At 40.4% G+C, this 288,358-nt stretch overlaps 1 protein-coding gene across 1 annotated transcript; it reads left to right on the top strand.

The window, feature by feature from the left end:
- The first annotated feature begins 110,586 nt into the window (after positions 1-110,586).
- LOC126267374 (tetratricopeptide repeat protein 37) lies at positions 110,587-270,190 on the top strand. Its single transcript, XM_049972555.1, has 20 exons — positions 110,587-111,108; positions 112,096-112,217; positions 112,361-112,593; positions 127,026-127,221; positions 129,481-129,841; positions 130,084-130,316; positions 136,904-137,203; positions 166,320-166,499; positions 189,718-189,878; positions 190,546-190,681; positions 190,830-191,014; positions 203,199-203,393; positions 210,751-210,965; positions 211,562-211,749; positions 212,214-212,433; positions 231,347-231,616; positions 264,255-264,408; positions 264,542-264,716; positions 264,808-264,993; positions 269,670-270,190. The coding sequence occupies exons 2-20, from the start codon at positions 112,128-112,130 to the stop codon at positions 269,964-269,966; spliced, it is 3,975 nt and encodes a 1,324-aa protein (XP_049828512.1). The 5' UTR covers positions 110,587-111,108; positions 112,096-112,127; the 3' UTR covers positions 269,967-270,190.
- Positions 270,191-288,358: the final 18,168 nt, after the last annotated feature.

Below are 288,358 nucleotides of genomic sequence, written 5' to 3'. Positions count from 1 at the left end.
CCACAAATATGGAATTAATCTGTTTCTCAATGCTCAGAATGCATTGTTGGAAAACACTCATTTGTGAATGTACAAAAAGTAAATTCATTTACAGGATCTCTGAAAAAACTCTTTAAGATTGCAGGGCGCTTTGAGTTAGACAGTGGCAAAAAGTAAGATTTCAAAGGTTCATACATTTTCAAGATCCTTTCTATGACTGGCAACAATGAAACCCACCTTGTTTTGGAAAAGGAAAGTAAATTTTTTTAAGTGACACCAACAAATTCACAGAATTCAGTGAGCTCTGCAACACGAATAGAAAAAATATGAAAATGGTTGTAGAACTTCATGACAATGCAGTCAATGTCAACAGGTAAAACATCACAAGCACTTTGAAGTGTGTTATGAACAACATGTGCTGGACAACCTATACAAACAATGTTAGAGACTTTCAATTTTTCTTTGAGATGTGCGAAAACATTACTACACTCTTCCTTCATTAACCCACCAAAATTACTGTTAGTATTGTCTGCACCAAATGCAACACACTTCTAGATGACACTGAACGGCTATAAAACATGAGAAAGATAATTCGAAATTGTTTCGGACTTTTCATTCTGCAATTCATCAAGATCAAGCAATTTCGTCTGCAGTCCACCCTCACTTACAGAAAAATACTGAACTATCACAGGAAAAATCTTCTGGTTCCCATGGTTGCTAGCATCAGTAGATATTGAAAAGTATTTTGCACTGTTTACAGCAGCTATTACCTGTTTCTGGGAATGCGGAGCTATAACATTGTTGATTAATTGCTTCACACTTTGTTCTTCCACACGAAACATTTTCTGCAATCTTAGAATCAGGATTTTTTTGTTTAATTGAACACTGCAGTCATTAGAACGATAGCTGTAGGGGTGTTTAACAACATGGAATGACAGGGTTCCTTCTGCTGCAGCTACGTTTTTCTGTTCCTGTGTATTTGAAGTTACAAAATATCTCGTCATTTTTTTGCGAGGAACCTACCGATCGAAGATTCTTCCTGTGTTTTTCTGAATCGATATGATGCTTGAGATCTGCAGCACCACCATGACACAGGGATACAGCACAGTTACATACGTTACATTTTTCTGAACAGTCGTCTGTAGCAGTGAAGCAAGAAAATTTCCTCTGAAGCTCTTCCGAAAACTTTGATTTTCGTTTAGGCATCGCCACGACGTGCTAGCACTTCACGAAACTGATACTAAGTGCTGACAACAATGGCAAGCAAAAGCAAAGAAAATAAGAGTACGCACCAATTATAGTGCTTAAGCTGTACATTATCAGGGGGTACCAACGTACGGAATGTCAGTTTCAATTGATAGTTTATACATAAAATCGACACTCAGATAATATTTTTCCCACTTTGCAAATGTCTGAAAATAATCCTTGAAAATCGGGACAAATTGCTTGTTTAAAAAAAAGTCGTGACAAATTTTTGAGCCCCAAAAAACGGAACAATCCCGATTTAATCGGGACGTATGGTCACACTAATGACAGCATCCGCCATGTGAACTGAATAACAACGTCAAAGGCTACTGCTAAATTGACAAGGACTAGGCATGAAAAGTCGAATAGGAAAGGTCAGCGGCCAGAATTTCTGATGAAAAATCTCTTCAGTGATTCAAAAGTGCGAAAATTTGTGCATCACAATGGGCAATGCTGCGAACAGAGTGCAAGTACTAACATGTTTATTAATTTCATGACAGCTATCCTGTTTCTCGTGCCACTAACAGTATTTGAAGGCTACCTCTTAAGAATCGACGAGGAAATCGCAAGTGAAACCCTGTAATTCAGTGAACAATACATAGCTCCTACTTCAATGTCTCATACAACAACCCTTTTAATACGAAACAAAGCACAGAACTTTTAGAAATCACGTAGCTGCATCTGTGGTGGTTTACGGAACATTGAAAATTAAATGTGGGATAGACACCACTTCGGCTACTTGCGCGTCGATGGGGATGAAATGATGATGATTAGGACAACACAACACCCAGTCCCTGAGCGGAGAAAATCTCCGACCCAGCCGGGAATCGAACCCGGGTCCTTTGGATTAACAGTCTGTCGCGGTGAGCACTCAGCTACCGGGGGCGGACTACGGAACATTTAAGTATGCAGTAACAATTCATCTATAAATATGCTGAAAGGAAATCACAGAATTCGTTGTTTTACGAAAAGATGTCTTCCGTTTATTTTAAAGTTTGGCCAACTGGGCCATAGTGGGTCGTTAGTGGGCCTATAGCACTCATGTCGATACGTAGATCGCTACAGTGTATTTTATATTTAAGAAGCACAAGCTACGAACTCTACTGTGACTCGCTTTCAATCCTGAAAATTGCACACAGCGGCAGCTGGCGGGCAGTATGATGACCGTAATTGCAGCGTTAGGGTTCCAACGCCATCTGTTATCACTCATGCGAACTACTAGCTCAGACAGACCCGCGAAAGTTACGAATTGATTTTCACCAGCGACACATGGTAACGAAAATGCGGAGACATATTCGCTGCACATTAAAACTTTATTAGCTGGAAATAAGCCGTGCCCAGACCAGAAGCTGTTAGATGAGTCTAATGGATTGAAGAAGATGTAAATATTTCAGCTATCGCACACTCTTTTGTCAAGAATCAATGGCTAGTCGAGTCTCATCATTGCTTTTGCTAATTTTGCATAACTATAATAGGAAAAAAATGCTCGTCTTTGAATATTTGTTAAGAGCCCCACAAACAAACGACAATCGCATGGTATATTGCCTGCAATCGGTCGCTCGTCTCGAAATTCCACACACGAGCGATTTGGCAAGCAGTTTAATTAGTATCATGAACGTCACATTGTCGAGAAGTTCTGCTCCGAAACTAAACTGCCATGTTTAACAGCAATTGCAGCTGATTCACACAGCCCCCCAACAAATTCAAAAAGTAAATTTAAAGCAATTGAGAATTACCATTTATTAAACTTGTTTCGAAACGCTTTTCTTGTGAAACGTAGGTTACTTTACTGAATGTATTACATTTTTCACTGACGCCAAGTGAGTTGTGTGCATCTTTCCAGTGTGCTAATTCAATTCATTTTTCATTTATCAGCCCTTAACTCCTTTTTTTATTCATTATTCTTATGGCTTAACTACGGCATTTACATAACCTCTTTGTAAACTTGATGTGTCTCTAGATATGTTGCCAGTATCAGTACTACTGATTAGTAAGGTTCGAATTTATAAGAGAAATAAAATAATAAAATAAGCAAATAAACAAGAAGGAAATGGTGAAAATAACAGTAAAATAAGAAAAACTAAAGACAACCAAATTTGATAGTTTCATAGAACTGTTACCTTCTTGAAGGTGGTTACAGAACACAAGGAAAGTAATTCTGAGATTTTCTTCTGTAAAACTCCTTTGTCTCTCAGTGAAGAATGATTTGTACATTGAAAAGCACCAGCTCTTCTTTAGTGAATTCCTCTTCGATATTTGTTTCTTTACCAGAAAGCTTTTAAATATTTGACACCGTGTTTTGTAACAGGAATTTTTCTCTATCACCTGTTTCAGTTTCTCGAACGCACGTTTTATAACCCCATGTCCTTTTGACGACAATGTTGCTAAAATTTCATCTATCAGAAAAAGTGAATGTTCCAAGGATTACTTCTAGCTTCCAGCTGCTTTAACTTATCAGCTAATTTGGAGAAACGATTGCGGATGTAGTGTATCTTTTCTTGGAAGCCTTTTTCAGCAAAACATTTTTGGACTATGGCACTACTGACTGCATCTTCCGCGTTGAGGAAATTCAAAATATTTTTCACTTCACTGAGATGCTCCGTGTAATATGAGCCAGCCTACAGCAATGTTCTCTGCCGACTTAAAACTAGCTGAGGAGATAAAGCCAAAGTTGGAAGGAGTTCACGAAATTTTTGACTTCTAATCGGTGACTTGACAAACTCTCTCTTCACACTAAAAACAACAAGATCCACGTCGTTATATTGACTTCTGCCAGTTTAAGCGACTCAATATAAACTGTGAGCAAGACACTAAGTTGAGCTACTTTAGGGTAAAGAACTACTAATCTCGTTCCAGCTTCAGTGAAATACGGAGCAACAACAGTGACAAATAATAATATACTGTCATACCGGTTCCTTTCTAACCACAAAAAAGTTACGAGTCATTGAATAATTTGTCAACAGGTGAATTAGTTTTTCGGTCGAATGTTTGTGTATTAAGAAGAAATGATACGTCCCTGCTTCGATAGCACCAACTACAGCAATACAGACATTCTGTCCCGATGCATAAGTGGTTTCATCAGTAGAAATCCATATGTCTTTGTGCTTTTGTGCATTCCGAATATTACAAATTACTTCTTGAAAAGAATGTCTCATATCGTTTTGGCGCAATTGTAAAGTCATCCGGTACCCTTTTGTTTTCGTATTTTTCTAAAAATACACTAAGCTGCACATTATTCAGTTTCCACAAAGAAATGTCGGAATCTATTAATGCTAAACACAAGTCTTTGGAAAATGTATCACAACTCGTCTGTTCGCCAGAATTGTTTTAACCCCTCCTTATGCCGCGTGGTATCAATGTGCTGCACAATATCATATTTTTTCATCGCAGAAACACTCTTTTCATACCCCAAACAAAATTAGTCACTGCCGACTTCGCTGAAAATATTTCTTCCAAACTCGCTTACGCATTTGCGTAAAATGCTGTTGAATAGGTTTTTGTGAGTAGCATCCCCTAATTACAAGAGCGAACCATCATACACACTTAAATTCACGAGTGTTGCACGACGCTCTGCAGCGTGGAACTCTGGGATTCACCATCCATATCAGTGACATAATTCCGATGCGATAACTGACTGATAGCGTGATGATTCACTTGCCCAATCACAAGTTTTCCTCCTTGCAGTATTACTTCACAACAGCCTTGCTATACCTTAGCATTGCTTTCTTACTCATTCGACCGAAGTTAATTTTTATAAGCCACTAAAACAGAGAATCACTGATTAATAAATGACGGCTGGGAATGAAATACGCACTTTTAAAATCACAGTTTTCGGTAAAGCGATAAAATAAGTAAGCAACTCTTCCATCTGGTGAGCAAGATGTATGCGACACACGAAATGCCTCCGGACTTCAACAAGAATATAATAATTCCAATTCCAAAGAAAGCAAGTGCTAACAGGTGTGAAAATAATCGAACTATCATTTTAATATGTCACGGTTGCAAAATACTGACACGAATTCTTTGCAGAACAATGGAATAACAGAAGTCAACTTCGTGGGAGATCAGTTTGGATTCCGGAGAAATGTAGGAACACGCGAGGCAATACTGACCACACGACTTCTCGTAGAAGATAGATTAAGGAAAGGCAAACCTACGTTTATAGTATTTGTAGACTCAGAGAAAGCTTTCGAGAGTGTTGACTGGAATATTCTCATTCGAATTCTAAAAAAAAAATGGCTCTGAGCACCATGGGACTTAACTTCTGAGGTCATCAGTCCCCTAGAACTTAGAACTACTTAAACCTAACTAACCTAAGGGCATCACACACATCCATGACCGAGGTAGGATCGAACCTGCGGCCGTACCGGTCGCGTGGTTCCAGACTTTAGCACCTAGAACAGCTCGGCCACTAAGGCCGGCTCAAATTCTAAAGGTGGCAGAGGTAAAATATAGGGAGCGAACGGTTATTTAAAACCAATACAGAAGCCTGATCACAGTTATAAAGAAAGGGAAGCAGTGGTTGAAAAGAGAGTGACACAGCGTTGTAGCTGTTATTCAATCTGTATACTGAGCTAGCAGTAAAGGAAACAAAAGAAAAATTTGGAATAGGAATTAATGTTTAGAAAGAAGAAATAAAAACTTTAAGGTTTGCGAATGACACTGTAATTCTTTCAAGGGCAGCAAAGGACTTGGAAGAGCAGTTGAACGGAATGAACGGTGTCTTGAAATGAAAATGAGATGAACATCAAAAAAAGAAAAACAAGGATAATGGAATGTAGTCTAATTAAATAACGTGATACTTAGGCAATGACTCTTAAAGTACAGAGTCCGCCAGAAAAATATATACACACTTTAAGAAACGAAAAATATTGCTTATGTGTTTATTTTACATTTAATAATTGATCACATATGTACTAACACCTCCAGTTTAGCACATGGTTTCTTTAAATGTTCAAAATGTTCACCGATGGCGGCTGTATACATAACAGAATAACGAGAGGTCGCCGCAACTACGTCAGTCAATGTTACAGTGGAGATCGCTGCACATGCCGCTGTAATATCCTGGCGAAGTTCCTCCAGCGTGCGTAGCTTACGTTGATAGACGTTATAGTTCACAGTTCCCCACAATTAAAAGTCCATCGGTGTTACATCTGGCGACCGTGGAGGGAACTCAATGGGCTCTCTTCGTCCGGTCCAATGACCCGGAAAATTGTCATCCAGGAAAGCTCGTATGGCTAAGTGATAGTGTGGTGGCGCCCCGTTCTGTTGGTAGAAGACCTCTTCATCAGCCCCGTAAAGCCGACGTATACTTGGCAAAATTTATGTGCGTAAGAATTCCAGGTACACTTCTCCAGTGATAGTAGCATCAAAGGAAAGGGGTCCTTCTAAGCCCCTAGATGATAGTCCACACCACACATGAACCCCTGATAGATTGACCGCTTTATCCACATAACATACGGATTTTCCGGTGCCCAGTACACACTGTTATGCCGATTCACGGTTCCAATAACTTTAAATTGTGCCACGTCACTCCACACTAACTTCGTCATAAATTGTTCGTCATCAATTGCCATTTGTTGATACCATTCGCAAAACTGCATTCAGCGATCAGGATCGTCATCATTAATCGCGTGCAATAATAGAATTCTTCGTAAACTTGTGCTGCTAACCCCCACTTTTCGTGCACATTGCGTAGCAGACATCTGTGGAAAATTAACAAACGTTTCCAACAAGAGAGCCGACGAAGCAGGACTTGTGGTTGTACGCTGTCTTCCAGATCTTCCTTTGTGAATATCACAAATCGTTCCATGCAATTCAAACTTGTCAGTGATGCGTTTAGTTGTTAGGCAGGTTGGCGGTTCTGTTTCAGATTCCCGCCTCCCCTGACATTGCACTTCAACAGCAGTATCAAACGTGAAAAGCCAATTCACAATACATTTTCGTTGCTCGAATGTCATGCGTGAGCCAGTCATCTTGTTTTCTCAATACCAAGATGAAAGTACTAACATACGTTGAGCCAAAGACCACACTACAACACACTCGTAACTAAAATCGAAGGACAATATAGATATCTCGATAGAGCCTGACAAGGCGTGTACACATTTTTCTGGCGGACTTTGTACTAGATGAGCTTTGCTATTTGTACAGCAAAATAACTGATGATGATCGAAGTAGAGAGCATATAAAACGTAGACTGGCAATGGCAAGAAAAGTGTTGCTCAAGAAGAGAAATTTGTTAACATCGAGTATAGATTTTAGTTTTAGGAAGCCTTTTCTGGAAGTATTTGTATGGAGTGCAGCCAAGTGTGGAAGTGAAACATGGACGATAAACAGTTTAAACAACGAGAGAATAGAAGTTTTTGAAATGTGGTGCTACACAAGAATGCTGAAAATTAATTAGTTGGGTAGATCATGTAACTAATGACAAGGTTCTGAATAGAATTGAGGAGAAAAGAAATTTGTGGCATAACCTGACTAGAAGAAATCGGTTGGTAGGGCACATTCTTAGACATCAAGGGATCACCAATTTAGTACTGGAGGGAAGCGTGGGAGGGGGTAAAAATCGTAGAGAAAGGCCAGGAGATGAATACAATAAGCAGATTCAGAAGGATGTAGGTTGCAGTAGTTACTCGGAGATAAAAAGGCTTGCACAGGATACAGTATCTTGGACAGCTGCATCAAATTTATTTTCGGATTGAAGACCACAAGAACAACAAGAACACACACATATGGCTAAAACAGCTTCTTCTTGTCCCTAAAACAATGGAAAATATAACACACTTTGCTTAGAAATAAGAGCTTTACTGATTACGATAATTTTTTATAAGCTGTATGAGCAGAAGTTGGATTATAGGAAATGAATAGGGACTTGAATAAACTTTATTTTAAACACCACTCATGGTCAGACTGTAGGCCTGTTCCGACTGGTAGACTGATGTCCAGAAACCAGCATGAGGAGAGACTATGACTGTGGAAAATGTGATCAGTATATCGCCCATCCCTCCAGCCGTTACTGCCATCCTGATGATGCTACTGATTATTTATTGAAGCAGCTCCTGAATTGGCCTCACAATAGCTTGGAACTTGAATGCAGCTGTATAATAAATTTATCTTGAACATTTGACTTAAAATGTCCTCTTATCATAACTGTAGGTACATATATCATTCTATTCAGAAGTTAACAACTTTAATAATACACTCCTGGAAATGGAAAAAAGAACACATTGACACCGGTGTGTCAGACCCACCATACTTGCTCCGGACACTGCGAGAGGGCTGTACAAGCAATGATCACACGCACGGCATAGCGGACACACCAGGAACCGCGGTGTTGGCCGTCGAATGGCGCTAGCTGCGCAGCATTTGTGCACCGCCGCCGTCAGTGTCAGCCAGTTTGCCGTGGCATACGGAGCTCCATCGCAGTCTTTAACACTGGTAGCATGCCGCGACAGCGTGGACGTGAACCGTATGTGCAGTTGACGGACTTTGAGCGAGGGCGTATAGTGGGCATGCGGGAGGCCGGGTGGACGTACCGATGAATTGCTCAACACGTGGGGCGTGAGGTCTCCACAGTACATCGATGTTGTCGCCAGTGGTCAGCGGAAGGTGCACGTGCCCGTCGACCTGGGACCGGACCGCAGCGACGTCGCCCTAACCGCCGTCTGCTTCACGTCTGCTGTGCAGCGAGCTACCTTAATTTAAGTATTATCTGTATTTTTCTTACTTGTCACTTCTTCTTCTGCGTGTTTTTGCTTTTAGGAAGCTTTAATAGTAGAGTGCTATTAAGTTTCCATAGATCTCGTGTGTGTTTCGAATACAGTCAGAGAGTCCCTTTAGTCAGCCATAGTGCTCGTAGTGCTAGTGTTTGTTTTCAATACCGTCCAGAGACAGGTAGTGCTATTTTCCTTGTTTCTACAAGAAGTGGTTAGCAATCACAGTTTAGTCAATAATCAACCGCCTTTAGTGAATTAGCAGTCTAGTTAAAAGCTGATTAACACTCTATAGTAAATTGATTTCTTAGGATGGCTAGGATGTGTGGCTGCTGTGTACGGACGCAGGAGGAGCTGGCCACTCTTCGCGAACAGCTGAGCGTGTTGATGGCCGCGGTCAGCCGTCTTCAGGCTGCTGCCTCGGAGTGTAGCGGCAGTGGGGAGTCTGGTGCGTCGCATGGTGCACCCCAGGTGTTAGATGCTTCACCCACTGTCCCTGCTGTCGAGACATCTTCGCGGGTACCGGGCGCGGTTGGGCCACCCTCTCCCCAAGGGGAGTGGCGGGTTCAGCGGCGTTCGCGGCGCACGAGGCGGAGGGTCAATGTGGAGGCTGGCCGTGTGGCATCGCCCGCTCTGCCTGTGAGTGGACATGTGGCTGCTCCTTCAGCAAGGTCCGAGCAGGCACACGGGGGGAGGGGTTTATTAGTGATTGGGAGCTCCAACGTTAGGCGGGTGATGGAGCCCCTTAGGGAAATAGCGGAAAGGTCGGGGAAGAAGGCCAGTGTTCACTCTGTCTGCTTGCCGGGGGGTCTCATCCGAGATGTGGAGGAGGCCCTACCGGCGGCGATAGAGAGCACTGGGTGCACCCGACTGCAAATTGTTGCTCATGTCGGCACCAATGACTCTTGCCGTCTGGGTTCAGAGGTCATCCTCAGTTCGTACAGGCGGTTGGCGGAGTTGGTGAAGGTGGAAAGCCTCGCTCGCGGGGTGGAATCAGAGCTAACTATTTGTAGTATCGTTCCGAGAACCGATCGCGGTCCTCTGGTTTGGAGCCGAGTGGAAGGCTTAAACCAGAGGCTCAGACGATTCTGCGGAGAGCTGGGGTGCAAATTTCTCGACCTCCGCTATCGGGTGGAGAAATGTAGGGTCCCCCTGAATAGGTCAGGCGTGCACTACACGCCGGAAGCGGCTACGAGGGTAGCGGAGTACGTGTGGAGTGCACATGGGGTTTTTTTAGGTTAGAGAATTCCCTCCCTAGGCCAGACAAGACGCCTCCTGAGACGCGGCAAGGCAGGAGTAGGCAAAATGCAACAAGGAATAACAATATTAATGTGCTAATAGTAAACTGCAGAAGCGTCTATAGAAAGGTCCCAGAACTGCTCTCATTAATAAACGGTCACAACGCCCATATAGTACTAGGAACAGAAAGTTGGCTGAAACCAGACGTAAACAGTAATGAAATCCTAAACTCTGATTGGAATGTATACCGCAGAGATAGGCTGGACAGTGAAGGGGGAGGCGTGTTTATAGCGATAAGAAGTGCAATAGTATCGAAGGAAATTGACGGAGATTCGAATTGTGAAATGATTTGGGTGAAGGTCACGGTTAAAGCAGGCTCAGACATGGTAATTGGATGTCTCTATAGGCCCCCGGGCTCAGCAGCTGTTGTGGCTCAGCACCTGAAGAATAATTTGGAAAATATTTCGAGTAGATTTCCCCACCATGTTATAGTTCTGGGTGGAGATTTTAATTTGCCGGATATAGACTGGGAGACTCAAACGTTCATAACGGGTGGCAGGTCCTATGTCAAAGCGGTAGGTGGATCAAAACAAAATGTCCAGACACTCTGTGACCAAAATGGTACTGAAACAGAGGATGACAGACTAAAGGCCGAATTACTAAATGTCTTCTTCCAAAGCTGTTTCACAGAGGAAGACTGCACTGTGCTTCCTTCTCTAGATTGTCGCACAGTTGACAAAATGGTAGATATCGAAGTAGACGACAGAGGGATAGAGAAACAATTAAAATCGCTCAAAAGAGGAAAGGCCGCTGGTCCTGATGGGATACCAGTTCGATTTTACACAGAGTACGCGAAGGAACTTGCCCCCCTTCTTGCAGCGGTGTACCGTAGGTCTCTAGAAGAGCGAAGCGTTCCAAAGGATTGGAAAAGGGCACAGGTCATCCCCGTTCTCAAGAAGGGACGTCGAACAGATGTGCAGAACTATAGACCTATATCTCTAACGTCGATCAGTTGTAGAATTTTGGAACACGTATTATGTTCGAGTATAATGTCTTTTCTGGAGACTAGAAATCTACTCTGTAGGAATCAGCATGGGTTTCGAAAAAGACGATCGTGTGAAACCCAGCTCGCGCTATTCGTCCACGAGACTCAGAGGGCCTTAGACACGGGTTCACAGGTAGATGCCGTGTTTCTTGACTTCCGCAAGGCATTTGACACAGTTCCCCATAGTCGTTTAATGAACAAAGTAAGAGCATACGGACTATCAGATCAATTGTGTGATTGGATTGAGGAGTTCCTAGATAACAGAACACAGCACGTCATTCTCAATGGAGAGAAGTCTTCCGAAGTAAGAGTGATTTCAGGTGTGCCGCAGGGGAGTGTCATAGGACCGTTGCTATTCACAATGTACATAAATGACCTGGTGGATGACATCGGAAGTTCACTGAGGCTTTTTGCAGATGATGCTGTGGTGTATCGAGAGGTTGCAACAATGGAAAATTGTACTGAAATGCAGGAGGATCTGCAGCGAATTGACGCATGGTGCACGGAATGGCAATTGAATCTCAATGTAGCGAAGTGTAATGTGATGCGAATACATAGAAAGATAGGTCCCTTATCATTTAGCTACAAAATAGCAGGTCAGCAACTGGAAGCAGTTAATTCCATAAATTATCTGGGAGTACGCATTAGGAGTGATTTAAAATGGAATGATCATATAAAGTTGATCGTCGGTAAAGCAGATGCCAGACTGAGATTCATTGGAAGAATCCTAAGGAAATGCAATCCGACAACAAAGGAAGTAGGTTACAGTACGCTTGTTCGCCCAATGCTTGAATACTGCTCAGCAGTGTGGGATCCGCACCAGGTAGGGTTGATAGAAGAGATAGAGAAGATCCAACGGAGAGCAGCGCGCTTCGTTACAGGATCATTTAGTAATTGCGAAAGCGTTACGGAGATGATAGATAAACTCCAGTGGAAGACTCTGCAGGAGAGACGCTCAGTAGCTCGGTACGGGCTTTTGTTGAAGTTTCGAGAACATACCTTCACCGAAGAGTCAAGCAGTATATTGCTCCCTCCTACGTATATCTCGCGAAGAGACCATGAGGATAAAATCAGAGAGATTAGAGCCCACACAGAAGCATACCGACAATCCTTCTTTCCACGTACAATACGAGACTGGAATAGAAGGGAGAACCGATAGAGGTACTCAGGGTACCCTCCGCCACACACCGTCAGGTGGCTTGCGGAGTACGGATGTAGATGTAGATGTAGACGCACGGATGCACGCCAAGACCGTAGGATCCTACGCAGTGCCGTAGGGGACCGCACCGCCACTTCCCAGCAAATTAGGGACACTGTTGCTCCTGTGGTATCGGCGAGGACCATTCGCAACCGTCTCCATGAAGCTGGGCTACGGTCCCGCACACCGTTAGGCCGTCTTCCGCACACGCCCCAATATCGTGCAGCCCGCCTCCAGTGGTGTCGCGACAGGCGTGAATGGAGGGACGAATGGAGACGTGTCGTCTTCAGCGATGAGAGTCGCTTCTGCCTTGGTGCCAATGATGGTCGTATGCGTGTTTGGCGCCATGCAGGTGAGCGCCACAATCAGGACTGCATACGACCGAGGCACACAGGGCCAACACCCGGCATCATGGTGTGGGGATCGATCTCCTACACTGGCCGTACACCTCTGGTGATCGTCGAGGGGACACTGAATAGTGCACGGTACATCCAGACCGTCATCGAACCCATCGTTCTACCATTCCTAGACCGGCAAGGGAACTTGCTGTTCCAACAGGACAATGCACGTCCGCATGTATCCCGTGCCACCCAACGTGCTCTAGAAGGTGTAAGTCAACTACCCTGGCCAGCAAGATCTCCGGATCTGTCCCCCATTGAGCATGTTTGGGACTGGATGAAGCGTCGTCTCACGCGGTCTGCACGTCCAGCACGAACGCTGGTCCAACTGAGGCGCCAGGTGGAAATGGCATGGCAAGCCGTTCCACAGGACTACATCCAGCATCTCTACGATCGTCTCCATGGGAGAATAGCAGCCTGCATTGCTGCGAAAGGTGGATATACACTGTACTAGTGCCGACATTGTGCATGCTCTGTTGCCTGTGTCTATTTGCCTGTGGTTCTGTCAGTGTGATCATGTGATGTATCTGACCCCAGGAATGTGTCAATAAAGTTTCCCCTTCCTGGGACAATGAATCCACGGTGTTTTTATTTCAATTTCCAGGAGTGTATATGTAATCATTTAATAAACAACTCAAAATCATCGCATGGACCCCATTGTATTCTGACTATGACTATGAACTTCCCATCAGTTCCATTTCTCTAGCACCAACTTTTAAATGCTAATCACTGCAAAATGGGAAGGCGCATTCTGTATTATTTGTTAATAGAACTGGCAATCCTGGCATCCATTTTACTACTCAGAGTAGTTCATGGTCCCTGAATAACTATAAATTCTAAGGTACAGTTCTAGCTCATGGAGGGAAAACCGAAACGAAAGAAAACGTAACAACCACGCTTAATAATAAAGAAACGAGTCTCAGTCATATTGCCACACTTTGCTGATAACCAGCCACGCAGCCATATTGCAAGTTCGAATCGCTTGCGATCCAACAGATTGCCTGGGATTTCCATGCGATCAGCCGTCAGTGACCGATTGCTGTGATCTGCTCACATACTTGCAGTTGTTATGTTAGGAGTATGTGGGCGAGTTAATCTTCCACCTTCGCGTGGTTCGAAGGAGAGCTGGATTTTCTCGCATAAATGGGCGCGACTCAGCGCTACGAGAACAGTAGGGAGATGGGGGCATCACGACACTTTTAATACCAAGTTTATATGCAAATTAATTAATCACGCCCCTACCCTGACCACGCCCATCCCCTGCCCCAGACGATGCCACATGTTTTGCTCAGCCTACATGTGGGACCCAGCCCCCTCTCCTCTCCCCACCCTCCCCCTTCCTCAACCTATCGTATTGCCAAGGATTTCGAATTTCGGTAGGAATTTCTTTGACTCAGAGCTGTGCCGACGTCCCACACACTAACCTCATCTGGGAATATGCAGGAAATTAAAATAGGCAGTACCCTTTCTAGGATTCAATCCCTAGTTCTTCTGGACGGAGTCCAAGTGCAACCCCCCCCCCCTAGCACAATTATAGCACCCCGTGCGCTTGGAATTGATGGAAAATTAAAAAAGTGGTGGTGCCATTCCCGTGACTCAAACCCTGGTCCTCCTGGAAGGAAAGCCCAGATGCACCGTCAACACATGAAAACAGTCCAGATGCAGGAGAGGAAGGTCAAGTTGGTGTGCTTTATTTTCGTTGGGAAACTGAAGTAAAGATTAGTCCTAATTACGTAATTAATAATAAAGATCGGGCCCAAGTACACGATAATATGCATAGCACTACACAAGGACGGCCTAAATTCGCAATACAACTCAAAAACTGATGACAGAATATAGCTGGTTTTATCCTGCTGGACAAAATTTCGCAATACCACTCGAAACAAGTGACAGACACACCCAAACCTTACCCTTCCCCTACAAGCTGGTGAGAAAAAGGCAAAGGTGTAAGGTACTATCTTTAGTCTTTTTGGCAGGAAATATGTTTGACTGACGAGTTGCTGGTGCTGGACAGAGAGGAGTTTAAAAAGTGGCCTGCCGCTGTGGCTGAGCGGTTCTAGGCGCTTCAGTCTGGAACCGCGCGACCGCTATGGTCGCAGGTTCGAATCCTGCCTCGGGCATGGATGTGAGTGATGTCCTTATATTAGTTAGGTTTAAGCAGTTCTACGTTCTAGGGGACTGATGACCTCAGATGTTAAGTCCTATTTTAAAAAGTGTATTACCTGTGAGAATACAGTATCTATCGTTGTTTGACATCAGTGTTTGCCACAGACATCTGCTCAAAAACCACCTTGTAGCCCAGGTAATCGAGGCCAATACACACTATCACAACAGGTGGAATAATGCATCACAATTCTAATTACACTTTGAAATTGTAATGAAAAAACTAGCACTCTTAATAAAAGGTCATAAGGCACATGTACTGGGGAAAATCGTCATCCTAAAAAACTGCAGAGGGGGCGGTAGTTGAACGTGCATTCTCCTCAATGTAGACTCACAAACTGCTGAAAATCGAGGCCCTTCACCCCTCACCTCTCTCCCTCCTTCAATCACCCCTCCCTCCCTCCATCCACCTACGGAGAGGGTAAAAGCTTTTTCAAATGGCCAGCTGCTTCGCTGAACGCCTCGGCTGTGGCCCCACTGCCACCCCTCTGCGTCCACTGGCCTAACCAGGCCCTCCACCATCCTCCATGGTATACGGCATGTCGTCAGGTGAAGACCTTAGTCAACATGAAAGAGAAATTGGACCGTAACATTTGTATTTAACATCAACGCAACTGCTATAATAAAGCAACTGTTATAAAAGGAAAATCCAGTCACGATGATAATAAACGTCCTCTTCCCGCAGAAATAAGCACCATCCATTTTCTTTTACTTTTAGGACCGAAATCTGTATAGTTTTCATGTTCAACTGCAGGATACAATTCGTATCTCATCATTTTGTGACGTTCAACGAAGTGCACTGCCACCGATCACAAATGATCAGCACAGATATGTCCAATCTGCCTAAATTCAGGAAAAAAACTTCAACTCTTTTGCTGCAAAAATTACCGATCACCACAGAATGTCCTCATTATCTCTAAACCATCATTGGAGTAAAGAAAAAGCGAGAATTTAAACTTCAAATAAAAAAATCTACATTAATCAATTTCTTTCAGCTTGATGAACAAATTACATAACCTGAGAGCGTCTCTCGCAATCAGTGTCCGTAAATAAACTGTCATGCACATTTCTATTACAGACATTTCAGCCAAGTGAAGTAACATTAAAGAATACAAACTTTCATGCCTTTTGCTCACATGTCGGAAAAAACACATTCCTTTTACATTCGACAGCAACAAACTATAATTCAAGAGGATTTAGCTGTTTTGTACACTGTGCCAGATACCGTTTTACCAATGCGATGCTATGTCATACTAACATTTACGAAACAAACCGTGACAGCCTGTCTCGTGCTGTGTAGGTGGAAGATTGAAATTTCTTTAAAAGATATCGCCTCAACGAAAAAAAGAAAAAAGAAAGGCCTGTTAAGAATCATTTGGTGGTGCCCTAGCCATCTCCTCCATCCGCGAGGTGGCACATCACTATCAATTTTGAAACCTTCCCGTCTCCTTTATACCTCTTTTGTTAATGATAACCTTCCCTTTTACAATAACCTATGTAACCTTCCCTTAGGATTTCTATCTCTTGCTTAATAATAACAAATGAAAACTTCCCTTTGAAATTTATTCTCTTTCTCAATCTTGGCATACAAATTTAATTGCTACTTTTTGAAAATGATTTTCGGATTATTTCGACGAAACATAGAATGTGTCGTCGTCATGTGGCCCTCAGTCGTTATCTGCAATAACCAAAAACTATGCCTTGCCTTTTTTACTGTTACTGGATCGCCATCTGACTGCTACATCAAACTGCGACATGAATATACTTACTCTGTTTTACTAAACTCTACTAGCTGCTGGTGGGCTTTCATAATAAGTGGCTGTATTTATTACCAAAGCTGACGTTATTCTTTATTAGCAAAGCCTACGTTATTCTTTAATTAATTAGACTGAAGTTACGTAATTGATAGTTACACTTTTTCTTGACAACAATAAAATTTTTGCAAAGTTTTACGTTGATGGTTTTTGGGATGGATTATAATCAGTAATGCAACATTGCATCCTACGAACGCTAAAGTGCGGTCTCTCCTGTCAATAATGCTTTCTGGAGCAGACAGTCCCTGCCACCATTACAAAATGTATCAATGGGCGTTCTGTCCCGCTCTTTTCTTAAAATGTATCCGTACACGGTTTCTCCTAACCTTTTTAAAATTATATCAACAATACTTTGGTGCAGACATTCCCTGCTACCACAATTATTTCCAACATGACAAATATTAATTATTCCTACTTAATCCTATTAATATAATATAAACATCTTTCATAAATTGTGATTTGACAGTAGACAATAGAAATATACACGTCTTAAAATTTGATAGGCTAAGTAATTTTGATCACGTGAGACAGTTGCATGACGAGTAATTTTTTTTCCGTAGTCAGATTACACTCATCAGGTAAGTCAAACGGCAATCCATGGAGGGAAGACGATGTTCTTTCTGAGGAACACTTCTGAGTACTGATATTTGAAGCTGACCGCAGAGGAATTCTACAACCCACACAAAACATTTCGCATAAGGACCGCGCTATTAAAAACACGATCTTAGCGATTATGTTACCGTCACACTGCATGAAAGCGGTCTTGAGTCTACATGCACACATTAGTTGCTGATAGCGTAACGCTTTCTGGTAGAAATGCTGTCTGCGATCTGGAATCATGTCTATCCATTATACCACATACTTCTCGGTATTCCGCTTCGAAAAGCATTGTTCCTTCATTCTGCAGTCATGTACATGATTACTGTTATGGTTTTGACCATCGCCGGAAGATGCTGTTCAAAACACATGCGCGGTAGTACAAATAAAAAGAGTTACTAGTTTAAAAAAAAATTTTAAATAAAAAACCTGCAAAGGACATCTCAGCATATGGAAACAGGACGAGTCTGCAGCATTGAGGAACACTTTCAAACAATTGTATGAAGGTGATGACCTCTCCATTTAATCCCATGTTCCACAGCGACAAGTAACAGATATCCAGTGTTCCACCAAGGCTCCTTCCATCTCAACCGAGTGGTGTCAGTCAATCATTATGTGGCAATCAACAGCGTACGCAGTGGACGGTCGGATGGAAAAGACACCATTGATATGGGACGATATACTGTAATACACACCGTAGTTGATAGTGAGATCGATTTTAGCAATTGTCCCTGTTGCTCCATAATTTTGATGCCAGTCAATGAGACGGTAGAATACTTCCCAATTTCAACAACATCCCTAAATCACCTCTCAGTTACTTTGTAAATGCCATATGCTAGATTGAGAATGCAGCTAGATGACTTGTGCAATACATCCAGTCTACTATATACACCAAAGTATACCAGACAGCATCCCATACCGATGCAAAGAGGTTATCTACATATTTCCAGCACATTGTCTTTCCTCCATGGATTCCCATTTGACCTACATGATGAGTGTAATGCGACTACTGAAAAAAAATTATTCGTCATGCAAACTGACTCTCATGATCAATATAATTACTTAGCCTATCAAATTGATATGACTGTCGTGCCACCTGGTGGGTAGAGGAGATGGCTAGGGCGCCATGGAATGATTGTTGACAGGCCTTTTTCATTGCATTGATATTTTTAAAGAAATTTCAATCTCCCACCTACACAAGGTGAGGCAGGCTGTCACGATTTGTTTCGTAAATGCTAGTATGATACAACATCGCATTGGTATAACGGGACCTGCTGGCAATAAAAATTCATAATAATTTAAGAAGTTGTCTGTTGCATGTGTAAGCTGACACTGCCTTTATAAAAGTATGCTAAAAGACGCTTCTGACAGGCAGGCCTAAATAAGAGTTCAGACGATATTTAACGACGATCTGTTGGCATTTATCATGAATGCACTCGCAGAAGAATACTGGCTAATTTATTTATAGACAAACCTTTATTTATATTTATTGTGAATGGTCTGAGTGTAACCAAATGCTTATAATATTTCTTTATTTAAATATTATTGTAATATTTTAGTTTAGTTCCAGAAGTGGTCATGTTGAGTCAGATGATATCTGTGGAACATAACAACGATATATTTTTGGCGGGGACTGCCTTCAGCCAATGAAAAAGCAGACAGTAGCGGAACATTACGAGAGTCAAGTGAACACTGAGACTTCTCGAGTGTAGAGCTCAAGGGAGCATTTCGGGGCGCTTTCATGTGAGTTATGGAAGAGGACAGATTTGCCTGTGGTAACGAGTGGTATTCGATATTGGAGGTGAGTGATTCTGAGTGGTGAACAGCCGTTACCATAATTTAGCTTCTGAAGGGACTTTACGAGGGCCGTTTGAAAAGTCCATGCAAAAATAAAAGCTACTTACGTGTTTGGGGTAAACCTTTTTTATTTTTTGACATAGTCTCCTTTTAAACTTATACATTTCGTCCAACGCTGTTCTAATTTGTTGATCCCTTCCACATCATAGGAATTGTCCAAGTCTGCAAAATAGCTATTACGGGGGTGAGTCAAATGAAAACCTTAAATATTTTTGTAAATATTATTTATTCTGCAGAAGTGTTACAAAGCTGTATCACTTTTCAACATAATCTCCCCCACGCTGCAATTCCTCCAGCGCTTACAAAGTGTATAAATTCCTTTAGAAAAAAATTATTTTGGTAGTCCGCGCAACCACTCATGCACCGCGTGGCGTACCTCTTCATCAGAACGGAACTTCTTTCCTCCCATTGCGTCTCTGAGTGAAAATCACTTGGGGCAAGGTGTGGTGAGTATGGTGGATGAGGAAGACACTCAAAATGCAGGTCTCTGATTGTTGCAACTGTTGTACGGGCAGTCTGGGGCCTTGCATTGTCATGTTGCAAAAGGACACCTGCTCACAGCAACCCTCACTTTGATTTTATTGCAGGCCACAGATGAGTTCTTAGGAGATCTGTATATGATGCACTGCTGACACTGGTCCCTCTAGGCATGTAATGCTCCAAAATGACGCCTTTTTCGTCCCAAAAGAGAGTCAGCATAACCTTCTCTGCTGATGTTTCTGTTCAAAACTTCTTTGGTTTTGGTGATGAGGAATGGTGCCATTCCTTGCTTCCTCTCTTCGTTTCCGGTTGGTGGAAGTAAATCCAGGTTTCGTTCCCAGTAACTATTCTTGCAAGGAAGCCATCACCTTCTCGTTCAAAGCGCCAAAGAACTTCCTCACAAGCATCAACACGTCGTTCTCTCATTTCAGGAGTCAGTTGTCGTGGCACCCATCTTGCAGACACTTTGTGAAACTGAAGCAAATCATGCACAATGTGGTGTGCTGACCCATGACTAATCTGTAAACATTCTGCAGTGTCATTCAGTGTCACTCGCTGGTTTTCCTTCACTATGGCTTCAACTGCTGCAATGTTCTGTGGAGTCACAACTCGTTGTGCCCGAACTGGAGGAGGAGCATCTTCCATTGAAGTCACACCATGTGCGAACTTCCTACTTGCTGATAAACATGCATCACCGCACTGAACCTTCATTCGTCGATGAATTTCAATAGGCTTCACAGCTTCACTACGCAAAAACGGAATAACAGAAAGCTGTTCTTCCCTGGTGCAATTCGCAAGTGGTGTGGTCATCTTTATACTGACGCCGGCCGGGGTGGCAGAGCGGTCCTAGGCGCAACAGTCTGGAACCGAACGACTGCTACGGTCGCAGGTTCGAATCCTGCCTCGGGCATGGATGTGTGTGACATCCTTAGGTTAGTTAGGTTTAAGAAGTTCTAAGTTCTAGGGGACTGATGACCTTAGAAGTTAAGTATAGTGCTCAGAGCCATTTGAACCATTTTTATACTGATACTGCGACGGTATGTGTGCATCTGCACTACGCTGCCACATACAGGCAATTCTGCACGCTGTTTGTAGCACGCTTACCAATTTACAGGATAACGGCGCGAAATTTCGATTTGTTATTACAAATTTAAGGTTTTCGTTTGACTCACCCTCGTAGTTGCTTAAATCATCTCCTCATTTGAATACAATCTTTGTCCCCCCAGCTATTTCTTCAAATTGGGGAACAAATAGTAGCACGAGGGAGCCACGTCTGGAGAATAGGGGGGATGTGAAATTAGTTGGAATCCTATTTCCATTAATTTTGCGACCACAACTGCTGTGGTGTATGCTGGTGCATTGTCGTGATGGAAAAGGACTTTTTGCGGTCCAATCGCAGGCGTTTTTCATGCAGCTCGGTTTTCAAACGGTCCAATTACGATGAATAATATGCACCTGTAATAATTTATTCTTTTCCAGATAATTGATGAAGATTATTCCTTGCGAATCCCAAAAGATAGTCGCCATAACCTTTCCGGCCGAAGGAATGGTTTTCGCCTTTTTTGGTGCAAATTCTCTCTTGGTAACCTATTCTTAGATTGTTGTTTGGTCTCAGGAGTATAGTAATGTATCCATGTTTCATCCACAGTGACGAAACGATACTTAAAGTCCTGCGGATTCTTCCTGAACAGCTGCAAACCATTCTTGTAACACTTCACACGATTCTGTTTTTGGTCAAACGTGAGCAATCGCGGAACCCATGTTGCACATAGCTTTCTCATGTCCAAATGTTTATGCAAAATATTATGTACCCGTCTATTTGAGATACCCACAGCACTAGCAATCTCACGCATATTAACTCTTCTTTCATCCATTACCAATCATGGATTTTATCAATGATTTCTGGAGTCGTAACCTCCACAAGGCGTCCAGAACGTTCAGCATTACTTGTGCCCATATGGCCACTCAAAAAATTTTGAACCCACTTATAAACTGTTCTAATCAAAGGTGCACAGTCACCATAATGTTTATCAAGCTTCTCTTTAGTCTCCTGAGACGTTTTGCCTTTCATAAAGTAATGTTTAATCACCACACGAAATTTTTTTTCGTCAATTTTATGACAATCGCTCGACTTCCTTGATTCACACACACGAATGCCAATCACAAAGAAATAGACCAATATGGCTGAAACTTGGTGTAAGTTCTTTCCAAAGATGCTACTAACTAAACATGACCTCAATACGCGCTGGTGGTGCCATCTCTCGGACTTCGCACGGACTTTTCAAACGCCCCGCGTATATTTCGAGAGTTCTAAATGTGTTTCAGAATAGGACTCTAACTTTTTCCTTTATGGAAATGAGTATAGTGGAGTATGAATTACTATTCTTTCAATTGCGTATGATATTAGTGAATCATCATGTTGAACTCGGAACTGTTTTAAGTTGGTAAATATTTCGTGTACTGTGATTATGAAATGAACTTAGTTTTTGCGTATCTCTGATTACAATTAGCTCGACATTATTGCTATTATTCTCGTAATGCTCTCAACATTACTCTACTTCATTTTTTACAGGTATTTTCAGTCTGTATTTAAAGTGAATATTATGGTACTACTTCCCGTTTATTTGAGATTTCCTGTCTCTGTCGTCTAAGTCAATTACAGACGTTATAACAGAACACTTGTTATTAAATTACTCATTTAACTTTCATTTCGTATTTCTGTGTATTTTGTTTACTCGCAACTCTAGCCAATACATTGCTGTTTAAGTACATGTTCACAGCTACAGGTTATTATTTGCAGTGAATTAGGTGCGAGCCATGATAGCAGACATACGTGGCTCGACTCTACAGATAGCTTGAGTTATTCTTTTTCAAACAGAGCTGCGCATAGGCCAAGTACCTAAAGCACAGGTAAAGATCCTACTGGTTTTCTCGATGGGATGCTATATAGCAGAGCAGCTCCGCACCAGAAAACTGTTAGGTATCTATATGGAATTTTTTTTTTTTTTTCAAATGACATACCTGTCGTATACATAAGTCTTATATCTTGTTAGAGGAATTTATAACGTTGTTGATGTATTTGAAATCTCTGTGTTTTCTATTGCAAGTGGGTGCCTGTCACCGCTCTTCAAATACTGAGAAAAACGTTCTCTTTATCACATTATTAATGCCTAACGTAAAAGTGTAAAAGAAATGAACAGATGTTATAATGCAACACAATATTAAATGTCTACGTATAAGAGGGTTGGTTTACACTGGAGAAAATACAATCGAACGAGCATCAGCGACTGAGAATTTACAAAACATCCTTGGTGAAAGTTTATTTTGGTGATGTGGAACAGCACTTCCTACTTCTGTCTGTCAGGTAATACTCTACATGACAGAACCTGCCTTCATCTACACCACAATGAAGCTATGTGCAATGGAGGTATGACACTATCAAAGTATTATTGTGGCCCTATTTTGGCCCTAATGGTGAAACTGAAATGGACATAATATACAGGTTTTAAACTATTTTCAGTATCTTCAATATAAATGAATTTAAAAAGGTCATAGGAACTGATCTCTACGGAAATTCAGTGTGATTACACAGATTTATTGTCAAAAAACACAAAGGTGAAGTTCAGTGAGCAGACATAAATATTAATTAGAATGAATACAAATGGATGCTGTAGTACAGCTGACCAAGTTTGGAATAGGAGGAGTGCCTACACCTTGGGTCCCATTCAGAATGCGGATAAAGCTATCTGATTCACTGGGCTGACAGAGATTGTGAATGACAAACTACACACTAATGTATCAGTATTATGAAAAGGGTAGTTGCTACTTACCATAGAGCGGAGATGCTGAGTCGCAGGTAGGCACAACAGAAAGACTGTCACAAAATAAGCTTTCGACCAGCAAAGCCTTTGTCAAAAACAGACGACAGACACACACGAAGGTGCAAGTGTTTGAGTTGCACTTGCGTGTGTGTGTGTCTGTGAGTCTGTCGTCTATTTTTTAAAAAGGCCTTGTTGGATAAAAGCTTATTTTGTGACAGACTTTTTGTTGTGCCTGTCTGCGACTCAACATTTCTGCTATATGGTAGCAACTATCCTTTTCATAACAGTTAAATTCCATATCGGATTTTCCACTGTTTGATTTTACACTAATGTATCATATATATGTGGACCTATAATTGCTGCTGTTTGCAGAGGTGAACGCCGTATATGGTGGGTAACTGACCTCCTATAATCCTATGAAGCTGGAACAGCACATGCTTACCATGGACCAGCGGAAGTCTGCAATGCAGTGAACTGGACGCCACAGCGGTCACTCGACCGAAGTACCACAGCCACTACTGTTCGATACAGGACCCAGAACTGCGACTCTAAACGAAGACGAAATTGCTTTGCCACGAGTACCAACGTTGGTGGTCATAATATTCACTCGAATTTGCCTTGCAGCAACAAACTGAAAGTCGACCAGAGTTGCCTTGCACCTAACATCAAACGTATGGCGGGCCTTGCAGCTACCACCAACACTTGCAGCTCCATCTGATTACAACTCTCTTTCCCTCTACTCACTGCCCTACACTCCTCCTTAGTACTCTGCCAAAAACGTACATTCCAAGTGGAGTTCGTTCAGAAAGAACAATCCACCACTGGTGGGATATAAGGTGTGTTTTGTGCCAATAGTTTATTTTTTAATACCTGGAACTGCCTCCCTCCAACAGACAGGCAGAGCCATTTCCATCCATCTTTTCTCTATTGTGGCATCGTACAGGCGTCCTCTGGTACACCATTCGACGTCACAGTCAGCCTGCCAGTCAAGACATAGCTTCACCTTTTACGTGGGAACACTGGCGTGAGATATACATGTCTCTCCGAAAAAATGCAACAGTTCTTGGAATGCCTCGGACGTCAAGCTGTGCCCACCCATTACGGCGACCGAAGCGAAATATTTTCAAAGGTCGATGTGGCGTTCCCAGGAAGCCCTACGGAAAAAATTGTCAGGACTACGTGCGGAAGGAGAGGAAAGTTCTCTTCGCTGCATTGATCTACACTGAAGAGGGTAGAAACTGGTACACCTGCCTAATATCGTGCGGAGACCCCACAAGAACGCAGAAGTGCCGCAATACGACGTGGCATGGACTCGACTTATGTCTGAAGTAGTGCTGGAGGGAACTGACTCCATGAATCCTGCAGGGCTGTCCATAATTCTTCTGAATAGCACATTGCAAGGCATCCCAGATATGCCCAATACTGTTCATGTCTGGGGAGTTTGGTTGGCAGCAGAAGTGTTCAAATTCAGAAGAGTGTTCATGGAGCCACTCTGTGGCAAAGCTGGACGTGTGGATTATCGCACTGTCCTGCTGTAATTGCCCAAGTCCGTCGGAATTCACAATGGACATTAATGGATGCAGGTGATCAGACTGGTTGATTACGTACGCGTCACCTGTCAGAGTCGTACCTAGACATATGAGTGATGCCATATCACTTCAACTTCACACGCCCCACACCATTACAGAGCCTTCAGCAGCCAGCACAGTCCCACGCTGACATGCAAGTTCTATGGATTCAAGAGGTTGTCTCTAAACTCATACACGTCCATCCACCCGATACAATTTGAAACGAGACTCTTCCGACCAGGCAACGTGTTTCCAGTCATCAACAGTCGAAATTCGGTGTCGACGGGCCCAGGCGATGCGTAAAGCTTTATGTCGTGCACTCATCAAGACTACACAAGTGGGCCTATGGCTCCGGAAGCCCATATCGATGATGTTTCATTGAATGGTTAGGTACTGACACTTGTTGATGGCACAGCATTGAAATCTGCAGTAATTTGCGGGAGGTTTGCACTTCTGTCACGTTGAACATTTCTCTTCTGTCATCATTGGTCCTGTTGTTTCGGGATCTTTTTCCGGCCGCAGCGATGCCGGAGATTTAACTGCTTAGCGGATTCTTGATATTTGCGGTACACTCGTGACATGGTCGTAGGGGAAAAGTCCACTTCATCGCTACCTCGGCGTTGCTGTGTTCCATCACTCGTGCGCCGTCTGTAACACCACATTCAAATTAACCCAAATGTTCATAACCTGTTATTGTAGCGGTATTAATCGATATAACAACTGCGCCAGACACCTGTTGACTTATATAGGCGTTGCCGACCACAGCACCGTATTCTGCCTGTTTACGATCTCTTTCTTGAATGCCTACACCAGTATCTTTGGCCCTTCAGTGTATTACTAGTGAGCCATTCCGATGCAGCTCACAAAAACTTAGTTAGACGCCGCCCTCTGCAGAGAAACGCCCCAAGTTCCATTAAATGCGTGTCCCTTTGGGACACAGACAAACCTCCTGCTGCTTAAGGCTCCTCCACCACCATTCTTCCCACAGGAGGGAACCGGTGACCAACATTTCTCGCCCGTCAGCCCTTATATTTGAGCTCACTCTTTTGTATTCTCTAAATTGCGAGCAATAAAGTGGCCATTCTGTTGTCTACTCCGGCGGCTGCGCCGCACCCAACAGCAGACTTGGCTGTCCACGTGGAAGATAAGCTTCCAACATGAGCACAATTCCTTCACCTCAAAAATACTGATTGCATGCAAATTACTTTACAACCAACACTGTACCTAATCACTGTTAATCCTCTATACTGGTTATTAAATTGGACACTGTGGTTCCATAATGCGAAGTGAATCCCCTAATCTGTATAAAATCGATAGCTGTGATCAATTAGATGAAAGAAAGGCGAGTCCAAACGACTAGCCATCTTTCAAAATATCTCTGGTGTAGCTAGAAGGCGAGCGCAAGCTAACTGCAGTCGGTTGAGTTCAGTTCTGATTCGATAGTGTTTGCTCATGATCTGCTGGTGGTTGGTCTTTTAGCGAACCATCAAAGGAAGTTCGCGTCCTCTACGCTCTGGTGCTAGCAGTACAATAATCTTCCTTTTTCTTGCCTACTTCAGTTGTTGACATGAGTTGCACAAGAGACAGCGCCAGGGCCGTCCTGGAGGGAGGCCAGTGAGGGCAGGTGCCCTTAGTGAGAATTCATTCAGTTTACACTCATGAAAAAGGTCTTGTAATCCCAAGGCCTGGATTTTTATGCTTAAAATTTCTGAAACATTGTCTTTGGAATGACCTGAGAATATTGATAAAATAACGTAAAAATTAAAAGCACATAAAGTATAAAATAGAGTAATGGTAAACTTATAGGAGGCTTGGTTAAAATTGCTATGTTGTTCCTTGAGAAATATCATTCTTTGAAGATGTAGGTAAATTGTTGCATAACCATGTTAGAGCTATTGTAATGTATAACATAATGCCGAGGTTGTGTAAAGTGAGGTACAACCTATTAATGGAGAATATGTCCTTAGAGTTTGATATTTTCCCTTAGTTTTAAAAACGAATAAAAAAATTGACACATGAATATCGATATTTCACAAATGGACATATTACGTTTGGTACAGTCTCAATACAAAACATCAATATTTTCGTTTCAATACCCATACCTGCTACAAGTTAACAACAGGAAGATATGCGAAAATGGCATTAAGCATACGAACCATCAAGTTATTTTAAATGTGTCCCAATACATTCTTGAGCAACACTGTTACGTTTTTCTAAAGATTTCTAAAGACTCGTGCAATGTTGCCAACGCTATAAGAAATACCTGTTGTGTTGTAAATGATCGTTAAACACAAACATGGCAATGAATGAAATGAACTCTTAAAATGTGCAGTTTTCTGTTATGCCTTATTGTACACATTGTGGTGGAGCGGGAACATGATGTACTTTTCCCCAAAAATCGATTTGAAAATCGTTGACAAAGCTTGCTGCAGTGGTTCCCAAAGCTCAAGACTTGGGAAATGTTATCCATTTGAATCTTTTAATGGGAGGAAACGAGTAATTGAAAGAATAAGCTTTACGGTGGGACCAACAAAAGATAACGTTAATAGTGGGAAAACGTGAAATCTGGGAATGTAAAAATAGTTTTTACTGTAATTATACTTTTAGCTTGTTTATGTTTATAACATTGGCCAGGTACTAAAACTGCACTGAAGAAACTACTAGGAAAAAATGATGAGCATACAGCAGTGAGCTCAAAATTTGTAAATTACTATATTTAAAAAAATAAAATAAAATTTCCTGAAAGCATACAAGTGCGAATATGTGTCTATTATGCTGATTAAAATTAAAACTATACGAAACATCTTTTAATTCTCGTTACTTTAGCCGGTTCCACACCGGCTGCGCCGCGCCGCGCAAACCAAGGACAGAGGTTCGGCGCAGCGCGACCGGTGTCAACGACAATGAGCCAGCTCCAATGGCAGGCGGTGCAAGAGAGGCATTCTGCATCACAGTGTGTTCCGCTGGTAAAATTCAGAGAGCGTCCGTTCTTAGAAGAGTCAACCATTATATTACTTCCTTCTACGTATATCTCACTCTCATAAGTCAATAAAATTAGGGAGATTCGGGCCCACACGGGGTATTATCATTAATGGTTCTTCAACCATTTGCGACTGGGACAGGAAAAGGGGGAAGTGACATTGGTACACGAAGTACCCTCCACCATACACCGCAAAGTGAACAGTGGAGTACGGACATACATGGAGACGTAGAATTCTCATAGCAAAGCAACTTTTACACCTTTCTAGGCAAGAATATTTTGAAAAAACCTTGGTGCAGGCTACAATTGTCTATTTGCAGCTTTAGTAGAACGTTTCACTCCAAAAGCCACTCCTATTTACAACACAAATCACCCTTTAGCTATCCCAGATCACACTACGTAATAATCGTTATCCTAACTTTTATACAAATATATACACGCCACTCACTGAATATCAACTGTCAATCACATAACATATAATGTATGATACATTTCATATTTTCATTTTATATCCACATTCGTTGGTCTCTCGTTCATAGTTTAAATCGGCCACACAACTAAGTTCAACAGTGGGACAACAAGTTGCTGCGTAGCATCTTTAGCAGCGTTTCATTCAGACCCTAAAAACCAATTCTCAGACTAAATAAGCAACATTTAGTCACCTTTACATTGCTTTAAATACACAGACGACATGGAAACGGTTTTCTAACTGCTTCTACTACGTAAAAAAGGATCGTGACATAATTCTTCTCACTGAGAATCATTCTTCAAAATTCAGAGTCAACGCCTTACTAGGTAATTAGTTCAGGCTCGGCAAGGCAGATAGAATGTCTGCTAGATAAGGTTTCTAAGGCAAAGAAAAAACCCACCCTACAGGCGAAAGCCAAATCGTAGGGCGAAGTTTCGGTTACACTATTTACAATGTTCCACTATCAGCCTTCCATGACACACATCAACCATTACTTACGCTATAGTCCTGGCTTCGCTTTGCAAGTGCTTGTTCTGCAATGACATTCCACCTGGAGCTCCTTTTCTGCTGCATCATTTCATCCCTCTGCTACTGAATTATGTCCAGCCCACTACTCTCATGAATCCAGCAGCAAAAGCTAGGGCCCCTGACCGTCTTATCTGAAACACTAAAGTCATTCGACGTACATCAGTGAGCCCTTAATTCGACATCGGTACACACTCCATACCCTTTAGCTTTATTAAAAGGAAACAATATTCCTGTTTTGCCTCTAACCCAATTGCACATTCTCATCCTTATAAGTCTTCACACAGTGTCATTTTATAGTGTAAATGTTGTACCGAGCCAACGATTACTTATCAACACTTTCTATCCTCTAAGACAATAGCAGAAATAATGTACGAGTAGTATTATTCTATACTCTAAAAGAAAATGTCACTTTGTTGACATCTCAGTTGAAAAGGACACTCGAAATAAGATAAATCATAAAGTACTACACTTGCAGCCAGCAAGAACATGTCAGAACAACAGCACAGTGCTTGTACTACAGTCATGATAGATTGACCAACCCATCTCTAGCTCTGACCTACCATAAACGTTCACACCTTGATAATGCATATTAATGCCTCTGCAGTACCTAAATAGAAATACAGCTTTACATTCACATACCTCTCATGTTCTCTTCTCGATCCGACTACTAGATTTCATTGTCATGACGTATACGTTAAGTCACATCCAGTTGTCACCACTGCTTACATCCTCCTGTCTCATAATGCAGCACATATATTAACCCGTGAGATAGAAGAAGAACTGAATTCCTCCCGCCCCCCTCCTACATCATTATAGGACAATAAAAAAAGGACTGCAGATCAGGAAAAGGACAGAAATCCACAGCCAGCTCGAGAATCCCTCACTCACTAATCATGTGTCTCCTATAGAATAGCATATTCTACATAAACTCCGGATATCTCTCTGTATACGGGGTGTCCAAGAAGGAATGGTCAATATTCAGGGACCATTCGAAGAAACATAGTCAGTTAAATATTGTCGCTAAAATGCGTACCTTGGAGGTATGAGCACGTCTTCATCTTCGATCATGTGAAACGGATGTTTTCTAATGCTTCATTGATTTCCACGTTTTGAGACGTGGCAGATTGGACTCAAGCAAGAGAAAAAAGTGCTGTAGACAGGGCTCCAAAGTGAATACATTAAGATTTATGAGCACTTGTTCGTCTTCGCTACTGTGAAATACATCTCTCCTACTGAATATGTGTACATTAGCTCTTAAGGTAAGCATTTTAGAGCCCATGTTTACTTCACAATTTTTTATTGTTTTGGGATATACTATCTCCTCCCAAAAAATGGAAACCAAAAAGCTCGCATAGAAGAGATTTGTTTCAGAGTATCGAATATCAAGAAGTGGTCATAGCTCTTAAAGTATGCAATTTAGAGCACATGGTTACTAGACCTGTTTGCTTCGAATGATGGTTCCTATCATATGCCTGAATATTGACCATTCCTCCTGGAACACCCTGTATAATGTTTCAGTTCTACTGTTTCTGAGCCCAAGCTCTTTCCCCGGTCTGAGACATAGCAACCGATAGGTATTGTCATGCAGTTTACGTCCGCGTCAAACGGACCATGATAAATCACCAAAAATTAATTTCAGTTTCGATTTCTCTTTAGTCTTTACCAAAGCTAAGTCTCATATTCCGAAGCTGATAGGCTTGACTTTTTCATCACGTCACCTTTTGTCTCTCCTGGTTTCTTTCTTATCCTTTACTTAGCAAACAGCTTCTTTTCTTCCAAGGCCAGTTCACTAATCACTGAAAACCATACTACCTCCAATAATAAATTACTTCATTTTACATTTAACGTAAGTTCTCATGAGGCAAATCCTGTCACTTCTCAGCATAAGTTATTAAAATCTGAATACATTTCATTTTATCTCTTTTCATTCCGAATTATTTCAGAAGCAGATTGTGTGCTCTTGCGGGACAACAATGCTGTTGCACTCCACAGCGTCGAAATACACAAATTTATTTAATCAATCCTTCGAATCAAAAACTACGCTCCAGACACCCTAGCTGTTTGACATCCCTCCGCACCTACATTCCTTCACGTAAACACTTCCCCACTCAGATGGTTCAAATGGCTCTAAGCACTATGGGACTTAACATCTGGGGTCATCAGTCCTCTACACTTAGAACTACTTAAACCTAATTAACCTAAGTACATCACATACATCCATGCCCGAGGCAGGATTCGAAGCTGCGACCGTTGTAGAGCGCGCTTCCGGACTGAAGCGCCTAGAACCGCTCGGCCACATCGGCCGGCACCCCACTCAGATGGCTCTTGATAAACGATATCCCCTCCTTTCCATTCCAATCACTGGGTAAAATATCTCTAAAATTTTTGAACTGCTTTCTCTTATTTATGAATTTTTCCGTTTCTTCTTCGTAGAAAAATTCCATATTTAAGGTTGGATAGGAAGTACACTGTTTTTGAACATATGAGTAACATAATCTAGGATATGTACTTACGGCAAAGCACAAAATAAACAACCTATGCGATCATAGTGCAGCCATAACCACAAAACCTAAACAAAACATTTCGGAACGAGTAGTAAATTTATCAGAAACAGTTCTTTCCACGAAAGAAATGGGAGTGCTAGCAAAATGTTTCAGATATGTCCCTCTCCATAAATCTTCCGAAAAACGATTAGATGTTTTAAAAGTCGATATGGAATACAGTGTAAGCAATGACGTTGCTGCGAAACACATAGTAAGTCGTAGTATACAAAAATGTTAGACATTCCTGCAGAAAATATGTAGATAAGAACACAATGAAGAACCTAAAGAAGAAGAACAAAAAGAAGAAAATTACCCAAAATAACAACGTTCTGACAAAATCAGATAAAAGTAATACATTGGTTTGCAGACAAAAGTGATTATGTGCAGAAAGTGCAAAAATTCCTCTCACTCAATCCCTACCATTTCCTCACCAAAGATCCCATCAAAACCTTCAACGTAGATATTGAAAACTTAACCAGAAACTAATCAGTTCTTTCCTGAAGATGGCCTAATGAGCCGAAAACTAGCTCGAAATAAAAATCAGTAGAACAAAAACAGTGTACTTGTTATTCCATCGTAAGCCCACAGGATGAATTGACACCGCTTGGTCAAATCTACAAAAAATTTTAAATTTAACTAGAATATTTGCCACGGCCACGCTCATACCAGTACAAGACCCACCCTCCAGTACACTGACACGATGCTTTATTTTTGGCTAAACTTCTTTCAGTCCTTCAGTATATTTGACTTCTACACCTACATTTTCTGCTGGATTAACCGGTATTCCAGAGATGATTTAGGTTCTGGGTACAGCTCCTTTAATTTTTTATGCCTACTACCACTATCATCTTTTCTCATATGTTCATTACAATGAATTTCCATTGCTTGACACCTAACGTTACCGTCATTTTCCATCTTGTCCACGTCATGCTCTGACTTATCAGCTCAAGAATTAACGTAGGTTCGTCTGACAGTCAAGACATTTTATGATCAATGTTGGAAAATTCTTGCTTAAAACTAGTAAACATTTGGTCTGAATCTTGCTTAAAGCTAGCATACATTTGGTGAAAACCTTGCTTACTTCTGGAAAACTCTTGATTTAAGTTAGTCGACATTTGTTATGAATCTTCCTTAAAGCTAGAAAACATTTAGTGCATAGCTTGCAGGACTGTATTAAATTTTAAGTTATTGTTGGATACACCCGAACTGCCAACTCCTGCTACTTTCACATCGACCATTGTCTCTGCTACTACTTTAATTTACATTTGAGCACTACCATCCAGTGCAGACCCTTCAGAATTATCGACTGCTATATCGTGGCGATACTCATCGTGTTCTGTAACAATTCGGATTTAGTAACATTTTCACTCCCTAGCTTGGCAGGCTCCATCCTCTCTACGCGCATAACACAAATAGGTTCAAAAGTAAATGAAAAGTTCTTATTGTTTTACTTTAATCCTTATTACAGTTGGAATCGGCTTGTAGAATGTTCACTTAATCACATACCTTAAGCAGTCTTCTAGCTGTAAATGTGTACGACTTCAGATAAATTTCTCAGTCAAAAGTAAATGCACTTACGTTCCATTTAGACACTCTATATTCCACACTTTTCCTTTCCTTCAGATACACTGGAAGTGCATGGGTGACAATAAAACAGCTTTTATAGAAAAAATTAGCTTCCAGAACACCAGAGAACAAATATTAATTAACTTCACAACATATCAGCCACAGAGTTTACAATAATTAATCTCTTAGACGTTATTCCTTACGAGGAAAATCTAACGCTTATATCAGATAGTTTTCTTGGAAATAAATTACTGTAAGTCACAGTATTGATAAAAAAGGGAAAAAAAAGAATTGCGAATACACCGTAGAAAGCGTCCCAGAGCATCAACATCGCCAGCCTTGGTAGATACATTTCATTATGTGTCACTGTTACAATAAATAAAAATTGTTTAAATGGCATCGTATTCGCCGCTGACTGTAGAAATTATTTATTTCACTACTGCCCAAAGGCCATTACCAACTATTACTACAAAAACTAAAAAAAATACAAAAAGTAATGTAAAGACTGTATACACTCGTACAGAGTTGCACAAACATCCACTGTAGACGCTAGGCATTACAAAAACACTGAAAACAACACATCACTTGCATTTTGCTTTAGCAGATGTCGGACTTTAAAATCCTCTGGCACGTATACATGTCGTTGTCAAAAAGTAAGCCCGGGATCATGCTGTCTGCCCTCTAACAAACTGTACGCATAGCAGATTTTATCAGGTAGCGTATGTGACAAGTCGTACATGTATAGCACATTTCGGTAATCATATTTTACTGTCGTTATTTTCCTTATATGTACTTTAATAAATCCTTGATGTGGTATGCAGTGTCACTGTAGACATCAAAGACTATCTGAGACATAGCAGCTACTAAAATGTGAAACAATCACTACAGTACGTAAATTTCTCCAGCTACTAAAAACCAGAGTGTTAATGCTAGCCTTTGATTCATGTTATGCTGGTCTCCGGTAATTAGTGTTCTACTTTCATTCCTCCTCAGTTGTAAAGAGAAGCAAGTGAAAAGTTTCAACCGACCTGTAACGCTAAGAACAGCTGTGTTTAACTGCGCTACCTCCACACATTTCACGCTTACCTACAAATTGAGATCATAAATTCATAAAAGAAGGCTGTATTCATGGAAGAAGCCTGGAGATACTGACAGGTTTCAGATAGATTTAGGAATCAGGTTTTAAATTGTAAGACATTTCCAGGGGCAGATGTGGACTCTGACCACAATCTATTGGTTATGACCTGTAGATTAAAACTAAAGAAACTGCAAAAAGGTCGGAATTTAAGGAGATGGGACCTGGATAAACTAAAAGATCCAGAGGTTGCACAGAGTTTCAGGGAGAGCATAAGGAAGCAATTGACAGGAATGGGGGAAAGAAATACAGTAGAAGAAGAATGGGTAGCTTTGAGGGATGAAGTAGTGAAGGCAGCAGAGGATCAAGTAGGTAAAAAGACGAAGGCTAGTAGAAATCCGTGGGTAACAGAAGAAATATTGAATTTAATTGATGAAAGGAGAAAATATAAAAATGCAGTAAATGAAGCAGGCAAAAAGGAATGCAGACGTCTCAAAAATGAGATCGACAGGAAGTGCAAAATGACTAAGCAGGGGTGGCTAGAGGACAAATGTAAGGATGTAGAGGCTTATCCCACTAGGGGTAAGATAGATACTGCCTACAGGAAAATTAAACCGACCTTTGGAGAGAACAGAACCACTTGTATGAACATCAAGAGCTTAGATGGAAACCCAGTTCTAAGCAAAGAAGGGAAAGCAGAAAGGTGGAAGGAGTATATAGAGTGTCTATACAAGAGCGATGTACTTGAGGACAATATTATGGAAATGGAAGAGGATGTAGACACAGATGAAATGGGAGATACGATACTGCGTGAAGAGTTTGACAGAGCACTGAAAGACCAGAGTCGAAACAAGGCCCCGGGAGTAGACAATATTCCGTTAGAACTACTGACGGCCTTGGGAGAGCCAGTCCTGACAAAACTCTACCATCTGGTGAGCAAGATGTATGAGACAGGCGAAATACCCTCAGACTTCAAGAAGAATATAATAATTCCAATCCCAAAGAAAGCAGATGTAGACAGATGTGAAAATTACCGTACTATCAGTTTAATAAGTCACAGCTGCAAAATACTAACGCGAATTCTTTACAGACGAATGGAAAAACTAGTAGAAGCCGACCTCGGGGAAGATCAGTTTGGATTCCGTAGAAATGATGGAACACGTGAGGCAATACTGTCCCTACGACTTATCTTAGAAGCCAGATTAAGGAAGGGCAAACCTATGTTTCTAGCATTTGTAGACTTAGAGAAAGTTTTTGACAATGTTGATTGGAATACTCTTTTTCAAATTCTGAAGGTAGCAGGGGTAAAATACAGGGAGCGAAAGGCTATTTACAATTTGTACAGAAACCAGATGGCAGTTATAAGAGGCGAGGGACATGAAAGGGAAGCAGTGGTTGGGAAGGGAGTGAGACAGGGTTGTAGTCTCTCTCCGATGTTATTCAGTCTGTATATTGAGCAAGCAGTGAAGGAAACAAAAGAAAAATTCGGAGTAGGTATTAAAATCCATGGAGAAGAAATAAAAACTTTGAGGTTCGCCGATGACATTGTAATTCTGTCAGAGACAGCAAAGGACATGGAAGAGCAGTTGAACGGAATGGATACTGTCTTTAAAGGAGGATATAAGATGAACATCAACAAAAGCAAAACGAGGATAATGGAATGTAGTCGTATGAAGTCAGGTGATGCTGAGGGAATTAGATTAGGAAATGAGACACTTAAAGCAGTAAGGGAGTTTTGCTATTTGGGGAGCAAAATAACTGATGATGGTCGAAGTAGAGAGGATATAAAATGCAGACTGGCAATGGCAAGGAAAGCGTTTCTGAAGAAGAGAAATTTGTTAACTTCGAGTATAGATTTAAGTGTCAGGAAGTCATTTCTGAAAGTATTTGTATGGAGTGTAGCCATGTATGGAAGTGAAACATGGACGATAACTAGTTTGGACAAGAAGTGAATAGAAGCTTTCGAAATGTGGTGCTACAGAAGAATGCTGAAGATTAGATGGGTAGATCACATAACTAATGAGGAGGTATTGAATAGGATTGGGGAGAAGAGAAGTTTGTGGCACAACTTGACCAGAAGAAGGGATCGGTTGGTTGGACATGTTCTGAGGCATCAAGGGATCACCAATTTAGTATTAGAGGGCAGCATGGAGGGTAAAAATCGTAGAGGGAGACCAAGAGATGACTACACTAAGCAGATTCAAAAGGATGTAGGTTGCAGTAGGTACTGGGAGATGAAGAAGCTTGCACAAGATAGAGTAGCATGGAGAGCTGCATCAAACCAGTCTCAGGACTGAAGACCACAACAACAACAACAAATTCTTCTTTTCCTACACCATTTTGCTTAACTCATTGAAAACGTTGTGCTCACCATGAAAAATAATCGTCTCTAAGTATAAAATTTTTTCATATTGGCTTAGTGCCACAAAAGACCAACACAGAGTTTAGAGGCAATGCTCGTAATCTAGTGTTCTTTTCCACCCCTCTAGCGTAAATATTTGTTCACAGACGGTAGTGAACTACGCAAAATTTTCAGCAAGTTCGTTTGCTCGTGTTCGCTTCCATTCGCTCCGGGGAAAACCAGGCTTGAGACTTCTCTTTTCATTCTTTTTTAAATTTTTTTTAAGTCATCAGTCATCTGACTGGTAGGATGCAACCGCCACGAATTCCTCTCCTCAGAGTAACACTTGCAACCTACCTCCTCATTTGTTGCTGGATCAGTGTGCGATTTGAAGGGGGGGATGGAGGGCGGGGATTTTCCTCCCCTCTGCATCAGATCATCCCTTCCTCTGGTTTTAATTTATGCATATCAAACTGGGACATTTATTTCCCACGCACTGGAGTAAAACTTTACATATAATGTAAATTTGTGGAGCCGAACACTGAAAGTTTTTAATAAGTCGTATCATGAACACTATTAATATGTTTCAGTTTTCTATCATCAAAATATGTACAACTTTTCACAAATGTTCCTGTACGTTTTGAATTCCCCTCGTATATCTGTACCCGTATGTAGATGATTTTGTAAATACGCTTTACCTATAATGTACTTTTAAAGATATAACAAGGGATGGCTTTTGTGATAGTGCATACACGTCAATAGTGAGTTTCGGCATTAACATCTATTTATAAATAGCTGTTTAACCATGCGTAACGCCACGGTCGAAGCTAGTAGCGTATGTAATTCTACTAACCCCCTAAGACTCCCCCCCCACTGGTAGAAGCACAAATCGCACCCTGTGCTGGATGTATTCAAATCTATGTCTTGCTCTACAGTTTTTTCCCTCTACAGCTTCCTCTAGTACCATGGAAGACAGTCCCTGATGTCGTAACACGTGTTCTGTCATCCTGTCCCTTCTTCTTGTCAATTTTTTTCTTCATATATTCCTTTCCTCGCGATCTGCGGAGAAGCTCCTCTTTCCACCTGATTTTCAATGTTCTTCTGTAACACCGCATCTCAGATGCTTCGATTCTATTCCGTTCAGATATCTCCAGTGTCTATGTTTGTCTAACATAAAATGCTGTACTCCTAATGTACATTCTCAAAAGTTTCTTCTTCAAATTAAGGCCTATGTTTGATACTAGTAGACTTCTCTTGGCCGTGAATGCCTGTAATAGTCTGTTTTTTATATCCTCCTCGCTCCATGAACCATAGGCTATTCTTGTGTCTAGGTAGTAGAATTCCTTAACATCGTCTACTACATGACCTGATGTTAAGTTTCTCGCTGTTCTCATTTCTGCTACTTCACATTACTTTCGTCTTTCAGTCCGTATTCTATACTCATTAGACTTCATTCCGTTCAACACATCCTGTAATTCTTCTTCACATTCACCAAGGATAGAAATGACATCACCAAATCCTATCATTGGTATTCCTTCACGCTGAATTTTAATACACATCTCGTACCTTTCTTTTATTTCCGTCATTTCTTCTTCGATGTATAGATGGAACAGTAAGGATGAAAGACTTCATCCGTGTCTTATCCTTCCTAATCCGAGCACTTCTTGGCGGCCCTCTCATTTGTTCCCCTTTGGTTCTTGTACATGTTGTATATCTCGTCTCTTTCCCTATAGCTTATCCCTATTTTTCACAGAATTTCGAACATATTGCACCATTTACATTGTCGTCAAATCCTTGATTTTTCTCCCATCTTGTTTCCATTATCAACTGCAACGACTGAAATGCCTCTATAGTGCCTTTACCTTTCCTAAAGCCAAACTGATCGTCGTCTGACAAATCCTCAATTTTCTTTTCCATTCGTCTGTGTATTATTCTTGTCAGCAACTTGGTTGCATAAGCTGTTAAGCCGATTGTGCTGTAATTCTCCTGCAATCTTCGGAACTGTGTGGATGATGTTTCTCCGAGAATCAGATGGTATACCGTCAGTCTCACACATTTTGCACAACAACATGAATAACCATTTTGTTGCCACTTCCCCCAATGATTTTAGAAATTCCGATAGCATGTTGTCTATCCCTTCTGCCTTATTTGACCTTAAGTCTTCCAAAGCTCTTTCAAATTCTGATTCTAATACTGGATATCATATCCCTTCCCTATCAATTGATTTTTCTTCTTCTATCGCGTCATCAGACTCCTCATAGAAGCCTTCAGTGTACTCATTCCACCTATTCGCTCTCTCCTCTGCGTTTAACATTCGAATTCCCACTGCACTCTTAAAGTTACCGCCTTGCTTTTAATTTCACCGAAGGTTGTTTTGATTCTTGTACTTGCTGAGGCAGTACTTTCGAAAATCATTTTTTCGATTTCCTCACATTTTTCATTTTTCAGGTTGCCTACACTTCCTATTTATTTCATTCTTATTAGAGTTGTACTTCTGTATTCCTGAATTTCCCTGGACTTTTTTGTACTTCCTTCTTTCGTCGATCAACTGATATACTTCTTCTGTTATCCATAGCTTCTTCGCAGTAACTTTCCTAGTAACTATGTTTTTCTTTCCAGATTCTGTAATGCCATATTCAACTGAACTGGCTACTGAGCTATTCTTTATCGCAGTTTCTATAGCCTGCACTGTAGTACGATGACTGCAGTCGAGCCATATGTGTGTTGGTTGCGGAAATTTGTTATTACGTCTCTTGTAAAAGTTGTCTCGCACGTAAAAGAAAAGTACCTGCAGAGACAAACAACAGATCGGCAATTTATGCAACAAACGAAGTGCAAAAGTTCTATCATGGTCGGTGATCGGCAGGTGTAAGGCCTGCACACGTTGAAGATGATCTAGATACATTAGTTGCTTGTGAAGTATCCTCCGCTCTAAATCTGGAGACTAACATCTCAGGGCCACTTGTCTTGCGCTGAACCCCTTAAATAAGCGTCTATGACAACAAACAGATTGTTATGGTCCGGCCCCTAGGAAGGAGAATCTCGGATAAGTCAAAGCTGTTCGGCTCTTCAGGCGCTACACTATGTGATCAAAAGTACACGGACACCCCCATATCAGGTGCATTGTGCTGTAACTTACTGCCAAGTAAACCATATTAGCGACCTCAGTAGTCATTAGAAATGGTGAGAGATCAGAATGGGGCGCTCCGCGGAACTCACGGGCTTCGAACGTGGTCAGGTGATCGGGTGTCACTTGTGTCGTACGTTGTACACGAGATTTTCACACTCCTAAACATCCCTAGGTCCACTGTTTCCGATGTGATAGTGAAGTGGAAATGGTTCAAATGGCTCTGAGCTCTATGGGACTTAACATCTATGGTCATCAGTCCCCTAGAACTTAGAATTACTTAAACCTAACTAACCTAAGGACATCACACAACACCCAGTCATCACGAGGCAGAGAAAATCCCTGACCCCGCCGGGAATCGAACCCGGGAACTCTTGCGTGAGAGTCAAGTGGAAACGTGAAGGGACATGTACAGCACAAAAGCATACAGGCTGACCTCGTCTGTTGGCTGACAGAGACCGCTGACAGTTGAAGAGGACCGTAATGTGTAATAGGCAGACATCTATCCAGACCATCACACAGGAATTACAAACTGCATCAGGATCCACTGAAAATACTTTGACCGTTAGGCGGGAAGTGAGAAAACTTGGATTTCATGCTCATAAGCCACATATCACGCTGCTAAATGCCAAACCACTCCTCACTTGGTGAAAGGAGAGTAAACATTGGACGATTGAACAGTGGAAAAACGTTGTATGGAGTGACGAATCACGGTATACAATGTGGCGATCCGACAGTAGCTTGTAGGTATGTCGAATGCCCGGTAAACGCCGTCAGCTAGCGTGTGGTAGTGCCAACAGTAAAATTCGGAGGGGATGGTGTTATGGTGTGGTCGTGTTTTTCATGGAGGGGGCTTCCACACCTTGTTGCTTTGCGTGGCACTATCGCGGCACAGGCCTACAATGATATTTTAAGCACCTTCTTGCTTCCCACTGTTGAAGAACAATTCGGGGATGGCAGTTGCATCTTTCAACACGATCGAGCACCTGTTCGTAATACACGGCCGGTGATGGAGTGGTTACACGACAATAACAACCCTGTAATGGACTGACCTGCACAGATTCCTGACCTGAATCCTATAGAACATGTTTGGGATATTTTGGAACGCCGACTTCGAGCCAGGCCTCACCGACCGACACCGATACCTCTGCTCAGTGCAGCATCCAGTGAGGAATGGGCTGCCATTCCCCAAGAAACCTTCCAGCACCTGACTGAACGTATGCCTGCGAGAGTGGAAGCTGTCGTCAAGGCTAAGGATAGGCCAACACCATACTGAATTCCAGCCTTACCGATGGAGGGCGCCACGAACTTGTCATTTTCAGCCAGGTGTCCGGATACTTTTGATCACATAGTGTATTTTCGTGAGCACTTATGGAAAGTGATTGAAGGACGATGAAACTACTCGTAGGCCACAAAGTTTTGGAAGTCCACGGCTCAGTCATCATACAATGTGGAGGTCGAAGCTTTTCCGATCTGTAAAGCAGGATATGAAGTGATCTGTGGCACCTCTGACGACAGAGAACAGTGCAGATGCACGTGCAAGAGTTTCAGACCACACTGTTCAGCACAAACTGATGAACGTGGGGCTCACGGTAAGTGTTCCTATGTTGACGGAATAATATCGTCGAACACGATTACACCGGACTCCGCATCATCGATATTGGGCCACGTATTAATGGGAACATGTTGCCTGGTAGAATGAACCACTTTTCTTGTTACTCCAAGTCGATGGTAGACGTGGGGTATGCCTTCATCCGAGCGAATGGCTGCTCGAAACATACAATGCAGTACGACCACAGGTCCTTGGTGGGGGCGATATTATACTACGGGGTAATTGCAACTCTGCTCCAATAGGACTTCTGGTAGTAATCTACGACACCAAGACCGCTCTAGATTGGGTGAACATTTATGCAGACCACTGCATCCCTTCATGGTTGATGTCTTCCCAGATAGCGATAGTATCTTCCAGCAGGATAATTGTCCTTGTCCCAAGACCGAATCATGGGAAGTGGTTTGCGGAGCAAGATAATGAATTCACTTAGATGCCTTGGCCTCCAAATCCACCTGATCTGAATCCACAAACCACTGGCATGTAATTTGAGGGAATTGCGTAATCTGTGCGTGACAGTCTGGTGCCGCATATCTCCGGAAACCTATCAAGGACCTGTCGAATCCATGACGTGCAGCACCCCTAATGCACTGCCCTCTAAAGGTTGTACAAAACGCTATTAAACAGGTGATTATAACGTTTTGAGCCATCAGTGTAGGTCAACTAACGCATGTAGAAGGTGGTGTCTGGAACGGTAACGGTTACCGAGTAATTATTTTCAGGTGACGTTGTTGATGTTGTTGTGGTCTTCAGTCCCGAGACTGGTTTCATGCAGCTCTCCATGCTACTCTATTCTGTGCAAGCTTCTTCATCTCCCAGTACCTACTGCAATCTACATCTTTGTGAATCTGCTTAGTGTATTCATCTCTTGGTCTCCCTCTACGATTTTTACCCTCCAGGCTGCCTCCAATACTAACTTGGTGATCCCTTAATGCCTCAGAACATGCCCTAACAAGGTGACATAACAAAAACGAATATTAAATTATTATATACGTTATTTACATTGAAGAATGTCGTACCCACTAGACGCTATTCACAACTCAGATACTAAAGTTTTCGTTGTAGAATAGGATATCCGTGCGATGTGATTTAGGTGGAGTGCGTCATAATTATAAATATGATGTTAGAATCTTCTATACGTGTTACTGATAGAGTAAATTTACTCATGAAACCATTAGAATAAAAGTGTAGCATGAAACTGTATGAAACATTCGTGGTAGAAGTGTAAAAACTGTACTGAAACCTAATTGCTTAATTTAGGATTAAGGGATCATGTATTGTTACAAGTTACTATTCATATGTAGAAATGTATGAAGAGAACACCACTGATTGGAAAACTGACAAATAATAAATGAAATGTATTCGCAGTTTGGAATATGAACAACCATATCAAATGTATAATGGGTTGAGGACGACATTGCATCGTAATTTGGAATAACACAGGCAATGCAATAACGTATGACAAACAATATGCTAAGAACAAGGGAATCGTCTAGGAACTGAGCACGGCTTTGTGGTCAGGTGTGTGAATCCAAACTGAAATGGAAAAGTGAAACAAATACTGGAATTAACATCAATGAACAATGAAAAACACTTACCTGTCTCGCTGTTGCTGTTCTGGAAAAATGTAGAAGAGGTGTACATTTTTGAACCCCACAGGGAGAGTAAAGCCAAAAGTCCAAACAGTGTGTACGTATCATGGTACACAGAAGAAGTGCCGATATGAAGGTTGTGAGAAGAAAACATAAAAATGACATTAACGTGGCTTAATTTATTCTTACATATATCATTTTTCTACCAAAGAGCGATAGATGAGGCCGTTTACAAATACATCACTCTTCTGTCTACAAATCACTTCGAGTACAAATGTTTATCCATATCTCTACAAATAACAAATGAATGAGAAATAAAATAAAGTAGATACTATTATTATGATCGCCAATGTATGTAGAAGGAAAATGGGAGATTTGAGAACGCACCGCTAAGTCTGAATCTATAGCCTCGCGAGTCCGAATGAAGAAAACATGGAGAAAAGAAACTGGAAATTGCCGTGTGCTTCAGAGCGAACTGCAGTGTATCGATTAGCACTCGATAGTAGTGAGTCACAAACAGTTTGTGATGCACTGTCCCTGACAGCCGGCGTTATGGACTTTCCATTTACGGAGGCAACGGTTAATGCTCCGTGAACCTGGCAAGTAGGCCAGGAGTGAAGGATCACTTTCACCGCTCTTTGGCAAGGATCTTTTTTTTGCCGTTTACAGTGTCAATGGCGGATGGAAACTCATTGTAGCAATGGTAGGAACAAGGCTGGAAGAAAGGAGCAGAACTTTGCCCGAGGTGCGCCGGAGAGAGAACTAAGAAACAAATGGGAAACATTAGATTTGGGACGGACGGTGGAAGGACATGTCTACTTGCCTCAGCGGAAAGTTCAAAACACTTGTTGTGAAAGATGATACTACCAGCTCAGTAGCTGTACCATTGGAACAATCTTAAATACAGTTGGAAAAGGTTGTACAGATATCTGCAAACTGTCTCTAAGTAAGACGCGTAATCAAAACTGTACGGTATTCCTAGTAATTCCACACACCCTGACTGGAAGATGTGCGGAAAAATCAGAATCTGTAGCTTTCGTTACTCACCCACGTATCCACATGTACTTCACGAATGAACACGTTCAGAAAGGAGATGTTAAAACTTTGAGGTTTACTGATGACATTATAATTCTTTAAGAAGGGCAAAGACCTTGGAAGAACAGTTGGATGAAATGGATAGTGTCTTGAAAAGAGATTATAGAATAAACATCAACAAAAGTAAATGAAAAGTAATGGAATAAAATCGCATTAAATCGGGCGATGATGAAGGAATTAGATTAGGGAATGAGACAGTAAAAGCAGTTGATCAGTTTTGTTATTTGGGCAGCAAAGTAACTGACAATGGCCAAAGTCAATCAATGGCCCATACTTCCTAATGGAAGATACAGGTAACATCATGCAAGCACTTTCTTCGGCTACTCAGGACTCCAGGCATGGCAGATGTACGTACGTATATCACACCAAAAGAGTCGTTCGTCGGAGGCGCTTGTCTACATGCTCGTTTTGCGGTTAAGTTGGTGAGCCAGGCGCCGCCAAAGAATTTGATGTCCTCCTTGATGAGTTCTCTCCATCTGAAACTTCCTGTCAGATTAAAACTGTGTGCCCGACCGAGACTCGAGCTCGGGACCTTTGCCTTTCGCGGGCAAGTGCTCTACCATCTGAGCTCACGCCCGGTACTCACAGCTTTACTTCTGCCAGTATCCGTCTCCTACCTTCCAAACTTTACAGAAGCTCTCCTGCGAAACTTGCAGAACTAGCACTCCTGAAAGAAAGGATATTCTCTCCATCTGATGCGATCTTCGGCGAACTAATCCCATTTGTCGCAGTCAGTACTAAATGTGTTCATATCTCTCTTGACGCAATCTGTAAAGCACAAAGCGGGTCTTCCAGGGGCCCTCTTGGCACAGACTATTTCACTAAGTAATGTGCATCGGGGAACACTGGAGTGGTCCATAAAATATAACTGTCCCAGTCACCCCAGACGACATTCCTTGAAAGTGGCGTTGATACTTGGCAGATCTGCAGCATTCAGGTAGTTGTTGTTGTTGTGGTCTTCAGTCCTGAGACTGGTTTGATGCAGCTCTCCATGCTACTCTATCCTGTGCAAGCTTCTTCATCTCCCAGTACTTACTGCAACCTATATCCTTCTGAATCTGCTTAGTATATTCGTCTACTGGCCTCCCTCTACGATTTAACCTCCACGCTGCCCTCCAATGCTAAATTTGTGATCCCTCGATGCCTCAAAACATGTCCTACCAACCGGTCCCATCTTCTTGTCAGTTTGTGCCACAAACTCCTCTTCTCCCCAATTCTATTCAATACTTCCTCATTAGTTATATGATCTATACATCTAATCTTCAGCATTCTTCTGTAGCACCACCTTTCGAAAGCTTCTATTCTCTTCTTGTCCAAACTAGTTATCGTCCATGTTTCACTTCCATACATGGCTACACTCCATACAAATACTTTCAGAAATGACTTCCTGACACTTAAATTTATACTCGATGTTAACAAATTCCTTTTCTTCAGAAACGCTTTCCTTGCCATTGCCAGTTTACATTTTATATCCTCTCTACTACGACCATCATCAGCTACTTTGCTTCCCAAATACCAAAACTCCTTTACTACTTTAAGTGTCTCATTTTCTAATCTAATTCCCTCAGCATCACCCGACTTCATTCGACTACATTCCATTATCCTCGTTTTGCTTTTGTTGATGTTCATCTTATATCCTCCTTTAAAGACACTATCCATTCCGTTCAACTGCTCTTCCAAGTCCTTTGCTGTCTCTGACAGAATTACAATGTCATTGGCGAATCTCAAAGTTTTTATTTCTTCTCCATGAATTTTAATACCTACTCCGAATTTTTCTTTTGTTTCCTTCACTGCTTGCTCAATATACAGATTGAATAACATCGGGGAGAGGCTACAACCCTGTCTCACTTCATTCCCAACCACTGCTTCCCTTTCGTGCCCCTCGACTCTTGTAACTACCATCTTGTCTCTCTACAAATTGTAAATATCCTTTAGAATTTGATAGGAGAGTATTCCAGTCAACATTGTCAAAAGCTTTCTCTAAGTCTACAAATGCTAGAAACGTAGGTTTGCCTTTCCTTAATCTTGCTTCTAAGATAAGTCGTAAGGTCAGTATTGCCTCACGTGTTCCGACATTTCTACGGAATCCAAACTGATCTTTCCCGAGGTCGGCTTCTACCAGATTTTCCATTCGTCTGTAAAGAATTCGCGTTAGTATTTTGCATCCTTGACTTATTAAACTGATTGTTCGGTAATTTTCACATCTGTCTACATCTGCTTTCTTTGGGATTGGGATTATTATATTCTTCTTGAAGTCTGAGGGTATTTCGTCTGTCTCATACATCTTGCTCACCAGATGGTAGAGTTTTGTCAGGACTGGCTCTGCCAAGGCCGTCAGTAGTTCCAATTTAATGTTGTCTACTCCCGGGGCCTTGTTTCGACTCTGGTCTTTCAGTGCTCTGTCAAACTCTTCACGCAGTATCGTATCTCCCATTTCATCTGTGTCTACATCCTCTTCCATTTCCATAATATTGTCCTCAAGTACATCGCCCTTGTATAGACCCTCTATATACTCCTTCCACCTTCCTGCTTTCCCTTCTTTGCTTAGATCTGAGTTTCCATCTGAGCTCTTGATATTCATACAAGTGGTTCTCTTTTCTCCAAAGGTCTCTTTAATTTTCCTGTAGGCAGTACCTATCTTACCCCTAGTGAGATAAGCCTCTACATCCTTACACTTGTCCTCTAGCCATCCCTGCTTAGCCACTTTGCCTGTCGATCTCATTTTTTAGACGTTTGTATTCCTTTTTGCCTGCTTCATTTACTGCATTTTTATATTTTCTCCTTTCATCAATTAAATTCAATATTTCTTCTGTTACCCAAGGATTTCTACTAGCTCTCGTCTTTTTACCTACCTGATCCTCTGCTGCCTTCACTACTTCATCCCTCAAAGCTGCACATTCTTCTTCTACTGTATTTCTTTCCCCCATTCCTGTCAATTGTTCCCTTATGAACTCCTTGAAACTCTGTACAACCTCTGGTTCTTTCATTTAATCCAGGTCCCATGTCCTTAAGTTCCCACCTGTTTGGGGTTTCTTCAGTTTTAATCTACAGTTCATAACCAATAGATTGAGGTCAGAGTCCACATCTGCTCCTGGAAATGTCTTACAATTTAAAACCTGGTTCCTAAATCTCTGTCTTACCAATATATAATCTATCTGATACCTTCTAGTATCTCCAGGATTCTTCCATGTATACAACCTTGTGTTGTGATTCAGGTAGAGTGTATATAAAATGCAGATTAGCAATAGCAAGAAAATCATGTCTGGAAAGAAGAAATTTGTTAACATTCAATATGAATTGAAATGTTATGAGTCTTTTTTAAGGCATTTGTCTCCAATGTAGCTCAGTAAGGAAGTGAAACCTGCACTATACATCATTCAGACGAAAAGAGAATAGAAGATTTCAAAATTTGGTGCTGACAATGCTGAAGATTAGTTTGGTAGATCGATAACTAATGAGGAGGTATTGAATAGAGTTGGAAGAGCAGAAATTTATGGCACATCTTGACTAAAAGAAGCAATCGGTTTACAGAACACATCCTGAACCAATTCGATAACGGAAGGAAATGTGGGGGTGTTAAAACTGTAGAGGGAGACCAAGTAAGTAGGTTCGAAAGTATTTAATTTGCAATAGTTACGCAAAAAACGTAGAGACCTACGCAAGATCGACTAGTGCAGAGAGCTGCATCGAACTAATCTTTGCACTGAAGACTAAAACAGCAGCACGTCTGACAATGTCTTCGTTGTAAATAGATGTACGCTAACCCAATCTGAAACTGCAAGACTTACCAACTCAAAATGAGTGGTTTTGTATAAATGGCAGTAGACAGCAGTCAGTATGTACCACGTGATAGATATTTTAAGACATATTCACAGATCGTAGTAACTGGACAGCTCCAAAACTCATTTCTTCTCTATGGCACGAAGCCCGTAAGTTGTGATGGTTCGAATTATCATCGTCAGCATTTGTATGGAGAAAGGAGAGGCATCACCAATACAAAATATTTTACTTGCGCTAATTACATTCACGGACACCGCACAGTTACACATTCGGTACGTCATACACAGAAGCCACTGACATGACATCCAGTCGAAAGATTTACAGTGGAGACGAACCACTTAGAGAGGAAGTTCTGTGTGTGTCTGTTTGGCACTGAAGTTTATATCGAGATTTTTCGAATCATCTTGGAACTCTTTCTATACTCCACTAACTCAGTTTTCCTTTCCCCACTTTTACACTGCCTGGGAAAAACAGAAAAACCCAGAAAGGAAGGAGGAAGAGTAATGAAACTTCACGACTTGAGAGAGTATGTGACATTATTGCAGTGGTTACAAATTCGAATCAAATTTACAAATATTTGACAGTACGAGTCCACGTATCAGTATGTCATTGCACCCCCTGTTGTGTGAAAGCATGCACTGGTTCTGGTGGGAATGGAGTCATAATGCCGTAGGATCTACTCGTGACGCAAGCTGGTCCACGGCTGTTGTAACTAGTTCTTAATATGCTGGATACTGGCGCTGCAATGGAGTTGACCTGCGAGCTGATACCACATACGGTCTGATGACAAATGATCTATGGATTTGATAGGCACGTACGCACCTCAGCACTTTGCAGACACTTCATAGAGACACATGCCATGAGTGGACGAGCATTATTCTGCTGAAACATGACACCACGATACTACTGCATGAGAAGACACAACCGGCTCCCCACAAAGGACGCCAGGAGTGACATCGCAATGGCTCTCCAAAATACTGGAAGAATAGGACCTCTCCTCAGGTTGCTGCCATATTCGCCGACAACACTCATCCGGGGTAATGGAGAACCGCGATTCATCGCCGAGCACAATGCGACTCCCATCATAGTCTGTATATGTTTCCCAGTAGCAGAACTACTGGAAATATAGTCATCTGTGTTGTGGTGCTAACAGCAGTCTATACATTGCAACGTAATTCCCTAGTCCGGACCGAGCGAGGTGGCGCAGTGGTTAGCACACTGGATTCGCATTCGGGAGGACGACGGTTCAATCCCGTCTCCGGCCATCCTGATTTAGGTTTTCCCTAAATCGCTTCAGACAAATGAAGGGATGGTTCCTTTGAAAGGGCACGGCCGATTTCCTTCCCCGTCCTTCCCTCACCCGAGCTTGCGCTCCGTCTCTAGTGACCTCGTTGTCGACGGGACGTTAAACACTAAATTCCTCCTCCTCCTCCCTAGTCCGGCTTCTGCCAGTCTCCTAACAATGGTGCATCCATTACATGTTTTCGTATGGCAGCTGCTGATGTGAATGGGTTATGACGTGCCTGATGTACAATACAACGATCCTGCCTTGTGGTTGTCAGCCATGGTCAACTGGAACCTTCATGATGAGTATTCCTGCCCTCATGTGCCCATGCAATGCAACTCCGGGCCTCTGTCATTTCCGCATACCCCACAAATCTGGTTAATGCTCGATTCGAGTAGGGGCCATAAGGATACCCCACAATAAGGCCGCTAACAAACTCTGTCAGGTGCTGATAACGCTGTCTCACACGAGTATGCGGCATCTCTGTGTCCTTCAAAAATAGTTCAAATGGCTCTGAGCACTATGGGACTTAACTGATAAGGTCATCAGTCCCCTAGAACTTAGAAATACTTAAACCTAACTAACCCAAGGACGTCCCACACATCCATGCCCGAGGCAGGATTCGAACCTGCGACCGTAGCGGTCGAGCGGTTCCAGACTGTAGCGCCTAGAACCGCTTGGCCATCCCGGCCGGAAATGTGTCTTTCAAAGTGATCACCAACAATATGATGCTGTTCACTTCCCTTATGTACCCTACTGGGCCTGGTAACAACACTGAATGCGAGCAACACTAACGCAGCCTGGTGACTGTTCTACCTATCACAGAGAATCAGAGCTCTAATCATTTACATACCCACCGATAGTGTGTATGTGTACGAAGTTAAATTGACTCCGACCATGTTTTTTCGGTGATCCACTTTTTTGTCAGGCAATGTATTCTGTAGTTCAGATCAGTCACTTTCTAAGCTATAATGTTGCGATATACACTGGAAATTGAAATAAGAACACCGTGAATTAATTGTCCCAGGAAGGGGAAACTTTATTGACACATTCCTGGGGTCAGATACATCACATGATCACACTGACAGAACCACAGGCACATAGACACAGGCAACAGAGCATGCACAATGTCGGCACTAGTACACTGTATATCCACCTTTCGCAGCAATGCAGGCTGCTATTCTCCCATGCAGACGATCGTAGAGATGCTGGATGTAGTCCTGTGGAACGGCTTGCCATGCCATTTCCTCCTGGCGCCTCAGCTGGACCAGCGTTCGTGCTGGACGTGCAGACCGCGTGAGACGACGCTTCATCCAGTCCCAAACATGCTCAATGGGGGACAGATCCGGAGATCTTGCTGGCCAGGGTAGTCGACTTACACCTTCTAGAGCACGTTGGGTGGCACGGGATACATGCGGACGTGCATTGTCCTGTTGGAAAAGCAAGTTCCCTTGCCGGTCTAGGAATGGTAGAACGATAGGTTCGATGACGGTTTGGATGTACCGTGCACTATTCAGTGTCCCCTCGACGATCACCAAAGGTGTACGGCCAGTGTAGGAGATCGCTCCCCACACCATGATGCCGGGTGTTGGCCCTGTGTGCCTCGTCGTATGCAGTCCTGATTGTGGCGCTCACCTGCACGGCGCCAAACATGCATACGACCATCATTGGCACCAAGGCAGAAGCGACTCTCATCGCTGAAGACGACACGTCTCCATTCGTCCCTCCATTCACGCCTGTCGCGACACCACTGGAGGCGGGCTGCACGATGTTGGGGCGTAAGCGGAAGACGGCCTAACGGTGTGCGGGACCGTAGCCCAGCTTCATGGAGACGGTTGCGAATGGTCCTCGCCGATACCCCAGGAGCAACCTGGCGAACGGTCTACCCGACCGGAGGCCCTAGTCACACCAAAAAAAAAAAAAAGTTGAAACGTGTGTGAAATCTTATGGGACTTAACTGCTAAGGTCATCAGTCCCTAAGCTTACACACTACTGAAGCTAAATTATCCTACTGACAAACACACAAACCCATGTCCGAGGGAGGACTCGAGCCTCCGCCGGGATCAGCCGCACAGTCACACGACATTTACATTTACTTTTACTAGTAGTAAATGTCCCAGGAACCATTTCAACGTGACATTAATCTGTACCGCCTCCTCACGACCCACCACACCAGCTCAGATGTTGGCTGAATATTAACCTCACAACACGTACATCGATTTCAGCAATGTTTTGTTAATAGTCCACACGTGAATATGTGGCAACAGATACAATAACGAAACATTAGCTCATGTAAATTGTTGTCTAGACCCTTTCGAGTATTGTACTCGCTCTAAGAAAGAGCATTCCCACTTTCAACACCTATCTATTTAACTATTCAATTTCCTCGCCCGCAATGAGATTTGAGTACTAAAAAAGTGATTTCCGTTAACATGTGTCTCAATCTCCTTTGCAGAAATATTAAATTAGCTAGCGAAATCCTCCCTTGTGTCTATGTCTACTCCTTCCTACATGAGGATGTTGTTCACCTTTACCACCTCTTTCCATACAACCCAATAGACGAAAATACACTGAGGAGAAAAATTACAAGACCAAAAAATCATTAATGTAGAGTTATTAAACATCAGGAAAACACCAGTACAGGTAACATATTTAAGTGATTAACATTACAAGATCCCATGTTAATGTAAGTGCGAGATAAGCCATTGCAAATCTGAAATGCTGGTGCAAATGTGTGACCGCTAGAATGTGGAATGCAAGCATGCAAACGTGCATGCATTGTGCTGTACAGGTGTCGGATGTCAGTTTGTGGAATGGAAAAATGGTTCTGAGCACTATGGGACTTAACTTCTGAGGTCATCAGTCCCCTAAAACTTAGAACGACTTAAGCCTAACTAACCTAAGTGCATCACACACATCCATGCCCGAGGCAGGATTCGAACCTGTGGAATGGAGTACCATGCCTGTTGTACTTGGTCGGCCAATAGAGGAACGGTTAATGCTGTTTTTGGATGACGCTGGAGCTATCTCCGGTGATGTCTCATATATGCACGATTAGAGACAGGTCTGGTGATCGAGCAGGCCAAGGCAACATCTCGACACTCTGTAGAGCATGTTGTGTTGCAACAGCGGTACGCGGGCGAGCATTATCTAGTTGGAAAACAGCACCTGGAATGCTGTTCATGAATGGCAGAACAACAGGTCGAATCACCAAATTTAAATTCAAATATGCAGCCTGAGTGTGTGGTGGGTTAGCCACGGGAGTGCTCCTGCTGTCATGCGAAATCGTATCTCAGACCATAACTCCAGATACAGGTCCAGTGTGTCTAACACGCAGACAGGTTGGTTGCAGGTCCTCAGCAGGCCTCCTTCTAACCGACATATGGCCATCACTGGCACTGAGGCAGAACCAGATTTCATCAGAAAACACAACATGCCTCCACCCTCCCCTCCAATGCGCTCTCGCTTGACACCACTGAATTAGCAATGGAGTTGGTTTGGGGTCAGTGGAATGCGTGCTACAGGGCTCCTGGCTCGGACTGTCCTTGAAGTAAACGATTTGTAACAGTTCATTGTGTCACTGTGGTGCCAACTGCTGTTCAAATTGCTGCTGCAGATGCAGAACGATGCGCCAGAGCCCCACCCAACACGATCGTGTTCGCTCTCGGTAGTACCACGTGACCGTCTGGAGCCCAGTCTTCTTACAGCGAACATTCTCGTTGTAAACGGGCGACGTATCTTATGGTCTTTATGCAATTGGATAATGTATCTTACGCGCCAATGGATAATGTATCTTAACTGTCGTCTCAAGCCCCGGGTGGTAAATAGGCTTTCCACACAGCTATAAATTTTGGCCCTGTCTCAAAATTAATTAAAATGCCACTGAATACAAGAATACTCAAATTAATATAAATGACCAGTTTGGAATTTATCTTAAAATGATAACACAACCTCTCCCTTTCTCATTCAACATTTTAATTTATCAAAGCTTTGAAGGTTCAAGTCATAAACAACAAGAGGGTTTAATTACTTTCAAGTCTCAACAAATTATTTAACATTTAGAAATTGAAGATGTGATTATTAAATTTTTATCTCTATATATGAAAGTATTATAACAAATTAAACAATTAAACCTTTATCAAAGATATTTACGTCTATGTTGTCGTAGCTGAGGAATGGGCTAAGTTGGTGGAGAACGAACTTTATCTTTTGAACTAATCAAATTCTCGTGTACTCTGTGAAGGGTAGTTAGTAATTATCTCTTGAATTTCTATATTTAAAGCGTATGCAGGTTGGAGTAAACAAAACCTCGACTCAACATTTAATCTTGCCTAATGCGTTTTGGTACATTACCAACTAGGAATTGCGGCAGCGTTGTCTCCGTGCTGAATCTGAAACGCTAATTCCCTACTGTGGGATTGACTGAATTCAATCAATCTTAACTTTCCTGTATTCTGTAGAACGTTAAATTTTCCCTAGTCGAAATTAATGGCAACTGCTGCACACTCGCTATGGGATGAAGCGACGTGCACAAATCTCAGCACCACAAAAATTCCTGCAGGAATATGAACTACTGCTTAACGTTTGTCGCCACGATATGTCAAGCATACCGCCCTCACTTCGCACACGTGAAGTTTCAGTCTCAACGTCTTCGCTAATTTTACCACATGCATGTGTGTGGCCCGCCGCCAGATGAGAGCTCTCTCTATGTTAATTTAATTCTCGGATTGCTTTTATATGACGTTACTCTCCCCACCGCAATTCTACCATGTCACACAGTATGGCTTCGGCCAACTGCTTCCTCGTTATAGGTGAATTCTTATTTTTCTGGTCCGTGTCGCCGCTAGCCTCGTTAATGTAGTATCGCCGTTTACCCATGGTCTCGGCTGTGTTTATTCTAAAAGGTATTATATTGTACTCGCCTTACTTCTTTCTGCGCTGCTGCTGGGCCTTTTTTTGTTAATGTTAATTGGCGTTTCCCAATCCCATTAGCCACATGCGCTGGTCTCCAAGCTGCTTTCACTTTATCTCATTTACTCATGGCCCTGTCGTTATAAGGGTAGATATTGTTTTATTATTAGGTACATGAGATGCCATAATTACTTCCTGTTGACAATATAGAGTTATTTTCTGGGGATTTTATTCTGTATCGTAGGTATGAAGCTTATGTAAGGTCCGAAAAATCCAGACACCTTACATCGTGACCACAGCTGCCAGCAATCGTTTACTATGGCTACATTCCTGCCAAGTCTTCCTGCAGTATCGTAGAAGGAACATCCAGCTTCTCGTAGCCCTATTACACGATCTATGTAGTTCAAATATAGTGAGGTGTTGATAATGACGCCTTTTTCATCCTAAAGACATTCTTGACTAACATCAACTCACCACATTCAGTTTTAAATGTATCTAACACTCACAACCGTTACAGCGTGTATTTAAATCAAATCTGATTTGAATACTCATAGCAGCACTGCTAGCGGGACTCTTACGCGACTGTCGCGAAACAGGAATAGACATAATCTTTCAGATGCAGAAACGCGCCTTCCATCTTTTGTTTATGTCGCACGACTCCTTCTTGGTGATGTGATTTTTTTCCGTCAATGTAACTGGTGTTTGACCTCAATATTGATGATGATGATGACAGAATCCTGTGCGAGAACAACAGGGAGTGCTTAGCTAACGTTATTTCGTTTATGTGTTTTCTGCCCTATTCCATTGAGACGAGGGAAATATAACTATTTGTATACCTCTCTGCGCTATCTCTCCTCTCTTTTTCTCATTATCCCTACACGTCATATACGATGGTCACTGCCAGGGCACTAAAGAGAGACTGGCTACCACACGCCCAGCCCCCGTCGCTGCTGCTGTGGCTGGAACACTGTCAACGCCGCGTAGTATGACAGCCAGACCATGGCATTGGTGATCCAGATTACACCATTTCCAAGCATAGTCCTGTGCCACTTCCATGGTCAGAAATTACGCTCTGTTACAACAGAACTGGGTCGGGCGACCATAAATACTGCACACTCCTGCAATGATGTATCTGTCATCATCTGTAGCCTGTTCTGAGAGGTGCGCCACAACGATCAAGGACCTAATGTGGGCCACCCAGCTTACTGATACTAGGCACTGCTTCTGCTAGTTCCGCATCTATGGGCTGTGTCTACTCCTGATGTGGCTGGAAGCTAAACTGGTCTCTTCCAACCCAACGCTTTCTGATGGCTGACTTCAGCCGATTTCAGGGTACTTACACACTTTTCACACCTGCACCAGACTTATTGCTGGGTCACTGCCTGCCTGCCCTGCACACTCTCTACTACTGCGGATTTGCACCCAAAAACTGCTGTCACTGCATCCTACATCGTCTCTTGTGTTCACTGCCGCTTATTGCGACCAAAGTTGGGCCAACTGTACTGATGCAGCATCCGATGTAGTGCCACTGGGGATATAGTTACAACGCAAAACTACACCTCCGTATCCTTCTGAATAGGACTACTATGTGTCCTCTGCCTCAATCCGCCTGGAACAGAATAGCCCATTTGCCGAATTTAAAACTGATGGGATAACTACTTTTAATGGAAACTCGTTTGCTAAATTTGTAAACATAAAGTCCTACACAGACATCCCGCAAGAATGTGGAACAGAAGAGTTGCCGACATACACACAGGAAGAAGGGGAACGCTTTAACAGTAGCGTCATGGAGAGAGATATGAGGAAAAATTAAAATCCCCCAATGCTCTGCCTAGAAGAGCTGCAAGATGGAACAGAGCAAATAGTTAAAGGCATAAAACAAGTATTTTACATGAAGAAAATTAGATTTGTATTAGAATTCGAGAATATACCTGCTCTGTATTTGTCAGATTACTGGTTGGAGAAAGAAATAGCTGATTCAGATGTGGATTTAAGTTATAAGTTAAAAATTAAAATGGAAGTTATTAAAACTACACCTAACAAAAATAAAGAAAGAGTTGTTTTCTGTGTGTAAATGTATATGCAAAAGTTAATAAATATTTTGTACGAGAATATACACATTTCTTATTTGCTAAGTTACCGAAAATCCGAAGACATTTCCTGTATGTAGTGATCTATGTGCCTGTATTTCGGAAGTGGAAGTGAGCGGTTGGATGAACTTGAAAAGTAGTTGAAACTAGGTAGTTGAAAGTGTAGCGAACCCCTTTTCGTACCTATGTGAACTAAACCCACATCGTGTGGTGGATGCGTTGGGTGCAGCCATCTTGAATAACGGTACTTTGGAATGACCTAACGTCACGGTGGCGTCCTCTGGTGGCGACGATATGAACTAAGCCCATTGGAGTCCAGATCCAGTTGAGAACACACCTGCTTGAAATTGGTTAAATAATAAATACAAATACTGTTTCCCTCCAGTTTCTTTGCTTAGTAGAGATAACTGGGGTATGGTGCATTATCCTGTTAGAATTTTAACTTCGCGCAGTTTTTGTGGGGGGAGAGGGGCGTGGCACTTTCCCACGAAAATGCAAACTTCCCGCCAAAATCCGCCATCTTGATTGACGTCATCGCCGCCATATTTCATGAAGTCATCGCTGTCATCTTGGATAATGGTACTTAGTGGGAGAAACAGCTTTGTTCCAATACTTTTGATGTGGCTGCCATTACTCATTTCAAACATTACCGTTATTCTGTATCACCCTGTACGAAGTGCGATAAAGAAATATTTCAGAAAAATCACTCACGATCAAACTTACAATGAACAGACCTTACACAAAAAGCCATTGTCAAGCGCCATAAGTTTGTATTAACATACTCTGATCACATACTATTATCATCTGTTATTATTTATCTGTCGGCTGATATTCACAAACTAGACAGGAAAAGGCTCGATAAATCAAACTGTTTAGATAGGGAATGGAACAGCACAATGTCAGTGCAGAATCTAGTTACTACGAGTGTCATTCAATAACTAAAGAGACATATTGGTCTGGAGAAAACATCATTTATTTTTTCGAAACAATACTTCTTTTACTTTTCAATATAATCCCCTTGAACATTTATGCACTTGTTCCAATGGCCTACAAGCATTTTTATTCTGGCTGCAAAGAACTCTTTATCGTAATGTTTGAACCAATTTCCCTCAAACATTTTCACATCCTCATTGTCCTGGAACCTCTTCCCACGTAATGCCTCATTCAGTGCACCAAACAAATGGAAATCACTAAATGCTAAATCATGACTGTAAGGGGGAGGAGGCAGTACCTCCCAGCCCATTTTATCGATGGTTTCACGGGTTAGTTGAGCAATATGAGGACGTGCGTTGTCTTACTGGAGAATTACACCTCTCCTCTGAGATCCTCTTCGTCTCTCTCTCATGGCTGGCTTCACCTTGTTTAAAAGCAAATCCGAGTGGTACGGGCTGTTAATTAAACTGGGCCTTCAGCATCCCAAAACACTGTCACATGACTTTTCCTGCTGATGCTTGGATTTTGAATTTTTTTTCTTGACAGGTGAGTTGGTGTGCTTTCACTCCATGGATTCCGGCTCATAATAGTGAACCCAAGTTTCAACACAAGTTAAAATTTTGTTGCAGAAGTGCTCACTTTCTCTTTCATAACGTTCCTTTAGCTCTGTGCTCACTCTCAACCTTGTTTTCTTGTATAGTCGCGTCAACTGCTTTGGGGCCCATCTTGCACATGTTTTGCGGTACTTCAGCTTGTTATAGACAATGTTATGAACTGTACCAGTACTAAATTGAACCTTATCAACTATCACTTCCATAGTCACACGGTGGTCAGCATGAATAATGTCATCAGTTCGACTTTCAAGTGATGGAGTTGAAACTGAAACTGGTCAGCCAGAACAGTGTTCGTCAGTGACTGAGTAGCGACCACTTTTGAACTGCTCCACTCACTTGTAAAAATTTGCACGATTCATACAACCTTGATCATAAACGTAAGACCTTCTACAGTATACATTCACTGGTTTCTCGCCTTCAATAAGCAAAAAACGAATAACAGTACTTCGTTCAACTAATGTGGACATTTCAAGCTGACTCGCCATCTTGAAATGTATTTTTGAGGGTATAAACAAAACAATGTTGGTCCATAAGCTAAGCAGTGCTCACCCCAGTCATGCCAACTTAAAGCCATAAAAGTACCAAACTTGCCCTACTAACAGTTTTTCCCCAGACCAATTTGTCTCTTTAATTATTGAATGACCCTCGTAATTTTATTATAGATTTAGATATGTTATGTGAGAAGTACAGAATTATTGACTTAAACGTTTCCTTACACAGTGAAACTACGACTGACTTGGATACCAGGACTCTCAAACAAGACAAGTATTGTACTGGGTGCAAAATTCATTTTTTGCAGGAGAGCGAAGAAACAAATATACAGATACTCGCATCTGATATAGGACATGATTATTTGAAAACACATGAAAAAGTTTGGAGTATTATGGGGAGGGCTCTCCAACCATCTCGGGATTCTGACAAGCCAATTGGATAGTATTTAACACAATATCCCTCAGTTCTACAACCAACAACTGAATCAAGCAAGGCCAAACCAAATAACTGCTTGCATAAGGGCCAGAGGTGGATCAACACATTACTGACTTGCTCAATTTATGAAGTTCTTTCTCTTGAATATATCTTTCATTTTGTCTGAAACTGTAATAATGTACATCAAAAGTACTGGAACTTAGAGAATGAGGTCTGTATTTTGGTCTTGTTTGATCCCTCATAAAAATCAACAAGTGGAACACCTAGCGAAATTGCTTCAGTTTCTCACATAAATGTATTGGTGTTTTACAACATCATGTTTTGTGACTATAAACTCACAGGATAGGATCACATTATATTTTGTGCATCATCTAGGATCTTAGAAATTTTCTGTTTCTGGGCACGCTGACATGATCTCAGGCACAGGATTGTATCACTGTAACTAACTGAGTTCCCAGTCAGGGCAAATGAGATCCCAGTCCCATGTGTATGACCTGAACTTCTGTATATGGCAGTGCCATAACATGACATACCTGGAGCATGTTAATAGAATGGGCTGATAAACTGTTACTGGCCAATGTATTATTAAGATAACCTCCAGAGATCGCCGTGTTGACATTCCAGACAGTCACGACGACAGCCTTAATGTGGGTGCCTGTGAGAATGGCCAGGGTGTGGGTTCATACTTGTTCAGTATTTCTAGGGAAAAAAGAAAAAATGAACGATAAGCATCTTGTGTAAGAACAAAAATTGTTTTTTCAGGGGAGTTACTTAAGTAAACACTCATTTGCTGTCTCACACTGGTCTGACATGCCCATTGAAATAGATATCTATGATGGTTCAGACGTTAATGCATTAGCGAGTATTTCTAGAGTTGACAGAAAAACAGCTGCATATAAGTATCATGTAGACGCAAAATATTTACACACATATATAATTAGAGACATGTTACTTACACAAGCACTCATCTGTGCTAGGGTCCGAGTCATTAAGTGATAACAGACATGGCATATGCAACAGGCTAGGTGCCTGTGTCTGCATCAACTCCTGATCAAGTATATGAAAGTATTCACAGACATTCAGACGCCAGTCCTGTGAGCTCGTGGATAAAGAGAATGAGCTCATCACATCATTTCTCAACATTTCTATAACGGACCAAAATCTACAGTATATAATCAAGATGTAGGAGCAATTTTTCTTTTAAAAATAACACATATAGATTAATACATATGGCCACATTTATCAGCTCCCCATCCATCCTCCTGGCATTTGCGATTAGCTTGTCTCGACCTCAACTCCTCATCCCACGTTCCTGGAAAAGACAAAAAGATGCACATAAGCATTGTGTGTAAGTCTATTGTTTTAGAGGTTCATTTATGCAAACTGTCATCCACAGTCAGACGCTATTCTGGTTAGCTCACAGATGAGAACGTGCTCATCGCATCAGCCAGTATTCCTAGGAAAATACAACTGCCAAGCAATGTGTAAATGTTATTTTTCTTTAAGCAATAGCACATACATACTAATTAGACTGATATTCTAGGGAACATTCGACATTGGTTAGTGGTGGCGGTGACCCCCATCCATATTAAATTTATATTAAATTTTTGTATGAATAAATGTTTGGGAATTTTTCCAATTAAACAGACCTTCAAATATAACAACTGCTTCTCCATCACAGTATAATTTATTATTTTTAGGTGTAATTTTTGTAGTAAGAAAAAAGAGGCTTTCAGACCATATGAGAAAGAGAAAAATAGACATGACGTTTATTACTGAATGATTAGTTACAGGAGGAAGGTTACACAATTTTAAAAAGTTTGAATGAAAGAAGAAATTTTGTATACCGTGTTCTCACAATGAAGAAGGGTAAATCTAAGTGCTATTACTTGCTGACTTGAATAGAAAAGTAAAAATTTGGACTTGATTCTTTTGTGCACTGAATTTTCATATAAACTACTTGTTTTTTTTTTAAATTTATTCTAGTGTTCGGGTTTAATTATGGGAACAGTAAAGTAAATACATTTCTTGAGTTTGGCACTATAATTTTATTTCTTGTGTGTAGTAATAACTAATATTTTCAAACAGGAAATTAAGCAATTCATACTCAAAGAATAATAAATTCCCTTTCGTTTACTTGCTCTTGCAAAGTCAAAGAAGCTCTTGTGGGAGCGTCACATTGCAGATTCTTGAAAAAACGGTGATGTGAAGTTCGAATGCGCTGAATAAATCCTCCATTTTCTTTTTCTTCCTTTTGTTACTGCTCGATGCCTGATATAAAGAGAGCCGTACACGATGTTAGTCAGTTATATCAAACTGGGTATCAGAATTCAGAGTCTGCTTATACGTCAGGGTAACAGGAGATTCTAAATCATAATGTAACCATCTCATAGTCAGCCAATTGGTGCCTTACCTATCAAACATTTTTTCTGTTCGTTACTGAATTCTTCCAGTGTTGCCTGGGGAAGATATCTGAGAATTTCGTTTATATGAGTTGAGATCTGGGGAATGTTTTCTTCTTTTCTTATCTAATGCTATCCATCCCATCATTCAAAGTGTAAATATGCGAAATATTCCTACTAACTTTCTCCGCCAAACAAAAATCACTATCATTAGGTAAGTAAGAATGTCCTAATATCAAGAATTTGTGATGAGTAGTTGAGACATTCATCCTCAGGTCTTGATATAACTTCATGAGACACAATATCGTTTTAATGTTACTGTTTTGGCCAGTATGAGATTCTGAATATAAGATTACTTTGTTATGTTTAGAGTATGTGCTTTAAGATGATGCATTAAACATGAAGCCAGTTCCTGAGATCCTTTCCCTCCCTCAGTTGATAGTCCCATATGTTAGCTTCCATTTACTCAGGCAAATCACTCATAATCATCAATCTGCTTTAATTAGAACTCACACACCGACAAAACAAACCATGCAAACCTGTTCTAAATCAACACTTGATGTTTCAGTACGAACCAAAAACCAAGCTTTCAAGCTGTCTTAACCAACCTTGGTCAGGAAACAGGACTGGGCCCAGATCAAAACTGTAGTCCCACAGCTAGACAACTTTATTATTCCCTAATCAGAGCCACACTGCCATAAGACACACACTAAAGTTCAGGAACCATTAAAATTTTACAAACAAACAATACTACTAAATCTTTTTTCACAGATAATGCACTGTGGCTGATAACTGTCTTTAAGCACTCGGCTGCTGGTTCAAATGGTTCAAATGGCTCTAAGTACTATGGGACTTAACATCTGAGGTCATCAGTCTCCTAGAACTTAGAACTACTTAAACCTAACTAAGCTAAGGATATCACACACATCCATGCCCGACGCAGGATTCGAACCTGCGACCATAGCGGTCGCGTGGTTCCAGACTGTAGCCCCTAGAACCTCTCAGCCACTTCGGCTAGCGCTGCTGTCTCATTCTATACTCTTTGCAGATATGGAATTTCAGTATAGCTGGATATGGCTAACGGTTCACAAGACCTGTGGCACACGTGACGACATTTTGACACCACATGCTGCAGCAAAGACTAAAATAACTGTCTATATATTTTTGGGAACCTTTATTTCACAACATGTGAGGTGAATGTAACATCAAAAAAATAACATTTGCCTCAGCTAGAGAGAACAGGAGATTACACTTTATCTTGTAATTCTACAGTTCCTCCCAGCGTATTTCTTGCTTGAACAGTCCACGGGTGTACTGTTCGAACGCTTTATCTTAATTGCAGGGTATGTGAACTTCGAAATTACATTGTTTATGAATGTGCAAAGTTCGGTATTCATGTGGACTGAGCTGTGGGTAAGGGGGACATCAAAGAGTTTGCAAGAACTAACATCGAAACTCATTGAAAAAGCTGTATTAACTATTTTTCCTAATATGCCTTTATCAACTCCAAAAGCGAGAGGCCTTGCTGATTTACAGGCAGAGAACAAGCTGAAGCCAGCCAGAGCTGAATGCAATAATTTGTATAAACAGACTTCAAGATGTCTCAACAACATAAGTTTATATTTGTAACTCTGAAAACTAGCTTATGGAGTCGTTTTGTAATTAGAAATGATGGGTAGCCATTCTAGCAGATGAATTAAAACAATGACTCTTTTAACTGATGTCCCATGAATAAATGCTGTTTCAGAATACCAGCACATTGAGGATCTCTCAAAAACGCGTCGGTATTGGTACAATTCGTTGTATTAAAATGATTAATAATGTCATATTGGCAGTTGAAGACGTATTTTAATTGAAGACATTCTTCTTTGGAAAATATGTGTCCAAAAAGAAATAGCATGTAAACTTATTTTTGTATTTTATAGATGGCTAAGACTAAGCTACCTTTTAATTATTTTGCAATTGTGTCAGTCTTTTCAATGTTTTTATTCTAACTGGTAGTCTTAAAAGAAATAGCTCATAAATTTTCCTTTATACTTTATAAATGCATGAAACTAAGTTACATTTTACAGTAATTCTTTTGCAGATGTGTGAATCTCTTATATGCTTTTTATTCTGAATGCTTGCTCGTTTTACCAGATGATGAGATGTTTTGAATATTTGCTAGCTTTTGTATGTCTGATGCTCAGTTTGTAAATTATTGACAAAGACAACACACACCTGAGAGAGACAGCACACACATATGTGCATAACACAGAATATTACAAATCATACTTCTGTTAAAAGACCTGTAACGAGGCAGTCCTAGAATATTTTAGAAACTTAAAGGTAGAAAAAACAAGAAATGGCAGGATGGATGTGAACCAGCAACTTAGTATTTTGTAATGTTGTATTCATAACCACTAAAACATGATAAACTTGTTAAACTTCAGACTTTGTGCTGTAACTTAAATAGTATGTCATTATGTGACCTTTAATTATAACAGACCATACCAAAAACTACTTCTTTTTATAAATCTTCAATATGACATTGCCTTGGATTGGCATACTTTGATTACATGCAAGTTATGATACGAAAACTGTCAGTTATGAAATTCACTGTCACATCTCCCAAGCACCTTGCAACGAACCCTAACGAAAGTCAACAGCAGTTCCTGCGGTCTTCAACATAGCATGTGATATAAAATGTTCTCATGTATTCCTTTAGTCTTGTTAACTGAAAGCTAACCAGTTGGATAGTTCCTACACCAACAATTCAAGGCATTTTTCTCTTTTCCTTACATCTACAACAAGGTTCTGTGTCAATTTACATCAAAGAATCACAACGAAATTACTTGTATCTTTAATTCATCTTTCAATTCTTATCTTCTCACTGTTGATCACTGGATAAGACTCAGTGATATCTGTTTTCTTTTCTCATGGCAAACGTCATGCAAATTTTTGTACCTTACAAAATATGAGAACATAAGAAATCTCAAAATATACTCATTGGCTGGTCAGAGTGGCCATGTGGTTCTAGGCACTACAGTCTGGATTCGAAAGACCACTACGGTCGCAGGTTCGAATCCTGCCCCAGACATGGATGTGTGTGATGTCCTTTGGTTAGTTAGTTTTAATTAGTTCTAAGTTCTAGGAGACTGATGAACTCAGACGTTAAGTCACATAGTGCTCAGATCCATTTGAACCATATAATCATCATTTCAGTAAGATTATACTGTAAACTACAGATGAGACTGCTTTGTATTCAATCTAAAAATAGCTATTTCAAATATTATTTGGATTTTTATTTCTCTACACCATGTAGTTCACAAGGTCATTGTTGATTTGTTTAACAGTAAAATACTATCTTTTGATCACAGGATTTTGGACATATTATGTCACTGAATAAAAAGATACAATATGTTTGGAAAATAGTTCAGTGTGTGTCATTATTACGTATTCCATTTAATGATGAATGTGTCTTGAGAAATCACGAACTTTTGAAATTTAATAAAGTCTATATGACTTTATAACCATATCATCCTACACTGTTAAAGAACTTATAAACTATTAGATGATATGAATTACTTCATAATTTCTTATGCATAATGCTATGAAGACAAAACCTCATCAAAACAATCAGTATTTTATTTTAACAAGGTAATGAGAAGACATAGACTTCGTACTTCCAAGAAAGTTTTCTACTGCCTGTGTAATATGCACTTTCTAGGCTGTGGGATGGGGGAGTGAGGAAATTGTTTCTGTTATATGAACATTCTTATTTATGACTACCTAATTTGTGGCTTAATGGCTAACTGTCAGAGTACAGGTTCAGATCTTCAAGATCTGATCTCCAATGGAGCCTGGATTTTTTTGTCATTGACCACTTCCTTCTGACAATGCTCTATACATATCAGAAAATATACTAAGTAAATCTTTGCTTGTATTCAATCATACATTGTAGCTTTTTCTTCAACTAGCTGTGTAATGCAGTTCCAAAGGCAGAGGAAAGTAGTGATGTACTACCTCCAACAAGAACACATTTCATAAAGTGATGTGTTAAAGAGAGCTTTCTATTTTTACTTTAATCAAAAGTTTACAGTGCCTCCAGAACTGCTATAAAGTCTGGATTGCATACATGTCCTGCGTTTTAAGTAATGGAATAAAACTATATTTTTAGTTACCAAAACACTTTAAGGCAATTATAATTAAATCAATAAGTATCAAAATTATATATCATGTTATTAACATGGATCAAGATATTAAAAATGCACCTGACTGCATTAAGAGTGAAGGCTTAATAATACTCTTTTCTTACTTCCTTACTTTTTGTTCTAATTGAGTCTGTTTTACAATAGCAATTCAAGTACAATAATGTTGCTTAATTAAATAGAAATTTTAAAATAAAACAAAGCTGTTATCATACCACTCTTTAATAGCCATTGTTATGTTGGGAGTGGTATTCCCTGAGCATGTTCGAGAACATTTTCACACACAACAGCCCTGCTACCTGCTGAGTCTCTCCCCTCAGACTTCAGCTGACTGTCTTTGGTGGCTTGGTAAGATGTTAAAAATAAATATAAAATTAGTAATCATGGAAATGGGTTGTTTTTCTTTTAAAATAGTAGATATTCCTCTGTGATGGAAATACATATTTCAGTGTTAATAATGAAAAAAAGCTTTTGATGTCATTCCTGGGATCTTTAAAAGCGTTTAGTAAAAGCTCCAAAGAAAATGTGTAAACATTAAACTGAGTGTAAAGAAAGAAGATACAAATTTTCTTTTCATTTTTAGTTTAATAATGGATCTTTTTAATTCTATAATTTAGAAATTATCTGACTTTCCATTGAAAAATGTGGAACATATATACAAAAAATATTATCTAATTTTGTATTACTGTATTAAACATGAGAGACTATTTAGCTGCATATGTTGATTGTTACATGTTAAGAAAACTTGTCATTAAGTAGATAAATTTCTGTAGTTGAAAACTGATAAACTGGTCAAAAATTTTATGTATGCAATTGAAAAAGGAATATGTGTGGTACAAAAGAGGGATGAAGTCATGTGACTGCAACAGATGGAACACAAATTTTGACATGTAATGTGCTGTATCAGCGATTCATTTCTGTTACTGTAGGTGGGTAAAATTTAAATAGACATTTAATCAAATAGTTCACATTTTAAATACGTTTGTACTAACTGAGACAAAATTTCATGCTCAAGTTAATTGTGGCCCATAACGACACATTCGCTGTTATCTCCCAAACAGCTTGTTTGGGAACCCATTTTACCTGGAACGTTTTTGCTTCCATTCAAATACTTTCATCTGTGTCACTTTTCACTACTAATTATAATAGACCCCTTACACAGATTTTGCACTTGGGCACTGCTGGTACCACTCTCATCTTGATGCCATAAATGGTCATATAATATAATGAAAATAGCAAAAAAAATGATAAAATGTTTTTCAGATATGTGGAATTAACGAGATTGATTTTTCGGCACTCAGACAAGCAGAATAAGCTGGGCTATGTCTGTAAATGGGTAAAGAATCTTTTCATATTAGTTCCATATAAATGAAATAGCACTTCTCTTGTTGTAGGTTTATGCTTATCAATTTTTAATATTATGCCCGATTGCTGTATCCACCTACAAAAACTTGACAGTGTCCATCTTGAGTTAACCAGATTTTCATAATTTTCCGAAGTACAGAGTTGGGCTACAGTTCTTCTTATTACAGTACTACTCGAAATAATAACTGATATAACCTTTTGCCTAATACAATAATATTATATTCTTTTGTTCAATGCACACAAAAATACATACTCTTCACTTATTCACATCGCCCAAAATGACGGTCTATGACTACGTGCTAAGATAACTAGCAGAGCGCGAATCCTTCCTCTTACTCAGGAAAAACATCTTATCTTTTTTAACATCTGAAAATCAAAAATTCATGACGGTAGGCACAAGCTCTATGCTGGGCTACCGCTTCACCTTTTCTCTTTGCCTTTAAAGAAAATGAAAACATAAAAGTGAGAAATGTAAAAGATTTACCATAAATTCCCAACCTACTTTATACTGCCAGAAATAAATGTCTTTATTTAGGCAGACAGTACACAATAGCCTTATTTACCTTGGGTGTCATTTTGGTCACTCTGTGCAAGTCAATTCTATTACAAGTATATCTACAAAGCTTAATTTCTTTGTCCATTGAAAATTCATACACATAAATACATTCATAGATACTTATATTACATAATCGCACATCCAGTTTGTGCTAACGGCCCTGTAATTCTCCTTACATTTGTTAAGCTTTATGGTATGAACATGGGGAAAATTTTACATTTCTTAAATTGTCCTTTCACCCTGTTTTAAATATTGTTTTTCTTACTTGCTTTTGGCTCATTGGCAAATCTGAGAAGGTGTCCTTTCGGCACATTCTATCTCATTGTTCGCCACATGTATGGCCTCTTGCACACTAATAAGTAAATTAGAAGGAATCTTGCATCCATTATGAATATTTGCATTTTCTGCTCTTGTCTTGCAGGACGAACCTCTGGCACAATTTTACCTCCACAAATACACATAAAAAATAGTTCATACATTTTTCATTGAGATCGACATTGACAATAATAAAGTTGACAAATAAATGTACAATTCACATTTTATAACAATTTTATAACTTTAGATTTACGTCCCATCGTCGTTACGATCTTACAGTTCTCTACTGGTAGCGTGGGTACATTTACTTCTCTTAAAAGAAACTGCTTGACATCAGGCTTTTTGATGCGCCAGTATCCAAAACAACTGATACATCTATGCTTCCCACCTTTACCTTTATTCAAAAAATGGCTCTAAGCACTATGGGTCTTAACATCTGAGGACATCAGTCCCCTAAACTTAGAACTACTTAAAGCTAACTAACGTAAGAACATCACATACATCCATGCCTGAGGCAGGATTCGAACCTGCGACCGTAGCAGCAGCGCGGTTCCGGACTGAAGCGCCTAGAACTGCTCGGCCACAGCGGCTGGCTTTTACCTTTATTGTTGCTTGAATAATTTCACCTACCTTGCCAGATGTTTCTTTCTCGTCAGTAAATAAATCTTCTTTCATTTCTGCTTTCTTATCATACCTTAAAAATAGATTGCGGGTATGCTGTCCGTGTGAGTTTGTTTCAGTGTCTACTTCTTCGTTTCTATTTCTGTTCGTGCTAGTGTTTATGTTGCTCATGTTAGTATTGTGACACACTACATTACCTTCCTCCTCTAGTCACGCTCGATTACTATTTCCTTGAGGCGGTAAAGGTATAGATTCATTTTCTGCCGTCACTTCTACAATGTTCACTGTATGTTCGCGTGCTAGCCAGTTCGTATCGCGGTTGTTTCGGTTTGACTCTACGGGCTGCCGGTTCTATCTCTGATCCCTGTGTCGTATATTCTGACCCTGGTAACTTGCATTTCCTTGTCGCCCAGTGTCAAAGTTTTCTCTTGAATTTCTGCTATCTCGACCATTGCCGTACCTATGGAGCTGATATTTATTCTCGTGCCTTCGGTCAGCCTATGGCTGATGGGTAAACCGAATGTACCGATTTCCGTTGTGGCGTGCCGGTGAATATGGGTACCATTCATCATACGCGTATGACCATTATAGTTTTCAACGCCGTTGCCGTTACCATAGTTGTTCTTCCCATTTGGGATGTGTTCATTACCGTTACGATAACTAGGCATGGCTTGCCTATCATCATGAATTAGATCTATTGAGTCGAGCACTGAGAGAAAATACTCGAGATCATATTCAAGAATGCTTACTTATTTTTCCCTAACATTTGCTGGTAACTTGTTCTTCAAGACTTTCATCACATATACATGAGATATCAGATTATTCCAGTAGCGGGTCTTGTTTAGATATGTTTCAAAATAGTTCCTTAGCCCCCGAATTTTGGATGATACGATACTGGGTTAAATACCTCCCGTCTTAATATCTCTTGGATAGCTGTTGACCAGTATTTATCTAAAAATGCATTTTCAAACTGATCATATGACACCTTCAGTGTGTCCTACCACGTATTTGATCTTTTGAGCTTCTGCTCAAGTCCTAGGCAGTACATTCCTCGTACAAACACTAGCGGGTGCGTTCGGTTTTTTTTCATATGAGAATACTGGAAACTGTCGATGTTTTAGTAAACTCTCGCCCATTAACAACGCTGTCCAGCAGGGCGGAACAGCAATTAGCTGCGGTGATGGCATATCTGTTTCACAAAAGTTTTGCCATTGCTCGCGTCGCGCGTCAACATGCGGCCGCGCGGCGTGGGTTGAGCATTGTTGTCCGTGCCACTGATTTCTCTCACCGGCGGACAGCTGTTTATTGCTCCGCTTACCGCCCCCGGGGATGATTTGTCGTACTTTGTTTGCTAACTGTTTCGTTCCTTAACCTCTGTTCTACCTGTTTGATATCACGTTCTGCGCGTTTTAAAATTTCTTCTTCCCTGTCCCCCATTACTTCCTTTACCGCTTCCACATAAGTACGCTGTTGGAGTACGCACTTTTTTGCGAGCATTGTGTTTTCATCTTTTGTATTACTCTTCACTGGTTTCGTAAAGTTGCACAATGTCTGAGTTGATTATTTTATCTTCTAACTTAAGTAATCCTATCTCCACTGTGATTTTCTCTACATTTTCTGAAGTCGTCACAGAAAAAATACAGCTTCGCTACTTCTGATTTACATTTCTGTGTTATACTGCGTATTCTTTAGCATTACCTATAAATTATCCTTAGTTTCTCTGATTTCGAATAGCTCCTGTCCACACGTGCTTGTTAGTGTTCCAAATATTTTCTTCCACTATAATTTTAATTTCTCACTCATATCGTGAACTGAAGTTTGTACTTGTTCATTAATTTTCCTGTCCACTTCCGTGGAGATTTGGGAAATTGCTGTGTGAACTTCGTATCCATATTATTGAGTTTTGTGCTCAAATTTTTTACCTCGTTTGAAACGTGTCATGTTTGTATTCACCTTCCTGATCTCAGACTTTACTGTGGTCATGTCTGCTTGTATTGTCTCTAAACTCGACATTTTTGAATTTTTGTGTATTTTCATAGCGTTCATGCGTGTGTGTGTTCCTGTTCAGGCTCGAAATAAGCCTTGCATATCTTTCCTAGTCACTTCTGGCCTACGCCTTTCAGCATCTGCGTCTGTACTAAGCGTACTACTTTCATTTAAAATATTCCTTTGCCTTGAGGTGTCATTAATTTTGTCTATTGTAATCAACGTATTGCTTGTAATGAAATGTTCCGTATTCATGGGCGTCGAATGCAACAATGGCAACTCGAGCCCAGCATCCAAATAATCACCACTTAACGGTTCTAAACCATTCATTGTTGCTGTTTGCAAGTGCTAGTCTACTACACTGTCATTTTGATTTTGGAATGTCATTTACATTATTGTTTTGTCCCTCCATTATAAGAACCTTTACACCTCTGCAGCTACCAAAATTAAAATTTTCTGTATTTAGATTTTACTTCCGCACTAGTTCTCGCACGACGAAATGCATACACAGCTATTTGTGATTGTAATTTCAATTTTTGTTCACTCAATATACTTTTAGTACTGGTATAGAAATGTCATTCTCTCTACTTAATTGCAACTGCGTTAACCTCTGAACCTTTAGGTTCTGGATTTTAGGAAATAGGTGCTTGGATTTTCTAATAGGTCTACTGGGAGCGCATTTTCTACATGCATTGCGCAGTCCTAATTGTTGTCTTGTAACTGGTACTTCTTCTACTGTACTTTGTTGTCCATTCTTGATATTGTTGTCTTCTGCCTTATAATTTATTTATTATTTCTTTTTTTCTCCGTTTGTACTTTTTCCAGTGTTACATCATCCTCTCCGTCATGTCATCAGTGGACATGGAACATTAAGAAATTATTAACATACATGTGTATTCATTGTCCTAACAATACTAGTACTCACAGTTTTGCCCACTACGTATCGTCCTGTCACTTGTCACCACTTCACAATATAATTTAAAAAAAATATGTAACGAAAAAATGATAAAATGTTTTGAGATATATGGAATCAACGAGACTAATTTTTCTCTACTCGACAAGCACAATAAGCTGGGCTATGCCTCTAAACAGGTCAAGAATATTTTCATGTTAATTTCACATAAATGAAATAGCCCTTCTCTTGTTGTAGGTTTATGCTTACCAATTTATAATATTATGTCCAATCGCCGTATCCACCTACAAAATCTTGACCGTGTCATTGTTGCGTTAATCAGATCTACCTAATTTTCCGAAGTACACAGGTAGGCTTCAAAAATTTTCCCGGCGTATTTGTTCTTCTAATAATTTCCGGGTATGCAGCCGGATCCCGTCGACATTCTGCCACGATATTTCGGCCCAGAGACGTCCGGCCATCATCAGGTGAGTACACAACTACTGAAGAGCCCAGGTGCAGTCGCGGTATTTATGCCGATTCTCGCGCACGTGTTGACATGCGCGGGATAGCCCAGTTGTACGTGCTGCCCTCGGTGGTGAACGTAAAAGATCATCTAGTCATTGAGTATCGAATGACGCTGTCTATTCCGCTGTGAATGTATAATTTTAATAACAGGATTCCAATTTTTATCCAGTTGAAAGCCGTTGTCACGATTTATAAGATTATCGGCAAGACGTATTTCCACTGATTCCTTGATTACTGAATCCCAAAATCCGGAAACCGGAGCTAAAATGTTTGTTCCATTGTATTCCATTGAATGTCCCAATGAAATACAGTGCTCTGCTACTGCCGATATTGACGGTTGCCGCAGACGGGTGTATCTTTCATGTTCATGGACAGTTCTTGTCGTCTGGCCAATATATGCAGAGCCACATTCACAGGGAATTTTGTAGACGCCTGCTTTCTTCAGTTGTAAATCGTCTTTAACGGATCCAACCAGGGCCCAGGTCTTTGCTGGTGGACGGAAGATAACCTTGATTTTATTCTTCTTCAGTAATCGGCCTATTTTCGACGACACATTCCCGGCGTATGGAAGAAACGCAGTAGATTTAAAGTCGTCATCAGCGTCCTCAGTGCGCTGCTTCTTGTTATGACAGTTGCGCATGGCCTTTCTTATTTGGCGTGAAGTGTAGCCATTCTCCTTAAAAACCTTCTCCAAGTGTTCTAATTCTGCGTGGAGGTTTTCATCGTCCGATATTACATGCGCCTGATGTATTAAGGTACTGAGAACACCGGCTGTTTGTGCTGGGTGGTGGCAGCTTGACGCCTGGAGATACAGATCTGTGTGAGTCGGTTACCTGTACACAGAATGTCCTAACGACCCATCATTTTTACGGCATACTAGCACGTCTAGAAATGGTAAAGAGCCATCTTTTTCAATCTCCATCGTGAATTTGATGTTCTCATGTAAAGAGTTTAAATGATGAAGGAATTTCTCCAGTTCCTGTCTGCCATGAGGCCATACAACAAAAGTATCATCTACGTACTGCCAGAAGACCGTAGGCTTTAAGACAGCAGACTCAAGTGCTTTCTCCTCAAAGTCCTCCATAAAGAGATTAGCTACCACAGGGGACAAAGGGCTCCCCATGGCGACGCCGTCTGTTTGTTCAAAGAATTCGTCATTGAATAAAAAGTACGTTGAGGAGAGTATATGTTCAAACAAGGCCGTCATTTCTGCACTGAATAAGTTACCAATAAGATGTAACGATTCCATTAAATGCACTTTGGTAAATAGTGAGACCACATCAAAGCTGACTAATAAATCCGAGCTGCTAAGCTTAACTTTCTTCAAGCGACTGACAAAATCCTCGGAATTACGTATATGGTGGCAACACTTACCCTCATACGGCTTTAGTAGTGAGGCCAGATATTTTGCTGTAGAATAGGTGGAAGCACCAATATTACTCACTATTAATCGTAGTGGGGCACCATCCTTGTGTATCTTGGGAAGACCGTAGAGTCTTGGTGGTACTGCATTGTGTGATCTCAATCTCTTGATAACTTGTTCAGGTAGAGAATAGTCGTTCAAAAGGGTAGCAGTTTTCCTTGATATTCGGCTTGTTGGGTCCTTTTCAATTCTGCGGTACGTGGAATCATTTAGCTGACAATATATCTTCTCGTTGTAGGCTTCCCTTGTCAGAAAAACTGTGTCGTTACCCTTATCCGCAGGCAGTACGACTGTGCTAGTATCTTCTCTGAGGCTGCGGAGAGCAGCTCTTTCAGCTGGCGAGATGTTAGTCCGTTGTGGCGCACATTTCAACAACGTTCGGAAAGATTCACGTCGAATTTCGTCTGCAGTATGCGCAGGGAGACGTCTAATGGCTTCCTCAATCGAACTGACGAAATCCGTTAAAGGCAGTGAAGGAGGAGTAGGGGCGAAGTTTAAACCTTTCGCAAGCATTGACATCGTCGCATCGTCAAACGATTTCTCCGTAAGGTTCACCACGGATCGTCCAGAGATAGCTTCTTGCGGCTTTCGTGTTACGAGTTGGCTAAACTTCGCACTTTGCCTGTTCGTACTGTTCCTGTGAGCCCAGTCTGCCTTGGCCCAGGATACACCGTCAATCCAGTCCCAGCTAAGGGAAGAACATCTTGCTGCAATCTTCAGATGTAAATAATATAAATTCCTGGCAACAGCGTCTAACTCACGACGCGTATAATGGATTCGTTCTCTTACTAAAGCCAGACTCGCCTTGCATTTTATATTGTTGGCGGCCACACTATTAATAAAATGTACAAACAATAACTTGATTCCAACTTTCGCCAGAGTTGCTCATTTTATTAATAGTGTGGCCGAATTCTTTGAACAAACAGACGGCGTCGCCATGGGGAGCCCTTTGTCCCCTGTAGTAGCTAATCTCTTTATGGAGGACTTTGAGGAGAAAGCACTTGAGTCTGCTGTCTTAAAGCCTACGGTCTTCTGGCAGTACGTAGATGATACTTTTGTTGTATGGCCTCATGGCAGACAGGAACTGGAGAAATTCCTTCATCATTTAAACTCTTTACATGAGAACATCAAATTCACGATGGAGATTGAAAAAGATGGCTCTTTACCATTTCTAGACGTGCTAGTATGCCGTAAAAATGATGGGTCGTTAGGACATTCTGTGTACAGGTAACCGACTCACACAGATCTGTATCTCCAGGCGTCAAGCTGCCACCACCCAGCACAAACATCCGGTGTTCTCAGTACCTTAATACATCGGGCGCATGTAATATCGGACGATGAAAACCTCCACGCAGAATTAGAACACTTGGAGAAGGTTTTTAAGGAGAATGGCTACACTTCACGCCAAATAAGAAAGGCCATGCGCAACTGTCATAACAAGAAGCAGCGCACTGAGGACGCTGATGACGACTTTAAATCGACTGCGTTTCTTCCATACGCCGGGAATGAGTCGTCGAAAATAGGCCGATTACTGAAGAAGAATAAAATCAAGGTTATCTTCCGTCCACCAGCAAAGAACCGGGCCCTGGTTGGATCCGTTAAAGACGATTTACAACTGAAGAAAGCAGGCGTCTACAAAATTCCCTGTGAATGTGGCTCTGCATATATTGGCCAGACGACAAGAACTGTCCATGAACATGAAAGATACACCCGTCTGCGGCAACCGTCAATATCGGCAGTAGCAGAGCACTGTATTTCATTGGGACATTCAATGGAATACAATGGAACAAACATTTTAGCTCCGGTTTCCGGATTTTGGGATTCAGTAATCAAGGAATCAGTGGAAATACGTCTTGCCGATAATCTTATAAATCGTGACAACGGCTTTCAACTGGATAAAAATTGGAATCCTGTTATTAAAATTATACATTCACAGCGGAATAGACAGCGTCATTCGATACTCAAATGACTAGATGATCTTTTACGTTCACCACCGAGGGCAGCACGTACAACTGGGCTATCCCGCGCATGTCAACACGTGCGCGAGAATCGGCATAAATACCGCGACTGCACCTGGGCTCTTCAGTAGTTGTGTACTCACCTGATGATGGCCGGACGTCTCTGGGCCGAAATATCGTGGCAGAATGTCGACGGGATCCGGCTGCGTACCCGGAAATTATTAGAAGGTAGGCTTCAGTTCTTCTTATTATGGTACTACTTGAAATAATAACTCATACAATCTTTTAGTTAATAAAATAATACTATATTCTCCTGTTCGATGCATATAGAAAATACGTACTACTTACTTATTCACATCACCCAAAATGGCGGTCTACGACTACGAGCTAAGATAACCAGCATATCGCGAATCCTTCCTCTTACTCAGGAACAGGACAAACATCTTATGTTTTTTATCATCTGAAAATCAAAAATACATGACGGTAGCTACAGGCTCTGCGCTGGGTTACCGCTTCACCTTTTCTCTTTGCCTTTAAAGGTAACGAAAACATAAAAGTAAGAAATGCAAAAGGTTTATCAAAGTCACTAGTGTCACTTTGGCATTAAACCAGCCCTAGGTATGCTCTTCTTCCTTCTAACCTCTGAAGTAATAGCTTTACGGGGGCACAGAATTAACATGGGATCTGCGCGATGGTGAAACCTGACATTTTTTACAAATGCAACAGATAACAGAAGCCTTAAGCGATGAAAAAACGCGAGGACCGACTGAGGCTTGAATCACCACAATTTTTATTCTCATGTACCTGTATATCCTATATCCATCGACTTACACAATCGAGAAATAATAATATAAATAGTACCTACTGAAAGAAGAATCTCAAAAATCAAATGTGCAACTTAAAATATTTGTAGAAGCTATAGATTACGAGCTAGACAGTTAGCAAGTTTAATTTGAATTAGATAAAAGGTACAACTATAATAATACACATTAAAGGCCATTTCAAACTGGGTGTCAATAGAATAGAATGGAATCTTCAAATGAGTGTTCACACTTGACGGACTCTTAAATCGATGTCAATGAACATAGCTCAAAGCCAAATGATGAAACTGAGATTATGAGATACCAATGAAGTGTTACAGAGACGCAATGTAATTATGCACTGCAGTGCTGTCGCTGTCTCCCGTTTATTCTTTCATCTCACACTTATTCATTGTTTTTGATGTTCTCTCGTTTTGTTCTCGAATTTTTGTGTTCTAATGTGTGTGTACCTAATATTGTTAGTAAATTATTCATACTAAATCCGCAAAATTTTTAGTGGTCAGTGAGACTTCCAATCACGCCACCTCACAAACTAAGTACGAAACTATATGAATTTTTGGTGTCTCTTCTTTCGGACATGTGTAAGAACAGACGCCATGCAGAATTCGCAGCTGTGACACATTGTATGTAAATTGAAGTTGGAGGGGGGAAGATAGGAAAGGGAAGGGTTACTGACACCAGCTGTATTGGGACATGACGCGAAATTAGAGGTGTTGAATGAAAATGTGTACCAGACTAGGATTTAAACCCAGGATCTCCTGCTTGCTAGGCAGGTGTGTTAACCTCTGCACCATGAGTGACACAGTATTATCGCAACTGCACGGACTATCTCGGCACCCACACTCCCAGCGAACGCCATCTACCGACAGCCCCTGTCCACTTCCTCCATGCTCACAATTCTGAGATTCGTGCTGGAGGTCAGACGTGCTTGTGCATCTGCACCGAAGAAGGTGAACATGTCTGCAAGACCAGACACTACAGCCGGCCGCTGTGGCCGTGCGGTTCTGGCGCTGCAGTCCGGAACCGCGGGGCTCCTACGGTCGCAGGTTCGGATCCTGCCTCGGGCATGGCTGTGAGTGATGTCATAAGGTTAGTTAGGTTTAAGTAGTTCTAAGTTCTATGGGACTGATGACCTCAGCAGTTAAGTCCCATAGTGCTCAGAGCCAATTGAACCATTTTTTGCCAGCTAAGCATGATCTATGCAGCCATATCAGGAAAAGCTTGCTTGCTACCAAATGGGAGCTAATGGAGTAGAATTACTTCCACTTCCTACACCATTTCCAGCTCCCACCAACAGCAGCGATCCTCTCATCACACAATCGATGTAGGTGGAGCATTTTCAAGCTCACATGACCATGGCGGCCAATTTGCTGCACCATCTTCTACACAGCCTGTACCCACTTCACTACAGGCAGGACGAAGTTGAGCCATAGAAATCATTTTTCAGTTTTCAATCCTACATCATGCGCTGGCATCTGACCCAGCCAATTGTATTGATAACCTTTGGGCTTCTGACATCTCTCTCTTCCTACTTACCTAGTTTTACTGCACAACAGTGATACCGGTTCCCCAACCAGCCTAAGTATTGATTTGGACAACAGGTTGGAGATACTTGGACTACATACTCAAGCTGCAGCTTGCTCTCACACGATGTATCGCCATGGCAAACATGTCACACAGAGCCATCCACTGATGTGAGAATGTCTGTAAATAATGTGTCCTGACACTTTCCGGTTACTCTCTTGCTCTTCGAACCCTTTACTTACGTACCACTCGACAATAAAGTCCAACATTGGGTGCTTTAAGTTTATGATTTCAATTGCTCCTTGCACTGTTGTACATGCTTAAGGCGATTGTTACTCTATGGACTCGCCATTGGTTAGCCATTCACTTCGTGAACTCCGCCACCGCTGACTTCAGGAACTACCTGTTCGTTCCACCAGTCTGTGTGTTACCGCCAGTATCACTGATGATAAACTGTTACCTACCTATACATAGCAGGATGGAAAACGGGAATGTCAGTAACAATGGGAACTTGCTTCCGGCGGCAGCCATCGACTGTTTGACATCAAAAAAATCAGATGGCTCCAAGCACTATGGGACTTAACATCTGAGGTCATAAGTGCCCTAGACTTAGGACTACTTAAACCTAACTAGCCTCAGGACATCACACACATCCATGCCCGAGGCAGGATTCGAACCTACGTCCGTAGTAGCAGCGCAGTTCCGCACTAAAGCGCCTGCAACCGCTCGTGTTTGACATCGAACAGTGCTCAAGTCTGTTGTTTCTGTTGGACACATGTGCAAGTGTATTCTCGCTACAGCAATGACGACTGTCGCCTCTGTGCTGCCAATGGTTCCACAGTGAAGACATATGGTCATCTGACACTTTCACTGAACTTAAGCCATTGAGAATTTGTGCGGCAATTCATTGTGGTAGAGATAGTACACCCCATCCTTGGAGCAGACTTTTTATCATTTTATGGCCTGCTACCAGACCTTCACCACCACCGCCTTCTTGATAAAACCACTCACATAGCTAGCTGTGGACAGGTATACTCTGTGGACAACATTGCTGTATGTACACTCCTGGAAATTGAAATAAGAACACCGTGAATTCATTGTCCCAGGAAGGGGAAACTTTATTGACACATTCCTGGGGTCAGATACATCACATGATCACACTGACAGAACCACAGGCACATAGATACAGGCAACAGAGCTTGCACAATGTCGGCGCTAGTACAGTGTATATCCACCTTTCGCAGCAACGCAGGCTGCTATTCTCCCATGCAGACGATCGTAGAGATGCTGGATGTAGTCCTGTGGAACGGCTTGCCATGCCATTTCCACCTGGCGCCTCAGTTGGACCAGCGTTCGTGCTGGGCGTGCAGACCGCGTAAGACGACGCTTCATCCAGTCCCAAACATGCTCAATGGGGGACAGATCCGGAGATATTGCTGGCCAGGGTAGTTGACTTACACCTCCTAGAGCACGTTGGGTGGCACGGGATACATGCAGACGTGCGTTGTCCTGTTGGAACAGCAAGTTCCCTTGCCGGTCTAGGAATGGTAGAACGATGGGTTCGATGACGGTTTGGATGTACCGTGCACTATCCAGTGTCCCCTCGACGATCACCAGAGGTGTATGGCCAGTGTAGGAGATCGCTCCCCACACCATGATGCCGGGTGTTGGCCCTGTGTGCCTCGGTCGTATGCAGTCCTGATTGTGGCGCTCACCTGCACGGCGCCAAACACGCATACGACCATCATTGGCACCAAGGCAGATGCGACTCTCATCGCTGAAGACGACACGTCTCCATTCGTCCCTCCATTCACGCCTGTCGCGACACCACTGGAGGCGGGCTGCACGATGTTGGGGCGTAAGCGGAAGACGGCCTAACGGTGTGCGGGACCGTAGCCCAGCTTCATGGAGACGGTTGCGAATGGCCCTCGCCGATACCCCAGGAGCAACAGTGTCCCTAATTTGCTGGGAAGTGGCGGTGCGGTCCCCTACGGCACTGCGTAGGATCCTGCGGTCTTGGCGTGCATCCGTGCGTCGCTGCGGTCCGGTCCCAGGTTGACTGGCACGTGCACCTTCCGCCGACCACTGGCGACAACATCGATGTACTGTGGAGACCTCACGCCCCACGTGTTGAGCAATTCGGCGGTACGTCCACCCGGCCTCCCGCATGCCCACTATACGCCCTCGCTCAAAGTCCGTCAACTGCACATACGGTTCACGTCCACGCTGTCGCGGCATGCTGCCAGTGTTAAAGACTGCGATGGAGCTCCGAATGCCACGGCAAACTGGCTGACACTGACGGCGCAAATGCTGCGCAGCTAGCGCCATTCGACGGCCAACACCGCGGTTCCTCGTGTGTCCGCTATGCCGTGCGTGTGATCATTGCTTTTACAGTCCTCTCGCAGTGTCCGGAGCAAGTATGGTGGGTCTGACACACCGGTGTCAATGTGTTCTTTTTTCCATTTCCAGGAGTGTATGATCACTGGTGATCCATATTCAAGCAGTTGCTGGAAATCACTCAGCAGCTACCCACACCAGCACCTATTCAGCACTAAACACTGCAGTATGTTCTAACAACGCCGCGACCACCGATTCGACGGATGCTTCACTTATGTTCACCATCAAACAGCAGGTAAGTCTCACCTCTACACACAGTCCCTAAGAAGACCAACAAATCGCATCCATGCGATGATTACTGGCGACTCAACGCCATAACAATTCTGGATTGGTTCCTGTACACACATCGGAGCATTCTCATTCAGTATCCACAGTAAAAATTTGGTATGTGCTTTCTAGCAAATACCCAGTGCTCTCGAAGACATACCTAAGATGGCTTGTTTGTACTCCATTCAGTCTGTTCCAGTTCAATTGAATGTATTTTGGACTACGCAACACTGTGTAAGCCTTCCAGCGTTTTATGAGAAAGTCAACCATAATAACCATTTGAGAATGTTTTGGTAATTTTCAGCTGCAAAAATGAACATCAGATGCATTTATGGCAAATCTTCACTCACTTTACTCACCATACCATCAAAGTGCATGTCTGAAGCATCAGTTCAATTCCCAGGGCATACCATTAACGCCGAACAAATTTGGCCACCACAGGAGAGAATGAAAGCCATACACAACTTTCTATGAGAGTTGTGAGACTCTCACAACAGCCTGTGAGAGTCATGAGTTGGGCAAATTTCTCAGTGTTGCTAACTTTTATCGCCGCTTTGTGTGCAACCATGTGCTGCTGGCCACTCCAGTGAATGACGTTTACGAGTTTTGCCAAAATCAGGTGACAAATTACAATGGACTAGCGAAACAGAAACTGCCTTTAACAACAAGAAGACTGCAATCGCTGAGGTCGCAGTTTTAGCACACTCTGTTGCCCAAGTGTCTCTCACTTTGTTGGTTCATGCATCACAATTCCAATAGGTGCTTCACTTCAACAACGAATAGACCTATATTGGCAGCCCTTGGCATTTATCAATCAGCCCGTCGCATTAATCTCCATTGGAGCAGAGTTGGTCAACATACAACCGTGAATTGTATACAGCTTATGCTTCCATAAAGAAATTTCGCCACATTCTTGATGGCCGACAGTTTAAGTTGGTCACTGATCACAAGCTGCTTATTACTGCATTTTGTCAGAGACCAGACAAAGTGTCACCACATCAACTGCAACATTTGGACTACATAGCACAGTTCTCTATACGTATCGTCCCTGTTGATGGGCAGCTGAATACACTGACAGATGATCTCTCCTGTGTAAACGCACTTATTGGTAAATTCGATTACAAAGCACTTGCCTTGGCACAGTAACATGACAGTGACCGCAAGATTTGCTCGTATTCCCACCCGATTTTCAAAAGAAACACTGTACTGTGATGTTTCTACATCAAATGAAAGCCTGTTTGCCACAGACTTTCTCATCGTTGCATGACCTGATCCACCCTGGAGTCCAGACTATGACCAGGTCGGTTAAACTAGTTTTTGTGTGGCCAGATACTGTCAGAAACTGAAAAACTTCTGTGCATCAGTGTCTGGTCTGTTATCATAATAAGATAACCCATTTTGGCACTTGTTCCACTCAATCAATGATTCAAACATGTGCACATAGACATTGTTGGACCGTTACCGCCATCTAAAGGACATACCTACTATCTAACTGCCAATGACTGCGTTGCGCACTGGCCTGAAGTTTTTCCTGTGCTCGACATCAATGCGAAACTATTGCAACCAAATTCTTTGGCGGATGGACAGCCTCTTTCGGAGTTCCTCTCCATATCTCCACTGACCAAGGGAGGCAAATGAATCATGTCTATTCAAATCACTCAGTATTTTGTTAGGCATGAACATATTCGAACTGCAACTTATTATCCTACAACACATGGCTTAGTCGAGCGTTTGCACTGCCAAGTAATAGCATCTCTATGGGTCAGTTGTACAATTTCCAGTTAGGAACCGGTTATGCTCTATTCTCGGAATAGTGCGAGAAACGTGTCTAGCGAACCCGGAATGACGCCTAACCGGAGAATAAACCTGGGATAACTTACCCAGCGATTTCTGGCCTGTTATTGAGCTTAAGAGGGGAATAAGTTTTCTGCATGGCAGGAATAGTGACAGATGAAGAAGGCGATGACGAGATTTTCGCCGAACTGTTCGCGAGAACGGGGAAGGAGAAGAAAGTGGGACGACTCCGATTTATAACCAGATTTCGCTTAGCAAAGGAAGCCATACTTCGTCTTTTCAGTGTTGTACGTGAAAACTGGAGCATATGATGGACAGGTACGACTATTCTTTGTTTTCTTAAGAATACAGGGTACTTGTAAATGGTGGCAAAATCGAAATTTTTTATAACTTTATTAAATTCTATAGTCTTTCCTGATTACATTGATATATACATTATAAGGTTTCAAATGAAAAATGGCCTATGTGTACCAAATATTAAAGCTACACTCATGTATGCTACCACACCCCCTTTATTTCTGTTACAGAAACCAGTATCATTTCGGAAAGAACTGTGAACTTTCCGTTTCCAGCTATTATACGTATGACACATTGTATATGTTGGTGACAGTGCTGGTTTCTAGTGCCTGTAAATGATTATCTTTGCTAGTATTTAGTTTTGTTTCGCTTAAGCAGTTTGTTCACGTGTTACTGAATGTTTGTTGCCAAAGTGCTACATATATTTGTGGACGTACATATCTTTGTGTGCAATAAATAGGAACTATGCCACGCGTCAAGAAATTCAATAAAAGGAAATTCCGTGGTAACCAGTCCAAAAACCAAGCAAGCCACACTGTTGGAAGTGCCCGAGGCAGTATTCAAACTTGCGACCGTGACGGTCGCACAGCTCCAGAGTGTACCGCCTAGAACCGCTCGGCTGGAGGGAAGGGTTTAGCTTCAAAATTAGTTGTTCTGTGTAGATCCTGCAATAAATCTACCTCGAAAATGACTTCACATATTGTGCATAATTCATATTATGTGAATTTGAAGTTAGTGTATGCAATGTGTGCAATCGAAAACGGAAAAAAAGGCTGCTCAAACGTTTTGTAGTTTGATGGACTTTCCTCCTCCTTCCAGTAGGTTCAGCAAGTACATAAATATACTTTTAGGTGCCTTGACGGTTGTGTCTAAAGCATCTATGAATGTTTGTTGCCAAAGTGCTACATATATTTGTGGAAGTACATATCTTTGTGTGCAATAAATAGGAACTATGCCACTGCATTAGAAGAAACTGTAAATATTAGTGGAACCAGGGACACTGCTGTTGCACTTGTTGGGACATGGCAACGTCGAGCACATCGTTCCTTGAATGGGTTGTAAGTGCTACTTCTTTGGAGAATGGAAAACTTGTTGATGTTGAGTGCTTACCTAAGTACTGCCACACCTGCCATGGTGACACTGAAGGACATATTAAAAATTAGTGCTCTAAGAATTATGATGGTTACAGTGGACGTACGGAGTGTGATGGAGTTCTAAAAATATTTCAGAGGTCGGTGCCCGTTTATAGCGTTATATATACGAAGTATGGTTAGCTGTGCTGTCTAACGCACTGCTTTCTGACGGTCGAGGTCTGGTGAACCCGCCAGTCTGTGGATGGTTTTTAAGGGGGTTTTCCATCTGCATCGGCAAGTGCGGGCTGGTACCCCTTACTCCGCCTCAATTACACTATGTCGGCGAATGCTGCGCGAACACTTTCTCCGTGTGTGCATACACCGTAATTACTCTACCACGCAAACATAAACATTACACTCGTCTGGTGTGAGATTTTCCCGGGGGGAGGGGGGTCCACTGGGGCCGAACTGCACAATAAGCCTGGTTCGGTGTGGGGTGGCGGTGGGGTGAGTGGACTGCTGTAGTCTGTTGTGGGGTTGTGTACTACTGCAGGCTATGGCGGGGACAAAGCCTCTCCATCGTTTCTAGTCGTTTCTAGGTCCCCAGTTCCATAAAATACAATACGAGACGATAGGGACTCTAAATCTTCCATTAAAATTAATGAGTTCAATGTTTATAGTGATATATTGGTAGCAAACCTGGAGCGTTGTGGACATATGCAAAGAGGATTGGTGCTAGATTGAGGAAGCTACAAAGAGAAATGAAAGGAAAGTTGCTCTCTGATGGAAAATCTCTGTCTGGCTAAATCAGATTGACAGAAACTGAAATAGACCTTCTTCAGAGTTATTATGGACTGGCCATTAGACGAACTGCACCTCTGAATGATGTTACAGCAATGGGAAAAGCTGTATGGACCACCTACTTTCGTAAGTTGTGCACAGATGAGCACCCTGTTTATGGACTTTGCGCTAAAGGAGCAGATTCTTGGCGTGGTTACCAAAAAGCAAAAGATGTCAAATATACCATCATAAGCATTCTCTTCTTGAGCCTCTTATGAATGAAATAAAACCAATTTTTAGAGACCTGAATGACCCTGTTTTGCTTAGTAAATGTTCTTCATGGGGGCACTCAGAATAAAAATGAAAGTTTCAACCATTGCATATGAGAAAGATTACCCAAGAATGTTTTTGTAGGACTAAATACATTAAAAGTTGTTGTACTAGATGCACTGATGTGTTTCAATGATGGAGTGATAGGAAAGTTGGAAGTCCTGAGAAATTTAGGCATAAAATGTGGCTCTAATATGGCAGATCAATTGCTTGCATGCGACAGACAAAGGGTGCATGAAGCTAAAAGATTCGCTCTTCAAATTGCCAAAGAAGCAAGAACTGCTAAAAGAAATGCCATCAGGAAACTTGAAGATGAAGAAATGCTGCAGGATGAAGACTATGCTTCAGGAATGTTCTGAGGCACCGTGTAATTGGACTCATCTTCATTCACGATTTCCTGTAAGCTCTATTTTTCAGAATTCAGGTACAAATATTTCCTAAAGTTTATAAAGAATTGCTCAAATTTTTTGTGTAATCTGCAGTAGCCCATACTTATGTAGCAGATCTAAGCATTATTGTAGAATCAACTAAATTATAGAAAAAACAATATTTTTATTAGGAAAAAATATAAAAATTAAAATGTAAGATGTAATTTTTTATCTTTGTAATATACATAATAGGTGGCATTAAATAGGTCTAGTACCTCAGCCAGCATGTCATGCATATCTGGTAAAAATTTGATCTCCTTCAAATGTATAACATTGGATTAAATGGTACCTCAAATTGAGGAAACATTTTGTAAAAAAAAATGCGTCAATGTCTTTGTAATTACCTCCATCTCTATCGTTTCTTGCTCTAAGGGACGTCAATGTCACCTCTTCATCGACGCCTGCGATTTTCATGAACTTTCCGCACTTCAGTTGGGTACAATTTCGCCAAACCTGGGCGAAGTGTCCGACTCGGAAGTGTGTATCGGCGACAATGCTTCCATTGTTTCCCCATCTACCACACCAGACTTACGCCGCTTCATACCAAACCGGCCAACAACGTGTGTCCAATTCTCAGTGTGACCTTACCAGTGTTAGCACTGTAGTGACACCAAGTGAGTGTTTGCTCAGCATCTCTGCTACGACAACGAATGTAATTCCAGGCGAACAATGGCTTTCTGTCATCCCTTACGTCAGTTTACCTAGTGCTCCGAGCTTCCACATGGGAAATAATGACAGCTATTCCCATGGACACTCCTTTGGTGTCAATGAATCTATGTACGTGCGTTAACAGTCCCTGTGTTCTGAAAAGCTATACGGACACCCATCAGTGTGCCACGACAGCTGGTCAACAATGACCCCTGCTAAACAATCCTCAAACTGTCTCCACTATTTACCTCCCCCAGACAGAATAATATGGGTTCGAGAGATCTTCCTGGACATAAAAGCGATCTACCCAACATGGACTAAGTCGTCATGCAGAATTCGCCCACGTCATACGCGTCGCGATCGCCGTCATGTCACCTGAGTGATGTTACATCTCCAACAAAGGCCCTACATTCACTTGCAGCTGGCACTGCTATGCACGAAGCACACACACTGCCACTCCTCCATGCAGTTGTAAAGCCCGGATTCAGCACAACTGTCTTATCAGATTCATTGTCTCGCGAGCATATCATGTACTCGCACCATACGAGAGTTCTCGTGGACCACTACTACGTACCATATACCGCCAGTCATGTCCACCTTCATGATAGGCTCGCGTCTAGCGCGCCGCACATACCTTCGTCTCACCACGACGCACTCCGTACCAACGCTTCCGCGTCTGTCATGACACGTTTCTCTTCATCGCTTTACGCCACGCCGCTCCACGACACTTCCGCGCTTGTCGCATCTACAGCGCCGCGTATCTCTTCGCTGCTTTACGACGCACTGCATCGCGACCCCTCCGCTCCTGCCATGTCTACAGCAATGGGCAACGCTCACCTCACGTACCCATTGCCCTTACCATTCCACACATCCTCGGCCAAAACTCGTCCGCAGCTCGTAGTTGCTACCTCTGGATCGTGGGGTTCCGGTTTCGATTTCCAGCCAGGTTAGGGATTTTCTCTGCCCAGGGACTAGGTGTTTGTGTTGTTTTCATCATTCCATCATCATCCATGAAAGTGACTAGACTGAACTGTGTGCAGATCGGGAATGTGCACAGGCGCTGATGACCGCGCAGTTCAGCGCCCCACAAATCAAACATCATCATCACCATCATCGGCCAAAACGCCTTGTGTTGATCGTGGACTCGCTTACCTTGAGGTTCGCGCTTAGTGAGTACATAATGCAGTCCACAGACGTCACTGAGGACAATGAAAAATTTGCAATACTTCTCAACCACCAATTTCATTAGTGACTTTCTGCACACACAAGGCACTTATGCCTCAGTGCCTATCCTGCTCGCCAGAGCAACAACTTCATGTAGTAATAAGTGAAACCTCACTCAGTCACAGAACGACTTCCACGGTGTGGCGCAAGCTTCACCTGCAAATTGATATGAGCCTACTCCCAGATCATGCCCTTAGACTTTGTGGCTATGAAAACTGCCAAAGAGAATTCAAAGAGCGATGCTCCACTAGACATCAAAGTACGCTGGCTGACAGAATGCTAGCGCTCACACAACATCGCTTGTTGATTAATTGTTGTGATTGCGCTACAGCTGACACCATCCCCACTTACATTGCTGACAACACACGCCCTGCCTGCATTCCCAGCCACTGCTGCACACCTCCTACCATGCTGATGCTGGCCAAAACGGCACCCGCTACTCCTCCGTGCTGTCTCCAGGGTGATGAACATAAACAAACGCCTACAGTGCACACTACCACCGGTGTGCCTCCACTCAGTCACCGACCTGTGCCTACAAGTCAAAACAGTGTGAGGCAGCTGGGCACTACACTCACCCATGCACACTGCCTCTGCTGGTTGCACACTCGCTTCGGCTTTGATGCGCTATGTTGCAGACAGCACTGATCAAATCCAAACTGATCTGCGGCCTTGATCCTCTTCAAGATCCCACAAATCATCCCTTCATGATAGTGTCAGCTGGTCTCATTGACAATCTGATGGCTCTTGCCTCTTTGTTTATGATGCACAACTGAATTCTTACCTTTTAGCTGACACCAGTGCCGATGACAGCATGATTCCACTGTCTCTATCTCCCACTACATTTTCACCTTCACCTACCAGCTAAACACAGCTAATGACTCCATAATACTGGTGTCTGGCGTCGCCTCCATTACTCTTGATCTCGGCGACGATGTACCTATGTTCTGGACGTTCTTAGTGGCTGAAACGATGGAACCCGTCTTAGGAATCGACTTCCTCAGGCACTATCATTTACTGCCAGGCCAGAACTGCACACTGCTCCTGGACCATGATGGTCAACAACCAATCAGTGGCAAGTTCAGCGACTCCTTTCCTGCCAATGTTGCGCTACATGTCCTACTTTGCAGTCAGAGACACCTCTCAATCTTATCTTGAAATGTCGAGAGCTTTTGGATGATCTCCACACGACATCTGCTGCACACTCCAACCTCTGGGGTTCCAATTTGAATATGCGAGCAACCAACAACTTTTTCCAATTACACATTGCTGAGACATTTAGCGAGCTTCATATGGCTCAACGGCAACTTACCGTTCTGCAACATCTACATCCAGAGCCAAACGAAGAAGACATTGCCTCAGACTCAAAATAGGTCAGTCAAGTGTCATTATCTAATTGTGCTCATCCAACCACACCCACTGTTATTGACAGTGCCTCTGTTAACAGGTTGTCCATTGGCGATGGTGTTACAATAACACCTATCGCTATGCCCTCAGCTCTCACTTCACGACAGCCCATCCAGCTGCAGACTAGTTGTACCGTCCATAATGGGACAGTTCATTGCATCAACACCAATGCTGGCCCACTAGTCCGCTGTTGGCCCCGCCACCTACCTTCCCACAAACTCCAACCAGCAAAAGCTGCCATGGACGAACTCTTAGATGCTGGTATTGTGCAGCCATCTGACAGTGCCTGGGCGTCTCCCACCAAGTTCTTCCTCAATAATGCTTGGCGATTGTGTGGCGATTTCGGTACCTCAACGCCCAGACTATATTGGACAGCTGCCCTCTACTGAACTTACAAGACTTCACACACGAACTTGCTGGTGCCACTATAGTCGTTGTTGTTGGCTTTAAAAGGGTCTATTTACAGATAAATGGCTCTGAGCATTATGGAACTTAACTTCTGAGGTCATCAGTCCCCTAGAACTTAAAGCTACTTAAACTTAACTAACATAAGGAGATCACACACATCCATGCCCGAGGCAGGATTCGAACCTGCGACCGTAGCGGTCGCGCGGTTCCAGATTGTAGCACCTAGAACCGCTCGGCCACCCCGGCCGGCTATTTACAGATACCTGTGGCTGATAAGGAGATACCAAATACTACAATAATCACGCCATTCGCCCTGCTCGAATTTTTATTTATGCCATATGAGTTAAAAAACGTTGCCGAGGCACGGCAGAGGTTTATTAACGTCCTCCTATTTAAAAAGTCCTTCTGCTATGCATACCTAGATGACGATAATTTTTTCGCAGTCTCTCAATGAACATGAGATTCATTTATGCACTGTAGTGGACAAGTTAGCGGTAAATGGCGTCGTAATTAATAAAGATAAATGCAAATTACGGCGATCGTGTGTCACCTTCGTTGGGGATTTTGTTGACGCTTCGGGGATATGCCCCACGCTGGAGAAAAAGAAACAAATCCACCTTTGCCCTCCCCCCTCGGACTATCAAGAACTACAACATTTCCTCAGATTCAACAGTTTTTACAGGCACAGTCTCCTACACGCTACTGAAACGCTCATTCCTCTGACTGAGCCGTTGTGTGGCAAGTTCACCACTGGCGAACGACACCTGACGTAGTCGCCTGAAATGCAATCGGCCTTCGACAAGATTAAATCCGACCTCACACTAGCTGTCATCCTCGCCCTTCTGTCACCAGGCACACACCTAGTGACCACTATGGATGCCAGTGACCGCACGGTTGGCGTGGTACTGCAACAAGAGAGTACTGGTATAACACACACACTCGTTTCTTCTCTTGAAAGTTGACCGATACTCAGAAGAATTGGTCGACTTTCGATAGAGAGCTCTTGGCTATCTATGATGTGGTCCATGGTCCGCTATTTCCGGGATGACTTTGAAGGACACCACTTACCATTTACACTGACCACAAGCCTCGTACAGATGCTATCAAAACCATTCCTTTAACAAGACGCCATGTGCTTTCGCCACCTCGACCTGGTCTCGCAATTTACCACCGACGTCAGATGTGTCTGAGGTGCAGAAAATATAGTTGCGGACTACTGGTCTCGCTTGGTGGCCACATCTAGTTAGCTGGACTTCGATCTACTCGCTGTTGAAAAGGGCCACAGATTCTGACCCACAACTACTACTAAATGGACAAGACACTGGGCCACAACTACGACAGCACACACTGTCAGGAGCCACCAAACCTGTTTGGTGTGATGTGGCGCGTGGGAGGATATGATCAGTCGTCCCGCAATCCTACCTTAAAACTGTGATCGACTTCCTGCACAATCTTGCACATCCCAGCGCACGTCCCACACTCAAATTAGTCACAGAATGCTTCGTCTGATCCAATGGCAATCTTGATTGTGCTGCATGGACCAAGGCCTGCGTCCCTCGTCAGGAAGCAAAGGTAGGATGTTATGCTCAGCTCCCCTTTGGGGAATTCCCTATCCCAAAGGGGCGTTTTCAACATGTTCATATTGAGTTAGTCAAGGCGTTCCCCGAGTCACAGTGTTGAAAGTACATCTTATCCATGATTGACCATATGAAACATTGCGTTGAGACCACCCTGTTGCTGGACATTTCAGCTGACACAGTTGCCAAGGCCTTTGTTTGCAACTGGATTGCCATGTTCGACTGTCCTCCATCACTGACAACAGACCAAGGCCGGCAGTTTGAATGTGCCTTATTCAATGAACTGTGCCGACTTTGTGGGAAACATCGTTTCCACATGGCTGCTTACCATCCTCAGTCAAATCGACTAGTGGAACGATGGCACTGCACGCTCAAGGCAGCGTTAATCTGCCACTTGCAGTAATGAACTGATGATCTGCCCCAAGTGCTTCTCGGAATTAGGACTGCTCATAAAGAAGATCTGAACCCCTCGCTTGCTGAGGTCCTATAGGGTGAGCTACTGTGCCTCCCTGCAGAATTTGGCGCTCATGGTGTAGCCACATTGGACCATGACCTGCCAGAACTATTGCAGCGAGTGCGTGAGCATTTATGCAACATCCGCTTGCCACCACTTATCCATCACACAAAGCTTGTGACATTTGTTCATAAGGAGTTACACACCTGTTCCCATGTCACACTGTGCACAGATGCCATCAGCCTGGTTTCGCACCATCACTACGGCGGCCCATACCGTGTAGTCAAGAGGGACACCAACATGTTTCACATTGTTGTCTCAGTTAAACAGACCAACATGTTTCACATTGTTGTCTCAGTTAAACAGACTGAAGCCAGCACGGACTTTAGCTGACGTCCCAGTCGCATGCTCTGCATTGGCGCCTCCGCAGCCAACAGACACTCACTTTAAAGTACAATTAAATATGAGTGACTTTCTGCCAGAAGATATCGATGTCATCCAACATGACTCATTGTTAGTTATCTCTGTCAGTTTCGCCGATAGGCAGGCAGGCCCCAGTGTAGTCTCCTGGTCAATCGAACATGCCCCGCCCCTGCCCTCCTTCGTCGATACAATGGGTTAAACATCTCGCTTCTCGACCGATGGAGTGCTCGTGGTCACCACCTCTGTATATGCCGCTCTCACCGCCGACGCCAGGGATGAAGCCACCTCTACAGCCGCCTCGCCAGCGTCTTATCATAACGCTGGGTGCGCTGCCCGCTCCTCTGTCGCCAATGATGACGTCAGCCTCGCCGGTCGCGGACCATCATATCACCTACACCGCACCACCATCCTCTCTCCTCAACCTCTGGCGGCTCCTCCTTCTTCATTCACACTGGCTGCACACTGCAAAACGGGGGGGGGGGGGGGGGGGGGGGGGGGGGGACCTGTCGGGACGAAACTCCGTGTGAAGCCGCCTGGAACAACATCGTTACTCTGAGGTAGTTCAACTAGCCATCCGGTGTGGCCATGCGGTTCTAGGCGCTTCAGTGTGGGACTTAGTGATCGCTATGGCTGCAGGTTCGAATCCTGCCTCGGGCATGGATGTGTATGATGTCCTTAGGTTAGTTAGGATTAAGTAGTTCTAAGTTCTAGGAGACTGATGACCACAGATGTTTGTCACAACATGCTTGGTACCTTGTAGGACAATAAAATATATTTTTATGAAATCGTATGACATGTTAGCTGTTATTACACGTAACTAATATCCGAATACCACCCTTCCCACAGATTTTTCGTGTTGCAAAACGTTTTGATAAAACAGTAGTATCTCAGTTTCACTCTACCACATTATGTGAGTAGCAGAAAATATTGTTCCACTCTGTTTTATATTGGGAATGCCCTTTTTTGTAAACACCACAGCAGTATCAGAACAAATTTCCATCTTTTAGTGAAAATATTAGCATCACTGGCCCGTTAATGCTTCAGGGCAAGGACATTGTCTCTCTCCTACCATCATTCACTGACATCTGTGAACTATTTGTGCTTACTCAGGCTAAGTGTAACACAGTAAAATTAAGAGGAAAGTTCCTATTTTTCTTTTTCTAAAGAAAAGTGATGCTTTCCCAGCTACATAATATAACTACTGTGCCTGTCAGTTATTTTTATTATCCACAGATGCCTAAACATATTTATCAGAAAATAATGGCTGTATATGTATGTTATAAGAGCAGAACAGGAATCTAGATATTGACTCTGCGAATTGTCGGTCATGTCGGCACCAATGACGCCTGCCGTCTGGGTTCAGAGGTCATCCTCAATTCGTACAGGCGGTTGGTGGAATTGGTGAAACCGGAAAGCCTCGCTCGCGGGTTGGAATCAGAACTAACTATTTGTAGTATCGTTCCCAGGACCGATCGCGGTCCTCTGGTTTGGAGCCGAGTGGAAGGCTTAAACCAGAGGCTCAGACGACTCTGCGGAGATTTGGGGTGCAAATTTCTCGACCTCCGCTATCGTGTGGAGAAATATAGGGTCCCCCTGAATAGGTCAGGCGTGCACTACACACCGGAAGCGGCTACAAGGGTAGCGGAGTACGTGTGGAGTGCACATGGGTTCTTTTAGGTTAGAGAATTCCCTCCCCAGGTCCGAAAAGACGCCTCCTGAGACACAGCAAGCTAGGAGTAGGCAAAATGCAAACCGGCAATAACAATATTAATGTGCTAATAGTAGACTGCAGGAGCGTCTATAGAAAGGTCCCAGAACTGCTCTCATTAATAAACGGTCACAACGCCCATATAGTACTAGGGACAGAAAGTTGGCTGAAACCAGACGTAAATAGTAATGAAATCCTAAACTCAGATTGGAATGTATACTGCAGAGACAGGCTGGACAGTCAAGGGGGAGGGGTGTTTATAGCGATAAGAAGTGCAATAATATCGAAGGAAATTGACGGAGATCCGAAATGTGAAATGATTTGGGTGAAGGTCACGGTTAAAGCAGGTTCAGACATGGTAACTGGATGTCTCTATAGGCCCCCTGGCTCAACAGCTGTTGTGGGTGAGCACCTGAAGGATAATTTGGAAAGTATTTCGAGTAGATTTCCCCACCATGTTATAGTTCTGGGTGGAGTTTTTAATTTGCCGGATATAGACTGGGAGACTCAAACGTTCATAACGGGTGGCAGGTACAAAGAATCCAGTTTAATTTTGTTAAGTGCTTTATCTGAACAGTTTCGAAAAAGACGGTCGTGTGAAACCCAGCTCGCGCTATTCGTCCACGAGACTCAGAGGGCCCTAGACACGGGTTCACAGGTAGATGCCGTGTTTCTTCCGCAAGGCGTTCGATACAGTTCCCCACAGTTGTTTAATGAACAAAGTAAGAGCATATGGACTATCAGACCAATTGTGTGATTGGATTGAAGAGTTCCTAGATAACAGAACGCAGCATGTCATTCTCAATGGAGAGAAGTCTTCCGAAGTAAGAGTGATTTCAGGTGTGCCGCACGGGAGTGTCATAAGAGCGTTGCTATTCACAATATACATAAATGACCTGGTGGATGACATGGGAAGTTCACTGAGGCTTTTTGCAGGTGACGCTGTGGTGTATCGAGAGGTTGTAACAATGGAAAATTGTACTGAAATGCAGGAGGATCTGCAGCGAATTGACGCATGGTGCAGGGAATGGCAATTGAATCTCAATGTAGACAAGTGTAATGTGCTGCGAATACATAGAAAGATAGGTCCCTTATCACTTAGCTACAAAATAGCAGGTCAGCAACTGGAAGCAGTTAATTCCATAAATTGCGTGGGAGTACGCATTAGGAGTGATTTAAAATGGAATGATCATATAAAGTTGATCGTCGGTAAAGCAGATGCCAGACTGAGATTCATTGGAAGAATCCTGACGAAATGCAATCCTACAACAAAGGAAGTAGGTTACAGTATGCTTGTTCGCCCACTGCTTCAATACTGCTCAGCAGTGTGGGATCCGAACCAGATAGGGTTGATAGAAGAGATAGAGAAGATCCAACGGAGAGCAGCGCGCTTCGTTACAGGATCATTTAGTAATCGCGAAAGCGTTACGGAGATGATAGATAAACTCCAGTGGAAGACTCTGCAGGAGAGACGCTCAGTAGCTCGGTACGGGCTTTTGTTAAAGTTTCGAGAACATACCTTCACCAAAGAGTCAAGCAGTATATTGCTCCCTCCTACGTATATCTCGTGAAGTGACCATGAGGATAAGATCAGAGATATTAGAGCCCACACAGAAGCATACCGACAATCCTTCTTTCCACGAACAATACGAGACTGGAATAGAAGGGAGAATCGATAGAGGTATTCAGGGTACCCTCCGCCACACACCGTGAGGTGGCTTGCGGAGTATGGATGTAGATGTAGATGTAGATATAGATGTAGAATCTGTGTAGTTGTAGCATGTGGAAGAAATTCCTGTAGTGCTATGTTTTAAACTTTCCTTAAGTATCAAGTTATTTTCAGTGTCTTCCTTTATGTCAAATTGTAGCTAGTTGAAGGTAACTTAAATTCAAATACTTTATATTTTAGTTGTGTGATGTACCATATTTCTGAAACTGATGGCTTATTATGCTTGTTTAATATAACAAAAAGTTTTATAATACACTAATGTCCCAAGCTCACTTTGTCAACATCTATAGCATAAAATATTGTTCACTCTTATCTCCCATTTAGACAAAAACTTCTCATCGCCCAGTGAATGCTTCACAGTAACAAAATTGTCCATCATCTAGCATTATTTCCATAAACATATATATTATTTATGATTATTCAAGCTAAGTTTAAAATGGTAAAATTAACGGGAAGACTGTTTTCTTTAAGAAAGCTGTAGCAGATAGCTGTCGTATTCCTCAGTCGTTAGTATTATCCACGTAACCATATCCATGTTTCTCATAAAGTGATGGTTATCGTTGTGTTAGACGAACATATGTACTTGTCACTCAGCTAACAGCAATCTTTGGTTATTGAATCGACATAGCGTAACAGTGGGAGTGGCTGGCAAGTTACGTTTTTAAATTTCCCTTGAATTGTCTCATTTAATCCTTTTCTTTTTTCAGAAATGACTGTTCCACCAATGAACAAGCTACTATGGCCATTCAAATATGTTGCCTCTGGTGATTTCCTTCTGTCCATTGGAGACTTCATTGGTACTGGCAAGCAGATAGCCAGTAGGATTATTAAAAGGATTTGTATTGCACTAAACATCATGCACAAGATAGATTTTCAATTATCTCCGTTCTCTGATTCAATTAAATGAAAATAAAATAAACCAATGATTATTGGTTAAAATAGTTTTAATCTGAAATCATTTGCTTTAATTTTTATTTTCTGATCCTAATTTTGAGCTTTATGCTCCGTTTTTAACCAATTCAGTTCTTCTTCCCTTCTCGGTTCCTGTCAGGCTTCTTCTGAAGCAGCACCATCTTAAACTCTACCAATTATTTCACATTTGACAACAGGTATTTTTATTATGGAAACAAAACAGACAGTTCTAGGCTGATATGACTGTAGAAAAGAAGAAAGGGCACACTGTATGTGTCACACCCCCAGTTACTTCCCCTCCTCTCCCATCTTACATATAGCTGCTAGACAAGATTGCGCAGGACAAAATGATGTGTTAAGTTGTTAGTGTTCCTCAAACATTTAGGGTGAGATACAATAACAACAGCCTCAAATTTGATAGATGCCAAAGGTAGATTTCTATCCCAGGATTATAAAAAAGATAGTAGTTACTTATTGTAAATGTTAGCATCTTGTTCTTCATATACTCTCAATATAGTTAATAATCACAATATCATAGAAACAGGATTTAGGTATGCCCTAGAATTGCAAATCTGTATGCACAAATAAGTGTTGAATAATTCAGTGAATAGTGTTCTTTGTAGAACACCAATGCTGCTGTAATTAATTAGTCATTCTAAGATGTAAATACAACAGCAAGCTAACCAGTAACACCTCTCAAAATTTTCAGTCAAATCAATCTACATGATGTCTGTGTTGTCACAGTCTGTTGGAGAATCTGAAAAGACCAACTATTTCGCAAAGCAGACCGTATTTCAAAGCTGCTCTCTTATTATGCGCCTACTTACAATTCACCATCTACCATAGGGGAGTGTGGGGCACTATGAACCACGGGGCACAATAAATCAGGTAGCATAATTTCAGTATAAGGTGGTAAATTATTTTTTCCTCTGTGTGTATGTTGTCAGTACTGCTCTACTGACATCAATTTGCTTTCTGTAGGATCTAGTTCCTGCCATCAGTGTTGTACTGGTGACATGTTAGTTTTGCGACAGTGAAGTAATTTTTGGAGACCTAGAGAGATTGCATTTTGTTCAATACTTTGTCAACAAATGTTAGAGAAAGTAAGTCGTCATAACAATATCAATACTATATTTTAGTGAAATAGATCTTCAAATATTAACAATGTTCATATATACCCTCACATGAGCTTTGTTTGAAATATGTACTGTGGGCACATTGAACCATGCTCTCCTGGGGCATAATGAGCCATGGTTCATTGTGCCGCAGGGTGGTCCATTGTGCTCCAGGAATCTTTTAATTGTCCAATAGAAGCACTGTGTACTGTGTATCCTTTGCATGGGTAAAAACATATGTGTAGGTATTTAAGGCTTTTAAATTACAGATGTTCAGCAGCCCGGTTTTATATTATCAGGTTTGGAGATGGTTTGTTCATACCATAGGAAGAAGGACAGAGGTACAACTGACCATGATGTTATGGAAGAAGCTGTATAGGGTGTTCTTAATAAGGGCATGGCAGTTCGCCGAGCAGCTAAATCTTATTCAATACCTTACCTTACTCTTTGATGATATGTTCAAAACATTAAATGAGGTTCCAGTGAAAGATTGACACCAAATTATCACAATCGTAAGGTATTTCCAGTGGAACAGGAGAAAGAACTAGTTGAGTATTTGTTGCGTCCTTCTAAGAAATGCTTTGGTGTTGACACTAAAATATGCAGGCGCTTAGCAACTGAGCTGGCCTTAAAAAATGATCTGAAATGTCCTGAGAACTGGACAGAGTTAATGGCTGGTGTAGACTGGTTCTATGGGTTCATGAAACGAAATCCAAGTTTAAGTATCCGAACCCCAGAGGGCTGCAGCTTATCCAAAGCAATGTCCTTTAATCGGTATACTGGTTCGAATTTCTTCAAAAACTTGAAAGACCTTTACCAGAGATACCCTACATTCGCTGAGAGTACTAGGGTTTTTAGTCTGGATTAAACCAGTATCTCAACTGTACCAGGTAGGCTTACATAGATAGTGGCACAAAAGGGAAGTAAACAGATTTCTAAAGTTACTAGTGGAGAACGTGGTGTCTTAGTGACCACCTGTTGCATTATCAGGTGCTTCTTTCCTGCCCCAAGCAATGATATTTCCTCGAGTACATTTTAAACAACATATGATAAGCAGTGCACCAACAGACACCCTGGGGTTAGCAATAAAGACTGGCTGGATGAATAGAGAATTTTTTTTGTGGAAGTCATGAAACATTTCATGCACAAATCCAGTACTATCCAAGACAATCCTGCGCTTCTAATTTTAGACAATCAAACAGAACAACTTTAGATGTTAATTCTCTCCATCATATCAAGGATGCACAATCTGCAGGACAAGCCTTAGTCGATGTCAGCCAGTCACAAGATCTGCATCGAGCAGGACCACCTGCAGTGCTTAACACCCAAACAGCTTTTCCTGGTGGAGATTCTCCTGAAATAATTCGAGGATATCCAAAAGCAAATAACAGAAAGAAGAACAATAAACGTAAGAAAGGACGAAGTTTAATTGCAACTGATACACTGCAGAAAGATTTGTCGCAAGCCACGAAACCTCCCAATGAAAAGGTCAACCAGAAGCTTTATGAGCAGGAATCAGATGACGACATTAGTGATGCGCATTATGAAGAGAGTGAGGCCAATGTGGATGGATTTGGTAAATCTGAGTACAACTTTGAAGACTTGGACAAATTACCAGAAATAGATGATTTTGTTTTGACCAAATTTGAACTGAAAAACAAAACACCGGTTTACTGTGTGGGTAAGATTTTGAGACCAAATGATAACGCAGGAGACTATCAGGTACCATATTTGAGAAAAAGGGAAAAGGGGAAGGAAGTTTTATTTTCCTCAGGTAAAGTATGAAGCTTTTGTTCTAGCTAGCAACATACTTTACATGCTCCCACGACCTGCTACTGATGGTGTGACAAAAATTATATTTCAAATTTGGAATTAGCTAAGAGTCCATTGATGTTCGGAAATTCCAAAATACATTACATAATTGTGTGCCTACAGATTTAATTATATGATTCACACATGGAATATATGTAAACATTATGTTTTAAGTACATTTACACGTACTGTGTATGCTAAATAGGTCCTTTCAATGAATCTGTTTAAAGTGGTTCATTGTACCCCACATGTGGGGCACAATGAACCAGTTACTAAATTTTCTTCAAATGCGTGCAGCTAAAAAACAATTAATGACAGTGTAATCATATAAGGCCATTTGATACTTGAATGATTAAACTGTAACATCTGTAAATCACAACTCTGTAACAAAATTATTGGACGAGTAACACAGAGAAATATTTTTTATGGTTCAATGTTCCCCACTCTCCCGTGCAGCTACATTTGACAGAATACTATAATGTGTAGAAATTTTACAGCTGAATTGGACTGACTGTGGCAGCCTTCTGTTGAGAACTTTATCAAATCATGTACTTCATTGTACACAGTTTGGAGCCTGCATTCCACATATGGGGAGCCACCAATCTGTAGCCTCTGCTAGCTTTTCTGGGCGTAATATTTACGTGTTTATTTTACTTTCTTTTTATTAATGCACTTCTTTTATTGCCACTCTGTCGATCTATGTGAAGTTGTTTGTGAATGGAAACTTTTGTATATTTTTTTCCCATACTTTATTTGGAAATCTAGAAAGATCGCTTACTCGAAAAAACCAAATACCCAATCCTTTAACGAATTTGAAGATAGATCGTTATATTGTTACACAAATAAGTACCCTACCAATTTAGTTAAATGTTTTGCATTAATATTTTCATTGACTGAGACTGCAGGAGTTTTCGTTTTTCTAATAAGCTCTTGAACTCATTTGCAGGCTTAAAGTATCCTCAAGCAAATAGTTTTGTGATCTGGAATGCTTATCACTCAGGTTTCACATGCTATTTCTCCAGACGACGACTGCTTAAATGATCTGGGCGAGAATACCCAGAATTCTCTTCAGTTGTTGCCAACTTAACTTGACATGGATGCTATTCTGAGAATAACTAACTGGGGAATAAAATGGCATTGTACAATGCATACTCCAAGTTAATCTGCAGCTAGCCTGTTCCTCAGTTAACTCTCCCTGGATTTATGCCAAAATTGTGCAACTGGCTCTGTGATAACATTATTCACTGAGTTGGACAGAAACTATCCTACTGGTCCCTGTATTTCCATCAATGAAGATGTTAACACCATAGAAAACAACTTATCTAGGGTGAACCCATGCAACACCCCAGTCAGTTCTTTGGCAACATGCCTAACGAACTAATTGAGGTATCAGATTATATTCATACTGGCATAGATATGTTAGACATTTCAGGATTTATTAAAAACTGCCATAAATTCAAGAACATTCACATTAATAAATTCTGTTTGGACCAGCATGTGCAACAGAAGTAGAGTTCCACATCAGATCCTATATAATAGTAACTACTTACCGAGCACCTGCAGGAAATTATAATATATTCATAAATCATCTAGAAGCTCTTTTCGGTTATTTAACAGGAAGAAACAAAGAAATTTTGATTGCTGGTGACTTTAATACAGATTTTCTAATGCAATCTTCCAGTAAACACTTACTACAGTTAGTAATGTTGTCTTTCAATCTAAATCACACTGTAAACTTTCCAACTAGGATCACTAAATCCTCAAGAACAGCCATTGATAACATTTTTATAGACAAATCAAAGGAACAAAATCATATCATAAAACCTGTAATAAATGGACTATCAGATCATGACATGCAGCTCCTTGTTATAGATGTAAATTCTGAGCAGATTATCAAGACTGCTAAGTCTGAGTACAGGAGAGTAGTCAGTCAACCAAAAATTGAGTGTTTTAGAAAAATGCTCAAAGATATGAACTGGAAAGATGTTCATAGTGCCCATGACATGAATGAAAAATATAATACTTTCATGAACAACTTCAGTACCACGTTTGAAATCTGTTTTCCTCTAAAAGTTACTCAAATTAAACAGATGTCTATAATAAAACCATGTATTACACAAGGAATAAAGATTTCCTGTGAGACAAAAAGGAAAATTTATCTGTCGACCAAGTATAGCTCCATTACTGATGATTTAGCTAAGTACAAGGAATACTGTAACATAGTAAAAAAAGTAATTCAGTCATCTAAACAAAGCACTACGAGAAGAAGATAGCAATGTCAGGGAATAAAATAATAACAATATGGGATACAGTCAAAAAGGAGACTGGTAGAACCAGAAAGGAACAGGAGCAAATAGCATTAAGGGTAGATGACACATTAGTAACCAATGGGCATAGTGTGGCAAATCTATTTAACAAGTACTTTATATCCATTACTGATAGAATGGGATTGTCAGGATCAGTAAATAATGCCCTTGAATATCTGAAACTAGCCTTTACAAATAGCTTCAGGTATGTGAATAAGTTACAAGCAGCAGGTATTTTCTGTGATTTGCCAAAGGCATTCGATTGTGTGAACCACAACATCTTTTTATATAAATTAGAATTCTATGGTGTCATGAGCTGTGCTGAAAAATGGTTCAAATCATACCTCACTAACAGGAAACAAAGGATGACAGTGAAAGGGACTAGTGAATTAAGTCATCAGCCATCATCAGAATGGGAAGAAATTACATGTGGTGTCCCACAACGATCCATCGTAGGGCCATTGCTTTTTCTTGTGTACATTAATGATCTCTGCTAGAAGCAGAGTTCGTTTTGTTTGCAGATTACACAAGTATTGTAATAAATAGTATGTCAAGTGTTGACATTAAACTTTGAAAAGACTCACTACATGCAATTCAGAACCTGTAAGAGGTTTCCACCCAGCGTATGCATAAAGTATGAAGAAGAGCAGATAAAAGAGGTTGACAGTCTTAAATTCCTGGGATTAAAACTTGATAACAAATTCAGTTGGAAGGAGCACACCACAGAACTGTAGAAACGCCTTAACAAATCTGTATTTGCAATTCGAATGTTAGCAGACTAGGCGACATAAAAATCAAAAAGCTTACATACTTTGACTACTTTCATTCCATAATGTCATATTGTATAATATTTTGGGGTAACTCTTCAAGTCAAACTAAAGTTTTCAGAGTCCAAAAGTGTGTAATACGTATTATTTGTGGAGTAAATTCACGGACGTCCTGTAGAAACCTCTTCAAAGAACTGGGTATAGTAACTACTGCCTCTCAGTATATTTACTCCTTAATGAAATTTGTCCTAAATAATATATCTCTTTTTCCAACAAACAACTCAGTTCATACATACAATACCAGGAACAAGAATGATCTGCACAAGGACTTAAAAGCACTTACTTGAGTTCAAAAAGGGGTCCACTACTCAGGAACACTCTTCTTCAATAATTTGCCAGCAAACATAAAAAATTTAGTTAGAAATAAAGATCAATTTAAAAGGAGCCTGAAAGACTTACTAGTGGCCAACTTCTTCTACTCCATTGACGAATTTTTTAATAGAAATAAATGATGTATTGTGTATATTCATACTATTAGTATTGTTATTTCAGCTAAAAAAAAGTTGACATGTTCCACATCCACGAGGATCTCCTCATCATGGGTCTGTGGAACGAAAAAGTAATCTAATCTAATCTAATCTCTAATCAAAAATTTCATTCACACATCTTCAAGCTGCATCCGATCACACTGAGAGAGCACACTCACCGACCTTTCAATTTTGTTGATCTTTGGAAAGGTAATGAGGTTTCTGTTAGACACAACACTGTATGCAAGATTTCTGCACTCACCATATGACGAACCATATACAATCCTTACTTGAGATGAGAAGACATTTTAGGTCTATGTTAATGGCACCGGAACTACAATCTCCATCGATCACCTTAAACCTGCTTTCTGCATCTTCTTTGCTGGTATTTGCAAACCAGACAAGCCACAGCAGGTGCCAGACAAAACGCCTGATGAATCTATGACAGACTTGGTAGAATCATCAACTTCTCCACCAATCATCATGTACAGGCCACAGCAGGTGCTGGACAACACACCTGATCAATCTACAACTGACCTGTCAGAACCACCTGCCCCTCCACCTGGTGTCACGCTGCCTGGACCTCACACCCATTTCATTAGAGAATAACATTATGCAATGCAGTTATTGTTGACTCCTATGGCGCCCATATGACAGTTTGTAGGGGGAGGCACAGACCTGGTGGTATGGAGTACTTTTAATATTTTGGAAGATGAATAGCAACTTGTAAGTAGTCATTCCGACCCTGTTAAAAACTTGCGCAATACGGATTTTTAAATCAGTTTCTTTGAAGAAAAACAAATGACTGTACTACATTCTTTCGTTTTCCTGAGAGCTGGAGCGGAAGGGGTGGGATGTGGCCCCCTCCTTCCTCAGGTATGGGCGCCTATGGATGACTCCCATTTATTCTATAGTGTCATACTTGTTTATTGTTTTTTATGTTCTCTTGTTTTGTTCTCAAATCGTTTACACCTTAACGTGTATGTGTGAAATGTGTGAAATATATACACACAAACACAACAAAAACATTCATAAGGGAATATATAGGCTGTGTAGCTTTTCTACTGTTGAAGTTTTTTCTATGTATCAAATTAAGTCAGAAAGAACTATATTTTTCTCCTTCAATAGAGCAGACTGTATCGTTTAAAAAAAGATTATTTAATGAAAATTGCTTTATTAATATTTGTGAGAATGTCGATCCACGCTGATGACCACACTATTTGGCACCCGAAAACCTCAAACCACACACGCACACACACACACACACAATAAAGTACAAATGATATTAATTCCACACAATTTGTTAAATTGCCAAGTCAACTCAAACAACATAACTGAGAAGATACTCGCTAAGCCAAAAACATGAAATGTACCGACGAAACAAACAAGAACACAAAAAGGTCACCAATTCAGAAAACAAAGATACTCTGCAATTCACTTCTCTTAGCGATAGTCTTCGACTGCCTGCGTTGTCAGACAGCACCCCTCTCTATCCCCCTCCAAATAGAGGAGAGCTCCTGGGATGAAGGGTTATTTGTGCCATACGATCACGTCGGACCTCATGCAGACTGTGTGTAAAACAGGAGAAAGCGGGTGAGTGTTCAGCAATGGCATAGTCTCGTCGACAGCTGCTTTAGTCAACGTAAGCACCAGATCTGGATACAAGTCTAGCAAAGGCGTAGGCTCGTCGGCCGCTGTGTTATGTGATGCAGGCGTCAGGCGACCTGCATCGTTGCCTCCCTGGAGCAGCTACGCCACCTGGACATATTTGACAGAAACCTTGAATGCTTTCTGTTAACCAATACTATCACCGTTAGCTCATGCTGTTCCAGTACAGTATGCGGACCCATGTAAGATGTTTGTAGAATGAGCTTTTAGAGAGGCTGACACATAACGTGAGAGTACATACTTAGATCTTGGTGAATAAAAACAAGGGGCCTCCATGTAGTGGGATGTTGTGGATGGATGGATGTTGGAAATGCAGTCCTTGATTTGTTGTAATAAGAATGGCAGATCTCTAGGCAGGTGGCCACAACGTTGGCTGAAGAACTCCGAAGGAAGCCTGATGGACTCGCCATACAAGAACTCCACCACTAAAGCACCAATATTGTGTTTGAATGCGGCATGTAGACCAAGCAACGCTAGAGGTGAAACTGACAACGAAGGCGAAACTTTACACATCAGGGCAGATTTAAAAGTTTAGTGCCGACATTCAGCCATCCCATTACTGGACAGGTGATATTGGTCCTATTATGATGTGTAAAACCACAAAAATATGTCAGTTGTCAGATCACGATGGACTCAAATTGACGGCCTTGGTCTGTTGTTACATCAGACAACGGAACCGAGAGACTTAAATGATTAGAAAGGTTTGTGGGACAGTTTCCGCCGAAACCCAGCACAAATAACCACCAATTGCCATAAAAATATACTGATAGTCTTTAGCTCAGTTGAGTAGTCCAACCAAGTCAACATGGATGTGAGAAAAATGTTGTGTAGATTCCCTGAAAGAACCAATAGGTTTTTATACATGTTGTCCCACCTTAGTCATTTGTCAGAAAATCTTTACCCACAGCCTGTACTCACGCTTGATGCTCGCCCATACAAAGCTATTAGTCACAATCAGTATAGAGCAGTTGGCTCCAGAATGTTGGGTAGATTCCCTGAAAGAACCAATAGGTTTTTATACATGTTGTCCCACCTTAGTCATTTGTCGGAAAATCTTTACCCACAGCCTGTACTCACGCTTGATGCTCGCCCATACAAAGCTATTAGTCACAATCAGTATAGAGCAGTTGGCTCCAGAATGGGGGGCGTCCACAGATGGAATCAAAGAACTGTTTCCAAAAACACAGTGCGACGAAAAGGAGTGGTCAGTTTTGAGTAGTTTCGCACCACACTGAGGAAGACGTCCAGGGGAAGATTACATGTATGCAATCCTGTATGTTACTTCTTGATAACTCTTGTAATTCCACATCAGTGTCTTGCTCTGTCACCAGTCGCTTGAAGGCAATGGTTGCTGAAACAGCATTAATTCTGAAAAAACAGTCAGCCACAGCATTATCTACAACCAATAAATGGCGAATATCGATCTAGAACTGACTGACAGATTCCAAATGACGGATTTGTCTTGGTGAGAATGAGTTATGTAGAGTAGTGAAAGCAAAAAAAGTCTGTGCACAATAAAAACTGTGAAGTGGCAAGCTTTTACAATCAGCCAGAATTGCTTAAGGCTTCATACACAGTCAACAGTTCTTAGTCATAGGCGCTCCATTTTATTTCCGACTTTGACAGTTTGTGAGAAAAGAATGCAAGCAGTTGCCATATATCTTTTATTTACTGCTGAAGAGCTTTCCCTATCTTATCTGGTTAGCATGAATGAAAATATTCAAGGATGTGGAATGGACAAGACACTCTGAAAGCATGGTGTCCCTTAAACTGGGCTTAATCCTGTCAAAGTCTTGAATTTGGTCCTGACAGCATTACAGTGAGGAACACCTGTAAGGCCACAATGAGAGGAAGATGGTGTAACTGTTAAAATGTGTTTGAAAGAGAATCCGACTTAATCATATCAATTTTTACATCTACATCTATACTCTGCAAACCACTGTGAGATACATGGCAGAGGGTACTTCTCATTGTTTTCTTCCTGTTCCATTCATGTAAGGAGCGCTGAAAGAATTATTGTTTGAATGCCTCTGTGCGTGCTGTAATTATTCTAATCTTGTCCTCTGATCCCAGGGTGAGAGATATGTATAAGGTTGTCGGACATTCCTAGAGTAATCATTTAAAGCTGTTTGGTGAAACTTTGTTAATAGACTTTCTCACGATAGTTTACATTCATCTTCAAGAGTCTTCCACTTCAGTTCATTCAGTGTCTCTGTGTCACTCTCACATGGATCAAACAAACCTGTGACCATTCGTGCTGCCCTTCACTGTTTATGTTCAGTATTCCCTGTTAGTCCTATCTGGTATAGGTCCCACAAACTTGAGTAATATTCTAGAACTGGCTGCAGGAGTAATTTGTAAGCAATCTCCTTTGATGTGATCATTCTATTTCATTTCTATAGAGGCTGAATGCTGAAAGTGTTAACCCGGTGGCCCCAAAACTCCACTTCTTTCTTCCCGAGAACACATTTGTCTTTGATATAACAATAACAGACTGAGGTGGCACAATGATTAGCGCACTGGACTTGCATTCAGGATGATGGCGGTTCAAACTCGTATCTGGCCTTCCTGGTATAAGTTTTCTGTGATTTCTCTAAATCTCTCCAGGCAAACGAGGGGATAGTTCTTTTCAAATGGCATGGACGATTTCCTTCCCCCTCCTTCCCTAATCCGAGCTTGTGCTCCATCTCTAATGACCTCGTTGTCGATGACACATTAAACACTAATCTCCTCCTCCTCCTCCCTGATATATCAATAATAGATTATCAATTCGACATGCCAGAAAGAGTGACATGTCTGTTACTAGTTTGATTGTCACGAACTGACTCCAGAACATTTAAATGGAAGACCATTTATTCGCTGTGATGGTAGAGTGCAAGCAACTCGCGTTAGGGCAACCAGTTATGCCTATACATGGTCACTGCTGTTATTTAGGTAGCTGCATGAAGGAGTGCTTTTTCTAGCCAATCGCCCGAAATAGATATGATACTAATACCAGTTGCACAAGCGCTTGCTGACGTCACGGTCCCGAAAGTACTGCTGAAGAGCGCTCAAATCGCGCCACTGGACTCTCATTCAGGAGAACGACGGTTCAAATGGGTCTGAGCACTATGGGACCTAACATCTGAGGTCATCAGTCCCCTGGACTTAGAACTACTTAAACCTAACTAACCTAAGAACATAACACACATCCATGCCTGAGGGAGGATTCGAACATGCGATCGTGGCAGTCGCGCGATTCCAGACTGAAGCGCCTAAAACCAATCGGCCACAGCGGCCGGCACGACGGTTCAAACCCGCGTCTGGCCAACCAGATTTAGATTTTCCGTGATTTCCCTAAATCGCTTCAGGTAAATGCCTGGATGATTCCTTTTAAAGGACAAGGGCGATTTCCTTCTCCGTCCTTCCCTAACCCGAGCTTGTGCTCCGTCTCTAATGACCTCGTTGTCGACGGAAAGTTAACCACTAATCCCCTCCTCCTCAAATCGCGATGGAGCGATCCAAGTTGTTCAGATAGTGGAAGCTGCTCCCCTTTAATGGCGTACGCTGTAATTACATTCGCAGTGCCATTTCTAGTTTGTGGAGTCACAGCTTGCACTGCTATTTGAAGCTACAGAACTTTTGATTGCGAAAGCAAACTGGTTGAACCACAATTGCTTTTACGTTGCCTCAGACACTTCTAATTCAGTCGCCGCGGATCTTACATGACACAAGAATTCAGGAAGCGATTTATCTCCGATACTCTAACTTTTCAAAATTGATGGGTTCGATGATCTGTTGGATTGTGCACTCGACGAAGCACATTTTCCTTAAGATGCCTATTATGAATGATATCAGACAATAACAACAGAGTCCTGAGTGTCTTAAGCACTAATGGTCAGAATATATTGTAGATTATTATTACAAATACATTAATGGCGAGCGAAAGTTCCAGAAGCGGGAATAGGTCCAGTTGTTGTGGCATGTACGATGGAGTGTCGAATTTTCCTAGCAGTACCAAAGAAGCGATCCAGCTAATTGACGGATTGTCCATGTGCTGAGAATCACGCGAGGTGCCCGGCACTTGTCCGACATTTGTTGCCACTGGAGGAAAAGGAGTTACTTGTTACGAACTGTACGACGATTCTTCTGTCAAGGTGGCGTCCACAGTAGCCAGTGGACTATCCTCATGTTTAAAGTATGACCTTCTTTGGGATCACCACTTGTGGGAACATCGATCCTTTAAAGCATGGAAGACATTAATGCCACACACTTCACGGAACTGTCAAGTTAATACATGCAACAGCACAGAGAAGGCACTCCCTACACCAAAAACATGAACCGTACTAGTAAGAACAAATAAGATAACAAAACAATCATCAGATTATTATTCTACACTTCACTATTTTTAGTGATAGTCTTCGACTAATTGATAGCCTTTTACTAAGGGCGTCTCCACATATTTATATTGTTATTTATGCTTTGTGCAGGTGTCACCTCTGTCCAGCTGTCGTAAAACCAAAATCATTTTTCGCTTTCAGATATCTGGCCTCTCTTGTGGAAGAACACACAGTGTAAAAAAATATCCATTGTGCTTTACACATTTGTAGTGCGTCACGAACACATAGCAAAATAATAAAAAAATTATTTAGAAACCACAAAAGCGCGAAATATACGACTATCTACATCTACATCATACTCCGCAAGCCACCTAACGGCGTGTGGCGGAGGGTACGTTCGGCACAACTATCTGATCCCTACAACCCCGTTCCTCTAGCGAATAGTGGGTGAGCAAAATAATTGTCGACAAGTCTCTGTATTGGCTCTAATTTCCCGAATGTTCTCCTCATGGTCAATATGTATGTGGGGGAAACAATATGTTATCTGATCTGAAAAGTGCTGTCCAACAATTTCAATAGTAAATTTGTCCTTGATGCATAACGCCTCTCATGTAACGTCTGCCAGTGGAGTTTGTTTAGCATCTCTGTAACGCTCTCTCGCCGGCTAAACGATGCCACGACGAAATGCGCCAGTCTCGTTGGATCTTCTCTATCTCCTCTATCAATCCTACCTGGTAGGCATCCCAGATAGATGAATAATACTCAAGAATCGGGCGAACAAGCGCCTTATAAGACACTTCTTTCGTGGATGAGTTACATTTCCTTAAGATTCTTCTGATGAATCAGAGTCTGGGATTTGCTTTTCCCACTATTTGTTTTATGTGGTCGTTCCACTTAAGATCGCTCTGGATAGCTACGCCTAGATATTTTATGGCATACGCTGTCTCCAACTGTTTGTCTTCAATAGTGTAGCTGTACAGTAATTGATTCCTTTTCTTATGAATGCGCATGAATTCATTTTTGTTCAGGGTCAACTGCCAGAGCCTGCACCATTCACCAATTATCTGCAGGTGGCTCTGTAAATTCTTACTATCTTCTGGCGTTGCTACTTTGGTATAGACAACTGCATCATCTGCGATTAGCCTTAAAGAGCATCCGACGGTTTCTAATAGATCATTTATGTATATTGTAAACAGCAGCAGTCCTGTCACACTTCCCTGTGGTACTCCGGATATTACGTTTACATCTGTCGATTTTGTTCCGTTATGACGTTACCTTAGAAGCTAGATTAAGGAAAGGCAAACCTACGTTTCTAGCATTTGTAGACTTAGAGAAAGCTTTTGACAATGTTGACTGGAATACTCTCTTTCAAATTCTGAAGGTGGCAGGGGTAAAATACATGGAGCGAAAGTCTATTTACAATTTGTACAGAAACCAGATGGAAGGTATAAGAGTCGAGGGGCATGAAAGGGAAGCAGTTGTTGGGAAGGGAGTGAGACAGGGCTGTAGCCTATCCCCGATGTTATTCAATCTGTATAATGAGCAAGCAGTGAAGGAAACAAAAGAAAAATGCAGAGTAGGTATTAAAATCCATGGAGAAGAAATAAAAACTTTAAGGTTCACTGATGACATTGTAATTCTGTCAGAGACAGCAAAGAGCCTGGAAGAGCAGTTGAACGGAATGGACAATGTCTTGAAAGGAGAATATAAGAATATAAGATGAACATCAAGAAAAGCAAAACGAAGATAATGGAATGTAGTCGAATTAAATCTGGTGATGCTACCCGAATTAGATTAGGAAATGAGACACTGAAAGTAGTAAAGGAGTTTTGCTATTTGGGGAGCAAAATAACTGATGATGGTCGAAGTAGAGAGGATATAAAATGTAGACTGGCAATGGCAAGGAAAGCGTTTCTGAAGAAGAGAAATTTGTTAACATCGAGTACTGATTTATGTGTCAGGAAGTCGTTTCTGAAAGTATTTGTATGGAGCGTAGCCATGTATGGAAGTGAAACATGGACGATAAATAGTTTGGACAAGAAGAGAAAAGATGCTTTCGAAATGTGGTGCTACAGAAGAATCCTGAAAATTAGTTGGGTAGATCATATAACTAATGAGGAGGTATTGAATAGGATTGGGGAGAAGAGAAGTTTGTGGCACAACTTGACTAGAAGAAGGGATCGGTTGGTATTTCATGTTCTGAGGCAGCAAGGGATCACCAATTTAGTATTGGAGGGCAGCGTAGAGGGTAAAAGTCGTAGAGGGAGACCAAGAGATGAATACACTAAACAGATTCAGAAGGATGTAGGTTGCAGTAGGTACTGGGAGATGAAGAAGCTTGCACAGGACAGAGTAGCATGGAGAGCTGCATCAGACCAGACACAGAACTGAAGACCACAACAACAACAACAAGAGTGACGTGTTGGCTTCTATCTTCAAGAAAGCCTTGAATCCAGTCTGCTCCGATACGCCGTAAGCTCGATTTTTTTTCTTTATTTGGTAATATGGGCTTGTGTCAAATGGCTTACTGAAATCAAGGAACACGGCATCAATCTGAGCGTCGTTGTCCTCTGTGCTATGGATCTCATGGAGAAACAGAACGAGCTGAGTTTCGCAGGATCTCTGTTTGCGAAGTCCATGTTGATTTTTATGGAGGAGATGTTCATTTTTGAAAAACGTCATAATTCTTGAGCATAAAACATGTTCCATGATTCTACAACAGACTGACATCAACGATATAAGTCTATAATGGTGTGGATCTGTCTTTTGCCTTTCTTAGAAACGGGAATGACCTATCCTTTTTTTTTTTCAGACTATGACGTGAGTGAGCTCGGCAAAGATATTAGTAAACGACGGCACCGTGAGCTACCAATGTCAACATCATAACTTCCTTCCCGGAAATCCCTGACCTTGCCGTCTCGTTCCTTCTCGTCCTGTCCCTTTCCGTTCCGTTGACAGCCTTTGTAGATGCCGCCATTTGAAAATGTAGATTGTTTTGTTGGCCTGTTCAGTCCTGTCCCGTTCTGTCAAATGTTAATCGATCTGTTTGTACTTTTCGATATTTTGTGAAAATAGTGATTGAAACATCACGACCATTTGAGGTGCTCTGCTTCGTAAAAGCGTACTCCAGAATTCTCAATGTATTGTGGTATTCAGCTGTATGCGTAATAGTTGCAGAGCGTTTCCGCAGGAGATTCCACGAGTACATTTCTAAAATTCTCCATTATCAAATGATGTCAACACGATAGAGAGCAGGTCTTCTCTCATAATGTTATGTGATAAAATGGACAGCAAAAATCAAGAGTCCACATAATGTCATTCTGCCTAGGAATTTAGTACGGCGAGCGAGCATGCACTTTTTACAGTCAATACTCAACAGTCGATTATCCTTCACTTCCGCGAAGAGAACGATAAAGAATATCTATGAGCCACATCTTACATGCGGCAGCCGGTAGCAGAAGGCGTTGGTGGGCGAAATGACATTTATGACTGTAGAATTGTTTTATATTGATGCAGATTCTTATGAATAAATATTTTTTTTGTAGAAGTAGCTACCTTTATCAAAAAATCATTTTGAAGGTAAGGGGAGCGGTTGCGTTCTCTTTAGTATACAATGATGTTCGATTAAAATATAAACAATGACAACGAATTAAGAACAAAACAGCATAATTGTATTCATTTATTGCGGATCCATACTTGTTATAAAACAGTGATTCTGCTTTCTTACATGCAGTTTTGCTCATGTTGACACACTGTTCAAATTACAGTAGCCTGAATAGTGAAGGACAGAAAATAATATCGTGAACTTCTACGGCAGATGATGAACAACATTTATGACTCTCAGTTGCTTGCAATCAGCGCCAATTATGCAACCATAATGAAATTAATAAACTCCTCATACTATAATTCCTTGGTATTATTTGGAATTCTGTTCATGCTCAAAATATATTATTAGCTCTTAAGTGAGCGATCAGATCCTTACGTGCTGCTGTTTCACGAAAATTTTGTAGCCTATGTTTAAGTAGCTTGAGTTCTTACTCTGGCACAATTTCTTGGCGATATTTGCTGTTAACATTAATATGTAATAAGTAACAGTAGCATTTATTCGTTGGACTGAGAACAGCGAATGAACGTGAGTGTATGACTAAATCTTTAACCAATGTACAAGATGTTAAGTAAGCTTTGAAAACAACTAAAGGTCTTCCTAGCAAACTAAATATTAACTAAATCATTCGTGGCAAATGTCAGTACAGTACCTATTACATAATTCTCGCCAGATACCTTCCTTTTTCAATTCATATTTTTAAGATTTATTGAATGAAATAAACTGTTATGCAGCTGCTGTTGTGTCGTATTAATAGAAAGGTCAAAACAAATAAAAATTTTACTCTTTCAGTTTGTGTCTTGCTCCAATACACTTCACATCCTTTACTACAAAAATATTTCAGCACAGTGAAGTTGTCAACAATTTTTAGCTTAAAGGGCTACTCTTGTGGCCCTTTACTATTTGTTTATGAACTAAAATGCTTCAATGCAGTTTTCTTCCAGATTTTTTTTATGTTTAAGGAAAGCATTTCTGATAGAATTGTAATGTGAGGATGGATCCCAAAGAAATAAAGACCAGTTTGAAGGAGGCAAGGGAAGCTATTAAAAATAAAGACTTTAATACTGCACTGCAGAAATGCAAGGTATGTTCACATATTTTAAAATATGAAAATGTGCATTTGTAAACGAAAATTGATACATAGCAGTAGCAGTTCCCAAACATATTGTTTATTACTGTGGTCACTCTTGGATTATAATAGCAATAATTTGTGCTTAATTTTAACAGGCTGTTTTGAAAGCTGATCGTAATAATTATGTTGGCCTTGTGTTGTTTGGAGTTGCATTGCAAGAATCTGACAAGAGGGATCAAGCCCCCAATGCATTTAGAAAGGCTATTGAAGCTTCACCAAAGCAACTGCTTGCATGGCAAGGCCTTGCCTCCTTTTATGAAAAGGATGATTCTGAAACAGCCTACAAGGAACTCTACCCAGTATATCAGCAGCTACTTATTCTTGAAACGTATGTACATCTTTTCAGTGATGCAGTAATGATGATAAATTAGAATTTCATTTCTATGTGCCTTTGTATCTCACCTCGCAACACTCGGCTATGTTCAGTATTGTTTGTTGCTTGCGAAATCGTACACAGTCTCTATAAATGCAATTTGTTGCACATTTGTAAGGTAGGCTGTGTGTGTGTGTGTTTCTATTCCTTGTTTTAATTTCACGTTTTGTTTCATGTCATATGTTGTTCCTTCAGTCATGCTTGGCATGTACACACTATGTTTTTCCATATTGAATTAATTTTCCTGGCTCATCAAAGATTACATTTATTCCCATACTATAAATTACCATATATTTGTCTTTAATTTGAAATGAAATCAGCCAACTGTTAGTTTCATTAACCAGTGGTCATGGTAAAGATGATTTAACACACTGGCAGCACGAGTAGTAACAAAAACAGTGTGCATCGTAATGAAATTAAAATATATGGTGAGCAGAGAACCTGATAAAGGTAAACAAATCATTCCTAGTATAAAATCTTGTGCCTTGGGATCCCACAGAGTTATCGGAAAGTTATATTATGGAAATGATCAACACGGAGTGTTAGATTGTGACAGTGAACAGAAATAATGCAGGGCATTGTGCCTGGAGTTTGACAGTGGACTAGATCACAAGTGTGAGTGACCATTAACATTCAAAGCTAGTAATCCTGAAATATAAGCCCCAGTTTCCACTAGACAACATTCTCTAAACTACACTGATTCAGAAAAAACCATACTTTTTACCATCCGTCCAGTTACACAGAATGAGGCTAACTGGTTATATTACATTAACGCATTAAAGTTCCCATGCTTCAGGCTTATATTAATTTTACATTTGAACTCTCAGAATAAAAGACTGCAGAATTTTGAATTTCGTGAAGACTAAGATTGAACCTTAACGCAGAGCAGAATGGAGCAGGACATATGCGATGATGTGGGATGTCATAGTATCTTTGCTGTTTTGTTGTTGCAGACATCTATTGACTCTGAAGTTAGTCTCTCCACTTGGGTTCTGTTATACACAAATTTGTGGTATTTTTGTCAGTAATTTATCCATGAGGAGGTTGTTGTTGTTGTGGTGGTGGTGGTGGTGGTGGTGGTGGTGGTGGTGGTGGTGGTGGTGGTCGTCGTCGTCGTTCCTGAGACTGGTTTGATGCAGCTTTCCATGCTACTCTATCCTGTGCAAGTTTCTTCATCTCCCAGTACCTACTGCAACCTACACCCTTTTGAATCTGCTTAGTGTATTTACCTCTTGGTCTCCCTCTACGACTTTTACCCTCCACGCTGCCCTCCAATACTAAATTGGTGATACCTTGATGCCTCAGAACATGTCCTACCAACCGATCCCTTCTTCTAGTCAAGTTGTGCCACAAACTTTTCTTCTCCCCAATCCTATTCAATTCTTCCTTTCGAAAGCTTCTATTCTCTTCTTGTCCAAACTACGCTCCTGGAAATTGAAATAAGAACACCGTGAATTCATTGTCCCAGGAAGGGGAAACTTTGACACATTCCTGGGGTCAGATACATCACATGATCACACTGACAGAACCACAGGCACATAGACACAGGCAACAGAGCATGCACAAAGTCGGCACTAGTACAGTGTATATCCACCTTTCGCAGCAATGCAGGCTGCTATTCTCCCGCGGAGACGATCGTAGAGATGCTGGATGTAGTCCTGTGGAACGGCTTGCCATGCCATTTCCACCTGGCGCCTCAGTTGGACCAGCGTTCGTGCTGGACGTGCAGACCGCGTGAGACGACGCTTCATCCAGTCCCAAACATGCTCAATGGGGGACAGATCCGGAGATCTTGCTGGCCAGGGTAGTTAACTTACACCTTCTAGAGCACGTTGGGTGGCACGGGATACATGCGGACGTGCATTGTCCTGTTGGAACAGCAAGTTCCCTTGCCGGTCTAGGAATGGTAGAACGATGGGTTCGATGACGGTTTGGATGTACCGTGCACTATTCAGTGTCCCCTCGATGATCACCAGAGGTGTACGGCCAGTGTAGGAGATCGCTCCCCACACCATGATGCCGGGTGTTGGCCCTGTGTGCCTCGGTCGTATGCAGTCCTGATTGTGGCGCTCACCTGCACGGCGCCAAACACGCATACGACCATCATTGGCACCAAGGCAGAAGCGACTCTCATCGCTGAAGACGACACGTCTCCATTCGTCCCTCCATTCACGCCTGTCGCGACACCACTGGAGGCGGGCTGCATGATGTGGGGGCGTGAGCGGAAGACGGCCTAACGGTGTGCGGGACCGTAGCCCAGCTTCATGGAGACGGTTGCGAATGGTCCTCGCGGATACCCCAGGAGCAACAGTGTCCCTAATTTGCTGGGAAGTGGCGGTGCGGTCCCCTACGGCACTGCGTAGGATCCTACGGTCTCGGCGTGCATCCGTGCGTCGCTGCGGTCCGGTCCCAGGTCGACGGGCACGTGCACCTTCCGCCGACCACTGGCGACAACATCGATGTACTGTGGAGACCTCATGCCCGACGTGTTGAGCAATTCGGCGGTACGTCCACCCGGCCTCCCGCATGCCCACTATACGCCCGCGCTCAAAGTCCGTCAACTGCACATACGGTTCACGTCCACGCTGTCGCGGCATGCTACCAGTGTTGCGATGGAGCTCCGTATGCCACGGCAAACTGGCTGACACTGACGGCGGCGGTGCACAAATGCTGCGCAGCTAGCGCCATTCGACGGCCAACACCGCGGTTCCTGGTGTGTCCGCTGTGCCGTGCGTGTGACCATTGCTTGTACAGCCCTCTCGCAGTGTCCGGAGCAAGTATGGTGGGTCTGACACACCGGTGTCAATGTGTTCTTTTTTCCATTTCCAGGAGTGTATTTCTTGCCCATGTTTCACTTCCATACATGGCTACGCTCCATACAAATACTTTCAGAAACGACTTCCTGACACACAAATCTATACTCGATGTTAACAAATTTCTCTTCTTCAGAAACGCTTTCCTTGCCATTGCCAGTCTACATTTTATATCCTCTCTTCTTTGACCATCATCAGTTATTTTGCTCCTCAAATAGCAAAACTCCTTTACTACTTTAATTGTCTCATTTGCTAATCTAATTCGGGCAGCATCACCAGATTTAATTCGACTACATTCCATTATCCTCATTTTGCTTTTGTTGATGTTCATCTTATATCCTCCTTTCATGACACTGTCCATTCCATTCAACTGCTCTTCCAAGTCCTTTGGTGTCTCCGACAGAATTACAATGTCATCAGCGAACCTCAAAGTTTTTATTTCTTCTCCATGGATTTTAATACCTACTCCGTATTTTTCATTTGTTTCCTTTACTGCTTGCTCGATATACAGATTGAGTAACATCACGGATAGGCTGCAACTCTGTCTCATTCCCTTCCCAACCACTGCTTCCCTTTTGTGCCCCTCGACTCCTATAACTTCCATCTGGTTTCTGTACAAATTATAAATAGCCTTTTGTTCCCTGTATTTTAACCCTGCCACCTTCAGAATTTGAAAGAGAGTATACCACTCAACATTGTCAAACGCTTTCTCTTAAGTCTACAAATGCTAGAAACGTAGGTTTGCCTTTCCTTAATCTATTTTCTAAGATAAGTCGTAGGGTCAATATTGCCTCACATGTTTCAATATTTTTACGAAATCCAAACTGATCTTCCCCGAGGTCGGCTTCTACTAGTTTTTCCATTCCTCTGTAAAGAATTCGCGTTCGTATTTTGCAGCTGTGGCTTATTAAACTGATTGTTCAGTAATTTTCACATCTGTCAACACCTGCTTTCTTTGGGATTGGAATTATTATATTCTTCTTGAAGTCTGAGGGTATTTCACCTGTGTCATACATCTTGCTCACCAGATGGTAGAGTTTTGTCAGGACTGGCTCTCCCATGGCCGACAGTAGTTCTAATGGAATGTTGTCTACTCGTGGGGCCTTGTTTCATCTCAGATCTTTCAGTGCTCTGTCAAACTCTTCACGCAGTATCATATCTCTCATTTCATCTACATCCTCTCCATTTCCATAATAGTGTCCTCAAGTATATCGCCCTTGTATAGACACTCATGAGGTTATTTTGTTTAAATAATTGCCACTTTCAAGGATGAAGTGGGACATAGCCAGAAAGCACAAAAAAGGTTGCTGGGAGCACTGGCCTCTTTAAATACGACAAAAAAAGCAATGAAAAAGTTATTGCAGAGGATGGGAGACGTGGCAGAAGCTTAAGGAAAATAGCCGAGGAATATGTTGCTCCAAAACCACCACTGGGAGATAGGGTACATGGAAAAATTTAAGAGAAATGTGGAGATCCAAAAGCTTTAAGTGAAGAACATGAAAAATTAACAGGGTTTTCAACCTGTGCACAGTGGGGATTTTCCCTTCAAAGTGGTGATTTTAGGCATATGGTAAAAACTTTTCCTTGAGTGGCATGGAGACATCAAGTGAACGAGTCCAAGGATACCAGATGTGAGAGAGAATGGATTAAGAATCTCTTTCATCAACATGCTAATCTAACAGTTTGTCTACCTGAAAATGTGAGATCAAGGGCTCTTGTTGAAGAAGAATGTCTCATTGGTTAGGTACTTTAAGAATTCGGTAGCTAATCTGAAAGATATTCCCCGAGAGAGGATACTAAATTGTGATGAGACAAATTTCACATATGGTCCTGGGACTTTCAGGGTCATTGTGAGAAGAGGAGTAGACATCCAGAAAGAGTTACTGATTACAGCAAACAGCAAGTTAGTGTAATGTTTGCTGTATCCAGAAATGGAGAAATACTCCTACCTTTTGTTGCCTACAGGAGTGTGGGCACAAGTCTCAACCTAACATGGACAAAAGATCATGTTGAGGACTCACGCTATGCAGTAAGCAAATGTGGTTGGTATGACATGCCTTAATTTGAGTAATGGTTTGTGAAAGTATCTCTGCCATACTTAATAAGGTTTAAGGGTAGAAGAACTGTTATGGGGGATAGTTTTCCAAGAGCGCTCTTCCAGGAAGTGTAGGCTGTTTAATGACCACAGTATATTACTGTTTTATAATGCTGCCTCCGAATTCTACACATGTCACTCAGCACCTGTATGTTGCAGTATTTAGACCCATTAAAGCAGCATTGAGGGCTGTTTTGATGAACTGGAAAAAACTGTACAAGAGATGTATGCCAAAGGTCTAGTTTCCAAGAAAACTGAAGGAAGCATTGTAAAAAATTTAGAATGTGCCAAATAATGTCACGTTTGGCTTTACAGCATGGTGTGTAATACTGTAGGTCCTGAAAACGCAAAATACTATTGGATCCTAGAAAAGTGCAAGGAAATTTCCAACGCTCAGAGTCGAAGAAAACATGGATAGATATTCTATCGGAAAAGCTTGTCATAGCTGGATCTAGTGATTCAATAGGAATCAGAGGCAAAAAAACTGACTATTGAATGAGATATAAGCATTTCTGCCACCAATTTTGGCTTCATTGTTGCCGCAGCTTCTGCCACCCACGGCAGTATCTCCAGGCATCAGATTTCCACTAATTTCCAACCAAATGAAACATTGACATATTGGATGACAAGAGTTGAACAAAATATTTAGACTCGTGCAGATGATAACAGCAGTAGTGAAATAAAATGTCAGTTTCCACTAAGAACTAGGAGACAAGCCAAGGATTACATTGTAATGAATTTCATCACAGAGGAAAACCACATTACAAAACTTAACTGGCACACCAAAGGATAAGATGATTTAAGTAAATTTTGTAAGAGAAAAGAAAGGGGAAAGAATGATGATGATATATTTTCCTCTAGCCTCTGACATCCAAGATGATCTGTACAAAAATACTGAATAGAGAATTGATGTGTATCAAGGCATCAGGATAGAAAGAGACCCTGATTTTGTCCGAGAATGTTGACATAAAAGTGGAAATTAGCATGGTAATTTTTTTTTTCTCCCTCCATGTTGCATTAAAATTTTCTTCATTTCAGAAAATTTCCTGTTGTTAACATGAACCAATAAAATTTTGTATACAAAAGCTTAAAATAAGCAGTTTCTGCTTACTGCACTGTGTAGCGTTATTTCCCAGTGAGAAAGTAAAATAGCAAAATCTCTATCCCACTTTGCCTCCATAATCTACTGGAGGGAGAGAAAAGCACAGTTCTTAAACACACTGTTGCTCGTTTTGTATATTAATGACCTGAAGAAAAATATTATTACCAACTTCAGACTTTTAGCACGTGATACAGTTATCTGTAGTGAACTATTATCTACACAGTTACTCAGGCAGCTCTTGATTAATTTTTATTTTCAAAATTGTACATTTGTGCACTCACAAATATCTGGATGTAACAATTTGTGTGGCTATGAAACTCTGTTACCACCCATTCTCAGTTGTAGATAAAGCAGGTGGCAGACTTACATTCATTGACATGATACTGGGAAAAAAGTCCATCTACAAAGTGGCTTGCTTATGAAGCACTTATGTTTCATTTTATAATACTGCTCAACTGTATGGGACTCGTAGTGAATAGGACTAACAGGGGATAAGTATTTAAAAAAGGACAGCACAAATAATTGCAGCTTTATTTGAGTCGTGGGAGAGTGTATGGAAGTACTGAAAAACCTGATTAGGCAGACACTTGAAGATAGATGCCTGTTATCTGCTGAAAGCATAGTTACAAATTTTCAAGAACCAGTATTCAGTGAAGAATCTAAGAATTATACTTCATCCCCCCACATATCACTATATCACTCCCATAGAGACTGTAAAGACAACTTATACTAATTACAGTGTACACAGATTACTTAAACTTCATTCTTCATGCATGCCATATGCTGTTGGTGTGGGAAGAAATCCTAACATGTAGTGCAGTGCCAAGCACTTACTACTCTGGTTTGCGGAATGGGTATATAGATCATAGTCGAGGAGGTGTTCACAAAGTGACCATTTTCAAAACACTTTTATGAAGAGTATTCAGTGATAAATTTCATTTTTTACGATGTTATCACCATCTGAAACTCTGCAGGTGGTGACAGAAGTGTGCAGAAACAAAGTTGTAATGTTTCATTGACATAAGTAGCTTCATGGAGGGAACACAAGCATTGGAAGTTATATTTATTGTGACCACTTGCCCATTTTTTAAATATTGGGAATATGAACAGACAGCAAATTATTGGACTGATGACATTTCATTTCATGTTGGTTTATCACATGGGACTGTTCCCAGCTAATCATAAATCCATTGTAAAAATATAGAATGAGGGAGAGCAGCCGTTTGACCTGTTGTAGAAATATACACAATAGGACGTTATTTTTGAACACTTTATTTAGGCTACTGGTTTCAGCTGTGCTGTGCCATCGAATAGTCACAAGTAAGTAGTTATGAACTAAAAGTAATACTGCTATTTGCAGTATAATTATAGTAAATAACTATGAACTAAAAGGTACTGCTAATTGCCTATTGTTACCTAAAAGATATTTCTTAACACTTATTTCTGAAAGAAATGTATTCTGAACAAAAGGAAATGTAGGTGTCAGTGGAAAGCAAGCTCATTGTGTTGCTCTACAACACTCGGACAAAATTAAAATCAGTTTAATTCAAAACAAGAACACCTTCTAAGAAACAGGAATTTTGCTGTGGACAAAACCGAGTAAGTAATGGTTGTATAGATGTTTTTAGACTAAAAACTAATCATTCACTACATATTTATTCTACGAGGCCAGACTGGAAGTGTAGAATTGATGTGGACATTCTCTACTACCTACAAGGTGCTGTCATAATCAAAAATCCAGTAAAATGGGCTGGAGACAACGAATTTTGCAGTATTAAAAGACCACTGTACACCAGTCATTACTTGAAAGTCTTACTTCACCGCTAATGATGTTACCACATGAAACATTCGCCATAGGAGCTGGAGTGTTCATTCCTGTTTATAAAATTCTTGTCCCTATTGAGGTTGAAGTTAAGTGTGACAGCGAAATTATCTGGTCATGTATAACAGGTGTAAGTGAAACCAAGTTAATTGTTGGCTGTTTATACTGGGCACTCAATTCCGCTTTGACAGTTCTAGAATCATTAAAAGCAAGGCTACAGTTAGTAGTGCGTAAATACCTGGATCATGCAATACTAATGGAAGATTACTTTAATCTATTAAGTGTAGACCGGAAAGTCTATGGATTCATTGCAGGGGGTAAAGACAGACACTCCTGCAAAGTACTTTTGAACACAGTTTCTGAAAACTGTTTTGAGCAGTTAGTTTGGCATGGGAATATCTTACACCTTGTAGCTACATACAGAGTGTTACAAAAAGGTACGGCCAAACTTTCAGGAAACATTTCTCACACGCAAATCAAGAAAAGATGTATGTGGACATGTGCCCGGAAATGCTTAATTTCCATGTTAGAGCTCATTTTAGTTTCGTTCTTCCACCTACGCTCAATGAAGCACGTTATCATGATTTCATACGGGATACTCTACCTGTGCTGCTAGAACATGTGCCTTTACAAATACGACACAACATGTGGTTCATGCACGATGGAGCTCCTGCACATTTCGTTTGAAGTGTTCGTACGCTTCTCAACAACAGATTCGGTAACCGATGGATTGGTAGAGACGGACCAATTCCATGGCCTCCACACTCTCCTGACCTCAACCCTCTTGACTTTCATTTATGGGGGCATTTGCAAGCTCTTGTCTACACAACCCCGGTACCAAATGTAGAGACTCTTCATGCTCATATTGTGGACGGCTGTGATACAATACGCCATTCTCCAGGGCTGCATCAACCCCTCAGGGATTCCATGCGACGGAGGGTGGATGCATGTATCCTAGCTAACGGAGGACATTTTGTACGTTTCCTGTAACAAAGTGTTTGAAGTCACACTGGTATGTTCTGTTGCTTTATGTTTCCATTCCATGATTACTGTGATTTGAAGAGAAGTAATAAATTGAGCTCTAACATGGAAAGTAAGCGTTTCCGGACACATGTCCACATAACATATTTTCTTTCTTTGTGTGTGAGGAATGTATCCTGAAAGTTTGGCCGTACCTTTTTGTAACACCCTGTATAGGATGGACATTATCGACGTCAGTATAAAAATCAGGATTAGTGATCATAATGTCATTATAGCAGCTATGGTTACAAAAGTTAAGAAATCAGTCGAGAAGTCTAGGAGAGTGTTTCTGCTAGAAGCAGCAGTTAAGCAGTTGCTAGCATCTCATTTAGTGAATTGGCATCACTTAGTTCCAGCAAGATCGACACAGATGAATTATATGCAAAGTTTAAGCAGATTGTAAATCGTGGTCTGGAGAGTTTTTTGCCCAGTAAGTAGACTAAGGAGGTAAAAGACCCACTGTGGTCCAGTAATAAAATTCGGAAAATGCTGGAGAAGCAGTTGCTCTCTCTGTTCAAAAGAGAATGCCCAAATGACGACAAGTAAAGATTGGTAGAGATTCATGTGTCTGTGAAAAGATCTATGCATGAAGCATACAACTACTACCACTGCTATACCTTAGCAAAAGATCTAGCGAAGAACCCTAGAAAATTCTGGTCCTATGTAAAATCACTAAGTGTCTAGTTCCTTGTTGGCCCAGGGTGGTGTGGCAGTTGGAGACAGTAAAGCAAAAGCCAAAGTTTTGAATATTGCATTTAAGAAATTGTTCATAGGAGAGAATCGTACAAACATACTGTCATTTGACTATCGCACACACTACCATGTTGAGGACATAGTAATAGTCATCCGTGGTATAGAGAAACAACCGAAAGAGTTGAAAGCAAGTAAGACACCAGGTCCTGATAGCATCCTAATTCACTTAAGTTTTACAGCACTGGCCCCTTACCTAGCTTGCATTTGTCACAAATCTCTCCCCCAGTGCAAAGTTGCAAGCAATGGGAAAAAGGACAGGTGACTTTAGTATATAAGAAAATTAAAACAATGGACCCAGAAAATTACCAACCAATCCCTTAACTTTGGTTTGCTGCAGAGTCCTTGAACATATTCTCAGTTCGAATATAATAAATTTTCTTGAGACCGAGAACTTTATGTTCACAAATCAGCATGATTTTAGAAAGAATTGCTCATGTAAAACTCAGCTTGCCCTTTTTTCACATGATGTACTGTAAACTATAGAGGAAGGGCAACAGACAGATTATATATATAATCTCCCGCTTGGTAAGTCTTGGAATCTTTGTTTTTAATATATTTTTCCCATGTGGAAATTTCTTTCTATTTTATTTACTATATTCCTGAGACTGGTTTGATGCAGCTCTCCATGCTACTCTATCCTGTGCAAGTTTCTTCATCTCCCAGTACCTATTGCAACCTACATCCTTCTGAATCTGCTTACTGTATTCATCTCTTGGTCTCCCTCTACTATTTTTACCCTCCACGCTGCCCTCCAATGCTAAATTTGTGATCCCTTGATGCCTCAGAACATGTCCTACCAACCGATCCCTTCTTCTAGTCAAGTTGTGCCACAAACTTCTCTTCTCCCCAATCCTATTCAATACCTCCTCATTAGTTACATGATCTACCCATGTAATCCTCAGCATTCTTCTGTAGCACCACATTTCGAAAGCTTCTATTCTCTTCTTGTCCAAACTTGTTATCGTCCATGTTTCACTTCCATACATGGCTACACTCCATAAAATACTTTCAGAAATGACTTCCTGACACTTAAATCTATACTCGATGTCAACAAATTTCTCTTCTTCAGAAACGCTTTCCTTGCCATTGACAGTCTACATTTTATGTCCTCTCTACTTCGACCATCATCAGTTATTTTGCTCCCCAAATAGCAAAACTCCTTTACTACTTTAAGTGTCTCATTTCCTAATCTAATTCCCTCAACATCACCTGACTTCATTCGACTACATTCCATTATCCTCGTTTTGCTTTTGTTGATGTTCATCTTACACCCTCCTTTTATGACACTGTCCATTCCATTCAACTGCTCTTCCAAATCCTTTGCTGTCTTTGACAGAATTACAATGTCATCAGCGAACCTCAAAGTGTTTCTTCTTCTCCATGGATTTTAATACCTACTCCGAATTTTTCTTTTGTTTCCTTCACTGCTTGCTCAGTATACAGATTGAATAACATCTGGGAGAGGCTACAACCCTGTCTCACTCCCTTCCCAACCACTGCTTCCGTTTCATGTCCCTCGACTCTTATTACTGCCATTTGGTTTCTGTACAATTTGTAATTAGCCTTTCACTCCCTGTATTTTACCCCTGCCACCTTCAGAATTTGAAAGAGAGTATTCCAGTCAACATTGTCAAAAGCTTTGTCTAAGTCTACAAATGCTAGAAATGTAGGTTTGCCTTTCCTTAATCTAGCTTCTAAGATAAGTCATAGGGTCAGTATTGCCTCATGTGTTCCAATATTTCTACTGAATCCAAACTGATCTTCCCCTATATCAGCTTCTGCCAGTTTTTCCATTTGTCTGTAGAGAATACGCGTTAGTATTTTGCATCCGCGACTTATTAAACTGATAGTTTGGTAATTTTCACATCTGTCAGCATCTGCTTTCTTTGGGATTGGAATTATTGTGTTCTTCTTAAAGTCTGAGGGTATTTCGCCTGTCACATACATCTTGCTCACCAGATGGTAGAGTTTTGTCACTGGCTCTCCCAAGGCCGGCAGTAGTTCTAATGGAATATTGTCTACTCCCGGGGCCTTGTTTCGACTCGGGTCTTTCAGTGCTCTGTCAAACTCTTCATGCAGTATCATATCTCCCATTTCATCTTCATCTACATCCTTTTCCAATTCCATAATATTGTCCTCAAGTACATCGCCCTTGTATAGACCCTCTATATACTCCCTCCCTTTCTGCTTTCCCTTCTTTGCTTAGAACTGGGTTTCCATCTGAGCTCTTGATATTCATACAAGTGGTTCTCTTCTCCAAAGGTCTCTTTAATTTTCCTGTAGGCAGTATCTATCTTACATCTAGTTAGATAACCCTCTACACCCTTACATTTGTCCTCTAGCCATCCTTGCTTAGTCATTTTGCACTTCCTGTCGATCTCGTTTTTGAGATGTTTGTATTCCTTTTTGCCTGCTTCATTTACTGCTTTTTTATATTTTCTCCTTTCATCGATTAAATTCAGCATTTCCTCTGTTACCCAAGGATTTCTACTAGCCCTCGTCTTTTTACCTACTAGGTCCTCTGCTGCCTTCACTACTTCATCTCTCAAAGCAACCCATTCTTCTTCTACTGTATTTCTTTCCCCCATTCCTGTCAATTGTTCCCTTATGCTCTCCCTGAAACTCTGTACAACCTCAGGTTCTTTGAGTTTATCCAGGTCCCATCTCCTTAAGTTCCCACCTTTTTGCAGTTTCTTCAATTTTATTCTACAGTTCATAACCAATAGATTGTGATCAGAGTCCACATCTGCCCCTGGAAATGTCTTACAATTTAAAACCTGATTCCTAAATCTCTGTCTTACCATTATGTAATCTATCTGAATCCTGTCGGTATCTCCAGGCTTCTTCCATGTATACAACCTTCTTTTATGATTCTTGATCCAAGTGTTAGCTATGATTAAGTTTTGCTCTGTGCAAAATTCTACCAGGCGGCTTCCTCTTTCATTTCTTAGCCCCAATCCATATTCACCTACTACGTTTCCTTCTCTCCTTTTTCCTACCACTGAATTCCAGTCACCCATGACTATTAAATTTTCATCTCCCTTCACTATCTGAATAATTTCTTTTATTCCGTTATACATTTCTTCAGTTTCTTCGTCATCTGCAGAGCTAGTTGGCATATAAAATTGTACTAGTGTAGTCAGCATGGGCTTCGTGTCTACCTTGACCACTATAATGCGTTCACTATGCTGTTTGTAGTAGCTTACCCGTACTCCTATTTTCTTATTCATTATTAAACCTACTCCAGCATTACCCCTACTTGATTTTGTATTTATAACCCTGTATTCACCTGACCAAAAATCTTGTTCCTCCTGCCACCGAACTTCACTAATTCCCACTATATCTAACTCACTAATTCCCACTATATCTAACTTTAACCCATCCATTTTCCTTTTTAAATTTTCTAACCTACCTGCTCGATTAAGGGATCTGACATTCCACGCTCCGATCCGTAGAACGCCAGTTTTCTTTCTCCTGATAACGACATCCTCCTGAGTAGTCCCTGCCCGGAGATCCGAATGGGGGACTATTTTACCTCCGGAATATTTTACCCAAGAGGACGCCATCATCATTTAACCATACAGTAAAGCTGCATGCCCTCAGGAAAAATTACGGCCATAGTTTCCCCTTGCTTTTAGCCGTTTGCAGTACCAGCACAGCAAGGCTGTTTTGGTTAGTGTTCCAGATCAGTCAATCATCCAGACTGTTGCCCCTGCAACTACTGAAAAGGCTACTGCTCCTCTTCAGGAACCACACATTTGTCTGTCCTATCAACAGATGCCCCTCCATTGTGGTTGCACCTACGGTACGGCTATCTGTATCGCTGAGGCACGCAAACCTCCCCACCAACGGCAGGGTCCATGGTTCTTTGTGTTGTTGTATTTTATTTTATGGTCAACAATATGCAGTGCTTACCAGCTGCAGACTTACTTGGCTTCAGAAAACAATCACATTTAGAGCAGTGACTGTTAACAGTTCAAATAGTATATAGTAGTGCACTCATCATGAAATGCTCTACACATTTGCGCCCCCCCCCCCCCCCCCACCCTTTTTCACAATTAACAAAAATTTGTGCTGGAAAATGGCCTCTGACTGAAACTAGTCATACAATTTAAAATAAATTATATTGCTGTTTCACATTTTGAAATACGTTATTTCCAAGATTTGTCAAAGCTGTGCCTGCAGTCAACAAAAACTGCCTAATGAAGGTTGTAAACTGCTGAACAGTACTCAAAAATTGATAAAAATATGATTTTAGAAGCTAATTCTTTTATGGATGTATTCTTACAATTAACTGTGATTGTCTGCAGGTGTACTTCTATTTAATTGTGGTTGTAATGAAAGGTATGGAGTTAATGATAGTGTTTTTGTAGTGACGGCTAAGGATTGTATTCTAGCCCTTGCATCCCTATTTGGATTTTCCAATATTTTCTTAAATCATTCTAGGTGACTGCTGGTATGATTCCTAATAATAGGCAATGACCTCAGCCCCCAGTTTCTGTGACAGTAATTCATCATTTGAAATTGACATACTTTGCAATAGTATTATTACACAATGTATTTACTACTGTCTTAATTTAGTGAACATGTGCCATCAATATATGCCAGTGTAACAGTTATCCAATCGAATAAAAAAGAATTAAAATGATGAAGATGGAAGAATTAGTACTAAACAGAGTGTAAGGGTACTATCATTCTTGAAAACCTTGTAATCTAAGCACAACAGTTACAGAAATACTGATTTGTTAATTGCTTCATTCTTTTATTTTATTGTTCTTGCAGTGATATAGGCAAATATAGAGAAATTTGCAATAAATTAGCGGAACTAACTCTGAAGAGCAAGAAATGTGACACTTTCGCTGAAATTCTGGATTATCAAATTGAGATAGTAAGTGATGAGAAGAAATCTATAGCATTGAGAACTCTGGTAACAGTTCTGGGACAAATTCCAGACCTAAATGCAAAATTATCAGCAAAAGTAAGTTATCTGTCAACATACTTGTATGCAATTTGAGAGATCGTTATTAAAAATAATTTATGTGACAGTTGCAGATTTTAATGTTCTTATTTTGAAGTGAGTATATTTATTGTGCATTACTTTGAGTCCCGAAGAACAAATTCCTTAATTCTGAAGCTAGAAATAGCTACCCCAAGTTGTTACAAGTGACTGATGAGATGGTCCCTTCAGTTGGTACACAGCCTTTTTTCTTCTACATCCTTGTCCAGCTGAACTAATACTGTAGTTAACAATGATCTTGATGTTAATTTATCTGTGCTATGTAGCACTCCCACCCCACCCCCACCCACCCACCCAATCCACGCCATCTTCCTTTTTTCTTTTTAGGACTACTCCAATAATGAAATAACAGTAAAGAAATGGAGTTTCAAACATTATGATCACATGAAGGATTTTTGTTTATAGGCACATTCGTAATAAATTAATTAGCTCTTTGATTTAGCCAATGTTCATACCCTTTTCCTTTAAATGTCTTCATAGGCAAGAAGCAATAACACTTCAGTAGCCTGTACCTAGACATGTTTCACTGCTACTTGTATCCTTTTTCTTGTGTGATTAGGGTTTATTCTATATTCTCCAATATTGAAAGACCTTTTGTTTGTTTGACTTTTCTTTTAAGTTCATTAACATTTGTGAAAATTTTCACATGCTATAAGACTAGACCAAACAAATACAAATTGTGAGGAAAGTTTGAACGATGTACTAGCAATATGTAATTAAATTTACAAAGAGGTAGTGTTCAAAAATTTCTGGTAGAACCCTTTCATCTGTGACTGGAAAGATTTTGATGACAAACAGGCTTAGTAGAAAGTCAATGAAGTGGAAACTTGAAAGCAAATGCCACTATACCTCATTAACGTGCAATATCAGCATGAGTGAGTTCCAATAGAGCAGGATGACCGTATTTGGAAAACAGATTGTACTGCAACCTTTTGTGTGTGCAGGGCACACTATTTAAACAGATAATTAAATTAACCACCCTATGTGGTTACAGTACGGACGATCAACATCTTGTCCACATGGCTGTAAAGGAGCATACATGTTGTCCATGGTATAGATTCAAAGGAGAAGCACTACACTGAGTGTGGACCTAGATGTGTGTTAAAGGTGTCACAGAATATACTACAAACAGGACTGGTGGTGTGCATGCCACAGTGATATTTTCTATTGTCCAAATACTAGAACAATCTTATTCTGAAATTTCTGAGATGTGCATCTAAACGCTGATGTTGCTTTGCTTGAAGGCAAAATTTAGTAATTTCATGTGAGTCCCACTTCAACCTGTACTATATTGATGGTTTCGTGGATGTTAAATACTACTGTGTTGGCAACTCTCTGACAGTCTGTTTTTTTTTTTTTAGTTACGTGACAGCCAAACACTAAAGTGTGATGGTTGAGGGTGACATTGTATAGTACGTGTGATCTCAACCTATGTATATTGACGGTATTATGACAAGGATAGATTGCTACTCACCATATGGCAGAGATGTTGAGTCATAGACAAGCACAACAAAAAGACTGCTAACCTTATGCTTTCAACCCGAAGGCCTTCTCCTGAATTAGACAACATGTATACATTCACACAAACACAGCTGACACACATATGACCACTGTTGTCTGTGACTGCCAAAGCTGTCCTCTGTTGCCAGAGATAGTTAATGCGCACGCACGTGTGTGTGTGTGTGTTTTTTTTCCAATTCAGGGGAAGGCCTGGCCAAAAGCTTACTTGTCTAGTAGTCTATTCTTTTCATAATGCTCTCACTATTCCATCCTGTATTTTCCATTGTTTGATTTTGCCTATACATTTGAGGTTTTAGAGTGTAATATGTGGTTCCTCATTCGGGCAATTCCACATTCAGTATTTCTCTTTTTTATATATGTATTCATTCTGATTACAGTATTTGGCGGCCTCACACCATACTGTAATGTCAAAGTCAGAGATTATGTATTGCTTTGCAAACTTTATCACTTCTGTATTGTCAGTCGTGTGACATTCCTAATCTGTAGTGTAAAGTTATTTCGGTCACATGTGCCCTTTGTGTTACAGTTTACACTGATGATGCTGTATTATTGATGTTACTGTAGTGAAATGAATTTTGTTTGTTCAGTGTGTTACTTTCACAAAGATCAGCGATCACCAGCAGCCTTTCTTTCCCGCAAGTGCATAAAATTTTTACGTTTGTTTGAATAAATTCAAACTTTTTTTCTGTCTATTAACAGCTGGAAGATGCATTGTCTGTCATCCTGCAAGATGATTTGGAAGAGGAAAAGGAGGACTATTACAAGAAATACTTAAAATTGCTTTATAAGTGTAAAAAGTATAAGGAACTTATGAACGAAGCAATAAATATGCATCTTTTGTATAAAAAAATGGAATATCCATTAGAATGGATATGCAAATGTTACAGTGAAGCTACAGTACATTGTCTTCAATCTGTTAATCATGTTAACAGTTGTATTGAAGATTACATTACTAAACTTCTTGCCCTAAACCAGAACTCAGGCCTAGCACTGCTTGCAAAAGGTGCTAAACTTTTCAATGATGGTAGCTTTACTGATGCCTGTGAGGTATTGAAACAGGGTGAGTACTACTGGTAGTTTTGGTTTTTGTAATGGAAAAACTAAAACAGGTTGTGTGTGTGTGTGTATGTGTGTGTGTGTGTGTGTGTGTGTGTGTGTGTGTTTGAGAGAGAGAGAGAGAGAGAGAGAGAGAGAGAGAAATTTAGTCAGTTAATTTCCTTCTCTTACAAATTAAAAAAGTCTTAAAAAGCCCAAAAGATTGTTTCATTTTGGCTCTGCAACTAATTTTTATTGCTTTTTCAGTGGTACCAATGATGCCAAACTCGTGTTATGTTTATGTTTTGCTGTGCCAGTGCTACCTTGCAACATACTGTTTTGTTGATTCAGAATTCTGTGCTAGAGAGGCACTGTCAAAATTAGTAAATCTCAAGCAGCCACAGCAAGATATGAAACATCTCTTGAATTTTGCCCTTGTAAAATCATTGTGTATGCAAGGTAGAGAAAAATGTGAGGAAGCTGTCAGCAAATGTGAGGAGGTGAGTTCATAGTTTCCAGTGAACCCAAGCAAGCATCTTTTGTCTTTCCTTTCAATTTATTTGATACTTGAAGTACTTCAGCAACACTTCACAAAATTAGTACTGCTTGAAGCTGGGTTGTCACGAACTTTTCTTTATACTGTCTCTCTATTCATTGCAACCTCCATAAAGACAAAAACGTGCCAGTATCAGCATATTTGTTCAATACACTATAGAACCCACAATCAAAACGTGCCAGTATTGTCTTATTTGTTCAGTATACTACAAAACCCACAATGAAAGCCAGAATCTTATATTCTTTCGTATTCTCAATGTAACCTTTGCTTTTTAATGAAATGTTATTACTGACATAAAATTTATGTTTGCTAAGTAGTATTTTATGGCCGACACAATCAGACACTTTGGTAAGGTCACAGAATATACCAACAGGGTAATATTTTTTGTTTAGATGTGCCGGAACTTCAGCTGTGAAGTCTTGTGTGGAGAACCCTTCACAAATGCCAAAATGGGTAGCAGTTAAACAAGTTTTCTGAAAAATGAGTTGGTCTTCTATCATAAGCCACTGTCTCAAAAACATTTGACAACAATAGGAATAATGAAATGGACATGTAATTAGAAGTGGTTTGCTTACCTCCAGTTTTATAGAGGAGCATGCTAATTATAATTTAAGATTGTCAAGAAACCTACACTGAGTCAATGACTGAAAGACAGCTTAATAATAGTCCTCCCAAGTTAGCTGAAGACTTGAGTACTGCACTAGAAACACCATCATAAACAAGAATTAGTACTTTTTAGTGATATAATTAATTTTCTCTCTTCTGCAGTGTATGTTTTACACCATCTTAATATCCTAATGAAGGATTTTACTATACTAGTGCTAAAGGAGTTTCAGCTCTTGACTACTGCTTGTCCTCTGAGTGAGAGAGTACTCGAGATATTGTAATCCCTGTAGTTGTCCATCCTTGATCCATCTTTCTGTTTAATTTTCTCCCCCATCCCCCCTTTATATATACTCTCTGCTTTACTACTCACTTCCCATCATTCTGGTTATTTGTGCATTAGCACTGTTACTGATTCATTATCTATGGTCCTATGTTATGGTACTTTTCTTGTATGATCTGAATCTAATTGGTTGGCATAATTTTGTTGTTAACAGATGGCCAGGTGAGATTCTTGACAGTTTCACAGCATAATGAGTGTGTGATTTCAACGTAAATGTCTCAGAAACTAAGATTGATAGAAAAATGCAAAAAACATTATGTTTATTGTGAAAACTGTAAGAATTTTATATAGGAGTTTCGAAATAGTTCGGTGATCTGCTGACAGATGGTAGTGTAATCATAATACATAATGCCTATAAATAATATGCTGAAGCTCTGAGCCATCAGTTCCACCATTGAAATGTGAAAGGAGGTTAGTGAATCAAAGAAAGAGGTTCAAATCATTTATTCCTTTTAACAAAATATAACATGTTAGCTCACCGACCCACAGCAGCAAGGCACAAGCTTCAAACATGATTTAATGCTTAAAAAAAAAAAAAAAACTGTGCAAAAACCATTTGCAAGCTCTTTGCCAAATTCCAGTGTATGGACTGTGTGGCTGGTGATCTAGAGGGGATTATTGGCCCCAGGCCGTATCTGTACAAGCTTTGCAGCAGAGAGCTGACTTCGCAAACCAAATTCTCACAACTGATAATGAAAGATCTCATGTTGGCTGCTTCTGGTTCATGGATGACGATCACTTCCTTCTGAATGGTGTCGTGAATAAAGAAAACTGGTGATTTTGAGGTTTCAGACATCCCCATTTGTGTGATGTAAAACCTCTGTATTCTCCCAATGTTACTGTTTGTACTGTGGTAAGCAGCAGAGGCATTATTGGCCCCTTTTCCACATGAGAAATGATCACTAGTGAATGTTATGTTACAATTTTGTAACAGTTTGTCACCACGGCTAGCATTGCAGGACTGACCTGGCCCCAAGTGATTCGTGCAGGATGGAGCAAGACTCTATCGCACCGAACAAGTGTTTCACTTTAATGATGGATACTTTAGGAATACAGTCATTGCACTGGATTACTGCAAATTTACTGGCACAGGCCTGGATTGAGTTCTGGATTCACATGATCCGACTCCTTGTCGTGATAACTTTTTGTGGGGCACATTCAAAGACACTGTCTACAAATCCATCCCATCCTACTGGGTGAGCTTGAATCGTCTATCTACATAGCTTCTGGATCCATTTCCATTAAGACCGTACAAGATACGGTGGCAACTTTAAACTTTTGTTTGTGCCACCTCTGTACTGCAAGTGGTGGGCATTTTGAAAAGATTTTGATGTGATTGAAGAGACTGCTTGCAGAATACAAGTTAAATTGTGCACGCTACTATTGTATGAGCTGCACAGCATATAGCACATCTGTTAGCACCTTTTAGAACTATTTTGAAACTTCTGTATAGCTTAAATGTAAAATTCTCACAACTTTCTCAGTAAACATACCTTTCATTGCACACATCTATCAGTCGTAGTTTTCAAGGTATTTAATTTTGAAATCAGGGAGTCCTTGGCTGGTTTCCCTCTATCATCCTGTCCCTTCCTTTTGTTGGTGTTTTCCATATTTTCCTCTTCACTTATGTTGCAGGAAAACACCTCATTTCTTCTAATATCAGTTTGCCTGATTTTCGACATTCTTCTGTAGCACCACATCTTTAACATTTTAATTCTCTCTACTTGATTTTCCCACTGTCCACGATTCACTGTCATACATTGCTATGCTCCAAATGAACATTATCAGGAATTTCTTCCTCAAATGAAGGCCTACATTTGACACCAGTACACTTCTTCCTGCTTTTTATATCCTGGCTTTGTACATCGTGGGTTATTTTACTACTAAGATACCAGAATTCCTTAATTCTTTTACTTCATGATGGCTAGTTTTGATATAATTTCTCACTGTTCTCATTTCCACTACTTCTCGTTATTGTCATCTTTTTTCTAGTTTACTCTCAATCCATATTCTGTACTCATTAGACTGTTCATTCCATACAACAGATCCTGTAATTGGGTTTTATACGTATTGTATATCACGTTTCTTCCCCTGTAGCTTACTCTTATTTTTCTCAGAATATCAAACATATTGCACCATTACACAGTGTCGAATGTTTTTTCTAGATAGACAAATTCTGTGAGCGTGTTTTGAGTTTTCTTCATCTTTGATTCCATTATCCAGTGCAGTGAGAACTGCTTCTCTGATGCCTTTACCTTTCCTAAAGCCAAACTGATCATTATCTAACAGATTTTAGTTTTATTTTCCATTCTCCTGTATGTTATTCTTGTCAGCAGCCTGAATGCATCAGATGTTAAGCTGATTGTGCGTATTGCCCTTGCTATCTTTGGAATTGTGTATAATATTTTTCCAGTAGTCACATGATATGTTGCCAGTCTAGTAGATTCTACACACCAACTGGAATAGTAATTTGGTTATTATTTCCCTTTAATGGTTTTAGAAATTCTGATTTGACCTCAGGTTTTCCAGAGCTCTTTTAAATTGTAACTCTCTAATACACGATCCCCTATATCAACGCTTGTTGGCTCCAGTTGCTTCTTCTAAAACATTATCAGACAAGTCCTCCCACTTGTTTAGGCCTTTAGTACTCTTTCCATCTATCTGTTCTTTCGTCTGCATTTGACAGTGGAATTCCCATTGCATTCTTAATGTTACCACCTTTGTTTTCAGTTTAACTAGAGGTTGTTTTGACTTTTCTATATGTGAGTCAGTCTTTCTTTTTCCATTTCTTAACATTTTTTCTGCAGCCATTTCACTTTAGCTTCCCTGCAGTTCCTACTTATTTCATTCTTGAATGATTTAAATTGCTGTATTCCTGTCTTTCCCGGAACCATTTTGTACTTCCTCCTTTCATCAACCAGTTGAAGTATTTATTTGTTACCGAGTTTTCTTAGAAGTTAACTTCCTTGTACCCATGTCCGAATGTGCCTCATCTGTGATTTCCCTTTTTAGAGATGTCCACTCATCTTCAACAGGACTGCTGTCCACTCATCCTCAACAGGACTGCCTACTGTGATATTCCTTATCACAGTATCAATATCGTTAGCGAACACCTCTTATCATTCCTCAGTGCTTCTGTATCCCACTTCCCTTCCACACTGATTCTTCTGTATGATTCTCATAAACTTCAGTTTACTCTTCTTCATTACTAAATTATGGTCTGAGTCTGTATCAGCTCCTTTGTATGTCTTAAATCCAGTATCAGATTTCAAAAGCTCCATCTGGCTATGATGTAGTCCATTTGGAATCTTCGCGTGTCTCCATTTCTTTTCCAATCATCTCTCTCCTCTTATGATTCTTGCACCGAGTACTCACTATGACTAACTGAAATTTATTGCAAAATACAGTTAGTCTTTCTCATCTCTCACTCCTACTCTCTAGCCAGTATTCTGCCATAATCCTTTCTACTATTCCTTCCCCTATAACCACATTCCAATTCCCAGCGATTAATAGATTATCATTTTCCTTTAAATACTTAATTACCAGATCAACACCCTCATATACTTCCCTATCTCTTCTTCTTCTGCTTAAAAAATTGGTGTGTTTATCTGACTTACCGTTGGCAGCATTAGTTTGCTCTCTAATCCAAACCGTTCACAGTAACTCACTGTTTGCCCTACTTTCCTATTCATAATGAACCATACTCACATTATGCCATTTTCTGCTGTTGTTCCTGTTACCCTATATTCATCTGACCAGAAATCCGTATCTTCTTTCGATTTCACTTCACTGACCTCCACCGTATCAGGATTGAGCCTTTGCATTTCCCTTTTCAGATTTTCTAGCTTTCCTACTGCATTCAAACTTTTGACATTCAGTGCTCTGACTCATAGAATTTTATCCCTTCATTGGCTATTCCATCTTTTTCTCATGGTCACCACCCCCATTGACAGTCCAAATGGGGGACTAATCCAAGATCTTCTACTAATGGAGAAATCACCATCACACTTTTTCAGTAACAGACCACACATACTATGGATACACATTAGCCCTTGCATCTTTAGTGCATAGCCTTCTGCATGCTCATGCCGTTGATAATTGCTGATTCTTCCGCCTTTTTGATGGTTTTCCAGCCCAAGAGAAAGGCAGTGCCCTGAACCTTTGTCCACTCGTCTGTTCTCTTTTACAGGGCCAACCTTCATCCACTCCCCCACTCTCTTTGACAAAGTCAACCTTTGTTCACTCCTCCACAGTCTTTGACAAGGCCATTGGCAAAGCACGGATGACTTTTCTTGTCAGAAGTCTTCAGCTGCCATTGCTGACAATTTTTATTCAAAATTTAAGCAAACCTGGAACCCATGACATTTTGTTTACTAATCAAAGGGCCAACTCCTAGACCATGCGTTCCCATTGTCAGATACCTTTTAATTCTAAATCACAGAAGATAGATCTAAAACCAAATTCTAAATGCTGTTGCACTATGTTAATATATCTTCATTGAGAACATTGCTATGGGAAATAATCTAAAGCTCGAAAACAACTACTCAGGGCATCCTTGATCAGTACTGTCTTCCCACCCTTCTGTAGTGTAACTCCACCACCCACCCAGTCTTTACAACACTCTAATCCATTCTTACACTGCACTCTCTCCTAACACTTTGTCATATGAATCATATACAAATGGAAGATCAGGACACAAGACCTTTCCAATGCAGTTTACTGTGACATCCTACTCCAAACCCACCAAAGGTTTATCCTTTCCTATCATAGGCAGACCACCTATGAAAGCAGTCATACCAGCTCTGCTGCACTTTATGCACAGAATTTTATGTGGGAATGACCACCAACCAGCTGTCCATTCAGATGAATTGGCACCGCCAAACTGTGGCTAAGAGCACAACTGACCACCCAGTGGTGGAACATACAGATTAGCACAGCATGCTACATTTTAGTAACTACTTCACATCCTCTCCAATACCAGCTTCTCTGAACTAGGTAGATGGGTGTTGACCTTGCAACGCAGCCTTTGATCCTATAATCATCCTAACCTCAGTCTTTGATAGCCCCCTGCCCTGCGACACTAATTTCACTCATTCTGCACCTACACGCTGTTCCGCACAATATCCCCTGCTCTTGTTCTGTCTCCCTCCCTCTTCTGTTCTCTCTCTCTTACTCTCCCAATCCACTCCCCTACATCTTTGTGAGCTGCAGGAGATCACTGGTGCCGTGTCACATTGCTGTCCCATGCATCAGCTGTCTCTCCCTCCCAGCTGTTAGCCGTCATTCACCCTTCACCGCACATCCTTTGTTTCACCTCTCACCCACTTCACCCAACACAACCCCTCGCCCAATTCGAACTGCAGATGTACAATGTTTGCACGTTGTAGTCAGCCAGCCCAATGAAAAATTAGAAAACACACATCAGTACACTGCAGTAAATTATGCTGTATCCTGAATTGCATCCTAGTATGCACTACAATGCCAAAATGGAATAGAAGATTTATCTTTGTAAAGTGTGTTGCATTTGTGTTTAATTATTAAGTAATTCTACACTTACAGATTCCTATGTGGTTTCTTTCTTGCAGATTTTGTCATCTTATGGCTTGAGTGCTGACATTCTCATCTGTATGGCAAGAGCATACATCTCTCTAGATGAGTTTGAACAAGCAAGAAAGTGTTTTGACATAATAGGGAATGAGAACAAATCATCTGTGTTACTACTTGAAGCACTTATGTTGAAAAAAGATGGTAAATTTGAAGAAGCTCTGGCTGCATTAAATGCAGCAGCAGCTACTGATCCCAGCCAGTCAGAAATATGGTTGGAAAAAGGAAAATTGCTTTGGGAGAAAGGAGAGCATGATGAGAGTCTGATAGCTTTCCTAAAGGTAGTGCACTTATTATAAAAATTTTGCACAGTTTAAACTTTAAATGAGTCAGAGTGTGAACTTTTATTACAAGTTAACCAAATTTTATATATTACATTTCTTATAAGCTAGTTTAATAATTGTCATTCAATATGGTAGTTTTCAAATAGTGAATTGCTGCAGATTATCATACTGCACTTCTAGAATCTTCTTTGTGGCAAAGGTAATTCTGTTAATTGAAGAAAGTAATTTTTGGCAGACCTCGTGCTCATTTAATTTGTCTACACATTACTCTGTGTCCTTACTTTTTGTCTTAAGTCTTCATCTAACTGAAATCATCAGTTACGTCAGGAAAATCAAAATTCATTCTCAGTTACTAAAATTGCTGATGGATAAGACAACTTTTGGTTCTTGTGCTCCTTTGCAAGGTTTTTAGTGTGTTCACCAGTTTACTAAAAGACAGTTCAGCCATAGACACTATGACTGGAATTGTACAAAAACGTCTAATTGCAGTACATCGGTTCAGAAAAATTGGTTGAATTTTTTTCCCATGTATGGAATTGAAAAGCTTCATCGGCCATTTCTGATTGGAAGACTTAGGTTAGATTAGATTAGATTAGATTAGTTTCTCGTTCCATAGATGCGTGCTGAGGAGATCCTCGTGGATGTGGAACACATCATAATTTATTTATTTATTTATTTATTTTAAAAACTGAAATAACAGTACTAATAGTATGAATATATACAATACATCATTTGTTTCTATTAAAAAATTCGTCAATGGAGTAGGAGTTGGCCACTAGTAAGTCTTTCGGGCTCCTTTGTAACTAAATTTTTTATGTTTGCTGACAAATTATTGAAGATGAGTGTTCCTGAGTAGTGGACCCCTTTTTGAACTAAAGTAAGTGCTTTTAAGTCCTTGTGCAGATCATTTTTGTTCCTGGTATGAACTGAACTGAGCTGTTTGTTGGAAAAAGAGATATATTATTTAGGACAAATTTCATTATGGAGTGAATATACTGAGAGGCAGTAGTTACTATACCCATTTCTTTGAAGAGGTTTCTACAGGACGTCCGTGAATTTACTCCACAAATAATACGTATTACACACTTTTGGACTCTGAAAACTTTTGTTTGACTTGAAGAGTTACCCCAAAGTATTATACCATATGACATTATGGAATGAAAGTAGGCAAAGTATGCAAGCTTTTTCATTTTTATGTCGCCTATGTCTGCTAACACTCGAATTGCAAATACAGATTTGTTAAGGTGTTTCTGCAGTTCTGTGGTGTGCTCCTCCCAACTGAATTTATCATCAAGTTTTAATCCCAGGAATTTAAGACTGTCAATCTCTTCTATCTGCTCTTCTTCATACTTTATGCATATGCTGGGTTGGAACCTCTTACAGGTTCCAAATTGCGTATAGTTTGTCTTTTCAAAGTTTAATGTCAGTGAGTTCGCTTTAAACCATTTATTAATATCCATGAAAATATCATTAGCAGATCTTTCTAGAACTACACTCGACACACAATTTATTGCAATACTTGTGTCCTGTACAAACAAAATGAACTCTGCTTCTAGCCCCTTTCACTGTCACCCTTTGTTTCCTGTTAGCGAGGTATGACTTGAACCATTTTGCAGCACTGCTCGTGACACCATAGAATTATAATTTATCTAAAAGGATGTTGTGGTTCACACAATCGAATGCCTTTGGCAAATCACAGAAAATACCTGCTGCTTGTAACTTGTTATTTAATGAATTAAGTACTGTAGGTGTAAATAGCCTTCTCGATATCAGAACCCTTCAGAAATCCAAACTGTGTTCTTGATAATATGTTATTTGTGGTCAGATGGTTGAGAAGCTGCCTGTACATTACATTTCTAAAATTTTTGAGAATGCTGGCAAAAGTGAAATCGGTCTGTAGTTTGATGGTATCTCTTTATCCCCTTTCTTGAATAGAGGTTTAAAATCTGCATATTTTAGCCAGTCAGGCAATCTCCCAGTTATAATTGACTGTTACACAAGTAACTTTGAATTGTACAAAACTCACAAGAACATGCCTTAATTAACGTTGTTGATATTTCATCGTAACCACTAGAATGCTTTGTTTTTTAAGATTTTATTATGGGAGTTATTTCTTTTGGTGAAGTGAGTGACATATTCACATACCTGAAGCTATTTGTAAAGGCTAGTTTCAGATATTCAAGGGCATTATTTACTGATCCTGACAATCCCATTCTATCAGTAACGGATATAAAGTACTTGTTAAATAGATTTGCCACACTATGCCCATTGGTTACTAATGTGTCATCTACCCTTAATGCTATTTGCTCCTGTTCCTTTCTGGTTCTACCAGTCTCCTTTTTGACTGAATCCCATATTGTTATTATTTTATTCCCTGACATTGCTATCTTCTTCTCGTAGTGCTTTGTTTAGATGACTGAATTACTTTTTTTACTATGTTACAGTATTCCTTGTACTTAGCTAAATCATCAGTAATGGAGCTATACTTGGTCGACAGATAAATTTTCCTTTTTGTCTTACAGGAAATCTTTATTCCTTGTTTAATCCATGGTTTTATTATAGACTTCTGTTTAATTTGAGTAACTTTTAGAGGAAAACAGTTTTCAAACATGATACTGACGTTGTTCATGAATGTGTTATATTTTTCATTCGTGTCACGAGCACTATAAACATCTTTCCAGTTCATATCTTTGAGCAGTTTTCTAAAACACTCAATTTTTGGTTGATTGACTACCCTCCTGTACTCAGATTTAGCAGTCTTGATAAACTGCTTAGAATTTACATCTATAACAAGGAGCTGCATGTCATGATCTGATAGTCCATTTATTACAGGTTTTATGATATGATTTTGTTCAAAGTAGACTGTAGTATATAAGCTCTTAATATGTAGAATTTCTTCAACTAAGCTGTCTGAATTTGATAAGTCTGAAGAATACTTTGAGACAAGATTGATGGTTCTAACTTTCAGTTCATCATTTTCTAGGTCCATAAAAACCAAAACATGAAAACAGATCACAAATTTGTTCACAGCTCACAAATTGTGTTGTCAAATCTGCCTTAACAAAATCCAAAACAGGATGGACAATAGAAGATTTGAATTCATTTGATGCTTCCAGCTGAAGTTGTGCAGGCATCTTTCCATCTGCATTGGGTTTTCTTTCGATGACAAACTCTGGTGAAATACCAATTGCCTTAGCAACTACTTTTGCTTCCTTCAAAATGGTTTCAGTCTCTACATTGAGAGAAATTTCTTTGTTCTGTATAATGATGTTTTCGTGGTCAGTAGAGGCCAAGATTTTGTGCCATAATGGTATCAAGAGGCTTTCGAAAGATCCAAAGTACTTCTTGAGTCCCAAAACAGTATATCCTGCCTTATTCACCAGGAACATGGGGATTGAAAGAAACAGGAGGATTGAGGGATATTGCTTCAAAATCGGGTGCACAGCTTGAAGTTTTTCACTCCACCGAATTTCAGAAATGCTTTGCACAAACAAAGGGACAGGCTGTGTCAACAATTACTAACCACAAGGACTGCCAGTCAACAAGGAATAAAAACTTTCAACATTTCCAAAAAAATCTATTATCATAATTCAGTGTAGCAGCATTGATCCATACTCTGTTCAGAAGCAGACACTTTTTTTTTTTTCTTCCCAGGATTCTAAGCTGAAAACCATTAGTGTGATCCTGCATGTTGGAGTCATTGTCATAGCTCTGAGCATGATGATCCACAAGTCTTAACTCAACGAGTTTTTAATGTTGACAGTAGTTCATCAGTTATAGCCTCACCTCTTTTCACACTAATGTTCATAAATTCAATGCATCTTTCACAGACTTTCAATGACTCTCTCTCTATATTTTGAAGTGTGTAGTGCAGAATGAGTACATTCTGCTCCTGGAGGGGAAATGTCAGGTGTTATATTAACAATAATTCCATAGAAGATAGACTCTTCTCTGTGATGTAAAATGATTTTCAATAGTTTTTGGGACACAGAGAAAATAAGTTCATTCTGCAAGTACCATGATAAGATAGTGACCTTGACTTATCATACTTTTGTTCGTCAGTTGGTTTTCTTTTACTTTAGCTAGTTACTTTATTATGTTTTCCAATCAATTCCAGTAGTCTCAAAAAAGAGAGAGACAGAGGGGGGGGGGGGGGGGAGAGAGAGAGAGAGAGAGAGAGAGAGAGAGAGAGAGAGAGAGAGAGAGAGAGAACTCATTGTGGACATCACCAAACTGAGTATTTTTTCCTAAAAAAAGCTAAACCTATACCACTAAAAAAGAATCCACCCATAATTCTTTGCAACATAGCTTTACATCTTGTTGCTGCACAGTTAATCATCTGTTGAAGATACATGTCAACACCATGCCCTTTCGATGATGTTTGAAGAGTTTTCCATTTTAAGTAGGGTTTTCAATTCTCAGGGCTTCTTTCATGCATTGGTAACAACCCGTAAAGTCTTTTGTGGGGTGCATTTTGTGGAGAAAACTCTTCTTTTGTGGGTTTACTCTGATTTGATTTACAAATGCTGCAAGGTAAACAATGAATACTGTTTTGTGATTTGCACCAAATTAACCATTCACTTGTTCTTTTACTGGCCGTTTTCATGCACAGCAATGTCTTGCATAAATGTTTCCCTGAAAGTTCCAGTGGAAAACACTTTGGTCTGATCTGATAAGGTGAGAAAAAAGTGTAAGATGATTATATTTCCTATCACACTGTATCACTCGTCACTGGAGGCAAAGTACCAGGATTATCCAAAATACAAGTGTTTGTGTCATCAGTATTTGTGCTAAGATCTAGATTAGCACATTTTTCATTACTTGGTGTACAATAAGACAATTTCTTTTGTTTTTTGTTTCCTCTTGACTCAGTTAGCTGCTCAGAATCGAAAGTATCTTGTTATTGTTTGATATGTTGTACATATTTTTAGTCTGAAACTGGCTGAACGACGAAGCATGAAAGTTGCTACCTGAGGCTGTTGTAGGTGCTTCCATATCATGGGGCTAAACTTTGTGTAACTCTTCATTTTCATGACACTACAAATATTTTGTAATAGTCTGACAACCTGTAGCTGCTTTTCCTAATTTGTCTTTTGACAGCTTTCTTTTCAAAGCCCCAGATTTTGTTTATAGCTCGACATCTTAACATGTTGTGTTATGTAATCTGAAATGAAAGAGTATGTTCCTGCCAGACTATGTTTCTTTATAACACAAGTCTACGTTTCTCAAATTGGATTATTAGTAAAAGTTACTCTTACCTTATCTTGTTCAATAATATTTTCACATAAATGAAATCGTATTAAAACAAAATGCTCATATACAAAATAACTTAATGTGAAAGTTAACCAAAGAAACACAATCACCCACAGTAGCAGCAGACAAAAAGGAAGAATTTAACACATGTCACATGGAGTTGACAGTTGGACTGCAACTGATATGCAATGTGCCTGTTTATAGAGCAGAGAGGAAGAAGGGAAATGGTTAGTCAGAAAATAGCCAAGACAGGGAGGGCAGATGCGATTGATAAGAGGGGATGTGTAGGGGAAAGGGCCTTACTGTATTAATACACACATAAGTTCACCAACAAACACAATGGCAATAACTGCCAGTGACAATGTTATTAAACGTTTATGATAAGCAATTTGTTATAAATATCTGTTTTAAATTTTGGGCTATGATTACCTGTAGAATCTGATAAAATTTCATTTGTTAAAAAAATATCCGAACTATTTTTTATAGTTTGCATTAAAATGATAATTAAAAAATTAGACTGCCTAGGACTGGGCCCAAGCCCCCTTCAGGCCCGGGGTCTGGTCACAGTGGTCTACCCAGCCCCCAACACCCCCACCCATGTGGGGGCCATATTATAAGTCGCACACTCGTGCAATGTTCTCATGCATTTCACTGCAAAATAGCAGTTTTGGCAAGAACAGTAACAGTCTTACTGTAGTAATTTTTTTTGTAGGAATCGTATTTATTGCCCTGTAGTGAAAGTTTGTTGGGTTTTAGACAAACATTGTGAGGAATTCATTCCACATAGCAGTTAAAATTTATTTGATTTTTCTTCCATATTCTTGCCTACAAATGGTCAGATTAATAAAGGGGAGAAACTTTTATTTAAGCACAGGACTGCCAGTAAGCTCAAGTCTGTTAATGGCTTTATTCAAATATTTGAATACATGGAATACATGCAGTACACAGTTTGTTCAATCCTGCATTGGCGTCAAAATATGGGGTGTCTAGGAAAACATGCTTTCTCGGATTGCTATACAACATTCAAACAATATTTATTACAAAATGGAAAATATAACAATATTTAACTTTGTGTTAAACAGATGTGTCGCAAGCAAAGGGTGACAAACAATAAGCAAGTTCTTCAGTATATACAATTCCTAATACAAGTGAAGTAATATAGTTGATGCTCCTGTTCAGGTCGCTAATCTTGAGGCTTCTTGTAGAACTGGGCCGCGACCAGTCGGGCACAGCACTTATGTTCCCTTTGCATAGAGGCCGCTGCTGCCGTGTTGTCATCCTGAAGAGGGGTCAGTTAGCATGGAATTGGCTGACATCTTCTTCACAGACCTCTCTGCTCTCTTGTGTCCGAATGTCATTCTGGTGCTTGACTTTACACTGCAAAACAGTTACTGGTTGTAAACTACCTTAAGTGACTGGTGTCACACTTTTAATAGAAATGCATCCTTACTTGAAGGTAGCGGTAAAACTTTTCATCTAAGAAACTATCTGCAGCTACAGAGGAACCAGCTGAATTTAACGTGGTTCTGCTATCACTGTAAGTTTTACACGTTCATGGTACCTAGTTGAACTTTTTTTTTATAAAGAACTGGTTGACAAAATATGTGCTACTTATGAGGTGGTTGATGTGGTTAGTAAACTGCGTAAAAAATTTTTATGTCATCCTCCGTACTTGTTTAGTTTTTTAATCAGAAACCTTATTTCTCAATACTCTTCTGACCAGAGAAGATCACTGCATAAAGCAGCCTGTGTAATAGGGGTCAAAATAAATCATCTTTGTCAGAGTAGCATACTTAGTTTCCAGTTATGAATAATAAAGTGCTGCTCATGGCTGCTGTGCTATCTGTTGACAAGCCTCAAAGTTTTGTTTCATATAACAGAGCATGTGAGTGTTGTCACTTTACAAGAAGTGTTATCAGCATGGGAGGCCATCTGCCAGATTTGAATCCATCATGGCAACGGCATTCCAACATTCAGCCACTATCATGGAATAAAATTGATGGCCCACCTTGCTTAAGGCCACTACTTACAAATTATGGCGCATAAATATCCCTTTGACATTGCAGCCAATTCGGAGGCTACGGTGAGGGCTGTGTGCGCTTGACCATCTTGCTAACGCTGTCTCCCTCCTGCCCCACCATCACAAACCCAGAACACTGTACAGCCTATGATGCATCATCACAGTCTACAGTGCCAGTGAACTTGAATTGAAAGTGATTTGTGTTATTGGTAACAGTACAATATTTTTGTTAGTAGCTAGTGTCATAATGGAAAAAAATTAAAAGGTATTCCTATGAGGCAGGCTATAAATTGAAAGTAATAGCATATGCAGAAGACCACGGAAACTGAGCGGCATTTCGGCCCTTCACATAGAAAATACCATTAGTGACTGGCGGGCTAGTAAAGAAGAAATGAAAAAAATGACAAAGACCTAATGTGCAAACACGGCACTGAAAGCAAAATGACTAAGGTAAGATGATGATGTATTGAAATGGATTCAAGAACACCATCACATTGGCATTGGAATCAATACAAAGGACATAAATGCTTATCCTGTTGAGAATGGTCTTTCAGATCATAGTGCACAGCTTGTTACAGTACATGACATAGCTCCATGCAGTATAATAAATCAGACTTTCAAAGCAGTGCGTTCAATTAACAATATAAATATTGCAAACTTTAGGGAAAGCCTACAGCAGCTAGACTGGGATGAAGTGTATAAGGAACCCGATGCAAACTTGAAATATAACTTATTTCACAATACATTTTTAAGGGTATTTGAAAATTGTTTTCCCAAGAAAATAGTTAAACATAATTCCAAGAAAACATATAAAAAACCTTGGCTAACTAAAGGAATAAGAATATCTTGCAACCGTAAAAGAGAACTGTATCTAACATCAAGAGGGAGTACTGACCCCGAAATTGTTCAATATTATAAAAACTATTGTGCGGTACTAAGAAAAGTTATTAAAAAGTCCAGAAGCATGTGTATCATGTCTGAGATCAGTAACTCTGATAATAAAATTAAAGCAATTTGGAATATTATTGAAAGGGAAACAGGGCAACCAAGAGCACAGGAAGACTTTAGTGCAATAAAACTGAATGACAAGTGCACTAACAAACAATCAGAAATTGAAAATATTTTGAATAATCATTTTTTAAATGTTGTGGAGAAAATAGGATCTAGATCTTCACTAGAAGAGGCAAGGCTATTAATAGAAGAGGCCATACCTGCGCAGTTTGAAACAACTGTAATTCCACCAACCTCTCCCTCTGAAATCAGTAAAATAATAAAATCACTGAAAAGTAAAAGCTCTTACGGAATTGATGGCATTTCCAGCAAAGTACTTAAAGCTTGTTCCCCACAGATAAGTAGGATTCTCAGCCATGTATGTAATAGCTCTTTGGAGCAGGGTGTTTTCCCTGATAGACTGAAATATGCCATTGTAAAACCATTGCATAAAAAGGGGGATACGTCGGATGTCAACAACTACCGCCCAATCTCTCTTCTGACAGCTCTATCAAAAATTTTTGAGAAAGTAATGTATTCAAGAGTAGCCTCTCATATTTGTAAAAATAAAGTACTAACAAAATGTCAGTTTGGTTTTCAGTAAGGCTTTTCAACAGAAAATGCTATATATGCTTTCACTGATCAAATATTAAATGCTCTGAATAACCGGACATCACCCATTGGTATTTTTTGTGATCTCTCAAAGGCCTTTGATTTTGTAAATCATGGAATTCTTTTAGATAAGCTAAATCATTATGGTTTGAGTGGGGCAGTGCACAAATGGTTTAATTCATACTTAACTGGAAGAATGCAGAAAGTTGAAATAAGTGGTTCGTGTAATGTTAAAACAGCTGATTCCTCAAACTGGGGTGCTATCAAGCACGGGGTCCCACAGGGTTCGGTCTTAGGTCCTTTACTGTTCTTGATATACATTAATGACTTACCATTCCACATTGATGAAGATGCAAAGTTAGTTCTTTTTGCTGATGATACAAGTATAGTAATAACATCCAAAAACCAAGAACTAAGTGATGTAATTGTAAATGATGTTTTTCACATAATTATTAAGTGGTTCTCAGCAAACGGACTCTCTTTAAATTTTGATAAAACACAGTATATACAGTTCCGTACAGTAAATGGCACAACTCCAGTAATAAATACAGAATTTGAACAGAAGTCTGTAGCTAAGGTAGAATTTTCAAAATTTTTAGGTGTGTCCATTGATGAGAGGTTAAACTGGAAGCAACACATTGATGGTCTGCTGAAATGTCTGAGTTCAGCTACGTATGCTATTAGGGTTATTGCAAATTTTGGTGATAAGAATCTCAGTAAATTAGCTTACTATGCCTACTTTCATTCACTGCTTTCGTATGGCATCATATTCTGGGGTAATTCATCGTTGAGTAGAAAAGTATTCATTGCACAAAAACGTGTAATCAGAATAATTGCTGGAGCCCACCCACGGTCATCCTGCAGACATCTATTTAAGGATCTAGGGATCCTCACAGTATATATATTCCCTTATGAAATTTGTTGATAATAATCCAACCCAATTCAAAAGTAATAGTAGTGTGCATACCTATAACACCAGGAGAAAGGATGATCTTCACTATGCAGGGTTAAGTCTGACTTTGGCACAGAAAAGGGTAAATTATGCTGCCACAAAAGTCTTTGGGCACCTACCAAACAGCATCAAAATCCTGACAGATAGCCAACTAACATTTAAAAATAAATTAAAAGAATTTCTAGATGACAATTCCTTCTACTCATTGGCTGAATTTTTAGATATAAACTAAGTAAAAAAAAAAAAAAAATCATTAGTGTCATGCAATATAGCAATATTTTGTGTAATGTAATTTCTTGTACAGACATCTTTTATTAACCTGACACGTTCCACATCATTACGAAGTGTCGTATTCATGATCTATGGAACAAGTATTAATCTAATCTAATCTTATCTAATCTGATTCAGATACATGCTTGTAAGCTAGCACTGCAGTGGGACTTAACAGACTTTAAGGGTGGAGTCGGTTGATGCTACACGTTTATGAAGCGTCACGGTCATAGCATGCGAACCAAAATCAAAATATCTCAGAAAATGCCATGAGAGTATGAGGAGAAATTATTCTCTTTCCTTTGCTTTATTATTCAATATTTAAAGAAAAGCAGTGTGGAATTAAGCCAAGTAATGAATGTGGATGAAACTCCTCTGACATTTGATGGGCCGAGTAGCAGAACTGTGGCCTTGTAAGGTCCTAAAACAGTAACTATAAAAAAGTGGACATGAAGAAATGGACTATACTGTTGTCCTTTCATATTGTGCTGTGGTACTAAAGTTATCCAATGATCATATTCAAGTGCAAAACAATGCCAAAACCTTCTGAAATGCCATCACGTGTTGTTGTTCACGTACATGACAAGGGTCAGATGGACGAGGCTGGTATGAAAATATGAATTAACAGAATGTGGGAGAGAAGGAAAGGTGCTTTATTGAAGAATAGTTCTCTTCTTGTGCTAGATCAGTTTAATAGTCATTTGAAAAATTCTGTGAAAGAGAAATTGAGACAGGGAAATAACGAGCTTGCTATTATTCTGGGAGGATGTACTTCACAATTACAACCTCTTGATTTCACGATAAATAAAGCATTTAAAGTGTATATAAAGAGGAGTGGAACAAATGGATGCTGGGTGAAACCCAACATGACTTCATGCCGAAGGGAGCTTGTAATGGCATACAATCAAAAAAGTATGTCAGTGGATAAAATCATGGTCTAGGGTGAGAGAAGACATTATTGTTAAATCCTTCAAGGAGTGGAGCCTAAGTAATGCTCTTGATGGCAGTGAAGACTATCTTATATATGAAGAGGATAACGATTACGATGATGATGATGATGATGAGGAGGAGGAGGAGGAGGAGGAGGAGGAGGAGGAGGAGGGAGAAGAAAAAGAAGAAGAAGAAGAAGAAAGTTCAGATAACAATTTTCAGGGATTTTAAAGGCCAGTTCAGTTTTATAAACTAATATTTTTAGTCTGTCTTTGCAGTCTAATAATAAAAATGCTATTTTTAACAAAACTTATTTAAAAATTATGGTGTGTTTTAGTCTGTAGTTCTCATAGGCCGTAAAATAAAGTATATAAACGATCTAATAGAAATCATCTGAAGCACTTTAAGACAATTTGCAGAGGCAGTTGTCTGTAAGAAAGTAGCAATGCCAGAAGACTATTGATTTGTTAAATGACCAGCTGAGAACTGAGTAATGCTGCATGTTTGACAATTGACACCAGACATAAATAAATGTAACATATTGCACCTACATAAGAAAAGAAATCCAGTACTTTATAACTACACAATTGGTGACAAATTGCTGGAAACTGTATCTACCATAAAATATGTAGGAGTAACTACCCAGAGCAACCTTAAGCGGAATGATCACATAAAACAAATAGTTGAAAAAACAGATGCCAGACTGAGATTCTTAGGAAGAATCTTAAGGAGATGTAACTCTTTTTTCGGTTGGTTTTAGACTGTTGTTCATCAGTGTGGGATTCTTACCACGTAGAACTGATAGAACGGATAGAGAAGATCCAACAAAGAGTGATGCGTTTTGTGACAGGTTCCTTTAATCTGCATGAGAGCAGTACAGAGATGCTCAACAAACTCCAGTGGCAGATGTTGCAAGAAAGGTGTTGGGCATCACAGAGAGGTTTAGTATCCAAATTTAGAGTAAGCAATTTCTGGGAGAAGTCAGACAACATATTACTTCCTCCCACATACATTCATGAAATGACCACAATGAGAAAATTTGACATATTAGAGCTAATACAGAGGCTTTCCAACAATCATTCTTCCAATGTGCCCCCCCCAGGGGCTCAGCATTCACTTGCTGAGTACGGGCTTGGCGACCCCGGGGTCCTGAGCTGGGGACTGGTCTGCGCCGCCAGTGTCCTGTCACCGTAACCCCCGGACATGCTTCAGCGACCACCGTACGGCGCGGCGGTGAAATGTTGTGTGCTGCGGGGAATGGTAATCTTGGCTTGACCGCCTGGATTGCGAGGAAGGCCAACCTCTATAAAAACCCCTCAATCTTTCGGTGTGCTCCGCGCCTAGAAGATGCATGGCTGTTGGGGTGGAACAGTCGCAAGCGGGCAACCTCTGGGGCACCTGCCGCACCCCAGTTGTATAAGGCTTACTCAGGCACGCGGGGCTCTGTCTGAGCGGACTTTTAGTTCCCTAGCTGCTCGTGGGACCACAATGGACCCTTCGACCTCTACATTTCCCCCTACCAGTGGCTTGGGTGGGCCGCTGGTAGGAAAACACACCCAATCGAAAAAGCGGCTACGCGCTGCGAGTCCTCCAGCGCCTGGTGTTGCTAGAGATTTAACAGAATGTAGTAACGGAGCACATGCTGCTAATCAGAATGTGTTTTTGATTATTAAAAGGAAGGAGGGTAGCTTTGAGAGGGTTTCTCCCTTTTACATCCACAAGGGTCTTGAGGGAATTGCAGGAACACTGAAATCTGTAAAGCGACTGCGCAATGGGACTCTGTTAGTTGAAACTTCTAGTTCCCGTCAAGTCGCTGCCCTTCGGAAAGCAAATTGTCTAGGAGAGTACGCTGTCGAGACCGAGCTCCACTCCACTTTGAACTATAGTAAGGGTGTTGTGACGTGTAGGGACTTGGTGGATATCCCCATAGACGTGCTAAAATCTGAGTGGGCTGACGAAGGAATTGTTGACGTGCAGCACATTATGAAACGAGTCAATGGGGACCTCGTCAAATCTGACTCGTTTATTCTCACATTCAGTTGCCCGAGACTGCTGGAGCATGTTAAAGCGGGGTTCTTACGTTTGTCCGTACGGCCATATTTCCCCAACCCAATGCGCTGTTTTAAATGTCAGCGCTTTGGGCATACTACGTTGGGGTGCAATGGAATAGCCACGTGTGGTAAATGTGGTCAGCCTGCCCATGACGGAGCCGATTGTTCATCGCCTGTGAAGTGCGTGAATTGCTCTGGGAGTCACCCTGTCTGGAGCCGGATCTGCCCCATCTATCTCGAAGAGCGGAAGGTACAGGAGATTAAAACATCTAAGCGCATCCCCTATGGTGAGGCCAAGAAGATCTTTAAGGCCATGCAACCTCCTGTGTTTTCCACATCTTTCGCTTCCGCTCTCAAAAAACCGGTACAACTGGCCACTGTTGCTACACAAACGGAGGTTGCTAGTGTTAGCACTAAAACCTGCGCTTGCCAGTGCACTTGTGCTGCTGCAGTTGTTTTGCAATCTGCGGCTCTCCCCGCTACATCGGACAAGGCCGTGGTTGCTGACATTGAGGTACTTCCAGCCTCCCCCCATATGGCGCCTTCTGCCCAGGCGAGTCAACCTCCAACTGTTGACAAGGCTCTGCATTCCAAGCCCCCCAAGACAAAGCCTCAAAAGATGAAGGTTCTGCCACCTGAGGAGACTAGTCAGCGTCGGTCCGATGATGATGCCATCGTGCTGTCTGACATCTCCCGTGGGTCGTCATCGGATCTTATGGACATTGATGTCGACCGGGGGCGATCTTCTCGCCCCAGGAATAAATCTCCGACCAGTACGGTCTCTCCTCCAAAGCACAGAGGCAGGGTGAAAGTTCAACCACCCTGATCACTGGCTCCCATATTACAGTGGAACCTGAATGGTTTCAGGACGCATGTGGCCGAATTACAACTCCTTATACGAGAGTGCCCCTTGTGCTTATGTCTCCAAGAGACACATTTTCGGGCCACTGATTCTCCTTCTTTACGCGGCTATACCGCATATCGAAAAGATGATCTGACGGGGCAAAGGGCAAAGGGTGGTGTTGCAGTTTTTGTCCGTGATGTGCACCCCTCATCTGAGCTCCCTCTCGTCACCGACTTGCAAGCAGTTGCAGTTGACATTCTTGTGGGTCGGAGGCTCACAGTCTGTTCTGTTTATTTACCACCTCCGGATGCGATAGACACTGAGGCTCTCATGGACCTTATTAGCCAACTCCCTCGCCCGTTTCTTCTTCTGGGGGACTTCAACGCTCATAATGTCTTATGGGGCTCTCCGACTACTTGCCCCAGGGGTCGCATTCTGGAAAGCGTCATGATGTCTGAAGAACTGTGCCTCCTCAACTCTGGTGCTCCCACTCATTTCTGTACTGCTTCCGGATCGTCATCGGCTATTGACCTTTCCTTTTGCTCTCCAGCACTCGCGGATTCTGCTCTGTGGGAGGCTGCAGCTGACCTCCATTCTAGTGACCACTTCCCCCTCTGGATTCGCCTCCTGGATGAGGCTGTGGCATTACCAGTGCCGCCCCGGTGGCGCCTTTGCAGAGCTGACTGGACACTTTTCAGCCAACTGGCTGTTTTGGAACACCGTGCCAGCGTCCACGAATGGGTAGACCATGTTGCAGCCGTGATCTCTCATGCTGCTGAATTGTCCATCCCACGGTCATCCGGTCATCCCAAGAGGCGTCCTGTCCCTTGGTGGACCACTGAGTGCCACTCAGCCATCCGCGCCCGCCGTGCAGCACTGCGCCGCTTCAAGTGCCGTCCCTCAGCTGACAATCTTGCGGCCTTTCGAGTGGCAAGGGCCAGAGCGCGGCGGGTGATTAAAGAGAGCAAACGACGGTCATGGCAATCGTTCTTGAATTCCATCTCTCGCTCCACTAGTTCTACGAAAGTATGGGAAGCCATCAGGAGGATTTCCGGGAAACTCAGCCAGCTACCTGTCACGGCATTGCTGCATCAGGGATGTCTCCTCACGGCGCCGAGAGACATTGCCCAGACACTGGCCATGCATTTTGCGGAATCTACCGCCACTATTAACTGTGATCCAGATTTCTGCCGCTACCGCACTGCCGTCGAAAGGGGTCATTTGGACTTCCGGTCTCTAAATTCTGAACCCTATAACTGCCCCTTCACAATGTGGGAACTGGATTCTGCGCTGTCTGTGGCTCATGATACTGCGCCTGGTCATGATCAAATCCGGTACAGCATGCTGCGGCACCTGTCGCTGCCATCCAAGGAAGTTCTCCTGAACTGTTTCAATATGATATGGTTATCTGGCACGTACCCTGACTCGTGGAGGGAGGCAATTTTGATTCCCCTCCTCAAACCAGGGAAGGACCGAACGCATCCCAGTAGTTATCGGAGTATTGCCTTGACGAGCTGTGTCGGGAAGACGTTGGAACGCATGGTCAACCGCCGCCTGGTTTGGCTGCTCGAGACCAGGCAGCTCCTTAGCCCCTCTCAGTGTGGCTTTCGGAGATGTCGTTCCACTATAGACAACTTGACCCTGCTTGAGGCCGCCATCCAGCAGGCCTTTCTACGTAACCAGCATTGTCTAGGGGTCTTCTTTGACATTAATAAGGCGTATGACACTACTTGGCGCCGCCTTATCCTCAATCAACTCCATGAGTGGGGCTTTCGTGGCCGTCTCCCCATCTTCATTCGGTCCTTTCTTTCTCACCGCCTCTTTCGGTATCGGGTTGGTAATGTGCTATCGGATTTGTACGTGCAGGAGAATGGTGTTCCTCAGGGCAGCGTTTTAAGTGTCACCCTCTTTGCCGTTGCTATTAACAGTATCACGTCCACTATCCGGAGTCCTGCCCAATGCTCCTTGTTTGTGGACGATTTTGCTGTTTTCTGTTCTTCCTCCAGTCTTGTCAGTGCTAGTCGGCAGTTACAGCTTACGATAAAGCGCTTAGAGGCATGGACTGCAAAGACGGGTTTTACCTTTTCTGCAGACAAATCTGTGTGTGTTCATTTTAATCGTTCTCGGCGTCTTTTTACCTCCCCTGAATTGCGTCTGAGGGACACCGTTCTTCCTTTTAGAGACACTGTGAGGTTCCTGGGCCTCACTTTTGATTCCAAGTTGTCGTGGTTGCCTCACCTTAAAGACCTCAAGGTGCGGGCCCTGAAGGCACTGAATATTTTGAAGTGTCTGAGCCATCGGTCCTGGGGAGCAGATCGGGCGCGTCTGCTGCAGTTTTATAGGGCTTTCGTCCGATCGCGTCTTGACTATGCTTGCACCGTGTATGGGTCAGCAAGGCCTTCGTATCTGAAGATCCTTGACGCAGTACACCATGAGGGTATCAGGCTGGCCACTGGTGCCTTCCGTACCAGTCCCATCCCCAGCCTGTGTGCTGAGGCAGGGGAACCGCCGCTCGCCATCCGGCGGAAACTCCTCATGGTGCGACGGGTGTGTCATTTCCTTGCCTGTCCTACCTCCCCTGCGTACCCTACCGTTGCCCGACCGCCTATGGAACGTCTCTTTTCCAGTCGTCCCAGGGCAACAAAACCATTTGGGATTCGTGCCAAGCATTTGCTTGAGTCCCTTGGTGTGGAGCGTGTGGCCCCCCAACGACAAGGTTTTACTCGCCTGCCTCCCTGGTTGCTCCAGAGGCCCAGCGTCCTCTTAGACTTGTCGGAGAACCGGAGGAACTGCACTCCGGCGTTTGTTTTTACCTCCTTATTTTACGATATTTTAAACCAGCATCCGGACCATGTACCTGTATTCACAGATGGCTCTAAACAGGGGGACACTGTTGGTTGTGCTGTTGTTTTCCCTGATCGAGTCGTCAAGTTACGGCTTCCTGCGGTGTTTACCATCCTCGATGCCGAATTGTTTGCAATACTGCGGGCATTGGAGCAGATGAGATGTGTTCCCAGTATTAAGTTCCTCATCTGTTCTGACTCCCTGAGTGCCCTTCAGACCATTCAACACTTGTACCCAGCGGATACGGTCGTCCAGAACATCCATGATGCCCTACTCCACCTGCAACAGCAGGGGAAGGAGGTTTCTTTCTGCTGGGTGCCGGGGCACGTGGGTATTAGGGGCAACGAACTGGCGGATGTGGCTGCCAAAGATGCATGTTCCCTCCCTCACGTTGTTGAATGTGCCGTCCCCCTCCATGCTGTAACCTCCCTTTTGCGTTTTCGTGTTATGCATCAATGGGAAGAGGAGTGGTTGGCAGTTTCTGACAATAAGCTGCGTCTGGTAAAGGCCACTACGCGACCATGGCGTACGTCCTACCAGTCATACAGGCGGGATGAGGTTCTCCTCACTCGCCTCCGCATTGGACACAGTCCCTTCACGCATGGTTTTTTACTCCGGCGGGAGGACCCCCCAATCTGCAGTGCTTGTGGCGTCCAGATTACTGTCCGCCACATTTTACTTGACTGTCTTTTATTCTCTGACCAGAGGGCGGTGGTTTCCTTGCCACCGGATTTGCCCTCTATTTTGCAAGACGACGCAGCGACTGTCGTTAAGGTTTTACGGTTTTGTGTCCTGTCCAATCTGTTGCCTCGGATTTTAGGGAGAAGGTTTTAATGTGCTGCTGGGTGACTGGCTCACCCAGTTTTTAGGTAAGAGGTCCGCCAGTCACGATTACCTCCTTGTTTCACTTCGGTATCTGTTCTCTTTTCCTTGTGTTTCCTTTCCTTTTTTAGTGTGTTTCTTCTCCTCTTGTTTTGCCTCTGTATGTGCGCATTTGGAACTGCATCAGGCCTGTGTCTTTTAGCCGTTCTCCTTGTTCGGCGTCCGTCTTCGTCCCTTCACCGCCTGTGTTCCTGTTTCTATGCGCTTGGGCGCTGATGACCACGCTGTTTAGCGCCCGTAAACCTCAAACACGCACACATACACACACACACTCCAATGTGCCATTTGCGAGTGGAACTGGGAAGGGGGGATCAGTTAGTGTTAACAGAAGTACTCCCTGCCACACACTGTTAGGTGGTTTGCAAAGTGTGATGTAGGTGTAGATTTACTCAAAAAGACCATCAGCCCTTCAATAAGTGCACATCACCCCTACAACCTTCTGCATTTCGTACTTTAAAATTTGTCCAGCCACTTAGCCTTGTCATTGCACTGTGTAAGGCATGCTGGTGCTATTTAGTACATTATTCTGTTTCAATCTAGAAACAGTCTGAGTAGCTATACTGAGAGAACTGAGGGCTTGAAGGTTTCTGGTAGGCCCTACAAAGCCAAGGTTTCATTGTAATACCCAGAGTGCAGCCTAGTGGTTCACATTGACTTAAGTAATAGACCTACTTAGTCAATAAGGATCCTGTCCCATATTTCGTGAGGAATTAGGTAGGGGGCAAATATCTGCAGAAGCGTGCCAGGTTTTCTGCCCACCTCCCGTAACCACATTATGAGAAGGAAAGTTGCTACTCACCATATAGTGGAGATGCTGAGTTGCAGAGAGGCACAACAAAAAGACTTTCACACTTAAAGCTTTTTTCCAGTGGCCTTCGTCAACAATACACACACACACACACACACACACACACACACACACACACAAACGCTAGCAAACACAACTCACACACACAGCTGCAGTCTCAGGCAGCTGAACTCACACTGGGAGCAGCAGCACCAGTGCATGATGGGAGCGGCGACTAGGTGGGGGTAAGGAGGAGACTGGGGCAGGGAGGGTGTGTGTGTGTGTGTGTGTGTGTGTGTGTGTGTGTGTGTGTTTTGACAAAGGCCATTGGCCGAAAGATTTTAAGTGTGAAAATCTTTTTGTTGTGCCTATCTGTGACTCAGCCTCTTGGCTATATGGTGAGTAGCAACTGTGCTCCTCATAATACCCCAGAGGCCCATGATTTGATCTTGAAAGATCTGGGAATGACCAGAAAGTTCTCGTCTCATTGTGTGTGTAGCTTAGTGACACCTTCTGTTAGTCAAAGGCAAAGGCGCAGCATAAAGTAAGCAAGCAGAGAGACTGGATAATGTGAAATCCCTGTGGGCCAACCATATAGGGGGCATGATAAGAGTTGCTGGAGATCATAATCATTCTCAATTTACTGTGTTATCTTTACTGAGGGAACAGAGCCAGTGGGAAATAATAAGAGTAAATCACTGTTTACATTCTATTACATTGGTTTAAAATAAATCTCGTAGTTAAAAGCATGTCATCATTTAGACCCACAAGCCATAGGGTTAGGTATAGAATTTGTTGTTGGAGTATTTTAATACTGATGCCTCCTACATAATCTGGGAATAATTTTTGTGGGCTCTGATTAAGGGCTTAGAGATATATTGGTTTTTTGAAGCCATCAGAACTACATTGTGATAGTCTGATCCATATTTGGAAATATCAGCTGCCAAAATCAACATGCTGCCAAGCATGAAGTTTGCTAAGCAGGACGCAGTGCAATAGCAGCTTTAATTTCGCATATGCCCTGTCACAGCTAATGTTCATTTAATTGGAATACTTTTTTTCCCCCCTACATAGGCCATCACTGCTACACTGCTAGATGTGCTGAGCTTTCATGAACAGTAGGCTTATTTGTAACTAATCATTGGCTATGTTAGTCGTGTAGAATCGCTTTCTGCTGGTGAACTGGAAGAGAAGTTCCTTGGCACAGGAAATTGAATAAATGTCATCATTGACCTGTGTTAATGTTTGCTTTGAAGTTGTCACAAATATGATTTGCCAGTAGGCTTCTTGAAGATAACCAGTGACATGGCTCATTGACTTGATGTTATCAGAGACTTTTTGTTGTTTAAGTTGGTTTAGTTCGAATTTGATGGTTTCCTTGAGAGCAAATGTAATCAGTAAAGGTTAGAAAACTTTGTTGCCACTGAAGGCTTTTATGTTATGTAGTTCATTACAAACCCATAATTCATGAACAAAGGGTTTAAATCCTTCACAGAGGCTTGATACCCAAAGTCCAGAAAGCAAGAAGTATCTAGGCCTCTTCTGATTAACAGTCAGTGACAGGTGAATGAGATGGAAAAAATAATTGGGGGTATTTGACAGTAATTTTTATCAAAGGCATAGTAATAATATGTTTAAAATGGTTATTTTTATAGTAAGGCTACATGAATCTACAAATGTGTTACATACGTTGACTGTAAATTTATTTATTGAGTTGAAAGACATGATCGGTTATAATGATGAAGACACTGATGTTAGTTTTGCGATGTAAATAATGTACCTGAACTATGAAAGGAGGGGTTTTTGATTACCACTGATGTTTGAGGTAGCTGTGGAGTGGCTCTCAGCTTCACTGAATTGTGATGCTAGAATGTGTATTATGTGATATGGAGAATAAACATAAGGAAAGCAGCATTTTCTCTTCTTCAGTAATTGTTGCTAAAGAAAAAATATGAAAATGTCATTTGTATCTATATTGCATATTTGAATTTCCGTTACATACTCTCTTGCATATGGGTTCATCGATAGAACTACTTATGTATGGCTAGTTTGACTAGGTTAAGGGAGACAGAGAACAGACAAATAAAACACAATGTGGGAAAACTAATAATAAGAGATAACAGACAATAACTAAAAAATACTGCCATTGGCAGTGACAATAAGGTGCCTCAATAATTTTTACAAATTGCATCAGCAGTGTATCAATGTTGATAAATCCTGATGGTGGTATGTGTCCATACTCATCAGAGTAGGCAAATATGCTGTGTTAACTTGAAAAGTTATCTGGTGGGAAGGGATGAGAAGAAACATTCATGCAGTCGTCTAGATATCCTGAAATTTCGATCACCGCGTTTATGTGCCCACCTGATTAATTCTACCTTGTTTGCCAGCTGATAACCTATTTTTATGATAAACATGGCCAGACCCATTTCCTTTATAATCTCATTAATAGATGCCTCCACATAATCCTGTTAGCTCTTCAATTGACAGGTGCAGTATTCACAATAACAGCACAGTGTTAAAATCTCATATTTGTGGCAACATATTGACGACACATTTCAACAGTCAAGGAATCAATGCGAGTGCGTGGAGCTGACAGATGATCTACAATTTTAGATTGTACTGGGTTTATCTAGTTGCTGATATTTGATATCGATGTTTTATATGAAAGTTAAAATAAAGTATCTTGCATTGTTACCATTTACCAGCACTCCTTATGTTGGGCTAAAACAAGAAACTTCAGTGGTAACCGTACACTTCAGAGATTAATTCATCCACATCACATAACATATTATGCCACCACAAAATTGTAGATATGCAGCAGCAGAATCACAATTCTCTCATTATGTCATCGATTTCTTTACAAATGAATATTTCACCTACAACAAAATCAGTACAAATACCAACTTTCTGGTCAACTTTTCCTGAAGAGTGGTTTGTTCAAGTGAAATGCTTCTTTCAGTAACACAGTGTGCACAATGACGAAGACGAATGTAACCTAATCTCCACCAACATGGATCAGGAGCTGGTTAAAGTGGTGCAAGACTTGATATTGCAGCCAGTCACCAAGCAAACACACAGTAATAAAGCACCTGTCATTGCAAAAGGAACAAGATATTCAACACGTCCTACATAAGGAGGCCATCAGAAATGGAAATCCATCAGAAGTATTATGACAACTGATTGATTTGGCAGGTCAGAACCTTTCTTCAGAAGACACATTATTTGCAATATGTCTCCACTGCCTTCCATCTGTGATGAGTATCATTTTGGTAACATATGACAGTTTACATTATCAATTTCAACAGAGAAAATAGATGCAATTTTCCATTTTCCCCATACTGCACTCACTCAGAATAAGTGTGCTACAACAAGCTGCGTTCTGGACATTGTGTGTTGTGATAATGTTAAAGAAAGCAACACACAAGAAATTAAGATTGACACCACTCTTGTTGAAACAGATCATGAAAAGGGTAAACTTTTGGACGCTTTAAAAGATTTACAGCTCTGTTTTAGTATTTTAGAGAACGATATTGATGTCTACCACCACACAAATGGTTTTCAACCTGCACAACAACACAGCCGCAAGTCAAGGGTCGACAAAAGTCATGCTTCCACGTGATGCTGGTATTGTGTCAAATTCGGATATCGGGTAGGAACTGAGCTGTTACTCAAGTGCCAAAAGCAAGCGATAAGGGGCATTATCAATCACAAACAACAGTTCAATCATCCTGCAGGCACTAAACGAAAGCAAGTCCATGACACCTGCACTTCCTCACGGTGTGAATATCAGCAAATACAAAGTGCTTCAGAAAGCATATCTTTTTGCTAAAGCACCTTTCAGTGCGAAAGGAACAAGATATGCAACACGTCCTACATAAGGAGGCCATCAGAAATGGGAATCCATCAGAAGTTTTATGACAACTGCTTGATTTGGCAGGTCAGAACCTTTCTTCAGAAGACATGTTATTTCAATGTGTGATATTTCACGGCATCATGCATTATTTCAATGTGTGATATTTCACGGAATCAAATTATTTAATTGGCAGTAGGTCGGACATTAGCGTCGGATCTCCACAGTGCACTAATTGTGCACATTGTAAGGAGAGGTGCACACTAAAAGCTGCAAACAGTACAGTCATTCCTATCTTGGGGTGGACTTTTTAAAACCATTTTGAGCTTCTTGTGGGTGTACACAATTTCCAGCTAATCAAGATGGATCTACAACATAGAATCCCTACAACAATGATGAAAAGTCCAAAGATAACCACCATTGCTAGTAAGGATAACAATCCATTTCAGCAACTCCTACAAAGCTTTTCAGACTTAATCATGCCAAGCATACCTCAAAAGAAAATGCGACATGCAACAATGCACTACCTTTGAACAGTTCCTGAACAGCCTGTCTCTGTCTGTGCCTGCCGCTTAGCACCAGAACATTAAGTGGCAACCAAGCAGCATTTCAACAAGTAGTTGGACACAAGTATTACATGCAGATCGGACAGCCTCTGGGTGTCACCACTTCATTTGGGAGTAAAAAAAGGTGGTACCTATCATCCTTGCCACAATTTTAGGGCTCTGAATGCTAGGACTGTCCCAGATCATTATGCGATTATTAATATCTGGTACTTTACAAGTGCGTTACACGGTGCTACGATTTGCATTTGAAGAATGCAATTTATTGTGACAAGGCCTATATGAAAGCTCCTATAGCCCGCTTTGATATTCCTAAGGTTGTCGCCATTATCCTGTTCAGATTATTTGAATTCCATTATTTGCCTTTTGGATTGTGCAGCACATTTGAGACGTCATAACACTTTATAGATGATAATTTGAAGAGGCCAGAATTGGTGTTTCATGTATATACATTACATCTTTTTTTTCTTCATGTGGTAAGCTAGAGCACAAGGAGCATTTACAGTTATGATTTCAACATCTCCAGCAGTATAGTGTCCTCCTAAACATAAACAAGTGCACATTAGGGAAGCCGTCTGTTAAATTTCTAGGATATGAAGTGTTGACGAAGGGTACCAAACCACTCCCAGACAATATTCAGGTAATTTTGAATATGCTTCAGTCAAAACCTTATGAAGGGTTAAGATGTTTTGTAGGCATCAGAAAATTTTACTGAAGAGATTGACCAAATGTTGTGCAAATACAAGCCCCACCCATTGTTGCTCTTAAAGGAAAATATACCTCCAGCCATCACCTAGTATCATGGACACAAACAACGACTGGAACCTTTAATAGACTTAAGTATGCATTGGCAGTGGCTACCTTGTTCTTTCATCCAAGTCACTCTGAGCCATTAACTTTAACAGTAGACACTAGCCAAACGGCCATTGGAGCAGCATTACAGTAGTGGGTATTGGGAACTTAGTAGCCGTTAGTTTTTTTTTTTTTTTTTTTTTTTTCCTGTAAACTTACGCAGGCTCAAACCCCTTGGTTTGCAAGAGACTGAGAGTTACTGCAGTGTACAAAACAGCAAAACAGTTCTGCAGCGAATTTGAAGCAAAGACATTCACTGTCTTCACTGGTCATCAGCCTCTCATCACGGCCTTCCAGAGGATGTCAGCACAGCCCACCTTGCCTCATAAGACATTTAGAGTATATAGGACAGTTTACTATGGACAATCACCTTATAAGTGGACTAAAAACGTTGTGGCGGGTTGCCTCTCGTGAGCATACAATGCAGTCAGTGGAATGTCGTGGACGGACATCACTGACAGTGCACGGACCCAGAACTACAAATGCTATTGCACAGTTGTAACTCTAGTTACAAATTTAAGGAAATATTTGTTCCAGCATTGGAAGTCACCTTATGGTGTGACACACCACAAGATCAACTGTGCCTCCACATTCCCACAACATACCATGAGAAGATATTCCGTGTTGTTCGTGATCTTTCTCACCCTGGAAAGGCGACTCAATGTTTTACATGGCCAGGAGCTGATGAGCAGTGCTGCCAGCTAGTACGAGCATCTTTACATTGCCAGCAAAACAAAGTCAGTCAACATGGCTTCACACCTATTGGAGATATAGTCACCTCAGAAACAAGATTTACACATGTGCACCTGGATGTCACTGGACCACTCCCTTACTCCATTGCATACAAGTACTTGTTGACTATAATAGACAGCTCTATCTGTTGGCCAGAAGAGACACCAATATTTTGGCAGAGGCTGTGGCTAATGAGTTTGTTTGCATGTGGATGCCATATTTGAAGTTCTGCCTACAGTGACTATGGATTGTGGCAATCAGTTTGATTGTTTGCTTTTTTCAGAACTCTCAAAAGTAATTGAAACTCCCACCTCAAGGCTACAAGCTACCACCCGACACGTGATGGATTGGTGGAAAGCTGCATAGAACACCCAAAGCAGTGCTCATGTGGCATGGTAGTACCTGCCTATTTGCCTATTGTACTACTCAGCTTGAGAACTATTAAAATATACGTTGGTCTGGCCCAGAGTCAATTAGTTTACAGACAGCAAATTCATGTTCCAGCAGACTTCATTGAGAGGCAGGTTCCAACTCTCCCCTGCTCACGAACTGCACGAGTTCACACAGACATTATAGCACACAATTCAGTGACTCATTCCAGTAGCACCAGCCTGTTACGGCACCAACCAAACATTTTTTCACAAGCACCTCCAAAGCTGTTTATACGTTTGGTTGCAAGTTGATGCAGTCAAGCCACTATTGTGTCTCTCGTACATGGGTCCATATCCAGTATTACACTGTAGCTTGCACACTATCGTAATACTGCAAGGTGGCATGGCTACAACAGTTTCTGTCAAGAGTGTGAAGCCTGCTTACGTCACAAAGGAAGAGTCTACAGAGATATACATGCTGGTTTTCCAAGGCAAACCTCACAATATGGACAGTCCTTGGAGGAGAACACACCATCAATGGTGCAACTCCATCAGCAACATCTGCAAGATACAAGTCACCGACATTTGAAGCTCCATTCCCACCAGGTTTTATTACTAGGGCGGGTCATAAAATTAAACTTACCAGTCAGTACCTATTGGTGCTGTACTTTTTCACCCAGCACAGACACAACAGAAAAACCTCTGCCAATAACATTTACTTCCTCCCACAATGGTGTTATATCTGTGGTGTCATCGCAAGGCGCCACACTTGCTAGGTTATAGGCTTCAAATCATCTATGGTCCATGTGTACCGACAGAACCCATGAGTCGCCACTGTCGACACTAGCAGACCAAGTGCTGCCACTCGGCTTGTCTTACAAGACAAGCTAGCACACTGGCCAGTTCTATAGCCGACTTGAATAGGAATGATTCACTTTTTATAACTTCAGAGATCTCATTTGCAGAGACGCTAGTTAGCATAGCCTTCAGCTAATTCAGTAGCTACGACCTAGCCAGATGCCACATACAGTTTATGCATTGACAATTGATCTATATGTGTGAAGCAATCAGAATTGTAAAAAAATATTCGCAGTTCAGTCTATAACTGCACTTGTCAATATTGTTGTACAAAGTCAAGATCGAAGCTCACCGCTGATGCTGAATTAAAGCTAAGTATTTAATGGTATTCCTGACTACTAACTTTCTAATCACCTAAGATGTTCCAAATACATCCTGTCAAGTACAGTTTATTGATCCTCATGTCAGCCTACGTGATCAGCGCATGCAATTAATGGCCACACCTCGCGATCAGACTAAGAGTCAAATTGCGTGATTCAGCCGGGTCACCCTTTTTTGCATGAGGCCCAAAGTTCCACCTCATACATAACAATATCTGTGGTGTCAGGACCTTCTTGAGGTATGTTCACTCGAGCATGATAGAAGATATGTCCCAAATTCCTATGTATTCCCAGCATTCTCAGATACTGCAAGCAAAATCTTCAGTCAGTGATAATGAGTTATACCTTACTTTTACAGAGACTTGGGGCTCAACAGGTGACACTCCAATACAGGAGCAGTACAGCTGTGTTCTACTTTGGGCAATATCACTCAGCTGGTCGCTCTCTGTCTTACACTCAAGAGGGGGCTACTGTGGTGGCATATTGGCACACAAATCAACAGTTGAGGAATTGATACAAGCACATGGAGCTAGGAGATGACCTGCAAGAATTTGAATTTTAAATGATTCTTAGTTTTTCTAGTCACTGATATTCAGTACTGATCTGTTGTATGAAAACTAAAGTATTTTTATTTGCTACCATTTATCAGTGCTCCTTACTTCACAGTAAAATGATTAGTTAGATATTTAAACCTTTCCTCTTATAAAGAGTGACCCGCAAAAGGCGTTTACACTGTTTAAAGTTTAGTAGCTGAGGTATTCTGATAAACAGATCCAATTGTGATTGTATGATGCTTTCATGGCTAGTGTGTGTTGCCCTTCAACTGTTTTTCTTTTGTTCAATTTTTAGTCACGAGTAACTACATGTAAATAACAAGGTGTCTGGAAACTTGGCCTTGGAGCAAAGAAAACGGTTTTAAAGTGTTATTTGAAATGTGATGGGCAGAGTTTGAGATTGCACCTCCTTTACGTGTAATGTTAACAGAATATCATGACAAATCTGAGAGAGAAGGCTTTCAAAAGGTCCTCAAAGAACTCCATAAGGCAAGCTGCATGTGAGTCAGGTGCAAGCAAATAAAGTGTTCACTACATTTTAAAGCAAGCAAGGTGTGGGACCGTACATTTTCAGGATGCTTCACGCAATGAATGAGGATGATCTGCATATGGGCCTTTAATTTTGTGAACAGATTTGTGATAATAACCAGTTGACGGATGTCAGTGTTTGGTCTGATGATATGACATTTAAATTGAATGGAAGCATCAGTTGGTATAACTGTTTGAACTGGACAAAAGATAATCCCCCATGTCAAAGAACGAGCTGTGAATATTCCAGGATTATCAGTGTGGTGTGGTATGTGTCAGAAGACTTGTAGGACCATTCTTTTTTTAGAGCAACAGTGACAAGTGTAAAGAACCTTACCATGTTGCATATAATAATGGTAGCAGCTGTTCATCAAAGAGATGATTTTTTTCCTCTTTCTCCCGCCTTATTGTGACATGTGGCAGTTCCTGGGTGAAACAGTGTTGAGTTTCCACTCAGATATCCTGATCTAACGCCATTAGACTTCTTTCTGTGGAGAACTCTGAAGGACACCATGTATACCACAAAGCCACATAAGCTGGATAACATGAGAGAGGCGATTGTGACCGCCTTTGACTGCATTCCAATGGCAACCATTTCCGTTTGTGTTGATCTGTTCTGCAACATTGCAGACTCTGTATTGTTGTCAATTGAAGACATTTTGAAGTCTTCAACAGTAAAACATCATCAGTAATGTTGTGACCATGTATATGACTTAAAAATTCATGTTTTTCATTAATTTTATTATTTATTAAAGTTCAAACAGTGTAAACCCCTTTGTGGGAAACACTGTATTTGAAGAACTGTCTGCTACAGCCATTTTCAATATTTAAAACAGTTACTGAATATGCTTGATGTTGTTCTAATTATAATATACTTTTTCTGGTTAGAAACCCTTTTTGCAGATATCACACTTTTGTTCTTCGTAGTTGCTGTTAGGATTTTCTTAGTCTTTGATATTGATTTTACTCAAATAAATGGTTAATGTTTTTGAATTTGGAAAAAAAACACTATCATTTCAACCTCTTGTCTTGCCTGAGAAACTATTTTCTGTAGTGAAAAAGTCTGGAACTGTGCTACCTATAAGACCCATGTAACCAACTGAGAAGCTGCAATGTAGCAGTGTGGCATTCAAACCACCAAAGTGACATTGCAGAAATTAGTGAGCCACACATGTTTTACTCCTTGAAGAATGAGAGTTATCACCGATGGAAGTATTATCTAAGTATCTGAGACTGAGTGGCAAAAACTGCTTTAATAGATAAACAAACATCATCTGGATCTCAGCTTTTTACTACCAACTACTGTTTTCAGTCTGCACCTCCACATCATCTATGAACCATTGAATGTTGAGTGATGGAAGGAGTTCGACACAGACTGCAGCATATGTCATGCCTAAACACACTAATTCACTGATTGTCACTCAACCTGTTATGACCTGAAGGTGATCTGTTGTGAAGATTGAAACAAGTAGTCAGTAATAAAAAGTTGTGATCCATAAGGTGTTTGTTTTTTTATAACAAAAGCGATCACAGTAACATACTCATAGCATCAATTATGAAAAACTGCCTTGCTGGAATGTAAAATCTGCTATCTTTTTAGCTCATTTTGTGAATATTTTATTTCGTTAAGCTGTTGACTAACGTAAATCCAAGTGAAACAGTAGCTATCAGATTAATACACCTAGAAGGGGGTTGATTAATCATTTTAAATCATATCATTACATCAAATGGTCTTTATGAAAAGACTAGTTTGTGAATGTACAATGTTTAATATAACCAAGATGCTGAACATGCTAAGCATGTGATATAGTCCTGATTACAGTAAGTAGCTTCTGACATTGACAGCACTTTATTCCTTGTGTTTTCTCTGTGCTAATATTTAGAAAATTATATTATTCTGTAGAACTTTTGCATTACCACCATTTTGTTTCATTAGTTTTTTGATACCCTACTATTGGTGTCACACTGATTTTACACACCTACCCTCAGTTATCCCATATATTTGAAAGACATTTGAAATAATTCAAATTGTGTGTTTTGTTAACAGGCAGCCAAACTGGACCCAAATAGCTATTATTGTTTTGTGTATTTGGGAAGATATTACAGTCTAAATGACAAAGATCTTGATAAAGCTCGACGCTGTTATCAGAAAGCATTTCAACTTAATCCTCGGGGTGATGAGGCTGGAATTGGACTCAGTGATACCTACAGGCGACAGAAGTATGTGGTAAGTACATGGTTGATCATCTGGAATAAGTTGGAGTTACACAGAACTTAAATGTTTAGATCAGCCGGTTGTAAAGTGATACAACTACTTAACTTGCACACTTCTTGGACTGATAATAAATACAAGTGATATCTGTGCATATATTATCACAGATTCCTCCTGGAAAAGATATCTTAGTAAATTTAACATTATTAATAAACTGAATATAAAGTACTTTTGTTAACTGAAATTTTCAAGTTTGTTATTCATAACAGTTCACTCACCCCTTTTGAAATAAAGAATTGAATATCAGATGGAGACACAGAAAGAATAAACTGTGCCTAACACTCAAGAATATATGTGTATTTTTTATTTTATGCAGGATTGTACTGGCAAGGTGGAGTGAAAAGTACTGAAAAATATTCTTCATGTAAAGAATTTATGTTCAACATTCCTACAAACTCACTTTTCAATTTTTGTGCCTCATTCATCAATACAGCATAAAGCTGAGTAGGGAGGGTGAGATGGATTTTGGTAACAATCTATTCAATCATAGCATTCAGTGACACAAGGACCTGGGATGTGGCAAATAATGAGCACCACAAGAAACTAGTCAAGTCCCGACTGGGTATGGGTTTGGCTAACCTGAGATCGTAAGCAAGAGGGTGGTGCCCTGTTACTGCTATAACCTCTTGACGTGTTGCAGTGACTGTCATTGGTCAGGACAATCAGGTTGTCGTGGGACATGGGTAATTGATATCTTGGTAGCTTAACTGCTTGGATCACATGGACAGTACAAACCACTCTAAAACATTCTCATACTGGAGATGCCCTATATGTATATGGGGTGGAAAGCTATTGAGGCAAAGGAGTTGTTTGGAGACAACCTCCGGGACTTTGATCACACTCTTAATTGCACTAGGCTTACTCAGGAATGGGAACAGGGTGGGGGAAATTCTGCCTAAAGTAAGCATAAATCTCTGCCCCCCCCCCCCCCCCACCCAGGGGCCTTATAAGTCTTTTGTGAGTACATGCTTGACTACCATGGCTCCCCAACATTTGCGGCATTACTTCCTTTCCATGCTGCATGCTTATACTTCCACTATCCCTTTCCCCTCTGCTTCTTCATCGGATGGTTTTCTTGGTGAAAAATTGTCCAGAAGTGCAGATTGTGCAAGGAAAGTTACCCAATGTGGTGTGTGCTAAACCATTGTCCCTTTTAACCTGTGTACCCTTCCCCTTAATATGGTAATACACCCCAAACCCAACATGGCCTCCACCCCGTTGTGGGGGCAGGTTGTCAAGTAACTGCATGGCTGTAGCATCCTGACATGCAGGGATTGCACTGTTGATGCTTGAGCTGAAAACTCTCCATGTATACCAAGGAATATGTACCCTTCATGACTGGTGCATGGGGACTCCGAGGAATGGATTACTGCTGAGGCTCGGTGGTGCCCATTAGGAGAGCCCCCGTTTGGAGTGGGGATCACCATGGTGGATCAGCCACAAATGAAGTGAATGTAGTTATCTCCTAATGGTGGCCCAATGGCCCAGCAGTCTATGAAAGCACAGTCCTGTTTCAATGCAGAGATACACAACCATTAAATGTTCCCTTCACTTGCTATGCCTTGGGAATAACATAGGGCTAAGTGGCAAGCAGAACAATACTCCCAGCAATACTGTAAAATGAGGTGAATACGACCAAAAATGGCAGTTTATTATTATTTTTTTTTTAATTTCATCTACTTCTTGTTGTGATATCGGAATAAAAATTCAGTATGTTAATTTCACAACCTTGGTAATTATATATTCATGTATTACATTAGTTTTAGCTTATAATTATTATTTTAAGTCAATTGTAGATAGGTTTCACCTCCTCAATTGGGGTGAATCCAATTACCATTGTATTAAAAAAAATATATTGTTCTATTTACAACAAAATTTTGCAATTTTTAGACCAAACAAATTTTTTCAAGCTCATTAAATTTGAGATTTTTGCTACAGAAAAACTTGCATTCACAAAAATTGACAAACAAATACTAATTTTTAGTTATTGTGTGTCATTATCAATGTGAAAGGTATTTACTCAATGCCATAATCATCTATCCCTTCAAAAACAAATATACCTTGCCTTCTATGTTCTGGAACAACTTTTTTAACAATTTGGGCTCTTTCTACATCAGTTGCATTGTCACCTTCTGGAAAGACAAAATAAACTTTACCATCAAGAACTTCCTTTCTCAGAAATGTCATTTCATAGGTTTTTTTAGAGGTGCTTTCAATTTTACCAATAAAAAACCTAACTTGTTTTTTTAGGAAATGTTACTACAGTCAAATCATTTTCTTTAAATTCATGCCAATCTGTATCCTTCTCCTTGTCCATTTCTTCATTTTCATTTGACTTGTGCTGTTATAGATCACTGTTAGATGTTCCAGATAGGGGATCCCTGGTTGCAGCCACATCACTATCATTTTCATTGAAGTAACTGATAACAATTCCCTTTCTGGAGTTAATGCTAAGTGCTTTGCTTGGCACAACTTTCCTTTTGTTTCATTAGAGCGAATCTGTTTCAATTGCATTTCGAGGGCTGGTGCCCAAGAGCTTTCTGACGAGCTGGTGCCATGTGCATTGTTATCTGTAATCTGTGAAATGACAGATATTACATTTGATTTGGACTTGATAGCTTTATTTTCAAAGGTTTTTTTTTTTTTTTTTTTTTTTTCAACAACCTAGGAAATTTGAATTTTAGCACCGCTCCTCTATTCTTCCTTTTCCAATCATTTAGCACATTTCTCCAAGCAAGTTTTAAAGGTTTAAAAAAGGCCACATCAGGTGGCTGATACAAATTAATAGAATTATGTGGTAGAAGCACAAATTTAATGTCCTGTTCCAGGCACAGTTTAATCACATTATATGACAGATGACTTGCGACATTGTCCCTGTAATCATTTAGGTCCCTTTAATTGCCAGGAATAAGGCAAGGCAATTTCATCAAATCATGATTTAAACATTGTTAGGTCAAACCAACCACTTTGATATCTATTATAACCTGCACCAGTTATGCCCCCTTCTGTCCAAGTATCTTAAAGGTGTTTTGCCCTATAAACTGTGTATGGTGGGAGGACTGAGCTGTTGGTAGGTGCTGCTATCATCACACTGATACTTGACTTAGAACTATCCACTATTCTTTCAGGATGTCTTGTGCTTCACTTACTTTCATGTGTCCAGGATCGTCACAAAATTTTGCCTTGTCATAGTTTACAATGTTGGAGGGAGGGACACCACTCAAGGTCACTTCAAGGTTTTTAAAATAATCAGTCACTGTTTCTCGGGTAACTGCTGCCTTTGCCCTCTTCACATTTTCATTTAGTCTAATCATTAGGTCTTTATTTCTTTTCAAAAAAGATATTACCCCTCATCCCCAGGTTGATTGTCATGAAATCTCTCTTCAGTCCTGCCTGCTCGATTGAGATAAGCCTGTACAATGTCCCTAACACCATTATTCCTCCAAGGGAACCCCCATTTTGCACAACACAATAATCCTTCAATAAGGCTTTTTTCCTAACTATTTTTTAATCCTGGTTGGCTGCCTATTTTGTTTGTACCTTTCCTTGAGTTTGTCATTTATTGTGGTATATGGAACTGTGTATTGCTCTGAAGCTTTTTGGATACTTAATTTTCCTGATTTGACCTTGCACTTTGTCCATCATGTAGTCAAAGGACAATAAGGTTACTACTGGTGCCTTTATCTTGGCCTTTGAGGGTGATTCATTGCCTGAAATTGTGGATGAGTGCAGCATGTGAACACTCCCTCTGCACCTCCCCCCATCATTCTCCGTGCTCACCAGACTGCACTGTATCCCAGAGAGAAAAAGAAGACTGTGGAGAAACTCAGTTACCAAGAGGCCAAGAAGTAGTACAAGTGGTTGCACTCAGCATGTCAAACAATATTATATGCTACAGCTATGATGATGATGATGATGATGATGATGCCCCTTTGGCAATGGTGGTACTCCTGTTCGTTACACCTCTTACAGTAGGCAGTTGGGCTGCTCAACTGTGTGTGCCCCCCCTCCCTCTCCCCCCCCCCCCCCCCCCCGATGGTTGGAGGGCTCCCCTCTTGATACTTCCCCCACACCTACTTGGCTACTCCCAGCCTCCCAGCTGGAGACAAATCACCTTCCTACTACTAGTGCCAGGAATGGTTCCCTCAGTACACTTTCTTCCAAGGTTTCCTCTGATCTACAACTAGGCACTAGCTAGTAGCTGAAGGAGCACTGGCTGCTGGTCACTGAGCTTCGCGATCATTATCTTTACCTGAAACATATTCAGAGAAGCCCTCACAACCACCAAAATCCTCTAAGGAGAGGAAAGGCAAGAAAAAGTCCCCCCAGAAGAAGCACATTCTGGTGGCCCCCACAATACTAGATCCCACCTGTTCCACTCCTGTGGCTGAATCAGAGATTCCAGAGACCCTGGTTCGCACCACGTAATGGAACCAGGAACCTGTGTATATTTATGCTGTAACCCCTTAACCAGTGGCATCAGGTGACTGTAAGGCATAACCTACCTCCTTGGTCCCTTCATGGCCTCACTGTACAGTGGCAGCATTATTCTCCAGTGGAACTGTAGCAGTTTTTTCCACCAAACGGCTGCGCTGTGACATCCTTTAATCATGTCCCCTGCCTTCTGCATTGCCCTTCAGGAGACTTGCTTTCCAGCAGTGTAGACCCCAGCACTTCATGAATACCAGATATATTATAAGAATCATGCTGCCTATGATAGAGTGTTGGGTGAGTTTCCACGACACTTTATATAGCGAACTTGTGCCTGTTAATACACCTTCGGAGGCTTTGGCTGTTTAGGTAAGGGCAATCTGCAGTGTTTACCTCCCTCCCACTGCTGAAGTGTCAGAACAGTGTTTGCATTGGTCTCTCAGTCCCCCAAGCTTTCCCAATCTTGAGTAGTTTCAATGACCATAACTCTTTGTGGGGTGTAACCATGGTCACAGGCCACAGTAAAGACCTTGAAAATTTACTGGTACAACTTGACCTTTGCCTCTTGAATATTAGTACCCCAGAACTATCTCAGCCATTAACCTTTCCATTTGCAGCCCTTGTCTTCTCTCATCCATCCACAATGATCTGTGTAGTAGTGACCACTTCCCAGTCTTCCTGTCTCTCCCTCAGTTTCACTCCCCTGAATGCCTGCCCAGATGGGCTCTCAACAGTGCTGACTAGGATGCTTTCACATCTGCTGTAGACCTTGGCTTCCCACCGTATGGAGATATCGATGAAAAAGTTCAGAATACAACTATGGTCGTACCATCCAACAGAAGACAGTACCTTGGTGTTCCTTGAAAATCCCAGACACCCTTCGAGATCATGGGCAGGCTCTCCAAAGCCATAAGGGACACCCACCTATTGAGCATCTCATTGCATATAAGCGGCTTGGTGCTCGGGTCCGCCACATAATAAAAAGAAGGAAGTAGGAATGCGGGAACAGTATGTTTCAACCATCAGACAACGTACCTCTCCTTTGCAGGTTTGGGATAAAATCAGATGCGTGTATGGATACCAGACACCTGAAGGCATACCTGGTATTAGCTAGAATGGCACTGTCTATGCTGACCAAGATGCTGTCGCTGAACATTTTGCTCTGCAGTATGCTAAGCATCAGCATCTGATAATTATCATCCTGCCTTTCGTGTCCTAAAACAGCAGTTGGAATGAAAGCAATTATCTTTCACTATATGCCACCTGGAGCCATATTATGCTCCATTCTATGGGCTGGAATTCGTCAGTGTCCTAGCCCACTATCCTGATACAGACCCAGGGCTGGACCACATCCACAACCAAATAATGAAGCACTTATCAGTGGGCTGTTAACATCATATCCTTGTCATCTTTAACCATATCTTCAGCGAGGGTGAGTTCCCATCGCAATTGGAAGAAAGCGTCATTGCTCCAGTGCTGAAACAGGGTAAGCACTCTTTAGAGATGGACAGTTATCACCCAATTAAGTCTCACCAATGTTCTCTGTAAGTTGCTGGAACACATAGTGAGCGGGTGACTATGTTGGCACCTTGAGTCTCAGGTTCTTCTGGCTCCGTTCTCAGGGTGGTTTTCACCAAGGCACTACTGATAATCTGGTTTCCTTGGAGTCTGCCATCCGTAAAGCTTTTGCTTGACATCAACATCTTTTAGCCATTGTCTTTGACCTGCAAAAGGCTTCTAATGCTACAGGGCGACAAAACATCCTTACTACCTGACACGAGTATGGTCCTTGGGTTTCTGCTCCTGATTTTCATCCCAAACTTCCTGTTGCACTTTATGTTCAAGTTAGTGCTTCCCACAGTACCCCCCCCCCCCCTCCCCCATATCCAAGAGAATCTGGTCCCTCAGGGCATTGTACTGAGTGTCCCTCTCTTTCTAGTAGCCATCAATGGTCTAGCAGCAGCTGTGGGGGCCTCAGTATCACCCTCCTTGTAAGCTGATGACTGTTACATCTACTACTGCTCTTCTGGTGTGGGTGTTGCTAAACATCGACTGCAAGGGGACATACGAAAGGTGCAGGCATGGGCCCCTCACCTATGGCTTTGATTTTCCACATCCAAGACTTTAGGCATGCACTTCAGTCAACACCATACTGTTCACCCACAACCAGAACTTTACGTCAACAACCAACTACACAATTTGGTGGAGACTTACTGCTTTCTAGGACTGGTCTTTGATTCTCAGTTGATGTGGATTCCCCATCTTCAGCTTAAGCAAAAGTGCTGGCTGCATTTTAATACATTTTGCTGCCTGAGTTAACACCAGCTGCTGTGCAGATTGCACTACCCTCGTGCAGCTGTAAAAAGCCCTGATAAAATCCCGTCATGATTATGGGAGTCTAGCATACAGTTTTACATCAACCTCAGCATTTCAGATACTGGATCTGATACCCCACTGTGGGGCTCAACAAGTGACAGGAGCCTTTTGAATTAGCCCTGTGTACAGCTTACGCGTGGAGTCTGGGGTATTAGCGTTGTGGGTCAGGTGCCAACAACAGCTTGTCGATTATGCTACACACATTAGCAGCTCCCCTAATCCTGTGAACTACTGGATCACTATCTGCATCCGGTCTATCCTTTCTGAACTTCAGTTTTTTTTTTTTTCAATTCCACCTCTCCTCTGGGCCTGCTCCCTTATATCTCCATGGTGCATCCCTCTGCCATAGCTTTGTCTTGATCTACCACAGGGTCCGAAAAACTCGACTCATCCCGAGGTCTGCTACCACCAATTTTTCTCTATCTTTGGCACATCCCAGTGTTCACAAGTAGTCTACACTTATGGCTTGATGGTTGCTGGTCTTGTAGGCTTCGCTTATACTCATGCAAGACATAGTGAACTGCTCTCCTCACCGGATGGCTGTAGTGTTTCCACTGCAAAGTTGGTAGCCATCTCTCGTGCTGTTGAGCATATCCATTCCTGCACTGGTGGGTCCTTTCTCATTTGCAGTAACTCCTTGAGCAGTTTACAAGCTCTTGGTCAGTACTACCCAGGATTCCCTGTATTCTCTTTAACAGTGTGGATGCTCAGTGATCTTCGGCTGGACCCTGGGCCACATTGGGATCCCAGGGAATAAACTCGCTGAAAGTCTGGAGAAACTGGCTACCAGTAAATTGACTGAGATTGGTATTCCAGAAACCGATCTCCAGTTGGTATTACACTGTTGAGTTTTAGATGCCTGGAATATAGAATGGCTGACTCTTGACTTCACCAGGTGAACTATGGATGATAAAGGAGACTACGACTCTGAGAAGGTCCTCCATGGAGGCCTCTTGCAAGAACTCAAGCATCCTTTTCTGGCTCTGTATGGGCCATACATGGTTGACTCATGGTCATCTCCTCCATAGCAAAGACCTACCCCATTGTCGTTGTGGTTCCTGTTTGATGGGGTTCCACATTTTGCTAAACTGCCCCAATCCAGCTGTCCTGTGGTGGACTCTTAATCTCCCTGACTTGCTGCTACCACTGGTGTTAGGAGACGATGCTCCAGCGGCTGACTTAGTATTACATTTTATTCATGAAGTGGGCTTTTACCACTCTCGTTAAGGGAGGGGTGTTTAACCTTATTGACCCATTGAGGCATTGGCAGAACACTCTGTTTCCTCCTCTATCCATACAAGGCTGTAACTGTCTGGGCTTGGTGGTCCAGGCCAGTCCTCACCCTACCTGCTCTTTTATCCTTCTTCCCCCCCCCCCCCCCCCCCAAACCCCCCTTTCCTCTCGCGGTGGTCTGTTACACTTGTTCATCTTTTGGCCCTGTGTGCTTCCCTTGCCCTGTCCACGTTTCTAGTCTTTACAAGGAATCTCAGAGGAGAGTGCCTGTGGTAAGTGGTGGGGGCTGGGGGATGTGTGTCACCTCATTGCACTCTACTTTTGGGGCTTCCAGCTGGGGCATCTTGTTTTGCCTTTCTTTATTTGTCTCCGTTTCTTCTTTCTGACCCTTAGCTCAGCTTGCTAACATTGGTAGACCTTCGGATTTTCTTCCCCTTGGTTTTGTGCGATAGGCTTTCTCTGACCTACAGTCATACAGAGCTGTTATTTGAAGAAAAAGATTTTGATGACCTAGTAATTTGGTACCTTTAACCATCCAGCCAACCAATCTCTATTTTCCTAGCCTGGCATGGAATTTCAGTGTTTCCTACATCATAAACTAAAAACAGTCTCAACAAAACAAAAGAGATTGTCCACAGACCACAAATGTACATCATATTTACAGCTGATACTGCAATTTATCTCACTGACTATTAAATTGTTATAGTTTGCAGACAATATCTGCCTATATGCAATTGTCACAAAACTCTGGAGTATTTGGCATAGACTAGATTTTGCTACCATTTTTCTTGATTGATAAATATTGGACTAGCTGTATCACCTTGCAAATTATTAGTAGTGGTGTTTACTTGCAAATTTGTGCGGCATCTTATTCCACAGATGAAGTTGGAGGACTGCACAATACCAGTAACCTCCACTATGCATTTCCTGTCTTTATCTACAACTTGTGACTGACATCTGGTTCCAAGGTTCATCAAATGATAAGCATCCTCTGTGCTTCGGTTTGTACCTGATAGGGTGCACAGGCTACCATAACGCTTGCCCTATAACAGCTCACTGATACGACCACGGTTGGATTACAGTGTAGTCTCATCCTTCTGCTTCATCGAATTACAACTCACCAGTTAGACAAAACCAGCACTGTTGCATCAGATTCAGCATTGAAATGATGCCTTCAACACTGTCCAGTGCTCTGTTCTTGAAAGCAGCAGAGAAGCCTCTTCATATCCAGTTCCAGTTTGTAGCAGATAAATTTATTTTGGAGAATCCAAACTCTGGAGCTTCTCATTGCTCAGAATTTAACTAAGCTACAGTAGCTTCTTTGGGCCAGTTCTGATATTTCCTTTGAGACAAAAAGTGTTTCCTTTAGTAGATAACCCAGGTTTCACAATCTTGTATATATAAAGCCCTGCAGTGTATTGCTGAAACACTTCAATCTACGAAACAACTTAAGACTAGCCTGAGAATGTTTGTTTCACATACAATGTGAAACACCACATCTACGTGCTGTAATCACTTCTGGATAGCTGATGACAGATAAATTCCAAATCTCATCATATGAGCAATAAAGTCATTTTTTCCTGATGTTTTACTATTGCCACCCAATCAGCCTGAATGCAGAACTATTGATTATTATAATAATGGTTGCCTGCCTCCTGCATGACTTTTGTCAAATCTATGTTATTGAAATTAAAACATTCTCAAAAATCTTGGAGTCCGTGGGACCAATATCTAGCCAATATCAATGTTGATAACAAGCAAAAATGATCAAGATTCTTGATTCCCGGAGTGGATTGACTGTCTATGTACATAAATAAGTTGTCCAGAGCCCTAAGTGGGTGAGACCTAGTAGCACCTGTCCAGTTTGTACTAATATTTTATATTACTGCTACACTTTAACATGCTACACAGGCAGGTAAAAACAAAGATGTCCTTGGCTGTTCATTGATTTTTTTCTTAGGTATGTCTCCAGGATCTGCCTACCAGATGCTTTCATGGTGTATAATGTCATATTTTACTGGTGTACAAAGCTGAGTTGTGTTGTAGGAGTTTGAAGTCAGTGGCATGATTGGCTTTAGCCCATTCGCCTCCCATTTGGATACCTGCTCTGTTCTTATTCAATGGCACTTTAATGACTATTAGCATCACCTCCCAGAGCTGCAATGCCTTATTGCCTTTTACTCGGCTTGTGTTGTTCTCAAGAAATCTCATTTTACTGAGGCTCACTTACCGACCCTTCTTGGATTCCGTGCTTTCTGTTGAAACCGGGTGAGCCATTTGAGGGCCTCTGGTAGCGTTTCTGTGGTGATCCTTAAAGGTATTGTTAGTACACGGATCCCACTTTGTTCAACATTGGAAGCAGTTACTGTCCGGATCCATTTGGACTCTGCGGTCATGGTTTGAAATCTCTATCTCCCTCCTGACAGGCTACCTACATCTGCTGTCCTAACTGCCCTCCTTCAGCAATTCCCACCTCCCTTCCTCCTGCTTGTGGTCCCTTCCTCCTGCTTGTGGTTCGTAATGTTTGTCACCCTTTGTGGGCAGTGCTTTTTTGTCTGTTCGGGGGGCTCCTCATTGACCAATTTCATGCAGACCATGAGCTGTGCTTTCTTAGTGCTGGTTCCCCTGCTCATTTTAGTGCTGCATATGATAGTTTCTCTGCCATAGATCTTTTGCTCTCTTTCCCTCTGTTTCTTCGTTCGTTACTCTGGTTGCCAAGTGATCATCCTGTGTTAGTGACCAGTTCCCATTGATTCTCTCATTCCCTTCCCACCTCCTGATGACCAGGTTACCCAACTGGGCTTCCCATCATGCTGATTGGTCTCTACATGCCTCCCATGTTGTGTTTACACCTTCTTTGTCATGTTGTATTGATGAAGTTGTCTGTGATCTGTCTGATAAGATAATCCATGCTGCTGGCATTGACATTCCTCACTTGGCAGGCCCCATTTGCTGTCGGCCAGTTCCTTGGTGGAGCAAGGCCATTGCCATTGCTATCCTTGATCATCACCACACCTTGCAATGTCTTAAGCAGCACCCGTCCTCTGCTTGTCTTATTACCTTTAAACATGTTCAGGCCAAAGCACATTATTTAATCAAACAGAGGTAGTGGGTGTGTTGGGAATGCTTTGTCCCTTCTCTAGGTTCCTTTGTCCCTTCATCTTCAGTGTAGGGTACACACAACACCCTCCAAGGTTGTCAGTGGCAGTCTTCCATTCCGGGTCTTGTCTTTCCTGGTGTCCTTTGTCCAGATACATAAGTTTTTGTGAAATACCTTGCAATCCATTTTGCAACTGCATCACTGGCTGCTTCGAATCCAACCATCTTCCTTTCTTATATTTTACCACTCGTCAGGTGGAATCCTACAGTTAACCTTTTACTGTGTGGGATCCTCTTCTTGCCCTCTCCTTCTTCCCACAATTCAGATCCTGGCCCTGATGCCATCCATAACCAATTGCTTCAACACCTCACTCCTCCTCAATGACAATACCTCCTCCAGGTGTTTAACCAGTTTTGGCTTCAAGGCATTTTCCTCTCTCAATGGCGAATATTGTGTTTCCTGTCCTTAAGCCTGGCAGGAATCTGTTGTTCCTTGATAGTTACTGGCTAATTACCATGACCAGTGTTCTGTGCAAGTTACTAGAATGGATAGTGGTTCATCAGCTCTATTGGATCCTTGAATCTCTGGGCCTCTTATCTCCTTACCAGTGTGGCTTTTGGGAGGAACGGCCTCCGATCAATCATCTGCTTCAATTGGAAACCGCAGTTCAGCTCTTTTCTCAGTGCTGCCATCTTGTCATAGTTTTCTTCGATCTTCAGAAGGCCTATGACACAGCTTGGTGCCATCACATCCTCCTTATGCTCCTTGAGTGGGGTCTTTGGGACTCCCTCTCAATTTTTATTCACCAGTTCCTGTCCCACTGGTCTTTCAGAGTCTAGGTTGGCAATGTTCTTAACTGTCTACGCACATGGGAGAATGGCATTAATTGTCCATCTTTTTCTCATCGCTATTAATAGACATGGCCTCTGTTGGACTGTGGGCCACCCCTGCTCTGTAGATGGATGATTTCTGAATATGGGGTAGCTCCCACTTGATGGCCTCAAAGAACAACAGCTCTAGGGTCCCACCTGGCATGCTTCCACATGAACACTTTCGCATGGTTTCCAGTTCGCTCCCTTTAAGTCGAGAGAGGTGCATTTCTGACGCCGTACTATGGTCCAGCATGATTTGGAGCTGTACCTCAGTGCCCAACAACTGACCGTGGTCCACAGTTACATTTCTTGTATCATCTTTCTGACAGCAAGTGTATTTGGTTGCTCCATTTTCATCATCTGAAGGTTGGCTGTTTCCATGAACTCGATGTCTTCACTTCCTTGCCCACATCTCTTTGAGTGCACATTGTTCAACCCTTCTCCGGCTTTACCAGGCATTATCTCTGTTGCATCTAGACTATAGTCAAATTTATGGATCAGCTGCCCCCTTCCACGCTACTCGCCTTGGATGCAGTTCACCATCTTGGTATCCGTATAAACACCAGTGCCTTTCAGTAACCCTGCTGATAGTCTTCTGGTTGATGCAGGGATCCCTCCCCTTTTGATTCAGCAGTCCCAGCTCCTGACTTCCTATGTCATCACTACCTGCTCTTCCCCTGTTGACCCCTCCTATTGTATTCTTTTCACGGCTTCGGGCCATCACCTACTCAGTGCCACCCTCAGGTTGATTTACTGATTGAGCTCCACTTCACTTCTCCCCGCATGACTTCCATCTGTCCTCCTTGTTGTCTTCCCCACATTCCCTCTCGACCCCCGCTTAGGTAGTTCGTCAGCCCCAGATTCGGATGGATCTCTTCCAGGGTTCAAAAGCCCTACCACTTCAGTGGTGTTCCATCGTTTGTTCCAAAAGCTCTTACAGGAATTTGAGGATGTCATTATTTGTTTCAACAATGGCTCTAACTCCACTGATTGTGTAGGATATGCTTACACGTCTTCTTTTATCTCAGAACATCATCTCTTGCTTTCCATGGGTAGGGTGTTTACTGTGGAATTGATGGCCATCTGTCAGGCCCTCTGCTTCATTAAACAGTCATCACTAACCCGAGTTTTGTTATGTACAGACTCAATGAGCGGCCTGCAAGGTGTCACTCGGAATTTTTCCCACCACTACTTGAGCTCTGCCATCCACAACCTTCTCGCTGATCTTGGTGATGCTGCTTTATTCAGTTGATTTCCTTTGGATTCCTTGCCACGTATGTATCCTGGGTAATGAATTTGTTGTCTGACTGGCTGGTGAGGGCAGCCATGTACCCCCCTTGGGGAGTGAATTTGCAGCTTTATATCAAATCCCTTTTTGCTGATTCGTGGGAGGCTACCCACCTGTCTAAGAAACTTCACGCAGTCAAGGATACTCCCACCACATGATATTCTTCCCTCTGTCTCTCCCAGTAGGAATCTACCATCCTCTTTCATCTTTGTATTGGCCATATTAGTTTGACCCATGGCTTTTTACTCCACAATGAACTAAGTTTTGATTTACAACTGATTTGTATTTATTGAATAGTATTTAGTTTGATGAAGCTCTAGACCTTGACTGTGCAAATATCGTGGACTACTTCTTTTCTGCAATTTGGAATATAGCTGGAAGTAAGAAGCCTTAACATAAAGTTCTTAGAAAGAGCTGTGAAGAGTTTCTTTGAGACCTTTTCAATATCTTCTTTGAAAACTGAGTTGTAAACTCTTCTGTATAATAGTTTCTTAATACAGGAACATCACACATTGTTTTCTCCAGGTGTGACATGAGAATTCAAACATCAACTTGGCAGTTCTAAGTATCACCAAAGAATGAATCTAAATTGTTTATCTGTTTTCTTCCATGGCTATCAATATTATGAACTGTGGCTCACGCTCAAGTGCCAACAAGCTTCTCCAACCTGAGGTCTGTGAAGTGTGCACAAAAACCATACACATACTTCCTCTTATGAAGTTAATTCAATTGTGATCCCACTTCGAAGACACCACATTCCCCAAGATGACTCAACATATGCAAAATACAAAACAAATCCACAAAACAATTGTGCCTTCCTGAATGTTAGCTTATTATGTCATTTTATAATTCATGAGTAAGATTCATCAACAAGGTAGACATAGGGTTACACATCACTCTTCCAGATTGATATGTAACACCACAAGAGACGCAGAGCCAAAATGCACACAGTAGAACAGGTTTATATGCCAACTAATGCTCCATATGGAAAGATAAGGAGAAATAGCGAATATATAATGAAAGTAAAGAATTTTTTTGGATAGTTAAGGGAGATGAAAATTTGACTGGTGAATGGCTTTCAATAGTACAAAAACTGAAGAGAACGAAAAATAGCTGGAGTACATGGACTAATGGAAAGGAATGAAAGATGGAGCTGTTGGGCATGAATTTGCACAGAGCATAATTTATTCCTCACTAACACTTGGTCATAAAAAGATGTTATATATGTGTAAGAGGCCTTAGGACTCTGTAAGGTTTCATGTTGATTGTATAATGATAAGACAGAGTTTTTAAAATAAGTTTTTAAACAGTAAGATGTTTTCAAAGGCGGATGTGGACACAGTTTGTATTTTATAGATTATGAAATGAAGATGAAAACCGAAAAAAATTGCAAAAAGTAGGAATTTAAGCAGATGGAACGTGGAAAAACAGAAAGAACCAGAGGTTGTTGAGCTTGTGAGGGAGTGCAAGATAGTGTTGGACTGAAACAAAAAGAATACAATAGAAGATGAGATAGTGAAACGAGCTGATGATCACATAGGTAAAAAGATAAGGCTTATTAGAAATTCTTGAATAACACAGGAGATATTGAATTTAATTTATGTAAAAAGTAGATATAAAATTTCAGCAAATGAAGCGTGTGAAAGGGAACACAAGCATTTAAAAAATGAGACTGACAGAAAATGCAAAATGGCTAAAGAGGAATGGCTAGATGACAAATGCATAGATATAGAAGGATGCAAAACTAAGGGAAAGACAGATGCCACCAATAGGAAGATTAAAGAGGCCTTTGGAGAAAAGAGAATCAGCTGCATGAATATCAAGACTGAGATGGTAAGCTAGTACTAAGCAAAGAGAGGAAAGCTGAAAGGTGGAAGGGATATACAGAGGCGTGTATCGGAGGAACAAACTTGAGTTCAGATTATAGAAGAAGAAAAAGAAGGTGAAAATTAGATGGGAGATAGGATACTGTGAGAAGAATTTGACAAACACTGAAAGACGTAATTGGAAACCAGGCCCCTGGAGTAGACAAAATTCCCTCAGAATTACTGAGGTTCTTGGGAAAGCTGTTCCCATGACAAAACTGCTGCGCAAGATTGCAAGATCTGTGAGGTGAGCAAGAGGATTTGCAGAAATTTATCCAAGAGGGTGCTGACAAGAGTCATTAAAATTGCAACTTTTTGTATATGAGTTGATCATTTTTGAGAAGCTGTAATATTGTCCCACAGCAATCATTAACCTAAAAGATTTAGCAGGATCACAGGAAATAACTTCTAAAAGTGGTTGAGAATTCTGTAATGAATAAAAAAAACTCTACATACTAGATGTGATGTCCCAGGGGGGCAAGGGGGGGGGGGGGGGGCAGCAAATATCCCTCTTACCAGTTCCCCCACTCCCACTCCCTTGCAGTCATGAATACAGGGGAAATACCTTCAGACCTCAAAAAAAATGTAATAATTCCATTTCCAAAGAAGGCAGGTGCTGACAGATTTAAATGCTATCAAACCATCATTTGCAGAATGTTGACACAAATTAGTCATAGAAAAACGGATAGAAACCAGTCATGGGGTTCCAGGAAAATGTAAAAACATGTGAAGCAATACTGATCTTTTGTCTTCTCTTATAAGATGTGTTGAAGAAAAGCAAACCTGCATTTGTAGCTTTAGAGAAAGCTTTTGGGAACGTGAACTTAACTACATAGTTTAAAATTTTGAAGCTAGCAGGGAGGAGGAAAAAAGGGAGCAAAAGGTTATGTACTACTTGTATAGAAACCAGGCTGCAGTTATGAGTCGAACATGAAGTCATTGGGGGTGATATATGGCTGTAGCCTGTTCCCCATGTTGTGCAGTCTGTACATTGAGCAAGCAGTAGAGGAAATAAGGAGAAATTTGAAAAGAGAATTAAAGGTTAGAGAGAAAAAATAAAAACTTTGAGGTTTGCTGACAGCATTGTAATCTCATCAGAGATGGCAAAGAGCTTGGAAGATATGTTGAAAGATAAGGGTAGTGTCTCAAAAGATTGTAAGGTGGATATCAATGAAAGTAAAACAGTGGTAGTGGAACGTAGGCCTAGTTGAATTAAGTCAAGTGATACTGAGGTAATTAGATTAGGAAATGAGATATTAAAAGTAGTAGATGAGTTTTGCTATTTGGCTGGAGTGGAGATGATATAAAATGCAGACTGGCAATAGCAAGAAAGGCATGTGAAAAAGAGGAATTTATTAACATCTAATATCTTTTCTGAAGGTATTTGTCTGGAATGTAACTTTGTACAAGAGTGAAATGTGTACAACGACCACTTAAGACAAAAGGAGAATAAATGCTTTTGAGCTGTGATGCTGCAGAAGAATACTGAAGATTATGTGTAGATCGAATGGCTAGTGAGAAGGCACTAAATCTAATTGAGGGAAAAAGAAATTCATGTTGCAACTTGACTAAAAGATGGGATCATTGATTGGGGGGGGGGGGGGGACTTCCTGAGGCATCAAGGAAAGACAATTTAGTAATGGAGTAAAGTATGGTGGTTACAAATTGTACAGAGAGAACTAGCCACATTACAGTAAGCAGGCTCTGATGGATGTTGGTTGCAGTATTTATTCAGAGATGAAGATGTTTGTTCAGGATAGACAAGCATTTTGAGCAATACCAAATCAGTCGTCTACCTAAAGAACACAAAAGCAACACAATTGAACAATAATATGTCAGAAACCAACTTAAGCTCAACCCCACAAAAACACAGATTTGCACTTTCATATCTGCAACATGCATTCAGAGACTCCCAGGATACATAGAGAGGAATGTTGTTGGGGCAATGGATCTACCCTAATTAGTTGAATGTTACCCTGGGCAGGGTCCTTACAAATAGGCACCACTGTGCCAGCATCAAAATGAAAGCCAGTGACGAAATTAATATGTCCATCTTTATACATACTTTGCAAGCAACTGTACAGTGTGTGGTGGAGGGTACCCTGTACCACTAATCATTTCCAATCTTGTTCCACTTGCAGATAGAGCAAGGGAAAATGTGCCTCCGTAAGAGCCCTAATTTATCATATCATATCTTATCTTCATGTTCCTTGTACAAAATGAATGTTAGCAACATTCGAATTTGTCTGCAGTTAGCTTCAAGTGTCAATTCTCTAAATTTTCTCAGTAGTGCTCCTTGAAAAGAATGTCACCTTTTCTCCAGGGATTCCCATTTGAGTTCCTGAACACCTACATGTTGTTCAAAACTACCTGTAACAAACCCAGCAGTCCACTTTGGAATTGCTTTGATGTCTTCCTTTAAACCAACTAGGTACGGGTCCCAAACACTTGAGAAGTACTAAAGAACAGGTCGCACTAATGTCCTGTACATAGCCTCCTTTACAAATGAACCACACTTTCCCAAAACTCTCCCAATAAATTGAAGTCAGCCGTTCGCCTTCCCTACCACAGTCCTCATGTGCTCATTTGCATTTCATATTGCTCTGCAGTGTTACATCCGGATGTTTAAATGATATGAAGGCATGAAGTGGGATACTAGTAATGCTGTATCCAAACCTTACTGGTTTGTTTTTCCTACTCATCTGCATTAACTTACATTTTTCTACATTTAGCACTAGCTGTTATGCATTACACCAGCTAGAAATTTTATCTAAGTCATCTTGCATCATCCTACAGTAGCTCAACTTTAACATTCTTGTACAGCACAATGTCATCAGCATACAGCCACAGATTGCTGCTCACGCTGTCCGCCAGATTATTTATGTATACAGAAAATAATAGCGGTCCTATCATACTTCACTTATGATGTACATGTCTATGATGATCACTCACCTTCGAGGACCAAATACTGGATTCTAGTATTTTAAGAAGTTTTTGAGTCATTCGCATATCTGGGAACCTATTCCATATGCTCATACCTTCGTTAATAGTAGAAATACAGAATCTGCCTGTTGCCCTTCATCCATAGTTCACAGTGTATCATTTGAGAAAAGGGTAAGCTGAGTTTCATAAGAGTGATGCTCTTTAAAACCATGAATATTCATGGACATAAGCTTCTCGATCTCAAGGAAGTTATATTCGAACTGGGATTATATTCAAGGATTCTGCAGCAAACCAATGTTAGGGATGTTGGTCTTTAATTTTTTGGGTCCGTTCTTTTATCCTTCTTATTTACAGGAGTCACCTGCACGTTTTTCCAGTCACTTGGAATTTTGCGCTGGGTGAGAGATTCGCGATAAATGTAAGCTAAGTAAGGTGCCAATGCCACAGAGTACTCTTTGTAAAACTGAATAGGGATTCCATCCAAACCTTGTGACTTATTTGTTTTAAGCTCTTTCAGTTGTTTCTCCTCGCCAAGGATGTTTAGTCGTCCATTTGAGAGTCTGTTTGGTGGTCAAATAATGGTATGTTTGTACGATTCTCCTGCATGAATGATTACTTAAATGGGAAATTTAGTACTTTGGCTTTCATTTCACTACCTTAAGCACCACACCAGATTGGTAAAAAAGTGGCTGGGTAGAAGCCTTAGACCCACTTAGCAATTTTACATAGGACCAGAATTTTCTCAGGTGTTGGCTGTATCATTTGCTAAGGTATCTCAGTGGCAGTTGCTGTATGCTTCTTGCATAATTTTTTTTTTCTTAGACATGTGGATTTCTACTGACCTTTGCTTGTCATCATTTGTGCATTCCCTTTTGAACTGAGAGAGCAACTACCTCTTCTTCCTCACCATTTTCCTAATTTCGTTACTGAACCATGGTGGGTCTTTTCCATTCTTAATCATTTACCAGGCATAGAGTTTTAGAGGCTATGATTTAAATCTGTTTAAACTTTAGCTATAATTCCTATACATCCATCTTACTGGAACTAAGTGATGTCAGTTCACCAAGTGAGATGTTGACGACGACTTACCTGCTATTTCTAGTAGACATACTCTCCTTGCCTTTGTGACTGATTTATTAACATATGTAACCATAATTGTTATAATGACATATGATCACAAATCCCCATCTGTATGCTGATGCTGTTGATAAGGTCCAACTTGTTTGTAGCTACAAGGTCTAAGTATTTACATTGTGTGTAGGCTTTCTAACTAGCTGCTCCAGACAGTTTTCCTAAAAACACATTCAAAAGTACTTCACAAGACTGTTTTGTCTGTACCTCAGTGCAATGAATTTCTATTCCTCTCACTCTAAAAGACTGTTTTGTCTGTACCCCTCTGCAATGAACCTTATTCCTCTCTGTCTACACTTGATAGGTTGAAGTCACCTCCAACTAATATTGCGTGATCCTGGGTAATTACACACTTCTGGCCATAGACTTTGTCACTGCAGAATTGTGTGGCTGGTAAAAACATCCAACAATTAACTTTGTTTCCTTTGGACCTGTTATACGTGACCAGATAACTTCATTGTCACATGCAACTTTGACCTCAATAGAGACAATACTTTTGTCAACTGCAGTGAACACTCCCTCTTCTATGGTTTCTAATGTGTCTTTATGATATATGTTCCATGACTTGATAAATATTTTGGAGCTTTCTACTTTGGGATTTCAGCCAGCCCTCTGTGTCAAGAATAATATGTGTGTGAGAACTTTCCTGCAGGGCAGTAAATTTGGGATCTTTGTTATTAATACTCCTCTGCAAAATTAGGTGCTAAACCACAAGTGGTTAAAACAACAGCACTAGTATACCACTAGTGAATGTGCCTCTCCCATCTGGTACAAATCTACCCAAACTCAGCAGGTTGATGTTGCACTCGACAATGTTTTGAAAGTTACTAGACCAGTTATACATTATCATATGGTCGTAATTACACTGCCAAAGATTTAGTGGAATATGATACCTGCAAAGAGAGAATGAAGCCCTTCACATCAGTATAACACCTGCCTTATGGCATTTGACTAGCTGAAACAATCAGAAGAATTAGTCTCTGGCCATTTCAAAAATTTGAAAACCTCTCAACAAACTATAAACAGAAACTAGAAGATCAAAAGTAAATCTTGTAGAATGTGGATACACAGTATAGTCTGACACACGTGATTGCAGTGACGTCTAGTCTTCCAAACACATGTATTCCTGCCTTGAGTGCCTCATCCAGTGCAATCTCGAGGACCTCTTGTCAGCAATACCCAAGCAGTTGGCATTGCTCACTTATGAAATAAACTAGTCTATCTAATGCACTCTCTTTATTTGCAGTATGTAATTTGTTTTTGAAGTATCATAAGTGTAGAACAGCAATGTCAAAAGGACAGACAAGCGCATCGAAGAGGGGGGGGGGGGGGGGGGGACGGTGCTAGATATTATTAGCTGTTGATGTAAGTTCTTCATCAGACATAGACAAAACAAAAGACATGCACTTTCACACATCCAAAACACACACACACACACACACACACACACACACACACACACACACACACACACGCACGCACGCACGCACGCTCACTAAGGCTCGATTGTGTCTGAAGTGGGTGGCAGTCTTTGCTGGGGCGATAGTTGGGGTACAGAAATGGCATGAGGGAGAGAAGGGAAGGGATAACGAGATAAGAGTGGGGATATATGCTAGTGCTACCTTTGGGAGTGCGGGGGTAGGATTGTGGGGCTGCTGGGAGGGCTAAGGGGAGATGAAAGAAGTAGAAGAATGGAAATAACTATCCAGGTGCACTGGCATGTATGGGCTGGGTTGGTGACCAAAGAGCAAGGCATGGGAGGTGTGTTTCCAGACAAGGTAGGGAAGTTAATTTCAGTCTGTGAAGGCCTCATTCAGTCTCTTGGCGTATTTGAAGAGAGACTGCTTGTCAGTACAAATGCAACAACTGCAGGTTGGTAGGCCACATGGAAAGGTCTTCTTGGGGTTGAGTGGGTAGCACCTGTTGAAATGGAGATATTGTTGGTAGTTGATATGTTTGATGTGGACAAAGATACTGAAGTAGCCATCCTTCAGGTGGAGTTTGACATCAAGGAATGTGGCTTCTTGGACTGAGGAAAGCCAGGTGAAGTCAATGGGGGAGAAGGTGTTGAAGTTCTGGAGGAAGCACAGCTTCCTAATGGTGCACGTAGCAGCCCACTATGCAGTGTCCACCACATCCCTGCAAGCTTGCACAGACAGCAATAGCACGTTCCTCCACCTGTACCATGCTGTGTCCCCCCAAGTCCTCTTCTGCACCACCACTACCCACCCCAGCAAAGATCACTGCTCACTTCAGATCCAGTCACGGTGAAGGCCTTAGCAACTGGGGACAGTGGCTACATCTCTCTCTCTCTCTCTCTCTCTCTCTCTCTCTCTCTCTCTCTCTCTCTCTGTGTGTGTGTGTGTGTGTGTGTGTGTGTGTGTGTGTGTGTGTGTGTGTGTGTGTGTTTTTGTTTTTTCTTGTCTACGTCTAATGAAAGGCACAGCTGCAAAATACTAACGCGAATTCTTTAGACGAATAGAAAAACTGATACAAGCCGACCTCAGGGAGGATCAGTTTGGATTCCATAGAAATGTTGGAGCACGTGAGGCAATACTGACCCTACGACTTGTCTTACGGAAAGGCAAACCTACGTTTCTAGCATTTGTAGACTTAGAGAAAGCTTTTGACAATATTGACTGGAATACTCTCTTTCAAATTCTGAAGGTGGCAGGGGTAAAATATAGGGAGCAAAAGGCTATTTACAGTTTGTACAGAAACCAGATGGCAGTTACGAGTCAAAGGGCATGAAAGGGAAGCAGTGATTGGGAAGGGAGTGAGACAGGGTTGTAGCCTCTTCCTGATGTTTTTCAATCTGTATATTGAGCAAGCAGTAAAAGAAACAAAAGAAAAATTCGGAGTAGGTATTAAAATCCATGGAGAAAAAATAAAAGCTTTGAGGTTCACCGATGACATTGTAATGCTGTCAGAGACAGCAAAGGACTAGGAAGAGCAGTTTAACGGAATGGACAGTGTCTTGAAAGGAGGATATAAGATGAACATCAACAAAAGCAAAACAAGGATAATGGAACGTAGTCGAATTAAGTCGGATGATGCTGAGGTAATTAGATTAGGAAATGAGACACTTAAAGTAGTAAAGGAGTTTTGCTATGTTGGGAGCAAAATAACTGATGATAGTCGAAGTAGAGAGCATATAAAATATAGACTGGCAATGGCAAGGAAAGCGTTTCTGAAGAAGAGAAATTTGTTAACATTGAATATAGATTTAAGTGTCATGAAGTCATTTCTGAAAGTATTTGTATGGAGTGTAGCCATGTATGGAAGTGAAACATGGACGATAATTAGTTTGGACAAGAAGAGAATAGAAGCTTTCGAAATGTGGTGCTACAGAAGAATGCTGATGATTAGATGGATAGGCACATAACTAAAGAGGAAGTATTGAATAGGATTGGAGAGAAAAGAAGGTTGTGCCACAACTTGACTAGAAGAAGGGATCGGTTGGTAGGACATGTTCTGAGGCATCAAGGGATCACAAATTTAGTATTGGAGGGCAGTGTGGAGGGTAAAAATCATAGAGGGAGACCAAGAGATGAATACAGTAAGCAGATTCAGAAGGATGTAGGTTGCAGTAGGTACTGGGAGATGAAGAAGCTTGCACAGAATAGAGTAGCATGGAGAGCTGCATCAAATCAGTCTCAGGACTGAAGACCACAACAACAATGTCTAATGAAATAATTACTCCAGTACCTAACAATATCTAGCAGCCTTTTTTCAGTGTGCTTGTCTGCCATTCAACTCCTCCTCCAGGTGGTGATTAGCAATGTTTTCTTTTCATGTTGTTATTTGATCCAAGAAGTGCCATTTTGTTTGATGTTGATAAGTGTAGATCAGTTCTATTGCCATAATGTGTAGTTCCATTTTATTTTTTAAACTTGTAATTTGATGGTTCTGAGTAGAATAAATATTGTTATAGGATCTGAATCTGCAACTTTTGAACTACATAACTGAAAAAGCAGGTCCTGGAGGTGCCAAGTGGGCATGGCTTAGGCTTGGATTACATCACCAGGATCAAGGTAACATTGATGAGGCTATTAACTGCCTACAGTCTGCTGTACGTGCCGACCTGTGTGACAGGTAAGATGAAAGTTGTCTTCTTTTAACTAATTTCAAATGAGTAATTTCTTTTACAACATTAAAGATTGATTTTATGCTAATTGTGGTACTCCAATTCAACATGAATTTATTCTTTATTTTATGCATCATCAGTGGTATCATCTTCCAGGCTAAAACAGTAAAATGTTTAATTTTCTGATGTATTTGTTGCATTATAAAGCCACAGAGTACTCTTTTTCGGAAAACTTTTTCTTGCCTGCTGTAACGGCTCATTAGCTTGAAAACATTAGTTTTAGGAACATATAATGAAGGCTTTCACAACCAGTTGTCTTAGTTGCTGTGAATCTTCTGGGTTGTAGGGTCGTAGGCCATGAAATCCTTTTGTTCGTAACATTCCATCCAGCCCCCCTTTTTCCATGATATTGAAGTCACTGTCTGATGTCTGGGCAAACAGTTGGCAAAACTCAGTACAACCACAAGCACTTCTGAACAAAACATTAGGAATTAGGAAGAATCTCTTGGACCATGACCATATAACCTGGAAGGTTCACTAGCAACTATTACATTTGATCAGTTAACCAATTAGGTTTCCTGTAATAAACAACTTAGTGATATTAATTTTACTTTTTAATACTTTTTTAAAGGAAGATTCAATACTAATTTATTTTTGTGTTTTCATATATTTAAGCCATTGTTGGGAGAGTTTAGCTGATGCTTATTATGCAAGAGGATCATACAATGCAGCACTAAAATGTTATGAACATGTTCAGGAGCTGTCTCCCGATGCCTTGTATCCTGCATATCAAATTGCTTCTGTAAAACAAGTAAGCTGGATTTACTTTTTCCTAGAAATGATACTGGCATGTTGGTGCATTAGTTTAATTATTCATAACACTAATAATTGCACTTTTATTTAAATGTAACATACTATATACAAGTTACTTACTATGGCTTATCTCATCTCTATTCCAGCTTGTAGGCTCCTTTGTTGAATCTGTGAGTGACTACAGAGCTGTGGTTGCTGCCAATCCAAAGTATGTGCCTGCACTTAAAGGACTGGGTGAAACCTGTTTGCTGTTGGCAAGATCGTACGCATCACAGAAGCTCATTGGTCGTTGTAAGGATTCCTGTCAGGAGGCAGTTGATGCCCTCTCTAGGTAAACACTGTTTTCATTCCTGTTGGAAAACATACGTTGAAACCTACAGTTATGAGTAAAGGGATGTAAGGTGAATGGTTAGGGCCCATGTACCGTCATGTGTCATTTCCTGTTACTACCTTATTGACCTCTGAAACAGGTAGGCATTTGGTATTCACAATTTCGGTTAATGGCAACACAGATTGAGTAAGATATCAGATCTCAGTAATAGGACTTGAATAATAAGAGTTTATGAACTAGCTCTTAATTTAGTTAGAAAGAAACAGGCAGTTCTTCAATAATAACAGTTTCAGCTAAGTAGAATTGCCAAATAGAAAATAGGCAAGCCTTCAATATCAGCTTTAGTTAAGTAAAATTATCAAATGAAAGTAGCCATGCCTTCTTTAATAACAACTTCAGTTAAGCAAAATTACCAAATAGAAAACAGACAGGCCTTCATTGATAACAGCTTCAGTTAAGCAAAATTATCAAATGCATTTGAATGCCTCCTCAGCAGGGGTGCATCAAGAGGCTTATACACAAGGAGCACAACACTACACCAAATAGGAAGACCAAGAAAGGTTAAAATGAGAGGACTGGCCTTCCGAGGCCCTTTTTGTTGGGTACAGACCGGAAAAAGATATATTAACACAGCAAGGTTAATTACGTGAAAGCAACACTAACTAGCCAAATGATATACCCACATCACTGTAAGATACAACCAGTACAATGATGGTGAAATGCCCGAAAGAAAACTAGGCTGCCAAACCCAATTAAATAGCCTCAGTAATTGTAAATTTTGAGACCCAGGCACCTCCTAAGCCTATATTGTCGCAGAAGAAGCTGAGTAGCACAGTCATTGTGGTATAGTGGTTATGATACTAAACTGTTGCATGGAGGTTCGTGAGTTCAAAACTCACCTGGACTGTACGATTTTAATTTCTATATTCGGTTCGAGTACATTCTAGAAGTATCCACAAATGTCAAGCATCATTGTACTGGAATGTTCTGTAGCTGTATATATACTGTGTGTGTTCTGGCTGGAGGCAGTTCGCTCCGTGCTCTTGTATGTGCATGTGCATGTTAGTGTTTCGTCATTCATGTAATTACACCGTCTTCTATGTGACATCATCTTGGTGGAGATGCTGAGTATTGGAACTTCTGATAGTGCACATTATCGATGACACAGTGCCTCCCTATCGGGCCACGACAGAGCCGCGGTTTATGTGACGAGAAACCCGAGTTTGAGCCATATTCAACAGATTGCAATCTACCAGAGACAGAAGAAGAAGAGGATGTTACGATGACAGCAATGGTGTGCCACCACGTGAGACATCCTTCTGGGTTCTCTGGTTTCAATGGCCAAGATCCAAACAAGAGGCTGAAGGTATATGAGCATATAGCCAAATTTAACAAATGGGATGACACCATATGTTTGGCTAACGTATTTTTCTACTTGGCGGGCACTACCAAGCAATGGTATGAGAACAACGAGGAGAAGTTCACAAGTTGGGAAGTATTCCAGGCGGAACTGCGCAAGTATTTCGTCGACACACAAAGACAGAAGTGCAAGGCTGAAGATAAATTAAAGTGCAGGGCACAGCGTTCAGGAGAAACTACAGCAGCCTACATTCAAGACGTCTTGGAGCTGTGGAAAATTGTGGATCCTAGAATGAAAGAGGAAGGCAAGGTTGCTCATATCATGAAGGGCATTGCTGAGGACATGTATCAAGTCTGACTCCTTAAGGAAGTTTCAACAGCAGACGACTTCATAAAATGGTGCCAATATATAGAGACAATGCATCAAAAAAAGAATTACACTCAAGAAGTTTGAATGGTTTCCAAACATCACATCAATGTCTGTGATGGAGGAAGCAACTGATTTCAGAAGTGTTCTTTGTCATATAGTGAGAGAGAAAGTTCAGAAGGCACTTGGATAGCACAGCAAGCAAAAAACCAAGACGCTTCAAGAGGTCATAAGGGAGGAAGTGGAAAAGACATTGAACCCAATCTCTCGTTCTTCATTTCTCTTTAAAACAATGGAAAAGTCAAGACCCAGGCAATGCTGCATGAGGAACCTGTTTGGGCACCAAGGAAGACTGACATCTGGAGGACCCAGGATAACCAACCAGTGTGTTTCCACTGTGGACGACCGGTACATGAGGTGCGCTATTGTCGAGAAAGGTGGCTGAAATTTGATGACGCTCACGCCAGAAGACAGCAGACCGATCTTAGCCGACGCCAACTCCAGTACGACGAAGATGAACAAGATGATGTGGGTGCTGTAAGACATTGGTCACCATCGCCGCAAGCTAGCCGCTGGAAGGACACTCCCCAACAGGCCAATCAAGGTCTCCATCAGCATTTGAAGCTCCAGCCAATCACCTAGCTGCCGTAACCTGGAAAACTAAAGGGTGTGACCTTCCTTGGAGGTGAGGCCGCTGAGGAGAAAAATTCTCCACAGTCAATCATTACAAAAATGATAGGAAACTACGTCAATATCCTCATGGATGGCCGACCAGCCCCAGCTCTTGTGGACTCTTGAGCATTATATTCAGTCATTTCGGAGAAGTACCACGCCAGTTGCAAAAAATCATTTGTTGTCAGCAAAACATCTCTGCTGAATGTGGCTAATGGGAAATATGTAAAACCTATAGGAAGATGTACCATTCGTGTGGGTATAACTGACCCTACACAGCCTGTAGAATTCATTGTCTTATAAGAGTGTAGTCATGACGCCATTCTCGGTTGGGACTTTTTGAAAGCTTCTCAGGCAATTATCGATTGTGGTCGTTTGAAGATTATGCTAGACGAGATGAGAGACTGTGACAGGAAGATGCGCATCGGAGTATGTGGAGACTGTGTGCTGGATGAAGTGATCATTCCTGCAGTCAGTGCTAGAAAGGTAACTGTCTCATGTCATGCCATGCATCAATCCATGGATCTTGTAGTGGAATGTAAGAGAAGCATACCACTGCAGAATAACTTGGTCATCCCAGCCTCTATCATCTTGTTTAAGAATGGATTCAGTGAATTGTGGATAGTTAACTGTCACCGAGTACCACAGATCCTTCCAAGACGCATGTGCGTAGCAAACACTGACCCATTAATTGAAGAACAGCTGAGCATCATAGAAACCTCCCGTGCTGAGTTCGTGGGCGAAATTAACTGTACCACTACGAGACAAGATTTTCTAGCTCGACTATCCCCAGATCTCACTAAGGAACAACAGAAAAAGCTACTTGCCATTCTTCATGAGTTCTCAGAGTGCTTCAATCCACAGGTGAAGAGCAAATTAGACAAATCAACAGTGAAGGACTAGATTAGCACTGAAGACCATCAGCCAGTAAGCCAGAGAGCATACAAGTGTCAGCAACGGAACGTCAAATAATTCGTGATGAAGTAGAAAAAATGATGAGGAATGACATCATTCAGCCTTCACAGAGCCCATGGTCATCACCAGTGGTTCTCGTCAGGAAGGAGGACGGCAGTTAGCGCTTTTGTGTTGATTACAAGAAGCTTAATAAGATAACTATAAAGTACATTTACCCTCTTCCACGTATTGACGATACACTAAATTGTCTGAAGGGGGCTAAGTTTTTCTCAACCATGGATATGTACTCAGGATACTAGCAAACTGAAGTAGATGAGGCTGTGAGGCTGATTCTGAGAAAACTGCATTCATCACCTCTGAGGGTGTGTATGAGTTTAAGGTAATGGCGTTTGGTTTGTGTAATGCACCAGCAACTTTTGAACGGATGACGGATAATCTTCTACATCACCTGAAGTGGACAATGTGTCTTTGTTATTTAGATGACATTATAGTTTTCTCAGAGACATTTGATGAACATATACAAAGACTGAAGGCCATTCTCAAGCGTCTCCAGCAAGGCGGACTGAAACTTAATCAAGAAAGTGTCTCTTTAGAGCAAGAGAAATCAAAATACTTTGACACCTTGCGTCAACTGAAAGTGTGCGGCCAGACCCAGAAAAGTTGAGATCTATAATGGAATTTTCTATTCCTAAAAGTACTAGAGATGTGAGTAGCTTCCTCAGATTATGTTCTTATTACCATTGATTTATCAAAGACTTTTGTATCAAAGCCAGGCCACTCCGAGTTGTTAAAAGCTGATGCTAAATTTATCTGGGGCGGTGCTCTACAAGATTCTTTTGATGTGCTGCGAAAAGCTCTGATGACTGCCCCTGTACTTGGTCTGTATGATGAGAGAGCACCTACAGAAATGCAAAAAGGTGCCAGTGGGTATGATATCGGTGCTGTTCTGGTGCAAATTTTGGATGGAAAAGAGAAGGTTATAGCCTGTGCTTCTAGGACACTTACAAAAGCAGAGAAACTACTCAACTACAGAAAGAGAATGTCTTGCTGTGATCTGGGCCATGTGCAAATTTCGACAGTATCTCTGTGGTAGGTCATTCACAGTTGTTACAGATTTTGTTGGCTGACAGGTCTTAAGGATCCAACAGGATGACTTGCCAGGTGGGCACTACGTCTTCAAGAGTATGACGTTACCATAGTGTACAAAAGTGGAAGAAAACACAAAGATGGCAACTGTATCTCAAGAAACCCTGTGCTAGACCATCAAGACTTTGATGGAGATAGTGACAGTCTCGCTGCACTCCAGGATCTCTCTGCTGAGCAGGACGAGGACACCAAGATACCTCAAATTATGCTTGCGTAGTTAATGGTTACTTTGCAAGAAAAACTTTGATTCGTTTGGAAAGAAGTGGCTACTAGTAATTCCTAAACATGTGTGCTTAGATGTCCTACAGAAATTCCATGACACACCTGAGACCAGGCATTTAGGATTTATTAAGACAAACGATAGAATCCACAAGAGATTTTTCTGGCCAGGTTTATTTAGGAGTGTCCGTCACTGTGTGTCGCACTGTCGAGAGTGCCAGAGGAGAAAGACAGTCCCTCAGAAACCACCTGGCCAACTCATACCAATTCCACCAGCCGTAACGCCTTTCCAGCGTCTTGGGATTGACCTCCTCGGGCGATTTCCAATGTCTGCTAGTAGCAATAGATGGATTATTGTTTGCACTGAAACTCACCTGGACTGTACAATTTTAATTTCTATATTCAGTTCGAATACATTCTAGAAGTATCAACAAATGTCAAGCATCATTGTACTGGAATGTTCTGTAGCTGTGTATATACTATGTGTGTTCTGGTCGGAGGCAGTTCGCTCTGCACTCTGAATAAACCTTTGTTACAGGAAGTTAGTGTTCATCATTCATCTAATTACACGATCTTCTACGTAACAATATAATTAACAAAGCAATGAAATCTGCAATGCCGATAGGTACCTCGAAACTGGCATCCGGCCGTACTTCAAGAGAAGGGTACTTATCTGCTGTTCGAAGCCATTTGGCAGGGAGATTAGCTAACAGCTAAGACCCAACCATCTAGGTATTGTGGGACATGGGGGGGGGGGGGGGGGGGCATCCGGCCACAACATAGAAGAAACACAGTATCGCCACAACTCAGGAAACAGGAAAAGCAAACAGCAGCTCCATTTCAAGGAGCCAAGTGGTGGTGAAATAGATCAGCTAAGAAACTGAAATGATCACAACAGACCTATAGGTGCATTAAGAAAATAACAGTTAAGACCAATTGAAGCTGAAACTTGTTGGTCACAAAGGGAGCCCAGAATTTTCAATACAGCAAAACTGACTTCAACTTTTTCATTGATTTGTCATGCCCCAGAGTTGGCTGGCCAGGCTTCACACGAACACAGCACTCAGTCAGCCATGGATTTAAATTGGCACAAAAATATGCCCAGCAACAACTCGCCGGACTCTGTGCCCAAGAAGCTGGCCCAAGTGCCCACCTTATTCACTGGGGGACCTCTCACACTGCCCTCCTCGCTCCATTACCACTCCCCAACTCCACACCCCAAGACACCATGTCCCCATCAACAACCTTGAACAAAGATCTTAGTGGCCTCAAACCAGAGGAAAATCGCATGACAGATCAAAGTGGTGGTGCCAGGAATTTGAAAGGCAATGCCAGCAACCCTGCCATGTTAATCAAATGAAAAGGTACAAAAGAAGATAGAAAGCAGTTCTCAGAACAACAGATAGGATGTATCCAACACTGGAAAAAGTTCTCAGTTAGCATATTAAAGCTTTAAACAATGGCCATGTTTTGACTGGCTCCAGAAATTGTTCCTCATCTGCTAAAGATGAAGCGTTGTTGATGTAGCCATCCTTCTATGTCTCTCACTGATATGCTCAAGTTTTCTATCATAAGATGAACAGTGAATAGTTGAATAAACAAATTCGGAGTACATATCCTTGTCAAATTTCACCTTTTTAAAAACTTTAAATTGCGTGAATTGCGTGGTCCATAAAATCAAAAGCTCTCTCTCTCTCTCTCTCTCTCTCTCTCTCTCTCTCTCTCTCTCTCTCTCACTCTCGCCACCAATGTTGTTGTTATTTGCCTTTCACACTCAACCCAGTCTCTTCTTCATATATATCTGACTTTTCACATGGAAGTTGAAACATCTCAAAGTTTTGGAATTGGCCTGGAACTTTTTACTGTGTCATTCTTATTTTAGATGACATTTCTGAATATTTCCTATTGAGTAGAGATTTGTCATAGTATTATTTGATGCTTTTATCACTTAACTTGTACAGATTCAGCTGAAGCAGATTTAAGCTGACATAAGTGGAACCTCAATTTTACATTTTCCGATTGTTCGTTTTTCACAATTCTACACCATAATTTCGTAGCTCCCGTGAAAAGTCCATAAAATCAATGCTAAAAATTCCCTGATTTTACGTTTCTTCCTAGTAAGGTTTACCTCAATTCTAACTTCTTACTCGGTGTGTGTTTTCTTCCTATTGATATTTGATGTGACTGAATGAATTATAAGTGGCACAAAGGCAGATGCTCCCCACCATGGGTGGTTGTGGAGTTAAGGGAATATTTTAGGCTGTTGTGGAGATGAGAGAGGAAATGCTGACGTAATCCACGATTGGTGTTGCCAGCAAAACTTGGAACATTTAGCTTCACTGCACAATTATTTTACAACTAATGTTGTGTTGCAGCAGTAATGGAAAAACAAGACAGTCGAGGCGAAGTGTTCTGAACTGAGTGAATATATGATGAAGGGGCTGATATGTCATCTTTTCTTGTGGCACTTGTAACTTAGTCTCATCATTTTGCATGAATTTCTATGTACTGTATTCAGCAACAATATAAGTGTCAATAATAATTCAAAAACTGAGTCTCAAAGAATCTGATTGGTCATAATTGAGGAATTGTTGCCCAATTCTAGCTAATGAACTCTTATTGGCTGGTGACTTGTTAAGTCGCCCAATAGCCAGCGCAGCCACCACACCACTCCACAGTAATGCACATAGAATGAGCTTATCTACTGGATGTGTGGAAAGGGGGAGTGGCCCTTCAGCGACGGGATTGTAGTTAGGGCTGAAAGCATTTTCTGACGTAAATATCGGAATTATTATTTTTGAAGTTTTCTTGTGTTTCAGTAAGTTGTTGTTTCTCAAATTATGTTTGGATTACCCATATTATCCTAGATGTCTCCTTTCTTTGTTATTTAAATTGCTCATAACATTCAGTGTTCAAAAACTTTTCCATTCTCTCCATTTTTCTGATCTTGCAGTTAGTGATTTTTCACATCTTTAATTCGCCCCCCCCCCCCTTTTTTTTCTGGCAAACCCAAGTGTCCTTGGTGAATTTTTTTATTCATTCTGCTGTGGTCTAAGGCATATTGCTGTATCTAAAGTTCGTCTTCGAATATTGGAGACATCATCAGAGCCTATGGAGATCCAGAGATCAGTTTGAAACTTAAATTAAAAAAAGCCAAACTTTTTATATGTAGCTACACAATAGTGAGGCTGTGACATTATCAGACCACTGCCTAAGTTCGTGGAGTCGCACTAATATGTGTTATGGAGCTTGTAGTGTGGAAGAGATAGTGCTGTTTACTTCACGTAGCACTAAGGCTAATTATTTTCAGTCGTTCTTTCCACTAAAGTTTCAATGTGCTTTTGAGTTCCAGTGGCCTTTTTTGCATAGTAATGATTGGATTTTGATAAAACCATAGTATCAAAGAAATGAATTTGGAGGTTCCCTGATCTCAGTGCATGATCTGATCCTTGTTTCACAGACACAATTGCTGTTGTGTTCCTTAAGCGACGTGTGGATGCTTCTTTTTGTAGTTATTATGTATATTTGACCTATTATGCAAGGGAGTTTATACAGGGTGATTACAAATGGATATCGGGGTTTTAACGCTTTATAATATTTATTATATTAAACTTATAGTTATAAATGATATGTCAAATGCAAGAGCAACTCAAACAGTTTTACCAAGAACCTTATAAATGTTCATTGTGAATACCATTTGTCACATGGCACACATCAAGTCTATAGCCGAGTTCTTCCCAAACGTTGATAAGTGTGTCTTCAGTGACTGTAGCAGCAGCTGCTTCAATCCAGCTTCTTAATTCAGGAAGGTCTGCTGGTAGCGGAGGCACGTACACACGATCCTTGATGAAGCCCCGAAGGAAAAAATCGCATGGCGTTAGGTTGGGCAAATGTGGAGGCCATGCAAAGCATGCCCTGTCAATGGGCCCCTTGCAGCCTATACAGTGCTTGGGTACAGTGAAATTCAACCAATCACGTGCTGAGCTATGCCAGTGAGGTGGTGCACCATCTTGCTGGAAAATGAAATTCTCTGGCTCATCTTCTTCCAACTAAGGTAAAATCCATTGCTCTAGTGTGTGAAGGTAAGAAGTGCCAGTTACAGTAGGTGCACCAAAAAAGAAAGACCCACAAACCTTTCGCCAGGATTTTGGCACAAAAAATAGTCACTTTAGGGGAATTTCATTGCATTTGTACCACCTCGTGAGGATTTTGTGAGCCACAGATGCACGCATTTGTGAGTGTTAATATGTCCACTAAGGTGAAAGGTCGATTCATCACTGAAGACAACATAATCCAGAAAATCTTCGTCATGAAACATTTTGTTTGCGAAGTTGGCATGGAATCCATGGTCTACCAGCTTTAGAGCCTGTAATAACTGTAAATGGTAAGGACATAGTTGTATGCATTTTCTTAAAACTTTCCAGTAGTCAACACGAGAACTTGTAATTCACGACAAGCCTTCTGGACTGATTTCTTTGGGCTACGAGTGAACGACACTCTCTCTCTCTCTCTCTCTCTCTCTCTCTCTCTCTCTCTCTCTCTCTCTCTCTCTCTCTCACTCAACAGTCTCTTCACTAACTCTTGGTTGTCCTGTACTCTTCCCTTTATGAAGGCAGCCGGTATCTTCAAATTGATGGTACCATCTACGAATGTTACTATCACTTGGAGGATCACAACCGAACTTCAGCCGGAACGAATGTTGCACAGTAACTACAGATTCGGCCTTTGCAAACTGCAAAACACAAAACGCTTTCTGTTCACTAGTCACCATCTTCGCTACTATTGCTGTCCTGCGGATTGCAGTGGAAACATGTGCACTGCGCATGAGCACTGGTGCCAAACAAGTCTGTTTGAGTTGCTCCTTCATGTGACATATCATTTATAACTGTAAGTTTAATTAAATAAATATTATAATGCGTTAAAATCCCGATATTCATTTCTAAACACCCTGTATATTCTTGCAGTGGCAAGTGGCTGGTGTGAATCCTTTGCAATGTTCAAATATTCACTCACATTTCTTGGTGATTTAAACACAGGGCCAATATTGTGTCGTCTTAGTATTATGCTGGTGTGATGTGTGGTTTTTTTTATGAAATGTAAGCAAACCTACCCTTAGTGGGTTCTCTTTCACTAGAACTCCAGTTCTTTTAGGATTGTGTACCATATTTATCTCTGTCAGAGTAGCCATTTCTTCTGTAAGTAGTTCCAGTAGTTCTTAAATGATTGGGCTCTCCCTCAGAGTAAAGTGATTCACAAATTCTTTAATCCCTGTCCACCAATTTTTTGATCACTCTTCTTTTAGTAAGCAGAAGAGCTCTGTCTTAGCTCACACGTGTAAATGACCTTCTATGTAATACACAACAAGTAGAATTATTTGTTTTCGTAGACGACACTAATATTGTAACCATTCCAAACATACATAAAGCAACAGAACAAATGGTAAATAATGTTGTTAAAAGTACTGTTGAAGTGGTTTTCTGAAAATATTCTCCCTCTAAATTTCAAAAAAGCGCAACATACACTAAAACCTTGTTTTTACATTTCCACATTTTACGTGTTCTGTCATTTTACATTGATTTTTGTCAGTCCCAGCAGAAGTCCTATTCTCTCAGCACAATGCTTTCTCACCATTAATGATTCTGTGTTACATTTGAAGTTTTCTTTGATGTTATCATGACCTGTAACATTGATTTTCATACAGATTTCTGCAAGACGTGCATCATATTCCTGCTCAAATTCAGCCTTGGAACAAACCAGAAAACACAGATCACATGCAAAGATTGCACAATGAGCAAGATTTTTGTCGTTGGTGTGTTGGGTCATGGCTGCCTGTATTATAGGTTCATAGTGCTTGGAAGAGAGGGAAAGTATCATAAGTCACTGCCTTAATGATCATGATCTGTCAATAGTGACTCAAGTAGCAACCTTCTTTGTACTCATTGTGTTGTATTACAACAGCTTTAATTTAATTTCAGTCATTATTCAAATAAGCACTACTTTTGAAGATGGCTGTCTCTATAATTGGCTTTTACAAATTATTGTTACTTCCATGTGAAATATACTAATCCATTCTAGGCATGCAGTCTTCAGGCATAAAAATTCCTCCTGAAGATGCTCCTTAACATGACAATAATTTCCGCCCTCATTCTCACCAAGGATGTCCCTGAATTGAGTGACCTCCTTGCCTGCAACAAGCTATAATCCTCATGCCTATTGTTGTGTGTTTACGGAGACTGCCAACCTTTGCTATTTTAACCAATATTGTGTTACAAGTTTTATAATGATTATCAATTAAAAGTTTCTTGAATATCATTGTAATGTGGTTTCATGAAAGACTTTCGCTTCAGTGTTTCAGATTTTTTTTTAAACAGGCAAAATTTAATTTGCTTTAGTGTCATAGTTTGAACAGTATAAAGAAAGTGGCAGTAATTTTTCCACTTTTCCGTGTTATATTTCCTATGCTTTCCTGTATTTTATATTTTCTTATGTTTTACACTTTTTGGGTCAGTCTGTTGAAAAGTGTAAACAGGGGGTTTTACTGTATTCAGTTCCGCACTACCCCAGTGGTAAATGTAACACATGGTGAAGAAATGACAACTTCGGTGCAGACTTCAAATATTTTATATGTCCATGTGTGTACACACACACACACACACACACACACACACACACACACACACACACACACACACGTTTCAGCTACATTAGCACTACACCAATTGTTTCAACTCTTGAGGAGAGACAAATCAGTAAGTTTACATATTTTGGATGTTTACATTCAACAATGTCATATAGAAAAAATTTCTGGAATAACTCATCTTTAAGTACGTCTTCATAGTTCAAAAACATGCTGTAGCAATAATGTGTGGTGCTCTTTCATAATCAACTAGTAGACATCTGTTTTGATCACTGCTTCGCAGTATATTTTTGTGATGTTTTTTGTAAATAACCAATAACAGTTCCAAAGGAAGAATGATGTATTGCAATGCAATAAAAAACGAATGACATTCATTATTTCATATTAAGGTTGTGTTTAATACAAAAAGAGGCTCACAATGCTTCCACAAAAAGTATTGTTCAGTTATCAGATTCTATAAAAGTCTGACAAACAGCAACCTGAAAAATTTTCACTTCAACAATTACTTCTATTATATAGAAGAATGTCAATTTATGTATTATGGTAAGAGTGGTAGATTGGAATTACTAGTTCACATCTATATTTTATTTATTTATTTATTTTTTAAGTTAACTGTCGGCATGGTCGCCATATTTACATATGAAAGTTAATACAAATTTAAGATGATTCATTCCACATCATTATGATTGATTGTACAACTGATCCATGGCATATAAAAAAAGAATTATTTGTTGCCTTGAGTGAATTTTCTGTTCTGTACTCTTTCTCTCTCTGTTATTAGAATGAAAGATTTAAAGACAGTACTAGTCACTTCACATTTCCATCCACTAACATTATTTCTGTATTCTTTATCATGATTCTGTTCTCAGAGCCGTAGAAGAAAGAAGAAATTTGGCTTGTCTTTGGAAGCTGTTGGGAGATGTATTCAATCTAATACAAGGCTTTCCAGAAGAGCTTGCTACACTTCGGGTTCAGTCATGGCTTGCTCAGACAGAACCAACTGCTAATCTTGAGGAAGGAGTGAAATATTTAAGCAAAGAAGAAGTGTTACAGCTCGGAGCTCGGTAATTACTTTGAATTCTTAAGAATCTTTTGTTTGAACTTTTTGCTGATGAAACATATTTTGTCGTCTTACACAGATAACCATACTTCATTAAACATAATTGATGAACTATTGTGATTATGTATTCTGTTTGAATTTTCTTGTCTTAAAAAGAGTGCTGAAATTTCACATTGTTAGCCGATCATTAAAATAAAGCCTTTGCATATTCAACAGTTTTACCCGCAGTGTAATGTTTCGAAACCTCCTGATTGAGAATGTGTATCAGACTGGGACTCTGTCCCAGACCCTAGCTTTCTGCATTGCACTTGCTTAAAGCTTCAATCCCTCAGGTGATTTTTTAACAGATTCAAAAAGATTTATTTTGGAAACAATAACAATTTTGTACCATACTTTATCTTCGGTGAGCTCAGCCAGTAGTATATGCAGCTTAACTCCTGGAGTTTGCGAAGCAGGAGATAGCCAAGGGCAGATTAAAGCAGTAAGGAAACAGGCACATACCAAATGTGTGGCTAATGTAAATGTGTGGCTGCTTTTTGTGTTGGCATTTTTTGTGTCTGATAATATGTTAATAACAATTACCCTGTTTGCAGATACTGTTAACAGTTTACACATTCATCTTGTAGGTCATCAATATTGTGCTGTCTGCGATTGCTCTTTTAAAAGCTAATGATGAATTATTTTTAAACTTCCCCTTAGTTCTGTTAAATGCCACTGTATTTGTTAATTATTCTTTCATGACAACTGTAATTGTCATCTAAATGTGATACTTTAAAGAACTCTGTCTGCAAAACAGGTTGGAAAAAGATAGTAAGTATGCTACCACATTTTCATTTCCATCACTGAAAAGCTTTGTGGATTGAGTCTATCATCTATATAGGTGACTGGATAATGTTGTTTTGGTCATCAGCCCACAGACTGGTTTGATGCAGCTCTCCATGCTGTGCAAAATTCTTCATTTCTGAGTAACTACTGCAACCTACATCCTTCTGAATCTGCTTAGTGTATTCATCCCTTGGTATCCGTCTACAATTTTTACCCTCCACACTTCCCTCCAATACTAAATTGGTAATCCCTTGAGGCCTGAGAATGTGTCCTACCAACCAATCCCTTCTTCTAATCGAGTTGTGCCAGAAATTCCTCTTCTCCCCAATTCTATTCTGTACCACCTCATTAGTTACATGATCGACCCATTCTTCTGTAACACCACATTTCGAAAGCTTCTATTCTCTTCTTGTCTAAACTATTTATCGTCCATGTTTCACTTCCATACATGGCTACACTCCATACAAATACTTTCACAAACGACTTCCTGACACTTAAATCTAAAATCTATACTCAATGTTAGCAAATTTCTCTTCTTCAGAAATGCTTTCCTTGCCATAGCCAGTCTACATTTTATATCCTCTCTTCTTCGACCATCATCAGTTATTTTGCACCCCAAATAGCAAAACTCCTTTACTACTTTAAGTGTCTCATTTCCTAATCTAATTCCTTCAGCATCACCTGATTTAATTCGACTACATTACATTATCATCATTTTGCTTTTGTTGATGTTCATCTTATATCCTCCTTTCAAGACACCGTGCATTATATTCAACTGCTCTTCCAAGCCCTCTGTCTCTGACAGAATTACAATGTCATCGGCAAACCTCAAAGTTTTTATTTCTTCACCGTGGATTTTAATTCCTACTCCAAATTTTTCTTTCGTTTCTTTTACTGCTTGCTCAATATGCAGGTTGCAATATGCAGGTTGAATAACATCAGGGATAGACTACAACCCTGTCTCACTCCCTTCCCAACCACTGCTTCCCTTTCATGCCCCTCGACTCATAACTGCCATCTGATTTATGTACAAATTATAAATAGACCTTTGTTCCCTGTATTTGACCCCTGCCACCTTCAGAATTTGAAAGAGAGTATTCCAGTCAACATTTTCAAAAGCTTTCTCCATGTCTACAAATGCTAGAAATGTAAGTTTGCCTTTCCTTAATCTTCCTTCTAAGATAAGTTGTACGGTCAGTATTGCCTCACGTGTTCCAACATTTCTACGGAATCCAAACTGATCTTCCACGAGGTCAGCTTCTACCAGTTTTTCTGTTTGTAAAGAATTCGTGTTAGTATTTTGCAGCTATGACTAATTAAACTGATAGTTTGGTAATTTTCACACCTGTCAACACCTGCTTTCATAGAGATGGGAATTACTATAATTTTCTTGAAGTCTGAGGTTATTTCACCCGTCTCATACATCTTGCTGCTGGATTTTTGTCATGGCTGGCTCTTGCAAGGCTGTCAGTAGTTCTAAAGGAATGATGTCTGCTCCTGGGGCCTTGTTTTGACTTGCGTTTTTCAGTGCTCTGTTAAATTCTTCACACAGTATCATGTCTCCCATTCCACTTTCATCTATGTCCTCTACCATTTCCATAATATTGTCCTCAAGTACATGGCCCTTGTGTAGACCGTCTACTACTCCTTCCACCTTTCTAGTTTTCCTTCTTTGCTTATAAATGGGTTGTCATCTGAGCTCTTGATATTCACACAGGTGGTTCTCTTTTCTCCAAAGGTCTCTTTAATTTCCCTGTAGGCAGCATCTATTTTAGCCTTAATGATATGTGCCTCTACATCCTTACATTTGTCCTCCAGTCATCCCTGCTTAGCCATTTTGCACTTCCTGTCGATCTTATTTTGAGATGTTTGTATTCCTTTTTGCATGCTTCATTTACTGCGTTTTTATATTTTCGCCTTTCATCAATTAAATTCAGTATGTCTTCTGTTATCCAAAGATTTATACTAGCTCTTCTTTTTACCAACTTGATCCTCTGCTGCCTTCACTGTTTCATCTCTCGAAGCTACCCATTCTTCTTCTACTGTATTTCTTTTCCTCGTTCTTGTCAATCGTTCCCTAATGCTCTCTCTGAAACTCTCTATAACATCCGGTTCTTTCAGTTTATCCAGGTCCCATCTCCTTAAATTGCCACCTTTTTGCAGTTTTTTCAGTTTAAATCTACAGTTTACAACCAATAAATATGGGTCAGAGTCCACATTTGCCCTTGGATATGTCTTAAAATTTAAAACATGGTTTCTAAATCTCTGTCTTACCATTACATAATCTATCTGAAATCTTGCAGTGTCTCCAGGCCCCTTCCATATATATAACCTTCTTTCATGATTCTTAAACCCAAGTGTTAGCTATGATCCAGTTAAGCTCTGTGCAGAATTCAACCAGGCAGCTTACTCTTTCATTCCTTACCTCCATTCTATACTCATCTACTATTTTTCTTTCTCTTCCTTTTCCTACTATCTAATTCCAGTGTCCCATGACTACTAAATTTTTATCTGCCTTCACTACCTGAATAATTTCTTTTATCACATCATGCATTTCTTCAATCTCTTCATCATCTGAGGAGCTATTTGGCATATAAATTTGCACTACTGTGGTAGGCATGAGCATCGTGTCTATCTTGGCTACAATAATGCGTTCACTATGCTGTTCATAGTAGCTTACCCAAGCTCCTATTTTTGTTAAACCCACTCCTGCATTTTCCCTATTTGATTTCGTATTTATAACCCTGTAGTCACCTGACCACAAGTCTTGTTCCTCCTGCCACCGAACTTCACTAATTCCCACTATATCTAACTTTAACCTATCCATTTCCCTTTTTAAATTTTCTAACCTACCTGCCCGATTAAGGGATCTGCCATTATGCACTCCGATCCATAGAATGCCAGGTTTCTTTCTCCTAATATTGATGTACTCCTGAGTAGTCCGTGCATGGAGATCTGAATGGGGGACTTTTTTTTTTACCTCCAGAATATTTTATCCAAGTGGACACCATCATCATTTAACTATACAGTGCAGCTGCATGCCCTCAGGAAAAATTACAGCTGTAATTTCCCCTTGCTTTCAGCCGTTTGCAGTATCAGGACAGCTAGACTATTTTGGTTAATGTTACAAGGCCAGATCAGTCAGTCATCCAGACTGTTGCCCCTGCAGCTACTGAAAAGGCTGCTGCTCTTCTTCAGGAACCACACATTTGTCTGGCCTCTCAACAGATACCCCTCCGTTGTGGTTTCACCTACGGTACAGCTATCTGTATCACTGTGGCACGCAAACCTCCCAACCAATGGCAAGGAACGAAAACTGAATGTAATCTAATCTAGTGGTGGCTTGCAAAGACAAACTTAAGGGGTTGCCTGCTGCACTGTCGAAGTGTGCAATACACTAATCACCACAACAAAGCAAAATAATGTATGATAAAATGACTTTTCCGTTGCTTTTTTATGCTGGTAGACACTTTGCTGAGTATTTTTATTCATCTGTTGTGAGCTTGAGGCACAGAAAAGAATTCCTCTTTTGATGTTAATGGTAAATGGGAGGAACAATGCATGTGGCTTAGGAAATGCTATGAATGTAGTGAGCATTTACCACCCTCCTCCCAATAATAACAGTACAGTATCCAGTTACCTCCCCCCCCCCCCCCCTTCTTCCCATCCATGAACCACTTGCCAAAACAGGTATACACTCGGTCTTTACAAATGTCTTATCGTATGGCTCTTAACTCTCGATGACCTGCTTAAAAATTTCCGAGTAGAAAGATCATAGGAAGACTATGTCTCTCTTCAGCCAAAATGATGTTACCAAATAAACACATTTTAAAATTATGGTAGACATGATGTTTTCGCTATGTGGCTGAGGTATTCAAAATATTTATTGCCTTCATGACTGCGACCTTATGGCAGCTAGGTGGGTCTGAAATCAGATATGAGAATAAGAAAACTCGACAAGCTTGAGTCACAACTGGGACAAATTAAAAATTCATTGCTCACATCTGAATGTAAAACAGTTTTCTCTGTGGAAAATGTAATGCATGTTCTTCTAGTTCTTTCTTCCAGACTTTAAACATCGATTCCTTTGGGGTTGAAGGAATAACAGTTCTTTAACTTGTCACTGGAGCCTTCCCTTTTTGTACACTGTTGTCAAAGAGGATGTGCTTAATGTAGTTCTAGATAGAACAGCATTCTATCAGATGAAACTGTGTTCCTAAATTGATAATTGTTGGATCACTCTGCAAGAAAGGGTTGTAGTAAAAGCTGCAAGCTGTCACAGATTGACAGCTACAAAGTAAGCTCAGAATGTGCTGTACTTACTCAAATATAAGCCGCACTTTTTTTTCTGATTTTTGTAATCCAAAAAACCGCCTGCGGCTTAGAATCGAGTGCAAACTAAGCGGAAGGTCTGAAAAATGTTCGTAGGTGTCGCCATAACTAACTTCTGCCATCGAATATATGTGGTGCTACACAGGCATGCTTTCCAGGCACAAAGATAAATACTAACACCAAAATCTCTGCATCAGTAAATAAATTTAAAAAAAAAGTGTAAGATGAGCTTTTTTCTCCACGCCGTGTTTCGACCACTGCATTTTCATACATTATCTAACGAAGTAAATTCAAATTAAGTATTGTTCATCTTCGAATTTAGCAGCATTTCAATGTACTATGAAAATCCGACTGGCAAGACTGTTTGGGATGTTTGTCAATATGGCCAACTCTAGGTTCTGAATTTTTTCTTACCTGTGAGAAGAGATGGTTGCTAATAGGAACTTTTATGAATTGTGAATCACATGCAATATTCTCTTCACCATAAGAATAATACAAATATAAAAATTTTGCCATGTATTCTTTCGTGTTTGCTGCTGTCTCATTTAAAACCTGTCTGCCTAATCAACTACGAAACTAAAGTGAGACAACAGCAGACGCAGAAGAATATACAAATCATGTCATGTTTATATTCGTATTATTCTTGTGCCTGATAGTGATACAGTTAGAAATGAAGCACGGCAATTGACTAGATTTTTAAATCTAAGATGACTCTGATTTCTGTGCAGAATGTAATGTACTAAAGAGGCGTCTGCAAAGATTTTCAAACGGAGAAAAATTTTCCCCAAAGCTCTTGTTCTATTACTTGGTTCTTGTTGATCATTATCAAAGAAAGCAGTGTAAGTAACAACAAATAGCAGTCTCTTGCCATTGTTTCGCTAATGAGACGATTCCCCCCCCTTCCCCCCCCCCCCCCCTCTCTCTCTCTCTCTCTCTCTCTCTCTCTCTCTCTCTCTCTCTCTCTCTCTCTCTCTCTCTCTTTTTAAATGGCGGTAGCGTGCACAAAAGCAAGCCATGCTGCGAGCGGCGACAGACCGTAAACACAGAATGCAACAAACAATACATGACACAGTATAGTAATACATTTTTAGCTTGAGTGACGTAAACACCTATAACAAAGAGAACGGGGCATTTATCATATCAAAGAAAAATAAGCAATCAATTCAAACCAGATGAAGCATGTGAAAAAGGAAGGGTACCCGTATAAATACGGACGGAGTGCCTGACACATAGCAATGGCTACCTGGTATAGCTTAACTGCTAAGCTTACGCCTCGAACCAAACTACTGTAGCTGTATCGCCATTCATTCGACCTAAATTGTGTCTCATATTGCAATGGACCAACATTGTTTCGATTTGGAGGTGCAGCCTAAAACTTTTCTCTCCCCTTGATTTCGAGACTCATTTTTCAGGTGCGGCTTAGATTCGAGTAAATACGGTAGTACTTTCTTGTAGTGTCATTAATACATACTTCCAACAGGATCAGATTATTAAGGGACTTCCTGAATTTACCTGAGAGATAATAAAGAGTTTCTGTGACTTTTTTTCCTTCTTCTTCGGTGGCATGTTTAATGTTCAGTCAAGGACTTGTCGTCTCAAGCTGCTGATTACAACACTGTTCCTATCTTCACAGTACTGCATAGATATCAGCTTCACTCAGTATCAAAATTCTTGGCAGCATATTGTTAACAGCTTGGTACATCCATGTTCACTCTTGGTACTTCAATTTTCACTCTTGACAAAGCTTGACACCTCTGCTCTCATGATTGGCAGTGGTACACATTTGCAATTCAGTCTTTGAAACGAATACCAAAGCCCCATTCCACACTAAGCTTACAAGGTGATATCTGTGAGAAAAATGATCATTACTGAGGAATCACATCAGAAATTCTCTCTCTCTCTCTCTCTCTCTCTCTCTCTCTCTCTCTCTCTCTCTCTCTCTCACACACACACACACACACACACACACACACACACACACACAGGATTAAGGTATCACTGACACAGAAACAAAGATGTGACACTTTTCCAAGCCTGTGCCTTGCACTCGTTGATAAACTGTATTAGCTTCTGTAATTATCATTCTGTTATTTTTTATGTTATAGTGGTTTTAATTATGTTTAGACAAGATATGATGCACTGCATAAGTATTGTGTTTGTGTTTTACTATGCAGCAAGTCTTATCATTGAGATCTTTAATTCAGGTGTTACTGCAGAGCATTGACTCTCTCACCACATAGTGATCTCATATGGCATGATCTGGCTGTGAATTACCAATACCAAGCAGAAAATACTGCTATGCGAAATCTCAAAAATCAGCTGCGAAACTGGGCTCTCAAAGCTGCAAAGAAATGTGTTACACTGAGTCCCAGAAATTGCCAGCACTGGAATTTACTTGGAGTTGTTGCAGCATCTCCTGGTATGTGGATAGTAAATGTTTTTACATTATTGGTAGTGTGTTGCATCAAATGAGTTTTTAGTGTTACATTAGCAGTTATGCATTTAGTATGTCCTGTTGCAGGAAGCAAACCTGTATTAAACTTTGGCAAGGTAACTGTAAAATATTGCTTTGTCTTCAATTTCATCAGTACTGGTTTTGTACAAATGAGTTGCTCTCCCCCTTTTGTTCCATAATTGCCGTTACCTCTCAAGATGCTTCCACATGATTCCTTTTTGTGTACAGCTTAATTACATGGATGATAGTTATGCCAAAATTTAGTCCAGGGCTCAGTTTACTGTTGTGTTTGATTCAGTTACATTTTGTGAATGTTGAACTTAATTATTTACTTCTGTACTTTGATTATAAATTTCCTATTTTTGCACAGGACATTGTAAAAAAGAAACTACTGGTGTAGAAAGTAACTTTTTCCATTATTGTAAATAGTGATTATTGAATAAAAATACACATGGTAAAGTAGCATTTCTATGTAAAATCTAAGATGGTGGTAATATCACTTTTTATGTGTAATTTTGACAAAAGTTATTTCGACAGAAACATATCTTATTTCTTCACAGAAATAAACAATTTGAAGTTAGCACAACATTCCTTCATAAAAGCAATAGAGCTGGAAAAAAACAATGCAGTACCGTGGACCAACTTGGGGACACTCTATTTATGCCTCGGAGAAATAAAGCTTGCAAACAGAGCATTTGGTAAAGCTCAAAGGGCGGATCCAGAGTATGTGGAATGCTGGATTGGCCAGGTAAAATGATCAGTTGTGTATGTATGTGACTGTCCTGACAAAACCATTCCTCAAGCTGCAAGATTTTACAGGAAGAGGAATAAACATAATATTGGTGAAAAAATATTGAATGTTCAATTTCAGCTCTATCTGATGGAGGGAACCTAGAACAACATGGTGGAAGCAATCACAGCACTTTTATGACTTGCAGAAGTTTTAAAAGAGCCTTTCTAAGCAGATTTTGCTTGTAAACAATTGTTTAATTTAAGTTTCTCATAATTCAGAAGATTCAGACTCACAATTCTGAAAATGCTCTAGAAAACCTGAGTTAAATCATAAAATTATAGTTTTAATATAATAGATTCTCATTTCAAATGCATGAGCTTTACAACTTCTGGTTTGGTTTTCCGGTGACAGCCACATATATTTGCTGTAGTCAATGAACTTGAAACAAATATTTCTGAAAATAAGTTATTTTTTTGCAGGCTCTCATAGCAGAAACTGTAGATGTCCAGGAAGCAATGGATCTTTTCAGACACACAACAGTGCTTGGAGTACACCCTGAGAGTTGCTTGGGCTATGCCCATTGGGTTTGCTCTACATTACTAAACACAAAGACCCATCAGAAAGATGCACATTACATTTACAGTGTAGAGAAAATGCATGCTGTACCTGTAGCGGGTGATTCTATGATGTGGTACACTGGTAAGTTGCCCTTCGTGGAAAGTTGTGTTATAGCTTAACGTAACATTTTAAGTCACAGTCACATATTCACAGATACAAACTGAAGCGAACTATAAAATTCTCTCTACGGTCGCAGGTTCGAATCCTGCCTCGGGCATGGATGTGTGTGATGTCCTTAGGTTAGTTAGGTTTAAGTAGTTCTAAGTTCTAGGGGACTGATGACCGCAGACGTTAAGTCCCATAGTGCTCAGAGCCATTTGAACCATTTTTTATAAAAATTCTCTGAGGGCTTCACACTGACCATTATTGTTCAGTTCTCAAAATTTGTTTGATTATGTTTTCAAATAGCCTTATTATTGTACCTTAGGGGAAGAACATAATGTTTTGTTTTGTGTCTACTGTGATTTGCTTCTTTGACAGTATCACATAGTAAGGAATAAAAGTAACCACGTTTTGTATACTGTAGGTCAGACTAGCCATGGCTCGCCAAATCACTCTTGAGCTGAATGTGCAGAGCGCAGCTCTGCCTGTCTCAGCTTTTGTCAATACTTCCAAAAGGTACCCAGTACAGAGTGACATTTCATTTAGTATTGTGAGGTGCTTTTTTTGGTTGGCACAACTTTCCTCAGTTTGACAGAATTGTGGTGTCAATGCCATTTACCCTTTGCCATTTGTTTGTGCTATGAACAATGTTTATAGGTCCAGTGGCTGTTTGCACAAAAAGAAACAGTCTGACAATCTATTGGCACAAGCCTTTTCAGATGAATGTGAATGACAGAAGAGAGGGATGAGAATTCTCAGTACCTACACACATCAAAAAAAGTTTTGCATCACCTCACTTCCAAGAGTTCTGGAACCTGTACAGAAAATTGGAATAGATGTCAACATAAACATCATTTCCGCCCTTTTTATTGCTTATGAAAACCACACATTGCATGTTGTACCACCATACACAGACACCTTCAGAGGTGATGGTACAGATTGCTGTACACACCGGTACATCTAATACCCAGTAGCATGTCCTCTTGCATTGATGCATGACTGTATTTGTCATGGCATACTATTCACAAGTTCATCAAGGCACTGTTGGTCCAGATTGTTCCACTCCTCAACGGCGATTCGGCATAGATCCCTCAGAGTGGCTGGTGGGCCACCTCGTCCATAAACAGCCCTTTTCAATCTATCCCAGGCATGTTGGATAGGGTTCATGTCTGGAGAACATGCTGGCCACTGCAGTCGAGTGATGTCTTTATCCTGAAGAAAGCCATTCACAAGATGTGCACGATGGGGGTGCAAATTGTTGTCCATGAAGACGAATGCCTCGCCAACATGCTGCCGATACGGTTGCACTACCGGTCAGAGGATGACATTCACATATTGTGCAGCAGTTACAGCACCTTCCATGACCACCAGTGCCATATGTCAGCCCCACATAATGCCACCCCAACACAGCAGGTAACCTCCACCTTGCTGCACTCGCTGGACAGTGGGTCTAAGGTGTTAAGCCTGACCAGGTTGCCTTCAAACACATCTTCGATGATTGTCGGGTTGAAGGCGTATGCGACACTCATCGGTGAAGAGAATGTGATGCCAGTCCTGAGCGGTCCATTCGGCACGTTGTTGGGCCCACCAGTACCGCTCTGCATGGTGTCGTGGTTGCAAAGATGGACCTCGCCATGGGTGTTAGGAGTGAAGTTGCGCATCATGCAGCCTATTGCACTCAATTTGAGTCGTAACATGAGGTCCAGTGGCTGCACAAAAAGCATTATTCTACATGGTGGCATTGCTTTCAAGGTTCCTCTGAGCCATAATCCGTAGGTAGTGGTCGTGCACTGCAGTAGTAGCCCTTGGGCAGCCTGAGCGAGGCATGTCATCGACAGTTCCTGTCTCTTATCTCCTCCCTGTCCATACAACATTGCTTTTGTTCACTTTGAGACCCCTGGACACTTCCCTTGTTAAGATCCCTTCCTGACACAAAGTAATAAAGCGGATGCAATCGAATGGCAGTGTTGACCGACTGATCAGCTGTCGGACTCCCCTCTCCCCCTCCATCTAATAGGTGCTGCTCATGTATGATTGTTTAGATCTTTGGGTGGGTTTAGTAACACCTCTGAACAGCCAAAGGGACTGTGTCTGTGATAAGATATCCACAGTCAACATTTGTCTTCTGGAGTTCTGGGAGCCGGGGTGATGCAAAACATTTTTTGATGTGTGTATTATCCAGTTTTTTAATCAACGGGTATTGAATTTGCTATGAAGTGACATTACAGTATCGTGCAGATAGAATTTAGACAATAAAAGAGCAAAAAAGTTACATCAATTGACAGTATATATTCCTTGTTCTATACATTAAAAAGCACTTTGTGATAAATTTGTGGGCATGGAGGGTGTGAAGAAGTAAATTGTACAAATAGTAAAATTTTATATGTCACACGCATTACTCCACAATCAGTTGCCACAGTTTAGAATGGAATTGAACAAAGAGTATGGGGACTTCATATATTGTATTGCAGCAAAGTTTGTTGCATAAGTCAAGGAGCATTCTTTGAACAACTTTCAATTAAAAACCTACTGCTGTTGAATTTATGAAGGAAAAAGAAGTGCAGGAATGAAAATTAGAGCATTAAGTGGACTTGACTGCACACTGCCTACTGTAAGACATGGCAAGGTAGGGAGCAACTTATTTCTGATTTGATGGAGATGTGTTTAGAAAGAAAATCACATTGTAGAAGGGACAATTTCTGACAGACACAGTCTATCTAGTCCCCTTAGCTGAGTAGTGTTAAAGAAAACATGAGGTTTGCAGAATTCATTGTGGCCTTGAAAGAATTAAGAGTAGTTACCTAAGCATTTTGAGGACACAGTCAGTCTTACATTTTTTGAGCTTTTTCTGGGACTGTTTGACACTTCATTTGAAAGCAACCGTGTGCACATTTTTCCACCTCCCCATCATCAGGCTGCTAAAGTCCTAAAATATTTCAGTCAACATAAGTGTGTGAAACACCTTTTTTTTTTATTATGAAAATAGATGAGTCATGATTAAGTGGCAACCTGAGTGCAAAAATCTATGAAACTGTATGCATCTGTCTATATGCCAAAAGTTTATACCAGATGAAGATATTTCTTCAGTGTGCCAAAAATAATTAAATTTACTGAAAATGTGTTTTCTTTGGATCCGTGTTGTTGAGAAATGTGAAATATAAAAAAATATAAAACCAAATTGTATACAGTGCACCTGCATTGTCATTTAAACACAGCTTGTTCAGTTTCCCCTCTTTCCCCTTCTCATGTCCATGTCCTCTTCCCCCTTTGCATGCCATGGCGGTGGGGAAAATATGCAGCCAAATTGAGGGCCATGGCATTCATACTGGAGCACTACTCGAAAGCTGAATTCTTGGTTGTCCCTGTTTTAGGTGTTAATTGTTCAACAAATATATTCACAGTATGTCACAATTCCATTAGGAGTCCTTGTGTGAAATTCCAAACTGCAGTGCTGTCTCCTGGTGAGTTGTGGTATTACAATCCTTGAAATGACAAAAATAGCTGTGTTGAAAATCAAAGCACTAGCGTTGCTGCAGCAGTCAGCCTGACCACAAATGTAACATGACCTGTCTGATTTTCATCAGAAAATGGTACTGGAGCAGTGAAGCATCAAATTTTTTGAGCACTCCAGCATTTGTAGGCAAGCATTCATCAAATTCGACCCGAATACCTAGAGGCTGCTTCCTGGTTGCTCCACCGTATTGACACACTAGCCACAAAGCGAAGATTGTGCAAGCATAAGTTTTTGGGCAGCAAGTGGATCACAGGCCTGGATTACCCACTGTATACCAGTTCGATTTTACACAGAGTACGCGAAGGAACTTGCCCCCCTTCTTGCAGCGGTGTACCGTAGGTCTCTAGAAGAGCGAAGCGTTCCAAAGGATTGGAAAAGGGCACAGGTCATCCCCGTTTTCAAGAAGGGACGTCGAACAGATGTGCAGAACTATAGACCTATATCTCTAACGTCGATCAGTTGTAGAATTTTGGAACACGTATTATGTTAGAGTATAATGTCTTTTCTGGAGACTAGAAATCTACTCTGTAGGAATCAGCATGGGTTTCGAAAAAGAAGGTCGTGTGAAACCCAGCTCGTGCTATTCGTCCACGAGACTCAGAGGGCCTTAGACACGGGTTCACAGGTAGATGCCGTGTTTCTTGACTTCCGCAAGGCGTTTGACACAGTTCCTCACAGTCGTTTAATGAACAAAGTAAGAGCATATGGACTATCAGATAAATTGTGTGATTGGATTGAGGAGTTCCTAGATAACAGAATGCAGCCTGTCATTCTCAATGGAGAGAAGTCTTCCGAAGTAAGAGGGATTTCAGGTGTGCTGCAGGGGAGTGTCATAGGACCGTTGCTATGCACAATATACATAAATGACCTGGTGGATAACATCGGAAGTTCACTGAGGCTTTTTGCAGATGATGCTGTGGTGTATCAAGAGGTTGCAACAATGGAAAATTGTACTGAAATGCAGGAGGATCTGCAGCGAATTGACGCATGGTGCACGGAATGGCAATTGAATAGACAAGTGTAATGTGATGCGAATACATAGAAAGATAGGTCCCTTATCATTTAGCTACAAAATAGCAGGTCAGCAACTGGAAGCAGTTAATTCCATAAATTATCTGGGAGTACTCATTAGGAGTGATTTAAAATGGAATGATCGTCGGTAAAGCAGATGCCAGACTGAGATTCATTGGAAGAATCCTAAGGAAATGCAATCCGACAACAAAGGAAGTAGGTTACAGTACGCTTGTTCGCCGAATGCTTGAATACTGCTCAGCAGTGTGGGATCCGCACCAGGTAGGGTTGATAGAAGAGATAGAGAAGATCCAACGGATAGCAGCGCGCTTCGTTACAGGATCATTTAGTAATCGCGAAAGCGTTACAGAGATGATAGATAAACTCCAGTGGAAGACTCTGCAGGAGAGACGCTCAGTAGCTCGGTATGGGCTTTTGTTAAAGTTTCAAGAACATACCTTCACCGAAGAGTCAAGCAGTATATTGCTCCCTCCTACGTATATCTCGCGAAGAGACCATGAGGATAAAATCAGAGAGATTAGAGCCCACACAGAAGCATACCGACAATCCTTTCCACGAACAATACGAGACTGGAATAGAAGGGAGAACCGATAGAGGTACTCATGGTACCCTCCGCCACACACTGTCAGGTGGCTTGCGGAGTATGGATGTAGATGTAGATGTAGATGTAGATATCTGGCCACAGCCGACTTCTGGTTATTCCTCAAGTTGGCAATGAAAAGATACTGTTAAGATGCAATTAAGAAAGTCCAAGAAAATTGTACTGCAGTACTAAATGCAACTCCAGCGGAAGACTACAGCGACTGTTTCAAAACACTTTTAAAATGATTTCAGCTGTGTTTTGATTCTGGGGGAGGCTATTTTGAATACATGCAGTGATTTGGTAAACATAATCCATGACTCTTATTTGTCATATCCACAGTCCTAACAGTAAGTAAAGTAGTAAGTGGGCCTGGATGGGTGAGGAAAAGGAGACTGACAGCTGGGAGGGAGCAGCAGCAATGGAATGGGATTGAAATGTGGCACTAGTGAGCTCACTCTGGCACAGACAGGAGAAATTTCTCATGGCGTACGATGAGTTGGGGGGGGGGGGGGGGGGGGAGAGAGAGATTGGCATGTTGTAATATGAGGAAGAGGGATCCTGAGGACAAGGGACAAAAATGTGTGGATGTAGATCAATCAAACAAAATGGGAAGCTTGGAGTCAGGAGTGGGAGTGGGGTGGGATAGAGACTAGCAGAGTTGGAAGCCAGAAGGTTATGAGGTTGAAAGTTACGTCGGAGGAAGATTACAGTTTACATCCTGGCAACAGTGAGGAGATGTATTAAGACATTGATATTGATGGGAGGGGGTTTCCATATGTGAAGCTCCTGTCGAGGTTGAGCATATAGTGCTCAGCTGCATTTTATGCCACTGCATGGTTAACTTTGCTCTTGGCTACTATTTTGCTGTGATCATTGACTTGGATGGTCATTTTATTAACAATTAGCCAGCATAAAATACCATGCAAAAGTTACAGTAAACGCTGGTATATGACACAACTTTGTTTTCTTAGTTTGCCCTGCCTCTGATGAGATAAAATACACCAGTGATGGATGGGTGCTTGGGACATTGGGGGCTTCCACAGGAATTTGATCTATGTGGCAGTGAATTGAACTACATGCAGCTTAGGTATGGACCATAATTGGGGCGGATGTCAGAATATGGTTTTGGGAGAGGTCGGAAAGATGTTCCTTATTTCAGTGCAAGGTGATAGATACTCAGATCCCTGGCATAGGTTGTAGGTAAGTTGTCCCTTACAAAGATAATACGGGTTATGAGGCAAGTATTATTTCAGCTGGTTCATGGGGATTTTGAAGGATTAGAGGCTTGTGTGGATGTAGCACAAGATACCTGTGTACAAACTTTGTTTGGAGGGTAATGCCTGTCTGTGAAGGCCTCCTTAAGATTTGAAGTATGCTAAAGATATTTTAAGGCATTCATAGATAGGTATTACCCTTGAAATTTAACCCAGAAACAGATTTCCCATGCAATATGATAGTGGCTGATTGATTAGGGCTATATGTAACTATAATGTCATTCCAGACATAATTGTAGACTAGGTGTGTAAAGCTATGAAGAAAGGAAAAGTACCAGATTAAATTGAAATTATGAAAGCTGGAGGAAAATTGATGCAAAAGGAAGTGGAAAAATCATTTATATAATACATAATGAGGATAAAATAGAAAGAAACTTCCACATGGGAAAAATATATTAAAAACAAAGATTCCAAGACTTATTCGCACGCACGCACACACGCACGCACCCACACACGCACCCACACACGCACCCACACACGCACCCACACACGCACCCACACACGCACCCACACACGCACCCACACACGCACCAACACACGCACCCACACACGCACCCACACACGCACCCACACACGCAGCCACACACGCAGCCACACACGCACACACACACGCACACACACACGCACACACACACGCACACACACACACACACATCCGCGCACAGGCACGGGCACGCGCACGCCCACGCCCACGCCCACGTGCACAATAAAATAACACACAAACACACACACAAAATTTCTAGCTTTCGCAACCAACGGTTGCTTCTTCAGGAAAGAGGGAAGGAGAGGGAAAGACGAAAGGATGTGGGTTTTAAGGGAGAGGATAAGGAGTCATTCCAATCCCGGGAGCGGAAAGACTTACCTTAGGGGGAAAAAAGGATAGGTATATACTCACGCACACACACATACACGCATATCTTTCCATACATACACAGACACAAGCCACAGGCTTTCCCACTTGGTAAGTGTTGGAATCTTTATTTTAATGTATTTGTGCATATTTTTATATGACTTCACACAGTTTAATACATTTTTGCATATCTTTACATATTTTTGCATATTTCTTTCTATTTCGCATATTTCACACATTTTTGCATATTTTACCATGTTTTTGTATATCTGTGCTTGTTTTTGTGTGTCTTTGTGTGTTTTGTTTATGTCTTTACTCTTATCCAGCTCCCCTCACAACCATCCAACACCTTCTTTCCCATTTGTGCATCCTTCCTGTTTCTCGCATGGCATCCCTGCCAAAACGGACTCCCTGTTCCGTCGTTCTGCACCAGTTCAGAAAAATATCCCTTTCCCTGGCTAAAACCCACTCACTCATGCTGTTCCTTAAATTATCCAAAAACCACGGAATCATCCCCCACCCCCCAATGGTGTAACCACAAAAGTTCCTTTTTCTAGGTCCCACCCTCCTTTTATAGTGACCTTCACCTTTTCAGATTCCATCAGTCCCTGTCCCTCACAAACCTGGTACTGCAGGAAGACCTCTCCATGGCACAGGCACCCCAGAATCATCTCTGCTCCCTCCACATGATAATGCTACTGTGCAATCCCTACTTCATAGTTATATAGTTACACTGTTGACATTGAATTCCTTGCTATCCAGCATGTGCAAGAGAGTTCCAGGACACCACCTCCAATCTGCTGACATCCTACTACTATCATGAAGCTCCACAGACTACCCCTTGTCCTACGCGCAGTGTTTCTCCTCATCAGCCCCTCATAGCACCCAGATCCTGCCTTTTCGACTTGCCACATTCCCCAAAATTCTCTAACAACACCTCATTAAATCTAGAACTGAGAGAATACTCTCCATCAAAATCCTCAGCCAGCCCTATCCAAAGGCTTGACCTTCAACCCTACACCCAAATTTAACCTTGTTGGACTTGTCAATGAGCTACCGTCTCGCTCCCATTTCCCTCAGTGAAAACACTTCTTGGCCTCCAGTTCCTTCAAACAAAACCAACATAATTCCAACACTGAACCCTGTTTCTTCCAGTTCATACCACCATTCAACTGTGTTCAACTCTCCTCCAACCTAACTACCCCTGGTCACTTTCCAGGAATTCCTTACCTCCAACTTGTCCTCACCATCCTTCCTCAGAGCATCAACCTTTCAGCACAAGAAAGGAGAGCCATAAACAACCTCAAAACAAATCTGGACATAATCATCCTACATGCAAACAAAGGTTCACCACTGTTGTTAGGACACAGTGACTAACTGGTGGAAGGCCTCTGCCAACTCTCTGACTTCTCCACTTATACACTCTGCCCAGAACCTCTCCCCTGAATCCGTTTCACTCCTCACCCCTATGACACCCCACACATCCACCTTCTACAAGCTCCCCAAAATTCACTAACCCAACAGTCCTGGACATTCCATTTTAGCTGGTTATTGTGCCCCTGCTGAAAGAGTTTGAACCTCATTGTGCAACATCTTCAACCAATTGCCCATAATGTAGCCTCCCATGTCAAAATACCAACTACTTCCTTCACCAATCCTCCTCCACCCCACCTCTTTATCTCCTGGATCCGTACTCATCACCGTTGATGCCACTTCCCTATATATCAACATCCCTCATGCCCATGGCCATACCTCTGTTGAAAACTATATTTCCAAATGTCTTCAGACTTCAAACCCACAACATCATTACTCATACACCTTACTAGCTTCATCCTAATCCACGACTAGTTCTCATTCGATGGGAAGGTACACAAATAATCTCCGGCAAAGCTGTAGATAACCATGTGGCATCATCCGATGCTAACTTGTTCATAGGGCATCTAGGGGAGACCTTCCTAGTCTCCCAAAACACCAAACCCTTAGCCTGGTTCTCTGTTTTAATTTACCAGGAAGTTTCATATTCAGCTGCATTGCCTGTAATGAGAGGTAATGCTTGAAATTTGGTATGTTGGCAAACTCTTGACATGGTGGATTTTGGAATACTGAATTCCCTAACAATTTCCGAACTCCCTTATACCTTGTGTCCGTGATACTACTGCCATCTGTGTATGTCCATATTGCGATCCCATGACTTCTGTCATGTCAGTGTAATATATACTAGCATGGGTGCTGCTAGCATGAAATAACTTGAAGTAAACTGATATCTGTCTAACCAACATTATAATTTTCTTTTACAGTGATCCAGCATGTGAGTTAACTATGTATTAGAGTGACATACTATCTGTGTGCGAATTAAAGAGTTATTTAGAAAAATGAAAGCTTCCAACACAGGAGCTGAGAAATTGCTTACTAAAATTAGAAGCTTTGTGCAAGTAGTGGGAGCAATTACACAAGTATGCAGGGAGAGCACTGGAACTTAATAAGTGAAAAGAAACAAGACATTTCTATTTTCCCAAAACTTTGGTGATGTAGCACGCATAATTACTTTGAAGATTGTTACAATCGAAAAACATAACCAATTTTTGATTAGTCATCAGCTGAAAGGACCCTCAAGGCTCATGTGTGGAATTAGTAATCAGTTATTTAAGAAAGATAATTTCTGAACTAGCACAGATAGCCATTAACAGTCAAGACTGAAATGAATATGAAATTTAACAGTTCACTAAATATGTATTACTGTACTTCAAATAAAAAAAATTACACACAAATGTATTTGAAAATAAAAACAAAGGAAGTCTATACTGATAAATTTCTGCATATCTTGGTCATTTAACTTACTCCAAAAGAAGCTGGGAAAAAGTTGTCAATTAAACTGATATTGAATGGTTTTTTAATTAGATCATATGTTTCTGTCACAACAACATAAAATATGATCACATTGAAAGGTACATGGTAGGGTTTGAGTGTGGTGCAGACCCTACCAAGACATGGACTCAAATTGTCAACAAGACACTGTGCAAGCCAGTGGTGGCTCCATAATGGTGTGGGCTGTGCTTACATGGAACAGACAGGGTCCTCTGATCCAACTGAACTGATCATTGACTGGAAATTGTCAGCATGGCTCAGTATTTTTGTAAGGAACTTCCAACTACTTTTTGAGTCCATCCCACATTGAGTTGCTGCATGATGCTGGGCAAAAAGAGGTCCAACATAATATTAGGAGGTATCTCACGACTTTTGTCACCTTCGTTTATTCTCAGTAAATGAAGTGAATGGTGAATGGGGTTGTCCACACTAAGCCATAAACAGGTTCTGTAATTCATACTTCGTTCAGTCTGCTCTGGCCTCTCTCCCTACCTGGCTTGTAATCATTGGCCCGTCATGTTAGCCAACTAATTCAATGCTTTCTGAGCAGGCATTTGACTAATGGAATCAAAGAAAACAAGCTGTCTATGTAAGGTACTCAATTTTTCTTACAGAAGTAACACTTGTTACTTTTTATGGAAATTTATATAAAGGCAAAGTATCGTTCACAATTAGATTAAAAGGGAAGAGCAAGAACTAAAAATGAATGGTTCCCAAAAAGAACATTACCAGTGAACTAGTTCCCAAAAGTGCACATATTTAGTGAACAGTGTTTTGTTGCAGATAAGAACATCCAGTTTATGAAAGCCACATGCTGCTTTATACAGTACACTATTTGTATTTCAGTATTGTTGTGTTATTCCCTATGTAGATGAAGGTGAAATGGGAGATATGATACTGTGTGAAGAGTTTGACAAAGCACTGAAAGACCTGAGTCGAAACAAGGCCCTTGGAGTAGACAACATTCCATTGGAACTACTGACAGCCTTGGGTGAGCCAGTCCTAACAAAACTCTACCATCTGTTGAGCAAGATGTATGAGACAGGTGAAATACCCTCAGACTTCAAGAACAATAAAATAATTCCAATCCCAAAGAAAGCAGGTATTGACAGATGTGAAAATTACCAAACTATCAGTTTAATAAGTCACAGCTGCAAAATACTAACGCGAATTCTTTACAGACAAATGGAAAAACTGATAGAAGCCGACCTCGCGGAAGATCAATTTGGATTCCGTAGAAATGTTGGAGCACGTGAGGCAATATTGACCCTACGACTTATCTTAAAAGAAAGATTAAGGAAAGGCAAACCTAAGTTTCTAGCATTTGTAGACTTGGAGAAAGCTTTTGACAATGTTAATTGGAATACTCTCTTTCAAATTCTGAAGGTGGCAGGGGAAAATACAGGGATCAAAAGGCTATTTACAATTTGTACAGAAAGCAAATGGCAGTTATAAGAGTCGAGGGACAAGAAAGGGGAGCAGTGGTTGGGAAGGGAGTGAGACAGGTTTGTAGCCTCTCCCCTATGTTATTCAATCTGTATACTGAGCAAGCAATAAAGGAAACAAAAGAAAAATTGGAGTAGATATTAAAATCCATGGAGAAGAAATAAAAACTTTGAGGTTCGCCGATGACATTGTCATTCTGTCAGAGGCAGCAAAGGACTTGGAAGAGCAGTTGAACGGAATGGACAGTGTCTTGAAAGGAGGGTATAAGATGAAAATCAACAAAAGCAAAACGAGGATAATGGAATGTAGTCGAATTAAGTCGGGTGATGCTGAGGGAATTAGATTAGGAAATGAGACACTTAAAGTAGTAAAGGAGTTTTGCTATTTGGGGAGCAAAATAACTGATGATGGTCGAAGTCGAGAGGGTATAAAATGTAGACTGGCAATGGCAAGGAAAGCGTTTCTGAAGAAGAAAAATTTGTTAACATCGAGTATAGATTTAAATGTCAGGAAATCATTTCTGAAAGTATTTGTATGGAGTGTAGCCATTTATGGAAGTGAAACATGGACAATAACTAGTTTAGACAAGAAGAGAATAGAAGCTTTCAAAATGTGATGCTATAGAAGAATGCTGAAGATTAGATGGGTAGATCACATAACTAATGAGGAGGTATTCAATAGAATCAGGGAGAAGTGGAGCTTGTGGCACAACTTGACTAGAAGAAGGGATTGGTTGGTAGGACATGTTCTGAGGCATCAAGGGATCACCAATTTAGTATTGGAGGGCAGTGTGGAGGGTAAAAATCGTAGAGGGAGACCAAGAGATGAATACACTAAGCAGATTCAGAAGGATGTAGGCTGCAGTAGGTACTGGGAGATGAAGCAGCTTGCACAGTATAGAGTAGCATGGAGAGCTGCATCAAACCAGTCTCAAGACTGAAGACCATTACAACAACAGTGGGTAAAGTACTAAACTGATATTTGCAAGAAGCAACTTTCAAAGTCATGTCCAGACATTCAGATTTAAATTTCTGTGGCTTCCGTTTAAGTGAATACTAAATTGTTTCTCTGAAGAAACCATGATCAATTTCCTTTCTCTTCCTTGTCTAATCTGACTTTTGCTCCATTTCTAATTCTGTAGATGGAGGTTAAATATCAAATCTTTCCCTAACCCTCAAGCAGGTGTGTGTTGCACTTTGTACGTAGATGAAGAATAGCTGTGTTTATGTTACCAAGGTAAACACACATGAGCAGAATCACTGTTTACTTAAACAGTAATGAAATAAACTTTTTATTATATCACTCTTTTACCAGAGACAAGTGTTGCCGATCAGTAATTAGCCAGTTAAAACATTAAATAGTGCAGTTGCATACGATCCCTGCCAACTGGGTATTTGATTACTAGTTATCTCATAGATAGCTGCCTCATTACGGTACAGTGCTGCTAGCTTGGAATCTGGGCTATTTTTTTTACCGTGACTCACTTGGATGTATAACAACACAACTTACCACTGTGTTAGCTGAAGTGATAATGGAAGAACAGGTATGGGCTTGCAGTTGTAAAACAACAATGAAACGGTACAAGACATAGTTTGTTGTAATTGACACACTTTATACAGAGATGCGCCTGCTCAAGGGTTGACTTGTATCCTCCTCCCGTACTCCTCCAAACATGTGATTTTCCTGCTACTTTTGGTCAGGTCTCAGTTTCTTTCCACATTTAATATCCATAACTCATTATCTCCAATTAAAACTAATAGCACATGGTGATATCGATTTGCAGGCTCTGGTGCATTAAGGGTTTACTTTCAAATGTTACTACATTTTCCAATAAAATCCAAAGCATTTTTGTTCTCACGTTTTAAGTAAAAGAATTAACCAGCTGGTTCTAATGACTTTACTAAACTTCATTGTTTTGCTTTTCAGAACACTTAAGGGTGAATGTTTCATTATACTGTAATTAGTTTTAAATTGCTGCATTGAGTTTTTGCACTACTTGTTGAAACTATGTTACAGTCAAAGCAAATAAAACAGTGCAGTTTAGAGAGAAGAGATGGTTCAAATTAATTTGATGCCTACACACACACACACACACACACACACACACACACACACACACAGAGAGAGAGAGAGAGAGAGAGAGAGAGAGAGAGAGAGAGAGAGAGAGAGAGAGTCTACATTACTCTGGGAGCTAGCATTTTTTTTTTTTTTTTTTTTTTTCTGTTTCGTGTGGGCCTGTTGATCACTCAATGCTTCGGCTTTTCAGTGAGTCTTCTCCTTGACTCCTAAGGTATTTATATTCTTTGCTGGCAAATTCTTCACAATTGCTAAACCTTCTCTCCCTCTCCCCCTGTCAATTTGCTCCTCTTGCCCTCTTTCTTTGTCCAACTCCACCTCCTCCCCCTCTTACTGTCCATCACCTCCTTCCCTCTGTCTCTGTCCATTTTCTCCCCCTCACCTCTCTCTCCAGCTCCTCTTCCCCTCTGTCTGTGACCTTGAGCTTTTTTTATTGTTATTGCAAACAAAATCTCGATTAGGAAATGAAGTCACTTACAATCAGTGGGTGAATTGGTTGTGATTATTAATATAAGGTGTACTGGAGAGACCTCTCCAGTTATTGGATCTCTGAGGATAGTAGCTTCAATCACAGCATTCCTTGTACCTTGCCGTGTCAAATTCGAATAAAATTCCAAGCTTTCAATGATACCCTACATCATCGTAATCAGGGACTAAATATGACTGTTCCCTCTTTTATACCCAAAGGATGGCATCCAGTTGGCTGGTTTATTGGCTGGACTAAATCATGATAGCACATACAGAGGGGGTGCCCTCTGCATAATAGATTTTTCTTGCACTCTATCTAGTGTTGGTTGCAGCACCATCCATCGCATCAAGTGATGAATTGCAAGAAGAATTCCTTTGTTTTTTCCTTGTCAAGTGCGCACTCCCATGCAATGCAAAAGCAAGTGGCTGGTGTCTCTATTGAAGCTATTTTGCAACACTTCTCTCATGACAAAGTCCCAATAGTTCAATGTTTGAGCATATATCCTTGTTTGTTCAAACAAAATCTAGTGCTTATTTAATAGGTTGTGCTGTGCCACAGCTGATTTGTCCAAGTGCCTGTATTTAAGGTGATGCTGATGCTCTACGCAACAATCAGCAACCATTCTTGTAGACTAGCTCACATAACTTGTTACACGCTCAAGGAATGATATATATTCCTGGCACTCTAAGGCCGATTTGCAACATTTCTTTAATTTTTCTGGATGGTTGAAAGACTGGCCTGAATCCTTGCCTCTTTAGAGCTCTACCTATCTTGCAAGTTGTTGCACCACAGAATGGAAGCCATTCTATGTATTTGTCCTCTGGGCTTGTTTGAATGGCAATTTTTTTGCAACAGCATGGATCTAATGTCACAGACGGAATACCCGTTCCTTCTGAACACCATCTTCAGATGCTTAATCTCACAACTGTGAGTATAAAAGAGGGAATCTTGTCAGTTCATGACAGTTTTAGTTTATGATGGCAATGACTGAGGGTATCATCAAAATCTTGGAATTTTATATGGCAAGTGAACTGAGAAATTTTCATGAAAGGACTCCATTGTGGAAAACTTCATAGCTGCAGCCTTTTGCATAGTTTTAATCTTTGAAAGGGTAGGACAGCAAAGTTTTGGATGATTCAAATTTCATAGTAGTAGTCTAATACGTTGATATGCCATAGATACATTCCTCTTTCCTCTTAAAACTGATTGTGATGAGGAAAACAAATGGTTCAAATGGCTCTGTGCACTATGGGACTTTACTTCTGAGGTCACCAGTCCCCTAGAACTTAGAGCTACTTAAACCTAACTAACCTAAGGACATCACACACAACCGTGCCTGAGGCAGGATTCGAACCTGCGACCGTTGCTGTCGCGCGATTCCAGACTGAAGCGCCTAGAACAGCTCAGCCACCCTGGCTGGCAAGAAAACAAAACTGCACATAGTTGTGTGTACAATTTTTGTTTAAAATTATATATAATGAGAAAGAATAATGTGCAAGAAACAATTTGTCTGATAATTTAAATGCCCTTATATCTGAGTTAAAACCGACTGTGAGAAAGAAAATGAAACCATGCATTTTGAGAGCACAGTATTTTCTTTTTCACAGTGTTTTAACAGAAAACCTAAGTAATAGAGTATGTCAGTCTGAATGTTAGTAGAGTATCATGTAACAATTTGAAGTAAAACGCTCAATAACTTATCAAGATTTTTGCTAACAATGTTTCCCCTTTATGTATTACAAAAATATTTATATACCACATATATTTGAAAAGCATGTAGAATGCGACTGCCTCAGAGTTTATTGGTGGTAGTGGAAAGTAGGAAAAAAGTCGATCAAGAACTATTAGAGATATTTACTAATAATGTTTCCCCTTTATGTATTAGGTATATATATTTATGTACCATATATATTAAAAATATGTAGCCTATGTCTTTCTGAGCAATTGTTAGACTATCATGCAAAAATTTGAAGTAAATTTTTGCTAAAAACCTGTCCTTTTTATGTAGCATCTATTTATTTATATACTATATACATTAAAAATATGTAGCCTACGTGTGTCTGAACATTTATTAGCGTATTCTGTAAAATTTTGAAGTAAAACAGTCCAGAACTTTTTGAGATTATTAACAACCTTAAGGGGAGTTGCAATGCCCTATCCCAACAAGGTTAAATTTAGTGATTTGGCTTCCCTGTATTTCAGGAACCACTATAGCCATTGACATGAAACTTTTACAGGACATTAAAATGTACATTCTAAGACTACTGAAATACATTAATTGTATTTCATCCACTGCTTTCGGAAATACAATTTTTTAATTACGTGGTTATCATTTTGTGTACCTTTTTGAACATTATCCTGAATAATTTTAAATATACATAATATCATGTTCTCTTTTTTAGTTCAGTAGACCCAGGATAGGTACATCATTACTCCCTTAAAATTTAGGGAAAAATGCAACAGAAAATGTAAATTTTCAGGAACGGCTTCTTAAGTTTCAAGAGACTGTAACTCACTTAATATGTGCTTACTTTTTTTATTTTTAATCACTCAGAAGCATCCTGCACTGTACTGTATATCATCCTCTTGCTCTTTTTCCAAGTATTTTCTTCTTTTCTTCTTTCTGGACTTTGTAGTAGTAGCCATTTGTACTGCATACTCTGCTTTTCATTGTGAACCTTGTCCATCCGTTCTCTAATGCAGTTTGCTCCAGGATTAATTCCCAAATGCTGTAGCACTTTCACCCTACCAATGTTGCCATCATTAAAAGCAATAACAGCATCACTGACCCTCCACTCTTCATTCCAACAAAAAACATTTTTTGGTAAGCGAGTCCATATAAGATTATTGAATGACACATTGGGATTTTGAGTCTTACCATGCGGACACTTCTTCAGTACTTCACGATTTGCCAGGTCTCTATAAATAAGTTTTATGATATCAATGACTGCTGCTGGGATGGAATGTTTATGGCTGTATGAACTGTTTGAGTACTGGACATTGCGGTAATTGCACCATGAATCAGGTCCAGGAGAGCAAAGGTGGTGTACTGCTTTTTCATAAGTTGACAGTTGGTGGAAGAAGGTAGCCCGTACTGCCTGCTTCAGTTTCAACAAATCCTCAGTATTATTTCTAATGGCCATCCCATAATACTGCTGTAGTTCATCAATCATTTTGTCTGTCAGCCTAGCTCTTATGGTGTTACCATCAGAAAGTTTCTTGTGTCTCAAACTTTGTTTCAACTTCCTCAACCTGGTGCCCCTCCTCTTCTGGACATGACCAACACATTCCAGTTTTGTGATAATCTTCTCACTATAAGGCTGAGTGGCTGCTACACTGTTATATGCTTTTGAGTCTCAATCACCTAAGAACTTAGTGTAACACACTCCCCTTTCGTTCACAGATCAACTAAAAATTTCGATAGCTGCAGAGGCCTCCATACCACCACTTGTTCCTTCATTATTTCTGTCACAGATATGCCCTTCTTCATTCCCTGATTTACACTTATGACAATGTTTGGTTAAAATATGGAAATCTATTTCCTTTCCAGTATCCACACTGGTCACTTTAGCAACAGAATTCTTAGAACTGTAGCCACACTTCTGCCAAGTGCCATCAAAAGCAACTGGTATGTTGATAACACCATCTTTTATTTCAACAGCTTCATTTGTAGCCCCTTTCATTGACTTACATGCAACAGGTTCCACAGCAGCTCCAATAAATTGTGCACACTTGTCGATTTTACAAGGTGGACATGGCATATTAACCACAGCACACATTGTTTCTGCTGCAGTTTATCCTTTGCCAGTCACTCTCAATCCATAAAACCACCTAACATTTACTTCAAAATAATTATCTTTACATTTATCAGAATTCCAAAATGAATTAGTATATTTGCAATTGGCACAATTAATGACACGTTTCCTGGTTAGTCCATTTGATACCTCACTGTCTTCATGTAAACTAACTGGCCCTCCACATATTTTTCAACACACACATTCACCTAACACCCTTGTTAGGATGTGTAAATCTATTAGAATATACTACCATTTACATAACTTTCATTTTGAGAAAACTGTGTATCACAAAGTTTTATTTTAATCTTCGAAGCACTTATGGGTGTTTCTCTAGATACTGACAAGTTTGCCTGTATTTCATTGTCCATAACTTCATATGCCACAAGTTGAACACAGTGTTTCCCTTTATTCGAAAATCTATTACCATGAAACCCAAGTTTCTTGAAAAACACTTCATTTTGGCATCATACTTTACTTTTTAAGAGATTTACCAACTTATTCATCATTTTCCTTGGAAAAACATTAGCACTTCGACGTACAGTGCATGTTTATACCACAAAATGATATGATACTGTTTCTGACAGTGCTACCAATACAAACACATTATTTAACCTTTATGACACAGCAATCCACAGCCTCCTGTATAAAAAATTACCAATTTTATAAGATCTTGAAGTAATGCACATGAAAATGAGTGAAATATAATGCAAGTCATTTCTCATGCCCATAATTAATATAGCATCTTAGTTCATCTAGTAGGGGATGATGTATAAATGAAGAAACCAGTTTGTTCTGCATCTTCCCATTCATTAATAAGTTTGGGAATCTGTTTTGGTGAAACTCAACTTACAGGGACAGTATTTTCAGGATACAGAAGGGTGTTGTAAGAATTTTATTTGGTTTTAATTGTAGAACCTCTTCAGAAAAATTTGGTTCCTCAACAACTACTACACTTGACCTAAAAAAATCTTTCTTTTTTTTTATAGGTGTGATACCAAAAGATGCATGTGCACTAAATATGCTTGGTCTGCTGATGGAAAGACAGCAGTTGTACGGGACTGCAGCTGCTGCATTTTGTAAGGCTTTGCAGCTGCTTGAATCTGAGGAAGGTGATGAAAAGCGAGACATAGTCTTTGCCAATTATGGAAGGGTTTTGGTACAGCTACAGCAATATGACGCAGCAATCAAATCGTACTTACAAGTGAAGAAAGCTACATTCAAGACACAGTGTGGATTGGCTGTTGCTTATTTCAAAGGTAACAAAAAAGTCTATTATCAGGGCATTTGTATTATTGAAACACTATCCCAGAACCTAGTGCCAGTTGCAGCATAACAGCAACAAAAATATGATTTTCAGTATTTTTCATAATTATTGACTGAATTTAAAAATTTTAAATGCTCTCCTAATCTAATCATTAAGAGGCATAATATTATGTTAAAAGTTTAACATAATAAGACAAGTAGTACAGTTAGAAACCATGTGTTTGTTTCGAGGTAATGTGAGAACTCTTAATGATTTGCAACCAACTTTCACATATTTTCTTACTCTTTCAAAACTTTTTCTCACTGACCCCCCCCTCCCCCCCCCCCACCCCCCCACACACACACACACAAAATTACAAAAGGAAAAAATTTTATTGCTTGCTACACTTTTGCTGTTCATGCAGTCAGACTCCAGCATCAGGCATGGTGTTTTAATTTGTTACTTCTTTACTACTAACTCTCTTCACACCACAGTTTGCAGATAGTATACACATATACCACTGAATGTACTTGCAAAAAATATTAGTGTACAACATATAATTCAAGAGATATGACATTGTAAGCATTTAGATGCATGAAAAGCTAACTTTTGTGTAAAATGTAGTGCAAATTACTCGGTTCATAATCATCCAGTTTTTCGTAATGGGAACACTTAGAGACTTCCAGCAAACTTCAAGCATAATTTCAAACCTTTCCTAAATTTTTCTTGCTTACTTGATAAATGCAAATATTTAACTCATTTGTAAAATCATCTGGCATTTGGTACATGGGAATTTGATTCTTTAAAGAATTGGGGGTTTACTGGATTATGAATCTTCATCACCACTCAATTTCAATTTGTCTTCTGATGGTAAGGAGGAGATTATGGCAGTGTTCATTACATATACCAGTTCTGCTACATCAGACAGGAACACTGTTTTTCCACATTATAAACCATTGCCAAAACTGAAAGGTTTAAGGTGCATGTATCACAACCTAATGAAATACTTTTTAGGGTAGTCAAAATGCATTACAAATCCTTAAGTTTTTAATACCTATCGTCATCTAGCTGGCAGTGGTTATTGGACTGATCTCGATTTTATTTTGTCCTCATACCTGATACATTGCTCATTAGTGTCTCTCTCTCTCTCTCTCTCTCTCTCTCTCTCTCTCTCTCTCTCTCTTTCTCTCTCTCTCCATTACCAAACTGATAGTTCTTTGATGTCTCAGAATGTGCCCTGCAGAGAGATCCCTTCCTTTTGTTAAGTTGTGCTGTGTATTTCAATTTTTCCACAATAGCATTCAGTATCTCTTTGTTATTTGAATTTCCCATTTAATCTTCAGTGTGCTTCTGTAGCTTCACATTGTAAAATCTTCTATTCTCATCCATCCCACACAAATACTTTTGGAAAAGACTAGCTAACAGTCAAACTGATATTAAAGGTTAACAAATTCCTCTTTTTTCCAGAAATGCTTTACTTGCTATTGCCAGTCTACATTTTATATCCTCCTCACTTGCACCCTTATCAGTTATTTTGCTCCTCAAATCCAATACTCACCTACTAATTTAGTGACTCTTTTCATAACCTAATTCCCACAGCATCTCATGATTTAATTTGGCAACATCCCATTTGTGTCTCATTTCCTAGTTTAATTCCCATAGTATCACCTTATAGGCTGTTTTCAAGACACTGTCCATTCCATTTAATGACTAATTTGTCATCTCTTGACAGAATTACAGTGTCATCAGCTTACCTCACGTTCTTATTTCTTCTCCCAAAAATTTAATTCCCTTTCCATTTTGTCTTTATTTACGTCACAGATTGCTGGATCTACAGTTTGAATTACATGGGGAATAGGCTACAACCCTGCCTCATTCCCTTTTTAGCTACAGATTCTCTATCTTTAAGCTCCTTATCTTTTATCCCTGCTACTGCAGTTTTTCCCCTCTTTAAAAATTGTTACATTATAAAAGAGAACTTCCTGCAATGATACATCCCTGTGCCAGGCAAACTAACCACAAAAGTTGTTGTTTGTGGAAGGTTGCATGTGGAGGGCTATGCTGGATGAACCGCCAAGGTAAAGTACAGCAAACTGCCCTTGATTCTACCCTAGATGACCAAGTAGATGCTTGCTTACCTTATATCCTCTAAAGCTGTCTTGATATTCCCATCAAATTTCTTCTCTGTAGGCCACAGCTTCTGACATGTGATTGTAAACAATAACGTTTGAAACGTCTTTTGAGAATGGTACTATTCAATAATGTCTCAATACTTGGGATGCAGTCTCATTTATTAATTCAAACCACCACAAGGAAAAGACTTCCTTATCACAATCAATCCGTTGATAGCCAATCTAAATTCATTAACCACAGTAACAATCATGGAATCTGAATGTAACACTTCAAGCTCCACAATATTCATAAAATAATGCACAGTACCTATTTCTATGTTTCTTCAGTTAAATTACCATTTCATCAGTTTAATTTTAACTTTCTTAACTAAAATGAAGCACTTGTGATTGAAATGTGTTGACCTCATGTACATCGTAGCTATACTGCATTGAACATCATTTTGCTGTTTCCCACCTGGTTGCACAGACAGGTCAACATGTAAATTAGTTCTTTTGTTAATTTCTGTGGGTCAGTTTTTAATAATTGAAATTGTAATTATACAGAATGTAACTATACAGAATGTAAACAGTAACTGCTTACAGTGTACCACAGTGGTGTGGTTGAAGTTTAGATGAACAAATTGATAAAGGACTCTTGTGGTCTATCAGACTGGAAAACAACCTCAAATTAGCCTGCAAAAGCTGCGTAACCTACAGTGCATGTGTGTCACAGGAGATTCAGGCAAAAAATTTCTCCTTGAATATTAAAAACCCCTTGTTCTTGCACTTACAAAATGTAAAATTCATGTCTGTGTAAATTTTACTTCAAAATTTTGTGAATTTTAACAGCATAAAATTAACAATTAAAATGTTTTGTTTGTATGGCCTTCTTACTATGAAACTATTGTGCTTGTATGTGTTAAATTTAGACTAAATTGTAAATATAATTAATTCTGGCACAATGTTTAAAATAGTCTCTTTTCTTTCCCCCTCATGGAAAAGTTTTAATTAATATGTTTAACAAAACACCCAACAAAACCAGTGGCTTAAGAGTGAGAGGCTATTCACAATGCATGTGTGTTGTAGCTTAGGTTGCTTTTGTAGACCAGTTTTAGTTTGTTTCCCAATGTGATAGACCACAAGTGTCCTATATCAAATTGTTCATATATACTTCCCCTCCACCACAGTGATACATTATAAAGTTTTTACACCCTCTATGGATATCAATATGGGTAAAGTCTTCAGCACTGTCAGATTGGTTTCTTAGTCAATTAAACATTAATATTGGGAAGTTCTGACATAATGTAAATACATTAGGGGTAAACAGGAGCAATTACTGAAAGCAGAGGCACTGAATTGTTGAGAGGCACACAGAAGTGCCTGTGAATGACTCAATGCTTCTGCTGTTTGGTGAGTAGTCTACTTTAGGAGTAAAGTATTTATATATTAATAATGGATGTTGTGCATCTGATATTGAGTTGCCTTCGACTTGTCATTGCTCAAGGACAATGTAGCCTATTCACATTGTTTTCCCACATTCCCAGTCCATATGGCTTAGGGTGGGTAAACTGTCCTTCCTACCAGCTTGCATAGCAACAACAGCATATGCAGTTCTATACGATATGATATGTCACAGATTGCAGAATAGCATAAATGTTAAAATACCTTGAAAATTTCAGAGAGTGTATTCCAGTCATTATTATCAAAAGCTTTCTGATTGTAAATTATGCTGTGGAAACATATGTACCAAGTAAATGACTTAAAGATAAAAGGACCCTCCAGAGTTTAATATTAAAATTCAGAAAAGGCCGAAAAACAGAGATTGTTGAACTCTCAGTTCAAAAAAGAGTGCACAAATGGTGAAAAGCAAAAAATTAGTCAAATTCATGCATTCATAAGATGATTGTATGAAGCATGCAACAACTTCCACCATTGTACCTTAGTGAAAGATCTTGCCAAGAATCCAAAAAAATTCAAGTCATACATAAAACTGCGAAGTGGGTCAAAGGCTTCTATCCAGTCACATGTCGGCCAGTCTAGGGTGGCAATAGACGACAGCAAAAGGGAATCAGAAATTTTAAATTTCATCTTTAAGAAATAATTCACGCAGGAGGATCATTCAAACATGCATTCGTTTGACTGTAACAGACTCCCTCCTGGAGGAGATATAAATTGGCGTCCATGATGTAGAGGAGCAACTGAAAAAGTTGAAAACAAATAAGTCGCCAGGTCCAGATCAGATCCAGGTGGCTCCTGTATATAAGAAATAAAAGAACAGACACCCCCCGCCCCCCCATAATTAAAGACCAATATTCTTAACATCACTCTACACTCTATTTGTGAGTGGTACAGGAAAATAAATTATTAGTAGTGGTTCATGGTACTCCCATCCCCCCCCCCCCCCCCCCCCGCAATGTACCGTACAATGGTTTTCATAGTATGTATGTAGATGTAAATGCAGAATCTACAACCACTATAAACAGAAGTTTTGCCTAAGTTGTATGGTCAATATTGCTTTGTATACCTCTGCATTTCTCTGGAATGCAAAGTGATCTCCATCACTGGCTTCTACAAGTTTTTCCATTCTTTTGTAAATAATTCGTTTCAGTATTTAGCTACCGTGACATATTTAACTGCTAGTTTAGTAACATGCACTGTCAGCATCTACCTTCTTTGGCATTGGAATTATTACAGCCTTCTTGAACCGTGAGATATTTGTCCAGGTTTACTAGTTTCATCATCTCTGATTCTCCCAAATATTTCAATGCTTCTGATATATTTCATGTACCTGAGAAACCTTGTTTTGAGTTAGGTCTTTCAATGCACAATCAGATTCTTTTTGCCCTATCATATCTACCATCTCATCTTTTTTTTCTTTTTCTACAATATTGTTTTCAAGTTCATTTCCCTTTAATAGGCCTTCTAAGTAGCCCAACAACTTTCCCTTCTTTGCTTTATACTGGCTTGCCATCTGAACCCTTATGATTCATACATCTGCTTCTCTTTTTCCCGTATGTCTCTTTAATTTTTCTGTAGGTGGCATCTGTCTTGACCCTAATTATGCCTTGTTGTACAACTCTTGCATATGTCCTCTAACCATATCAGTTTACCCATTTTTCATTTTATGTCAGTTTCATTTTTTAAACATGTATATTTCCTTTTATTTGCTTCATTTACTGCATTTTTTTCAAATTAAATTTGGTCCATTTTGTGTTATGCAAAGACTTCTACTGTACTTTGTATTTTTGCTTATCTGATTATCTTCTGCCTTCACTATTACATCTTCTATTTTATTCCTGTTTTCTGTTTGCTTAATGCTCCCTTTCAAACTCTCAGCTACTCTGGTTCTTTCAATTTGTTCAGATTCAATCTTAATTTTTTACGTTTTTGCATTTCATGTCCAGTAAATTATGGCCACAGTTCACATATGGCTCTGGAGGTGTTTTGCAATTTCAAATCTGATTTTAGAAATAAATGTCTCACCCTTATATAAACAATATTGAGTCCAGCGTGCTAATCACTGTACCATCTTGCTCGGTAGTTTATAGGTGGAGGAGTCAAACAATTGGCAAACAATTCATAATGACAGTGGTGGAATCTATGTCTGCAGTAGGATGATTAGGTCAGGATCTGTTTTGAGGCTGTGTATGACTCTCCTTTCTTCTGCTAAATGATTGGTGTTCTTGGAAAGTAACTTGGAGGAGGAAAGTGAGGCAATGTCGGAGGTAAGGAATTTCTGGAGGCGGCCACATGCTGGTTGGGTGGGAGGTGGGAAGGATCATGGTTGGATGGTGGTATGAACTGAGCAAGGCAAGGTTCAGTGCTAGGATTAGACTGTATTTGGTTGGAGGCAAAGAAGTGTTTTCATTGCAGGGATTGAGAAAAAGTAGGTAGCTCACTGACAAATCCAACAAGATTAGATTTGGGTGTGGGCCAAAGGTGAAGCCTTTGGATAGAACTGATACTTCGAGCAGCTGAGGAGTTTGATTGAAGGGTTAACAACAGTGTTCCAGGGTAGTCTCAGTTTTAGATTTAATGGGATGTTGGTAGAGAGTTTCGGGGGATGTGGCAAGTCGGAAAGGTCAGCTAGGCAGGGTCTGGGTGCAATGAGGGGTTGATGATGAGGAGCACTGTTGGTTGGACAGGGACTGGACAGTGGTGCCCCAAGATGACAGTAGGATGTCAGCAGGTTGGATAACTTATGGAGGTGATGTTTGGAATGCTCCTCTACATGTTGGAGAGCAAGGGATTCAATTTCAAAGGTGTGACTACATATTAGGGCTTACACAGTAGCAATATCTTGTGAAGGGACCAGGGATGGTTCTGGGATGCCTGTGTTATGGAGAGGTCTTTCTGCAGTACCAGGTTTGTGAGGGACAGGGACTGATGGAATCTGAAAAGATGGTCATTGTGAAAGGAGTAGTGGGATCCAGAGAAAGAAAATTACGATTCTTTGTTTTAGGCAGCATTTAAGGGATACTTTTCTGAACTGCAAAAGATGGGACAGGAGTCCTCTGTGGCAGGGATGGTGTTGGGGAAATGAGAAATGACGTTGGCAATGGGCATTTGAAGGCGCTCCCCAAAAGCTGCAAACCCAACAAACCTAGACACTACATTGTAGCTGGGTATTGTGCCCCCACTGAAAGAATTTTGGTTCTCATTGACCAACACCTCCAACCAGCTGCCCATAATCCCACGTCAAAGATACAATCCACTTCCTTCATTGACTCTCCACCATCCCCCCATCCGTTTATCTCCTGGATCACTATTTGTCACTGTTGATGTCACTTCCTTATACACCTATGTCCCTCATGCTCATGGTCTTGCTACTATTAAATACTATCTTTCCCAACATCCTTCAGACTCCAAACCCACTACCTCATTCCTCGTACACTTTACTAACTGTGGCCTAACACACAACTATTTCTCCTTTGAAGGGAAGGTATACAAACAAGGCCATAACACAGCCATGGGCACTCGCATGGCACCCACATTTGTCGACCTGTTTATGGGCCATTTAGATGATACCTTCCTAGCTTCTCAAAACTCCAAACTACAACACATTCTCTGCTTTTGAAATCATCCCGTCCTTAACCTACAGGAACCTACTTTCAAGCCACCTCCACAGCCTCACATTGCTGTGCCAGGCAGTCCTGTCCTGCCACTGTTTAATCCGTGGACTCTACACCAGACAGTGCTCGTATCTGCCCGCAACCATGCCCTGCTATCGTCCCTCTTCCCCACTCCACTCCAGATTGCTGCTTTTGTTCAGTGGGACAGTTGCATTCTGGCTGGAGTAGCTAGAGATAGCAGTCACATACATTTGAGGTGTGCCCGTTTGTGTGAATGTGTGCGTTTTATTATTTTATGAAGAAAGCTTTGGCTGAAAGCTCAATATGTAACAGTCTTTTTTATTGTTCCTGTGTGCACCTCAGTGTGTCATCAGGGAAGATGACAGTTCAAACCCGCATCCAGCCATTCAGATTAAGGTTTTCAGTGATTTCCCTAAAATGTTCTACACAAATGTCGGGATAGTTCCTTTAGGAAGGGCACGACTGATTTCCTTCCCCATCGTTGACACAGTCTGAGCTTGTGCTCCATCTCCAATGACCTCGATGTTGATGGGTTGTTAAACCTAAGCTTCTTTCCTTCCATCTTTAAATTTGGCCAGAGTGATCCCATCTCAGAAGCCTGACCTAACCTCCAGTCCCTGCTTAAAGCCTTAGACCCTTCCCAGAACCTCACCCTGAATCTATTTCCCTTCTCACTCATATGACACCCCAAACACGGATCTTCTACATGTTCCCCAAAATCCACAACACCAGCAGTCTTGGATGCCCTAGTGTAGCTGGTTATTGTGCCCCCACTGAAAGAATGTTGGCCATCACTGACCAACACCTCCAACAAATTGCTCAGACTCTAGCTGTCAAAGATACCTTCACCATCAAAGATTCCTTCACTGGCTCTCCACAATCCCCCCACTCTTTTACGTCCTGAATCCCTACTCGTCACTGTAGACACCACTTCCCTATACACCAAAATCCCTCATGTCCATAGTTTTGCCACTATTGAACAGTAGCTCTCCCAGCATGCTTCAGACTCCAAACCCACTACTTCATTTCTCAGAAACATTACTAATTTCTTCCTAACACACAACTCCTTTAAAAGGAAGGTAAATAAAAAAGCCCATAACACAGCTATGGGCACCTGCATGGCATCCTTGTGTGCCTGTTTATGGGGTGTCTAAAGGAAGCCTTCACAGCCTATGAAAACCGTAAGCGTCTGCTCTGGTTCAGGTACATTGATGATATCTACATGATCTGGACTCATAGCCAAGACAACCTATCGTCATTCCTTCACAACCTCAACACCTTCTCTCCCCTCCACTTCACCGGGTTCTCTTCAGCTTTGCATGCCATCTTCCTGGTGGTTGACGTGCTCCTCTCTGATGGCTTGATCCACAGCTCTGACCATATCAAACACACCAACCACCAAAAGTACCTGTATTTCTACAGCTGCTCTCTTTTCCACAACAAAAAATCCCTCTCATGCAGCCTGGCCACTTGGGAGCTCCTTTGCTCAGTATGCTGAAGGTCTCACATAGGCCTTCACAGACAGCCACTATCCCCCAGACCTAGTACACAATTAGGTTTCCTGTGCAATATCCATACACATCGCCAGTCCTCCCACCACCTTTAAGAACCATCTACAAAGGAGTGCCCCCTTTGTCATCCAGTACCACCCTGGGCTGGAGCAACTGAGCCACATCCTTCATCAAAGCTTTGATTATCTTTCATCAGTTACTGAAATAATGAATATCCTACCCAAGATCCTTCTCAGCCCTCCTAAAGCAGTTTTCCATCTCTATGTCACTCCCAGTTCTAACCCCTTGCCACAGGGATATGAGATATGATCTCTGCAAGTTCTTCCCAGTCCAGCCACCCAGCACTTCCTATTCCAGTCCTGTCACAGGCTTATCCTACCCATCAGAGGCCTGTCCACGTGAAAGTAGACATGTCAAATACCATCTCTGCTGCAATGATTGCAAAGCTTTTCACATTGTTATGACTACCAACCAGCTGTTCAACGGGATGAATGTCTGCCGCAAAACAGTGGACGAGACCAAAGTGAGCCACCCTGTGGGGCACAATATGCAGTTGAACATAACATGCTTGATTCCAGTGTCTGTTTTCCAACCTGGACCATCTGGACCCTCCTCTCCACCACCCACTTATCTGAACTGCGCAGTTGGGAGTTATTCTTACAATACCTTCTCTGCTTTTGAAATTATCCTGTTCTCAACCTATGGTAACCTACTTTCACCCCACGTCCCTCCATACAGCCTTCTGACACTGTGCCAAGCAGCCCTGTCCTGCCATGCCACAGTGCTCTTCTCTGTCCACCACCCATACTCTATCTCTTCCCCTTCCCCACTCCACTCCATATTGCTGTTTTCCTTCAATGCAACACTTGCATTCTGGCTGCAGTGACTGAAAATAGTGGTCATTTCTGCATGAGGTGTGAGTGCTTGTGTGGATGTGTGTGTGTTTTCTTTTCTAAAGAAGGCTTTGGTTGAACGCTCAATGTGATACAGCCATTTTGTTGTGACTGTCTGCAACTCAACATGTCACCTTTATTTACAATGAGTAGCAATATATCTTTTTCAGTGTTGTTTATATTCCAACCTGGAGTTTCCATTGCTTGATTTTATCATTGTATAATCTATCTGAAACTTTCCTGTGTCTCCAGTTTTCTACCAAATCTACAACCTTCTTTCACGATTTTTAAACTAAGAAGGAGAAGTCCCAAGTGTTGGGATCAACTTTCTGAAACCACCTGCACAGTTTAATAAGTTAAGAAACTGAGTGTCATACACTGTAGCCATTCATCCTATTGGGCCTTGTTTGCGGGCAAAAAATTGTAATTTTTTGTGATACTCAGTAGCGTGAAAAAAGTGGTATTGTATGGACAGTTGTATGGCAATAATAGGGCAAGGTCTTAGCACACTGGAGGTCAGGTGTTTTGAAACCCATAAGATATTTTAAATTTTCTTTATTTTTTTGCTGCAATGACTTTGATCATTATTTTTATTCAATTAATTTGTTTAAATGTATTTTTTATTTCTGTTCCTTTGTCATATCATTTTAATTGTTCTGTCAATTTCTTCATTTGCTGTCATTTTTCTTCCTGTCATTCTTTTTCTGCCTGTAATCTTTGTTCATGTGATTTTAATTAATTTTATGTATTGTTGTTGTGTGGTCTTCAGTCCAGACACTGGTTTGTTTCAGCTCTCCATGCATACAGTAAAGCTGCATGCCCTCGGGAAAAATTACAGCTGTAGTTTCCCCTTGCTTTCATCCGTTTGCTGCACCAGCACAGCAAGGCCATTTTGGTTAGCGTTACAAGGCCAGATCAGTCAATCATCCAGACTGTTGCCCTGCAACTACTGAAAAGGCTGCTGCCCCTCTTCAGGAACCACACATTTGTGTGGCCTCTCAACAGATACCCCTCTACTGTGGTTGCACCTACAGTACGGCTATCTGCATTGCTGAGACACACAAGCCTCCCCACCAATGGCAAGGTCCATGGCTCACGAGGGGGGGTGGGGGGATTGGAGGTTAACTTCAATTTAATTTCTTTCATTTTATCCTCCTACTTTTCATTTGTGTTACTCCATTCATTACTCCATTTCTCATTTTGCCTGAATTTTGTTTTGCTTATATAGTAGAGCACTGCTAATTCGAGCCCCAGTATTTTGAGGTTCCATGTAATTTGAGCTGGTCTTAAGAAAATCAAAATTTTCATAAAACTAGAATAAAAACCTGTTTTCCCACATTGTCTACATGTAAATTTTATGTGCTTTAAAATGTATTAAATTTTGAGCTTCCTTTCAGTTTTCCATGTAGAGTACAGGCAAAAACTATCCCACCTAGGGTTTTTTATTCATAATGCACAGAAATAATATTGGCCTCAAACCGCTAATGCATTTCTATTACAGATGGACAGGCACCTTTAGATTTCAAGGAATGTGCTTGCTCTTTCTTTGTTGACCCTTCACTAATCGGGACCGCCTGATAGTCAGTTGTACAGTGCATTGTTACTGCTATTATTGTGTCTACTCAACTACAATGGTTATTAAAATGCAGTACACCTCATTAACAGTGCAATACAAATTTTACAACACTGGATGACCATCGTTGTATGTACAGTAGTTGGTTGTGTAATGACGTCTGTACTGTAGTGAGCCCACCTGTGTCACGTGTGTGTACTGTACATATGTGTGTGTTTCCTAATGTTTTAATTCATACATTACAACAGGGGTTGGAGTAAGAGAAAATATATGTCGTTGAATGTGAAACTGGAGGCTTTGAAAAGATTACACAAAGGATAATGATTAAAAAAAACTTGTTGTTGAGTATGGAGTTGGTGAAGTGATGGTTGGAGATTGGCATAGAAACAGAGGGGGAAAAAAAAGAAACGAGTGAAGCTTTGTTCATTTGGTTTACTCAACAAAGACAAAAAGGAAATCCAATTTTAGGACCTATTGTGCAAAGAAGAGTTATATTTTTCAGAAATGAGATAAAGGAAGTTGAGGATGATTTTACTGAGAGTTCAGGATGGTAGAATAGGTGGAAGAAGCTATACAGCTGAAGGCAGCATGAAATTTGTGGTGAAAAACTTTCTGCAGCTTCTTAATCTGTTACACTGCTTTGTGAAGGATTAAGAAAAAATATGGAAGAAGGAAATCTTAATCCTGATCATCTGTGTAACTGTTATGAAACAGGGCTAGATTATAAAATGCTTCTATATAAAACTCTAGTCTCAAAAGAAGAAAAATCTGCCCCAAGCTACAAAAAACATAAAAAAAGTTTAACAGTTCTTGCTGCATTGAATGCAGGTGGAGACTGTAAATTGAAGGTGCTGGTAATAGGGAAGTCTGCTAAGCTTAAAGCTAAAAAGTATTACTGCCTCTGCACTGCTGTTACATATGTCCACCAGAAATCTGTTTGGATGGACAGAAATATTTTTAAGAAGTGATTTTTGAAATATTTTGTTCCAGAGACCAAAATATATCTAAAGAAAATGTACTTGCCTTCCAAAGCAATCTTAACGGTTGCTAATGCTGTTCAGATCCTGATGAGGAAGAATTGCAGTGTGACGTTATTTGCGCGTTGTTCTTCCTGCTAACATGACGATTTTAATGCAGCTTGTTGACCAAGGCATTTTACAATGCTGGAAGAGAGAGAGAGAGAGAGAGAGAGAGAGGTATCATTGGCATTTGTTTCAGATACTTCTGCAAGCGACAGAAGGTGAAGGAGCCATCAAAGAATTTCTGAAAATAAACAAACAAAAACCTATGATAAAAGTTGTACTTTACTGGATAGGTGATTTGTCGATTCGTGGGCTGAAATAAAGGCGGAGACACTAAAAAAAGTCTTAGAACCCGATTTTGCAGAATGAAATGTAACCTACAGTACAGACTGAGATGACCTACCATTGGTAGTACTGATTGCAAAAGCTTGCTTGATGTGGAAATGTGAATGTGAGTCGTGTTTCAGAATGAATGAACAGTGACAAATGATTTGAAGTGACTAATGTTGCCGTGTTGAAATGATCAGTGAATCCACTGAAGGTAGTGATGTCGAGGAATTACCTGAAGAAATTGTACTAGTGGTTTTCAGTGCAAGATCTGGCATTACTTTATATTGAGCAGCAAACTGAAGCATTTCCAACTGACACTGTGCCTCTTAGAAGATGGGATAACATTGCTGCTAAAAAATTATTTTCTGTTTTAAAACAAAGGACTGTGGGCAATTTCTTTAAAATTTAACTTACATTTTTGTAACTTGGAAATGTGTGCTTGTATATGTACATATAACACAGGGATGTACTATATTGTTTTTTATTTATTTATTTCTTTTTAGCATTATTGCACTTTTTAAACATTTATTCATGATTTACCCATTTATTTAGTGATATTTCCGTATTATCAAAATTTGTGACTGCAGATGTAGAAATAATTGCAGGGGTGCCCCAGGGAAGTGTGTTGGAACCCTTGCTGTTAATGTTGTATATTAATGACCTATCAGGCTTTTTTCAGATGATGTAATTATCTATAATGATGTACTATCTGAAAGAAGCTGCATAAATATTCAATCAGATCTTGATAAAATTTCAATGTCATGCAGAGATTGGCAACTTGCTCTAAATGTTCAGAAAGGAAAAATTTTGAACTTCACAAAATTTTAAAAATATAGTATCCTATGACAATAATATCACTGAGTCACTATTGGAATCGGCCAACTCATACAAATACCGTGGTGTGAAACAAATACTAACAAAAAGATAGAGGGGCTGGCCACTACTTACCTCAGCTCAGTACAGCCGATAGATACACAAAAAACAACCGAAAATTTACATTCCTAACTTTCGCAATAAATGTTCCTTCATCAGGGAGGAGAGAGGGGAAAGAAAGGGAAGAAGGGAAAGTGGATTTAGTTACTCACAACAAAGGTTATGAAGCAACAGGGAAAGGAAAACAGGGAGGGTAGCAAGGATGGATGTTTCACATCTTTATATAAGATTTTCCATTAATTATTTAAATACCTTGGTGTAACAATGTGTAGGGATGTGAAATGGAATGATCACATAGGCTCAGTCATGGGTAAAGCAGGTGGTAGGTTTTGATTTATTGATAGAATACTGGGGAAGTGTAATCAGTCTACTTAGGAGATTGCCTACAAATCACCTTGTGTTACTCATCCTAGAATATTGCTCAAGTGTGTGGGACTCGTACCACATAGGACTAACAGGGGATATTGAACATATACAAAGAGGGACAGCATGAATGGTCACAGGTTTGTTTGATCCATGGGAGTGTCTCATAGAGATTCAAACCCACAACCTTCTGTACACTATCCATTACACCATGCAACCTGTCTATGGAATACTATTTTTTGAAAGCCATTGTGCGTCGTGCAAAAGTCTGAACTTTTTTTTTTTTTTTTCTTCAGTTACTTCCAGATGAGGGCCCAGCAGTGCAAGTAGCTGCAGGGTGCAATACTGGGGATCATAATGTACATCACTAAATAGATGGTTTCAAAAAGTTGATCTTACCACTGGGGACCTGTTCTTTTAAATGTTGGCAATGATTAAATGATTATTTGTACAAAATCGTACCTGGCCACTTTGACATTTGTTCCTGTCCCCCAGACCATGTTTTACCACTATTTTTTCTTGTCTTTGTTTTCCTACTGTCAATTCCAGTCACCAATCACAGCTAAATTTTCATCTTCCTTTAGTATCTGGATAATTTCTTGTATCTCATCTTACATTCCTTCAATCATCTGTGAGCCTAATAGGCATATACTTTGTAGACTTGTACTACTGTGGTTGGTGTTGACTGTGTGTCTACTGACTTCAATAATGTATTCACTTTGCTGCTTGTATATCTTACCTCCAATACTATTTTATTATTTATTATTGGATCTACTCCTGCATGAATCTGCTTGTTTTGTGATCGTAATTCTGTACTCTCCTAATCAGAAGTCATGTTCTTCCTGCCACCATACTTCACTGTATTTAACTCCTTTCTAGCCACTTCCCATTTTAAATTCTCTACTCCATCTGTCCAATTAAAGGCTGTAACATTTGACACTCCAACCTATAGAACGTCAGTTTTGTTTTTGCTGATGACAACATAATCCTAAGTAGTCCTGCCTGGAGATCTGAATGGGGGGTAATTTTACCTCTGGGATATTTTATCAAGAGCTTGCTATCCTCCTTAAGCCATATAGCAGAGTTGCATGCCCTTGGAAAGAACAATGCCTGTAGTTTTCCCTCAATTTCAACCTTTACAGTAGCAACACAGCAAAATCATGTTGGCTAAATGTTACAATGCCAGATCAGCCTATCATCCAGACTTGTCACTGTAGTTACTGAAAAGACAGCAGCCTCTCCTCAGGAACCATAGGTTCGTCTGGTCTCTTCATAGATACTTCTCAGTTATGATTGAACCTATGGTATGGCTATATGAGGTATGGCTATAAAAAAGTGGGACCTTTGCTGAAAAATATTTTATTTCAAAAACACATGTGTTTAGTTATTGTCACCTTCAATCTAGACCCCTCCTCTATGCCTACATCACTCCATTCGAATTTACCACTGACAGGAACAAGACTGGAAGTCTTCGTCTGTGATTTCCTTGCTGAGCTTTCTCTTTCAGTGCTTCAGTGGACCAAAACCTTGTTCCTTTTAATGTAGATTTGACTATGGGGGATAGATAAGTCACAGGATCAGGCAAATGAGGTGAGTGGTTTATCACTGAGATGCTGTACTGTGCTTGAAACTTCTTATCAGACAATGTCAGGGTGTTTACGACCCGGGACAACCGGGAGATTCGGGAAAAACCCGGGAATTTTTTCATTCTGGAGAAAACCGGGAAAAACCCGGGTATTTTTTAGAATTCCGGGAAGTTTTCATTGTTTTAGATTTCAGTTAAATTTTTGTGCTTTTGACTGGTAAGAACCAATACTCTAACAAAGGACATTACTGTATCCCACTATTGCAGAATAATACTCCAGCAACAAAATATGAACGAGAGAAAAAAAAAACGAAAATAAAACTTAAGTTGCAAAGGAAATGCACCGTATACAACAACAAAACACAGTGCTCACACAAGCGTCTGCCAAAAGCAAAGTGTGTCAAAGGTGTTGGGAAAACTACGCAATGCTTTGTAACAACAAATTGCCTCCAATGAGCGTGACGTGACTACTGTTTAAATTAGATTCGTTTGAGCAGCTGCGGGTGGGCTCTTGCGCATGCGCAGTTGAGTCGCGTACGAGTAGTACCTTCTCCCGCTTCTGGTTTCAGAAGTGTGGCTGGGCGCTACTAATTAATATTGCCCCAATTCAGATATATAGTAAATCTGGCACTGATGCCCAAAACAGTCTGAGTTGTGGTGGGGAGATGGGTCTTCTCCACGTGACCTGTGTTTACGTACAGTGATTTTTGCTCTTTCCTCTTCGTTTATTGGTCTCACATTAAATGATGACAAACGGATTTTTGGAGCCGGGAGTTATCAAATGAATTAAAAATACTTTCGCATAATTACGTAAGGCTATAATATATTATTAGTTTTAGATTTGATTTCCACTTTCATGACAGTCAAGCATTAATCGCCTTGCAGAACAATGAAGTTATTTTTGTCAGTTTGCTAAAGAGATTTGGGTTTCATTAATCTTTTCTGCTTTATTTGAAACAAAATGTTTAATTTCACACTATTGGCTAGTTTCAACTATTCACTGCATTTCAAGTGAACGTATGGTATTATGTCATAATAAAGAACCAAACGAGATAATACAGTACTGGTACTCCAAGAAAATTTACATATGAATCTGGACATATGAATGTGCGTTTTAAGCTGAATTATGCGTTTTAGTATGCTTCACGAAATTCCAATGCGGTTGAAGTGTCCTCTGATGTCTTGTTTCTTTTATGGCATAATGTAAGATTTTTTAATGTTTTACACGTACGAACATACGGTCTTCCTGCGTCATCGTAGCTGCATAAGCGCAGTGACGCCTGTTATCTGGCGCTCTCTTCCAACTTCTGAAAAGAACCTGTTTCTAACAGGTCGCAGGAAAATATTGCGAAAGGAGGTTTGAAGAGCGTTACGTTCAAACCAAATTTCCTTTTACGCAAGATGAACTATGTGCGAAAATGTACGATGAATTTCTTAAATCACAAAGCGTTTGATTCTCATTTAAAAATCAATTCTTTGAGGACGACCATTTAGAAGAATTTTGAGCCCAGATGATCAGACATTTACATAGTTATTAAAAATTTTACTGGCAAATTTGTGTGATGTATCTTAAAGTGTAACAGCTTATTAATCTTTGAGACCAATATTATAGGTGAATGCTATGTATATTATAAACTATTAACTTTTCTTATTTGTGTGTTCGCGTTACTTAAAGAGTGATCTTGCTATTGGCTGACTACATCATGTGTTCTATGCTGTCATCAGCGGGCGAGATCACTTGACATGAGCTATGACTGCCTTACAAAAGTGCATCGCAATGTCGATTTTGAATGCTTCGGAAAGTGACGTGCGCTGTTTGGTGGAATTCAAAATTATACCTTTGTAATATGCAGCATACATGTTGCTGCACATCAGAGGTCTTCAAAACGTGCCCCCCCCCCCCCCCTCCTTCCTCCCCGAGTTTCTTTTTCTACAGTGCCGGGAAATTCTACACCTGGATATACAACCATAAACATTCAAACAATTGATGAGTTTTACAGTGCTGAGGAAGAGTATACTGTCACTTAACATGGAAAAAGTGTATTTTCAGCCTGGAGAAAGTGTATTTTTAACCAGGAAATCTGGGTAAAATCCAGGATTTTTTTTTCCTTGTCCACGATACGCCCTGAATGTGGTATGAGCAGGTGCATTGTCTTGATGCAGAACCCACGACTTGTTCTCCCACAATTATGGTCTTTTTTTCATATTTGCTCATGGAGTTGAGCAAGTACTTCACAGTAGTGATGTTGATTAATAGTTTGATCTTCAGGAACCCAGTGAAGACATACATTTCCACGTATCTGGAAAAAAAAAAACAATCATCGCCGCTTTGAATCTTGATTTGCTCATTCGATCATTTTTTGCTCACAGTGAAGTTGGGCCCTTCCAAATGCATGGTAAGTTAAAAAACAAAGATTCATCACATGTTACCATGCTTTGCAAGAAATTAGGATCATTTTCAATGGTATTTAAAGTGTTAATACAAATATTTTATGTGAGCCTCTTTCTGTTTGATTGTGAGAATTGTCACCGCCAGTTTTGCACACACTTTTCCGATATTAAATTCATTATGTAAAATTTGCCTTACACATTCTCTGTTTTGTCGATTTCTGCAGTTTCGGCAAGTGATCAAATACCATTAGTTAGATCAAATCAGATTACCTACTTTTTTGATTTTTTCATCCATTTTTTATATTTTCGTCCATTTTTGATATTGGATGGCGTCTGGGTGTGTGCCATCTTCTGTGTGTCCATTGCCATTTTGGAAGTACTTGAACCACTCAAAAACTCACGTACATGATCAACAATCTTCGACATACATTTCTGTCAGTAACAGGAAGCTTTAAGTAGCAGTTTTTCTAATGCGTCAATTTGTTGCTCTATTATTATGATTACCATTTTCCCAGCTAAACAAATGATTGCCACGGCCACATGATTTGTTTACAGACATGAGGTATATACTGTATTCTATTGAGAAGGCTTCACACTTCAAAGTTATTGGTTGTTTGTCTTTGGTGCACATATACTTACTCTGTGACAGCATCAATCCCATTTTTTTATAGCCACATTGTCACCAAGGCCAGTGGTTCACCAGAGAAATTTAACTCTTGAAATATGCTATCCTGGACGAGCCCCCAGTTGAAATATGCTATCCCGGGTGCAGAACACAGTTGAAATATGGTCACTATTTTTATTTACTTAAATTTGGCATATTTCGTGACAGTACCTTTTCCGTAAAATGTTTACAATGCGATATTTGTCTTGGCTTCAGTTGTCTAGTGGAAGTATGATTCCACTATGCAGTTTTGTTGGCTGCAGAAGTGTACTGGTTCAATGCGTTTGCCTCATTTTTTGGTGCTTCGAATACCATTTCTTCAAATGTGGTTTCTTCTTAAAGCTTATATAGAAAAGGCAGTAACATAATCTTTTTTTTTTATTCACTTCCAAATTATTATGACGGCGACCTGCACATTGTTCAACCGTCAACACACACCATGAGTTCACTGCCGACTGACTAGTCAAAGACGTCTCCAGCGTCAAAGACATTTTACACAACACACAAGCTTCCACTTGTAATCAGTCTCTTTGATATTCTTCGTCACATTTACTAATAGTAATCAATATGCTTTCACTCTCAGAAATATAAGTAAATTAACAAACAGTAAGGCAAATTACAATTAAAAAAATTTCTGACAAAAAAATATAAGAAAACATTTACAATTTGGTATCGACAAATCTGGTAGAAAATAACACATCTCCCAGATCCATTAAAACTGCTCCCCAGGGCTTTTGTTGTTATGAACATATACAACAAAATCACGACCACACTCAGTAATGGATCTGTATTACACAATTAGTACATTAATAATGCAGTCTGATAACCTCTTCCAAATTTGGACTCTTTGAATCTGTGGACTTATTACTGGCTGTTGTTGCAATCATCCTTCCCCCTCAACCTCGTACACAAAAAATTCAAGTAAAGAAATTAGCATGACAAATATACATGGCATAAAACATACATGAGAAATATTCTAAAATACAGCATACAAATTGAAAATAATAGTAAGATAAAACCCATTTGCTAGCATAAGATATCTACAAACACTTCTTTGGTCACTCTGTAACAACTGGTTCTCATAATTAAATTTTTTTTCTTTATTAATATTAATTTCATGTTCCTTACATATTGTACAATGATACTGGGCATATATAGTGTAGCCTTTTATATTTTTTTTTTACTTCTGATTTTTGTTTTTGAATTTTTTTTACTTGTGGCTTTTGTTATTTTGTATATTTTTTTTCTTTTTTAAATTTTTATATTTTTTTACTCATGGTTTTTTTATTTTGTATTTTTTTTTATTTATATGACTTTCTTCTTTTAGTATAGCTAAAGATACATCAGTATATCTAATCTTCTTTTTTTACAATTATTTATGTACACTTGCCTCTCTGCTACAATATTACTGCAAGTCACATTCTTGTTAAGAGTACTTCTGCTCCCCACAACATCAGCATAAAGAACAATAAATTGCTCTTATATCATGAGGCTTTATCTAAAATTGGTTTGAAACTTATACCTTTGCATGCATGTCCTCACATGCATGCCTTCACCCACAGGAAAGACTTAGCTTCCAAAAATTAGAAAAATTCAGAAATGCTCACTTTGGAGACTTTTTTTTTTTTTGCAAAAGAGTAAAAATAAGTCTTTATCTCATTCTTTGTTACAACAGTGTTTTTTCATCAGTTTCAATTAACATGTGACTTCAAATTATTAATTTATACATGCAAATATATATACTTAGTTGTACAGGTAGTTTTGTTCTAACAAGCATATTCCAGTGGAGGACTTTTGTTTTAGATGATAATAGGTTATTTAAATTTTGAAATTATGATTTCTGTTTATATATTTTCAAAGAGACAACATTCCTGAGACCAAATAATTTCTTTGACTTAAGGTACACCAAACGGTAAAGATTAGGGTGTGGATTTTCTATGACTTCCAAAGGCCTAATATAGATCTCAAAGAATTTTTTAATTTCTGAAGTTAACATTTTTGATTTTTCATGAGACTTGACCGAACAAGATCCCCAATTTTGAAAGTGGTAAATTTTACCATACTGTTATGTCTTTTATTCCTCTTTTCCCCTTGTTTCCTCATAGTTTCCCTGACAATATCTTCTCTCTCTTGCATGGTTAAAGGTGTACATTCAGGAAATTCAATAAGTTCTGATATAAGATTTGGAGGTCTGATATTAAACATTATCTCATACGGTGAAAATCCTGTGGAACTATGTTGTAGGCTATTCGTAATATCTTCAAAATTTCGAATGTGCTCAAACCAGGTTGGAAGTTTATGGCTACAATAGGTTCTACAAAGTCTCCCAATTTCCCTCGTATATCTTTTTGCAGGATTGGTGGACGGAGAATAAACAGATATAAGTATATGCTTCAATTTTGATCTTTCAATAAACTTTTTCCAAATTTTAGAGGTGAACTATAAACCATTGTCTGATAATATAGCTTTTGGTTTACCCACCTTTGCGAAATAATCTCTTTCAATTTTTATTATAATTTCATGGCTAGTAGCTTTTTTCACTGGATATAGTTTAATTAATTTTGAAAATAGATCTACCATAACAAATATGTAACAGTGACCACCTTTACTCTTTGATAACATTCCGGAATAATGTTTTGTATCTGTCCACCACATCTTTGATTGCTTACTTTAACTCTGACATTTGTCACAGGTTGCCAATTCTTTTCTTACCTTCTTTCCAATATTGTAAAAATAAACGTTTTCTTGTATCTTTTGAATGCACTTCTGTATCCCACAATGACCAAAACTTTCATGTATGTAAATGATCAGCTTTTCAGCATCTGCCTCTGGCCAACACAGTTTCAAATTATCAGAATCTACTACTGTTCTCCGAAATAAAATCCCCTTATGTAATTTGTAAAATTTATCATGTTTCTCATACCCCTTCTTGCCTAAACATTCTTTGATTAATTTCCAACTTTGATCTACATTTCGATTTTTCCTAATTTTGTTACATGTAGCTCTAATTGTTTTTTCCACCCCTTTCAGGTATCTAACTTTAAATTGCTTTTCCTCCTCTTTTTCAAAAATCTCCTTTTCTCCCCCAATTGGTAACCTTAAAAGTGAATCAGCTCCTACATTCTCAGAACCTTTTATGTGCTTGATTTCAAAGTCAAACTGTTGCAGAAATATTGCCCATCTGGTCAATCTACTGTGGTATAATTTGCACTCTTGTAAGTAATTCAAAGCTTTGTGACCCAAAAATACTATGGTTTTGTGTCCAATAAGGTAAATTCCAAATTTTGTAAAAGCCCAGTGAATTGCCAAAAGTTCCTTCTCTGTGACTGTATAATTTTTCTCACGCTTAAGCAACATTCTGCTTGCAAATGCTATGGTACAATGTATCTTAACTCCATTCTCTACCCTTTCTTGAAATAACTCTGCTCCAAGCACATAATTACTGCTATCAGTATTCAAACAAAATGGTAAATTAAAATCAGGTATGTGTAATAAGTGTTGCTTCCTCAACTCTTGCTTAATTTTATCAAACTCTTCCTGACAACTTGTATCCCAAACCCAGACAGTGTTTTTCTTAAGTAACTGACTTAAACAAGGTGCATTCAGACTCTGATCACTTGTATGTTTTTCAGTAATAACCACATAACCCAGAGAATGACTTTAATTGTTTTCTAGTTTTAGGAATAGGAATTTCTGAAATTACTTTAATTTTTTTCTGGATCTGCCAAAATTCCCTGTGACAACATGACCCAAAAATTTTAATTCAGAAACTGAAAACTTACATTTCTCTAATTTCAATGTCATCCCCCCTTTTCTAAGTTTTTCAAAAACTGACTTCAAAATCGAAAAATGTTCCTCCCAATTTTGCCCTGTAACCAAAATGTCATCTACATAAATTATCAGTTTAGATGCAAGTTCTTGCCCCAGTACATGATCCAAAGCTCTTATAAATTCGGAAACAGAAGAATTTAACCCAAATGGCACAACACGACATTGGTAACTCTTACCATTGTACAAGAAAGCAGTATATTTTCTAGAATTAACCGAAAGAGGTACCTGATTAAAACCCGAAGTTAGATCCAAGCTTGACATATATTTTATATCTGTAAATTTATAGAGTAACTCATCAATATTTTCGGGATGGTCTGTCTGTCTGAACAAAATTTTGTTTAAGTGTCTAGAGTCCAAAACCAATCTTACTCCACCATCTTTTTTCCAAGCTACTACTAGAGGATTATTATATGCACTGATACTCCTTTCTATTATATTACATCCTTCCATCTTTTTCAGCTCTTTCACAACAGCAGGTCTTTTTGATATTGCAATACTGTATGGTTTTATGAAAAATGGTTCATGAGGTTTCACCTGAAGCTCACACTGATAACCCTTTACCCTACCAGGTATGTCACTGAAAACATCACTATTCCACAGCAGATTTTCTAACTGTTGTTTTTGCTCCCCAGATAAAATTTGTGTTTCTAAAATTTTCAAATTTATTTAATTCCTAAATTCAACTTCATCAGTATCAAATCTATGAATTTCAGTATTCTCCAATCTATTTTCTTTTAGTAAATTGATACTGTCAAAATTTCCATTACTCTGATCACCAAGTGTGTTCACAAAATTTGTCTGAATGTATTCCCTTTCGCTAGTTTCTATCAAAAGTTTTCTTCCAACCCAATCAAATGCTGTATTTACTTTTACTATCCAATTCATACCCAAAAGAAAATCTTCATTAAATTCCTGAATTACAAAACATCCATGTGTGAACAACTTGCCTTCAATTAAAAATGTCACTAAAGCCTGGCTTTTTACTAATTTACTGCTCTTCCCAGTAGCACTTTTTATCTTTACCCCAACAACTGGCATTTCAACATAATCTTTCCCCACTTTCAGTTTCTTGCTTAACCTTTCAGATATTCCCGAGATCTCACTTCCTGCATCAATCAAACATTTACCAATCCATGACCCAATCTGAACTTTTATATAAGGACTGCAGAATTGATCACTTTTCTCAAAACCTGTATCCTCCTGTAATAAATCACTTTCAATTTCCCCAAACCTGTACTTATCAGAATCATATGGTATATCACTACATGTATTATTTGCCACAGTTATAAAATTTGCACAAGATACAAAATTGTCATTAGTATTCTCTATCATCTCAAATAGCCAAGAATTTTCATCCAAATCACATTGTATACTATTGAAGTACTTATCCTTCAGCTTTTCAAAAATAACATCTCTCATCTTTTTCCACCACTTAGGACATATAGTTTCACATACATGAATAAGCATATTTCTGAATTTCTTGTCAAAAGAAATAGTTTCACTGTTCAGCCATAGATTCATAAGAAATGTGTGTGTGTCATTAGTATCTGTAAAAATTTCACTTTCACTTACGCTAAGCGTTATATGTGTGTCATCATTATTTGTGTAGTCAGATTCTTTACCAACAACATCAAAATTCACACTTTCACATACACCCTGCTTGTGAGCCTTATTCATCCTGGTAACATCACTAGGAATTTCTATAATATTCTCACTATTTAATCCATTTTCAACCATGTGTATACCCAACTCCCTATTTAAACTAATGAAACACCTTTCCTCAACATCATTATCATTATACATATTCAGGTCATACACATTCAAATTATCCCCCAAAATATTATTTCCTCTTTCTAAAGTTACCAGATCCCTTTCACCAATATTTTCATTCTCACAGCATACATTCTCTCTTTCGCTCACCACACATCTCTGAACTACTACAAATTACATCATCTGACAAAGTGTTGTTCTTTTCTGCCCAAGTGTAAAGCTCTGTTAAATTAAATGAATCACAATTACTTTAACTGTATGTTCTTGTGGACTGAAAATTTTATCTTTATCAATATCATCATTATTTTCCCCTTGAAATTTTTTCAGTAAATAACAACTAATAACCTCATGTGATAGCTTAGGTTTGGAACTGTCATGTTTGGGTTTATGATTGTCACATCCATTGGTCCTTTCATCATTCTCACCTTCTGCCTCAACCTTGCGGACCTTCGAGGGGCTGTCTACTCGTTTTTTATTTCCTGAATTACAACTGGTTCCTGTTTGAACTGCTGATTGTGGTTCTGCCAATGTCTCTGATCAACATTTCTGTTCCCATTCCTATGCCAAACATTACCTGATTGATGGTAGTTTCTGTTGTACTGATCTCTAGCAAAATTTCTGTGATTTTGATCCCTAAAGTGTTCTCCATTTTGTTGATTATTTCCTCGAAAATGTTCTTGTTTTTGATGAAAACTATGGTCCTTCTTTTGAAAATTGTTATATCCCCCTGAATTTTGACTGACACCATGATAATTGTTTTGTTCCCTTTTTTTAAAGTTATTATTTCCCTAATTTTGACCACTACCTTTCTGAGTAAACCCACTGTGTGTTCTTGTTGTTACCCAATCCAACTTTTGAATATAATTGAGAAACTGCTCAACATTACTATCAGGACAATGAACTAAACTCAACTGCATTGCTGATGGCAATCTTCTCTTTAAGGTATCAAATTTGATCAAGTCATCCAAATGTTTTGTTAAATGAATAAGTTTTTGAAGTTCACTTTTCCAAAATTGTTTCATGCTCCCATCTGATTCTCTATAGTTTCTTCCATTCAAAAATTCACTTTTGATTCTAGTTTGCTTAAGATCATCCCAAAAATTTTCCAGAAATTTTGATTCAAATTCTGAAAAGGTTATCCCCACAGTTACAATCTGGTTTGCCCAAGTCAAAGCTTCCCCTTCCAAGAATTTTTTCACAAATTTAATTTTTATATCATCTAGTGAGTGAGGTAAAAAACAATCCTTGCAATATTGAATAAAATCAACAGGATGTAAGGGTCCATCTACCGGAAAGTGCTTCACTGGAATATTAGATACAAGATTGCATGTGTTGACATTGTAATTTTTGCTTTGAAATTCAGTGTTTAAACTTTCAGGGTTTTCGCTAAGTTCTTTGTCAGATTTTTTGTTTTCTAAATCACTGCATTCTACTTTTTTTTTTTTAGAGTAACCAAACGATTGTCAGTTTTTTGTTCTAAATTTTTACTAAAACTTTTGTGTTTTCATCCAAATTTTTAATTTCCCCTTTTATCTCATTAAAATCAATTAAATTTCTTTCCCTGTCTGCCAGTGACTCATTTTTTACAGTATTAATTTCATCGCTCAATTTAGCATCAATTTCATTTACTTTCGCTTCCACAGATTCATTTTTTTCCTCAACACTGCCAACTCTGTTGAAAGATCACCCACTTGGGTATTGACTGCTTGGACTTGCAACAAAATATTATCAATTTTTTCATCCCAGTAAGTCTTATTGTCGTCAACTGATAGTTTAATTTCTTTCGTGAAATTTACAAGAAAACTTTTTAAATCAATTTGATCGGTTCTTTCTGTTTCATTTGACCTGTCCTGATTTTCGAAGTCTATTAAATTACTACTTTCTACTTTAGGCACAATACTCTCAAAAATCTCATAATTCATTGTGAAGAAAAAAAAATTATACACAACAATACAAAACAAGATAAAAAGATTGTTTTAATAAAATACGAGGGTTTCGTGACTTATCTGGAACACTTTTCTACTGTTTGCAAATCCACGTTTTCCATCCATGTGATTGTTGACCAAAATTCTTGAAATTTTTTCTTCTGTTGAAAATTATATTTTTTGCCGAAACATTTTTTTCTCCAAAACTTTTACTTTCCGATGAACACACATACTGTAACAAACATTCTGAAAAAAACTGGTATTAACACACAAATTTTCTTCTTCGTAGCACTGTTGAAGAGCATATGAACACAATATCCCAGCTACAGTCCCCAGTTGAAATATGCTATCCCAGACAAGCCCCCAGTTGAAATATGCTATCCCAGACAAGCCCCCAGTTGAAATATGCTATCCCGGGTGCAGACCACAGTTGAAATATGGTCACTATTTTTATTTACTTAGATTTGGCATATTTCGTGACAGTACTTTTTCCATAAAATGTTTACAAGGCAATATTTGTCTTGGCTTCAGTTGTCTAGTGGAAGTATGATTCTACTATGCAGTTTTGTTGGCTGCAGAAATGTCCTGGTTCAATGCGTTTGCCTAATTTTTTGGTGCTTCGAATACCATTTCTTCAAGTGTGGTTTCTTCTTAAAGCTTCTATAGAAATAGTAGTAACATATTTCTTTTTTTTTTTTTTTTTTTTTTTTTTTTTTTTTTTTTTTTTTTTTTTTTTTTTCATATCCAAATTATTATGACGGCGACCTGCACATTGTTCAACCATCAACACACACCACGAGTTCACTGCCGACTGACTACAGTCAATGACGTCTCCAGCGTCAAAGACATTTTACACAACACACAAGTTTCCACTAGTCATCAGTCTCTTTGATATTCTTCGTCACATTTACTAATAGTAATCAATATGCTTTCACTCTCAGAAATATAAGCTAATTAACAAAAAGTAAGGCAAATTACAATTATTTAAATTTCTGACAAAAAATATAAGAAAACATTTACAATTTGGTATCGACAAATCTGGTAGAAAATAACACATCTCCCAGATCCATTACACTCTCTATTATTGATATACATTACCACATAAAATGTTCTGAATGTGCTTATTTTAGAATGCCATACTAGTGAGCCTGATGCAACAAAGTATATATTATTAACTGATTGTAGAAGTTGAATCTAAAACTCACAGTTAGTCCATAAAATATCACTAAAAACATTGTTATCATGCCATACAAAGGAGTAATATGCAAGGAAGAACAAAAGCAAATCTAAATAACAGCTCCTAAAACTTGGGTCATGGAACTGTAGCGGTGTCTGTCTGGGCTAATGGTCGCCTGCTGGTAGTGTGATGAATTGTAAATTGTGATTTATTACTCTCATAACATACACTTACAAATCGTGATTATGGTACAGGAGGCATGTCAAAAATTACAAACTAGAATGTAATGTTAATTTTTAAAACTATATTTAGTCTCTGTAGCAGTATCTATATTTACTTGTTTTCCAGCATAGGTAAATATCTTTCTTGGTGATGGACATTTTGTTTTTTTTCCCACACTATAATGCTAATTTGCAGTTGGATTCTGCTCAAATTATCAGTTCATCTTCCATGAACTCTTCTAATAAGTAATAACATTTGTGTATAAGAATTTCATGTAACTTCTTTTTTAGTATGCCTAGTTCCATGTTTAGAATGTTTTTGCCTCTAAGTTTGTTGTAGACTTCCATGCTCATAAGTTGCACAGTCTGAGCATATAATTTCAATCTATGGGCAGGAAGCATAAAATTATCATTATTCCTTGTACTGAATGGATTATCAGATTGGTTTTTAATGAACAATTCCGGTTTGTTGTGTAAAAATATCATTAGCTTGTGTATGTACAGGGAGGGGACAGTCAAAAATTTTAGTTTCTGTAATAATGGGCGACATGATTCTCTTTGCTATGCAGTGCACATATTTCCGATAATTTTCTTCTAGAGCTTTAGTACACGAGATATATTATTAATTTCCTGGTCTTTTGACTGTTTGGTTCTGAATTGAATCAAGTTTGTTTTTGATATGTTAAGCTTCAGTCCATTTAACTGGAACCATGACTCTAGCCTGTCTAATGTACCAGTGACACTATCAGGAATCGTTTCTGTTTCTCCGCTTTTAATCAAGACAAACATGTCATCAGCAAACAGAACGGATGGTGGATTTATGTTTAATGGCAAGTATTTGACATACAATAGAAAGAGAATTGGACCGAGGATTGAACCTTGTGGGATACCCTGTGTTATTGTTTTCCAGTGTGAATGATAGTTTACACCATTTGAAGAGATGATTGTTTTTTGTTTTCTACTAGATAAGTAAGAAGTAAGCCATTGAAGTACTTGCACCCTTAATCCCATATTTCTCTAGTTTGTGGATTAGCAAGGAATGATTTACGGAATCGAAAGCCTTTGTCGGGTCGCAGAAAATTCCAGCTACTTTACTGTTTTTGTGTAGAGCTGTGCTAATTTTTCCTGTGAAATTGTTTATGGCATCTGTTGTATTTTTCACATGCTAGAAGACAAACTGATTGTACAAAATAATACAAATTAGTTTTGGATTTGGATAGCAGCTACTTTCTCGAAAATTTTTGATAGCACTGGAAGGAGAGAGGTAGGACGATAATTCCCCATATCTTCTCTTGACCCTTTTTTAAAAAGTGGTTTTATTTCTGCGTATTTTAATGATTCTGGAAAACAATCTTCAAATTATATGTTGAATAATTCATCTAGTTGAAGACTTACTATTTTGTACACTGATTTAATTACTTTCGCAGGTATCCCACCCCAACCCACCGAAATTTTTATTTTTTTGTGATAATATAATCTCTTCTATTTTTTTCATTGTAATATTTCTAAATTTCATGGGAGGTATATTTTTTCGATCAAGCCCATATGGACATACATTTTTATTGTAATTTGTAACATTTACGTTTGACTTTGTCACATTGATAAACAATTCACTGAAGTGTTCTGATATTTGAGCAGGATTTACAATGGTGGTGTTTTCATGCTTCATTTTTCAAATTTCATGGCTGCTTACTTTAACGCCCAATTCTGATTTAACAACAGTCCGCACTGCTTTTGATTTATTCTTATGATTTGAGATTAGTTTGCTGTTAAACATTTGTTTTGCTGCCTGTACAACTTTTTTGAAAACATTTTTATAATGCTTCACATATTCAATAAAAGCTAGATCTTTGTTATATTTCAGCTCTTTGTGCAGCTACCGTTTCCTAGCACTAGAAATTTTTATTCCTTCTGTTATCCAAGTTAGTTTACTTGTCACTTTAGTGTTGGCACACTTAGGTGGAAAGATTTCATTGAATACAAGAAGGAAGCAGGTTAGGAAATTTTGAAAGTTTTCATTAATTGACTTGTTATTGTTACATTGCCAGTCTGTCTCTTTTAACCTGTCCTGGAATACAGTTAAATTTTCTGAGATGAAATTTCTTTTAAAGTACTTAGGCTTATTTGTAAGTGAGGTTTCTGTGTTTGTTTTTGCCATTTCAATAAACAGTGCTTTATGATCAGACATTTCTATATCAAAGCAAAATTTATGAACATCTTCAAACACATAATTTGTCAGAATGTTATCAATGCTGGTTGCTGACTGGGCATTTTCTCTGATGTATTCTAAGAAGTTTGGTTTGAAGCCGGATTTGTTTTATTAGGTCAGTGAATTTGTCAGCTTCATGGCATTCACTTAAGACATTGATGCTGAAGTCAGCTGCTATTACTACTTTTTTTCTTTTATTAGGCTTTTGAGCATATTTTCTAATTTGTATAGGAAGTCGTTCGTTACTTGATTTCCCGGGATTCTGTAAATTGAAATTACAATAATATCTATATGTACAAGGTCTACCCAGCAACTTTCAAAGATACATTTCTCATTCAAATGGTCCAACTCTTTCCTTATTTTAAACTTTATGTTAGAATGAACAAGTATACATGAGCCTCCATGTGGTTTATTTTGTCTACAGTAGCTAGTAGCTATGGTGAAGTTTTGGATTTTATTTAGAAATTTTAGTGTGTCAACCAATGTTGATTCAGACATAAAATTTTTACAAATTTGCATTCAGTCAGAAATATTTGCAATTCATCTATTTTACATGTGCTATTCAAGGTGTTAAGAGTTTAGACCATTTATATTGTAATGTGTGATATACATGGTTCCAGATTTATTTATTACTGTTGGTAGATTTTCATTTGGTAAGCATTTTGGTATTATTTGTTATTTTTTTGTCCCCCTCTCTGCTTATTCATTTCCCTTTTTAGCACTTTTTAAGATGTGGCATACATCAATAAACATTTTACTAAGCAATTTGGAGCCTAGCCTGTTTAGATGAACGCCATCTATCCCCAGGCATTTGTTACACAAGAACTTGTTTGGGTCTATAAATATTGGTATGGTGGTAGTGGTAGTGACCATTTTACAGAAATGCCAAGTATCTCAGCAGATTTGCCTTCTGCAGTAGAAAACCCATCTAAGCAGCAGGAGAAACCTTGCTTTTTAACTGAATGTATAGCATTTGAAAATAATTGGGTTAAAGCTTACCTGGAGAAATTTTAGTTCCTAGAGCAATTAATGACCATTATACAAGTAACTGGATAGATTAAAAAATCCACTCACCAAGTGACAGCAGGAGAATACACATATAAAAAATATTGCAGTCCACAAGCTTTCAGAGCCAGTGGCTCCTTCTTGTGGCAGAAATGTTGACAGGGAAGGAAGAGGAGCGAAGAAAAAGGTCTGTTGAGGTTTAGGAAATGGGGTAGAGTTTGAAAAAGTCCCTCAGAACTCTGAGTCAGAGAAGACTTAACAGGTAAGATGAGAAGGAAACATTGATTGTTGGGAACGCACCAGATGAGATTTGCAAAGCCTGAGAGCTTAAAGGTGGAAGATAGGGTTATATGCAAGACAGAAATTACTGCTAAAATATTGTGCATGATTAAATTTCACTTGATTCTATTCCGAATCCCATGTCATTTTCCTTGACATTAATTTTATCCTCATCGAAGGTCAGCTACACACTTCCGTTCACATTAAACCTACTAACAAACACCAGTACTTATGTTTTGACAGTTGCCATCCTTTCCATGTCAAACATTGGCATTGGCATTTGTAGCAAACATATTTGTGTAATGCAGATTTTTACAGCAGTACACCTCAGCCTTCACTGTATGTAATAACCCCACAAGCCTAGCTCAAAAGCAGATTTTGTGGGTCATCACATCTGATCCTGGTGCCACTGATCTCTGCAAAGGCAGCTTAGATGTACACCATGTATTACTCAGTATTATCCTAGTCTTGAATTTATCTCTCTAAAATCATGCCCTGAAATGAGGTCCATTCTGTTTGAGATTTTGCCCACCACACCTAGAATAGCTTTCTGTCGCCCTCTGATCCCCATGATATCCATGTCAGACCATATGCTGCTCCTGTGCCCATCTCCCTACACTACGGCTCCTATCCCTGTGACCCTCCCACTGCAAAACTTGCCCTATGCACCATCACCTATATCAGCCCTGTAACTGGCAAAACATGTACTATCAAAGGGAAAGTCACGTATGATATGACACATCATATACCTGCTGTTACATGAACACTTGGCCTTTCACATCAGCATGACTACTACCAAGTTATCATTTAGGATGAATGGGCATAAAACGAGGATGTGTAGTGACAACACACAATATCCTGTTACAGAATGTGCTCTACAACATGACAGTCATGGCCTTGTTGCTTGTTTCACCACACTTGTCATTTGAATTCTTCCCCCAGACATCCGTTTCTCAGAACTCCACAGCTGCAAATGGGTGCTACAGCATGTCCTTGGTTCTTGCCACCCACCTGGCCTTAATTTATGTCAATTTCTTCAGACTCGGCATTTCTTCACAGTAACTATTCCTCTCTTCACTCCCTGTTAGTTTCCTACATCTATCTTTTGCCGTCACCCTTGCATGTTACCTCATCTTTCATCTTTAAGCTCTCAGGTTTTTAAATCTCATTCAGTGCAGTCCCTGCCAATCAGCCTTTCGTTCTCATCCCATCCAGTAAGTCTCCTCCCCTCTGTGTGGTTCTGGACAACTTTGCCAAACTGAAAAGTTTTACCCTGTTTCTAAATGTCACTAGTCATTTTCCTTCACCTCTCTTCCATGCCCCTCCGCCCTTCTGCCAGGAGGAGGAGCCACTGGTCCTGATAGCTTGTAAACTGTAATACCTTTTGTATGTGTTTTCTCCTTTCTTTAATAAATGACCAATATATGAATGACAATAGGAGAGGTTTTGAACTACCTCCCACTGATATGCTGAAGGACAGTGTACAGGGAAGGGACCTTCTTACCGGTGAAAATGTAAATAGTGGGTTGACTTACCATAACAGACATGTGTGTATTTAAACATACAGTAAAAGTGCTTGCTATTACTACACATAGGCGAGGAAAAGTATTAATGGAAAAGATATATTTCCTGCCTACTATGGAAATTTATTATGCATGAAAGTATTTAAAATTTATAAAATGCATTCTGTAATTGGAAATAAAGTTGTTTTTAACTGCAAGCCATGTCACTATATTTCTGTTAATATCTTTTGTAATGGTTTCAGCTGAAAAATATGAGGAATCATATGAAACGTATGATAGTGTCCTTCATTGGCTTGCTTCTGACGATGGACTGAAATCTCATGTTCTTGTTGCTATGGCAACAATGGCTTATAAATTCCAAGGAGTTGAAGACTCAAAGACATTGCTATTACAAAGGTAAACACTTTTTCCCTGAGAAATATATACCTAGGGGAGAGTGAAAGTTTGAATTTTTCTTACACCACATAAATACAAATTTCAGGCAAGTTTTACATTAAAATTTTAAATAATAATACCCTGTTTGTTCCAGTGCACAACTAAAACCACCATCAGTTGAAGGATATTTTGCTTTATGTGCTCTTGGAATGCTCAATGAAGATCTGAACTTGACAGAAGTTGTTCTAAAGGAACTTGTTAGTTATGATGATGATCCAAATTATGTTATGCATATTGCAGTTTTCAGAGCATATATGCATTTTATTCAGGTAAAGTAAGACATTTACAACTACCACAACTGTCTTTTGTACTGACAAAAATATGCAGTCATTTTTTAAATTGAAAATGTAAATGTTTCAGAGACGCACAGTTGAATCGAAGCGCAGCCTGAGTGGTGCCGTTCATCGTCATCCTGGTGAAGCATCACTGTGGCTGTCTCTTGCCCTGATGTTACTGCATCTTTATCCTCGTTGCAATCCTGCCGGAGCTGCACAGTGTGCACAGGTTGCACTCAGTCTTGGTCGTGGAAGCATGGATGTTTCTAAGGTCAGTTGACAAAGGTGTGATAAGTTTATTGGTACACTTGGGTAAAAAAGTTTTTAACTGTAGAACAATATTGTCTGTTCTATCTGTCAATTTCCACTCCACCAAACCTCCCTCCTTGTACAAAATCTTGCCGTTATCCACCCTTCATATTTCCTTGGATGGTATCATTCACCAAGCCAGCTTCAGACTGCAGCAACTTAACAGACTTCACTTCAAAAAGCTATCACACCATCCCCTAAATTACCTCAACAGTGGTGTTTCCCTTCCTGTCCCTGTACAGCTCCTCAAACAGCCACACCTTCAACCACCACTCCTCTCGTACAAAATGAGCTTGGCCAACCTCTGTAACATCTCACAGCCTACACCACTGCCTCCCAGACCAATAGTAACTCATAATGACAAGAACCAGTCACAACACTACAGTGTTCTCAACCTCTCATCTAAAGCTCTCTCCCCCTCCTGAATTAACTGTAAGTCTCACTTTCAGTCTTAATCTGCTATTTAATCATGGTGCTTTGGTGAAGGACCTAGTTTCCTTTACACTTAATATCAACTGGAAATATCACTTTGCAGCCCAATCCCAAAACCTTTACAACAGCAAACCTGGCATTAAGCACTGCCTCGAACAGTTCTGACCACGATCCAACTTGATCCACCACAGTTAACTCAAAATTATCCCTTCCAAGCCTTTCTCACATCTAGCATTGCTTCACAACCCTTCCTCAGTTTCCTACAACATGACGCTAACCTGCAGAACTCCAGGCTCTGTGTTCACTAAAAGTTGCTGACTCAATGATTATCCGCCCAGCAAACAAAGGATCTACTGCTGTCGTAGTTGAATGACAGGAGTATGTTAGTGAAGGTCTACGCCAGCTGTCTGACACATCTGTATACAGCATCCGCCATCAAGATCCTATCCTTGTGATTCAAACTGACCAGCAGTCACTCTTAAAAGCCTCACACCCCTCACAAGGGCTTACACTGCAGTCCATAGAATTCCTTACCCCACTGAAACCTCACAGCTACAACTTTTACCTTCTTCCTAAGATCTGCAAACCCAATCATCCTGGCCACCCTATAGTTGCGGCTTCAAAGTACTCACCAAATATATATCTGCCTTAGTTGAGCAACCCCTGGAACCCGTAGTAAAATATAGCAACCTTTTCGTAGTGCATCTGAAATCTGTCCCCATCCCACTCCCACCACATACCTTGCTTGTTACCATTGATACCATCACCCTCTATACCAACAGCCCCCATGTACATTACATTGTCTGCTGCCGAACATTTCCTCAGTCAGCACCCACCTGATTCCAAACCTATGACATCCTTCTTTTTCACCTTAATTAACTTTCGCCTTTGAGGGTGAGACATACAAACAAATCAGGGTGCGACCATGGGAACCAGGATGGCTCCTATCTATGCCAAAGTTTTCATGGGTCACTTGGAGGGGCTTTCCTGGGATCCAAAAGCCTTCAGCTTGTGATTTGGTTTAAATACACTGATGACATCTTTGCCGTATCGACTCATGGTGACGTTAAAATTCCTGGAATCTGTAAATACCTTCTCCCAATTAAATTTCACACAGTCATATTCCAAATCCCTTGCCACTTCCCTTGATATTGATCTCATCCTCACTGAAGGCCAGCTACACACTACTGTCCATGTTGAACCTACTAACAAACAACAGTACTTAAATTTTCGCATTTGCCGTTCTTTCCATCTCGAACGTTCCCTCCCATACAGCCGTGGCAATCGAGGCAAACATATTTGTTCAGATGCACACTCTTTACAGCAATACACCCCATTCTCACCCACCAGCCTAGTTCAAAAGCAAATTTTCTGGGCCATCACATCTGGTACTGCTGATCCCTGCAAAGACAACTTCAGATCACACCACTTGTCACTCAGTATTATCCTGGTCTTGAATCTATTAATCAGGTACTTCGACAAGGCCATCACTTCCTAAAATCATGTCCTGAAATGAGATCCGTTCTGTCTGAGATTTTTGCCCAACACATGTAAAATAGCTTTTCGTCGCCCTCCCAATCTCCGCATTATCCTTGCAGGCCCTATGCTCTTTCTGCACCCATCTCCCCTACCCTACGACTCCTATGCCTGTGACTGTCGCCACTGCAAGACTTGCCCTATGCACCTTTCTACCACCACCTATACCAGCCCCTTAACTGGCAAAATGTGTAATATCAAATGGAGTGCCATCCATGAAATGACATGTGATATACCACACCCCAGCAACAAACAACATGACAGTCATGATCTTGGTGCCTGTTTCGCCACAAATGCCATCTGGATTCTTCCCCCAGACACCAGTTTTTCAGAACTCCACTGGTGGTGTCCGCAGATTGTGGTCTCTCGGTCACGTTCTCACTTCCCGAGCACAGGATCCTAGGTTCAATTCCCGGTGGGGTCAGGGATTTTCACCTGCCTCGAGATGACTGGGTGTTTGTGCTGTCCTCATCATTTTATCATCATTCCTGAAAGTGGAGAGTTTGGGTTGAGCAAAGGTTGGGAATTTGTACAGGTGCAGATAATCACACAGTTGAGCACCCCCACAAACCAATCATCACCATCATCCACTGGTGGTAACTAGTGCTACAACATGTCCTTGGCTCTCTCCACCCGCCTGGCCTTAATTGATGTTGATTCCTCCCATCTCAGCATTTCTTCACAGTAACTACTCCTTCCTTCATTTTTTCATTTTCTGACCTGTCTAATTTTTGTCTTCCCTCCTCCCACCACTGTTACATATAGTGCACTTAGCTTTTCACTCTTAGTGGCTGGTGCACAGTGTTTTAGTAGTAATCTTTATTTTTTATTTTACCCTGTCTTCCACCTTTAAGCTCTGAGGTTCTCAAATCTCATCTTGTGCAGTCCCCAACAGTCAGTCATTCCGTTTCATCCCATCCGGTAATTCTCCCCTGACTTGCGATTCTTGGTGTCCTTGCTAAAATAATATACCCCTTTTCCTATACCTCTCCAGTCCCTTTTCTTCACCTCTCATCCTTCTCCTTCAGCTCTTCATCTGGCAGAAGGAGCAACTGGTTCTGAAAGCTTTTGTAAGTTAAACCTACCTAACCTACCTACCTACCCCCCCCCCCCTCTCTCTCTCTCTCTCTCTCTCTCTCTCTCTCTCTCTCTCTCTCTCTCTCTCTGTGTGTGTGTGTGTGTGTGTGTGTGTGTGTGTGTGTGTGTGTGTGTGTGTGTGTGTGTGTGTGTAGCGAACCTGGGCTCAATGAAGCCACCTTGAGAAGACTATAGGAATAAAACCACATTACTGTGGATTTCTTTTATTTATATTAGTTGCTGTTAACTGCAAATGTCATCATTGAAACAGTGATGGTATTTGTACTGTATCTTACCAAATGCCTGAAACTGACGGCCATCATCAGTGCATGGATGACATCGGCGAACAAGGTTCTGAAACACCTTGACAAATATTGGTGTGTTTTGAATCACATCACAAGCAGCTACAATTCTAGCAACTAATTCCATATCCGTAGCCAGTAGGGTCTCACACACAAGTGACTTTATATATTCCCATAGGAAATAATCAAGGGGATTCCAGTCAGGTGATCTCACAGGCCAGGGAATAGAACCTCCCTTTCCAATCCAGCGACCAGGAAATACCACATTGAGATTTTGGACGGACATCCACACTGAAGTGAGGCAGTGTACTCTCATGTTGTTGATTCATAGCACATGGGACAATGTAAATATGATGCAAAAGAGCCACCTTACGCACAATTAGAGTAAACAAAACTAGCATCATGACTTCCTAGTAATCAGGCTCATTCCCCTTGCTTCCTTGCGTGTAATAGAGAACGTACATACAAATAAACATTGCAATGTGTGTAAACTTGTATGAAAGTTAGTTCTAAATACACTGGAAAATGGCAAAGCTAGGCAAAGCGGTAGACAAGTCTACTTCCATATCTCCTTAAGGTGGCTTCTCCGAACCCAGGTTCCCTACATCAAATTGTTCAGTGGAGCATTCTCTATGTCCTGTTACACTTTTGCCAACTCTTACGGAGACAGCATATGTTTATAACAATGAAACTATCAATTATTGACAAAATTATTGAATTGGATAGATAAAAAATCTACTCACCAAGCGGTGGCAGAACACACCCATAAAAAAACTATCGTAATTGGCAACAGTATGGGATGAGAAGGAAAGACTGACTGTTGGGGACTGCATCGGACGAGATTTGAAAATCTCGTCTGATGCAGTCCCCAATAATGTCTTTCCTTCTCATCGCATACAGTAAGTCTCTCCTGACCCATGGTTCTGGACGACTTTCCCAAAAGCTACCCCCCTTTTTTTAGACCTCTCCAGTTCTTTTCCTTCGCCCTTCTTTCTTCCCCTTCAACCCTTCTACCTGAAGGAGGAGCCACTGGCTTGCCAATTGCAACAGTGTTTTATGTGTGTGTTCTGCTGCTACTTATTTATCTATTTAAATTATTTTATACACACACACACACACACACACACACACACACACACACACACACAGAGAGAGAGAGAGAGAGAGAGAGAGAGAGAGAGAGAGAGAGAGAGAGAGAGATACTGGAAGCAGTTTTTGTAGATTGGACACAATCCTCATGTGGCCAAATATGTTGTGAAAAGACAATTACTGAACAATTTTCTTGTTTCAGGTCATGTCATTGGTGAGCTTAAGCCACTTACTTTCCGGAAAAGCTAAAGCAAGTCTAAGTAGCTCACAGAAAGCGGTCCACATGTTTCCTGACATACCTGAAAACTGGGTAGTGCTTATAGCATCATTTTTACCATGGTGCATTTTGAGCAGCTCTTGTCAGAGTTTGCACTGGATGAAGCAGTTAATAGGACATGTTCGCCGAAAAATGGAAGCATCAAGGCAAATGAACAAGTGGCTCAGTAGCCATGAGCGCAAGGTCACACTGCTTGCTGAGGAGTGCACAGTCAAAGCATAGGCTTGGTATCTGTCTTCCAAATGAATTGTGATAAAAGGTGGTGCTTTAACTTTTTTGTTAGATGAGTATACTGTAAGAAGCTGAAGTGCACTTTGAAGAAAACACCAATGTTTAAAAGAAAGAAGACTGAAACTCTTATTTATGCAGTACAAGCATTTAATATCAAATGTTTTATGAATGTACTTTAATAAAGACCTTTGTCTAAGCCACTACCTATACAAGAAGTGTTTTATTGCTGATGACTAAAGCAAAATAAGGAGTGATTGAAATAGCACTGAACTTTTTCAGACATGATCCTAACCAGATCTCCCATTGGTTTTTACTACTTGGCATGAGGTGATGAATATTTTTAAGGAAAACGATGCATGTCTTATCAGTTGGACCAATCAATATTAGTGTAAGACACAAAGAAATGCTGCCCAGTTTGAGGCGCCATCTCACGGATAGCGCGGCCCTTCCCGCTGGAGGTTCGAGTCCTCTCTTGGGCATGGGGGCGTGTGGCATTCTTAGCGTAAGTTACTTTAAGTGGTGTGTCAGTCTAGGGACCTATGACCTCAGCAGTTTGGTCCCTAAGGAATTCACGCACATTTGAACACACACAAATTCCTCCCAGAGTCTAAACATTTAAAATTCTACTAGGTCATCTGTCAAAGCATTCACAACATAATACCACAGTTTGAAGCAGTGCTAAAAGGCAGCAGAACTCTTTACTACTAGAGACAGAAACCTGGCTCACACTCGTAATTGATAGAAGTGAAATTTTTGGGGTAAATTTAAGCGTATACCAAAAGGATGGACAAATGAGAAACAGAGGTGGTGTATTTGTCACAGTAGACAGTACATATACATCCACTGACATACGATTTACAGCTGCGCAAAGATTATTTGGACGAGATTAAGTACCAAGGTTGGGCATAAACTTGTAATTGGGTCCTTCTTCAACCACCAGACTTGTTTCCAAATGGAACAGCAAACTTCAAAGAGAACCTCAACTCATTAATAAAAATGTCCCACAGTCACACTGCTGTCATTACAATATCTTGTAGATGTGGTACTGCTGCAGCTTGCAATATATGCATATATTTTCAGCATCATATCATAATTGAAGAAAACTTAAATATATTCGCCATCAAATGAGAGAACTAAAAGTTTTATAAGTGACAGGCATGACAAGATCCTGCAGTATAATGTCAAATGCTTCCTCTGACAGCTACTTCAAACAAACAGTTCAGAACTACTCTCATGTTGGAAATATATTACGTCTCATGGCAACAAATAGACTTGACCCCTTTGAAGACAGCCATGTTGAAACTGGTCTCTGTGTCCATCAGGCAGTTGAAGCAACAATGATTACTAAAGTCTATATTTATATATGACATTAACACTGGCAAGGTATTGCTCTCAGAGATTCCAAGATTTTTGAGAATATTTTAATATATTTATTTCATGTGATATAATTGCAAATTAATAATTTTATGATTTTTTTTCCTTTACTTGTATGGCACATTTTTGATTGCACTGACTTAGAAGGTTAGCTTTTTTGGAACCAAAGGACCATAGACCTCAGTATGTAACATAAATTTCATTGAACTTGATACGTCTGCCTGTTCCTCAGAAAAAGGGTTTTCAGCAGTTGAACAGACAGACGGACAAACAACAGAATGATGCTGTAAGGATTCTGTTTTTACCAACTGAGATGCAGAACCTTAAAAAGGCAGAAAGATTTAAAAGTTCAGTAAGCTATATAAAGAGAGAGTTTCGACATATTTCAAAGAGTAATTCAAACATTCAGTTCTGGAGAGGAGCATGTACGGGGACAGTGGCTAAGAATATTTCCATCAAGAGGACAGTGCAGAAGGCCTTGAATGACTACCATAGCAGACTCTTATCAAAAGATCTCTCACAAAAACAGTGGTACAAAAATTAGTAAACACATTCATGAATGACAGAGAAATTGAGATTACTTAGTATGTCTACATCTACATCTACGTGATTACTCTGCTATTCACAATAAAGTGCCTGGCAGAGGGTTCAGTGAACCACCTCCAAGATGTCTCTCTACCGTTCCACTCTCGAACAGCGTGCGGGAAAAACACGCACTTAAATTTTTCAGTGTGAGCCCCGATTTCTTTTATTTTACAGTGATGATCATTTCTCCCTTTGTAGGTGAGTGCCTACAGAATGTTTTATTGCCACTCCAGTTCATCTATCGTGTGTGGCACTATCTCCTCTATTTCGCAATAATACAAAACGAGCTGCCCTTCTTTGAACTTTTTTGGTGTCATCCGTCAGTCCCACCTGATGTGGATCCCACTCTGCACAACAATACTCCAGAATAGGGCAGAGAAGCTTGGTGTAAGCAGTCTCTTTAGAAGACCTATTGCACCTTCTAAATGTTCGCCAATGAATCGCAGTGTGCTCTATCCACAACATTATCTATGTGATCGTTCCAATTTAGGTTATTTGTAACTATAATCCCTAAGCATATAGTTGAATTTACAGCCTTTAGATTTGTGTGACTTATCACGTAATCGAAATTTAGTGGATTTTAGTACTCATGTGAATAACTTCACACTTTTTTTTATTCAGGTCAATTGCCACTTTTCACACCATACAGACATCTTATCTAAATCACTTTCCAATTCGTTTTGGCCATTTCATGACTTTACAAGATGGTGTAAACGACAGTATCATCTACAAACAATCTAAGAGATTTGATTTGATTTTGACAGGGAAGCTAAAACAGCTTTGGTCTAACCCGCCACTGGCCGCACCAAAACAGAGTTTATTGTACAGTATCGCTACCTGTATACCTAATAAAGCCAACAAATGCTCTTAAATAGTGCAAGGAGTCCCTTTACCAGTTTTTTGTTAGACGCAATTTCTTCATGTCTAGTTGTCCCAAACAATTTGTTTCTCTTGCTGTCCAAAGCTGTGTATTCGAAGATTAGGTGTGATGTAGTTTTTTCACCCTCATCACAGATCCTACATTTAGGATCTTCTTCCGTTATATCCATTGTATGTAGGTGTTTTCTGAAATTCCCAAGGCTGGTCATCAGTCCAGTCATGAGTTTAATCTCTTTACTGTTCAGTCCCAGGATAACACGGCTTAGGCACCATTACCTTACCATGTTTTTGTTTATAGACCTCGGTCCAGTATTCTACATGCTGTCTCCTAAGCCAGTTCTGTAGGTCTAGTTTGATCATAGCCTTGGTGATTGTGAGGATAGGTTCTGATCCAATGAATGGAGTAATTGCCCTGGCCAATCTGTCTGTCTGTTCATTGCCACAGATCCCTGAGTGGCCAAGGTTTACCCTATTGCTCCCCCCTAGCTCCACTAGACCTCTGTGGCATTCTGTAACAATCTTAGATCTTGTTGCGATAGCTGCCAATGATGTCAGGGCTGCCTTTCTGTCTGAATAGATATAAATGCTATGGTCCTTGTAGCACCTACACATATTCTCCTCCACACATGCCCTGATTGCAGTAATTTCAGCTTGGAATTTCCTAGAGAGATGATACCCTCCAGTCTTGGCTGAACCCCGTACAACCCTACTCCAGCGCCTTGGTCTGAGTTCAAACCATCAGTGAACCAAACAATGCCCCCCCGTACAGTGTCTGTTTTTTCCCCACTGCTCCCCACTTCCAATTATTATATTGTAAGGCTTGTTGAAACAGTTGGTAGTTGCTATATAGTCGGCTGGCATTTCCCCAGCCATTCCTATATTTATCTCACTCTCTATCTTAGTGTGTGATTCTGGGTATCCCAATGAGATCCAGTTTTTACAATTTTTAAGATGGTATACACCAGCTGCTGCCCCCACCTTGACCCAAAGATGCAGTGGAGACATGTCCAGCATGGCTTCCATCCCAGCAGTTGGTGTGCAGCTAATTCTGCCTGTTATGGCTAAGCAGGCCAGTCTCTGCACCTTAGCAAGCTCCTTAGCTGCAACTTGCTGTTCTACCTTCTTCTACCACACTACGGCCCCATAGGAAATCCTAGGTCTAACCAACGTGGTGCATATCCAGTCCATAGCTCTGGGGCTTAGGCCCCAGTTTTTGCCACAAGTCCTTCTGGTACTCACTAGAGTACCTTTTGCCTTTGAGCAGATGCTCTTAATGGAGGGGTCCATGGTAGTTTCTCATCTAAGATTACCCCTAGATATTTCACTAGGTAAACTTTCATCGAAGAGCTTTTGATTTCAACTTGAGTGTTGGATGTGCCTCTTTGTGAATGGCACCACAACAGTCTTCTTAGGATTAACTCATAGATCCTGTTTAATGCACCAGTCTTGCACAGTGTCAAATGCACCTTGTGCCATCTAAGACAGTTACTCAGTTTGTCTCGTATGTCATTAATATAGATCAGGAACAACAGAGGGCCTATAACACTTTCTTGGGGAACGCCGGATATTACTTATGTTTTGCTTGATGACTTTCCATCTATTACTTTGAACTGTGACCTTTCTGTCAAGAAATGACGAATCCAGTTGCCAACTGAGACAATATTCCATAGGCATGCAGTTTGGTTAGAAGATGCTTGTGAGGAACGGTGTTGAAAGCCTTCTGGAAATCTAAAAATTTGGAATCAATTTGACATTCCTTGTTGATAGCAATCATTACTTCATGGGTATAAAGAGCTAGTTGTGTTTCGCAAGAACAATATTTTCTAAATCCATGCTGACTGTGTCAATAAATCTTTTTGTTCTAGGTACTTCATAATGTTCGAATACGGTATATGTTCCAAAGCCATACTGCAAATCGACATTAGTGATATGGGCCTGTAATTCAGTGGATTACTCCTACTTCCGATTTGGGTATTGGAGTGACTTCAGCAGTTTTTCCAGTCTTTAGGTATGGATCTTTCTGTGAGCGAGCTTTTGTATATAATTGCTAAATATGGAGCTATTGTATCACCATACTCTGGAAGGAACCTGACTGGTATACAATCTGTACCAGAGGCCTTGCCTTAATTTTCAATTTCAATGACTTAAGCTGCTTTGCGACACTGAGGATATCTACTTCTATGTTTATCATCTTGGCAATTCTTCTTGACTGGAATTCAGGAATATTTACTTTGTCTTTGGTGAAGGAGTTTCAGAAAACTGTGTTTAATGCCTCTGCCTTTGTGGCACTGTCATCAGTGACTTTGCTGCTGTTATCACGCAGTGCGTCTTGCCACTTGTGTGCTTTATGTATGACCAGAATCTCTTTAGGTCTTCTGTATATGTCGAGACAGAATTTCATTGTGAAAATTGTTAAAAGCTTCTTGCATTGGAGTACACGCTATATTTTGAACTTCTGAAAAAAAATTTCCAATCTTGAGGATTTGCATTCTTTTAAATTTGGCATACGTTTTTCGTTGCTTCTGCAACAGCGATCTGACCCATATTGTATTCCATGGGGGATTCAGTATCATCACTTATTAATTTATGTCTTATATATATATATATATATATATATATATATATATATATATATATATATATATATATATATATATATATATCAATTGCCATCAATACTCTCTCTTTGAAATCATTCCATATCTTTTCTACACTTACGGGATCAGATTGGAAGGAGTGAAGACTGTCTCTTAAAAAGGCGTTAAGAGCATTTTTATCAGCTTTTTTTAAATTAGTTGTATTTTAAGTTTCTTTTTGATGGTTGTAGGTGTTACAGTATTGAGCCTAGCAGCAATTGCCTTGTGGTCGCTAATCTCTGTATCTGTCATGATACTCCCTATTTGTCTAAGATTATTTGTTGCTAAGAGGTCAAGTATGCTTTCGCAAACATTTATGCATTGAGTGGGCTCATGAATTAATTGTTCAAAATAATTTTCTGAGAAAGCATTCAGTACAATTTCGTATGACATTTTATGCCTGCCGCTGGCTTTAAATATGTAATTTTTCCAGCATATAGAGGGTAGGTTGAAGTCACAATTGTATGAGTGGGGTACCTATTTGAAATGAGACTAAAGTTTTCTTTGAACTGTTCAAAGGGGGTCGGTAAAATGATCCAATTAATAGTTTAGTCCGACTTTCAAGTATAGCCTCTACCTGTACTATTTTGCTGGAACTATCTACTTCAATTTCACTACAAGATAAATGACTTCTGACAGCAATAAATTCTCCACAACCAACTATACTTAATATGTGCTTTCTGAATACTGTTAGATCGGTTGAAAAAATTTCAGCTGAACTTATTTCCGGCTTTAGCCAGCTTTCCATACCTATAACTATTTGAGCTTCAGTGCTTTCTATTAGGGCTTGGAGCTCTGATTCTTTCCCAACACAGCTATGACAATTTACAACTACAATACTGATCATTTCTACAACTACCTTACTGTGTTTTACCTGCCCCCTTTTAGACAGACGCCCTTTCTGTAGTTTCCCGAGACCCTCTAACCAAAAAAAACTGCCCAGTCCCTTCCACATGGACTTCGCTACCGTGTAGCCAGCACCTGTGTGTAGTGGACTCCTGTGCTTTGAGCAGAACCCGGAAACCCATCACCTGATGGCACAAGTCAAGGGATCTGTAGCCTACAGAACTCCCTGAGCCTCTGCTTCAGACCCTCCAATCGGCTCTGTACCAAAGGACCACAGTCGGTTCTATCGAAGATGATGCAGATGGTGAGCTCCGCCTTAATCTCGCAAGCAAGACTGGCAGTCTATACCATTTCCACTAGCTGCCTGAAACCAGAGAGGCTCTCCTCCGATTCAAAGCAACACACATCATTGGTACCGACATGATCCACCACCTGCAGCTGGCTATGCCCTTTACTCTTCATGGCATCCAGAAGCATCGTTTCCACTTCTGTAATGATGACAACCCCCCCCTCCCCCCCTCCAAGCCTCGGCCGGTATGCACACTGGCTTTCTTCCCCTCATTGGCAGCCATGTTCCGAAGGGGATCCATTAAATGCCTAACGTTGGAGCTCCCAACTACCAGCAAACCCACCCTCTGTGAATGCCCAGACCTTGCAGGCCAAGAAGCTTCCTCTGGAACATGGTGGACAACTGAATCCAGCTTAGAGACTTCGTCTGCCACAGATAACGCGCGAAACCTCTTCGTCAAATGAACAGGGAAGGCCCTATGGTCGGCTCTTCAGAAAGTCTTTCTCTGCCTGCCAGACTTTGGAGTGATCTCCCACTTGGTCACGGGTGAGGGGTCAACCTCAGTGAAGCCAGTACCTAGGGTGGCCACAGGAATGGTCCAGTCGGGGGACAGGTGGGACGTGCTCAATGTCCCTCGCATCTCTGATCTGACCCCTAACAGTGACCGAGCGAGGTGGCGCAGTGGTTACACACTGGACTCGCATTCGGGAGGACGACGGTTCAATCCCGTCCCCAGCCATCCTGATTAAGGTTTTCCATGATTTCCCTAAATAATTTCAGGCAAATGCCGGGATGGTTCCTTTGAAAGGGCACGGCTGATTTCCTCCCTATCCTTCTTTAACCCGAGTTTGCGCTCTGTCTCTAATGACCTCGTTGTCGACGGGACATTAAACACTAACCACCACCACCCTAACAGTGATACCCCTTGGCAGCAGCTTCAAGCTGTGTGATGGAAGCCAACACAGCCTGAAATTGTGAAGAAAGGTCACCAACTCAGCTCGCATCTGTACACAGCAATCACAGTTCCTGTCCATTACTGAAATTTCTCCTGTTTGAAGCTCTTAAAAATATATAACAAACAAATGGTATACTCGGCGTATTAGCAGCAGGAATTCAAAGTGCTCTCTCACTGATAGTCTAACCGACACTGAACTACAATAATCAAAACAAACAAAAGTGTGTATGATACAAGGGTCGATAACAATGTTGATACTGTATGATACACTGTTATTAAAATAAAAGGCTGTGCATAGTAAGCACTTGAACATGCAAGAAATTACAAAAATAAACTAGTAACTACACAGGTATCTGTAAATAAGTGTCTCCTGTTTGAAGCCTGTAAAAATATATAACAAACGAATGGTGTACTTACATTATTAGCAGCATGAACTTGAGGTGCTCTCTCACTGATGGTCTAACCAACAGTAAAGCAGAGGTAGAAACCCTGAATCTTATTTTGAATGTTCCTGTACAAAGTGAGATACAGAAGAACTGCTCCAGTTTAATTCTTGCAGCATGCTAAGATGAAGTATATAGCTGTTAGTGTCAGTGGTGTTGAGAAACAGCTGAACTCGGTAAAAATGACCACAGCTCTGTGGCCTGATAGGATCCCTGTCACATTCTATACTGGATTTGCAGCTGACCTCACTCCCATTTTAACCATAACATACCATAGCCCCCTTGAACAAAAACCTGTTTTCAGTAATTGGAGGAAAACAAAGGTCACACCACTCTACAAGAAAAGTGGCAGAAGTGGTAACCAAACCTACAATCAATATCATTGATGCCCATCTGCTGTAGAATCTTAGAATATATTCTGAGGTCAAACATAATGAATTACCTCAGACAGAATGATCTGCTTCACACCAGCCAATACAAATTTCAAAAACATTGATCATATTTAACCCAACTTGCACTTTTCTCGCATGACATCCTGAAAGACAGGGAAAAAGGCAATCGGGTGGTTGCAGCAGCCTTCACTTCTAAAAAGCGTTTGAATCAGTACCAAACCAATGTTTATTAACTAAAGTATGACTGTATGGGCCAGCAAACAAAATTCGTGGTTGGGTTTTTGGTAGGGAGGTCACAGTATGTTATCTGGTATGGAGAATCATTGATAGAACTAGAAGTAGCCCTAGGTATGCCCCATAGAAGTATTATTGGGACGCTTTGTGTTGTTTATTAGTGACCTGACAGGCAATATTGAAAGTAGTCCCAGACTTTTCACCAATGACGCAGTTATCTACAGTGCTATCAATTAAAATAACATCAGAAAGGGTAGAAAATAACAAAATTTTATTTTTTGTATGTAAACAATATAGTAGACAGAATATATGCTTAAATTTGTTGGTGATTTGAGAAGTATACAGGGTGCAAAATTTAGTACACAAAGCTGCCACCTCTGGCAGCAACAACACATCTAACCCAGCTGGGTATTCAGTCTAATTGTGCTTGAATGACAGGTTCGAGTCTGTCATTCTATGCTGACAGAAGTAGACGTAACCCTAGGATGCCCCAAGGAAGTATTATCAGGTCCCTTTAACAGATTTCATCAAAAAGTATTGGCTGGCGAGTGATGGTGTGCCAGTCTTGCAGAAACCTGTAACCAAATACTACAGTGAGCAAGAGATCTGGGGAATGAGGTCTGCAGGGCAATAGTCATACACTTGTATAGTGGCAGCAGCAACAACATGCAGTCTTGCATTATCTTGTCAAAGATAATGTCATAGAGACCTCAATGACAAGGCAGAGCTACGAGTCTCAACATGTCAGAAATGTAATGTCAGCTGTCCAAATTACCAGCTACACAGACCAGAGGTGATTCTGTTGTGTACTGAATGAAATGTCATACTATCACATTAAGGGTTCGACTCCTATGATGGTGATGAATGCAGTAGATGGCAGCATTCGTTTCCCAAGTAGAAACATCCATCATGATGCTGTGCGTCTGAAAATTCGTGGTGCCATTCCTGTGTCCAGTGCTGTCACTCGGCACATCATTGTTGGCACACCTTTTAGTGGAAACCGAACAAGGTGGCACAGTGATTAGCACACTTGACTTGCATTTGGAAAAACAATGGTTCAAACCCATGTGCAACAATTCTGATTTAGGTTTTCTGTGATTTCCCTAAATCACTTTAGGCAAATGCTGGGATGGTTCCATCGAAAGGGCATGGCCGACTTCCTTCCCCATCCTTCTCTAATCTGATGGGACTGATGACCTCGCTGTTTGGTCCCCTCCCCCAAGTCAACATATCTTAGTGGAAGCCACAACAATGATCACCATTCCGACAGTCTATGGTACTTCGCATATGATTCCACTGTTCATGTGGATACTTGTGTTGCTGCGAACATTATTATTTTCAGTATCAATGTACAAGGCTGTATGATCCTACAGTACTCTCAAGCAGTAGTTGTGTGGGGCTGTAGAGATCTTACAAGAGGTAGAGTATGATCTCACTGAACACATCAGATCCAGATATTGCATCCTGACCAAAGGAAGCACCAATACTAAGGAACAACAGATTGCAGTCTCTATAGGCTACTATTTTGGTGCTGATAAATTCACAAGTGCTGGTAGACCTTTATTTTTCTTACATGAGGAATAACATGATATTCTTACAAACAGACACATTTGAAAGCAGTTTGTGAATAAAAAACCAGATGTGTAGTGTTTCCTTATACACAGCATGCAGATGGTGTTACTCCTATGTACTTTGTGCAGTTACACTTAGCATTTCCAATTATGTAGTGCACTTCATTCCTATTTAGCATTTGCTGTGTGCCACTTTCATAATGCTGAAGTTAGCAGTATAGTTAAAATAAATCTCACAGTTACAGACATCGTTATTTTAATGGCACATAGGATCTGAGCAAGTATGCTGGCAGATCTTAATCAGATTTCAAAATGCTCAAAAAATTGGAAAACTTGCTTTAAACGTGCAGAGATATGAAATTGTACACTTCACAAAACACAGCAATATCAGTGAGTCTAAACTGGAATCAGTCATAGAAATACATGGACGTAACAGTTTGTGTGGACATCAAATGGGATGATCACATAGATAAAGAAGGTGGCAGGCATTGGTTCACTAGCAGGATATTTGAGAACTGCATCAATCTACTAATCAGATTACTTACAAAACACTTCTGTTTCCAATTTCAGAATTCCATGCAAGTCTTTGTGAACCATACCAAATTGAAGTAACGAGGTACTGAAAATATATAAAGAAGGGCAACATGAATAGTAACAGGTTTGTTTGACACTTAAGAAAGTGTCACAAAGATGTTCAAAAATCTGAATTGGCAAATGCTTTAACATCGAAACATATAATCTCATAAAAGTCTTCTTCCAAATTTTCATGTATCTGTATTAAGTGAAGCATCTAGAAGTATACTGCAATACTGCTGCCCCCTACATATCACTCCTATTGAGACCGTTAAGATTAATTTCAGCAATCACAGAGACATTTAAGCAGTTATTATTCTTGCACTCTATATGCAGTTGGAACGTGAAGAAACACTAACATTTGGTTCAATACTAAATATCCTCTGTCATGCACTTCACAGTAATTTACAGGGTATGTATGTAGATGTAGAATTTCTTTCATTGCTGTGAGGTGGAAATGTGATGTACTATATGTCACTGAGCAAAGGATTTTCTCTCTTTTTCACAAAGAATTTGACAGTTTCCAAATCTCTGCCCTTCTTTCACATTATCATGACTCATATGAGCTAAATCAGAATTTTAATTGTGTGAGGGAAAATAATTTTAAACTGAGGGTAATGCAAATGTTTCTTTGGATAGCAGAGCATAGGACAAAAATGTGATCTGTTGCTTGCATGTTTTCAGCTTCTGACAACCCAATAAACCAAAGATGACCGTTTGTCTTCCCTACTACCGTCCTTATGTGCTCATTCCATTTCATAATGCTTTGCAACATTATGTCTAGATATTTTATCGACGTGACTTTGTCAAGCAGCACATTACTAATGCTGTATTCAGACATTATGGGATTGTTTTTCCTATTCATCTGCATTAACTTACACTTTTCTACATTTAGAGCAACCTGCCATTCGTCACACCAACTATAAATTTTGTCTAAGTCATCTTGTTTCCTCCACAGTCACTCAATGATGACACCTTTCTGTACACCACAGCATCTTCAGTAGAATGTTGTTCATTCTGTCCATCAGATTATTTATGTATATAGAGAATAAGAGCAGTCCCATCATACTTCCCTGGTGCACTGCTGATGATATCCTTGTCTCTGATAAACACCTGCCAACAAGGATAACTTACTGAGTTCTATTACTTAAGAAGTCTTTGAGCCACTTGCATATCTGGAAACCTAATCCATTTGCATGGACCTTCATGAACAGTGCAGTGGGGCACAAAATCCAATGCTTTCTGGAAATCTAGGTATATGGAATTTAAGGAAAGAGGTGTTGACAAACTTAAATCCTTGTTAATAGCGACCTTTCTCACACCCTATGATTCTTCCATCTGTGGACAGAACATGGTGAGTTTTGGATCGGCTTACTGCATTAGCACCAAAGTGAATTTTGTTATATTATTTTAGAAAGTTAAGAAAGGGGGGCCTTGTTTCATCACTGCTCTCATATATTTAATCCACAACAGGTATGCAGCAGTCAGATGGTCAAAAGTCTTCTCTTCATTTATTAATATTTTAACATGCTTAAAGAGTAAAATATCGATGAAATCTGCCATTCTCTCTAAATATCATAGCATCATCCACATGGTCATCTGTCCTCATTGCACCAAGTCAAAACTTTCAAAGTGCTGGCCATTCTCATTTTTGTATGTTCCTGAGCCCAGAAATCCATCACAAATACAATTTTCTGAACTACAACTGTTCAAAATGTGTGAGAGGCAGGTATTTAAAAAAAGCAACTTACTTAAGTAGCATTCACACCAGACTTCTACCTTTGCCAAGGGAGAGACGTCAGAATAATGTGGTATATCAAAAATAGAGCTTTGTAAACTGATTTATCTGTCCAGAGGAGACAGCCATGCTTTAAGTAGTACCCCATTTTGAAGTAAGTTCAGAATGACATAGATTGCTCAAAAAAGTTTCGCATATCTCTCATAATGCTTAGTTAGGTTTTTCTTATGACGGGAGTAGAAGTTAAATCTGCAAGCTAAACACAGTTCAATAGAGCATGCTTTGTGTACCATCAGGACTGAGGCAATACAGCTTGTGTGTGCTATTCAGTGTGTGAACATGGCTTGGAGAGTCATTTCGAGCTTACAATGATCATCTGTGCATTGTCACTTTATAACAAAAACGGTTTCAGCAAGGGAAGTTACCCACCAAATTTGCATGTACCTCAGCAGTATCATTTGAACAATCAGTTACAATCATGAGACATGAAACATGCAAGATTTGCCTGTGGTCAAAATCATCAGCTGACGACTACTGTCTATGGTTTGTAGGTACCCCTAGGAGAAAGCAAGAAAACTCCAAACTGTCTTCTATAGGTAGAGGTCTGCGCAGATGCGGATATCCGCAGTATTTGTTACTTGGCGGATAAAATCGCGACCGGCGCGGATATCCGCGGGTCATCTGCAGATAATGAGCAAGGCATCTGCCCAGTACATATGTTGCAATGTTAGTTGAAAACTTCAAGTCTGTTGACATTCTCGGAATCTTGCAGGGCCTGGGTAGAGCGGATGTCTGTTGTCCTCAGCCCCTGGCTACGACCCTGGCTGTACCCAAGAGACCTGCGCCTAATCAGTTTCCGCGACTGTGTCTTTTGTGTTGCCTGTGAAGTGTCCTCTGGGTGGCAAAACTGCCCACTGTCTACATCAGATGGATAGAGCGTCTGCCATGTAAGGAGGAGATCCCTGGTTCGAGTCCCGGTCGGGGTTCATATTTTCATCTGTCCCCGTTGGCGTGTGTCAACGCCTGTAAGCAACTTAGGGTATTCATTTCATTGTAATTTCATTCTAATGAGCTGCATGGTCACTGATGGTATCTGTTCTTTCGGACATGTCCGAATGAACAGGTACCATCTTAGTATATATATATAAAAAGTAGTTAAGTTGTTACAGAAATGGCACCTTAACAATAACTATGTCATTACATACGATAATTCTAAGTACTACTGTGTATTACTATTAATTACTCATTCAAAACTTAAATATATGCAGATGCAGATAAGGAACTTGCGGATGCGGATTAATTGCTGCGGATGTGGATGCGGATTGCACTTTTCTTATCCGTGCAGACCTCTATCTATAGGGAACACTGATTGCGGTGTCAACATAGGCAGTATGCACCCATCTCTACACAATCATATTGGTCCTTAGGCAACCTTTACAAACCTGTGGCAGCAGGGTGCATTAAGAAGGTGAGAAATGGTACACTGGAATTAAATGTGGATCAGTGGTGTTAGAGTCTCTGCAGCTTTTGTCTGGTATCGGATGGTCATTGAAGAAAAGTATGGAGAAGGTGACCAGCTACCAATGCGGCTCTTAGGCACATTGGATGATTTAGGCCAGTATCCTGTATCAGTGTCAGGCACCTCTCATCACTATCAAGGTAATACAAGGGCAGTGCAGAATCAGGCCAGGTCATCGGACCTATTGGCTTTTGACTAGGGGTTCATCTTAAAGATAAAGCACAAGTATAATGTACCCATTTTGTGAACAACTTCCTCCTGGTGGCAAGGCTCAACCAATGGAAGGCCTGCAGCACCTGTTAACACGAAACTGACTCAACACAGTTGGTACCAGTTGAATCATGCACCGTATTGTTGTATGTAAATACAAATGTAACCAGTTCTCATCTTCATCACCAGCAGATTCTAAGCTTAAACATTCAGTGTCTTAGAAATAAATCATTAGAATTTGAGGTAGCTATGAACAGTGCAAATATTGACTGCATGTGCATTGTGGAGCATTGGTGTAGAAGTTTTGAACTAAGTAGCATTGTGGAAAAAATACCAAAAATGGAGGTGTATGTATATTTACCAAACCAAGTATCAGCTATAAAAGAAGTGGTGAAGCTGAATCATTGAGTGTGGAAAATCATTTTGAAGCAGCAGCTGTGCAGTTGAATGAAATACAGGGAAAAGTCATAATCATAGCAATATACAGACCACCTACTGGTGATACAGACATATTCTTTAACCAATTAGAAATATTGCTTAACACTCTGTTCACTGATAGAGCCACTGTAGTTGTGTGTGGTAACTTCAATATTAATCTTATGAGTGAAAGTAGACTAAAAGACCAGTTCCTAAATCTGTTATGTAGTTTCAAGCTGCTTCCACACATACACCCACCCACGAGAATACCAAATAATGCCTGTGTCAATCATAACTAGGACGGCACCACAAATTGCAAAGCCCTTTGCACACATAGCCAATTTATCATTCAGTGAATGAGCTTTTCCAGAAAGGCTGAAAATACAAAAGTGCAGCCATTATTTAAAAATGGCTACAAGTATAAGGTAAAAAACTAACGCCCAATATCTCTCCTCCCACCATTTTCAAAAATATTAGAAAAACTAGAATGAGATTTTCACTCTGCAGCAGAGTGTGCACTGATATGAAACTTCCTGGCAGATTAAAACTGTGTGCTGGACCAAGACTCGAACTCGGGACCTTTGCCTTTCACGAGCAAGTGCTCTACCAACTGAGCTATCCAAGCACGACTCACGCCTTGTCCTCACAGCTTTACTTCTGGCAGTATCTCGCCTCCTACCTTCCAAACTTTACAGAAGCTCTCCTGCGAATCCTGCAGGTACTGGCAGAAGTACAGCTGTGAGGACGGGGCTTGAGTCATGCTTGGATCGCTCAGTTGGTAGAGCACTTGCCCATGAAAGGCAAAGGTCCCGAGTTCGAGTCTCGGTCCAGCACACAGTTTTAATCCTCCAGGAAGTTTCATATCAGTGCACACTGCGCTGAAGAGTGAAAATCTCATTCTGGAAACATCCTCTAGGCTGTGGCTAAGCCATGTCTCCACAATATCCTTTCTTTCAGGAGTGCTAGTTCTTGCAGGGTTCACAGGAGAGCTTTTGTAAAGTTTGGAAGGTAGGAGACAAGGTACTGGCAGAAGTAAAGCTGTTAGGACGGGGTGTGAGTCATGCTTGGGTAGCTCAGTTGGTGGAGCACTTGCCCACGAAAGGCAAAGGTCCCGTGCTTGAGTCTCAGTCCAGCACACAGTTTTAAACTTCCAGGAAGTTTCATTAGAAAAACTGATGAAGCACCAAATCAACAAATATCTAAATGACCATAATTTACTAAACAGAAATCAGCATGGCTTCCAACCACGTAAAAATACCAAAACAGCAGTAATGTGCTATACTGAACAAATAATTAAAAATCTAGAAAAAGATTATAGTGTAGTAGTAGTAAATTTAGACCTCTCCAAAGCTTTTGACACTGTGAACCAGGACATTCTTTCAGAAAAAATGAAAGTGTTGGGTATACATGGGATAGGAAAAAAATGGTTTGAATCATACCTAAAAAAAAAAAAAAAAAAAAAAAAAAAACAGAATACAGATTGTAGGACTGACATCAACTTACTCCTACCGCGCGCGCGCTCGTGTGTGTGTGTGTGTGTGTGTGTGTGTGTGTGTGTGTGTGTGTGTGTGTGTGTGTGTGTAAATAGGAGTACCACAAGGCAGCATCCTAGGGTCCATATTGTTTCTTGTCACACTTCAGATGATGTAGCCAAAGCAATAATATTTGCAGATGATACTAGTGTGATAATAAGTGCACCAAAGCAATTGCTACCAACAACTGCTGATAAAGTACTAAATTACATCCATGCTTGGTTCAATGCAACCAGGTTGACATTGAATGTAAATAAAACAAATTATATGCATTTTGGAAAATATGTCAAAATGTAAATCTCGATCTGGTGTGGGGTGACAAAGCCTTAGACAGAGTGACATCCACAAAATTGCTGGGGATTCATGTGGATGAAAACTTAAATTTTAATGACCATGTAATAAAACTTGCACAGAAACTTAATTCAGCCTGTTTTGCCCTCAGAATTATTGCAAATGTTTGTACCTCAGAGGGTGCCAGAATGGCATATTTCGGCTATTTCCTATCTGTTGCCACATACGGAATAATATTTTGGGGTTCCACAACAGGGCGCCTAAAACAAATTTTTTTGTTTGCGAAGAGGGCCATCCGAATAATAACTCATAGTCAACCACAGACACACTGCAAACCCACATTCAAAAAGCTTAGAATACAAACTATACCATCATTCTACATATACAAATGTGTATTGTATGTCAGGACCCACATTGCAGATTTTCAGACAAATGCTGACTTTCGTAACTACAATACCCATAACAGCGCAGCACTCCATACTCAGCGAACAAAAAGAATGAATACACAAAGGCATGTGAGCCATATCGGTGAAAAACTGTACAACGCACTGCCAGTCAACATCAGGCAGTTAGAAGATAATAACAAATTTAAAACAGAATTTAAAAAAATTCTAGTAGAACAATGTTTTTATTCTGTAAATGACTATGTAGGTCAATAATTTTTTTCTGGTAATTCATTACCTAATCATTCATTACATTTACATACTTAAAGGACAGCTGTTGTGTGATGTAAATATATACTTAAGCAGTGTTGTGTATATAAGGACTTGCCGTTTAGGGAGGACAAAACAAAAGCCTTAAGAAAAACAGACTATGCATTTAAAATAACAAGCAGAGATGTATATAGGCTAAATTAATTTCATTGTATTATTATTAACTTCATTGTATTATTATTAACTTCATTGTATTATTTTGTTTTGTACCTTTTTACGTATATATTGTTTGTGTCCCATTTATTTGAAATGGCTTACATAAACCCTTGACAACATCCATGCAATATTTATTGTTAACGGATGGATAAATAAAATAAATAAATGAAGAACCTTCCATACATACTAGACAACCTCAGGAGGGCCACCGTCAAAGAATGGGTGAGGCCCAAGCAGTACATATCATACGGCTTGCCAAGGAGGATCAATAGTTGTCACAATGTGTAGGTGGAAAATACTGTATTGAATATTATCCAGCAGAAGATTTTGATTTCACAAATATGCCCTTTCAAAAAGACTACTTTCATTTTGGTAATTATTTTGTTTCTATCTCACCATAAAGTTGCATTTTTAGTTTCGTAAGATTATCTTTCAGTCCCTTCTGCCCTCTAATTTAAGCCTACATATTAGGAAATGCAAGTGGTGCAGTTCTCTTCTCCCCCCCCCCCCCCCCCTCCCCTCAGGAACTTGTTTCTTTGGTTGCAAAAGATTGTCAGATTATGAATTACAGCTTGTGATGATCACTGGCAGACATTGATAGTGGTATACCCAGAAAGTGCTATAGCATGTTAAGTGATGTCACCAATACATAGGAAATGACATGGTATGCTTCAGAGTTTGCAAGTTGAAAACATCATCATTGAGATTTTCTATTGTTCTGCCTATAAAAAGATACACCTATTTACAGGGAACTGTTGAAGATGAGAAATTCTACGTTTCAACTCATCTAGTGGTCTTACTATCAATGCAAGTCAGGGAAATTGACAGAGCAGTCAAGGAAAGCACCTTCCTTGATCCATTGGTGTTTATTATTGTAGAGTCAAACCTCATCTGACATAAAAAAAAAATGTGGACTGAAATGCTGTATCACCTATTTGGGCACAGCTCCACAGATCATAATGATAATCCAACAAAGATCATATACAAGTTATAATGAAACACACACTTTACTGATGAAACTATTATTGTG

This window comes from Schistocerca gregaria, chromosome 4, assembly GCF_023897955.1.
Source record: "Schistocerca gregaria isolate iqSchGreg1 chromosome 4, iqSchGreg1.2, whole genome shotgun sequence".
In the NCBI taxonomy this organism is placed as follows: Eukaryota; Metazoa; Arthropoda; class Insecta; order Orthoptera; family Acrididae; genus Schistocerca; species Schistocerca gregaria.
This window is presented reverse-complemented; position numbering and strand designations above follow the sequence as displayed.

What these genes read in the sequence shown, in the direction of transcription:
- LOC126267374 (XM_049972555.1), top strand. Translation starts at nt 112,128, where the DNA reads ATGGATCCCAAAGAAATAAAGACCAGTTTGAAGGAGGCAAGGGAAGCT. An exon ending in TTCTATGATGTGGTACACTG is followed by an intron (nt 212,434 to 231,346) that starts GTAAGTTGCCCT and finishes TTTTTTTTATAG; the next exon opens with GTGTGATACCAAAAGATGCA. An exon ending in GGCTGTTGCTTATTTCAAAG is followed by an intron (nt 231,617 to 264,254) that starts GTAACAAAAAAG and finishes TAATGGTTTCAG; the next exon opens with CTGAAAAATATGAGGAATCA.